At 43.4% G+C, this 267500-nt stretch overlaps 16 protein-coding genes and 2 long non-coding RNA genes across 30 annotated transcripts in view; 13 read left to right on the top strand and 5 right to left on the bottom strand.

Moving 5' to 3' along the window:
• Nucleotides 1-1444, bottom strand: part of LOC113009444 (uncharacterized) — a 2812-nt gene extending 1368 nt beyond the window's left edge. Inside the window, exons 1-2 of the mRNA XM_026147732.1 lie at nt 1240-1444; nt 1-558 (exon numbers count right to left, since the gene is read on the bottom strand). The exon at nt 1-558 is cut by the window's left edge and continues 1368 nt beyond it. Of these exons, the coding sequence (XP_026003517.1) occupies nt 1-558; nt 1240-1389 (708 nt within the window). The 5' untranslated portion in view covers nt 1390-1444. The remainder of the gene's footprint in view (nt 559-1239) is intronic.
• A 475-nt stretch (nt 1445-1919) lies between these two features.
• On the top strand, nt 1920-29772 carry LOC113030412 (uncharacterized). Its single transcript, XM_026181847.1, has 6 exons — nt 1920-1936; nt 6152-6234; nt 7255-7369; nt 8130-8174; nt 17075-17156; nt 23021-29772. Exons 2-6 carry the CDS (start codon nt 6156-6158, stop codon nt 29363-29365), a joined length of 6666 nt encoding a protein of 2221 aa, XP_026037632.1. The 5' UTR covers nt 1920-1936; nt 6152-6155; the 3' UTR covers nt 29366-29772.
• A 2973-nt stretch (nt 29773-32745) lies between these two features.
• On the top strand, nt 32746-40151 carry LOC113009440 (fibroblast growth factor 4-like). Its single transcript, XM_026147720.1, has 3 exons — nt 32746-33037; nt 35621-35724; nt 38997-40151. The coding sequence occupies exons 1-3, from the start codon at nt 32746-32748 to the stop codon at nt 39171-39173; spliced, it is 573 nt and encodes a 190-aa protein (XP_026003505.1). The 3' UTR covers nt 39174-40151.
• A 5971-nt stretch (nt 40152-46122) lies between these two features.
• immt (inner membrane protein, mitochondrial (mitofilin)) lies at nt 46123-60299 on the bottom strand. Of its 3 annotated transcripts, XM_026181804.1 has the most exons (15): nt 60052-60299; nt 58396-58463; nt 57016-57205; nt 56518-56632; nt 55202-55222; nt 54833-54925; nt 52860-52997; nt 52557-52690; nt 51140-51243; nt 50704-50839; nt 49897-50026; nt 48661-48884; nt 48438-48569; nt 47389-47518; nt 46123-47129 (listed from the first exon to the last, which is right to left on the bottom strand). In XM_026181804.1, the coding sequence occupies exons 1-15, from the start codon at nt 60091-60093 to the stop codon at nt 46522-46524; spliced, it is 2265 nt and encodes a 754-aa protein (XP_026037589.1). In that variant the 5' UTR covers nt 60094-60299; the 3' UTR covers nt 46123-46521. The 3 variants fall into 3 exon arrangements, with proteins under 3 accessions (XP_026037589.1, XP_026037598.1, XP_026037606.1); XM_026181813.1 differs by lacking the exon at nt 55202-55222 and having other exon boundaries at nt 60052-60295; XM_026181821.1 differs by lacking the exons at nt 54833-54925; nt 55202-55222 and having other exon boundaries at nt 60052-60298.
• A 359-nt stretch (nt 60300-60658) lies between these two features.
• Nucleotides 60659-65205, bottom strand: slbp (stem-loop histone mRNA binding protein). The gene is made up of 8 exons (XM_026181836.1): nt 64762-65205; nt 63695-63838; nt 63112-63225; nt 62935-63006; nt 62202-62324; nt 61939-62094; nt 61742-61850; nt 60659-61292 (listed from the first exon to the last, which is right to left on the bottom strand). Exons 1-8 carry the CDS (start codon nt 64818-64820, stop codon nt 61233-61235), a joined length of 837 nt encoding a protein of 278 aa, XP_026037621.1. The 5' UTR covers nt 64821-65205; the 3' UTR covers nt 60659-61232.
• A 4969-nt stretch (nt 65206-70174) lies between these two features.
• Nucleotides 70175-90259, top strand: LOC113030374 (uncharacterized). 2 transcript variants are annotated; one of them, XM_026181787.1, is made up of 17 exons: nt 70175-70494; nt 71079-71147; nt 73053-73099; nt 73425-73628; nt 73857-74075; nt 74415-75730; nt 76895-77172; nt 77887-77973; nt 79335-79523; nt 79943-80103; nt 80483-80635; nt 80810-80924; nt 86322-86499; nt 86648-86758; nt 89218-89318; nt 89529-89697; nt 89815-90259. In XM_026181787.1, exons 3-17 carry the CDS (start codon nt 73097-73099, stop codon nt 89921-89923), a joined length of 3393 nt encoding a protein of 1130 aa, XP_026037572.1. In that variant the 5' UTR covers nt 70175-70494; nt 71079-71147; nt 73053-73096; the 3' UTR covers nt 89924-90259. The 2 variants fall into 2 exon arrangements, with proteins under 2 accessions (XP_026037572.1, XP_026037577.1); XM_026181792.1 differs by lacking the exon at nt 89815-90259 and having other exon boundaries at nt 89192-89318; nt 89529-89655.
• Nucleotides 90260-93972: 3713 nt separating this feature from the next.
• On the top strand, nt 93973-98938 carry LOC113030368 (E3 ubiquitin-protein ligase TM129-like). The gene is made up of 7 exons (XM_026181774.1): nt 93973-94248; nt 94681-94739; nt 95772-96029; nt 97508-97668; nt 97747-97906; nt 97987-98059; nt 98140-98938. The coding sequence occupies exons 1-7, from the start codon at nt 94044-94046 to the stop codon at nt 98325-98327; spliced, it is 1104 nt and encodes a 367-aa protein (XP_026037559.1). The 5' UTR covers nt 93973-94043; the 3' UTR covers nt 98328-98938.
• Nucleotides 98939-105917: 6979 nt separating this feature from the next.
• Nucleotides 105918-127922, top strand: LOC113030353 (uncharacterized). 2 transcript variants are annotated; one of them, XM_026181744.1, is made up of 17 exons: nt 105918-106237; nt 106821-106889; nt 108796-108842; nt 109168-109371; nt 109600-109818; nt 110158-111473; nt 112638-112915; nt 113630-113716; nt 115078-115266; nt 115686-115846; nt 116226-116378; nt 116553-116667; nt 123974-124151; nt 124300-124410; nt 126870-126970; nt 127195-127363; nt 127481-127922. In XM_026181744.1, the coding sequence occupies exons 3-17, from the start codon at nt 108840-108842 to the stop codon at nt 127578-127580; spliced, it is 3384 nt and encodes a 1127-aa protein (XP_026037529.1). In that variant the 5' UTR covers nt 105918-106237; nt 106821-106889; nt 108796-108839; the 3' UTR covers nt 127581-127922. The 2 variants fall into 2 exon arrangements, with proteins under 2 accessions (XP_026037529.1, XP_026037539.1); XM_026181754.1 differs by lacking the exon at nt 127481-127922 and having other exon boundaries at nt 126844-126970; nt 127195-127321.
• On the top strand, nt 121510-122245 carry LOC113030363 (uncharacterized). The gene is made up of 3 exons (XR_003273578.1): nt 121510-121546; nt 121835-121890; nt 122027-122245. It is a non-coding gene; the product is annotated as an uncharacterized LOC113030363 (long non-coding RNA).
• A 3689-nt stretch (nt 127923-131611) lies between the features above and the next one.
• On the top strand, nt 131612-136440 carry LOC113030348 (E3 ubiquitin-protein ligase TM129-like). Its single transcript, XM_026181731.1, has 7 exons — nt 131612-131887; nt 132319-132377; nt 133409-133666; nt 135005-135165; nt 135244-135403; nt 135489-135561; nt 135642-136440. Exons 1-7 carry the CDS (start codon nt 131683-131685, stop codon nt 135827-135829), a joined length of 1104 nt encoding a protein of 367 aa, XP_026037516.1. The 5' UTR covers nt 131612-131682; the 3' UTR covers nt 135830-136440.
• A 1127-nt stretch (nt 136441-137567) lies between these two features.
• Nucleotides 137568-150298, bottom strand: atoh8 (atonal bHLH transcription factor 8). The gene is made up of 5 exons (XM_026181706.1): nt 149941-150298; nt 148583-149783; nt 147705-147860; nt 146293-146484; nt 137568-138220 (listed from the first exon to the last, which is right to left on the bottom strand). The coding sequence occupies exons 2-5, from the start codon at nt 149210-149212 to the stop codon at nt 138194-138196; spliced, it is 1005 nt and encodes a 334-aa protein (XP_026037491.1). The 5' UTR covers nt 149213-149783; nt 149941-150298; the 3' UTR covers nt 137568-138193.
• A 110-nt stretch (nt 150299-150408) lies between these two features.
• LOC113030342 (uncharacterized) lies at nt 150409-157223 on the top strand. Of its 2 annotated transcripts, XR_003273575.1 has the most exons (4): nt 150409-150689; nt 151056-151291; nt 156861-156975; nt 157056-157223. It is a non-coding gene; the product is annotated as an uncharacterized LOC113030342 (long non-coding RNA). The 2 variants fall into 2 exon arrangements; XR_003273574.1 differs by lacking the exons at nt 150409-150689; nt 151056-151291 and having other exon boundaries at nt 156625-156975.
• Nucleotides 157224-160754: 3531 nt separating this feature from the next.
• On the top strand, nt 160755-177292 carry abhd18 (abhydrolase domain containing 18). 4 transcript variants are annotated; one of them, XM_026181673.1, is made up of 14 exons: nt 160755-160899; nt 162880-162988; nt 166381-166465; nt 166549-166649; nt 169788-169863; nt 170998-171082; nt 171486-171513; nt 171897-172035; nt 172652-172741; nt 173238-173339; nt 173622-173821; nt 174361-174494; nt 175625-175787; nt 176363-177292. In XM_026181673.1, the coding sequence occupies exons 2-14, from the start codon at nt 162897-162899 to the stop codon at nt 176418-176420; spliced, it is 1353 nt and encodes a 450-aa protein (XP_026037458.1). In that variant the 5' UTR covers nt 160755-160899; nt 162880-162896; the 3' UTR covers nt 176421-177292. The 4 variants fall into 4 exon arrangements, with proteins under 4 accessions (XP_026037458.1, XP_026037477.1, XP_026037467.1 ...); XM_026181692.1 differs by lacking the exons at nt 170998-171082; nt 171486-171513 and having other exon boundaries at nt 171889-172035; XM_026181682.1 differs by lacking the exons at nt 170998-171082; nt 171486-171513 and having other exon boundaries at nt 171877-172035.
• Nucleotides 177293-192956: 15664 nt separating this feature from the next.
• Nucleotides 192957-205428, top strand: rnf103 (ring finger protein 103). 3 transcript variants are annotated; one of them, XM_026181662.1, is made up of 8 exons: nt 192958-193317; nt 193429-193614; nt 196225-196373; nt 198779-198894; nt 200440-200862; nt 200954-201086; nt 201909-201995; nt 202984-205428. In XM_026181662.1, the coding sequence occupies exons 2-8, from the start codon at nt 193482-193484 to the stop codon at nt 203953-203955; spliced, it is 2013 nt and encodes a 670-aa protein (XP_026037447.1). In that variant the 5' UTR covers nt 192958-193317; nt 193429-193481; the 3' UTR covers nt 203956-205428. The 3 variants fall into 3 exon arrangements, with proteins under 3 accessions (XP_026037429.1, XP_026037447.1, XP_026037438.1); XM_026181653.1 differs by having other exon boundaries at nt 192958-193323; XM_026181644.1 differs by having other exon boundaries at nt 192957-193614.
• A 4985-nt stretch (nt 205429-210413) lies between these two features.
• Nucleotides 210414-219830, top strand: LOC113030297 (magnesium transporter protein 1-like). 2 transcript variants are annotated; one of them, XM_026181625.1, is made up of 10 exons: nt 210414-210969; nt 211391-211560; nt 211642-211759; nt 212222-212362; nt 212505-212645; nt 215583-215672; nt 216182-216245; nt 218103-218177; nt 218500-218590; nt 218694-219830. In XM_026181625.1, the coding sequence occupies exons 1-10, from the start codon at nt 210874-210876 to the stop codon at nt 218707-218709; spliced, it is 1002 nt and encodes a 333-aa protein (XP_026037410.1). In that variant the 5' UTR covers nt 210414-210873; the 3' UTR covers nt 218710-219830. The 2 variants fall into 2 exon arrangements, with proteins under 2 accessions (XP_026037410.1, XP_026037419.1); XM_026181634.1 differs by having other exon boundaries at nt 210416-210954.
• A 715-nt stretch (nt 219831-220545) lies between these two features.
• Nucleotides 220546-228144, top strand: igbp1 (immunoglobulin (CD79A) binding protein 1). Its single transcript, XM_026181611.1, has 3 exons — nt 220546-221066; nt 222657-222989; nt 227639-228144. The coding sequence occupies exons 1-3, from the start codon at nt 220590-220592 to the stop codon at nt 227909-227911; spliced, it is 1083 nt and encodes a 360-aa protein (XP_026037396.1). The 5' UTR covers nt 220546-220589; the 3' UTR covers nt 227912-228144.
• A 2429-nt stretch (nt 228145-230573) lies between these two features.
• Nucleotides 230574-233145, bottom strand: LOC113030263 (piggyBac transposable element-derived protein 4-like). Its single transcript, XM_026181524.1, has 2 exons — nt 231530-233145; nt 230574-231431 (listed from the first exon to the last, which is right to left on the bottom strand). The coding sequence occupies exons 1-2, from the start codon at nt 232787-232789 to the stop codon at nt 231015-231017; spliced, it is 1677 nt and encodes a 558-aa protein (XP_026037309.1). The 5' UTR covers nt 232790-233145; the 3' UTR covers nt 230574-231014.
• Nucleotides 233146-242925: 9780 nt separating this feature from the next.
• Nucleotides 242926-262166, top strand: fbxo38 (F-box protein 38). Of its 2 annotated transcripts, none has more exons than XM_026181512.1 (22): nt 242926-243085; nt 243546-243745; nt 244311-244444; nt 245460-245623; nt 245838-246003; nt 246179-246454; nt 247502-247595; nt 247856-247986; nt 248150-248320; nt 248468-248610; nt 248903-249083; nt 251370-251422; nt 252274-252391; nt 252502-252657; nt 252866-253501; nt 255171-255271; nt 255439-255541; nt 256615-256781; nt 257690-257835; nt 259994-260097; nt 261355-261468; nt 261545-262166. In XM_026181512.1, the coding sequence occupies exons 2-22, from the start codon at nt 243612-243614 to the stop codon at nt 261721-261723; spliced, it is 3471 nt and encodes a 1156-aa protein (XP_026037297.1). In that variant the 5' UTR covers nt 242926-243085; nt 243546-243611; the 3' UTR covers nt 261724-262166. The 2 variants fall into 2 exon arrangements, with proteins under 2 accessions (XP_026037297.1, XP_026037288.1); XM_026181503.1 differs by having other exon boundaries at nt 252271-252391.
• Nucleotides 262167-267500: the final 5334 nt, after the last annotated feature.

Genomic DNA, 267500 nt, shown 5'->3' with positions numbered 1-267500 from the left:
TCTTCTTGTGCACAAGTAAAATCTCAACATTCCCATTTTAAGTGCTGAGTAGAGTTCTCCAACTGTGACATCTTCATCAAATACGGCCTCTTCCTGATAGTCTAATATGTCATGACTGAACACCTCCCATCTTCCAAATTTGCTTTTTCCACTTGGAAAGAAAAGATCTTTAGCATACTGTAATATGTCAGCTTTTCTGGAGTCTTTGGGCACATCAAAGGTCCTTGTTCCTCCTCCTCTGCGCTTTCTCACTTGCTTACCTTCATGGATCCACCCTAACTCAATTTTTCGAGTCTTTTTCTCAGCCCATTTGTTGTTTTTTGCATATGTTCTTTTTCTCTTAGAAACAAATGCCTCCTCATGATCAGGTTTCTTCTCATTTTCATTGATTCCCATCTTTTCCTTCAATTTTTCGAGCAATGAGTTTTTTCTTGATTCCTTAGTACTTGCACCACTGTTTTCCAAGCAGAACCGTCTGGCAGCTATCCGGTCACCATATGTTGGGATGTAACCAGACAGGGTCTTGTCATCCATGAAATCAATCACTGTGGCATCAATCTGTAATAACAAAGATATTTATTACTATACAGAAGTACAAGGTATACCTGCTGCCACACCACATGAGGTACCTCACTAAAAAAATGTATGTAAATTTCACATGTGTTTTGATAATTGTCTGTTATTATTTTAGTGGCAGCCATCAATATTTAGCATTTTACTCTTTTCCTCTCTCTATGCCAGCAACATTAATGAGATTCTCTAACATGTTATTAATAGAAATATTACAGTATATACAACGCCCACCTTTGAAAAAGTAAATTAGTATTCACGTATCTTTCAGTTGCACAGAGCACAAAGGGTTGAACTCACTGTTTTTTTTTAATTGAAGCCAAATATCAATATAAACACAGTTTAATTCATTTGTTTTTAGATAAACAAGGAAACATTGTGCATCACATAATATAGCGATATATTTAAGAAACCTGGAATCTGCATACGGGTTAAGTAGTAACATGTGGTCATACAACGACCCAGTTTTATACAGCGGGTTAATTTGTTTTACATTCTCCATTCCATATACATCCACACCAATGCAGCCTACCGTTACGTCCTTACGCAGTTAAAGCGAGAGAAGCGAAAACCGCTGTGGTTGCTAACTTAGCAATATGTCACATTTTTAGACGCTGTAACTTCGTAAAAAGCGAGTTTTACAAGTTTCCCCCTCAAGAGAGCACTTACGTGTTCTTGTAGCATTCGTAAGAGACAGTCCTCAGGTACACCACGATTCCGAAGAAATCTCAGAAGTGGGCTATCAGTGTTTGTGTTGAAAGCAGGGCATTCAAAGTTAAGTGCCAGTTCTGAAGAGCGTGAGCTCTCCACAACTACCATGGATTTGGGTTTCCGAATGCAACACGTTTTACGTTCTTACAATAAAAAATGTTATTGTAATAGTATCACGTTCGTACAATATAATATTTATATTGTACGAACGTGATAATTATGTATATTGTAATAACGTGATATTATGTTGTTCAAACGTGAAAAGTATATTGTACAAACAGGAAAAGTATCTTGTTAGAACAATAAACTTTTCACGTTATAACGTGATACACTTGTATTTTTCTTTTGCCTGGGTGGCAGCTCTACGCTTCCGTAAAAAACAGCAAAAACATTTCTAAAATTAAGCAATTTTCTATCAAAACTGCTTAATAAACATTTATTTTGTTTATTTGTATTTTATTAGTATTTTCCTTAAATGTGTTAAATATATATTTTCTCATCTAAATGTCCCCTGAGCTGTGATCCAGGGGGCGGTAATGCGCCTTAACATTGGTTGCCAACCAAGAAGAAGAAGAAGCTGTGAGCCAGGAGAGAGGGGGTGAGCGAGTCCTGAGTGATTCGCTTACGCTTATGGCTCAGCACAGGAAGGGAGGGGGTGAGTAGCTCAAATGTGCTGTTAGCATGTTAGCAGAGCGATGCTACTGTGAACCGAGGAGCTATTTTCTTGATGTGAGCTTCTACTCAGGGTTTTTTCTTCCAGTTCAGAACAGAAATGCTTTTGTTAAGAAACTGGCTGTTGTTCCCCCCCCCCCACAATTATAATTATAAGCTAGATATATTTCTACTGATGGAATTAGTTTGCTAACAGCAACAGGGATTAGTCAGTGAGTCAGTTGGGCTTGTGAATCATGGTTCACAACTCAGTAAAGTGATTCTCAAGTATTGAACGATTCGTTCACGAATCGAACATCACTACTCCACACAACGCCCGACAGCTGCCTTTCATAGTGTGTAACTTGAAGGCCCTGAGTACTCTGAGTACTTTCTCCCACACTGGAAACACTGGGATGATCACATTATTTGAACATTACCTAATAAGACTGATTCAGCACAGACAGTTATGTTAAACTTTCCTAGCAGTCCTTCACAAACAGGGAACAGTCTGTCTATTCTCTGCATCTGTCAGCTGCTGCTGGCTCTTCCTCCTCCTCTTCCTCACACACTGCTGAGTTTGTCCTGGTGGATCATCAGGGGTGCAAAGCCTCACAGATGATGTGCAGCAGTGGGTTCCTCAGTCTGTCCTCACTCTGGACACTTGCAGTCGTCACACATGGAAATCAAATGTGTGATAAGCTGCAGGATTCAAACACAAGTGTAACTTATAAACACATGTTCATACTTTAATTCCACAATCAGAGAGAAAGAAACAGAGAGAGAGTGCAGGACAGACAGGCAGGTGACAGTCTCAGGTGTACACACTGCTACACAACAGCACCAGAGAAGCAGGATTTAGTGTTTGTGTTATTACGAGTGTAAACAAGAAGAGTTCCAGATGGTACAGTGGACACATGTGTGACTGCTGTGATTAAAGCATCTTTCTTTCAGCTTAACGAGTGAACCGTCAGCTCGTTCAAACACACGTTAAAGTCCGTTTGGCTCGACACCACCGAACAGAGGCAGCAATATAACACAGCTAACATTAACAGTGCAGTGAATCCTGCTTGTGCCGTGATGTTCAGGACTGCAAACCGAGCAGCATCACTGACTTTCAGCTTGTTGTGTTTGTGGATATATGACTGAGTTTTTATTCTCAGTCCTTGGTTCATTTAACTCAGTAGCAGTTAAACTGGATGTCTCACACTCACCAGAATTACATTGATTAGTCTTGGTCATACAGGCAGAATTTACTTCATTACAGCCTCTTTGTTCATATAATCAAATCAAAATGTATTTCTATAGCACCAAAGTGCTTCACAATTAGCAAAGAACAGAGAAAACAATAGAGAAACAAATACCGATAAATGAGAAGACAATGTATTAACATAAAAAACAAACAAACATAACAAACATAAAACAGGCCTGATGATAATCAAACTCAACTTGAATTAAAAGCCAAGGTGAAAAAAAAGTTTTAAGATGCAATTTAAAAGACTGAATATTCTCTGAAGTACGAATCTCTTCAATGAAACTACTGTACTACACTGCTGAGTGACCGTCTTCTGCTCGTCAAATACATGTCATTGCAGTGTTGACTCTGTGCTAACTTGCATATGCCAAATAAAACTGAAACTGAAAGGCTGCAGATAGATAAGAGTGAGAAATAAATTGCGTTCATGTTTGCAATTTTGTCTTGTTACACAATATTTGGAATTAAATAAAACAAACAAAACACTACATTTTAGGAAATATTAGTGGGTGTTTTCGTGTTTGGTATTTTCTACTACTTGGACACTAACGTGGCCGTCCAATGAGATGACGGTGCCAGAAGTGGCCCGCGGCTCATTTGAGTTTGAGACCCCTGCTCTAAGAACTCCAAAGCGCTTTACACTACATCCAGTCATCCACAGTCACACACTGGTGATGGCAGCTACATTGTATCCACAGCTGCCCTGGGGCGCACTGACAGAGGCGAGGCTGCCGGACTTCATTAAGCTTCGTTTAATGACCAAAAGAACGAGATCGTGGATATAAGTGGCAGAAATTAGCTTTCTCCGAATGGTGGCTGCCCTCTCCCTTACAGATAGTGGCCTCCTCCTGAGTGAGGTGTTCCAGGCATAATAGCAATGTATATTTTATTGAGAAACTCGTCTCTGCATTTAACCCATTCATTCAGTGAAGCAGTGGGCAGCAGTGTATAGGGACAGTACCTTGCTCAGGGGTACCTCAGGGTAGCCGTTCGGGGGATTCGAAAATGCACATTAATTGGGAGACACTGACTGATGCAAAGAAAACCAGGGTGTACAGTGTACACTGTAGTCTATAGCACCCAGGAGTGTTAGGTTATTATGCACAAGATGGTAAGCTGTCTTCTGGCAACTGTCGAATTGAAACAAACGAGCGTGCTGTGTGTGCAACAGCACGAAAAACATTACTAAGGATGCAACGATACCAATTTTTTCAAACCGATACGATACCGATACTTGGATCTGAGTACTTGCCGATACTGAGTACAAAAACCGATACTTTTACCACACACACACACACACGCAAATGCAATGAATTGGAAGACAGGTTTTATTTTATTCTTAAAATAAAATCTTAATAAAAATGACCACAAAAAATTTCAAGTGAAAAATAAGCACTTCTGTTAAATTATTGCGGAGTGTCCACATTGTAATTTAACAAAATATCACTGAACTATTGGCACTGTCTCGAGCTTTCAGAATAATAAATAAACACTTCTGTTTGGAATAAAATAAACTTTTAAATTGTTGCAGAGTGTCCATATTGTAAACGAACAAACAAAATAACGAAAGTATTTGGCATTGACGAACAAACTCCTCATCTGCCCGTGAATCATCAGTGTGCCGTTAAACTGAGGACTGACATCGCGCACACACTGCTGTCTTTACCTCTTCAGAAAGTTTTGGCACCATTATCTCCCTGATGTATGGGCGGCTGGGAATTTCATATCGCGGCTCGAGTATGCTGAGAAGACGGTTCAATCCTATGTTTTCCACGACCAGCATTGGCTGGTCATCCAGAGCGATAAAATGAGTCAGAGTCTCTGTTATTTTAACTGCCTGTGGATTTTCTCTTGACATTTTTCGTTGCTTTTCCAAAACCTGAGTTAAAGTTGGCTGTTCCTGTCCACACTGCTGACATTTTGTTTAGCCTAGCTACAGCAGCCTCCAGTTTCTCTTTTTTATCTGGAGCCGCCAGTCTCACTCGCCTAACCCTGTGCCTGTTTAGCGCTGGATGTCCCCCTAGTGGCCAATCTAAAAAACTACAACAGAAATGACATGCCACCCTCTGACTAAAGAAATAAGTTTGTATCGGTTCATGGTATCGGTTAACTTTTACGAGTATGAGTACACACACATTTTACAGTATTGGCCCCGATACCCGATGCCAGTATCGGTATCGGTGCATCCCTAAACATTACCTGTCCTTTTATTAACTGTTCAAGTAGTGCTGGTCATAGCTGCTAGCTACCTGGGTAAGGGTGTCATGGGTCTGTAGCTCTGTCCACCAATACACCCTGTATTTGTCATGATAAACTGATCAGCTGGCAGATTAGAACACAGTATGCAGGACTGAAACTCAAAGAGGAGCTGTATTGTTGGAGCTCACAGAAAATTTAAAATAAAGCTGGAATTAAAGTGAAAACACAGGAGCGCACAGCATGTAAAAATGAGGGAGAACATGATAGAGAACAAAGAGAGACTAAGACAGTGGCTCTACATGCAGGGTTATGAGGAAATGGTAAGCAGCTGGGAATACAACTGACAAAGGACACAAAACTAAACAGTACACAAGGAATAAAGACAAAACAAAACAGGAAACATCACAAACCGTTAGAGACTGAGACTGAACTTGACGCAGACAAAAAGGAAACAACCATCGAGACATGACTGACTGGAAGACAAGACTAACTACTGAGACAGGGCAGAGACAGACACGAGGACACAACTGGGGGAATCACAAAAGGGAACAAAGAAATCTATAACAAACAAAATCAGATAATGAACTCACAATTCAACTCCAAATTCAAATTCTGGTCAAAGATCCAGAACCATGACTGCATGGACTAAACATGACAGGAGAATGCCTGAACCTGTGTAGAAACTGTGAAAATGTTTGGGGTGATCCATGTTCACATGTTTCCAACTGGACTGTGTCACAGTGTCATGTTAATAATATTTTGCAGGGCGATGGCAGGACAGAGGCAGGGCTGCTGGAGTTTGAAGCTCCTGGTCATCCTCAGCCTCCTCAGCCTCACTGAAGAGTTCGGTAAGAGACTACAGCACTACAGATGACCACACATGTGCAGACAAACACACACTCATATCGCATACACAACTTTCTCTCTGGTGTGCAATGTTACCAAGTGCAGTTTTTCCTAATATTTTTTTTCTTTTCTGCCTGTCCCGTTTGGCTCTTTTGCATCAGAATTATTGTCTAAAGGCGAAGAAAGATGCCCAACAGATTTACTTTACCAAATGGACCATCCGGGCCTTGCCCTATTGGTCTATTTGATTCACCTTTTATTGTTTATTTTATTTTACTTTAACCTGCTAAATACAGGACAGACTTGACTGGGGAAAAGAAAGGGGAGAAAGTAAAACAGCGGGGAAGAGGAACGGTGATAAAGGGCAAAAAAAACAAAAACCAACAAAAAAACCAGACAAAAAATGCATATATCAATCACCTGGATCACCTGTTGAGAAAGAAAAAAGAGAAAACCAGCAAAAAAACAGAGCAACATCATGGCGATGATCTATGTGAATATAACAGTAAATACTAAATATTAAATATTATTGTGCAGCACGTAAGATCGACAGTTTTTCCTACTATAACAGAGCGTTTTATTCTTTTTCGTATAGTACTTTATTCTGTTGTATATTTTATTCATGTTGTTTAGTTTGTTATAATATTTATGTTGTATTGTGTTTTTCTTAACAACAATGAAATTTTGTATTTAATTTTAAAACAAACTGGGAGCCAGTGAACAGAGGCAAGCACCAGGGAGATATGTTCGTGTCTCTTTGCACGCGTCAGGAGACGAGCTGCAGCATTCTGGACCAGCTGGAGCCGTGCTAGACACGACTGGCTGACACCTACATATAAAGAGTTGCAGTAGCCCAGTCGAGATAGGATAAAAGTGTGGATTGCCCGTTCTAGGTTTTTAAAAGATAGTGCATCTTAGGGGCATACAAATCCAGTGTAGAAGTGGTTCTCGGCCAGAACCAGGACTTAGTTCCCCATCCCTAACAAATTGCTGAGCTTTAAACTGTGTTTCAATGCTTTCAGAGGTGAGAGATGATGAGTGGGAGGAACTCGGCTCTGACATCGCTGCACTGCATCAACTCCAAGGACTGTCTGAACATATGTTTGATGAAAAGCTTATGAACTCCTCAACAACCAGGTATCTTATGGCTATTAACAGCTGTTACTACATTAAAACCCCTGTGGGTATCATAGACATTGGTTATTAGAAGCACTGTGTGGCTCTTTCAGTGCGAGTGTCATAGAAGCATTTAAATAAGCCTTGTCACATGTGGAAAAAAAATAATATTTAATATCAGGGGGCAAAGGTTACTGAAAACATGAGCTATCTTGGCTGTCTCCTAGTGGAGATCTTTTTTTCTGCTCCAACACAGACAAAGCAGCATGCACTGGTATCTGTTATATAAAATAACCAGTCTGGTGTGTTCATGGCCTCATCACTCAGTAGGAAACTAATTGAGAAAATGTTTTAGGGAATATAGTTTGCTGGAGATGCAATATAGCGCAGTGTGCCAGAGACAGGAGTTGAATTCAAAAACAGCTTTAATGCCAAAGTCTTTTTGAAAAAACAGAGGTGGATGCAGGAATAACACACAACAACCTGACGTCTAGTGAAACCACAGAATAAGGGTGGAAATGACAAAGGACAGGAGTTAGACTCTGACAATAAATACACAGCATGTAAGGAGGGGAGAGGAAACAGGTGGGAACGAATCAGACAAGATGAGACAAGGAAGTAGAACTAGAGAAAGACCCAATGCCCATGACGAAGAATGCACCTAAAAATTTGAGACTTAACTTTGACATTTACTACTTGCAACCACAGCACACTGCAACTTTTTCAAAAGTAAAAAAGTAATCCATAACAAAAAGTATAATGCAGAATGTGTTTCATTTAGGGGAAATGGCTACCACCTGTCAAGATTTGGAAGATCTGTAAAAAGGTAAAGAGGCTTTCAGTCATTTACATTTTTTAAATGGTGTTTAGCATGTTTAAAATTGCTGTCTCATACCTGGATATTTCATGTCCTTTGCAAGTATTTGTAAAATAATTTGGACAGTGCTTCACAATACACTGGATTTTTTTTTTTGTTGAAATACTTGGTTATTAATGAGCCAAAAAGTCCATTAGGGGTCATCACAGCAGCTCATCTGCATCCTTTTCATACTGCGTCCATATTTTCCTTTGTGACACCAACCCTCTGCATGTCCTCCTTCACCACATCCATGAAGCTTCTCTGAGCTTCTCCTCTTTCCATCTTCACATCCTTAGGCCAGTATATCCACTCTCCCTCTGCATGTGTGCAAACCATCTCAGCCTCAGACTTAACTTTGTCTCTAGACTGCTCAACATGAGCTGTCCCTCTGATCTACTCATTTCTCATTTCCCTCTGGGGGGGGGGGGGGGGTGGGGTATGCCCAACTGCGCTTTGTTGACTGTTTCAGACTTTAAGACGCCGTGTATCTCAAGAAATGGGGAGATGAACTGCTTTTTGTCTGTTTTTGAGGGTGGGGGAAGAGGCACAAGGGTTGATATAAGCCAGCGAACTCCTTCCTTGAGCCTGACACCCCGCCTATATTCTTCTAATTCTTCTGATCATTGTATTACAGATGAAAGACTTTAGACAGTTTTTCAACTCTCAGTAATGCCACAGTGATCGTTTGATATATGTGTAACGGGTGTATTAAAAAATAATTTATATTTCACCAAAGATCCATCCTGCAGTGTTATCTCGCTTTGTCAGTATTGGTTATGTATATGTATTTATTTATATATGTTTATTTTCTGTATTTATATTTTGGGAGCTTTTATTTTGTTTGTGTGACCTTTGACTTCCCACGAAGTCACTTCCTGTAGCTGCGCGCTATTTTCCTCAGTCGCCGAGAGGCCCCGCTGAGGAGAGGCGAGCATACGCTAGTGTTCTCAGTTACAGAGCGAATAAACACAGTTAAAGTAACTAAAATTCTGGGAGAATAAATCCACCCAGCTGGCAAAGTGAGAGCTGACTCCTCTGGTCATTCGCACAACACAACGCAGAGAACTAACGGCAATAAGAGTTTAAGGCCAGACCGGCTACAGTGGTGCCGTGACCCGGATCCACACCACTTCAGACTTGCTCATCGTGGTTCGTGGAGACGCGATCAACATCAGTTTGGTCACCAGAGGTTGCTGTAATGGACAATTTAATGTAAGCTCTGAACACAAATCCCAAGCGTTCGAGGAAACACTTGCACCTTTTTTTTTGGACTGTTGTTTACAAGGTAAATTTAATTCTGCTGTTTGCATTGTGCATATGTTATAACAATGGATGATGAAAAAGTTTCAAGTGACGGGTTCAGCTTTGCCATGGGAAGAGGGAGGGTAATTGAGGGGTTGCCTAGTACACCTGTTCGTAGTGCAGGCTCCCCAGCTTTCTGTTCCACTCGCATACTTGGTTGCACATCTTCCAGTAGTGGTAAAGGTAACTCATTCTCAGACCCTTCAGCTACAGCAGACCCAGCATTAAATGACCTGATAACACATATAGCTCAACAGGTGGGGCAGACCATTAGGGATCAGTTGAAAAAGGAATGTGGGGAAAGGGATGACGGGGCCGCACAAGCTCAGAGCAGTGTAAGCCAGCCACCCAGCGAGCCCACTTACCTTAACCTGACTGGGGCAAAGCTAGTCCTGCAGTCAGATGTGAGAGAGCCTCCAGTCTTCAGAGGAGATGGGTCGGATAAACATACAGTCTGTGAGTGGGAGGAGCTGATGAGAATGTATGTCAAGAAGCGAGCAACACCCCTTCAGGAACAGTACCAAGAAACAATGTTCAAGTTGATGGGCAAAGCTAAGGACATTGTAAGAATAACTCTGAGAAGCACCCCATCGTGAAAACCTTGTGAGAATCCAAATGTTATATATGACATACTGAGGCAACATTTCAGTGACATGACATATTCGTGTATGCCTATGGCCGATTTCTACAGCACAGTTCCAGTGCCAGGAGAAACTCCTGTAGAATATTGGGTCAGACTGAATAAGGCAGTTGATGCAGCAGAGGAAAGCCTGAAGAGACTCGGACGGCACATGGAGGATCCCTGCCAGGAGGCAGCCATGATGTTTGTGAAGTACTGCCCTGATCCCACCCTTGCTGCTGTTTTCAAGTTCAAGGCACCAGATAAGTGGACAGCCAGTGAGATTCAGGAGCAGGTGAATCGGTACCAGCTTGAGATGAAAGAGCGTATGCTCCCCAGGTCTAAGTGTCTCACACCAGTTAAAGCTAACATCCAGACCCCTGCAGCTGATGGTCTAGCGACATCAATGCACCCGGGAGAAACACAGGTGCAGGCGGGATCAAATGAGACAGTAAAGTCCCCTTGTAATGACAGTTGCCTGAAATTACTAATCAGCCTTTTTGACCATGCTTTATCGCAGAATAACCAGGTTGCAGACAAGCAGCTTCCTCCAGGTCAGACCCGACCCAGATGTTGTAGAGTATGCCAGTCCCCTGAACATTCTACCCTTGTGCATTGTAGGCAGAAACACCTATGCCTTGCATGCTTTGAGCCAAACCATATTAAGAGAAACTGCCCTCGTCGCTCACCGATTCAAAGGCGCCCTGCCTCCCAACCTAATGACACCCAGCCTTTAAACTAGCTGGCCCGCATTTGGTGAGGGGATGTGTGGGCACAGATGTTGAAACCCTCGGCAGTGATGACGTTGAAAAGCATTACATTAAAGCATGTGCAGCTGCACCAGATGGTGTTAAGGTGGTAGTACAAAACACACAGAGAGTTGGCCCGTTTGACAAACTGTTTTACACTCCTGTCAGCATTAATAACAGACACCACATGCAGGGTATGCTTGACTCTGGTTCCATGGCGTGCACACTCAGTGAGCAAGCAGAACAGAGTATGCTGAGTGAGAATACACTGCCAGAACCCACTCCCCTGCCTCAAGAAATAGTGCTAGTAGGCTGTGGTGGCACACTTACCAAGCCCAAATGCATGTATGAAGTTGAAATGAAACTGTATGGAGAGACCTGTATTGTTCCCATCCTTGTAGTGCCAGGTCAACGTGATGATATAATCATTGGCACAAATGTCATCCGGTTTCTCATGCACCAGTTGAAAATAACCAATGACTATTGGCGCCTCGTGTCAGGTGGCGGTTGTCCCCCAGAGTGTGAGCAGTTTCTTGACCTCATGGCTAATTCATCCCGAGGGAGAGGTGAAGAACTCCCAGACAAGATTGGCACAGTCAAGCTTCAGCAGTCAGTCACCTTGTTAGCAAGACAAGAGCATCTAGTCTGGGGCAAGCTGCCGAGTAATGTTTCTATGTCACCAGGGAGCACAGTGATTGTTGAAGCCACTTCATCAAAGTCCATGCCACGTAACATCATGGTTGGCCGCATCATAACGCCATTGTGGGGTGATAGGTGGGTTCCCATGAAGGTCACTAACCTGTTGGATAAACCAGTCACCCTGAAAAGAAACAGTAAGTTGGCTGACGTGTCCCCTTGTGTTGCTGTTGAGGATTTTGAAGTTTTCCAGGGCACCTGTCAACCCCAGAAATCTGTGCAGGAGGAAGAGAAGGATGATGCCCACCTCACTGATCTTAAACAGAGACTAAAACAGGTTGGGCTCAGCGAAATTGATATTGACCTGTGCCATGTTGGTCAAGGGGGGAAGGAGAAATTGGTTAAAATGCTTGAGAAGTACAATGACATTTTCTCCAAGCATGCACATGACTGTGGCAAGGCCAAAGGCTTTGTACACCGCATCAGGCTCACTGATGAGAGGCCATTCCGCCTTCCTTACCGCCGAGTCCCTCCCGCACATTATCAAAAGCTGCGACAAGTTTTGTCTGAAATGGAAGAACAGGAAATCATGCAAGTAAGACCCTGAGCAATTCACAGAAAAAGTACCCAGCCCACAGGCTAGAGTTTTTGGCATTGAAATGGAGTGTGTGTGAGAAGTTCAGTCACTGGCTAAGAGGTCATCCCTTTACAGTGTGGACAGATAACAACCCTCTCACCTACATCATGACAAAACCAAGGCTTGATGCTTGTGAGCAGCGTTGGGTGTCCAAGCTTGCTCCTTACACATTTGATCTGAAGCACATACCTGGTACCAAGAATGTCGTAGCTGATGCTCTCAGCAGAGACCCCTTTGCAACAACAGTCAGCCATAGGCTGATCACAGAGCAGTACAGTCACCTCCTTTCTGAAGCTGAGAGTGTCAGTTCTGAGGGAATACAAAATGCATTCCGGTTGAAGGTCCAAGGTCAACGCGTGGACACACCACCTTTCCGCACCACAGGACTGCAGACGCCCTCGTCTCAGCCTGGGTGTGATGCTATGGATGTTAAGGCAATCCTGGATTTTCACAGTGAGTGGGATCTGGCTGCTGAAACAAGGGCTGTGGAACTGTTCCAGTCTGTTCAGGACCTAGTGTGGCCAGGACAGGAGTCATTTCCTGTGTCCACACTAGAGGAACTCCAGCATAGCCAGGAACTTGATCCCAGTATTTCAAAGATCTTACCATTTGTCACAAGGAGAAGGCGACCTTCCAGGCGTGAAAGGGCAGGATTTGATGTGAAAGCCATGGTGTTCTTTAAACAGTGGGAAAGGCTTAGGATCCAAAATGGAGTTCTCTATCGGATCACAAAGGACCCCCTGAGTAAACAAAGGAGACATCAGTTTGTTTTGCCTGACAGTCTCAGAGCAAAGGCACTGAATGGTGTCCATGATATTGCAGGACATCAGGGGCAAGCGAAGACTTTATATCTGGCAAGACAACGGTTCTTTTGGCCGAAGATGGAGTCTGATATAAAAGAGTCAAATGCTGTCAAAGATGCATCCTGGCCAAAACACCAGAACCCTCTGCTCGAGCCCCACTTGAGAGCATCAGAACCTCCGCCCCTATGGAGCTGGTGTGTTTGGATTTTTGGAGTGCGGAGGATAGTAAGCAACGCTCAGTAGATGTTCTTGTCCTTACAGATCATTTCACTAAGCTAGCCCATGCCTTCCCTTGCACAAACCAGACTGCAAAGCAGGTGGCTAAGAAACTATGGGACCATGTTTTCTGTGTGTATGGGTTTCCTGAGCGGATTCACTCCGATCAGGGGGCAAATTTTGAAAGTGAGCTCTTGGCAGAACTGCTCAAATTCTCAGGGGTCTCCAAATCCCATACTACGGCATACCATCCCATGGGCAATGGAGGGACTGAGAGGTTTAATAGGACACTTGGCAACATGCTTAGGTCCTTGCCCCTCAGAGAAAAGAACAAGTGGCCTCAACAAATACAAAGTCTGACATTTGCATAATGCAACTGTACATGAGACCACAGGTTTTGCCCCATTTCAGCTCATGTTTGGCCGCATCCCGAGGCTCCCCGTTGATGTGATGTTTAAACAGGTGCTCTGTGATCCTGTAGTTGTGGATCAAAAAAGTTATGTGAAAACACTCATGTCACATCTTCATGAGGCAGCTAAGATTGCCCAGACTCATGCCATCAAGGAACAAGACAAACAGGCAAAAGGATATAACAGAACAGTAAAGGGCACGTATCTGAACATAGGAGACAGAGTACTCATTGCCAATAAGGGTGAAAGAGGAAAGAAGAAACTTGCTGACAAGTGGGATGCAACAGTGTACACAGTCAGAGACAGAAATCTGCAGACTCACACATACAAGTTGGAAGATGACAGAGGCAACATAAAGGTGGTACATCGCAACCTGGTTTTAAATATCAGCTTCCTGCCAGTAGTGACTACTGAACTGTGTGACACTGGATCAGAGGGAGGGTCATGTGCGTCAGACCAGTTAGATTCCTTGGATGAGGAGACTGCAGAGGACAGGACCAGTGCTTGGATCAACTCAGATGATGATGAGAGTCAGGAGACCCTGAGTGAGGGACTCTCAGGATTGGGCAAGACAAGTCAACAAGCTCCAGAGGTGGTTGCAGGGGATTCAACCCAGTGTTCCCTGGTAGGAGAGGACTGCCCAGACAGAGACACAGACTTGGACAGTTTGGTAGCAGAACCTGACTTGGACTCCCCGTCTGTGTTAGACACACTTTCAGAAACTGCACTCACTCACTCACATCCATCAGACACAGATCGTGATGCACACACCAAGCCCCTATCAGTAGTCCCTGTGCATGTCGCCGACACGCAGATGCCTCCAACGGATGTATGTCATGATGTGGGTCCACAAGGACAGCCACGGGCAGGCCCGGACAATGTTGTCATGACGCGAGCTGGCCGAGTTAGTAAAAGAGTTAATCGACTCATTGAGTCCATGGTTCAAAAGCCTTTTGGCTTTAAGCGTTTGGCAAATTCAGTTAGCAGAAGGTCTCAGTCTCTTCTTACGCTGTTTTAAGTAAACCCAGGTGTTTAGAGATCTTTCTGTATTTTGATTCTACGGGACAGTATCCTTATGGCACAATTAAATACATAGTGTGTTTTTAAGGTATTGATGTGTGTGGATGGCTGGGAATGTGTGTGGTGTAAATGGCATCACACTGATCTAAGAAAGGCTGAGGCCTGATCACCCTCATGCTCTTTCTGAACCTATCTGGTAGGTGGCTTATACAGCTGATACTAGAGCTTATAGCTCGGAGGTTTAAACCCGTGCCCAGGAGCCATAAATTCTGTAGATTTGTCCCTGTGTTCCAATTAGATTGTTCACCTGACTGTTCTGGATTTTGGTGAAATCTAGGAGGGGTGGATGTAACGGGTGTATTAAAAAATTATTTATATTTCACCAAAGGTCCATCCTGCAGTGTTATCTCGCTTTGTCAGTATTGGTTATGTATATGTATTTATTTATATATGTTTATTTTCTGTATTTATATTTTGGGAGCTTTTATTTTGTTTGTGTGACCTTTGACTTCCCACGAAGTCACTTCCTGTAGCTGCGCGCTATTTTCCTCAGTCGCCGAGAGGCCCCGCTGAGGAGAGGTGAGCATACGCTAGTGTTCTCAGTTACAGAGCGAATAAACACAGTTAAAGTAACTAAAATTCTGGGAGAATAAATCCACCCAGCTGGCAAAGTGAGAGCTGACTCCTCTGGTCATTCGCACAACACAACGCAGAGAACTAATGGCAATAAGAGTTTAAGGCCAGACCGGCTACATATGGACCTGCAGCGGAGTTTAAGCCCAGACACGGCTAGTGACGTCAGACTTAAAGACCGGATAAGGAGCTGGCTCGCGTTGTTCACTTTAAAGAGTCGGCTCTAAGAGCCGTTTCGTTCGCGACCGACACATCACTACACAACACCTGGAGCTCAGGGGGCAAAACAATGGCATGAGTGCTGCTGTTTGACTGAGGAAGAATAAAGGAGTCGTGGTAAGACAATCACATGACCACTTAAAGACAAAGCAACAAGGTGACATATACCAGGTTTTAAATTGTGTTGATAGGCCAGTAAAACCAGAGTCATGATAAACAAGATATACGCGGTGTTTTTTCCTCAATAGTTTCGTCACGTTTGCTGTCTAAGGACAGCGCAGCGAGCGCTCTCTGCTTATGAGCAAAAAAACCCTGCCCTTTCGTGTTGGTGGAAAAATGCACCATGGCGACCAATCAAAAAATGATATGGCAACATGACATTTGGTTGCTTAGAAAGAGGGGGAAGTTTTAGGAGTGGCGTGCTGTCTTGTGTAGTTAGCGTGTAGTGTTGTGGATAGTTTTGTGTTGTGTGTCAGAACAATGAGGCGACTGCTGTCTCCAGGTAGAAACAGGAGTGACACACCTGCTGCTGTCAGACCTGCAGGTATCAGGCTGTGATGTTGTTTGCAGAACTTGTGCATAGGATTTTAAAACTGACATTTTATATTTGCATTTAAAGTTATGAAATATGATTCAATAAACATGTTTGTGGTTGTTACAGTAAAAAATAAAACTTTTTTCTACTCAGATTTTATGTTTTTTGTCTGATTTAGATCAATTGTGTTAACACAGTTTGTCAAAATGAAAACACGACTGTAAATTCAGACACGTGAGGTTGTGCTGATGAGACCAAACAAGGCAAATAAATAGTTTTTAAAGGTGAAATGTGGAGGAAACATCAGAAATAGTTAAAAATGGCCAATTCTACCCTGGACCCCAGAGGGTTAAAATTGTTTTTTTAAAGTAACGTAATAGTTACTTTTCAAGTAATTAATTACTTTTAGAATATTGTAACTCAGTAACTAACTCAGTTACTTTTTTGAAGAAGTAACTAGTAGCTATAATTAATTACGTTCTCAAAGTAACTTGCCCAACACTGGTCATTAGTCAGCTGTGTACTCACTGGTCTGCCATTATCATCCTCATCAGTCTGTGTACTTAAGTCCTTAGTTTCCTCCAGTTCATTATGTTGTTGTCGTCGTCCCTGTGCGAGTGTCTTCAGTTCAGCCAGCCAGTCAGTCTTCGTTCATGTTCTCTTCATTCATCCACTATAATCTTCTCTCATCGCTAATCAATGAGTCCTACGTTTGAGTCCTCTTTTCCTTCTCTCCACACCACGAAGCCCTGACAGACACTGTTACTGAACAGTCATGAAAAACTTTAATAATACTGTTTGTTTAAAGAAAACTTTAACATATTTAAACGATGCCATCTCTGTGCGGTTAGTAAATGGTGAAATAAAAATTGTAGGCTTTTACAAGTCAGCAAGTGCAAAAAGGTGTGAGAGAAACCCTGCAGCTCAGCTCTAGAGTATGATTTCGAGGAGCCCATGTAGAACCTTTGAACCTCTGACTGTTGTATAAGATCGAAGAACTGCGATTTTTAAATATATTCTTGCAATTTTTTTCTTTCACAGGTTTATGAGATCAATGCAGTAATGCTAATATGTTAATTTTCCATTAGGCTGGACACTGAGCCACTAACTTTGCTGGATGGATTTCAGGACTGTGAAAACTTCCCAGCTTGTGTCATTACAAAGGAGAAGGTCAGTAAACATGAGACAAAAAATGACCACATGAACACTTAAACCCCCGCGGAGCCATCATTTTGCGTTTCTACCTTTAAAAGCCAGAGAGCAGTCAAATGCTGGAAGTGGAAGCTAAATTGGCTAGTCATTCATATGTATATTAGGTTGTTACCTAGGAATTCTGGAGGGAGGGGAGTGGGGGAAATAAATCTCCAAAAGTCACCAACTTGGAGTGTTTCAGTTTGCCATCTTAGGGAGAAATCAACACACATGGGTGTAGGTCCTTTGTTGCTGAGATTTATTGATAAAAACAGTACAAAAAACCAACCATTTGTACACATATTTACAAATAATAATAAAAAGCGAGTGAGTACATTACAACATTTTCAGCAATCACTCACAATCCTGGCACTGCCATGGTATCTGTAGTCTGCATTTACCACATGTGTATCTGTAGCAGTGAACACATCGCACAGTGGCCTGATTTTTCTTGCATCATGTGGAGGTCCATGAACCAATGAACATGCTCCGTTTGCTGTGCATGTTGAATAGTCCATTCTTGAATGCTATGAAGCATGTCAAGAGTGATGAAACACAGGAAGCTCTGAAGGCGACTCGAGATACTTCTCCTGGCCTTAGCCGTTGGCTCTCCATCTGCAGCGTACGCTTCTATTGGGGTGAAAGGGAGACAGGTCCCCACCTGTTCTTCACGCCACACTGTGCCATCTTTCGCTGTCTCAGTCCCCAAACAAGCTCTCTTTTTCGACTCTTGATCACTCTTGACATGCTTCATAGCATTCAAGAATGGACTATTCAACATGCACAGCAAACGGAGCATGTTCATTGGTTCATGGACCTCCACATGATGCAAGAAAAATCAGGCCACTGTGCGATGTGTTCACTGCTACAGATACACATGTGGTAAATGCAGACTACAGATACCATGACAGTGCCAGGATTGTGAGTGATTGCTGAAAATGTTGTAATGTACTCACTCGCTTTTTATTATTATTTGTAAATATGTGTACAAATGGTTGGTTTTTTGTACTGTTTTCATCAATAAATCTCAGCAACAAAGGACCTACACCCATGTGTGTTGATTTCTCCCTAAGATGGCAAACTGAAACACTCCAAGTTGGTGACTTTTGGAGATTTATTTCCCCCACTCCCCTCCCTCCAGAATTCCTAGGTAACAACCTAATATACATATGAATGACTAGCCAATTTAGCTTCCACTTCCAGCATTTGACTGCTCTCCGGCTTTTAAAGGTAGAACGGTAGAAGCCTGGAAATCCAAGTTTAATAGATTAAACAGTGCTGAGAAGAAAGACATTGTTTCTAATGACGAATTTCATTAGAACTAAAATAGAACTTGATTAGGCTGATAAAGATAAGCATTTCCTTCCACTCAGTATCTGTATCTTTTTTTTTTCCTAAAACGGCACAAAACATGAATTCATCGTGAATACAACACAACAAAGAAAAAGAGTTCAAATGACAAACACCATTACCAACGGACACAATACAACAGACAGCTCATAGTGGTAGCTGGGTTTGCTACGAGGAGATGTTGAATTTTTGTATTTGTCACACTTAAGTACAGGTCGACATATCAGAGCAGTAATCACTTAGTTATCCGGTTGTTCAGTCTGACGTCACTAGCCGTGTCTGGGCCTAAACTCCGCTGCAGGTCCATATATCAAACGATCACTGTGGCATTACTGAGAGTTAAAAACTGTCTAAAGTCTTTCATCTTTAATAAAATGATCAGCGTTCTGCTCTACCAGGTGTAACAATTGAGTTTAACATCCAGGCATCCATGAAAACGGAATTTATGACATTTAACGGAGTTAGAAGTTAGCAGGGAGTTAGCTCGCTAGCTTCTATCTAAATACAATATAGCATGTCCTGACTGCGGGGTTTTGGAAACAAATTCAAACGTACAGCTCTGTTATCACTTCCAGCATAAATGAAGACAGAAAACTAAACAGCAGTGACGTTTGTAGGGTTACTGAAGTTGGGCTAGCTGGTATATAATGATGTGCTACGTGACCGCTAGCGACACAGCTATGTTAGCATAATATAAACAAGCTAACTTTATTTCCACTCGATAAAAGTTAACGTGAGTGTTCTCGGTGGTCAGGAACAAATGTAATCGCATGGCAGGATGCTGTAAAAGGACCAAACTTCAGCCAGGAGAACAACTGAGATAATCCATCCACAATACGAGGTTAGTCATTCATATACTGCTGCATGGGCTGGGCTGTAGCTACATCCTAAGGTTTTAAAAACTGAGCTTAAATAAATGATTAGCGGTAATAAAAGCCAAGGGAGGTCAACAGGGATCACTGACTGTTTTAGGAGCTTTTTGAGATTAAATAGAAGAAAATACAAAACATTAAACATGTTAACAACACAAAAGCCATATTAAACGCAGACTACTTTAGGCCCGGAAGTAGGATTCGTCGTGTCATCACTGAACAACCGGATTACACAATGTTGTACTACTTGCTGTATGCACTTGTTGGTTGTAAGCTTAATGTGATGCTCAGCCACATCTTTCAGCTGTCTGTGAATTTGGGATTATAAAGAATTCATAGTTTTGCATTAAAATGTCACACTTCACAGAACATTTTTACCCATCGAGACCCTCAAAGCGCTTTACAATTCCACTATTCATTCACTCTCACATTCACACACTGGTGGAAGCTACAATTGTAGCCACAGCTGCCCTGGGCCAGACAGACAGAAGCTAGGCTGCCAGTTCGCGCCATCGGCCCCTCTGGTCAACACCAGCAGGCGGTAGGTGAAGTGTCTTGCCCAAGGACACAACGACCAAAACAGACAGAGAAGGGGAATGAACCGGTAAACTTCCGGTTACAAGACAAACTTCCCAACCCCCTGAGCCACGGTTGCCCATGGGAAGCAGTGTCTTTCAAGCTTAGGCAGCGGTGTTTTGCATTTCTAATACCAGCCCTATACTCACTATGAAAGGCAACTTGCTTCCTCTCCACACTGGAACACTAACAACTCTCAATGTATATTTTTATGGCCAGCAGAGATGGGCAGTAACGCGTAACGCGTTACTGTAATCTGATTACTTTTTTCAAGTAACGAGTAAAGTAAGGGATTACTATTGCAAAAATGGTAATTAGATTACCGTTACTTTCCCGTAGGAACGCTGCATTACTGCGTTACTAAAACCGTAATTTTTTGCGAGAATGTCTCACGACAGTGACGTAAGCGAGTGCGACGTTCGTGACAACAGCTGTGTGCAGATCAACAGTGCATCATATATCGAGTGCAGAGAGAGTATGAGCGTGCAGCGTTTAAAGCGTGGAAGTACTGACCTTACTTTGAGTTTGATTCCATAAAAAGTGACAAAAACATTAGTGTCCGCTGTGCGTGGGAAGAAAACTTCTTTTTACAGCGAAAAAACCCCTAAACTTCCAACAAGCACCGAGTAGCTACGACGTAATGGGAAACTCACAGAGAAACTCGCGGATTCTTCCACTGACCGCGGCACACCTGCACCAGGGTAAACCTCCGCCTACCCCACTCCTGCTTTACAGGTGAAAATAGAGCAACAGGACCGCTGAGTCTTTGACTTTATTTATTTTCTGCTGTGTTTTACTTGCATCTATTTGAAAGACTGAGTGTAAACACAAAAAATATTTTATTTTATTTTATGTGCTGGAATGTGCAGAAAATAGGTTTAAATGTTAAACTAATTTCTTCCAGTCAGAGAATGTTGCAGATAATTAAATTTTTGCTTGATGCATAAAGTTAAAAGATTAAAACTAATAAAACAAGTTTTAAAAAGAGACTTTTCCATCTGATTACATTTTGTATGATGATTATGCAGAAAAAGTAGAATTGGGCTGAAAGATCTATCACTTTATCACCTATTCAGGTTGTAAATCGTGTTTTTAAAAAGTAACTAAGTAACTAAGTAACTAATTACTTTTGAAAATAAGTAATCAGTAAAGTAACGGGATTACTTTTGGGGGGAAGTAATCAGTAATTAGTTACCGATTACTTTTTTCAAGTAACTTGACCAACACTGATGGCCAGCAGCCTTAATTAGCTCCCATCAAAATGGATGCAAGTGCAACACAACTATAATTTACTACGTCTCACCAAATGCCTGTTACTTCCTCTCAAGTCCTGCCATCAAATCAAATCCCTCTTATTGTCACATCACATGTGCAGGTACACTGGTACAGTACATGCGAGTGAAATTCTTGTGTGCGAGCTTCACAAGCAACAGAGGTGTGCAAAAATAAACCACAAGAACAAGCAAAATATAAGAATGGCTAAATGGCTAAACCTGAGAGTTTGCATCTGGCTCTGCATTAGATTCACCTGATGTCCATCAGTCAGGGTTCATTGCAATCACTTTATAATATTATGTGCACATAAGAAACTCAGTGCAGGTATTACAATAAAAACACAAAACCTTTCGAAAGCAGTCGTGTAAACATCCCTAGTCTCAGTAAACGCATCATCAGGAAAGCTGGGATTACAAATTTAACCCAACTAACAAACACGAAGAATATTTCCTCCATATTTTTTTATCATTTGTAGTTAGCTTTTCAAATTCAGAAAATAATTTCAGTTAGTTCTTAGTTTAGTTTTAATTCACTATAATTAGCCTGGTATGCAGGTCACTTATGTTACCTGTTGCTGGTCTTCACTGATGACAGCTGATCAGGCCCCTTCTTTTCATTATCTACCTTCTTCCCCTTGGACACATTTTTCATAAATACAATATTCAGTTTCACTGTTATGCTGATGACACCCGGCTTTATCTGTCCACTAAACCTGCTCTCTCCCCGGACCTCCCTCACCCTCTGTTTAGACGAACTCAGAGCTTCTCCTGTTCAGCACTGAACCAACACTATCCAGAACTAATAGCTTCTACTACAATCAATAACTCGCCACTCTCCATTTCCCCATGTGTGAAAAGTCTGGGTGTTATCTTTTAACTCCCACATCAATAACATCCCTCGGTCTGCATATTTCCAACTCTGTAACATTAATCATCTCCGTGCTTTTCTCTCCCCACATGCCGCTGCTAGTCTTGTTCATAGCCTGGTCACTTCCTGGATCGATTACTGCAACTCTCTTCTTTTTGGTCGTAGTCAAAAATCTATCCATCAGCTTCAACGTGTCCAGAACTCTGCTGCTCGTATTATCACCAGGACCCCTTCTATGCACCACATCACCCCTGCTCTGCAGCTTGACTGGCTTCCGGTTAAATACCGCATCAATTTCAAGATACTTTTGTGCACATTCAAGGCTACCCATCATCTCTCGCCTTCATACCTCTCTGACCTGGTTCACATTACCATTCCTGCTCGGTGTCTCAGATCCTCCTCCTCTCTTTCTCTTTCCATCCCTTCCCCCCCGGCTAGCCACCGTGGGGCGCTGGGCTTTCTGCTGCTCTGCCCCCCGTCTTTGGAACTCCCTTCCTCCTGAGATACGAAACATCACTTCCCAGACTCAAAACTCACCTGTTCACACTAGCCTATTCCACATAAGCTTTTCCATACTGCTACTTTAATTTAGTTTATCTATTTGCTCTGTTTTATCCTTATTATTTTCTAAATTATGTTTGTTGCTGTTATTGCTTGTGTACACACTTGAGTGTTTTGAAAGGCGCTTTCTTAAACAAAATGTATTATTATTATTAGTAGTAGTAGTATTAAATAATGTGAGTGTCTGGCTCAAACTGTAGGTTTACATAAACAAAACAGATTGTTAAGATTATATCTAGAGATCCAAAAAAAGTTCACAAATTTCATCCTATAGAAATTAACTGAGACCAAAACAGTTATCCTGGAGCTCTCTCTCATTTCAGTCTTTGCTTCATTTTTCAGGACTTTAATGCCTTCTTGGCACATATTGACAAACAGAAGGTACAAGACTGGTTGCTGGGTGCTTCAGAGATCTCCCACAGCTACAGCCAAAAACTTCTGATCATGACCGACAGAGAAAAATCCACCAGTGACAGAGTCCAGCAGGAATACAGCATGGATCCTCATTACTCCGTGAAAGTCACCAAGGACTGCCTGTTCAACGACGCCTGTGTACCAGCAGCAGACAGATACACTGTAGTGAAAATATTTGGAAGTGTTTCAGAAGATGGACAAACTGTGTCTGGACTTGATGGATCTTCACTTGCAAAGCTGATGTTGAAACCATCTCTGGAAGCGGCTCCAGTTTTCTCTCTCGATGGAAACACAACCACACAGTTCCACCAGAACTTCATTCGGGTTTTTATGCTCCGCGGCCTCCAAACAGTCTTAGAAACCAACCAGAACAATCAGCAGATTTACCAGGTGATGGATCGACCTGACTCCGTTTCCAGCTACAAAATCCCACAAAGACCAGCTGATCACACCACACAGTATGACCACCAGCAGATCATAATGATGGAAAATGATCCTGTGGTCAGAAGAGCTGCTGAATATTTGTATGACAAACATCCAGCAGTTAGTTCTGTCTATGTTCTTGATGAAAACCAAAGACCCAAACTGATCCACGGTGGACCAGTGTCTCTGTCAGAGGACAGCAGACTGGTGCTGGTAGGTCATGGTAAAAGAGACAACGCAAGAGAAATGAGACTGTCAGGATACAGTTCAGGAGATGTGGCAAAAATCATTGAAAGGACAAACAGAGGCAGCGATAAAATTAAAACAACGAGTGTGGTGGCCTGTGAGGTCGGATCAGACCAACGATTCATGGAAACTCTGCTGAGGGACCTCCATAAAAAGAACATCAAGACAGAGCTTCATGTGAGGGACGCTCTCGTCCAAGTCACTCACACAGGAAGGAAAATCACTCAGGAAATCTCTCCAGAGGGGCTGCAATGGAGACATAAAGACAACAGCAAGAAAATGGTAGCAACCCTTGATAGAAACGGAGATGTAATAATGAGAAATGAGCCTGGAAGTAAAGGAGAGGCTGTTTTTACCAATGAAAGAAACTTTCTGGGTGGACGAAAAAACAGGGGAAACAAAAAACCAGAACAAAACAGCTGGCCAGATGAACCGAAGAGATTTGTTAACCCAGAAGTTTTCCCGAAGATTGACCAAAATAAAGTTCCCGAGATTAAATCTGCCATTGATGAGCTTCAGGCTCTGTCTTGGGGAATCTTTCACTCAGATCAACCAGTACCAGAGAAAATCAAAGTCAACAACCAACAAATAGAAGAATATGTAATAGGAAAAAGAAGCCAAAGGACTGTAAACGGGAGAACTGAAAATTATATAGACTGGCTAAATGATGGTGAAGAAGTCCTTAATGAATGTTATCAGATTAATTCAGGGAAAGACATTAAAAATATAATTCATCACTTTGCAAAGAATGGAGAAACAAGGACAACATACCTGAAGATCAATAACTGGATATATGAAGTTGAGCATAAAAAACTGTACGTGTTCCTGGTTGGAAAATGGCTTGACAACAATCAAAGAGACGCAAACGTAATTGATGAGATTAAGAGATGTATTAATGCACAGGTGGGCAGAGAAAGTTACACACACATGAGAAACAACATTTTAACAAACAATAGAAATAGCCAAAACCAACAAAAACAAATCTATGCTAAATATGTGAGAAATATTTTTCGTGCAGAGGACGCACATGTCAACCAAGGACTATCCACTGAGGCCTGGTTCACAACATATTTCACTGCATCAGTTATAAGTGAATCTGTGAGAAATTTCCGAACATTCCCTTTGACACTTATGGCCTTGGATATGGTTTTAAATCAATATGACTCAGCTGGCCTGGATTTCTTCTTTGACAATCACCCAATGGCAAGAGGAGGAAGCTGGGTTGACCCAGAAAAACGGGGATTCACTAACTCAAGAGAAGAGTTCTTAAAATTGGAATATGACCTGTTTGATAAGTGGAATAAAAATGGTAATGTAGATGAATGGATTGATATGATAGCAACTGATTACAAAATATTTACAGAAAACGCAAACACAAAAGATTTATTTTTAGCTGATTACAAGAATTACAAAGAAAATTTTGAGCAATCTCCCAGCATCGTAGAAACATCTGGAGATATTATGAAACCTTCCACATCTGGAACACTGGGAGGATACGATGATGGCTACGTCACAAGGCGTGACTTGAATTCCGCCTCAGAATTCGAGAATACCTTCAAACATGAATCCTATTTCTCTAGAACATCTGCATCGTTAACTGAAGAGGTCCATGCTGCACTAATGGCAAGATATGGTAAAAATCTGGCAAGAATGCGTCTTCAGGAGGGATCGGCCCGAATGGAAAACGGACAGTTTGTATGTGAGCTCGTGTCAGAGAGAGCTGGTGCTGAGCCCGAGGAGTTCAGGGTCGATTTATCTCCACAGAGTCAACATTACAGTGAAAAGATGTGGAAGAACATTGAGACATCAGTGCATGAGATGGAGCAGCACAGTTCAGCAGCCTCCCATCAGGTCAACAAACATGTAGAGAGGACTGGAACTGCTGTTGGAGCTTTGGGCCTGATGCTGGGACTGAAAGGAGCTGCTCGTGCCTTTGAAGAGGGAAACATCAAAGATGGTGTGACGGGGTCTTTGCAGACGGCTCATGGAGTGACGGCTATGACAACATCTGCTATTGCAAGCAAAGCTCTGACTTCAAACACAAGAATCGCAAAAGCTGCAGCAACAATCATGAGGAGCCCTGCAATGAAGCGTGCTATGACAGTTATACCAATAGTGGGAATTGGATTTGGGATCTACAGTGTGGCAGAAGATTTTAGAAGAGGAGATGCACTGGGATACATTGATGCTGCATTAGATATTACCATGACTGCGTTAGATGTTGTTCAGCTTGCTCAGCCTGAACTGGCACCTTTCATCGCACCTATAAATCTGGCTCTATCAGTAGTGCGGATGGCCATTGATGATGTTTATATGGGCATCCAGAATGAACTGAACAGCCTCCCAGCGGACGCTGGAGTTTTGGACAAAATAGCTGCTGTTTTTGTTGGCTTGGGAAAAGGGATCATGCACTTTGCTATACATGTGGCTAGTGTGTTTTATGACTGGCGTTATGCTGAAATTGAGGAGGGACGAAGACTTGTTGCACAGATCTCAGATTATCACCAATATTATAAAGTCACAAAGCAACAGGATGGAACGACAGCCATTGATTTTGCTGCTGGCGCCTCCTCCTGGAATGGAGGAGGTATTAACTTCTGCCTCGCTGATGAGGGTCAGTCTGAGCTCTGCATGGACTATTTTGTTTCTCGTGATGGGAGTCCAAGAAGACAATGCTGGAGCATTAACACAGATGGAAGCAAAGATATAATTCTTGGTCTGGGAGAGTCACATGGATTAGAGCACGCGACATATGAAAGAAAAATACTCATGTTCATACCAGCTGGATCTGTGACAGTGGTTTCAGGTTATAAAACTCTTTCCTATTCGAGGTACGGGACATACAGGGGAAACAGAGACTCTAATCGATTTTTTGCAGTTCAGAAATCACAGGACGAACATATGATTGAAGTCATGTTGAGCTACTATTACAGACTTCATGGGGAACCAGGGGATGACACATTCTTCCTCGGTCCACAGAGAAGTTATGTCGAAGGCTCAGGAGGAAGGGACACCTACATCATTCCTGAGAATGGAGGGAAAACGATCATTAACAACTACGATCCCTCCAGAGCACAAGACACTCTGCATTTCAGTGTCGACTACAGCCACATTTCTGTGTCTAAATCAGGAAACGATGTTGTGCTGACGTATGAGGGCAGTCATACTGTAAGAATACAAAACTGGTTTTTAGGAGAAGATTATCGTCACATGAACATGATGTCAGGAGACGGAGTCTTATTTGAGATTTCCTCCACGGTGGTTTCTTCAGTTCAGCTGGTGGCCAGAGGAATTAACAAGATGTTCGAGGCACGCGGTGCAGTTGTTGATGCATCACAGCCACTTTTACGCACAGTTACAAACATCTTTGGGTCTCAGTATGATGATAAACTCATTGGAAATGGAGAAAGGAACCTGATAGATGGGGGAGGAGGGCGAGATCGTCTGATTGGTGCTGAAGGAGAAGACATTTACATGGTGAAAGGCAGAAAACGTTCCTCTGTGCTCATTGAAAATTACTCCAGAGACGAGAAAACTGACCTGGCCATCATAGAAGCAAATCTTCATACGTTTCGAGTCAGAGTAGAATGTGATGATGTTCATCTGGTGGCTCAACATGGCAGCACTCTTCTTCGTGTTACTGTAGTGAACTGGTTCAGGTCATCAGCACACAGACACTTGCTGTTCATCACAAAGGATCTGATCACCTTCACAGTGTCAGATAACAAAGCTGACTGCCTGCAGAGGAACATCTTCACCACATGTATAAAGAGCCTCAGCATTGACTACAGCAGCTCCCCGTCTCCTCTGGAGGTGGACCTTGAGAAGGATGATGCTTTGGACAGCGTGACAGAGGTCCGCGGGTCAAACTATAACGATGTCATCAAAGGAAACAAAGAACACAACGTTGTCGTCCCTGGATTAGGAGATGATTTCATTGAGGGGAGAGGAGGAGAGGACTGGTACGTTATCACAGCAGGACAAGGAGTGAAAACCATCAACAATCTATCACCAGATCTAACCTTGGACCTGCTCTTCCTTAAAGAACAATATCAGCATATAACATGTAGATGTGAAGGTCAGAGCATCATCGTTCAGGTACACGGCAGAAGAACTGTTATTTTACAGAACTGGTTTAAATCAAAGAATTATCAGCACCTGCAGATCAAGACCAGTGATGGAGTAACAGCTGGACTGAAGCCCAGCATCAGCAGCTGTGGATGGGATTTAATGCTGCCTTTAACCATCGACTACAGAAACCAGAGATGTGAAACCTGTCTGGGGAAATGGATGAAACTCAGTGACTCAGTGAAAGAAATGTACGGCTCCTCAGGATTTGACGTCATGGTTGGAAACAGCAATGATAATTTACTGGATCCACACACCGGGGGGGCACTGATGATAGGAGGGGAAGGCAAAGACACTTACATAATCAAACATGTGGATGAAAGCATAATCATTGATAACTTTGCAGAAGATCAGAAAACTGACACTGTGCTGGTAGATATGGATTTCCTTGATGGAAGTCAAGTCATACTGTACTCAACAAGAAATAATGTTCATGTTAGAATCATGAAAAAAGAGGAAATATTAAAATTCATTCTTTTCAATTACGGTAATGATGAAAAATATCAGCATCTAGAATTTCAGAGCTCTGATGGCGTCCATTTCAAACTCAAGTCTCTAAACTCAGCTGGAGACGACTCTTTCTATCAGGTAGAAGCTTTCAAAGTGACTCTCACACAGTCTCCGGTGGACTGTCGTTTGGACCTCAGCGCTCAGAGAAATCTGTCAGAGGTTCACACAGTGCAAGGCTGCCCCTCCCAGTCTAATGTTATAATAGGCAACAACCGAGACAACGCTCTGATTGGTGGGTGGAAGGACGACGCCTTGGATGGAGGTGATGGAGATGACACGCTGGTAGGAGGAAATGGAGCTGACATCCTGATTGGTGGGAGAGGAGACGACACTCTTTATGGTGAAGATGGAAATGACACACTGATGGGAAACTCTGGCCGGGACGTCTTCCTTCCTGGACCAGGAGCTGATCTGGTGGACGGAGGTCCAGGCAGAGACTCTGTTCTCTATCGGGGTGATCATGAGAAGGGTGAAGGGGTTTATGTTAACCTGCTGACGGGCCAAGGCCACCATGCTGACGCTGAGGGCGACGTGTTGAAGGATGTGGAAACTGTGATCGGCACCATCTATTCGGACATCTTAGTGTCTGGTTATGAAAGTTCTCTTCTCAAAGGCTCAGATGGTAACGACATCTTGGTGTCCACTGGTGGAGATTATCTGGTTGGAGGTGATGGAAATGACATTTACATGTTCACTTTCAGCAACGGCTCAGTCACCATAGACAACTGTGCGACAGACAACGCCACAGATGTCTTGTATTTAGCGTCCCAGTCAACGCTGGCATGTGACTATCAGGTTTCATCTGAGAAAGTTATTCTGACTTTTTATGGAACCAACCAAGAAGCTATGAAGATTTCTCTAAGGGGCTGGATCAGTGACAACAATGAGTGTGGGCACCTGAAGCTGGTTCTGAGAGAAACTAATGTTTCAGTGGATCAACTGCTCCAAGAATGTCAGTCACGATGAGTAAACGGTGCTTTGCTTGTCAGTCATCTGCTGAAAAATCTGGTGGTGTTTTAATAAAAAAAATGTAAATCAATGCATTTTAGTGTAAAAATGCTACAAAGTGTTTTACATGCTAAAGTTTCCTGAAACTGTGCAAAACGACTTAAACATTTTTGTATGGTTCTTTAATTATGCTAAGCCTGAAATCAGCCTTCAGAAGACAAAAAGAAGATGTTGAAATGGCACAAATAAATTGTAAACCTTTTCCGTGTTACAATTGTGAGTTAATATCTATTAATGCATCGTTTTTTTCTTGAAATGTTTATCCATCCATCCTTCCATTTTCCTCCAATTACTGGAGGTGGGTCGTGGCGGAAACAGCCTCAGCAGTGTGTAAGACCCGACCTGACATATAGACACAGACACAAACATGCATTCCCACCCTCATGCACACATATACAAACACTCAGCACTCACCCAACGTAGGGATAGACATACATGGACACTGTACACACAATCACACTCCCCAAGCGAACTCTATACCTCAGGTCCAGGTACCCTCGCCCCTGGAGGGGGAAACGGCACCTAGACCCAGGAGATGCTACCCTTTCCCCCGGGGTGGAGGCAGGAAACCGCCGTTTACGTGTGGATGAAAGGTGCAAACGCATAGAAAAATCTGTGTTTTCAAAAATACCCGTGTAGGTGTGGACGCAGCCTCAGTGAAAATCAGTCAGTGTTTTAGAAGGAAGTAGAGAAATATAACAGCCTTTCATTCCTAATGTGTGGTGTAGCAAACATTTTGTGCTGCTTTTGCCCTTTGTCATCTTTCTGGTTACATATTTTACGATAATCGTGTCAAAGTATAGAAATGTAACATTGGCATAGATAAAGTTCTGCTTTGTATGTGGATTTGTGACGCTTCTTCTCCTTTTACCCAAGTTATATTCATAATCTAGGTAAAACAGAAGTAAAGCAAACCTTATAATTACCTGCTAAAAATGTGTTCTGATGTGTTCTGTAGAAGAACTTTAGATTTGTCCATTATTGGAAGATCAGCTCCTTCGGTTTTGTGTAGGTCCGTATTTGTCAAGGATCATTTTTTCCAAATCTCAAATACTTGTTAACTAAACATTTATGAAACTAAATGTACAGATAATAAATAATTGTTTGGCCAACCTTGCTTAAACAATAGGCTTAGGGGCCCAGATGTCAAATGGGATTAGGCTTACATCCATGGAAGCGGAAAAAGAATGGGATTATTAGGATTTTCCGAGCCTGTCAGTGTCAGTTTCTCTCTCATGGCTTGGGGGAACTCTTTTGATGACGTTTGATGTCAGAGCAAATGTTGATGAATAGTTACCTACGTCACAACTACTATGGGGTTTTCTCCCAGTGGGCTGACTATTCCTTTGCATGGGTACACAGACGATCTATCACTGGCTCTGTCTGCTTTATCTTTCCGAGCCCTGCAATAAGCCCTACATGAGCAGTGTTCTGACGCACCACATGTCGCATGATATCAAGCCTCCACTGATGTATTGTTCACTAACAGTGACAATGTTACCAGCACAAGCATAGACTAAGTTTCATATTATTCACACACACAGACATGTTTGTGTGTATGTGTGTTGTTATTGGGAGGGACTATCAGCATTTATGTCAGCGGTCACAAAGACAAAATACTGCAAGTACATAATAATCAGTCTAATCTGATAAAAACTGCTTCAAAGGTCGGGCACCATTCCCCCAAAATACAGTCATATTTCTATATATCTGCAAAATTTCAAAACATTACTGCTTCATTCAGGAGCAATGCTTCTGCGTCACCATGCTAACTGGACAAGTCAAAAAGAAACACAGCTGGAGTTACAGTCAGGGGGAAAACAATGATTTGAACCCCAGCTGATGTTGTCAGTTTGGCCAGCTGATCATTGCAGTGAGTAATCAGCCTGCTGTATATGAAAATAGATGCTAACACACGCCTAGCTTGGCTAACTGCTAATCACCTACCTTTCCTTATGATGATTGTTTATCACTGCTTTAATGATTCTGATAGTAAAAATACACCCTAAGTGTCAGGAATCAAGCGAGCCCCTATCAGAAAGCACCTGGTGACAGTGGGAATGAAAAACTCCTTTTTAACAGGAACAAACCTCTAGTAGAACCAGGCTCAGGGAGGGGCGGGGCCATCTGCCATGATGGGTTGGAAATCTGAGACAGAAGAAGAAGAGCAAGAAAATGAACCATCATGAAAGGACAGGACCCGCACAGCATGCAGAAGAAGTGGCTTATGTTTAGAAGTCGCACCAATGGCTAGCAAAGCTGCACTGAAAGAAAGCACATGCATTAATCATGGCAGCACATAAGGCAAGACCCCAGGTGCAGGCTGTGCAAAGATGCCCCTGAGACCATCCAGCACATAACAGCAGGGTGCAAGATGCTGGCAGGCAGGACACACGTGGAACGCCATAACCAAGTGGCCTGAAGCTGCAGGTTTTGTCACTCTCCATCCAAAATTCACTGAATCAGCAGCAAAAGAAGGTCCAAGCTACGCTTGACGTTTGATAAACATGAATTGACTCTGACTTTGGCTGTTTTACTTCCACCAGGATAAAATCACACTTCATGCACTCTCTCTCAGTGTACTTCAAGAACAGTTTCTCATCTCAAATCTCTGTTTTCTGCATTTTTCGCTTGCTTGTTGTGCATCAGTCTACCGTTGTTTACAGCGCTGTCATGTTTTGTTTTGTTATTTCAAAAATGACCTCCAAGAAGAAACGTTTTAAAATGATGCCAAATCACAAACTGCTTAGCGGTGTCTGTAATCAGACCTCTGTACCTTTGCTCTGCTTCACTTCAGCAGCATCAGGTAAAGTGACAGAGAGAATCATATGTTGATTCATGGTTTTCTTCCGTTTTTGATCTGCTGCTGAATATTTTCAAGGCAGTTTCTTTGTTTATTATTTACTGTGTTTCTGTGTGCTTGCGTGTTCCTCTTTGTTTTCTGTCACAATGTATTTTATTGATATCCCAGTTTGTGTTCTTCTACGGCATCTATGACTCACAGGCAAATATGACAGCAGGTGGTGCGTGATGTAATACGGGCCACATATAAGTGTGTTCTCTGTCTGCTGACTCTACCTGAGGACAAAGCAAAATTTGGAAACGCGAAACATTGCAAACTGGACCCCCGCTGGGTTTTGAGGTGTTTCAAGATGTCTAAATATGCACACTGAAAATGTTTACCGGGCTTTAGAGAGTGCAGGAGCTAAGTTATTGTCTTTAGGATAATTCTCTGATCACTGAAGATTTTATTACCAGGTTTTATTCATACTAACTAAACATTCAGTTGGATAAGCACAACACAATCGTTGTGTACTTCTATGACTGGTAGGTAGAGTATGTCATCACCAAGGTCCAAGCTCCCGCTTCTTCTGTATGGGATCCTCCTGTGCAGCGCCTCTGCTCCGCTTCCAGTTATCAGCCGGACGAGACAAACGGTACGAAGCGCCGGATCACTGGTTTCACCCAGCAGCAACATCTGGGACAAGAGGGAAGTGACAGCGAAAGACGGAGAATACCTGCTGGGCATAAAGAGACTGAGAAGGCTTTACTGTAACGTGGGCATTGGTTTCCACATTCAGGTCTTACCCAATGGGAAGATCACGGGCGTGCACAATGAAAACAGATACAGTAAGTAATTTTTCCTTTCCCTGATTCATCACCTTTATCATTTGTTGCTATGATAAGAACAAATATAAAGACACAACTATCTCAAAGTTTGGTCGAGTGATTTCTGCGTGGATTGAGGAGACTGCTTGTTGCATGCAAACATACTGTACATTATTATATTCTTATTATATTCTTTGTTGTTATGTTAATAAATAGCTTTAAAAAAAAAGAATTCCTGCTGACACTCAGAAAAATAAAGTCAGGTTTGCAATAAACTTGAAAACAATGGCCAGCAGGGGGCGGGTTTTCTGCAAAAAGTCTAATTATGTTGTCTGTAAGAAAATCATTGGAATCACTGACACGTGTTATTTAATAAATGTTTGTAAATTATTCTCCAATAATGAGGAAATTGTTTGTCAGTCTGTCAGTCAGATCAGCACATCGGCTGAAGAAATATGACACGAACCCAGAAGTCGACGTGATTTCATGTTCAAATGTTCCCAGAACACTTTAGAGCGACTGAGTTGGAGTTCAGGAGGCAGAGCGACACATGCGAAAGTGTCCTTTAACAAAATACTGAACCCCAAAATGAATCTGTGTATGTGTGTGAATAATACATTAATGCCTGTGTTAATGCGTGCAGTGAAAAGCACTTTAAGCTTTCAGTTAAAGTAGAAAAGTTCTTTATAAGCACCAGTTTGTTCACTGGCCTCCAGATGTTGCCTCCCAGAACAGAGCAGAACCTTTAACCCAGTCTCCACTTATATCATCCCCACAGCCCCATTTATAAACCAGGCTTATAATTAGTTTTGAATTCAAATATGATCTTTGCAGTAAACTGTGTGTAAATAGATATTTATAAAACGTATCTGATCTCAAAAGCAAAGTGATCTTCCTGCTAGGTTGACGCTGCTGTTTGGAACACAGTTACAGGTTGAATGAATGAATTATCATAAAAAATGGTTGGAATTATGGGGCACAGACTCAGTAATGACTGCACTAATGTGTTTGTGCATTATAAGCTTTCTCATCTGACCACCTTTTTAGGCTCAGAGGTTTTGTGTTTGTTGTTTGTCTGATTGATGTGAGGAGTTCTTCTGGTGACGACACACAGAATCCAAAAGAAGGAAAACACAGCAGGATACTTCAGGTGAATCATACGAGAAAATAAATGATCTAAAACTTGCAGCAACATGGAAAAATACAAACTACACAGGAGAGAAGATGAATGTACATGTCTATACGTATAGCAGTGACATATAAACACATGCAGGAGATGGTGTTTATGACGTGTCTCCTTAGCCTTCATGATATGAGAGGTCAGTGCTACAGGCCTGCAGCCCCTGGATGCTTCTTCTAAGGCACTGGGACCAGCCACATCATTTTCCATAGCACTGGGAGTCTCTGGAGTTGCTATGGAGGCTGACGTTGTAGAGGTGATAGAGTACTCCACACACTTAGCTAACACAGGCCTTCAGCACAGATGCTGTTTATGTGAACAAACTGAAATCAGATAATCAAACCAAAATAACAAAGTGCATATTTGTTTTTGTGTCGTGGAAATGGAGAAATATTTTATAAGAATGAGCCTTTTGTCACGGCGGGGTGCGCTGGTGTGAGGAAAGAGGTAGACCCAGATGCAGACAGGGTGGAGACAAAGCGTAGTTTCAAAAATAAAGCGAGCCTTTATTGGCTGATTGCAGAAGAAAAACAAGGAACTAGGGAAACTAAGGAGGCTATGAACGCTGTTAACAAAAAGGCTGTGACACTCAGTGAAAAGCTGTGACAAACTATGAACACTGAGTAAGCTAGAAAACACAGAGAAACAATGGAGTAAACCTATGAAAACTGTGGTGAGGTTAACAGACGATCTGACACCGACTGAGCAGAAACACATGGATTAAGTACACATCACAAATCATCAGGGGAAGCAGAATCACACGGGGAAAACAGCTGACAACAACTAACATAATGACAGGACAGGGGCCGTGAAGCTAAATACAATAAACAAAAAACACAAGGATCCTTCAAAATAAAACAGGAAACATAACGAGACCCAGACATGACTCGAACTGGACAAACAAAGAAAACTTGGACATGAAACATGACAGAAACACAGAAAACTTCACACAGGGATGAGACAAATGGGAGCTTGATAAATCATGAATTAAAACTGTAACCCAGGCATGACAGAATGTAACCAGATAAACTGAAATGAAACTAGACTGAGAGGAATAAGAGAAACACCAAGAACTCAGAATACTGGCTCACATGACCCAGGACCGTGACTCCTAGTGTAAGTGTGTCTGCTTTAACGCCATTGTTCATATATGTCACAAACACAAACTTTCAAAAGAAGGCCCGTGTCGACCCATCAGGGTGGAGAACATGCTGGGCTCCAACCCTAAAACAGAAAGATTGTATTAAAGTATGGTCGTTGTTTTCTATGTTGTTGTTATGGGTTTTTCAGGTTTCATTATATGACATGAACCATTTCACTAAGAAACATAAACATACAGGAGCTGTGCTAATCTTCTGCAGATATGCAGCAAGTGTTGACTTTACTAAGCATTAGCAACTTGTCCTTTTCATGTTTCACTCCAGCCCTGCTAGAAATTTCTCCAGTGGAGAGAGGAGTGGTGACTCTCTATGGGGTGAGAAGCGGTCTCTTCGTTGCTATGAATGACAAAGGGAAACTCTATGGCTCGGTAAGAACCTTTAACTGCTGCCGTTGTTGCACACGGGGGCTTGTGATGCATGCCGTGAGTTGGTCCAAAGCGTTACACCCACATGTTCATGCTGTAACCCTCCACCAGCCACTGTTCACTGACATTTGTAATAAATGTAATAAGTGGAAATGTTTTTGAAACGAGCGGCATCATGCTAAATGCTACAGTCTTCATGTTATCTATTAAGCCTTAAATGGGCATAAATAGTTTAAGTTATGGTTTAACTGGCAGAATGAAATGACTGCTGGAAGTGATGGTGGTCAGCTGTCCCACCGAGTGATAGAGCTAAAAATATGAAACTTGAAATGAGCAACTTCTAATGAGGTATACATCCAGCCAACCCACTCCAGGACTATGAATGAGACAATCTACACTTACTTGTAATCACACACACACACACACACAAACAAACACACACACACACACACACACACACACACGCGCACACATACATCTGCATTTGTATTTGTTGGTTTTGAGGGAAAGTACATTAAAACAAATGATACAAACTGTGATTTACTGAAGTTTGTAGAACGCATCTCCAAAAGTTGAATCTGTTCATCAGGACGTAGCGTTTTGTGGCAGAAACGTTTCGTCATCATCCCGGTGACGTCTTCAGTCTCAGCTGACTGCAGGTTTCAACCTTATAAACAGGACATTTGCATAATGACTGAAACCACTGAAGGAACAATGGGCTGGGAGGTCAGTTCTTTAATCTTAATTATGCAAATTCTCATGACCACTGATCAAAGGTCACTGATCAATGTCCATGAGTCCCATTCACAGAGAGTTGGGGAATGGCTGCAGTCACAGCATCGATTCAGAGATGGTCTTTCCCTTTTCACGTAAATGGCCTCCTTGACTCCGCCCTCAAACCAGCGTTCCTCCCTGTCCAGGATGTTACATCCTCAACATTGAAAGAGTGTCCACTGGCCTGTAGGTGTGCATAGACTGCAGAGTCCTGGCCTGACGAGGTGGCTCTGCTGTGTTGTAGCCAGAGCTTGTTTGGTTTCCCCGATGTATAAATCCTGCACTTAACAGCGTACACTATGTTACTCGGTTTGTGTCGGGGACCCGATCCTTGGGGGGGACCAGTTTTTGGCGCAGCGTGTTTTGGGGCTTAAAAGCCACAGAGATGTAGTGTTTATTACAAATGCGTCTCAGCTGCTCCGATACTCCTGACACGTACGGGATCACTGCAGGTTTTCTCTTGTCCTTCTCTCCTGGATCAGCTGGAGCTTTCTTCAGGAGCCTTCCCAGCTCTGACAAAAGTCCAGCTGGGATAACCACATTTACTCAGGTACATCAGGTAAATAAGGGTACATCTGTCACCATCTTCCCTAATGCTGTGACTGCAGCCATTCCCCAACTCTCTGTGAATGGGACTCATGGACATTGATCAGTGACCTTTGATCAGTGGTCATGAGAATTCGCATAATTAAGATAAAGGAACTGACCTCCCAGCCCATTGTTCCTTCAGTGGTTTCAGTCATTATGCAAATGTCCTGTTTATAAGATTAAAACCTGCAGTCAGCTGAGACTGAAGACGTCACCGGGATGATGATGAAACATTTCTCCCACAAAACGCTACGTCCAGATGAACAGAATCAACTTTTGGAGATGCGTTCTACAAACTTCTTGAGCATCAAGACATTTGTAGAATGCAGTTTGTGTTAAATTGTGCTGAACGTAATGCTGAAACAAAGCGTGTCTTATTTGTGCCTAATGTGGTTGTGATAGTTGCTCTTAGGCTTATTCATTTATCTGCAATATCAAATTCAGTTAAATCTAAAATCTTTAAATTAAGACAGTAGTTTTATTCAAATTTATAAGAAGTAAAAGAGTAATTAGCTAAACATAAGCTAGACACACCTAATCACCAGCTGTCGTCCTATATGTACACATTTATACAGATACAGACCTGCATGCACAACTAAAGATTGCTTTAAACAGTCGTGTCTTAATGTGCATACGACTGAACTTCCAAAACAAACCGAGCACAGGAAAACAATACTCCAAAAAGCTGCTTCAGTCAATAAATAAGCTGTGAGGCTGATATCAGAAATAAACGTGCTCTAGCTGCTCACACACTGTGCAGAAGCAGAAACCTGACACATGCCGGAGGACAGAAACAGGCACCGTGGGGTGCAGCTGATCTGGAAACACACAGCAGTTCACAGGGACATGTTTCTGCTCGGTGTGTGGTGCACATGCAGAAATATATTTGGTTCATGTGTCTAACAGATGTTTCTGTTTTTGTTCGATGCTGAAGGCGTGCATGTAGACATTGTGACATCAGATCACAACAAGCGTTCTAATCATCAGTGTTTGTGCCACTGAGGGCAGCTGGAACTATAACCCAGCATTTGCACTAACTCACAGTGTTTTACACTGTTTGGATGAATTCAGTTGCATTGGAGGGTTTTCCAGCAGGAGCATCTCAGCTGGATTCCAGTCTGGACTTTGACTGCACCACTCGAAAACCTTTTTTTACTTACATATCAATGTACTTGTTTTTATGTATTGGAGCCTTTCAGATGTGGACTTGATGTGTGTCAGATTATTGTCATTCTGCAGAAACGCTGCCCTGAACTGATGGGGGATATTGTCCATGTTTCTGGCAGAAAACAGAATTTGTGACTCCATCGATAAGCAAGTCCTCCTGGTCCTGAAGGAGCAGAGAAGCTGTATGGTGCTCTTATTACAAAAGAGTGGGAAACAATTCATTTTAGATTTATGCAAACCTACCAAAAAGTTAAACTTTTGTTTCATCAGTCTTCAGAATATTTTTTGAACGGCTTGGAAATAATCGGGCATAATAACTCGTGTGGACCTGAGGAACGTGACGTCTGCAGCTCTTTGAAGCTTGTTCTAAGTACTTTAGTGACTCCTTAATACACTATGGAGTGATTCTGATTCTGACTTTGGCTCTTCTTCCTAAGTGTGTGTGGTGATGCGGTGACACATCCAAACTTGTATTATGTACAGATGTTTGAGCTGATGATCTTGGAATGATCTTGATGATGCTCTCCCCAACTCGTGTAAATTTACGTCTTAGATCGTCACGAGTTCCTTGGGACCGATCCATCGAGAAACTACCAGTTGTACTCAGTCGTGATCACTAACGAGATGTAAATAGGCTTTGGCCTTGTCAAATTAAAAGACACTGTAGAAACTTTAGCACCACTTATTAAGTGCTGACATGTAAAATCTTTCGTGTTTCTAACGTTTCACCTTCCTCTTCCTCTCAGGGACACTACAACGATGAATGCAAGTTCAAGGAGAATATCCTGGCCAACAACTACAACGCCTATGAGTCAGCTGCGTACCCTGGCATGTACATCGGCCTCAGTAAAATGGGCAAAAGCAAAAGAGGCAACCGGGTCACACCCAAAATGACCATGACACACTTCCTTCCCAGAATATGAATTATGATGTGAAAACGCTCAACAGTGTAGACTGAAGTGAAGGGCTCCAACTTACATTTTGTGTTGTCCATTCTACAGTGAACGATGCTGCGAACTAAGACGCAGTTTAAAAAGCAGAGTAAACGGCGTGAGATTAACCAGACTGTGAACTCAAATACACTAAACTAATCACCTGAATTTACCTCAAAACTACCAGATATAGTGACAAGTCATGAAGTTCATCCTAATGAATAAATTCAATTGTTTTAACCCCTTTTTTAAAATATGTTCATGTATAATGAATATCAATCGGAGTTTTTGAGGAGGAGGACTAAGTCATGGCGGTCGTGAATCACTCTGTGAAAAGCATCACTGACATTAAAAGTTTGAACAGTTTGGTGCAACTGAAAATTCCCCAGTTTGTGCTCATAAAACATCAAACATCAAACCAAAACTGAGCTCTTCTCCTTTGGAAACTCCACCATACCAGTTACTACATACTACACCACACAACGTACTGCATGCATACTACACCACACATCGTACTGCATGCATACTACACCACACATCGTACTGCATGCATACTACACCACACAACGTACTGCATGCATACTACACCACACATCGTACTGCATGCATACTACACCACACATCGTACTGCATGCATACTACACCACACAACGTACTGCATGCATACTACACCACACAACGTACTGCATGCATACTACACCACACAACGTACTGCATGCATACTACACCACACAACGTACTGCATGCATACTACACCACACATCGTACTGCATGCATACTACACCACACATCGTACTGCATGCATACTACACCACACAACGTACTGCATGCATACTACACCACACAACGTACTGCATGCATACTACACCACACAACGTACTGCATGCATACTACACCACACATCGTACTGCATGCATACTACACCACACAACGTACTGCATGCATACTACACCACACAACGTACTGCATGCATACTACACCAGTGGTTCCTCCCAGCCTGGATGTGTGTGGAAGAGACAGAAACCACAACAAAACGTTGCTGATTGTTAGCACGGCCAACTGTCTGATGTTTGCACTTAAGTAGTGTTTTAGTTGTTTTGAACACTATTATAACACGCTACTGCTAAATATTGGCTGTATATTGATTGTAATGTAAACTGTAACTGGGTTAAACTGCCCCTTGAAATGTATTTATTCTACATATTGTAAAGTGTTAGATTTATGACACATGGTTTATCTTATTATTCATAGAGTTCTAAGCTTTGTGTGAATAAATGCGCATCTCATTTTTAAATATGTTTATGGTCTCATTATAAATATTTAATTAGTCAAACCTGATCAATCATCTGCAGTAGAGAAGCTCGATTGAAACCACTTGAATAAAAGCCGTGCCGAGCTGGTTGGAATTTGAAAACCGAAGCACTAAGAGCACGAGAGGATTGTGTGTTCGATTGTGTGGAAAGTGAAGGCTTCAGCTCGGGATTCCAACAGGTCAATACTGCACGAGTAGGAAAGCACACTGGTGGCAGCAGCAGCAACATGCTGATGATGTTTACCTGCTGCAAGAGTGACGAGGAATGTGAGAAGGAGACATGCAGCTGGTTCATGTACGGCTGCATGAGAAAAACTATCAGGCAGAAAAGATTTATTCTATTTCAAAATGCAAAACTTTCCTTCCAGGCTGGTCTGACAGGTTGGTAGGCACCAAAGCAGGAACCAGTAAGAGGGATTAGTGGACGTGTGTTTGACTGACCTGGCATAATGGCTGATAAACACCTAAGTAGGATTTGGGACATATTAGGCCTGAGCATGATCGCCTTCCCTCGCTGACCTGTGCTTGAACTCCATTTAAAAGTCCTCAGCTCCTTTTTAAAAAGGACTCTTGCAGGCAGAGTTTGGGGCCAACCTGCTATGTTATGGTGAGCTGCTCCAAATCATGGGTGGGACAAAAACTGGAGGCTAGTGCAGCTGACAGAAGCTGAGAGCAGTAACCCATCCCTGTTCATGCACAGCACTGGAGTTTCTTCTCTCTTTGACATGACTGCACATGCCCCAAGACCCTACAATATGTGAAAGAAACCAAAAGAATCACACAGCCTGCAGTGAACAAGCACCCGGTGACCCCGGGGTGTGTAAAACTCCCTTTGACAGGAAGAAACCTTCAACAGAATCAAGCTCAGGGAGGCGTGAGGATAAAGAGCAGAGTGCATATAATAGTGCACTACCTGGTGACTAGCTATGGTTATGGTTATAATACTATGAGCACATTAGCAGAGCAAAGATGCAGGATGAGCATTAATGTTTTATCGCCTCAATAAAACTGTGAGGCAGAGACAAATGCAGTCATACTGCAGGGAAAAGATGCTGACGATGGGCCAAACTTCACTCGAGAGCACGTCCGTGATCGTCCATCCACAGCAGGTTAATCATATAATATACCATACAAATCCTAAACTGAGGCTTCATCCACACATTCAAATCTTAGTTGCATCAGAGTCTTTCTTTTCTGGACCATTTAAATATTTGGTGTCTGTTCAAACTGTGGGCTCATGAGCTTAGAGGTACAATGCACATTAACAAAGAGGCCTGCAATAATCAAAGATTATTTGTAGGAGCTTGTTTCTATTAAATAAAAAGACACAAAACATTTCAGTACCTCCAATGAATGGAGTAGGAGTTTGGACCCACACGGTGGCAGCAGTGTAAAGGACAGAGTTTACTTTGGTATCCTGACGGAAAGCTGCTGATGGATTTATCACACGGTCAAACTGATTTGATTTAATCTTCAAACTGATGGACAGTGTCAGAGCTAAATGCACTGAGTGATGTGGAACAAACATACAGTACAAAGCTCTGACATGCAGCAGTCACATTGCAAACTAGCTCAGGGTGCCAAAGGAAACTCATTAATTGGCAGGTTGAACCGTTTTTTGTAACATTTGTATCTTGCAGCACAAAGTTTCTGTGGCAGTGAGCAACGAGCCACTTGAGGGAATTTTGTGTTATTTCCAACTCGCTGACCAGACTTTATTTATCATTTAAACCCTAAGTACACCTTTAAAACTGTGAATAATTGAATGATGAACTCAAAAAGATAAGAACATGAGAATCAGAACCAACAACTGCACGTGTTAAACTGTGGCCTCCTGAATCCTCCAGGATTCATTCAAACTTTATTTTACTCCAAAATGAAGTCGTGTGTTTTTAATGCTTTTCTAAAAGTCCTTTAATTTTTTATTTTTCTTGAATCGATGGTTGACAGTTCAGCATGGTAACATTATCCTCTCAAACATTCAGAGCTTAAATAAATGAACTGGCTCTTACACGGCAGGTTTTTACACTCAAAGCTCTCTACACAACATCTCTTATTCACCCATTCATACAAACACTTTTTTCTACACAAATCTAACATTCACACTCATTCATCAGAGAGCAGCTGATCTGCAAACTGTAGACCAGAGCAGCAGGGACCAAACCTCCAACCTTCGATCTCCTGAACCACAGCCACCCCCAAGTGTGGCCGAACACTCAGCGCTCCCTGGTATGGGATGTTCTCGTGAAACACTGGCCTCCTACACTGTGTGCACACTTTGGGTGGTTCAAAATGAGTGTTCTTCGTCATCTATAAACGATGAAGAAACTTCTATTGGTTTATTGTCTGTGTCAGGACTTTGGTTTATCTTCCTTTTACCTTCAGCTCATTAGTGGCTCAGTGCAAAATGTGGCTACCAGGATATAGAAGCGCATAGGTGTTTGAAACTTTGCTGCCATTTTTAGACATGATGTTTGACAACCTTGTGCTCCAACTCACATGTTGTAGAAGAAACTTCATGACTGTTCTCTGATTTTTCCTCTTAATAAGTCCATTACACTTATTTTCCTTCTCTTTTAAATTTCTGTGGAAGAGAGCCAGAGATTAATAACAAGTGTGATTGAGTGCAGAGAGGTCTATTAGCACATAGTGAGTGAAGAAGAAACACCCAGTGCATCATGGGAATCCCCGGCAGCCTATGTCTATTGCAGCATAACTAAGGGAGGATTCAGGGTCACCTGGTCCAGCCCTAACTATATGCTTTAGCAAAAAGGAAAGTTTGAAGCCTAATCTTGAAAGTAGAGATAGTGTCTGTCTCCTGAATCCAAACTGGAAGCTGGTTCCACAGAAGAGGGGCCTGAAAACTGAAGGCTCTGCCTCCCATTCTACTTTTAAATACTCTAGGAACAACAAGTAGGCCTGCAGAGCGAGAGCCAAGTGCTCTAATAGGGTGATATGGTACTACAAGGTCATTAAGATAAGATGGGGCCTGATTATTTAAGACCTTGTATGTGAGGAGCAGGATTTTGAATTCTGGATTTAACAGGAAGCCAAAACAGGAGAAATCTGCTCTCTCTTTCTAGTCCCTGTCAGGACTCTTGCTGCAGCATTTTGGATCAGCTGAAGGCTTTTCAGGGAGTTTTTAGGACTTCCTGATAATAATGAATTACAGTCGTCCAGCCTGGAAGTAATAAATGCATGAACTAGTTTGTTAGTCATATCATTAGTGACGGACTAAATGTGTGTGTTTAATACTGGAACAACATTCAAAAAGTGAGGGCCGGCTTGACTGCAGTGAAACAGACTCTGTGCCTGTTTCTATAACCCGACAGTATCTGTTTGAGGCCACAGGAGGTTTTGTCTTGGCACAGATTGTTATTAAATCTGATATCATGACGATCACTTTGAGCATTCATTATGTCTTCCTGCACAAAATAGCCACACTAACTGAATATTATAAATCCTGTCTTGGAGAAAAACCACAAGAAAAACCCCCAAAGTGGTGCAGCATTCTGCCAGCACTACACCTCTGGTTGTGTTATAGGCACACAAAGTTTTTCTTTGTAACATTACTATTTGAATACTGTGTAAATGTTTTGAACCACCTTGATTTCTTTAAATGGTATGATCTTTCTTCAGCAAGTCGATGAACTAGCTTTGATGGCAAGCTTTCCTTTAGCTTCAGAGGATGAGAGAAGAGGCAGCTGTGCAGCAAAGACAGAAAAACTCCAGCTTCGTGTCTTTTTCATTGTAGCTGAAGTCCGGGACAAACTGCTCCTTTTCACCTCAATAAGAAACGCGTAATATTTTCTCTGAATACCAGACGATTCCATTTTTTCCTGAATCCTTTATCATCTGTAACTGAAAATAGTTGTGGGTGATTACCAGAGATGGGCAGTAACGCGTTACTTGTAACGCGTTACTGTAATCTGATTACTTTTTTCAAGTAACGAGTAAAGTAAGGGATTACTATTGCAAAATCGGTAATTAGATTACCGTTACTCTCCCGTAGGAACGCTGCGTTACTGCGTTACTAAAACCGTGATTTTTTTTGCGAGAATGTCTCATGACAGTGACGTAAGCAAGTGCGACGTTGGTGACAGCAGCTGTGTGCAGATCAACAATGGATAATATATCGAGTGCGGGAGAGCGTATGAGCGTGCAGCGTTTAAAGTGTGGAAGTACTGACCTTACTTTGAGTTTGATTCCATAAAAAGTGACAAAAACATTAGCGTCCGCTGTGCGTGGGAAGAAAACTTCTTTTTACAGCGAAAAAAACCCCTAAACTTCCGAGCAAGCACCGAGTAGCTACGACGTAATGGGAAACTCACAGAGAAACTCGCGCAGATTCTTCAACTGACCGCAGCACACCTACACCAGGGTAACCCTCCGCCTACCCTGCTCCTGCTTTACAGGTGAAAATAGAGCAAAAGGACCGCTGAGTCTTTGACTTTATTTATTTTCTGCTGTGTTTTACTTGCATCTGTTTGAAAGAGTGAGTGAAAACACAAAAAATATTTTATTTTATGAGCTGGAATGTGCAGAAAATAGGTTTAAATGTTAAACTAATTTCTTCCAGTCAGAGAATGTTGCATATAATTAAATGTTTTGCTTGATGCATAAAGTTAAAAGATTAAAACTGATAAAACAAGTTAAAAAAAGAGACTTTTCCATTTGATTACATTTTGTATGATGGATTATGTAGAAAAAGTAGAATTGGGCTGAAAGATCTATCACTTTATCACCTCTTCAGGTTGTAAATCGTGTTTTTAAAAAGTAACTAAGTAACTAAGTAACTAAGTAATTAATTACTTTTGAAAATAAGTAATCAGTAAAGTAACGGGATTACTTTTTGGGGGGAGTAATCAGTAATTAATTACTGATTACTTTTTTCAAGTAACTTGACCAACACTGGTGATTACTATACCTTTCTAATGTGACGTTGTTGTCCCTGCCTCTCTCTCTCCCTCCCGCTCTGTTCCTGTGCTACTGACTGTAACTACCCCCCTCCCCCTCTTTAAAACCTCAGAGGACTTTGAGCTCCATTTCTCTGAGTGTGTCTATGTGCACACCCAGGAACTTGAAGCTGGACACTCTTCCCACGCACTTCCTGTTGCTGCAGCTCAGACTTCCTCCTTCCTCCTCCTGAAGTCGAGTGTGACTTTGTTCTCAAGTTATCATTGAAAAAGCACCGATGGCCAAAAAAAGAAAATTAAACTTTGAAAGGCCGCTGAAATCCTGGAGACATGTTGCACAAGACCACTTATAAAGTTACTACGAAGGGTTGGCTGCAGCACAGCAGGCAGCGCAGCTCTCCTACTAACCAGAAGGTTGGTGGTTCGACCCCTGCTCCAGTCTACATGCCAAATACACTTGAGCTGTGTGTGGAGAGAGAAAGCACCTATGCAGAAAACTCATGGGAAAGGTGTTTGGAGTGCTCAGGTAGAAACTGCACCACCACAATGAAAGTCTCGCCTTCATTATTAGATGTAAACTCTACCGTGGTGGAGCACAGAGGTAAACTGTCCATGTGTGGGGACAACACTCGCAGCGATGCAAACGTCTGCATGAGAGCTCTCATTTTAAACCGTAGTCCCTATGACAAGAACAACGAAATGAAATACAGCGTTTTCTTTTTTCCAGGATTTATTTAACATGTGCAGTATTCACAAACATCCAACTGTAATTCGTAGGATGACGGTTCCATAACACACGGGCTGGAGACGAATAGCTGGGCCAAACCTGCAGTCTGAATTGATAAGACTAAGCTAAGAAGTGCATTGAATGTATCATATAAATAAGTGGCCACAGTGAATTAGTGCTTTCAGAGGAATACATTTATGTGGTTCAGGTAACTTAAAAGGAAGAAACCATCTTTCTGTGCTGCAGACTGCCGATGCTTCCCTGCACAAAGGATTCAGGCTGAAGCTCCTCCTGAGCCACTTCCAGCTACACTCGGGAACTTTGATACTTCTTGGAAAAAAAGACTTTTAGCAGATTTTTTCCCTTAACGGTTGCTGTGGCAACCTACGGCGCCTGTGTGGTACCCAAACCCACAGCATTTGCGTAAGCAGACAGCAGATTCACTACCTGCCTAGTTTCCAGTGTGAGTCTGGCTTCAATAAGCCAGTCCTCCACCACTCTCCTGGCCTCTCCTCTCAGCTGGTTCACCAGTTTAGCTGCTAGCTCCAGGTCCCCGTGCTCTAAGCAGTAGCTAGCATATGACAGAAGCTTGAATGGATCTAAATCCTCAGAGCTCAGCTGGCTGGGCGGAGCTTCCTGACTCTTCTCAAACAGCAGTGCAGCTTGAAGGTAGGACAAGAAATACTGATACAAGGAGTTACGAGATTCATCGATGAGAGCGACGCGGCGGGCCAGCGATCGCAAGGAGTTGAAACGGGCACGGAGAGAGGCCTCGCTGTACACGCCTCGCTGCAGGGATTTCTCTGGAAGAGCCGACGCCAGCGCCAAGGCAAAGTCGTTGTCTCGGCAGCTGTCGCGAACAGCCTGAGCGGCGTTCTCCAGAGGCACAGTGGGCACGTCGGCTTCAGCAGTCTTTAGGGAGTAACTGAGAGCCTCCACAGAGAGCCACAGCTGGTGGGCCTTACGAGCCTCGTCCTCTGCTACCACGTGGCCTGTGTTCAAAAGACAAAGAGATTTACATGACCGAGTGGAAAAGAACGTGTCTGTGTGCACGTGGACATCCAGTCCCTTTGCACACCAGAACCTGACTTTTAATATCACAGGAAAAAAATGATCCAACTATTCCAACATTCATCTACACACATCATCATTCCTACATGTGGTACTCCTCTGCAGCACTCCAGATAACAACCTACCCGACTAATCACTCAGTGCTATTTCTTTGCTTTTTTGGATGCGTGTATCTCTTACTGTCTATAGCTTCTTCCACCCCCTTCAGCCTCGCGTAGGCTGTGTTCATGTCCAAAGTGAAGTTGTCGAGCTGTTCCTGGGTCAGCTGACGGTAGCGAGTCTCCTGTTCCAGCATCTTACTGCTCAGTACCTGAACACAACCAAAGCATAGGGCTGAAGGATGAAAAGCACACAGCGTGCAACTCGCAGGAACAGAGTACGCTGCTGCAGCCTGACTCGTCTCAGGTGTCTTGGCCACGCCCCCTTTACAGGATATTAGTGGAAAAAAGCTTAAGATATGGCAGAACACAAGCTGTCAGCTTCCCGTATACAGCAGCATGTTTATTTTATCCTACGCTATATCACAGACCTCCAACAAAGCAAAGGCCATCAGAGTAAACACAAAACAGTTTAACATGTTTACTGAAGACAGAAGGTTTGAAAATAAAGAAATGATCCAGAGCAGCATCTTTGCTGCAGATGTCAGTAAGCTGTGGTCATGGTAGTGTTGCAGCATGAAGGAAGTGACCCTTCTTGTAAGTGCCAAGTCCTTTCAAATGCACTTAATGTTTCTAACAGCTCAACAATTATCAGCTGAGCTCAAGGTACAAGAGAAAAGATCAGTTTACTCAGATATGAAGAACGATGCGAGAAACAGGACGTGAGGAGAAACAAAGAGGGTTTTCAACCAAATACATTCATTACAATTCAAATGTGAGGTGAAGCAGAGTTTGGATTCTTTGTATTAATAATAGTTTATGGCAACAATGACACAAAGAGCTGTTTTACTTTGAGACAGTTCAAACATCTTCTTGACTGTTTTTACTTTTAGCATTTTGTGCCACTGTTAACATCTATTAGCAAACTTTCTGTAGGATGTTTGTCAGACAGCCAGTGCAAGCTGGTTTTATGGATTAAGTAACTTAACCAAGCAGACCACGTTTTATTCAGTATATATTTTGTGTTTACTCTGGTTGCTTAGACGCTCCAAACCTGGCAACTCAGAGCCACTAGTGTCCTGTAAGTACTCATTTCTGATGTGTAAGCAGACTCTGGGGTAGAGAGATCACCTGCTCAGCCTCAGCTTTCAGCTCGTGCTCCTGGACTTTGAGCACATCTTGGACGTGGTCTGTGTGAGCTGCTGCCTGCCGCCGCAGCTGAGTCCTCATCTCTGCCTCCATCACTTCTCTTAACTCAGCCAGCTGCGTACACACAGAGGAAATCGTAACACGTTTTAGATACGCTCACGTTAACTGAAAAACCAGAACAATCTAAAGATGTTTTTTCCTGCACCTTCCTCTCCTGGTCCAGCCGGGCATCTTCTTTGACATGTTGCAGGGCAGTGTTGACAGCGTTGTCCAGAGCTTTCTGGTCCTCGAGTTTCTGTTGCTCCAACGCTGCATCAATGTGGATCTTCTCTCTGACCTTCTGCTCAGCCAGCTCTCGGTTCAACTGGTCAATGCGACGATGTGCATGGGCGATCAGAGCGTTGAGGTCGTCTGTGGACAGTTTACCAGCTAACACACAAAAACAAGTTATCATTGAAAACGTACTTCCTGATCAGCACATAGTTTTGAATGTATGAAAGTAACTAAGAGTTACGGTGACATGCAAGAACGTGAGGTTTTGACTGTAAATGCACATTTCAAAAACCCCGTGGATGTTCAGACGGTGGACTTAGAGCCACCAAACGTTAGCTAACAAAAGACGCACAGAGCTTAAACAACATATTAGATTGTGATCCGATTCTATTTGACGTGCCTGTCACGAATGATACAGGTTATACTGATGTTATTAGTACTGAAACACTAATCATGTGTTGCTGTAGCCACAGACACTGAACGTCGCTCTAAAACCTCAACATCAGTATGGAAACCTAAATATTGCTCCTCAGAGGGGAAACGTTGTCACATTCTTTCACTGTACTGTCATCCATGTCAGCAACACAATGAGTGTCCTAATGCATGCTTAATAATCTGGGAAAGTAAATCCCAGACAGCTGATTCTGTTCTTCAGGACATGCCTCGCTCTGTTTATTATCGTACCAGCTGGGAGAGGGTGAAGGCGGCGGCATGAAAGACAGCTTCAGCCACACAAACAACCACATAATAACATGAACTGAGGCTACAGATCACGACTAATAACACTGCGCTGATGTTAGAGACCTGGCTTTATTCATCCATCCCAGACACCAGCTATGGCTAGCAGGCTACACGTAACATCTCTGTGGTTAGAGGCCTGAGGCTGCACGTGCACGTCGACCATCTGGGAATCGAGCAGGTGCTTAAAGGTACATCTGTCACCGTCTTACAATGCTGTGACTGCAGCCCTTCCACCAACTCTGTGAATCGTACTCATGGCCATTCATCACTACACATGACAGTTTCCATATTAACACTCATGAAACTGACCTCAGGCCCATCGTTAGTCCGATTAGCGACCGATGAAAACACAATGTCCAGCTGAACAAATCGAATCAAACTTTGTGTGTGTAAAGACACGTGTTTGAGTGTGTATGCGTGCTCTTACTGAGCCCTTTCCAGTTGGCCTGGATCTCTGGAGTGAGACTGCTGACTTCCCTTTGAAACTGTCGTTTGGCTTCGTTAACCAGTTCACTGTACTGGGAGACGATCTTAGCCTCTGACTCTGCAGACTGAACCTTTAGTTGGTAACATTTGTTAGCAGAAGAACAGAGAGGTGTGAATAGAAAAGGACGAGTTAATAATCATGACAGTGGTGAAGATAACACAGCCAACACTTTAACTGCACATAGTGCTGGTCACTAGAGTTTAATAGGTCACACCACACACATGCTCACAGGGTGTGGGCAAAATGATAATCATATTTCTGATGACAGAGAAAAGGAAACATTTTATCGACACTCACAGCTTGCAGGCAGCAACATTTGTAAGGAAATGAGGAAAATCAAAGGCATTTTGTATCCTTGTTTTAAAATGAGTGTGTATCTACTGAAACAAGGCGCTGCCAGCAGTGCAAAGTAGTGATACAGTATTATATCCAGTCATATCTCAGCATAGAAGGAGCCTACGTAGCGCTCCCATCACATGGACTGGAGCTGCAAATATAGCTGCTGCTGCTGGGTTGAGTCACCTCCTCACAAGTTTTCTTGCCTATTTTACAAAGTACTGTGCTTTGATGCTAAGGTAGCTCTTATGTTTGGTACTGGCCAACAGAGGCTAACGTGCTGCTGTCACTTTCATTCAGTTTACAGCTGAGAGGTGCAAATGTGAACTTGAGCCTCAGAAAGGAAGCAAACAGGTCACTTTAATCTCCTGTAGTCGTCCACAATGCACCAAAAAAGAAAACAAACTTTACCTTCATGACCATTTTGTCCAAGTCCACAACCATGTTATGGAGATTCTCCTCTGCTGCTAAAACCAGCGGGCGAACAGAGGATATCTTCAGCCCTTTGGACTCGTCAATCACTGACCTGAGACTGTCCAAGGACTCGCTGCAAGGAAAGAGATGTGCTGATAAGGAAGACTGCCAAAATAATTGAGTTAGGCAGAGATGTACACGGCACGCTGCACTCATCACAGCCCTGAAAGCTGAGTGATTATTACATCTTTCAGATTAACCTTGTGCCACACTGGTCATCAGAATTAAAGAAACACTTTTACTCCAAGCAGAAGAAATCACAATTTAAAGAAAGAACATTTATGATTTTCAAGCTAAGTGGAAAAGAAAGAATTCTTCTTCACACACATTCAAGTTTGTAATAAGTATGTTTGTGTGTGTGTGTTTGTGTTACTTGGCTTTCGACAGAGCGGCTCTGGCATCGTTCAAAGCCGTGGTTCTATCAGCAAGAGCAGCTTCCAGGTCCTTCCACTGGTTTGACTTCTCCTCAGGAAGAACCTAAGTTTAAGAAGAACTTCGATAAATCTACTGCAAAACAGTGACGCTTCCCATTCAGTGAGCCGTGGCTTAAACATTACTAATACAGCGCTGTGGTGGGTGGACCACACAGGCCACAGCAAGCAATGTATCTGATTAAAAACTAGAGTACGCAGGTCTTCAGTGACAGCGCTGCTGTGAGACGATGCAGACGAGCCCAGTCCAGTGGTCTGCAGGACATGTGGGCTTGAGGCAAAGATGGAGTCCTGCCTCATTCATCAGCCTCGATGGAGCGTTTGCAGGTGTGAGCTGGGGATGTCAAATAGATACATAGAAACATTCATGTGGAATTGAAACATATGGATACTTATTCGCAACAGTATCCATCAGACAGGCAGGCGGACAGCAGCTCCACCCTCACCATCAGCTGTAGTAGCAACACTGAACATTTACTGCCATCAGATTCTGTTTAGCAGTTATTAGAAATGTTTCCCTGACCAGCGCACATGTTACCATTAGTCATTTAATGTAAGGTAATACTATTACTTTGTTACTCTATTGAAGTAGGTATGTGTACTTAACTTGAGTATTAAATTTTTACTTATACTCCCTACATTTTGAAATAAATATCTGTGCTCTTTAGATTTACCAACAGACTCATCTATAGTTTATACTCCGAGGTTAGCGGACAGGAGGCGTGCAGGTATCTGTGCTACAGAAAAGGAAGCATGAAGTGTGCAAGTGGTCCCTGCATTAGTGGTTAGATCTGTCCCGACAAGAGTTACACAGAAACCAAACAGACTAAACCAGAGCTGTGAAACACTAATGAGCTGTGCCCAGAGATTCTACTGTACTCTACTGAAAACAATCTGAACTGAACATCACAGGCTTCCTTCAGCCACACCAGCACACCGTCACTCTCCCTCCAGCCTGCGGCCTTTGGCTCAGATTCAGTCCATCACAGACGGTCCATTTACAAAAGTACTGGACGCTCCCCCTCAGCCCCCAGCAGACTGACCTACTGTATGAAAACCCCGGGGGACTTCCTTCTCGAGTTAACTCATTCACCACAGAACACTGGACTAAGTTCAAGGACTCAAACTCGTCCCAGGTTTTTAGTAGATGGACCGACAGTATCCAACGTCGCCTTCAAGCTGAGGGGTAAAAAAGGCCCTAAAGGGCACGGTGGCCTGTTTTGGTTTTCCTAAAGTACAATCACTGATTTGTACTTCATGTTACATTTGGAGTACCAGCTGAGCACAGTCCCCATTTGCTGGGGGTATTAAAACATAAAAGTTGGCACATGCCTTCCTTATGAAGTGCTTGCTGTTTACCTCTGCTTCCATAGCCTCCTTCAGTTTGTCTGTGTGCTGCATGATAGCCTGCAGGGCTGCTTCTTGCGCTCCTATGGCCTGCAGAGTAGCTTTGGCCGAGCTCGCCAGTGAGTCTTCAAGACTGGCTGATACCGCTGCAAAGCAATCACACAGGAAGACATTTACTGTCTATAAAATGACACTTCATTATTCAAGTGGTCAGTATGCAACGACGTCACTCTTTGTGTGTGTGTGTGTGTGTGTGTGTGTGTGTGTGTGTGTGTGTGTGTGTGTGTGTGTGTGTGTGTGTGTGTGTCATCCTACATGCTGAAATATCCTGTTCCTCCTGCTCTTGTTGAGCAAGTCTAGCAGCCACTTCTTCTACTGGACGCTCTTTCATTGGTTCTGTGGGTGCAGGATGGACCGCTGTCGCCTCCTTGTGTTCATGGCACTCATTGCACTCTTCGAGAGAAAACACAAACACAGACCTAAAACAACCCCAGTAATCCTCGAGACTGCTGGACTTTCAGCCATGAAAGAACATGAAGTGCTATTATTGTATGTTCACAACACGAATGAAGTTTTTGCAAAACCTTTGCAAATGTAGATGCCTCAGTGACACTGCATGTTAAAAACATTTCAACTTTGGTGCAGATTTGCTTCTTGCTTCATATTCTGTCTCCGGCATTAAATGAAAACTACCGTAACTACTTACTCAACCTGAGCTATTGCACAAGTTAACTAGTCTCCATCCATGTTTCACACAACATGGAGAACTCATGGAGACCAGCAGGTTTGATGCACAATCAAACCTTCTTGCTGTGAGGTGCAAATGCTAATCACTACCATCATCCTGACCAACATAATAATCATATGTGCTGCATTTTAAAATGACTATTATTTTGTTTGTTTTAACGTTATGAATTTAATCGTGAACGTCTACAGATCCACAACAGAAAGCGTCCTCTATTGTGGAAGCTTGTAAGCTGTAAACAGAATTGGTCCTAGCACTGAACCCTGTGGAACTCCATAATTAACCTCAGTGTGTGAAGAGGACTCTCCATTTACATGCACAAACTGGAGTCTATTAGATAGATATGATACAAACCACTGCAGTGCAGTACCTGTAATACCTACAGCATGTTCTAATCGCTCTAATAGGATATTATGGTCGACAGTATCGAATGCTGCACTGAGGTCTAGCAGGACAAGCACAGAGATGAGTCCACTGTCAGAGGCCATAAGAAGATCATTTGTAACCTTCACTAAAGCTGTTTCTGTGCTGTGATGAGCTCTGAAACCTGACTGAAACTCTTCAAATAAACCATTCCTCTGCAGATGATCTGTTAGCTGTTTGACAACTACTCTTTCAAGGATGTTTGATATAAAGGAAGGTTGGAGATTGGCCTATAATTAGCTAAGACTGCTGGGTCTAGAGATGCTTTTTGAGTAAAGGTTTAACTACAGCTACCTTGAAGGCCTGTGGTACATAGCTGATTATTAGAGATAGGTTGATCATATTTAAGATCGAAGCATTAATTAATGGCAGGACTTCTTTGAGCAGTTTTGTAGGAATGGGGTCTAAAAGACACGTTGATGGTTTAATTATTGAAGTTAACTCAGAAAGTGTTTGAGAATTATACCACGGAGTCAGGTACTTCTGATTAGAGACCTTAGTTTTCACAGGAGCTACAGTATCCAGAGTCGTACGCAGTGAGGAGGTGAAATTATTAACAAGATGATCGACCTCTGTTGGAGCAGCGTTCAGATAGCTGCTCTGTGTTGGTACAGGGCACTGAAGATGATAACAGTGGGTGGATTATATTCTTAAACGTAGTTGCTGCACTTTCAGAAAGACGTCTACTGTGATGAAGTTACAGGTTACATGTATTACGAGAGTCGTTATTACTAAAGGAAGCCGACTAACTGAACATCTGAGCAGGAAAGTGCAGGAGAGAACGGTCGGTCGACTACAGACTCTGCATAAAGCACGTAAAGATAACATATCAATATTTAATTCAATTGGCTAAAACACTGCTGTGCTTGTAACAGGAACAGGAAGTGGTACTCTACTGCACAGAGCGCCAACACCAAGTCAGAGCTCCACCCAAAGGAGAGGATTTAATCGTATATACCATGTGCCCACTGTGGATTTGTCTGTGGTTTAGATACTGGCTCTTCTAAGCTGCCGCCCAGAATTTTGCTTTGTGCTGCATAATGACAATAAAGAAGGACAGCAGAGCGTGCAGTGGTTAGCACTGTAGCCTCACAGCAAGGTCCTGTTTCAGTGATGATACCTTTGACTGCTGCTGCCTCTGTGTCACATGGAGCAGGGACTGATGGGACCTCACCGATGGCTGAGATGATATGAGTCGCCTCTGCTGAGGCCTCTAAATGGGACACAAATACAGAAGGCAAGAGCCGCTCAGGAGCTTCCATGTGTGTCACCACGCGCAAAGCCACTCATACACATAGTAAAGACCATCCATCTACTGGTTTCATCATCACTTCAGCTACAGTGAGGTAGTATTTATGGCAGCATAATGGCTTTAAAGCTATCAAAGATACAATGGCTGCTACAAACTAAGAAGCCTAATAGCAGTGCAAAATGAAATTTCACACGGGAGCAGAGCAACAACAGGAGAGTATAGGAGAAGACAGCTTACCCTGAGAGGCTTCTGCTGGGGCTAAACAACAGAGCGCACATTTACAAACATCTCAAAGAAGAACGGGTGGAGCTAGCAGCTAACAGAGCACACCGCCCCCCCCCCAGAGTGGAGAGTTTGCATCAGCAGATATTAAACGTTGGCTTGTCCCAGAGACATTTACAAGTGAGGCTGATTTGAATGAACTTGAATTAAAATAATATTAACTTCATAATGTAAATAATGATATTACGGCACTGTCGAGATGGCTGATGATCAGGCTGACTCTGGTGAACACTTTCATGAAACAACTGCATCCTTTGAACACCATCACAGTGGATTTTAAATCAAACTGAAAATCCTTCCAAGTCCATCGCTGCCTTTAATGTAGAATCCACGGACGTCACAAAACGCCACCTTTGGTTTTGCAACTGAAAGCGTGCTCTACAAGAGTCAGGTGACCAACTTTATACTATCACAGATTCCTGGTGCCATTTCAATCAGCAGTTACAATGTCAGCAAAAATAGTGACCTCGTACAGCACATTCCTTTACATGCATTATGAGGTGTCGCTAGATTTTCTTGCACGCTCAGTCGTCCAGGTAAAGAAATGTGGACGCAGCATCTTCAGCGTGTTAAAGTGGGTAAAATGCTCTCCCACTACGTTTTGACAGTCTACCTCTTCCAGGGTGTTCTTGAATTTGCTAAATGTTGCACAGGGTGTCCCCTAACCAAGGAAGGACTTTTGCGATTACCCACTTTAATCCCTCTGTCCTACAGGCTTCTCAGTTTCGCTGAGGTCGCAAGTGCATTTCTTCTTTTAAAGAATTTACCAGATTACTGACTCGGCCTCTCCTACGGTTGTTGCCAGCTCTCTCATACATCTGTTGGGTTTTCAGCGTAACGCTGGCCTCACTCACTGTACCAACATCACTTGGGAGCGCTTACTGCAAATTCCAGAAAAACAAACCAAACACAAGTCCAACTTTATCTGTTTCATTTGTAATGGAGTCCTTACAAACTTTGTCTCTGAAAGTGGTTTATTAGATATACAAGTGTCTATAATGAATAACTCAATAATCCAATACTAGTGTTAGAATCCTTGAAATGAAGCTGCGCTGGAATCACATCTTGGCTGAGTTCAAACCCACTGTGGTGGTGTACAAACACAACAGCCCCTTACTGTCACTGCACAGATGCAATGAAACTGTGGGCGCTCCACCCGACTACTGTGAACGAACTATAACAAAACGGAAACAGAAATAAAGCTGATAGAATCAGAGCACATGATAAAAGGCAGATGGCAACATGAAGCCATGAGTTATAATGACACTTACCCTCTAGGCTCTGTGCAGGCTGACTGGGGGCGGGGCTGGAGTCTTTGACCGGACCCTCGGCTCCCTCCTTCTTCGCTTGTTTTTCTATCATAGAGGGCGGCTGGGCCAACTCCACCTTAACAGCAACCATTTAAATCGAAGCATACGTTATTACAGTGTGGTTCTAAAAACGTGGTTATTCTTTCTATACAAATATTTAGATTGTATTGTGTGGAAGTTTATTAGCTGATATCACCAATTCTGAGTCGAATTTTAACAGACACACACTGGAAAGGTGGAGGTATGGGGGTGGAGGTATGGGGCTTCAATGCAGTCTGATCATTTGAAAAGCCATTGTAACGTACAGTGAATCCTCCTTAAACCATCAGAGACCAGACACTCACACATGGAGAGCCAGTAAAAGAAAAAATGCTCGACTTCAATTCTTCTGAACTGACGGTGAAACACAAACAAACTTTGTGTCCTGTAACTATGACTAGGATGAGCTGAGCACCGTACCCGTTTCTTTATGGGGAGGCCAGGATCTTGGGCAGCGGGTCCCAAAGCCAAACCCAGCAGCCAGTCTGAGTACGGGACGTTCTTCTCAACCGCTGCTCTGAACTTATGGTCCCATTTGGCGTAGAGTACGGTCCCTCCAATGCCACCACTTACTGTCAGCAAGCCGGCAACAACCACTTTGGAAGCACTACTGAAATGAAAAAGGACAAGCAGACATGAATGAATGGACAGTCTCGCTAACAGCCTTTGCACTCTGTGTGTATCCTAGTTCAGCCGACTTGCATATAGTGATCTCAGGAGGAAAGCGATGCTGTAGAAGCGGCACGCTCTTCACTACGATAGCACTGAAGATCTTCTCTTGAGGATGAGAGATCCGTGTTTTGAAACGACAGGGAGCAGTCGCATGTAAACATGGAGCCAGAGCGCAGCGGCCAGCGGGACACAGATTTTGGTGGCAGGCACAGCACATGTCGCATCCATGTGAGAGGCCCTTAAGAAGACAGCTGAAGCCCATGTGCTAGTCCTAAACAATTCATTAGTGTACTGTGTGTGTTGGTGTGTGAATGGGCTCATTGAGTCAGCACGGAGAAGATCTTGGAGAACGCACGGCTGCCGTGAACACTCAGAACAAGAGCTCTGAGTGAAAAACTGGATTACATCTGGAGGGGCTCGCTCGAACAACACCTTTGAGCGCAAATTGGATCACATCTTGGGGGAGTGCACTGCGGTCGGAGGTCTCAGAACCTGCTCTTTGCGCAAAAAGAACGACAACATCACGAACGTAAGTTTGATAACATCGTAGAAAGCTCGCGGCTCTCCAACGGGAGATTGAGAGACCAGTGTTGGACTGTAGAACTGCTTTGAAATTCATATGAGCTGTTCGCACTAAAGTAAAAAGCACCATCACTTCATGCGGAGACCCCTTCGGCGCCAGCTGCGGCCTCAAGGCTGGAGCTGAACAACACACCCTGATAACGACTGTGTTTAGACTGTTCCCCCCATTCCATGCAAGGCCACCTGGGTTGGCTGGATGCGCTGCCTACGCCGGCTCTCTCTTACCCTTTACCCGCCCCTGTTGCTTGTCTTGTGTTTCTATGGTGTATTGATAGTCATGTGCTTTTGTGCTGAGGTGTTTTTTCTGTTATCAAACTGTTCTCCCACTAGGAGCTCAGTCTGAGTGGAGTTTTTTTCTCCTCCTCTCACCTCATGTTATGTATTTTCGTTGTTTTTTCCTATCAGCCGACCTTTCTGACATGTCTGCCCAATGTGATGTTTGTGTAAAGTTGGTCAGAAGGTTCCTTTGTAAGTGCGCATGCGCCATTAGCGTGCTGCCTGCTGTAACCCTAATTTCCTTCGGGATTAATAAAGTATTCTGATTACCTGCTCTCTCCTGCTGTGTAGTGCCGACACTGCTGCAGACTGGTAAGAGGGATTCTCCTGTAGTTCTTCTGGAAAGTGGTGAGGAAAGTGTGGCAGTGAAAAGAAATCCATGTCACACAGATCCAGAACGGGCACACATTCACAGCAAGCACAGAGCAACAAATTTCAGTGCAAGCAACAGACTACACAATGTTTTCCTTATCGTCATATAAAAAAATTGGGGAATTAGGTGCAGAGATGCTGTTCATAAGGTAAAAACAGACTTTGTGCAATTCTAACAAGCCTGAAAATCAGTACTTTGTCTGAACACCTTTACTCTTCAAAACAGCCTGAGCACTCTGAGCCATGCTTTCTTGTAATTACATTAAATAGCCTTCAGAAACAGAGGTTTCATTCTCTGTCAGGACGGTGCCACACTGCTTGGATGGACACGGGTTAGTTTCAGGACAGCTTCATCAATTGAATTTTTCAGAGGGAAGGTGGCAGTCAAGAAACCACTGATTTAGAGGAGAAACAGACAGGGGTGGGTGTGCCAACATAAACAAGGACTGGACTGAAAGAGCGCAGAGCGCAGTCCCAGGAACAGCTAAGATACTGCGCAGAGCAGCCGAGCTGGAAGGGTAGACCGCCCGCAGAGGCGCAGTGCTTACCGACAGGTCGATCACAACCAGCTAATCAGCATCTGATGATTTTAAATTTCATGATATTCACGTCACACACGAGCTTGCCCATTAACTGTAGCGTAAGTAATATATGGGTTTTAGTAATAAGTAAGTAATAAGTTTAGCACAGTTTTTCACTTGCTGTTAAATCATAAAAATAATTAATTTGTCGTCATTAAATCTAAACAACAATAAGCAAAACTGTTGATTTACCATTTAAAACAGATCAGCAAATGAAGTACAAAGCATGATTTCTGAGCAGTAAACTGCATTCTTATTTTGTAAATACAGATTCAGCTACATGGCGAACACATCCAAGCTGAGTCCGGCAGAGACGAACATGTTTCCGTGTCCCGTGGAAAGAAGAGCCGAGGTGCAACAGTGTGATGCTGTAGCCCAGGGATGTCGAACTTATTCCGGCCCACTTTAACAGGTGAGAGCCACCTTTCTGTCACTGTACAGAAGTCTGGCTGCACACTTAATCCCAGAAACAGAACATAAAGTTTTCGAGAACGCACATCATGCGTTAGTATTTGTGGATTTTACGAAGACAACCTGCAGCGTTTGTTCTGATTCATTATAAATACCACGTCTACGTGCAAACGCGTTTAAAGGCTAGTGCCGCTAGTAGCATAAAATACTGCTCCGGTTAGCTGGTATCAAACCTGTGGCCGATAAAAGGTCAAACAGACAAGTTTTGGTTTTTGCCATGATGACCTCTCCGCTCAAACTTAGCCAAACTCGTTAGCTTGGTTATGCTTAAAACGCCATTATCCATCTGTCACCGGAAGAAACCCGGCTAACGTTAGCATGCTGCGCTGTTCTGACAGCGTCCACAACCAATTGCATGGCATCAAATACAGCGCTCGACAGCACCGAAGAGTTAACAGCCCGAACTAGTAAATTCACTGTGGCACCTTGAAGCAGGCTCTGGGTCACTGAATGACAACACGCTAACGTTAGCCCGCGGCTGCGGAGCAGGCAGCAGGCTTACCCGGGCGGTAGCATTAGCCCCTCTCAGACACGCTCTCAGCATGGTCTTCTCCTGCTTTGGTTTCTGAGTTCGTAAATAAATTGACCTGCACAGAAACAGATAAATTCTTTGCTGCTCTTCTTCGTCTTCTCGCGCGCTCTTCTTCTCCTCAGTACTTTGCGTGGATTAAACGTTTGCGTGCACAACAGCGCCCCCTTATGTTGTTCCCGTCATTCTTCCATCTTTTTTGATGTCCCACACATAGATTTATAAGAGCACACAAATCAGTTTGTCCACCTTCGTCCAAGCCTCGATCGAAGACATAAGTCAGACAGATGATCCTTATTTCCCCAGCGCTCCTAAACTAAGCTAAACAGATTCTCACCAGTGCCGGGCAGTTCTGGTTATCTATACTCTCTAGCATACAACACTGGTTATGTGTGAGCTCGTACAGTACTCCAGTTCAACACACATTTTCCACTAATTACTACATCAGCTGTGTGAAGTGTGTCAGAGAAACTCTGGTTTCAAAGTCACTATTTAAATCTGTGGCATGCTGTCCAATGATGGACCAAGTTTTCAACAGTTTTTAGCCAAAAAAAAATAATTCACAAAAAAAGAAGAAACATTGATTTTTCTTGTTTGTTTTATTTATTTGTTTGTTTTTTTATTTCAAGTTCTATTAAAGATACAGCAGTAAGAAACAATTACATCTGTATTAAAACAAAAAGCCACAGCCCAATATTTCTCAAGGATAACTCAAAACAACATCATTGCCTCCGTTTCTATTAAGACGACTCCTCCGAGTTCAGACAGTTTCTATGCATCTGGAATCTTCTCAGGTAGAATATGAGAGACGTAAGCTCGCATTTGCACAAAACTAGATGCACACTCCAACAGGCCTCTCACTGGTACAGCAAGTGGGGGGTTTTTTTGAATACCAAATTCTGAACCATGCGTCGTTAAAAATGTAAAATCTTGTCATAAAATACTCGGAACAGATAAACTACAACAAATGGCCCAAACGATGGATGGAGAAACATATGGTGAAAACAAAACTCAATATTAATAATAATCAGTGACTACCAGCCAAAGACACAGAGTGTGTCCACACAGACTCTTAGCTGGCAGCTGCAGCAGTTTTTTCTGAGTGGACTGTGTGAAGTCGATGTGGGGGGAGGACTGAACCATTCAATAACAAGCTATGCAATATTAGGCTCTGCCGTCCTTTGTACTTTGACCGGAGTACCGCAGTCTTCATCCTGAACAACACAACACAAACAATATCATTTAATACAGTGTTTGTAAGGGTGGCTTTTTCATCTGTGGATTAAACTTTGCACAACAAGTAAGGAGACCTGTGTTTGCTCCCATTGGACAGCCTGCTTGTTTCACCTTAAATGGGCCACATTTGAATGTGGCCCAGAATAAACCAGAATAAACAGCAGAGTTGAGCAAAGAGAAAGCTGAGCAAACACGCTTCCTTTCTTTTTGTGCCAAGTTTACAAGCAATCCCACCATCATCATCATCATCATCATCATCTTTATTTTCTTAAAAACTGATGATCGTCTAAACAATGGACCAGATAAATATTTAAACCAAGGTTCCAGAAAGATTCAGTCAAAACCTCTGAATCAAACGCTACGATTGTCAGTCGTCAGCACGTGTGGGCCTCGACATTTCAGCAGCACCTCAGTGACTTCCACTCACCTCCACTGACAGGCTGTGTATCGGCAGCGAGGTCTGGGTGTTCTGGGAGTCAGTAATGGTTGGGAAATCTAGTTCAATGTCCATTACATCATCAAGGTTGAGCTCCTCACTGGTGGGAGAAGGAGAAATATACACATCATACATGAGGACGGCCAGCAGCTGACTGACAACGTGCAGAATGTGTACGAGTGTCTTACACGACATCGAGGGTCTTGTCCTGGCCTTCCTCTGCAGGGGGGTCCCAGGCGTGTAGTTTGACCTTCCACAGTTTGATCTGCTGGTCCCAGGAGCGACGACTGTACTTCCTGAACTTATTGGGAGTTTTTGGATGAACGCCTGGCTGACGCATGTGTCTGAAAAGAAGAAACACGAGGGTTAATGCTGACCAGTGTATTACACACACCAGCAGCAGGCAGGCTTTACACTGGATGCTCCACAGCACGCGTCTCTGTCGACCTACTTAGGAACTTCTTTGATGTAGCGGTCGTAGGCCAGCGTGTTCTTGCCATAGTTGATCTGTTTCTGTCGTCGTAGCAACACAGCTTCATCGGTTTCCATGTTATCTCCCTCTCTGGAGTCACAGCTGCAGCACACAGACACATTTAGTCCCGTGCACACAATACAAAAAGACACAACTCTAACATTCAACGCGACAAGAGCCCGACTTCCTTCATAATGATTTTACTCGTAAATGATTGTAAACACAAAGTTTCCAAAAAATTTAAAAGTTACTGTCGTGTTAAACAAGCCTGTGTTACCGTTTAATGAACAAAACTCGGAGTTTTTACATTAGTAACGAGCTCAAAGCCGTGACATGGCAGTTAAAGCGATGTTTGACACGTCGTGTTTCAGCCTCGCTGTCACAAGGACAGAAACCCTCATCGTCTCATAGCAGATATGATATTTATCGCATCATATTCTGATGCTGAGCACTTTACTTTTTGTTACCACATAACTGAGCTCCATTAGTGCAATCTGTTTTACCGTACTCGCTGCTATGTTCGGTGATACTGCATTGATTTTATTTCATGTTTCCATCATTTTTGGGATGAATACATTTTGTCTTGCCTTATTTAATGGTAAAACTACATTGCACACTTGTATAGCTGCAGGTGGACATGTGGTTTGAGAAGCGAGTGTTCCATCAGTTCGTGAATATTCTGAGTTTAAAGGTCTGTGAGAGAATGAGATACCTTTCAGACGAGCCAGACGAGGCCCTTCTCTCCCTCTGGGTGAATTCTGCCCCCAGTATCCTCCTCCTGTAACTGAACACAGTGCAAACAGTGAGTCTGCAATCCAAAACAGGAAGAGAGTATCTGCTTTCATGTGCTTAAAAGACACCTGAAATGATGCAGAAACTGTTTAATTACCGCTGCATGTCTCTGTGCACATCCCTCCTCATCTCATCGTCCTCCACCTGGCTGCCCCAGTCAGCCTGCCGACCACAGCGGGACACTGAGCCTGTGCTCTCTGGTGTAGTGAAGCTAGGAGGACAATACCACAGGTTACACACACACACAGGGATGTTACTGCTACAGTTCCAGCAGATGTCGTGGCCACATGTTGGTAATGGAGTCAGTAACCTGATTTTTAGAGTGGTTCATTAGCAGAGACTGGCTTGCTTCACTCAGTTATAGTGTAGTTAGATTTTTTTAAACACTACCATTCAAACTAAAATCATTCTAATAATTCTTTTTCTTTTTCTTCTCGAGCCTACACTGGAGTTTGGATGTGAACTACACAGACCAATGAAATTCTCACACTGCACGGTCTACATTTAACAAAGCACCTTTGAGCAGGGCCATTGAAGCTGTGGGTTTTTGGTCCAGTCTGAAACATTTCCCCAACAAACGCCAAAAACCCACAAAGCTTCAGCCGCCTCGTGGCTTTTCAGTTACAAGTCCGCTGCCTTACATGTTTATCACTTTCCACATTAACTGATCTTACTCTCACCTAGTATGTCTGCGATCAGGGTGTTTGTAGCTGGAGTCGGTGTGTCCGTTCCTTCCTCTATCGATATCATCTGCCTCGCTGTTGCTCCGCAGGCTCCCATTGATCCCCCTCTTCCTGCAGTGGGACCACCGAGATGGGCCAAAGCTACACAAGAAGACACAAAACACGTGCAGATTTAAACATGCTAATTCATTCTTGTTTTGATATTAGATTTCTGCAAACACGTCTCAAAAACATTCTCTTCTGTGTCAAATTAGAAAAAATAAATCACGGCTGTTAAAAATGCAAAAGCAGCAAATACATGCATGGACTGCAAACACACGGTGGGACGCACGGTCCCACGCAGGAAAGCACTCATGATCGTTTCACGTCTCCGTATTCAAAAATGGCAAAGCTGCACTAACTGTTTCAAAATCCGGGAATTTCTTTTAAACCTTCTTAGACAGATTAAAGTCTAGAGAAGCTGAACTTTCTTCAATAATAAATGGTTAGTTGAGTACAGTGGGTAAAACTGGAGCCATACACTTCCTTTAATAGACTATTTCTCCCGCCAACTTCTTCCGATTGTGCGGACCATCATCCATCTGTGACTCTTGTTTTTCCTGGAGGGCACTTAGGATTCTAATATCAGACGTTACAACTACAGCTGTTAACCACCTGTCACGGTTCATCCACTCACTTGTGTGTTACACTTAGCATTCACAGTCCACAATGTACTCGAGCGTTAGCTTTAGCAGTTGTCTGTATTTAACGCCTTACCGTCACCTTTTTACCCGCACTGTTAGCTAGCGTCACTGTCAGGTCCACTGTTCACGACAGACCTGCTACAGACTGCTAGCTTCTACGAGCTTAAAGAAAATAAGGTAACCATAGATACTAGCAAGAACACAGCGTGTACTAGAGTCACGCGGGTCCATCAGGTACAACAAATGTTTTTTAGCCTTCAAAATGTCCAGATCATCTTTGCAGACAAAGGTTAAGCTAATCTGACGCAGTGGCTTCCATTTAACGAACACAGACAAAGGTTTAGCCGCTAATGACAGACTGAGGCGGGAATGTAAACAGACCTTTTTTCGTGCTCGATGTTGTGATCCTCACGTCGCCGCTCTTTGGTCCAGTCAGACATGTTCTCGGTTAAAAAACAAGACTGCGTAGCAGGAGACTTCTTTGTGCTCAGCTGGGAACTTACAGCACCTACAGTCTGAAGATACGCGCCAACTCTGAAAGACGCGCGACCTCAAACGAGCCAATTGGTCACGTGGCCGGAAGTAGGAACGGAGGAAGACCACAGCTGTCGAATATGTGCTGGGCTGAAAGAGTGTGCTCACGCTGTGTCTATAATAACGCCATGTGTATCCCCCTCTGGCAATAGTCGTGCGGTTTTCTTGTGGCCTCTGGTATACACAGCTTCTCTGAGCTGGCTCCAGGATGTTTAACTGCGGATGTGCTCGATCGACGAGTGGCCAGAGAAGGGGCGGGTCTAAGGTGCTGCGCTCCGCCTTCTTCTTCTTCTTCTTCTTCTTCTTCTTTATATGGTTGGCAAACAGCAAAATGACGCATTACAGCCACCAACTGGTGTGGAGTGTGGACCGAAAAGACGAGAAAAAAAATCAAATCCTCCAAATGGGTCTGCCTTAAGAACCAAAACACAGCCTGATAACTTTCACTTATAGAGTTCGTGCGAAATAAATCAAGCAAGTCCAACTTCACTCTCATATCGTCCAGCTTTTTGATCAGTTGTCTCCTTTCAGCATCATACTTAATGCAATAAAACGTGTTCTGTTGTTTCCTGTTCCCTACTGCAGTCACACTCCCCTGTACAGTGTTTTCCTATTAAAAACAATGTGCTATTTTATTTATTTATTTATTTTTAGAAAGAGGGGCAATACATATTAATGAACATTTTAACAAATGTAAATATGCCAGATTACGGCCTTGGGCTAATTTCCATCTGCAGACCCTCTGGCAGGTTGGTGTTAAACACAAGTTAGTAAAAAGATACAGAGACACTATTTACAGGTCATGTGACAAGGACAAAAACAGTGATCACATTATACTAGAACAAACAATGACAAGGAGAGTGGACACAGAGGACAGTATAGATAACAATAACGGAAACACATCAATTATATTGCACAAACCCCAGTATTGCACATGCCCTGACTGTCCTGATACTGCACTGACCCATTACACTAACAGTTGTTTCCCTTTTTGTAATACACTAACTCTTTTTCCCGTCCAATATAAAACATGATTATTAAACATAATCACATGTTTGTGTGTCCCTCAGCCGCCCTTTTAGGTGACTCATAAAGATGGGTAGACTTGTACTTCCCTCACTGACAGTGGAAGACTATTCCAGAAGCTCACTCCCTGATATGACAGAGCATCTGTGAAAAGGTGCTCCGTCTGAGTGCCAGTTTACAATCACCTCTAACAGCGGCTCGAGTCAGTCGAGACCCGGCAACACTGCTAGACTTTTGTTTAATAAAATCACTGATTGGTGGAGGCGCCAGACCATGTATAACTTTGTATAATAGACAGGCAGATTTAAATGATTTGAAATTAGTAAAATTTAAAAACTTGGATTTTTCTAAAATTTGACAATGGTGATATGAAAAAGGGGTTTTCATCTAATATTTTCAATGCTCTCTTGTAGCACACTTCAATTGGCCCAATAGCAGCAAAGCTCGTATAGCACCAGCTTGTAATACAGTATTCAATATGAGCCGGTATCATAGAGTGCAGGAATGTAATCGCTGCTGTGTCTGTTAATGATGTGCGGATATGTCTGAAGTTCTGTATATTAACATTTACAGTTTTCACTACTTTTTTAACGTGTTTTTAAAGGATAATTTAGAGTCTAGTAGCACTCCCAAATACTTAAATTCCTCAACATTAATTAGTTGTTGTGCACCCAAGCAGACTTTTACTGCAGCCACGGTTGTTTTAGGTTTACTGAAAAACATTGATACGGTCTTTTTAACATTAAGGCACAGGCATGAGTCATTCAGCCATTTTTGTAAATCATGTAATGCCAGTGAAAGCTGATGGGCTGCATCATCAGCAGTTCTGGCTTGTGTAAAAATTACCGTATCATCAGCATGCATATTCAAACCAGTGTGTCCGAATCTAAGTCGAGATATAACCATGTCGGAATGTGCCATTTATAAGAAGCACGTGGCAGCAGTTTAGTCCACAGAGATATCATGTTCATATGGTGGAAGAGTTCGTAATGCTGTAGAGAGACTGCATCACAATAGTTTCCCCCCATAGCCCATAAAAATAATTACATCTTACTGTCTTATATTTAAGTGCTGTGATCCGGTGGAACTCCATTCTGCTGATATCATTCCGGTAAAAGCTTTCCTAGTTGTGACATTAGACAAATTTAATTAGATGTGCATTCACCAGAATCTCAGGAAGCTGTGACTTTACATTTTGTGACTTAGAACAATAAGGTCCTGCAGTCCCTGATTCTGATTATTAGATTTGGAGCAGAAGGTGTCAGGTGTTATATTACCAGTGTCATTTAATAGGTGCATCATATACCAGATTCTGTTCTCCTGCCAGTTTATTTAGCAATAAATCTTTATTCCTAAATACCACATATCTACTGTTCCACAGTGGTGGATTATGAGGGCTGAAGTTGCTTGTAGATAATTTCAGTATAATAATTATGAATGAAATTAGTCTTTGTGTTTTTCTGTCACAATCACATCTTAGAAGAAAACTCGTGACCCACGGCTTCTTAAATATTCAGTTAATGATATTAAACATCAAACTGTCTGTTTTTAAAAGAAATCTTAGCCATTTTATTTAAATGGTAACATTAATGCACTCGACAATAATGACTTTCATTCCTCTATTTACACTCTTTATTTATTATTGCTTTTCTAATGTAGTGCATTTTTCTAAATTAAGTGAAGTTAGCCTTGTTTATAGCTTTTACTGCAGTCTTGGAAAGTGGCCAGGACCAAACTGGAGTCTTCAGATGCATTCCATCTTTAGTAAGTTAATTATGTCTATAACGTTTTCCCTAAATCCAAGCAACTCTGAGGAAAGACTGGAAATTAAATAAAAACTCATTTAACCCAACATTGTTTTTATTTATGTGCACAGGAGCTGTTCAATAACAGAAATACTGATGTAAATAGTATCTAAAAAAGACAAATCCAAAGCACACACATGACTGTATTACTATAAACTGTTACAGTGAATGTCTGCACGCCACAGTAGCTTGGAGCATTTAAAGCCACAGAGCCAGTGTTGTTGCCTACAGCTTGTCACAGAGTTTTGTCATAGCGCTGCTGACTCAGCCTCCTGGAGACGTTGCTTTCGTAAGCTCCCCTCCTTTTCCTGGGAGGTGCTGGTGTTTACATGGATGTGCTCGTGGTGCTGGCTGGGCTCTGTACCAGTACTAGGTTCCTCTGGTTTCATACCTAGCTCTGTGGTCGGCATGAAGCTGGACACTCTGGTGACAGTGGCAGAGAAAAGAAAGGACACTAAAGAAACTGATGGACATTATGAACAATGCCAGGCATCCTCTGCACACGGCCATAAACAACCAGAAGAGTCTGTTCAGTGACAGGTTGCTTCTCCCCAAGACAAGAACTAACAGATTTAAAAACTCCTTTGTCCCACACGCCATCAGACTGTTTAACTCCTCTCTGGAGGGGAGAGGGAGGGGAAACAGGAGGACAAAGGAGGGGGGAACAACTAAGCTGTAGTGCCTCTTCACCTCACTGTGCAATACCTTTTGTGCAATACTTTTGTAAATAGTCAACAGTGCAATAGACTCAATACTTGAAATGTGCAATTCACTTGTATTTTTATTTTTATTCCTATTTATTCTATTTATCCCCTTCGTATATTTTATTTATATTGTCTCTGTATTTATATATATGTGTGTGTGTATAACTCTGTAACTTCTGTCGGTGCTGTGCTTTTTTGGAAATCGAATTTCCCAGAGGAACCCACCCGAGGGATTAATAAAGTTCTATCTAATCTAATCTAACCTCAGTACCATTTGGGAATAAGGGAATGCAATGTTGTATTGGCCACAAGGAGACTGCCCATTTCACTAAAAAAGTGGAAAAGAACTGTTCCCTTTCCATTTGATTTACTATTGTCGTTCACTTTGCAGACATCAACACGTGTATTCCACCTGCACACTTTGTCTGGGCAGAAAGGCTTAAAACTGGCCTGACAACTTCTCTGAAGTTTCTTGCCACAAAGGTTTTTTGTTTGATTTGGAGGTTGTGAGGTGTGAGTTGATTGTATTGTGTCTTGCTGAGGCCATCATCTTCATGATAGCGGTGCTACTGCATCAGGTCTATGAATGAGTATTACAGTCTTCAGGACTTTTGTGCCATGCTGGGGCAGCAGGTGGAGGGTCGCAGTAATGTTGTGGGGACGGAGCTGGACTCCCTTAGGGTGGTGTCTGAGAGGTGGATAAGGACAATGGTGGATAATACCTCCCACCCACTCCATGATGTGCTACAGGAGCACGTTCAGTGAGAGGCTGAGATTACCCATAATGCACCACTGAACAACACAGATTGTAGCCACCTGAATTCTGTTTTCTTACCACTCATGATTCAACTGCATAATCCTAGGTATGGTGGCTGAAGAAGGACAATCAACTCTGGCCACCATTCATCTGCAGTACATGTAGGTTGTCAGTCCACCATTTACCTCAACAGTCAATAAACTTTTATATGATGGCAGGACTGTTTATCAAAGGGAAAGTGTGACGCTTAGGAGCCAGCTAGCTGACATAATGTTACCTTTTAACCACCTGTTGTTGTTATTTAGCCGTCTCGTTGTCATCTGTCCAGAGAATAAAAAGCATGTTCATGCATGTTTTTCCTGTGTTAGAGCCTTGATTTCAATTACAGACAGGAGGCTTGAGGCGAGGAAGTAGAAGAATGAGGGGGAGCAGAGATGGAGGAAAAAACAGAAATCTATAAATCTTCAAATGTATGTTGTATACAGCGCTTTGAGTAGAAAAGTGCTATATAAGAATCAGTCCATTTACCAAATGTTAAATTGTCATGTATAGCATTAATGAGCTATTTGCGATATTTAAATTGTAAATAAAGGCCGACTGCAGATGTGGCCGGCAACGTCAATTTTGGCCACTGTATTTAAAATGACGGGGAAACATTTTGAGTACAATTTAAAATCTTATATATTTTAATCTTATGCATTATGTAAATTAACTAACTTTCCTGAAAATAACCAGTGATTTTTTCTTTCCTTTTTTAAACGATTGTTTACATCGCGATTGTGTTTTCAGGATAAACGAGGCAACATGCTGTTTAATGTGATCGCTGTTTTTGTACCGTAGTTACGGTGTTACAGCCCATTACTTTAATTATGTCCGTAAGATGCGGAAGGATCCTCTCGTAGAGGAGCAAAAGTGACGCAGGCGCAAGAGTCACCGCCGCTTCTTGTTTACCATAACAACTGGCGACGCTTTCTCCTGATTGGCTGCAGCTACATCCTGTTTTCCCAGGCTTCTGCCATTTAGATGCTATTTTAAACGCTTCCTTCGTGGATTAACGGGAGCGTCTTTAGGAAAGGCGTAAGTCAATAATAAGATCGTTGGCTGGCTCTTCCAGTGAGGCGAAACGTTAGCCACAGTCAAGTGCGGATAGCAGCGCTGTGTCAACGCTAACATGAAGCTAACAGCGTTTCTTCTTCTGCGGGGAAAAAGCCAGTCGGTACTCCCCAGAGAAGTTCTTCTGTTGAGCCGAGATGCCCCAAAGATGGACGCAGAAACACAGTTTTGATAAGTAAGTGTACGATGGCTGGAAATAACACATCTGCTGGCCCTAACTAGCCTTTGTTGAGCTGACTGTGGTGACTCCATTAGATCATTGCCGATGTTGGACACAGGAAGATATTAGCATGTTTTCCATGTCCAGAAGAAGAGCACAGACTCATGGATACACTGAGCTTTTACACCGTCATCTTAAAAAAAGGACAAGTGAAGTTGGAACATGTAGCTCCTGTTGTTGGGTGGTGTTTACATTATTGTTGAAGATCTGTCAGAAAGTTCACAGACTGTCCCCACTGAAGCAAACAGGCGAGCACTGTCACAGAGTCTGTCGTGTAGACACAGCAGAGAGCAGTGTGGCTGAACCACAGTGTGATACACACTTGGCATTGCTGACAGAGTATAGCAGGCAGCCTTTTTAGATGTCAGCTGTTCATAAAATGATTGTGGAGTTCATACCTTTTCTTCATATTCACATCACTGACAGATGATTTGGAATATAGACATTCTGTGACAACAGAAATGCTGGAGAGTGAATTCTGAAATAAACAGGCCCCTTTCTGTGCCTTGAATTCATGTTTGTGCTTCGTCCTTCCACAGCTTTGTCTACTATGGATCACAACATCCCAGAGATACTGAAAGATGCTGATGTAGAGCGAGGCCTGATCGGTAATACACATACATGCCTGCACACACACAAACACACTCATGATTGGTGACCTGGCCAAGATGTGCTGTGATAGGCTCCAGCCCACGACCCTGAGGAGGATAAGTGGAAGAGAATGGATGGATAGACTCGCATTACAGATTGTGAAGATAAAACATATTTTAGAAGCTACTAATAAACCAAGGGCACAACAAATAACAGAGCGCACAAAGAGCATTATGGGAAAGATGAGCTTCGTGTACTGTGTGGCATTAGTTCTGCTAAAATAAAGACCATTCAAAACAAAACAGAAGGCTCACTGTGAGAGTTTGAACCGGTCACTGTCGGCTTGGATTAATTCTCCACACTGTGGCCTCTCTGCCCAGTTTAGCTGTGGTTTCCCCCACTGGTCTGCACAGCTGTGTGCCTGTAATCCACTCAGCATTTCCTCATTAGTCGCCACATTAATGATAACACATGGCTAATGTGGCTGCTGGATAACTGCTAATAATGAAATGGCTAATGTTAGCGTGCGTTAGCATTTCTGAGAACTGTTCAGTACTTTAATGCAGCTGAAATGAGAATGAACGTCAGCTGTTAGTGAGGGGTGGAGCTGTAAGCTCGTCTGTTTGAGGCAGAGACAGCTCTGTTTGTATCCACACTGTTGCAAATGAGTATTTAAGTTTAATTTTAAGTTTAATATCGATTAATACAACCCTAGAATGTAAGCAACAAATGTATAAATGCTTTTGTAATTGATTCCAACCTGCTTCACACAGCTGCAGTTACAACAAGCATGCACAAAGAGCCCTGTTTAAAATGAGTTTCAGCTCGCTCTGCTGATTCCCCGTGTCTGCATTATTAGACAGCGGCACGGTAACCTCTAATGTTCCAGTTTAGACTTTTACAGCTTTACTGTGCAGTCAGATAAACAGGATCACTGAGACCACACTGAGCAATAAAATGATCAACTAATTTCCTCATTCGTAAAGTGTCAGAGAGCCAATTCATTGCAGAAGTTTTGATTTCTACAAACACTGAAATGTCAGGAAGTTGCAAGTTTGCTATTCTGTGCTCTTAATATGAGCACTTTTACAGCAGCATTTAATGTCAGCTCAGCATTAAGCCGACTCTGTGATGCAGAATCACATCAAACGTCTCTGCAGAGGGTTTTACACACACTCATCATTCGTTGGTCACAGTGAGGATCTGGACATAGTGGAAACATCTCAGTGAACATGAGGCTAAAATGGTTTTAATGCACGAAAACTAAACTAAATGTATCGTAAAGTGACATTTTAGAGCTAACCTGTAGACTGATTTGTAATCTGATTACATCTGATATTCAGTCATTGAATGCTGCCAACATTTTGGTCTGGAACCTTAATGGAGACGTGGGGTGTCTCCAGACCTCAGTCCTATCTGTGGAGCGAGCTGGAGCTGGAGAGGAGAAGGCCAACAGTGCTGCTGAGATGTGAGCAAGCCTGGAACGTCTGACCGCTGTGCTGTTCTCCACCAAATACTGAGTCATCGTTTGCTCGGGGATCAAATACTTATTTCACTCAATGACATGAAAAGTTCATTTAGAACTTTTATGTAACATGTTTTTCATTTTTGTTGGTTTATGAAATGAATTCGATTGTTTATTTCTTTGCAATGAGCCAACTTATAAACTCAGCAGTGGGTGTGCAGTCACCTATAATTATTATATGTACGTGGCCACATACATAAAACATGATTAGGCCTAACAGTGACACCTCGGCCTCTGTGTTCAAGATGACAAGGCAACGTTACAGCTTTGCAGTAATATGTATATATTTTATATATGTATTACTGTACCTTGAACATATTACATGAACCAATGAAATGTGAGGGATTTTGAGCAGGATGAGCTACGACTGATCATTCATTGTTGTTGTTTCTTTCAGAGCAGTTTCACTTCCTGTTTGCTAAACAGAGGATCTGAGTGCAAATGGTATGATTTATATATGCAGCACAACATGTTGTTTTTCTGCCCGATACTACGGCACAATTTCTACTAAGCTGACTGATCAATAAACATTAATCCTCCACTGTCCATGTGAACATAGCTCCTCCCATTTCAGTCTTGACCTCAACCCAGCCCTGATTTCTTTATATTTGGAGTGAGACCTTGTAGTTTTTCAAAGGTTTTCCTCGGACTGCTTTTGCCTGTCCTGACCCTTTACTGAGGACTGTTTATGTTAAGCCACTTCACACTGGCCTCTGCATCATCCTGTTCGGGTTGCTGATTACAGATGTTCATGTCTCGTTCCTTGCAGCAAGCTGAGGTGTTAATCAGGAGCAGCTTTAACCCCAGTCTGAAGTGGTTATTCTGGGGTCACGGTCAGGATCAGGAAGAGAAGAACTTTGTAGTGGCTCACAACCTGGTGTCCCGCTCCTCCGAGCGCCTGCTGCGTCTGCAGCAAGCGCTTCTTTCTGTGGCGCCTCAGTGGCAGCTGGTGGGCAGCGCACGGCTGTCTCAGGTGAATTTATACAGTTTGCAGTGTAACTGGATTGTGATGGGTGTGAGGAGAACATGAGTGAATGAAAGCTCTCGTAGCTTAATCTCTTCAAAGATTACATCCTCAGCATTCTGACTCTTTAATTGCCATTTTTGGGATGAGGTCATAATATTGAACAAACATCGATCTTGTTATAACTGAGTTCATAATCTCCTCTCCTCTCTCCCACCTCCTCCCCCGTCTAATCAGGCCTGTTTTAAAGGAATGCCAGATGAAGCTGGGGTTCTTCTCCTGCCCTCCTCATCCTCCCTGCAGGGTAAATACAGAGCTCAGTGGAGACTCCTGGAGCAGCGATCCCTGCTGATTTTTATACACGAGTACACGAGGAGGGCTCGGCTAGCAGCGGTTTACATATCCAGTGTGAGCAGACTGTTGGAACATCATCGGCAACACCTTGCACCTCAGCAGGTGAGGCCGAGCGCTCAGCACTGTGTGATCTAAAGCTTACTGAGCACTGTGTCATATAGTCACGTACATCACACTGTGCCAGAGGCTACCAGAGGGAACTGTCCAGTTGTGCTGAACGTTTGCGTCTTCACATGCACCTTCACTGGGCGATGTAATGAAGAGTCTGTGTAACAGATCACAGACGTCCGCCACAACCTGTAGTTGGATAATTGTTAAAAATGGTTGCAGGAATGCTTCTGTAACGTCCAACATTTGACATCTTTGTCAAAGAGTTTTAGATTTCTGTATCGCCACCAGTGCCTGTTCACACAGTCACAGTCATTCTGCTCTCTTTTCCAGACCCCGTCAACTTCATGCAGGCTCGATCTGGGTTCACTGAGTCAAGAACTCAGAGTTCATCTCAATCACTGGTCTTGCCTGTTTTCCAAAGTCCAGTCTGACCACTTCTTGAGACGTGCTGCTGGTCAACATACCAGGCTACTGCTAAAGATCAAGGAATCTCTGGACTTACTTGGTCTGCAGGCTCTGGTTTTGATGGAGCACTATGTCCAAGCGATCCTGTCTTCTGTATTCCAGACTGACTTAGACTCTGTACCAAAAGAAGTCTTGGAGGATATTTTAACAGGGACTTATCATTACAACCAGGTTGTTGATGAGCAGAGAGGTCAGCACAGCGCCTCCAAGCTAAAGACTGCAGTAATGCAGCAGGCACATTTTTCTACATTGGATTCCAGTCTTCCAAGGATCAAAAGCCATCGCCCTTCTCCTTTCTCAGTCAAAGAGTTAATGATGATTTTAGCAAGCTATCATGCAGAAATGGCAGCCAAGCAGCTGCACTACTGGGCTTCAGAGCCACCCTGTTACTTCTGTCAGATCCACAGCAACCATGAGACTTGCACGTGTGCTCAAAACCCCACAAGTCTCAGCTGTGGGATTTCCACATTGAGATCTGAGTGGACCTGGGAGCAGCTACATTATACATATCTAATTTCCTCTCCTCTTTTCTCCATAAGTCGTCCCACCCTCCAGATGTCTTGTCAAAATAAAAATACAACACTTCCTGTTTACACGCCTGATGTCCATTTGAACAAGCCAGTCGTGGAAAATCGTCCCTCTGTTTCAGCCAATCCCGCAGATACAGAACATAAAGAGGAGAACTCTAAAAGAGAACAAAGTAACCGGTGTCAAAAACGCACGTCCCATTCTGCTTTTACTCAGAGCGGCGTAGAAGCGTTGGACTTGGTTCAACCTGATCCGACACGTTTAGAAAGCGGCGCGCTTCTGCAGACAGCTTCACCTTTGTTAATGAGCTCCCAACGTCTCCGAGGCGTGCCACCGTCAAGGATTTTCCAACTTCAGCGTTCCTCAGCAGAGCTGCTTTTTCAGGTGTTTGTTTCGTCCAGTGATCTGCTGGCTCCGCTGGTTTCACATACACCCACACCAGAAAGACTCAACGAACAGCCGCTTCAAACCCCAGCAACGGACGTGGTAAATGGGAAGGTTGACTCAACGATCTTGAGCGCTCGAGTACCAAATACACCCGATCCAGTGGAATTAGACAGAGAGAGCTCGAAACTGAACAAAGACCAAAATGTGGAGAGAATTCAACAGGAATGGGCCGAACTGGAAATAACTGTGCCAGATCCCACCAGCAGGTATGGTCACACCATTGTTACCACCTACCAATGTTACTGGTAGTGTTTCTGCGTCCGTGTCATTCTTTGTAGGGATGTTGAGTCCATTCATATCTGCCTTACATGCTGGGCCAGACCTCTACTGTATTCTTAGAAGCAGACTATGACTGTGACTCGTACAAGTGTGGTGTTTATTGTAAACATATAGAAAGTGCTGTATGAAGATGTCACATTTGATCTCTGACCTCTTCGTCAAGGTCAATAAATGGATCTAAAGATCAAAGTAGTAATAATGCTACATAAACTACTTAAAACGACGTTTCTTACCGCCTGTTTGTATTAATGATTCATGGCAGGTTCTAAATAGCAAGTTACTTTGTTCCTCCGACGTCTTCTTCAAGCTCAATAAGGTTCAACTTTAATTAGTTTAAATTTTTCATAAAATGAACAACAATGAAAACATGATCTGGATTTATGGGGATTCTAAATATCACTCTACAGGTTCCAGTGTCACATTTACACTCAGGTCTAATTTCTGCCACATCCTTCAAGTCGGCCCCAGAATGTGTTATTTTAAAGAAAGTGTTAATAGAAATGGAATGAACTGCCTTGTTAGTCAGAAATATGCTGTTATATCCTGATCGATCTTGATTCATTCGGGGAATATCTTGAAGTTCATGCAATGATGAAGTTAGTGCTGTTTTGCCACATGCATGAATTTGCACAATTCTCTTTGAAGTAAGATTGACAAAGTAAACCATGAAACAAAGACTGAAAGCAGTTTTCTCCTGACAGAAGTTGTTTTTTTGTTCTTCCCAGTTCTTATGTTGTCCCTGTTGGGCATTCCCAAACTAATGATTATAGTAAGCTGGACAACTGCAGGTGGAGGACAGTCGCACACAGTCTATCTGTTGTAATTAAATGTGCTATATAAATAATTAAACTATTAAACTATCTGATAATATCATGCATTCATTCCGACTCGTACTGTCTTGAAAGCGACGCATTAAAAATGCAGACTCGGGCCAAGAAACACGGTCTGTTTCTGAAGAGATGATCATTCAGGCATGAAACCAACACCTTCAGGTGGTGTAGGATTCATGGAAACGAGTGCATGTTCCTACGCTACTACAGTGTTTCTATCAAAGGATGGTTAAACATTAAGAGGTGATTTGTATCTTTCAGATCAGAGAAGGAGGAGATGTTTGAAGCAGACACAAAGACACTGGAGCCGGACCTTGTTTGCTGGTCTCACTCAGTCCAGTGGTTAGACCTGGGTGAGTCTCTGGTCTTTGCTGATCTGCTTGAACAGTATCATACCCTGCTGAGGGCTTTCTGCAGCAGAGCCCTGTGGCTGCAACTACAAGTCCCTGTAGCAGGACACACTGCAGGAAGCCTCAACCTCCAGGAGCACCACAGGGGTTTCCAGGTCATCCACCGGCTGTGTCAGGCTTCAGACGCTGGTAAGAACGTGGCCTCAGCAGCCACTGTGCCCACCGTCTGATGATAGCAGACATGTATACGTAAAGTAGAGTCCAGGCTGAGCGTGTAGTGCTGTAATGTTGTACACTGCTTTCCTTGTTACGTTTACTTTGCTGCTTTGTCTACAGCAGCTGTTTTGTGTCTGCGTTGTGTGTAACCGCTTCATATTTTCTCTTCCTTTGGAATGGACACGTTTCTGTTGTCTTATCCACGTTTGTGATTGGTCACATTAATCTATGAGCACATTCACATGAAAGTGGGGGCAGAGTGGGAAACGCTGAGCTGACTGGAGCTTTGCCTAAACTTAGAGTCAGTATACAGAAGGTCTCTCAGTTATGTTAAATATTTATGAAACTCCGGGGAAAGGCTCTCAGATACTCTGAGACTCAATGATGATCTGCACAATCTGAGTGCCTGATCGTTGTGTTTGCTTCTGGCACACATTTGGACCTGATGGATGGGGGAGGCAGTGTGCACAAAAAAGAATCGTCTAATTTCAAAGTGTTTTTATCCCACAGCCTCTCATCAGTAATGATCACAGCTTGTGCTGTCAGAAGGAGCTGGGGGGAGCTTCTCAGCACTCAGGTTAACAGCAAAACCTCCGAGAGCAGCTCGACTGCAAAACTCTTTGAAAGGAGAAAACCGAGCATATGAAATTGTGTTGTGTGTGTGACACTCCTTGTTGTGTGTTGTAGGTCAAGTTCCAAAGGAGAGTGAAGTCATGCTGCAGGACCTGAGTCTGTGTGTGTTACTGGTTACTGCACATGCTCAGTGGGACTATGGTTAGTGCGCTTAGACTCACACACTGACCGGTCTGCTGCTCTGACCTTACATATTACATGTTTTTACATATATGTCATTTTTGTTTTAGACACGGTGTGATGTCATTAGCTTTGATTTCATATTTGATTGACCAGACACACTAAGTTATTTTTAAAATCATGTTTTACTTCATTTTTAACAGCAGCAGAATTTCCAACAGTTGATAAATATAAAGTAGAGCTGGGCGATATGAGATTTTTTCATATCACGATATGTTTTTTTCATTTCAGGCGATAACGATATCTATCACGATATAAGCCAAATAACTATATTTGTAAGATTTAAATGTGCCGTTGCTCACAAGTAAAATGTGAAATAATCAGCAGCTTGTTTTGATTTAAATATTTATTTCCCATAATAAGTTCAACAGGGTAGATGTACTTAAGGAACACGAGACTTTTTCAGATAAATAAAGGCAAATATTGCAAACTACACAAAAGGCAGCCGCTAAAGCGTTTAAGTTTCAAAATAGAACAAACGAAACAGACTAAACTGTCAATTCCACTTAGAAACAAAATATTAATTCTAAAAATAAATCTTAGTTTGTTTTACAGAAGAACAGACAAAACTGACTAACTTTTGTCAATATCAAATAAACTGAGAACTAAAAGGAAATTCTCAATCTCTCCTTGTTGTATAGCTGAGCTTTTCAAACAGTTTTAACAGTTACTTTAGTCTGACAAAAGCCGAATGACGAATCAGCGCTTCCAGTCAGAGACTGAGCTGCACCGCTTTATTGTATTTCGGCACATTTACAGTGCAGCTACTCTGTTTTTTGTCAGACTTGAAATAGCTGAAATACCTTCCCACTACAGAGCTTCTGTGGCTCTTCCGTTCGACAATCTCTCCAGCGTTGGAACCATCATCTGTTTTCTCTTCGGTCACGCTCTCGGTTGATTTTTCTCTAGTCGGCACACTCCTTTCCTCCATTACCCGGGCGGCACGGCGGCTGGCTGCTTCCCAAACAAACACACATGTGCGGCTTGACGTGACGCTGCGGCTGTGATTGGTTCGGCTCTGCACTACTTAATTTGGATTGGCTGTTCTTTTTTTCTTTTTTTAAGAGGACGAGCGCGGTGAGGTCTATCGCAATAATTAAATTTTTCTATCGAGAAAAAGTTATTTCGCGATACATATCGTTATCGTTCTATCGCCCAGCTCTAATATAAAGTACATTATGGTGTTTTTTTTTAAATTCCTCAGCAACAATAAATAACATCGGACATCGCTCGTCTGTAAAAAAGAATAACATTATCTGCAGACTGACTTTGAGCTGAATCGCTGTCCCCTGCTGTGCTTCTGCTTCGTCGTCTCTCCTCAGAATTGTGTCGAACTTTAGGTTCAACCCTGACAGATAAATGTTTGATAAATCAAAGAAGCTCGTTTGTGGTGACATCATCTGAAAAAGATGAAAATGTGACAACGTCAGCAACAATGGGGCGTTTCCTTCTGCTGCTGCCACCCCTCCTGTCTTCTCTGCGCTGCCGTCAGTCACACAGCAGAGCCTCAGGTAAACGTTCCACCAGCAGCACTCTAACCAAACCCAGTGGAAATGACATCAACTCATATCTTCATCTGGACGTAGTGTTTAGTGGGAGAAACGTTTCGTCACATCCAGGTGACGTCTTCAGTCTCAGCTGACTGCAGGTTTCAAACTTATAAACAGTACATCTGCATAATGACTGAAACCAGCCCACTGAGGGAACAATGGGCTGGGAGCTCAGTTCCTTCATCATAATTATGCAAATTCTCATGACCACTGATCAACAACCACTGATCAATGGGTCAGTGGGCTTTGATCAGTGGTTGTCTCTCTTTAATATTGCAGAGTCTTTGCCTGATTTTTCTTTTTTAAAAACAGTTTCTACATAAAATAATAATAATAATAAAATTGACTTGATGCCCGTTGTGTCTGTCTCCCCTCCACAGGTCCCTTCAGCCTCTTCCCCTGTACTCTGCAGAGGCAGACTGTTGGTTTGGTGCTGGCCTCTGTGCAGCTGCCTACTGTATGGGTGATGTCCAAGGCACACCAGTTCCTCTCCTCCTGGAGTCTCAATAAGTTCCTGCTTATTACACAGGGGGACCTCACAGTAGGTTACTCATATATTACAACCAGAACACGTGTTCTGTAGAGCTGGGTGATCAGAGACTGATATAAGTGCAAAGGCTGTTTCATAAACACGATGCAGTGAACTCTGATCATAGTCACACCACTTTGTACTAACACTGGAGTAAAAACAATGCAAAGCATGATGTACTGTGAGCTTCTAATGGCTGTCTTTGGTGCTGTACTTATTTTTGGCCCAAAGTTCGTTTCATTTATTTCACTTTGCTTCATATTCATGTATTAAGGATTTCATACGTTTCAAATAAAAAAACAAAATGAGTTTGAGCAGTGGTGCCAAAACGTTTGGACACAGTTCATCTTTAAGCTCAGTGTCAGTTTAAATGTGTTTTTTGTGTCTGCAGGTGATGAGGGAGTCATTCGAGGCGATGGTGCATCAGACCAAATCACTAGTGATGAATTCACACAGTGACCAGCAGTCTGCTCTACACACCCACAGCCAGCTCCTCCTGCAGCAGCAGCTGGAAACGCTGGAGCGTGCTCGGTCTGCTCTGCAGGTGAGCTGTCTGCTTTCTTCTCACAGCCACGTCAGAAAGCTTCACTGCTGCTGTGCAGACGGGTGGACTGTGTGTTTAGTGTTGCTGAGGATCATATACCAGGACTATACAGAGCCACACATGATTCCCTAACCACATCTAACCGGTAATGTTGGTGTCTTCACTGTCCGTCAGACCTTCTCTTCTGTGATGCTGAGGACATTCTCCAGTGACTGCAAGCAGAGGTCAGGAGAGATCTTTGAACACACCATGCCTCCTGCTGTACACTGGAAGCCCAGCCACAGGACAGGTACTCGTATCTGAGTGTATGACTTCAGTTTACCTCAGTGTTTTATGTAGATTTATGTTGTAAGGTAAGAAACTCCTCTGAGCACTTAGTGACCGTGTGAATAATAACTCCCTTTCACGGGAAACCAGAAAACCAGAACCAGAGTCTTAAAAGGTGGCTGTAAGGTTTGGGTGAGAGGAAAGCTGACAGAGAAGTGTGGAGAACAACTATATACTATATAAATAATATACCGGTCAGTAGAGGAAGAGGAGTTTCAGAGTAGTGGAAAACTTACAGAGACCGAGAGGACAAAGCACAAACTAAAAGACAGGGAAGTTATGAACAGATCTGAATAAAGACCACATTGATCAGGTGATCAGGTGTTCTGGTGATCAGGTGATCAGGTGTTCTGGTTCTGGTGATCAGGTGATCTGGTGATCAGGTGATCTGGTGATCAGGTGTTCTGGTTCAGGTGATCAGGTGTTCTGGTGATCAGGTGTTCTGTTTCAGGTGATCAGGTGATCAGGTGTTCTGGTTCAGGTGATCAGGTGTTCTGGTGATCAGGTGATCTGGTGATCAGGTGTTCTGGTTCAGGTGATCAGGTGTTCTGGTGATCAGGTGTTCTGTTTCAGGTGATCAGGTGATCAGGTGTTCTGTTTCAGGTGATCAGGTGTTCTGGTGATCAGGTGTTCTGGTGATCAGGTGATCAGGTGTTCTGGTGATCAGGTGTTCTGGTGATCAGGTGTTCTGTTTCAGGTGATCAGGTGTTCTGGTGATCAGGTGTTCTGGTGATCAGGTGTTCTGTTTCAGGTGATCTGGTGTTTAGGTGATCAGGTGATCAGGTGATCAGGTGTTCAGGTGATCAGCTGTTCTGGTTCAGGTGATCAGCTGTTCTGGTTCTGGTGATCAGGTGTTCTGGTTCAGGTGATCAGCTGTTCTGGTTCAGGTGATCAGCTGTTCTGGTTCTGGTGATCAGGTGTTCTGGTTCAGGTGATCAGGTGTTCTGGTGTTTAGGTGATCAGGTGTTCTGGTGATTAGGTGTTCTGGTTCAGGTGATAAGGTGTTCTGGTGATCAGCTGTTCTGGTGATCTGGTGATCAGCTGTTCTGGTTCTGGTGATCAGGTGTTCTGGTTCAGGTGATCAGGTGTTCTGGTGATCAGGTGTTCTGTTTCAGGTGATCAGGTGATCAGGTGTTCTGTTTCAGGTGATCAGGTGTTCTGGTGATCAGGTGATCAGGTGTTCTGGTGATCAGGTGTTCTGGTGATCAGGTGTTCTGTTTCAGGTGATCAGGTGTTCTGGTGATCAGGTGTTCTGGTGATCAGGTGTTCTGTTTCAGGTGATCTGGTGTTTAGGTGTTCAGGTGATCAGGTGTTCAGGTGATCAGCTGTTCTGGTTCAGGTGATCAGCTGTTCTGGTTCTGGTGATCAGGTGTTCTGGTTCAGGTGATCTGGTGTTTAGGTGATCAGGTGTTCTGGTGATTAGGTGTTCTGGTTCAGGTGATAAGGTGTTCTGGTGATCAGCTGTTCTGGTGATCTGGTGATCAGCTGTTCTGGTTCTGGTGATCAGGTGTTCTGGTTCAGTTGATCAGGTGTTCTGGTTCAGTTGATCAGGTGTTCTGGTGATCAGGTGTTCTGGTGATCAGGTTTTCTGGTTCTGGTGATCAGGTGTTCTGGTTCAGGTGATCAGATGTTCTGGTGATCAGGTGTTCTGGTGATCTGGTGATCAGATGTTCTGGTGATCAGGTGTTCTGGTGTTCAGGTGATCAGGTGTTCTGGTGATCACGTGTTCTGTTTCAGGTGATCAGGTGTTCTGGTGATCAGGTGTTCTGGTGATCAGGTGTTCTGGTGATCAGGTGTTCTGTTTCAGGTGATCTGGTGTTTAGGTGATCAGGTGATCAGGTGTTCAGGTGATCAGCTGTTCTGGTTCAGGTGATCAGCTGTTCTGGTTCTGGTGATCAGGTGTTCTGGTTCAGGTGATCAGGTGTTCTGGTGTTTAGGTGATCAGGTGTTCTGGTGATTAGGTGTTCTGGTTCAGGTGATCAGGTGTTCTGGTGATCAGGTGTTCTGGTGATCAGCTGTTCTGGTGATCTGGTGATCAGCTGTTCTGGTTCTGGTGATCAGGTGTTCTGGTTCAGGTGATCAGGTGTTCTGGTGATCAGGTGTTCTGTTTCAGGTGATCAGGTGATCAGGTGTTCTGTTTCAGGTGATCAGGTGTTCTGGTGATCAGGTGTTCTGGTGATCAGGTGATCAGGTGTTCTGGTGATCAGGTGTTCTGGTGATCAGGTGTTCTGTTTCAGGTGATCAGGTGTTCTGGTGATCAGGTGTTCTGGTGATCAGGTGTTCTGTTTCAGGTGATCTGGTGTTTAGGTGTTCAGGTGATCAGGTGTTCAGGTGATCAGCTGTTCTGGTTCAGGTGATCAGCTGTTCTGGTTCTGGTGATCAGGTGTTCTGGTTCAGGTGATCTGGTGTTTAGGTGATCAGGTGTTCTGGTGATTAGGTGTTCTGGTTCAGGTGATAAGGTGTTCTGGTGATCAGCTGTTCTGGTGATCTGGTGATCAGCTGTTCTGGTTCTGGTTCTGGTGTTCTGGTTCAGTTGATCAGGTGTTCTGGTTCAGTTGATCAGGTGTTCTGGTGATCAGGTGTTCTGGTGATCAGGTTTTCTGGTTCTGGTGATCAGGTGTTCTGGTTCAGGTGATCAGATGTTCTGGTGATCAGGTGTTCTGGTGATCTGGTGATCAGGTGTTCTGGTTCAGTTGATCTGGTGATCAGATGTTCTGGTGATCAGGTGTTCTGGTGTTCAGGTGATCAGGTGTTCTGGTGATCACGTGTTCTGGTTCAGGTGATCAGGTGTTCTGGTGATCAGGTGTTCTGGTGATCAGGTTTTCTGGTTCTGGTGATCAGGTGTTCTGGTTCAGGTGATCAGATGTTCTGGTGATCAGGTGTTCTGGTGATCTGGTGATCAGGTGTTCTGGTTCAGTTGATCTGGTGATCAGGTGTTCTGGTGATCAGGTGTTCTGGTGTTCAGGTGATCAGGTGTTCTGGTGATCACGTGTTCTGGTTCAGGTGATCAGGTGTTCTGGTTCAGGTGATCAGGAGTTCTGGTTCAGTTGATCAGGTGTTCTGGTGATCAGGTGTTCTGGTTCAGGTGATCAGGTGTTCTGGTGATCAGGTTTTCTGTTTCAGGTGATCAGGTGTTCTGGTGATCAGGTGATCTGGTGATCAGGTGTCCTGGTTCAGGTGATCAGGTGTTCTGGTTCAGGTGATCTGGTGTTCTGGTGATCAGGTGTTCTGTTTCAGGTGATCAGGTGATCAGGTGTTCTGGTGATCAGGTGATCTGGTGATCAGGTGTCCTGGTTCAGGTGATCAGGTGTTCTGGTTCAGGTGATCTGGTGTTCTGGTGATCAGGTTTTCTGTTTCAGGTGATCAGGTGTTCTGGTGATCAGGTGATCTGGTGATCAGGTGTCCTGGTTCAGGTGATCAGGTGTTCTGGTGATCAGGTGTTCTGGTTCAGGTGATCAGGTGTTCTGGTTCTGGTGATCTGGTGATCAGGTGTTCTGGTGATCAGGTGATCTGGTGATCTGGTGATCAGGTGTTCTGGTTCAGGTGATCAGGTGTTCTGGTGATCAGGTGATCTGGTGATCTGGTGATCAGGTGTTCTGGTTCAGGTGATCAGGTGTTCTGTTTCAGGTGATCAGGTGATCTGGTGTTTAGGTGTTCAGGTGATCAGGTGTTCTGTTGATCAGGTGATCTGGTGATCTGGTGATCTGGTGATCAGGTGTTCTGGTTCAGGTGATCAGGTGTTCTGGTTCAGGTGATCAGGTGTTCTGGTGTTTAGGTGATCAGGTGTTCTGGTGATCAGGTGTTCTGTTTCAGGTGATCAGGTGTTTAGGTTTTCAGGTGTGGATCTTTAAGGAATGGTTTAAGTACAGCAGCCTTTGAAGCCAGTGATGTCTGATGGGCTCTTACAAAGTGAAACAAAGTGAAGTGGTTTTGTAGGCTTTGTGAATTCTGAACATAAAAACTGCAGCAAACATCAACACATTACTAAACACGCTGTAACTGTTCAACGAAGAAGTTATTTAGGGGTTACTTTTATTCGGCTAAACTCATCAGGGTTGGGTTTAAAAATCGATTTTAGTTTCAATAAAGTGATATCCATTCATTAAGTCCTGAATCCATTTTTAAATATAAATGTATTTTTGTCAGAAACGCCAGAATCTCAGGTTGAAGCTCACAACATTATTTCAGCAACCATCAAACAGCTAAAACAGCAAATGAGAGCAGGTTACAGAGTCCGCACAGAAACACAGAGCGTGGATCGTTCACCCGACGGCACGGACACGCCGTCGCTGATTCTGTCGACGTCTCACAGATTCTGACGCTGCAGGTTTCATCACTCAACACTCCAACAACAAAGCCTCATTTCTGCTGTTAAACATCGAACAAATGTAAACTTTTACAAATGATGCCAAATAACAAACTCTCAGCTGTGTCTGTAATCAAACCTCTGTAACTTTGCTCTGCTTCACTTCAGCAGCATCAGGTTCACATCTGATTTTCTTATCTGCTATAAAAAGCCAGGCCAGGAAAATCTGCTCCATGTTTTTATCCTCAGTTACTTTGCACAAAGACATCTGCTGTGATGCTCACACCTGTGATGAAGTCTCACAGTGTCAGCTTTGTGTTTATACACAGATAGTTACACCGAGTTTGTAATTGCACATAAATAATCAAATAATTTGGAATTCAATATTTGTAATTTACAAGCTTTAGAGAGTTCTTTCAACAGTACAATAAATGATCATCATTATAATATTTCTATCAGCCCTGCTGATCATTCAGACTAAGCCAGAGAAGACTTTGGTTTGAATAATAAAGGAAAACACTCATGACTGTTAAAGTGTTTAAATGTTTTCATTAGCAGTAACACTCAGTACTATGTGACTGTAATACAGTGAATGTAGTTTTCCTGTGAGAGAACAACCCACAAACTCAGGTGTAAGCAGGTGACCCTGTGCCACACCGCTGGAGTGCAGCAGGTTCTCACTGTGTGTCTGTCTTCACTGCTCCAGCTCCAACACTTCCTGATCTTTGTCATGTTTTGCACTCAAAGTTTTGTCACTAACAGCTGCAGGTTGGACTTCCAGTCTGTTCCTTCCACAGTGACTGATCCACCCATGTATTATGAACAGAACACCAGCTGTCATGTTTGTGCTTTGGGTCGCTGTCCTGCCAAAGCAGCAGCTACAGCGTGTAGTTAGTGTCATTGCTTATGAATGCTTTTATATTCGCACCAACCACACTGAAAATAAATGGCTGCTGTAATATTTCAGCAGCATCTCAGTTCAACAGAAGCTAAAAGTTTGTATTTCATTTTCTCTCTAAATGGCCTTTTTCATTTTACGCTGTGTTTCCAAAGGTTTTCCCAACAGTCCCAGTGAATATGCATCTCTGGCAGCTCAAACTGTGATTGGTCAAGTGTTAGAGGGCGTGGCCCCTCTGTCTGACGACGCACGAGTCCAAGCATTGAGTATAACGATGACAGCGTTCATGGAGGCATGGATGGAGCACATCCTGAGACGGAAGATCAAGTTCAGGTGTGTTTTAGAGCACAGACGGTGTTAGCCAACAAACTGATGACATCATTAAAAACAGCAGTTTGGTACATGTGCGTGTGACTCTTCACGTCACATAAACACAGACCATCTTCAGATGTTGACAAATGTCCTTCTGCTCTGTTTTTAGCGTGCAGGGCGCTCTTCAGCTGAAGCAGGACTTTGACTCTATTAGAGAAATGATCCAGTCCAACCAGTATGGTCTGTCAGCTGAGCTCCACCAGCAGCTGCTCAGCCTCCGGTATCACCATCTGGCTTTTTCTCTTATTCATTGTCATCTTCATCTCCCTGTAAATCTCTTGATTGTTAACTAATCAAACCAGTAACAAATATCCAAAACCAGCCCAAACGAGCCTACGTGTTCAATTCAATTCAATTGTATTTATATAGCACCAAATCACAACAGCAGTCGCCTCAAGGTGCTTTATGAAAGCTTAGCAGCTGTGCATACTCCACATATCTGAGACCACTGCTTTACTGTGAGCTTCAGAGTGTGGAAGCCGTCATCTTTCTAGTCTTACTGACCACTGAACGTCACATTTTTCCATCTGCAATTTTAAATCACCAATGAATCACACAGTCAGTAAATATGCAGCTTTTGGGGCTGTGGGAAGAAACAGGCACAGAGGAAGCATCCAAACTCCACCCAAAAAGACTCCAGACAGGTTCAGACTCTTTCTGTTATTTGGCAGTGCAGACCTCTGCACCACTGTGCCAGCTAAGAAGGAAATGAACACACTGCTGTTTGCACTGCGGACGTCATGTTCTCTTCCACTGAGGCTGATTCTACAGGGTGGGTCATTCATATGGATACAGCGTAACAACATGGGAATGGTTGGTGATATTAAAGTCCTGTTTGTGGCACATTAGTATATGTGAGGGGCAAACTCCTCAAGATGGGTGGTGACCATGGTGGCCATTTAGAAGTCGGCCATCTTGGATACAACTTTAGTTTCTTCAATAGGAAGAGGGCCATGTGACACATCAAACTTATTGGTAATGTCACAACAATGGTGTGCTTGGTTTCAACGTAACTTTATTCTTTCATGAGTTATTTACAAGTTTCTCTTTGTTCACAGCCATTGACATGTCGAAGGTTAACACGTGAGGAGCGAAATTGTGTTGATATCTGGTGAACGCAGTAACCAGGTCATTGCAGAAGATTTCAATGCAAGACCCCCTACGAGACCACCCATCTCCATGCTGCAGTCAGCAAACTGCTTGCTCGTGAAACTGGTTCAGTGTTGGATTTGCCAAAATGTGGACGCAAGAAAACTGTCAGTAATGAAGAAACATCAGTGGCTGTCCTAGCTTCATTCAGCAAGAACCCACAGCGTAGCACTCGCCGCATGTCACTGGAGAGTGGCATTAGTCCAACATCCCTTCGGCAGATATTAGCTACTCACAAATGGCACCCTTACAAACTCCAGCTGCTGCAGCATCTCAACGAGGATGACCCAGATCGGCCACATAATTTGCAGAATGGGCAAAACAAAAACTGGAACAGGACCCTCAGTTCACGCAGAAGATTTTGTTCAGTGATGAGACAAACTTCTATGTGAATGGTGTTAACAAACAAAACCACCGCTATTGGTCTGACACTAACCCACACTGGATGGATCCCTCCAAGACTGTTGGAACTACAAAAGTGATGGTTTGGTGTGGTATATGGGGCACAACGATAGTGGGTCCATTCTTCATCAATGGAAACCTCAAGGCCACTGGATATTTGAAATTGCTACATGATGATGTGTTTCCCTCTTTATGCACTGAAGCTGGCACGTTCCCTGAGTTTTTCCAGCAAGATGGTGCACCACCACATTATGGGTGCAGGTCCGAGCATTCCTAGATGAACAGTTTCCTGGAAAGTGGATTGGTCGTCGTGGGCCAGTTGAATGGCCCACAAGGTCTCCCGATCTGACCCCCTTAGACTTTTATCTTTGGGGTCATCTGATGGCAATTGTCTATGGTGTGAAGATACGAGATGTGCAGCACCTGAAACTACGGATACTGGATGCCTGTGCTGGCATTTCTCCTGCGGTGTTGCTATCAGTGTGTGAAGAGTGGGAGAAGAGGGTTGCATTGACAATCCAACACAATGGGCAGCACATTGAACACATTTTATAAGTGGTCAGAAACTTGTAAATAACTCATGAAAGAATAAAGTTACGTTGAAACCAAGCACACCATTGTTGTTCTTGTGACATTACCAATAAGTGTGATGTGTCACATGACCCTCTTCCTATTGAAAAAACAAAAGTTGTATCCAAGATGGCCGACTTCTACATGGCCACCATGGTCACCACCCATCTTGAGGAGTTTGCCCCCTCACATATACTAATGTGCCACAAACAGGACTTTAATATCACCAACCATTCCCATGTTGTTACGCTGTATCCATATGAATGACCCACCCTGTATATAAGTCACTTTGACGTGATGTCAGAGTGGGACTCAGTTTTCCAAATGCAGCTGCAGTGCTGGGACCAGATGTGCACAAGAAGATAATCATACAAATGTTGCTATTTTCAGTATTTAGTCACATCTTTGTTGTACACCTTAAACATTGTGACTTCAACTGTTTTTGGTTATCTCCTGGGTCTGTTCAAGTAAAAAATATTAAAGTGTTACTTTTTAATATTTGCTGGCAGAGTCTAAATAATAAGTGATGAAGTTCCTCGGTGCTCTCTCTGCCTGCAGGGTTTTTCAGCAGGTGGACTCAGCAGTGGTGTGCCTGCTTCAGCAGCCGCAGGCTAAACCGTACGTGCAGTCTCAATCCTGGGAGCCTTTCTCTCGCTGCTGTAAGTGTCACGTCAGTCTGCAGCGTTCAAATGTGCCAACACGTCACAGTTCATTTCCCTCGTTCCTTCAGTACACAGGCGTTTCAGAGGCGTGTTGAGCTGTGAGAAAACCAAGCACATGTTCTGTTAGGATTCACAGGCTGTGTGGTTGCCATTCATGTGACAAATACAATGAGAGGCAGTGGTGATGAGCCTGCTGTAATTCTCCAGGTCCGGCTGACAGAAACGGGGACAGCACTGATGCTGCTGTGGGGAGCAGTATAGCCAACCTGAGGTGCATGGAAGGCGAGGACCTGCCTCAGTCTGATTCCTCATGCACGCCTACCGACCTCCCTCCAGTAGACCCATCGACCCCCGCAGAGCCATACCTCGCTCCAAGGTACAGTTCTCCCATTCTCTCTACGGAGGTAGTGCAGAAATTCATCATTTTTTTGACACATTAATGGGCCTGATGCACACTTCTCCCAGTTAAGAAGTGTTTCCTTTGTGCTCACAGCCTGGTGCTGGGTGCAGCTCAGCAGGACTGGTTAGACCTGAGGATTCAGACCAGTGCCCGTCGCTGGAGGCTGCCGGGGCTGTCCTGCCTGTCCAACTCTGAACACTGAACACACACACACACACACACACACACACACACACACACACACACACACACACACACACACACACACACTTTGATTTAGTAGCAACATTTGAAGGAAATATCATGTAAATACATAAAAATAATGATTTTATTTTTGATAAATAGACATGAGGGGCACCATGAAGCAGGTGCAACACACTGGGACAACACTGGTTAGAACTTCTCGCTCACATATGTTTGAAATGTGTCAAATGAATGAAATGATAATTAATTTAAAAACAAAATGCTCTTATTTTCAGAAATATTTCTTTTACCTGTGTTTTATATACCTGAATAAATCAGTTTGTGTTTGCATGTTCATGTGCTCGTGCTTCTTTTCATTGCTGTTGTCAGTTTATCAGACTGGAACTGGACTAAGTGCACCATGAAAACCATTTGATGCTCCTTATCTCATTCAGCTGAATTCATTTCTGTGCTTTGTGACTTTATTTCAGTAGTTCAAACTGCAGAACAACAAACACAGGACCTGAAGACAGAAGCAAAAGTGATTTTCTTTTACTTTTGATTCTGTTCCCTGTACTCTCGATGGACGAGAAGCACAAATCATTTCTTTACTAACCCCTCCTGTTGTTGTTCGCACAAATGAAGTCAGGACCGAGAACAACAACAGTTCAGACTACTCAATGACAGGAATACATTTCTAATCATCCATCCTGGTTGTTATTAGTGCACCATCTCAAAGCCATGCATCATCGCAGGTCTCGCTGCCGTCTCGTAAGCACTGTATGACGTCACTGTTATACCTGCCTCACATTTACACACATTCTGTCTTGTTTTCACTGACCGCCAACTTTCCGTTCTCTCATCTACCTCCTGCCTCACTACAGATCTCAGTATTGTCTTCAAACATCACGGTCTATGGACGCTGACTTCATCTGTGTCCATCAACACAGCAACCAGCAGTTGGGCTTCATGCCGAGAAAGAATGAGAGTCTCCTCTCTTCTTAACCCAGCTTCAACAACTCGATCCTATCTGAGCTCTGCACATCACCCTTGTTCCTGGAAATAAATACGTACAAATCCGTTCCTCGGGCATCCTCTCACTCTCTAAGCTTATGACAAACAATTTGGTCCATACTACACAGGTACCAACTCATCCTCTTCACAGCTGCCCTCCTCTTCATCAATCCTCTGTATTTCCTGATTCACTAACTGTCCTCCATCCTCAACATGTTTTCTTCACTCGTTAGTACGTTCACATCTCTGTCTTAACTCACTACAGGTATAAATCAACACAGACCCCAGGATACGACATTCTCACCATACTTCACTCACTAAACGACACATTTGCAGCTTCAGAAATGTTGTGATATGCGGTATTGCAATAACATACCGTATACTGATTATTATCACCTTTTCTCAACTGCAGATTGTGTGCATACAAGCTCTACATGACCAACCACAATGCAAAGTGTTGGATGCTGTGATGTAAAGCATGCTGCCGTCTAGTGGAGGCCTGTTCTCTGGACTTTGGCTTTGGTGATTGCCAACAGAGCGTTACTTCTCTGATTGCACTGTGCCAGGTGTAAAGTTTGGTGGAGGGGGGAATTATGATGGGGGGTTGAATTTCAGGAGTCGGGCTTGCCTCCTTAGTTGTAGTGAAATAAACTCATTAACATTTCCTTTGACAAAGAGCAGCTGTACAGAATCTCAGTAGGCTCATCTTGTTCATTTGAATCTTTTCTGCTTATTTATTCATTTCTGTGTTATTACCAGTGTAGGGACTAGTTAACTACGTTAATAACTACGTTATTATTGTGGTAACGAGCACGGTAACTAGTTATTATGCCAAAATCAGGAACGCGTTAATCGTTACTGGGATTTAGACAGGCTCCACAGAGCTTCCACAGATTCAGTAACATCAGCAAGTGGTGGAGGCCAGCAGGTGGATGAGGGAGATCGGAGGCAGGAGGAGAGCCCCGAGGCGGCCGCCGGTCCGAGTGTCAGGAGAACTGAACTTCAGGTAAGAAGTTATGACCTGCAGTCTGTCTGGGTCAGATATGAACCAAGTTTAGGTGGAGTTTATTTTCATTGTGCTGGGTACGAGTTTCTATACAGCTGGGTGGTGCTATGATGTTACTGATGTTGAACTTTATTTTATTCATAAGGTTAGTTAGTAGAGTTGCCGTAAAAAACGGAATCGTCCCGTATTCAGAGAAAATATTACGCGTTTCTTATTGAGGTGAAAAGGAGAACAGTTTGTCCCGGACTTCAGCTACAATGAAAAAGACACAAAGCTGGAGTTACTCTGTGTTTATGCTGCACAGCTGCCTCTTCTTCTCTCATTCTCTCCCCCTCCCTCTCCTGTTTCTACTTCAATCATGAAACTGATCAATGATCAGCTGATCGGCTTTTCTCTCTTGTTTATTTATCGCCCACTTTGAGCCAGAAAGAGGAAACCAGCAGATGTCGCGCTAAACAACAGCAGCACGTTTAAGCTTGATCAGCTGTTGTTAGAATTTATTTAATATTAATTTCTAGTATCAGCTGATGTTTGCTGGAGCCACAGCTATAAAGCTGCTGGTCATGATGTTGGTTTGGATATGTGGTGAGAGGGAAACATGAAGATGAAACCAGGAGATGTCCTTACTGAATCATCAGAGCTGAACAGGTGATGGAGAAACAGGTTTACCTTTTAGGTGACATGAATGAGTTGAAGTTATGAACTGTTTCTGAGAGACAAATAACACCAGGATCCTTTTTTAGGTAGCTGACAGCTGGTAACTGTGCAGGGGCGGGTCTAGCAAAGTGTTGCCAGGGGGGCCATGTAGGGCATTAACAGGGAGAGGGGGGCACAAAGAAATACTTTTCTTTCTTATTCTCATTCAAAATGTCTCGCTTTTAAAAAATAATTATCTGAATCTTACAACAAACGATTGATAGATTGATGCATATATACCATCAGAACAGTGAACATCACTGTCACAACAGCGTTTATTTGCATTTAAAGGCTTTATGATTTTTCCTATAATGGCGGCCGGTCTCTAGTCAAAACGCCCGGGCCGATTTTTTGTCCCAGTCCAGCCCTGTATGCAGCTCATCTGCAGCCTGATGTTACCTGCATCTTCCTATTCAGAAGGCAGAATTTCCGAGTTCTGAGTGCAATCAAAGCACCACGACTGCAGTTTTTGTGTTGGATGTAAAAGGTGCACATGACGCTGTGACGTAGGCTAGAATCATGGCAGCAGTCAATGACGGTCCAGGCGTGGGATTTCTCTCGTGGAAATGTGCACATTATCTTTTCCTTTCTGTTGGTAGGTGGCACAGTGCACTGTGGCAAGTACGCAAGCTAGAAGACTGGTAGTCTGGCTGGGTATCCAGTTACAGAAGCAACACATTAACAAGAGAAGTCTGAGTAAAACCAAAGTTACTTTCCCTAGTAACTAGTTACTTTGAAAGTAACGAGTAACTTGAAGTAACTGAGTTACTTTTGATAGAAGTAACTAGTAATGTAACTAAGTTACTAATTTAAAGTAACTTACCCAACACTGGTAGTTACATATTATATTACATGATATGTGGCAGCCCCCAAGAGTACCAAATACCTGAGGCCACACATCTAGGAGACATCTGTGCGCCTATCCCAGGAGGAGGAGGGAGGACCGAAGTATTGTATATTGTTTTTTGTTATCTCTTTTGTGAAGCACTTTGTGACATCTGTCAGTGAAATGTGCGATATATAAATAAACTTTTACCACGGCCAAAGGTGAGAGGACCAGCGGGGACGGACCAGCCACCCTGGTACCAGTCAAGAGTAACCCTGACCCAGCAAGTTTGGTGCGGAAGGTCTTTCTCCCGGCCTGCGCTGACTCTAACCTAGAATTAGACCCGAGACTGTGGCCTCACAAACGCACTTCTAGAAGATTTGCCCTTTACAGATGAGCTGAAGCTGAAGTGAAGAGCATATGTGTGATAGGCAGACCAGACTTTCGGTTCGTCTTCTTTAAGCCGGTAGGGGGCGGTAATGGCTCAACCCGGTGTTTGAAAACGGCATTTTGAAAAAGCGTCGAAGAAAAGAAAAGACGACGAAGAAGAAAACGTATGCGGAAGTGAGGTAAATATACTCGGACCTTGGCAGTAGTATGGAGAGCCCGGAGCTGTCGTTTACTCTGGCTTACGTGGTCCTCTCCTTCTGTTTCGTGTTCACGCCCAATGAGTTCCGCTCGGCCGGCCTCACCATCCAGAACCTGTTCTCGTCGTGGCTGGGCAGCGAGGACGTGGGCTTCATCCAGTATCACATCAGAAGGACCAGCATCACCATCGTGGTCCACTCCGCGCTGCCTTTAGGTAAACTCGTCACTGTCACACAGGTAGAAGAGCACTCTGTTCCCCGCAATCACGTCACGCACACAGTGGGTGTTAGAACCAGTGTCACCATTATAACATTTTGGAACCATGGGTAAAAAAAATGAGGCATTAAGAAAAGATTAGAACAGTTTAAATAAGTGAATAATTTGTACTTTAAATCCACGCACAGGTCAGTAATGATGGAGGACACGCCCGTGGGAGCGATAACACTTTGATTTTGAGCTGTTAAATCAGTGCTTGTCCGTAGACACGGGTTTTATATACGAGAGCCCCGAGCAGAGGACAGTCACGGTGTCGTCTGACCTGGTCTTGGTTTGTTGCTCCGTGGAGGGGCCTGTGATGTTTGTGTACCTGATAAACATGGAGCAGGTTCGTGTTTGTCTGATGCTATATTGTGTCTTCTCTCTGCAGGTTACTACATGGGAATGTGTGTCGCTGCTCCAGAAAAAAACCTGGTTAACATTTACCAGGTGGGTTGGCTGGTGCTCTCTGCCTGCAGCCTGCACGGGGCCACGCCCTCTGTTGTGTACTTAAGGAAACACATTTATGCTGATGTAGATCCTGGAGAACAGGCGGTGCATTTGGAGAGTGAGCCGTGCTATGAGTTTACACTGGCTCATATAAAACATTATCAAAAAAAACAAAATCAGTTAAGTAAAAACCCACGACACAGGGCTTTGGAGTCGGTCATTAACTTTTATCCTTTCAGGTTCGATCTAATGCTCACCACTGTTTTTAAGCAAAGTCAGAGAATGGATCGTTAGCATTCGCAGTACACATTCTTCTTTATCTGTGTTAGCTCACTGGTAATGATGCTGGTGAAAGTCTGACAGAGAAGCAGGCTGACCAGCAGATGGCGGCGCAGCATCTGTTATTTATTTAAACCAAAACTCTTCCAAACAGAAGAAACGGCTCCTCTCGTGGTTACGAGCTGCTCTGTTCTCATCATCGTCCATCTCTTTTACTGCAACACGTGCCCACGCTCTGCTACAGCGCTTGGGTGAAAGTGATGTAACTGTGCGTGACAAACGGTGCATTTTCCACTGATTGTGTGTTTGATTTCTGCCTTGTTGATCAGAGTAAGCTGTGGGCTGTGGCATGCAGGGCCCACACGTGCACACTGTTAAAGGACTGCTTATGCCTACAGCCTTTTAGCCGACTCGTTCCTGGTGCAGCTTCCCCGTCTCTGGGTCCAGCTGCTGTAGCTGGGAAGAAAACCTTATGAGGCATCACATTTCCACGAGGGTTTCATGACTCTGTGGGGTAGAAAAGTTTGAATTTATGCAGGAAATGGCTTTGTTTGCAGAGTAGCACATTTGATGAATTGAAAAAAGAAGACAGTTTTCCATAATGTAATCTGTAGGAATAACCAGAACACAGGAGCCAATAAGCAAACATGTTGGAGTCATTTTGTTGTTGTCGTCTTTTGTTTAGGTTTAGTGGTTCAAACTCTCTTGATCATGAACCTGAAGCAGTGATCTCTTGTGTTGTTGTTTCTCCAGGTTGGTGACAGCTGGAGAGCGTTTCTCCTTCTGTCTCTCTGCCTCCAGTCGGTCAGCTGGATAATTGTCTTCTACTGGTCCCGGCGTCGCTGGCACAATCATCCAATCAGTAAGGTGCTGCAGGCCCATGTGCAGCCCCCTTTCTCCAGCTGGGGCTCTGTGGCAGTCAGCATCAACACTGAGTTCAGACACATAGATAAGTTTGCTACAGGAGCACCGGGAGCTCGAGTCATCGTCACTGACACCTGGGTGTTAAAGGTGAGTGTTAATAAATATGCGTATAGCTTTTCTTTGGCATTATAACTGCACAACTCTAGTTTCACGCACTGCAGAGAAACTCTGAGAAATCCTGATCCTGTGCTTTCCTACGAGTCTCAGTTGTCAGGACAACAGTCCACAGAAAGTCCTATCAGAAAAATGACCCTTACATCATAAACATCTTTTTTTTCAGCCTCTTCTCGCTATCGTCAGAGAGAAACGTGTAAATGACCGTTTCTGATAGACTGTTGATCATAAATGAAACAAAGCGTCCGTTTGTTTCTGCTTTTATAAAGTCTGTGGTTAAAGGGCTCGCAGCTGATGTGAGATCCGTCACAGTTAGGAACCGTTATCACAGACGTACTAGAAGGAACCTTGACCCCGTTCAGTTGAAAACTGATGATATTTATTATTGCCATTGTTTCCCTGCACTCTTCGTCTCCAAGGCAACCATTTCAGAGACGGGAAAATTGCAGATTGGTTGCACGTTGTTGCGGTAATGCTGTCACGGTAACGTTGTCGGGGTAACGCTGTCGCAGTAATGTTGTTGTAGCAACGCTGTCGCGGTAACGCTGTCGCGGTAACACTGTCGCGGTAACGCTGTCGCGGTAACGTTGTCGCGGTAACGTTGTCGCGGTAACGCTGTCGTGGTAACGTTGTCGGGGTAACGCTGTCGCAGTAACGCTGTCGCTGTAACACTGACGCGGTAACGTTGTCGCAGTAACGTTGTCGTGGTAACGCTGTCGCAGTAACGCTGTCGCGGTAACGCTGTCGTAGTAACGTTGTCGCGGTAACGTTGTCGCGGTAACGCTGTCGTGGTAACGTTGTCGTAGTAACGCTGTCGCGGTAACGCTGTCGCAGTAAGGTTGTCGCGGTAACGTTGTCGTGGTAACGTTGTCGTAGTAACGTTGTCGCGGTAACGTTGTCGCGGTAACGCTGTCGTGGTAACGTTGTCGTAGTAACGCTGTCGCGGTAACGTTGTCGCGGTAACGTTGTCGCGGTAACGTTGTCGTAGTAACGCTGTCGCGGTAACGTTGTCGTAGTAACGTTGTCGTAGTAACGCTGTCGCGGTAACGTTGTCGCGGTAACGCTGTCACACTTGCGGTCTGACCATGGAAAAGTGATTCTGTGCACGGCGAACAAACAAACGCAGACCTGAGCTACAAGGACACAGAGCGACGGCCGTGGGCTTCCTGTGGGCTCTAATCATTGTGATGATTAACTGACCAACTAGACAAATCCATTCTGAGCTTTTCATGTAATAATTTTGGTACATAAATATTTTTAGAGCATCTTCACTGGTTTTCTGTTATCCTGCATCTTAATATGTTTCGTTTTTTTAATGTTGGTTATTTATAGAACAGGGACTTGGTAACTTTGCTGCATTTCAACAAGAATCCAACTGCTGACTTGTGCGCATGAGCTGCAGCTAGACTTTGTCTGCTCAGGCACATCTGACCCTCTTTGTCTGCTTCTAGGTGACCACGTATCACATTTACATGGCCCTGCAGAGCGATTGCCACGTCACAGTGACAGAGTCCACACAGCACCACCTGAGTCCGGATTCAGCCTCGCCCACAGAGATCCTGACCCTGAGAGTTGACAGCATTAACCCTGCTGTCACACCATTCAATATCAAGTATGTGTTGTCTCGACAAAACAGCACGTCTCGTGTCAAAACAAAGAGAAATCAAATCGTCTTTCCAACTCGTTCCAGGCTCAACTCTGCGGAGTACGCAGAGCTCCGGGAGAAGCTCCGGGCTCCCATCAGAAACTCTCCTAATGTGGTGATCCATCGAACGCTCGGTGAACTCTTTTTGGAAACGTTCAAGGCTCAGGTGGACCTCAATCAGCCGTACGCCCTCCCCCACGGACAGGTACACACTGCTGCATTCATCAAATTGTGTCCAGTGCTGAGATGAGTCAGTCAGTCAGCATGTGCTGTGTGCGTACACAGGAGTTAGAGCCCTGTATCGGCTGCATGCAGGTTCCAGCAAACGCCAAACTGGTCACGCTTTGCCACGAAGCAGGTAAAACTACGCTGATCGTTTTTTGGGTGGGTTCATATGTGCTCGTGTAACTACGCCTGTGTGATTCCTGTCTGCTACAGAGACCGATGATGACGATTCAGACTGCCAGCAGTGTCACTGCAGACCCATGTGGTGTCTGTTGTGTCTGGGTCGATGGTTCGCCAGCCGTCTAGACGAGCAGACACCGGAGACGTGGTTGTCCAGCAGGGTTCCCTGCCCTACTTGTAGAGCCAAGTTCTGTATTCTGGATGTGTGCGCAGTCCAATGACGGGCACACGTCTCCCCCCACACTGACTTTTAATGTTTCCAATGTTGACCAAGGGTTTCTGCTCAACATCCTCCAACCAGAGCGGCACCTGGACTGGATGTGGTCGTGTTCTATTTCTGCTTTTATGGAAACGAAATAAAAACAATTCTATGAGGAATCATTTATTTCATATTTGTATGTTGTTACAGCACCAAATCTTCTCATGAAGGGCCCTTTCTGCATCTTTTCTTATGCAGCGTAGCAACAAATATGAAATAAGTAAACATGAAAAGTTTTAGATGGAACATTTATCATGTAAGGGCAAAATTCTGATTACTGTGATGTGGAGCGAATGTATGAATCTACAGTTTAATAAAGTTTAACTCAACTTGGTTTATATTTTAAATGTTTGTATGAATACCAAATATTGAAAAAGGGTGTAAATAATAAATGTACTGATATGGAAGGAAACCTCGCAGACATGGATGAAAGCTGCTGCCTGCGGTGGATTAAACGATGCCTGGAAACGGCTCACACATCCAGTCACCTGACTTTGTTTGTTTTTCAAATGTATTTGAGAAAAATAATGCAACAGATAAACGACACCATTAATAAATGTTTTCTGTACGTTTGTCCTGCTGTTTCACATTAGCATCGTTTCCTAGCAGGGGGCAGCTTCTTTAGTGTTTAGTGGTACAGACGTCTGTGGATTCTCTTCATCTGTGACACTTTCATAATGAGTTTGCGGTTCTTACTCTAATTTTAAGTCATTCGTAGATCTATAGAAGGATACTTGATTGATCCCATCAGCGTGGGCTCAGATTGTGGTCATAAATATTTTGTACTTGTAAATTAGGATTCATATGTGTAAATAGATTTGTGTGTGGACTCCATAAAGCACCCCCCCAATAGCCAAACCCACCTGTTCTCTGATTGGATAGTTACATTTGTGATTGACATGACATTGGCCAATCAGATGAAAGGAAGAAAAACTGGGTCAAAATTCGTACTTGTAACTTGAAACTTGAGTGCAGAGTTTCACACGTATTTTTTGGCTAAGTCCACACACAAATCTTGTTTACACACACAAATCCTAATTTACAAGTACAAAATATTTATGACCACAATTTGAGCCCATACGTCAAGATTTCTGACTGGGAACTCACCATTGCCCCGGCCCAGATTTGTAGAAAGGTACAATTCAAGCTTTTGACAGCGACCTCTGTGTGTGGACCCTGATGGGCTGCGGAGCTTCTGACTATAGACGCGCTACCATCCACATTTGCACATGGACAAAGATTTTATTTTATTTAAGACGTCTTCATTTATCTGATTTTTTTTTATTCAGAACTATTTATGTTGCACAGCTGTTCCTGACAGACTGAAAGTGAAAAATCACAGAGTCCATGAAAACTACAGATAAAAACCAAAGAGGAGGAGCTGTGACAGAATATGTACGGAGCCCCGCAGGGGACATGGGAGGAAAAAAATTAAGACGGACTTTTGCGAGATCTCGCAAAAGTTGAATTCCAACAATGGCGGCAGCTACTTAGTTGTAATATTCCTCTTTCTGCGTCACAAAATACACTTTTAAGATATTTTGAGGCGTGAATGTAGTTGTGTAAACGTCAGATACCTGCTCGGTTTACAAGACATCACATATGCAAAAGTGCTCCGACGTTTTCGGAGATGTATGAAACTTTTGCGAGATCCCGAGTTAGTTTTGCGAGATCTCGCAAAAGTCCGTCTTAATTTTTTTTCTCCCATGTCCCCTGCAGGGCTCCGTAAATATGGGACAGAAAAATGAATGTAAGAACACTTCAGTGGGGTTGGAATATATCATTTATTTATTGAAGGTATTTATTTTAATTCCAAATCTGTATGGCCTTTCATTCATACTTTCTCTCACCTTAGGATTTGTACCTTAGTTTTAGCATCGTTCACATTTAATGTTGAATCCATACAAGAAATCAAGATGTTTAGTAATGTTGCTTAAATTGATATACAGAACAGAGAGTAGCAAAGAAACCTAGATTTATGTAAACATTGTCATATTATTGGTTAAATATTTAGGTAACTGCCATGTCGGGTAAATTAAGCAAAGTTAGGATGATCATTGTTCACATACTTGTAAACACTACTATCTATTATTAATTCTTAGGTGTCATCCTGATCATCCTTCTGTCCACCAGGAAACATTATCAGCTATTTCTCAGGAAATCTAAATTGAATCTGAATGACATGAGCCTCTTTGTTTTTACAGTAAATGCTACTGTTTCATGCTTTTTTCGTTCTACACAGTGCAACAGTAGAGTGTGGCCTGAGGCTGGCTGTGTGATCGTGCAGTGGGAAGAGGTGATTCTGGTAGCAGTAGTCTCAAAACATCAAACATCCTCGGGCATTCTTCCAACCTGCCAAAATAAAATCATTTCAGTTAATAAAGGAATGTGTTTATTGTGTGTGCTGCATGAGGAAGCATGTGATGAGGAAAGCGTTCATTTAGATCTAAACCTATGCAGGACAAAAAGTGATTGTGAATGGAAGACGAGAAGATGATCTTCAATCCGATATTATTCATACAGCGCCAACTCATAACAACAGTCACCTCTGTACTGTAAGGTAGACCCTACAATAACACATGCAGAGGAAAACTCAACAATCATACGACCCCCTATGGAAGAAACCTCCGGCAGAACCAGGCTCAGCGAGGGGCGGGGCCATCTGCCATCAGCTGGGCAGTGTTATTATTTTTCATGTAGCAACAAAATGACCTTCTGATACTCAGAGTGAAAAGTTGCAGAGAATCATTGCTTAACTAAACTGTCACAGAATAATCTAAATGTATTAGTATTTACATGGTAACTGGACTGATGGCTCTGCACTTTTCTGCTCTCCTGGAGGACTCAACGCGCTCTATGCAACACGCCACATTCACCCAGTCACACCAGCACTTTCTTCTTTCAGTGCTGTTTAGCTAACATTCACGATGGATGCATCAGAGAGCAACTGGGGGGTAGTATCTTCCCCAAGCATATTTGGCATGCAGATTAGTGGGAGCCCAAACCAGTTGAGGTGGTTCAGGGATCTGACAAGGATGCCTCCTGGGCGCCTCCTGGGTGAGGTGTTCCAGGCATGTCCCACCAGGAGGAGGCCCCAGGGCCCATATTTCTCGGCTGGCCTGGGAACGCCTTGGTGTTCCCCGGATAAGCTGGAGGAGGTGGCTGGGGAGAGGGAAGTCTGGGCTTCTCTGCTTGGGCTGCTGCCCCCGACCCAGCCCCGGATAAGCGGAAGAAGATGGATGGACGGGAGCCTGGATCAAACCCATAACCTTCCAGTCAGTAGCTGACCTGCTCTACCACCTGAGCTACAGCCAACCAACATACCAACTTGTACTCGTACCTCACTTATTTGCTGCATAGCGCTGTTTGAACGTTGATGAGGGATGTTGGGACCTCGAGGAAATCCCACCTTAATTTGTGTAAGTGGGATTCAGACCAAAGACAGCTGTGACGATTCAGTAATTTGTTTTGAGGTTTTCCAAACACGTAAACACTTAACAGTGGCGATATGAATACAAAACACTATTTTCCTGTTATACAGGAATTTACCAGGAATATGCACATTTATTTGCACAGCCTGGTGATGCTCGAGATGTAACAAATAACCCTTGCATCCCATTTAGAAATGACAACTTCACCGCCTCATTGTTACTTTGTGACCTCTTATATAATGTATATTCTGTGCCTGCTGTCATAAATGCCTCATGGTTTTAATGCTCTCCAATGGTTTGATTTCTTTACTGCTGGTTTTTAATAACTTTACTTGAACCCACTTGCAGACCTCCAAAGTCTGACCCGGTGACCTCGCTGTCGTGACGTTTCCATGAAAAGTGACCAGGGTGCCATTAAAGGTCCCTGGTTATATTTTTGTAAATATGATTAAATATGGAAACTTGCAGGAGTCCTGGATGTTTCGTTAATATTTTAATTAGCCAATACTTTGACATGTTTTGATGCATCTATCCCTGTTACAGGTTTCATGCCCTCACATCTCTGATGTCGTCATGTTTACACTTTCATCAAGACTGGACAGTGTACATCCACGCGCCAGTATTATGTCACATTAATAGTACTACCCAGTGGCAACATGCCATCAACAGTAGGTGATAAACATCCACTATACAGAACTTTTTCCGAGTGATGTGAAACACACAAACATATAAACACTGTGTTTTGTTGTGTATTATAGAAGCTAGATTCAACACGGACACAGACTTTTGCTCCCAGCTTTAGGAGGATTTACGAGATATTCCACAGACCTTCAGCATTTATGACTTTCTGTCCACCATCTTGGTTTTGAGTAAAACAAACTACCCATGAGTGGCCAATAGTAAGCAGAGATGAAGGACTGGCGTCCACTGTGCTGGCTGATATGCAGCTATAACAAAATGCATGCATAGCAACCACTATAAAATCTGATGCTTACTGAGAGTCTGGCAAATATTAGGCCGCCCTCATAGTGCCACCAAGTAACAACAGGAAATCAGCATTAGGTAACAAACATCATGTGATCTACATGAAACCTGATATAGTGAGAAAATATTGTTAATTTTACTTCTGTCTCCTCAAAACTATTTGTTAGAAAGTAAATAACAACCTTGTAATTAGAATTATTCATAGTGATTTTATGAAGCTGTTGTAAACATTCTCCCAGCAACAGAAACAAAGATGCAGCCAAATTACACACACCTGAGAAGGTTAATGGTAGTGTGTATTACCAGTCTCACCCACAGTAGTACAAAGTGGCCTCTTCAGTGAATGTGTAATGTTTTGTGCTCTCTGCTTTTCATATATGGATACAGATACAGCATGGTGCAGGTACAGAGGCTTCACCATTGAAGCGGTTGCTTGATGGTTTCCAGTTTATTAGGTTTGTCCTGTATGATGAGTGACCCGCAAACTGGCCTACCATTGGAGGGTTGCTACTGCAGGCTCTTTGTTGCATACAAACAAAGATTTTTATTTTATATTTTTAAGATATGAAACGGCACAGCGGCAGTTCAAACCTGTTTTTGTTCAGTCTTCTTTGTCCTGAGTATGTGTGACCTCAGAGCCAATGAAACAAAAAGGTTTTTTTCCTGCTAAACGTGTATACAGACTCAGAGGCTCTGAGAAAAGCACACACACACACACACACACACACACACACACACACACACACACACACACACACACACACACACACACACACACACACACACACACACACACACACACACACACCACTACCCCCTACCCTGTCTTTCCACCAGCTGCTGCTGTCTGACAAGCTGATGATGTGTAAATAGTCAACAGTGCAATAGACTCAATACTTGAAATGTGCAATTCACTTGTATTTTTATTTTTATTCCTATTTATTCTATTTATCCCCTTCGTATATTTTATTTATATTGTCTCTGTATTTATATATATGTGTGTGTGTATAACTCTGTAACTTCTGTCGGTGCTGTGCTTTTTTGGAAATCGAATTTCCCAGAGGAACCCACCCGAGGGATTAATAAAGTTCTATCTAATCTAATCTAATCTAACCTCAGTACCATTTGGGAATAAGGGAATGCAATGTTGTATTGGCCACAAGGAGACTGCCCATTTCACTAAAAAAGTGGAAAAGAACTGTTCCCTTTCCATTTGATTTACTATTGTCCTTCACTTTGCAGACATCAACACGTGTATTCCACCTGCACACTTTGTCTGGGCAGAAAGGCTTAAAACTGGCCTGACAACTTCTCTGAAGTTTCTTGCCACAAAGGTTTTTTGTTTGATTTGGAGGTTGTGAGGTGTGAGTTGATTGTATTGTGTCTTGCTGAGGCCATCATCTTCATGATAGCGGTGCTACTGCATCAGGTCTATGAATGAGTATTACAGTCTTCAGGACTTTTGTGCCATGCTGAGGCAGCAGGTGGAGGGTCGCAGTAATGTTGTGGGGACGGAGCTGGACTCCCTTAGGGTGGTGTCTGAGAGGTGGATAAGGACAATGGTGGATAATACCTCCCACCCACTCCATGATGTGCTACAGGAGCACGTTCAGTGAGAGGCTGAGATTACCCATAATGCACCACTGAACAACACAGATTGTAGCCACCTGAATTCTGTTTTCTTACCACTCATGATTCAACTGCATAATCCTAGGTATGGTGGCTGAAGAAGGACAATCAACTCTGGCCACCATTCATCTGCAGTACATGTAGGTTGTCAGTCCACCATTTACCTCAACAGTCAATAAACTTTTATATGATGGCAGGACTGTTTATCAAAGGGAAAGTGTGACGCTTAGGAGCCAGCTAGCTGACATAATGTTACCTTTTAACCACCTGTTGTTGTTATTTAGCCGTCTCGTTGTCATCTGTCCAGAGAATAAAAAGCATGTTCATGCATGTTTTTCCTGTGTTAGAGCCTTGATTTCAATTACAGACAGGAGGCTTGAGGCGAGGAAGTAGAAGAATGAGGGGGAGCAGAGATGGAGGAAAAAACAGAAATCTATAAATCTTCAAATGTATGTTGTATACAGCGCTTTGAGTAGAAAAGTGCTATATAAGAATCAGTCCATTTACCAAATGTTAAATTGTCATGTATAGCATTAATGAGCTATTTGCGATATTTAAATTGTAAATAAAGGCCGACTGCAGATGTGGCCGGTGTTGTGCCAAAAAGTGATTGTCTGCCAAAAAGTGATTTCCAGTGTTTCTGTGTATTTTTTATGTGTAATATCTTTACGTATGTTCGTAAATAGACTTCGGTGAACAGGGGATACAAAGGGGTTACATAAAGAATTAAAAAATTATCTGTTTTTTAAGTATCTTTACAACTTGTACTTACATTATAACCAATCCGGTCCTTTATCCCCACTTAAAATATTTTTACAGAACTATTGTAATATTTGCTGCCATTTCTGCTGTCCTGTTGGGCAACTTACTCTTACAAAATACATTTTTAATGTTAATGAGATTTTTTTTACTGCATAAATAAAGGTTATATAAAAGTCGCTGCCAAAAACTGATTGCGGCTTGTATCTTGCTACACGAATGTTGTTTGTGGCTCAAGATGACTTTATGTCATCCATAAGGGATGCATTTGACATATGTTTAACATATTATAGCCCAACAAGTTACTTATAGCACTATAAATATGAGCAATCGCTTTTTGGCAAATACCGGAAATCAGTTTTTGGCAGACAATCACTTTTTGGCACAACACCGGCAACGTCAATTTTGGCCACTGTATTTAAAATGACGGGGAAACATTTTGAGTACAATTTAAAATCTTATATATTTTAATCTTATGCATTATGTAAATTAACTAACTTTCCTGAAAATAACCAGTGATTTTTTCTTTCCTTTTTTAAACGATTGTTTACATCGCGATTGTGTTTTCAGGATAAACGAGGCAACATGCTGTTTAATGTGATCGCTGTTTTTGTACCGTAGTTACGGTGTTACAGCCCATTACTTTAATTATGTCCGTAAGATGCGGAAGGATCCTCTCGTAGAGGAGCAAAAGTGACGCAGGCGCAAGAGTCACCGCCGCTTCTTGTTTACCATAACAACTGGCGACGCTTTCTCCTGATTGGCTGCAGCTACATCCTGTTTTCCCAGGCTTCTGCCATTTAGATGCTATTTTAAACGCTTCCTTCGTGGATTAACGGGAGCGTCTTTAGGAAAGGCGTAAGTCAATAATAAGATCGTTGGCTGGCTCTTCCAGTGAGGCGAAACGTTAGCCACAGTCAAGTGCGGATAGCAGCGCTGTGTCAACGCTAACATGAAGCTAACAGCGTTTCTTCTTCTGCGGGGAAAAAGCCAGTCGGTACTCCCCAGAGAAGTTCTTCTGTTGAGCCGAGATGCCCCAAAGATGGACGCAGAAACACAGTTTTGATAAGTAAGTGTACGATGGCTGGAAATAACACATCTGCTGGCCCTAACTAGCCTTTGTTGAGCTGACTGTGGTGACTCCATTAGATCATTGCCGATGTTGGACACAGGAAGATATTAGCATGTTTTCCATGTCCAGAAGAAGAGCACAGACTCATGGATACACTGAGCTTTTACACCGTCATCTTAAAAAAGGACAAGTGAAGTTGGAACATGTAGCTCCTGTTGTTGGGTGGTGTTTACATTATTGTTGAAGATCTGTCAGAAAGTTCACAGACTGTCCCCACTGAAGCAAACAGGCGAGCACTGTCACAGAGTCTGTCGTGTAGACACAGCAGAGAGCAGTGTGGCTGAACCACAGTGTGATACACACTTGGCATTGCTGACAGAGTATAGCAGGCAGCCTTTTTAGATGTCAGCTGTTCATAAAATGATTGTGGAGTTCATACCTTTTCTTCATATTCACATCACTGACAGATGATTTGGAATATAGACATTCTGTGACAACAGAAATGCTGGAGAGTGAATTCTGAAATAAACAGGCCCCTTTCTGTGCCTTGAATTCATGTTTGTGCTTCGTCCTTCCACAGCTTTGTCTACTATGGATCACAACATCCCAGAGATACTGAAAGATGCTGATGTAGAGCGAGGCCTGATCGGTAATACACATACATGCCTGCACACACACAAACACACTCATGATTGGTGACCTGGCCAAGATGTGCTGTGATAGGCTCCAGCCCACGACCCTGAGGAGGATAAGTGAAGAGAATGGATGGATAGACTCGCATTACAGATTGTGAAGATAAAACATATTTTAGAAGCTACTAATAAACCAAGGGCACAAACAAATAACAGAGCGCACAAAGAGCATTATGGGAAAGATGAGCTTCGTGTACTGTGTGGCATTAGTTCTGCTAAAATAAAGACCATTCAAAAACAAAACAGAAGGCTCACTGTGAGAGTTTGAACCGGTCCACTGTCGGCTTGGATTAATTCTCCACACTGTGGCCTCTCTGCCCAGTTTAGCTGTGGTTTCCCCCACTGGTCTGCACAGCTGTGTGCCTGTAATCCACTCAGCATTTCCTCATTAGTCGCCACATTAATGATAACACATGGCTAATGTGGCTGCTGGATAACTGCTAATAATGAAATGGCTAATGTTAGCGTGCGTTAGCATTTCTGAGAACTGTTCAGTACTTTAATGCAGCTGAAATGAGAATGAACGTCAGCTGTTAGTGAGGGGTGGAGCTGTAAGCTCGTCTGTTTGAGGCAGAGACAGCTCTGTTTGTATCCACACTGTTGCAAATGAGTATTTAAGTTTAATTTTAAGTTTAATATCGATTAATACAACCCTAGAATGTAAGCAACAAATGTATAAATGCTTTTGTAATTGATTCCAACCTGCTTCACACAGCTGCAGTTACAACAAGCATGCACAAAGAGCCCTGTTTAAAATGAGTTTCAGCTCGCTCTGCTGATTCCCCGTGTCTGCATTATTAGACAGCGGCACGGTAACCTCTAATGTTCCAGTTTAGACTTTTACAGCTTTACTGTGCAGTCAGATAAACAGGATCACTGAGACCACACTGAGCAATAAAATGATCAACTAATTTCCTCATTCGTAAAGTGTCAGAGAGCCAATTCATTGCAGAAGTTTTGATTTCTACAAACACTGAAATGTCAGGAAGTTGCAAGTTTGCTATTCTGTGCTCTTAATATGAGCACTTTTACAGCAGCATTTAATGTCAGCTCAGCATTAAGCCGACTCTGTGATGCAGAATCACATCAAACGTCTCTGCAGAGGGTTTTACACACACTCATCATTCGTTGGTCACAGTGAGGATCTGGACATAGTGGAAACATCTCAGTGAACATGAGGCTAAAATGGTTTTAATGCACGAAAACTAAACTAAATGTATCGTAAAGTGACATTTTAGAGCTAACCTGTAGACTGATTTGTAATCTGATTACATCTGATATTCAGTCATTGAATGCTGCCAACATTTTGGTCTGGAACCTTAATGGAGACGTGGGGTGTCTCCAGACCTCAGTCCTATCTGTGGAGCGAGCTGGAGCTGGAGAGGAGAAGGCCAACAGTGCTGCTGAGATGTGAGCAAGCCTGGAACGTCTGACCGCTGTGCTGTTCTCCACCAAATACTGAGTCATCGTTTGCTCGGGGATCAAATACTTATTTCACTCAATGACATGAAAAGTTCATTTAGAACTTTTATGTAACATGTTTTTCATTTTTGTTGGTTTATGAAATGAATTCGATTGTTTATTTCTTTGCAATGAGCCAACTTATAAACTCAGCAGTGGGTGTGCAGTCACCTATAATTATTATATGTACGTGGCCACATACATAAAACATGATTAGGCCTAACAGTGACACCTCGCCTCTGTGTTCAAGATGACAAGGCAACGTTACAGCTTTGCAGTAATATGTATATATTTTATATATGTATTACTGTACCTTGAACATATTACATGAACCAATGAAATGTGAGGGATTTTGAGCAGGATGAGCTACGACTGATCATTCATTGTTGTTGTTTCTTTCAGAGCAGTTTCACTTCCTGTTTGCTAAACAGAGGATCTGAGTGCAAATGGTATGATTTATATATGCAGCACAACATGTTGTTTTTCTGCCCGATACTACGGCACAATTTCTACTAAGCTGACTGATCAATAAACATTAATCCTCCACTGTCCATGTGAACATAGCTCCTCCCATTTCAGTCTTGACCTCAACCCAGCCCTGATTTCTTTATATTTGGAGTGAGACCTTGTAGTTTTTCAAAGGTTTTCCTCGGACTGCTTTTGCCTGTCCTGACCCTTTACTGAGGACTGTTTAGGTTAAGCCACTTCACACTGGCCTCTGCATCATCCTGTTCGGGTTGCTGATTACAGATGTTCATGTCTCGTTCCTTGCAGCAAGCTGAGGTGTTAATCAGGAGCAGCTTTAACCCCAGTCTGAAGTGGTTATTCTGGGGTCACGGTCAGGATCAGGAAGAGAAGAACTTTGTAGTGGCTCACAACCTGGTGTCCCGCTCCTCCGAGCGCCTGCTGCGTCTGCAGCAAGCGCTTCTTTCTGTGGCGCCTCAGTGGCAGCTGGTGGGCAGCGCACGGCTGTCTCAGGTGAATTTATACAGTTTGCAGTGTAACTGGATTGTGATGGGTGTGAGGAGAACATGAGTGAATGAAAGCTCTCGTAGCTTAATCTCTTCAAAGATTACATCCTCAGCATTCTGACTCTTTAATTGCCATTTTTGGGATGAGGTCATAATATTGAACAAACATCGATCTTGTTATAACTGAGTTCATAATCTCCTCTCCTCTCTCCCACCTCCTCCCCCGTCTAATCAGGCCTGTTTTAAAGGAATGCCAGATGAAGCTGGGGTTCTTCTCCTGCCCTCCTCATCCTCCCTGCAGGGTAAATACAGAGCTCAGTGGAGACTCCTGGAGCAGCGATCCCTGCTGATTTTTATACACGAGTACACGAGGAGGGCTCGGCTAGCAGCGGTTTACATATCCAGTGTGAGCAGACTGTTGGAACATCATCGGCAACACCTTGCACCTCAGCAGGTGAGGCCGAGCGCTCAGCACTGTGTGATCTAAAGCTTACTGAGCACTGTGTCATATAGTCACGTACATCACACTGTGCCAGAGGCTACCAGAGGGAACTGTCCAGTTGTGCTGAACGTTTGCGTCTTCACATGCACCTTCACTGGGCGATGTAATGAAGAGTCTGTGTAACAGATCACAGACGTCCGCCACAACCTGTAGTTGGATAATTGTTAAAAATGGTTGCAGGAATGCTTCTGTAACGTCCAACATTTGACCTCTTTGTCAAAGAGTTTTAGATTTCTGTATCGCCACCAGTGCCTGTTCACACAGTCACAGTCATTCTGCTCTCTTTTCCAGACCCCGTCAACTTCATGCAGGCTCGATCTGGGTTCACTGAGTCAAGAACTCAGGGTTCATCTCAATCACTGGTCTTGCCTGTTTTCCAAAGTCCAGTCTGACCACTTCTTGAGACGTGCTGCTGGTCAACATACCAGGCTACTGCTAAAGATCAAGGAATCTCTGGACTTACTTGGTCTGCAGGCTCTGGTTTTGATGGAGCACTATGTCCAAGCGATCCTGTCTTCTGTATTCCAGACTGACTTAGACTCTGTACCAAAAGAAGTCTTGGAGGATATTTTAACAGGGACTTATCATTACAACCAGGTTGTTGATGAGCAGAGAGGTCAGCACAGCGCCTCCAAGCTAAAGACTGCAGTAATGCAGCAGGCACATTTTTCCACATTGGATTCCAGTCTTCCAAGGATCAAAAGCCATCGCCCTTCTCCTTTCTCAGTCAAAGAGTTAATGATGATTTTAGCAAGCTATCATGCAGAAATGGCAGCCAAGCAGCTGCACTACTGGGCTTCAGAGCCGCCCTGTTACTTCTGTCAGATCCACAGCAACCATGAGACTTGCACGTGTGCTCAAAACCCCACAAGTCTCAGCTGTGGGATTTCCACATTGAGATCTGAGTGGACCTGGGAGCAGCTACATTATACATATCTAATTTCCTCTCCTCTTTTCTCCATAAGTCGTCCCACCCCCCAGATGTCTTGTCAAAATAAAAATACAACACTTCCTGTTTACACGCCTGATGTCCATTTGAACAAGCCAGTCGTGGAAAATCGTCCCTCTGTTTCAGCCAATCCCGCAGATACAGAACATAAAGAGGAGAACTCTAAAAGAGAACAAAGTAACCGGTGTCAAAAACGCACGTCCCATTCTGCTTTTACTCAGAGCGGCGTAGAAGCGTTGGACTTGGTTCAACCTGATCCGACACGTTTAGAAAGCGGCGCGCTTCTGCAGACAGCTTCACCTTTGTTAATGAGCTCCCAACGTCTCCGAGGCGTGCCACCGTCAAGGATTTTCCAACTTCAGCGTTCCTCAGCAGAGCTGCTTTTTCAGGTGTTTGTTTCGTCCAGTGATCTGCTGGCTCCGCTGGTTTCACATACACCCACACCAGAAAGACTCAACGAACAGCCGCTTCAAACCCCAGCAACGGACGTGGTAAATGGGAAGGTTGACTCAACGATCTTGAGCGCTCGAGTACCAAATACACCCGATCCAGTGGAATTAGACAGAGAGAGCTCGAAACTGAACAAAGACCAAAATGTGGAGAGAATTCAACAGGAATGGGCCGAACTGGAAATAACTGTGCCAGATCCCACCAGCAGGTATGGTCACACCATTGTTACCACCTACCAATGTTACTGGTAGTGTTTCTGCGTCCGCGTCATTCTTTGTAGGGATGTTGAGTCCATTCATATCTGCCTTACATGCTGGGCCAGACCTCTACTGTATTCTTAGAAGCAGACTATGACTGTGACTCGTACAAGTGTGGTGTTTATTGTAAACATATAGAAAGTGCTGTATGAAGATGTCACATTTGATCTCTGACCTCTTCGTCAAGGTCAATAAATGGATCTAAAGATCAAAGTAGTAATAATGCTACATAAACTACTTAAAACGACGTTTCTTACCGCCTGTTTGTATTAATGATTCATGGCAGGTTCTAAATAGCAAGTTACTTTGTTCCTCCGACGTCTTCTTCAAGCTCAATAAGGTTCAACTTTAATTAGTTTAAATTTTTCATAAAATGAACAACAATGAAAACATGATCTGGATTTATGGGGATTCTAAATATCACTCTACAGGTTCCAGTGTCACATTTACACTCAGGTCTAATTTCTGCCACATCCTTCAAGTCGGCCCCAGAATGTGTTATTTTAAAGAAAGTGTTAATAGAAATGGAATGAACTGCCTTGTTAGTCAGAAATATGCTGTTATATCCTGATCGATCTTGATTCATTCGGGGAATATCTTGAAGTTCATGCAATGATGAAGTTAGTGCTGTTTTGCCACATGCATGAATTTGCACAATTCTCTTTGAAGTAAGATTGACAAAGTAAACCATGAAACAAAGACTGAAAGCAGTTTTCTCCTGACAGAAGTTGTTTTTTTGTTCTTCCCAGTTCTTATGTTGTCCCTGTTGGGCATTCCCAAACTAATGATTATAGTAAGCTGGACAACTGCAGGTGGAGGACAGTCGCACACAGTCTATCTGTTGTAATTAAATGTGCTATATAAATAATTAAACTATTAAACTATCTGATAATATCATGCATTCATTCCGACTCGTACTGTCTTGAAAGCGACGCATTAAAAATGCAGACTCGGGCCAAGAAACACGGTCTGTTTCTGAAGAGATGATCATTCAGGCATGAAACCAACACCTTCAGGTGGTGTAGGATTCATGGAAACGAGTGCATGTTCCTACGCTACTACAGTGTTTCTATCAAAGGATGGTTAAACATTAAGAGGTGATTTGTATCTTTCAGATCAGAGAAGGAGGAGATGTTTGAAGCAGACACAAAGACACTGGAGCCGGACCTTGTTTGCTGGTCTCACTCAGTCCAGTGGTTAGACCTGGGTGAGTCTCTGGTCTTTGCTGATCTGCTTGAACAGTATCATACCCTGCTGAGGGCTTTCTGCAGCAGAGCCCTGTGGCTGCAACTACAAGTCCCTGTAGCAGGACACACTGCAGGAAGCCTCAACCTCCAGGAGCACCACAGGGGTTTCCAGGTCATCCACCGGCTGTGTCAGGCTTCAGACGCTGGTAAGAACGTGGCCTCAGCAGCCACTGTGCCCACCGTCTGATGATAGCAGACATGTATACGTAAAGTAGAGTCCAGGCTGAGCGTGTAGTGCTGTAATGTTGTACACTGCTTTCCTTGTTACGTTTACTTTGCTGCTTTGTCTACAGCAGCTGTTTTGTGTCTGCGTTGTGTGTAACCGCTTCATATTTTCTCTTCCTTTGGAATGGACACGTTTCTGTTGTCTTATCCACGTTTGTGATTGGTCACATTAATCTATGAGCACATTCACATGAAAGTGGGGGCAGAGTGGGAAACGCTGAGCTGACTGGAGCTTTGCCTAAACTTAGAGTCAGTATACAGAAGGTCTCTCAGTTATGTTAAATATTTATGAAACTCCGGGGAAAGGCTCTCAGATACTCTGAGACTCAATGATGATCTGCACAATCTGAGTGCCTGATCGTTGTGTTTGCTTCTGGCACACATTTGGACCTGATGGATGGGGGAGGCAGTGTGCACAAAAAAGAATCGTCTAATTTCAAAGTGTTTTTATCCCGCAGCCTCTCATCAGTAATGATCACAGCTTGTGCTGTCAGAAGGAGCTGGGGGGAGCTTCTCAGCACTCAGGTTAACAGCAAAACCTCCGAGAGCAGCTCGACTGCAAAACTCTTTGAAAGGAGAAAACCGAGCATATGAAATTGTGTTGTGTGTGTGACACTCCTTGTTGTGTGTTGTAGGTCAAGTTCCAAAGGAGAGTGAAGTCATGCTGGAGGACCTGAGTCTGTGTGTGTTACTGGTTACTGCACATGCTCAGTGGGACTATGGTTAGTGCGCTTAGACTCACACACTGACCGGTCTGCTGCTCTGACCTTACATATTACATGTTTTTACATATATGTCATTTTTGTTTTAGACACGGTGTGATGTCATTAGCTTTGATTTCATATTTGATTGACCAGACACACTAAGTTATTTTTAAAATCATGTTTTACTTCATTTTTAACAGCAGCAGAATTTCCAACAGTTGATAAATATAAAGTAGAGCTGGGCGATATGAGATTTTTTCATATCACGATATGTTTTTTTCATTTCAGGCGATAACGATATCTATCACGATATCAGCCAAATAACTATATTTGTAAGATTTAAATGTGCCGTTGCTCACAAGTAAAATGTGAAATAATCAGCAGCTTGTTTTGATTTAAATATTTATTTCCCATAATAAGTTCAACAGGGTAGATGTACTTAAGGAACACGAGACTTTTTCAGATAAATAAAGGCAAATATTGCAAACTACACAAAAGGCAGCCGCTAAAGCGTTTAAGTTTCAAAATAGAACAAACGAAACAGACTAAACTGTCAATTCCACTTAGAAACAAAATATTAATTCTAAAAATAAATCTTAGTTTGTTTTACAGAAGAACAGACAAAACTGACTAACTTTTGTCAATATCAAATAAACTGAGAACTAAAAGGAAATTCTCAATCTCTCCTTGTTGTATAGCTTAGCTTTTCAAACAGTTGTAACAGTTACTTTAGTCTGACAAAAGCCGAATGACGAATCAGCGCTTCCAGTCAGAGACTGAGCTGCACCGCTTTATTGTATTTCGGCACATTTACAGTGCAGCTACTCTGTTTTTTGTCAGACTTGAAATAGCTGAAATACCTTCCCACTACAGAGCTTCTGTGGCTCTTCCGTTCGACAATCTCTCCAGCGTTGGAACCATCATCTGTTTTCTCTTCGGTCACGCTCTCGGTTGATTTTTCTCTAGTCGGCACACTCCTTTCCTCCATTACCCGGGCGGCACGGCGGCTGGCTGCTTCCCAAACAAACACACATGTGCGGCTTGACGTGACGCTGCGGCTGTGATTGGTTCGGCTCTGCACTACTTAATTTGGATTGGCTGTTCTTTTTTTCTTTTTTTAAGAGGACGAGCGCGGTGAGGTCTATCGCAATAATTAAATTTTTCTATCGAGAAAAAGTTATTTCGCGATACATATCGTTATCGTTCTATCGCCCAGCTCTAATATAAAGTACATTATGGTGTTTTTTTTTAAATTCCTCAGCAACAATAAATAACATCGGACATCGCTCGTCTGTAAAAAAGAATAACATTATCTGCAGACTGACTTTGAGCTGAATCGCTGTCCCCTGCTGTGCTTCTGCTTCGTCGTCTCTCCTCAGAATTGTGCCGAACTTTAGGTTCAACCCTGACAGATAAATGTTTGATAAATCAAAGAAGCTCGTTTGTGGTGACATCATCTGAAAAAGATGAAAATGTGACAACGTCAGCAACAATGGGGCGTTTCCTTCTGCTGCTGCCACCCCTCCTGTCTTCTCTGCGCTGCCGTCAGTCACACAGCAGAGCCTCAGGTAAACGTTCCACCAGCAGCACTCTAACCAAACCCAGTGGAAATGACATCAACTCATATCTTCATCTGGACGTAGTGTTTAGTGGGAGAAACGTTTCGTCACATCCAGGTGACGTCTTCAGTCTCAGCTGACTGCAGGTTTCAAACTTATAAACAGTACATCTGCATAATGACTGAAACCAGCCCACTGAGGGAACAATGGGCTGGGAGCTCAGTTCCTTCATCATAATTATGCAAATTCTCATGACCACTGATCAACAACCACTGATCAATGGGTCAGTGGGCTTTGATCAGTGGTTGTCTCTCTTTAATATTGCAGAGTCTTTGCCTGATTTTTCTTTTTTAAAAACAGTTTCTACATAAAATAATAATAATAATAAAATTGACTTGATGCCCGTTGTGTCTGTCTCCCCTCCACAGGTCCCTTCAGCCTCTTCCCCTGTACTCTGCAGAGGCAGACTGTTGGTTTGGTGCTGGCCTCTGTGCAGCTGCCTACTGTATGGGTGATGTCCAAGGCACACCAGTTCCTCTCCTCCTGGAGTCTCAATAAGTTCCTGCTTATTACACAGGGGGACCTCACAGTAGGTTACTCATATATTACAACCAGAACAGGTGTTCTGTAGAGCTGGGTGATCAGAGACTGATATAAGTGCAAAGGCTGTTTCATAAACACGATGCAGTGAACTCTGATCATAGTCACACCACTTTGTACTAACACTGGAGTAAAAACAATGCAAAGCATGATGTACTGTGAGCTTCTAATGGCTGTCTTTGGTGCTGTACTTATTTTTGGCCCAAAGTTCGTTTCATTTATTTCACTTTGCTTCATATTCATGTATTAAGGATTTCATACGTTTCGAATAAAAAAACAAAATGAGTTTGAGCAGTGGTGCCAAAACGTTTGGACACAGTTCATCTTTAAGCTCAGTGTCAGTTTAAATGTGTTTTTTGTGTCTGCAGGTGATGAGGGAGTCATTCGAGGCGATGGTGCATCAGACCAAATCACTAGTGATGAATTCACACAGTGACCAGCAGTCTGCTCTACACACCCACAGCCAGCTCCTCCTGCAGCAGCAGCTGGAAACGCTGGAGCGTGCTCGGTCTGCTCTGCAGGTGAGCTGTCTGCTTTCTTCTCACAGCCACGTCAGAAAGCTTCACTGCTGCTGTGCAGACGGGTGGACTGTGTGTTTAGTGTTGCTGAGGATCATATACCAGGACTATACAGAGCCACACATGATTCCCTAACCACATCTAACCGGTAATGTTGGTGTCTTCACTGTCCGTCAGACCTTCTCTTCTGTGATGCTGAGGACATTCTCCAGTGACTGCAAGCAGAGGTCAGGAGAGATCTTTGAACACACCATGCCTCCTGCTGTACACTGGAAGCCCAGCCACAGGACAGGTACTCGTATCTGAGTGTATGACTTCAGTTTACCTCAGTGTTTTATGTAGATTTATGTTGTAAGGTAAGAAACTCCTCTGAGCACTTAGTGACCGTGTGAATAATAACTCCCTTTCACGGGAAACCAGAAAACCAGAACCAGAGTCTTAAAAGGTGGCTGTAAGGTTTGGGTGAGAGGAAAGCTGACAGAGAAGTGTGGAGAACAACTATATACTATATAAATAATATACCGGTCAGTAGAGGAAGAGGAGTTTCAGAGTAGTGGAAAACTTACAGAGACCGAGAGGACAAAGCACAAACTAAAAGACAGGCAAGTTATGAACAGATCTGAATAAAGACCACATTGATCAGGTGATCAGGTGTTCTGTTTCAGGTGATCAGGTGTTCTGGTTCTGGTGATCAGGTGTTCTGGTGATCAGGTGATCAGGTGTTCTGTTTCAGGTGATCTGGTGATCAGGTGTTCTGGTGATCAGGTGTTCTGGTTCTGGTGATCAGGTGTTCTGGTGATCAGGTGTTCTGGTGATCAGGTGTTCTGTTTCAGGTGATCAGGTGATCTGGTGTTCTGGTGATCAGGTAAATGGTAAATGGTAAATGGCCTGTATTTATATAGCGGCCTGTATTTATATAGCGCTTTACTAGAACTAGGTGTTCTGTTTCAGGTGATCAGGTAAATGGTAAATGGTAAATGACCTGTATTTATATAGCGGCCTGTATTTATATAGCGCTTTACTAGAACTAGGTGTTCTGGTTCAGGTGATCAGGTGTTCTGGTGATCAGGTGAACAGGTGTTCTGTTTCAGGTGATCAGGTGTTCTGGTGATCAGGTGTTCTGGTGATCAGGTGAACAGGTGTTCTGTTTCAGGTGATCTGGTGTTTAGGTGTTCAGGTGATCAGGTGTTCTGGTGATCAGGTGTTCTGGTTCAGGTGATCAGGTGTTCTGGTGATCAGCTGTTCTGGTGTTCTGGTGATCAGGTGTTCTGGTTCAGGTGATCAGGTGTTCTGGTTCAGGTGATCAGGTGTTCTGGTGATCAGGTGCTCTGGTGATCTGGTGATCAGGTGTTCTGGTTCAGTTGATCTGGTGATCAGGTGTTCTGGTGATCAGGTGTTCTGGTGTTTAGGTGATCAGGCGTTCTGGTGATTAGGTGTTCTGGTTCAGGTGATCAGGTGTTCTGGTGATCAGCTGTTCTGGTGTTCTGGTGATCAGGTGTTCTGGTTCAGGTGATCAGGTGTTCTGGTTCAGGTGATCAGGTGTTCTGGTGATCAGGTGCTCTGGTGATCTGGTGATCAGGTGTTCTGGTTCAGTTGATCTGGTGATCAGGTGTTCTGGTGATCAGGTGTTCTGGTGATCAGGTGTTCTGGTGTTCAGGTGATCAGGTGTTCTGGTGATCAGGTGCTCTGGTGATCTGGTGATCAGGTGTTCTGGTTCAGGTGATCAGGAGTTCTGGTTCAGTTGATCAGGTGTTCTGGTGATCAGGTGTTCTGGTTCAGGTGATCTGGTGTTCTGGTTCTGGTGATCAGGTGTTCTGGTTCAGGTGATCAGGTGTTCTGGTGATCAGGTGTTCTGGTTCTGGTGATCAGGTGTTCTGGTTCAGGTGATCAGGAGTTCTGGTTCAGTTGATCCAGTGTTCTGGTGATCAGGTGTTCTGGTTCAGGTGATCAGGTGTTCTGGTGATCAGCTGTTCTGGTTCTGGTGATCAGGTGTTCTGGTTCAGGTGATCAGGAGTTCTGGTTCAGTTGATCAGGTGTTCTGGTGATCAGGTGTTCTGGTTCAGGTGATCAGGTGTTCTGGTTCAGGTGATCAGATGTTCTGGTGATCAGGTGCTCTGGTGATCAGGTGTTCTGGTTCAGTTGATCTGGTGATCAGGTGTTCTGGTGATCAGGTGTTCTGGTTCAGGTGATCAGGTTTTCTGGTTCAGTTGATCAGGTGTTCTGGTGATCAGGTGTTCTGGTTCAGGTGATCAGGTGTTCTGGTGATCAGGTGCTCTGGTGATCTGGTGATCAGGTGTTCTGGTTCAGGTGATCAGGAGTTCTGGTTCAGTTGATCAGGTGTTCTGGTGATCAGGTGTTCTGGTTCAGGTGATCTGGTGTTCTGGTTCTGGTGATCAGGTGTTCTGGTTCAGGTGATCTGGTGATCAGGTGTTCTGGTGATCAGGTGATCTGGTGATCTGTGATCAGGTGTTCTGGTTCAGGTGATCAGGTGTTCTGGTGATCAGGTGATCTGGTGATCTGGTGATCAGGTGTTCTGGTTCAGGTGATCAGGTGTTCTGGTGATCAGGTGAACAGGTGTTCTGTTTCAGGTGATCAGGTGATCTGGTGTTTAGGTTTTCAGGTGATCAGGTGTTCTGGTGATCAGGTGTTCTGGTTCAGGTGATCAGGTGTTCTGGTGTTTAGGTGATCAGGTGTTCTGGTGATTAGGTGTTCTGGTTCAGGTGATCAGGTGTTCTGGTGATCAGGTGTTCTGGTGATTAGGTGTTCTGGTTCAGGTGATCAGGTGTTCTGGTGATCAGGTGAACAGGTGTTCTGTTTCAGGTGATCTGGTGTTTAGGTGTTCAGGTGATCAGGTGTTCTGGTGATCAGGTGTTCTGGTTCAGTAGATCAGGTGTTCTGGTGTTTAGGTGATCAGGTGTTCTGGTGATTAGGTGTTCTGGTTCAGGTGATCAGGTGTTCTGGTGATCAGGTGTTCTGGTGATCTGGTGATCAGGTGTTCTGGTGATCTGGTGATCAGGTGTTCTGGTTCAGGTGTTCTGGTTCAGGTGTTCTGGTGATCAGGTGTTCTGGTGATCAGGTGTTCTGGTTCAGGTGATCAGATGTTCTGGTGATCAGGTGTTCTGGTGATCAGGTGTTCTGGTGATCTGGTGATCAGGTGTTCTGGTTCAGTTGATCAGGTGTTCTGGTGATCAGGTGTTCTGGTTCAGGTGATCTGGTGATCAGGTGTTCTGGTGATCAGGTGATCTGGTGATCAGGTGTTCTGGTTCAGGTGATCAGGTGTTCTGGTGATCAGGTGAACAGGTGTTCTGTTTCAGGTGATCAGGTGATCTGGTGTTTAGGTGATCAGGTGTTCTGGTGATCAGGTGTTCTGGTGTTTAGGTGATCAGGTGTTCTGGTGATTAGGTGTTCTGGTTCAGGTGATCAGGTGTTCTGGTGATCAGGTGAACAGGTGTTCTGTTTCAGGTGATCAGGTGATCAGGTGTTCTGGTGATCAGGCGTTCTGGTTCAGTAGATCAGGTGTTCTGGTGTTTAGGTGATCAGGTGTTCTGGTGATTAGGTGTTCTGGTTCAGGTGATCAGGTGTTCTGGTGATCAGGTGTTCTGGTGATCTGGTGATCAGCTGTTCTGGTTCTGGTGATCAGGTGTTCTGGTGATCAGGTGTTCTGGTTCAGGTGATCTGGTGTTCTGGTTCTGGTGATCAGGTGTTCTGGTTCAGGTGATCTGGTGATCAGGTGTTCTGGTGATCAGGTGATCTGGTGATCTGTGATCAGGTGTTCTGGTTCAGGTGATCAGGTGTTCTGGTGATCAGGTGATCTGGTGATCTGGTGATCAGGTGTTCTGGTTCAGGTGATCAGGTGTTCTGGTGATCAGGTGAACAGGTGTTCTGTTTCAGGTGATCAGGTGATCTGGTGTTTAGGTTTTCAGGTGATCAGGTGTTCTGGTGATCAGGTGTTCTGGTTCAGGTGATCAGGTGTTCTGGTGTTTAGGTGATCAGGTGTTCTGGTGATTAGGTGTTCTGGTTCAGGTGATCAGGTGTTCTGGTGATCAGGTGAACAGGTGTTCTGTTTCAGGTGATCTGGTGTTTAGGTGTTCAGGTGATCAGGTGTTCTGGTGATCAGGTGTTCTGGTTCAGTAGATCAGGTGTTCTGGTGTTTAGGTGATCAGGTGTTCTGGTGATTAGGTGTTCTGGTTCAGGTGATCAGGTGTTCTGGTGATCAGGTGTTCTGGTGATCTGGTGATCAGCTGTTCTGGTTCTGGTGATCAGGTGTTCTGGTGATCTGGTGATCAGGTGTTCTGGTTCTGGTGATCAGGTGTTCTGGTTCAGGTGTTCTGGTGATCAGGTGTTCTGGTGATCAGGTGTTCTGGTTCAGGTGATCAGATGTTCTGGTGATCAGGTGTTCTGGTGATCTGGTGATCAGGTGTTCTGGTTCAGTTGATCAGGTGTTCTGGTGATCAGGTGTTCTGGTTCAGGTGATCTGGTGATCAGGTGTTCTGGTGATCAGGTGATCTGGTGATCAGGTGTTCTGGTTCAGGTGATCAGGTGTTCTGGTGATCAGGTGAACAGGTGTTCTGTTTCAGGTGATCAGGTGATCTGGTGTTTAGGTGATCAGGTGTTCTGGTGATCAGGTGTTCTGGTTCAGGTGATCAGGTGTTCTGGTGTTTAGGTGATCAGGTGTTCTGGTGATTAGGTGTTCTGGTTCAGGTGATCAGGTGTTCTGGTGATCAGGTGAACAGGTGTTCTGTTTCAGGTGATCAGGTGATCAGGTGTTCTGGTGATCAGGCGTTCTGGTTCAGTAGATCAGGTGTTCTGGTGTTTAGGTGATCAGGTGTTCTGGTGATTAGGTGTTCTGGTTCAGGTGATCAGGTGTTCTGGTGATCAGGTGTTCTGGTGATCTGGTGATCAGCTGTTCTGGTTCTGGTGATCAGGTGTTCTGGTGATCAGGTGTTCTGGTTCAGGTGATCAGATGTTCTGGTGATCAGGTGTTCTGGTGATCTGGTGATCAGGTGTTCTGGTTCAGTTGATCAGGTGTTCTGGTGATCAGGTGTTCTGGTTCAGGTGATCAGATGTTCTGGTGATCAGGTGTTCTGGTGATCTGGTGATCAGGTGTTCTGGTTCAGTTGATCAGGTGTTCTGGTGATCAGGTGTTCTGGTTCAGGTGTTCTGGTGATTAGGTGTTCTGGTTCAGGTGATCAAGTGTTCTGGTGTTTAGGTGTTCAGGTGATCAGGTGTTCAGGTGATCAGGTGTTCTGGTGATCAGGTGTTCTGTTTCAGGTGATCAGGTGTTCTGGTGTTTAGGTGTTCAGGTGATCAGGTATTCTGGTGATCAGGTGTTCTGGTTCAGTTGATCAGGTGTTCTGGTGTTTAGGTGTTCAGGTGATCAGGTGTTCTGGTGATCAGGTGTTCTGTTTCAGGTGATCAGGTGTTCTGGTGTTTAGGTGTTCAGGTGATCTGGTGATCAGGTGTTCTGGTTCAGGTGATCAAGTGTTCTGGTGTTTAGGTGTTCAGGTGATCAGGTGTTCTGGTGATCAGGTGTTCTGGTTCAGGTGATCAGGTGTTCTGGTGATTAGGTGTTCTGGTTCAGGTGATCAAGTGTTCTGGTGTTTAGGTGTTCTGGTTCAGGTGATCAAGTGTTCTGGTGTTTAGGTGTTCAGGTTCAGGTGATCAAGTGTTCTGGTGTTTAGGTGTTCAGGTGATCAGGTGTTCAGGTGATCAAGTGTTCTGGTGTTTAGGTGTTCAGGTGATCTGGTGATCAGGTGTTCAGGTGATCTGGTGATCAGGTGTTCTGGTTCAGGTGATCAAGTGTTCTGGTGTTTAGGTGTTCAGGTGATCAGGTGTTCTGGTGATCAGGTGTTCTGGTTCAGTTGATCAGGTGTTCTGGTTCAGGTGATCAGGTGTTCTGGTGATTAGGTGTTCTGGTTCAGGTGATCAAGTGTTCTGGTGTTTAGGTGTTCAGGTGATCAGGTGTTCTGGTGATCAGGTGTTCTGGTTCAGGTGTTCAGATGATCAGATGTTCTGTTTCAGGTGTTCTGGTGATCAGGTGTTCTGTTTCAGGTGATCAGGTGTTTAGGTTTTCAGGTGTGGATCTTTAAGGAATGGTTTAAGTACAGCAGCCTTTGAAGCCAGTGATGTCTGATGGGCTCTTACAAAGTGAAACAAAGTGAAGTGGTTTTGTAGGCTTTGTGAATTCTGAACATAAAAACTGCAGCAAACATCAACACATTACTAAACACGCTGTAACTGTTCAACGAAGAAGTTATTTAGGGGTTACTTTTATTCGGCTAAACTCATCAGGGTTGGGTTTAAAAATCGATTTTAGTTTCAATAAAGTGATATCCATTCATTAAGTCCTGAATCCATTTTTAAATATAAATGTATTTTTGTCAGAAACGCCAGAATCTCAGGTTGAAGCTCACAACATTATTTCAGCAACCATCAAACAGCTAAAACAGCAAATGAGAGCAGGTTACAGAGTCCGCACAGAAACACAGAGCGTGGATCGTTCACCCGACGGCACGGACACGCCGTCGCTGATTCTGTCGACGTCTCACAGATTCTGACGCTGCAGGTTTCATCACTCAACACTCCAACAACAAAGCCTCATTTCTGCTGTTAAACATCGAACAAATGTAAACTTTTACAAATGATGCCAAATAACAAACTCTCAGCTGTGTCTGTAATCAAACCTCTGTAACTTTGCTCTGCTTCACTTCAGCAGCATCAGGTTCACATCTGATTTTCTTATCTGCTATAAAAAGCCAGGCCAGGAAAATCTGCTCCATGTTTTTATCCTCAGTTACTTTGCACAAAGACATCTGCGTGTGATGCTCACACCTGTGATGAAGTCTCACAGTGTCAGCTTTGTGTTTATACACAGATAGTTACACCGAGTTTGTAATTGCACATAAATAATCAAATAATTTGGAATTCAATATTTGTAATTTACAAGCTTTAGAGAGTTCTTTCAACAGTACAATAAATGATCATCATTATAATATTTCTATCAGCCCTGCTGATCATTCAGACTAAGCCAGAGAAGACTTTGGTTTGAATAATAAAGGAAAACACTCATGACTGTTAAAGTGTTTAAATGTTTTCATTAGGAGTAACACTCAGTACTATGTGACTGTAATACAGTGAATGTAGTTTTCCTGTGAGAGAACAACCCACAAACTCAGGTGTGAGCAGGTGACCCTGTGCCACACCGCTGGAGTGCAGCAGGTTCTCACTGTGTGTCTGTCTTCACTGCTCCAGCTCCAACACTTCCTGATCTTTGTCATGTTTTGCACTCAAAGTTTTGTCACTAACAGCTGCAGGTTGGACTTCCAGTCTGTTCCTTCCACAGTGACTGATCCACCCATGTATTATGAACAGAACACCAGCTGTCATGTTTGTGCTTTGGGTCGCTGTCCTGCCAAAGCAGCAGCTACAGCGTGTAGTTAGTGTCATTGCTTATGAATGCTTTTATATTCGCACCAACCACACTGAAAATAAATGGCTGCTGTAATATTTCAGCAGCATCTCAGTTCAACAGAAGCTAAAAGTTTGTATTTCATTTTCTCTCTAAATGGCCTTTTTCATTTTACGCTGTGTTTCCAAAGGTTTTCCCAACAGTCCCAGTGAATATGCATCTCTGGCAGCTCAAACTGTGATTGGTCAAGTGTTAGAGGGCGTGGCCCCTCTGTCTGACGACGCACGAGTCCAAGCATTGAGTATAACAATGACAGCGTTCATGGAGGCATGGATGGAGCACATCCTGAGACAGAAGATCAAGTTCAGGTGTGTTTTAGAGCACAGATGGTGTTAGCCAACAAACTGATGACATCATTAAAAACAGCAGTTTGGTACATGTGCGTGTGACTCTTCACGTCACATAAACACAGACCATCTTCAGATGTTGACAAATGTCCTTTTGCTCTGTTTTTAGCGTGCAGGGCGCTCTTCAGCTGAAGCAGGACTTTGACTCTATTAGAGAAATGATCCAGTCCAACCAGTATGGTCTGTCAGCTGAGCTCCACCAGCAGCTGCTCAGCCTCCGGTATCACCGTCTGGCTTTTTCTCTTATTCATTGTCATCTTCATCTCCCTGTAAATCTCTTGATTGTTAACTAATCAAACCAGTAACAAATATCCAAAACCAGCCCAAACGAGCCTACGTGTTCAATTCAATTGTATTTATATAGCACCAAATCACAACAGCAGTCGCCTCAAGGTGCTTTATGAAAGCTTAGCAGCTGTGCATACTCCACATATCTGAGACCACTGCTTTACTGTGAGCTTCAGAGTGTGGAAGCCGTCATCTTTCTAGTCTTACTGACCACTGAACGTCACATTTTTCCATCTGCAATTTTAAATCACCAATGAATCACACAGTCAGTAAATATGCAGCTTTTGGGGCTGTGGGAAGAAACAGGCACAGAGGAAGCATCCAAACTCCACCCAAAAAGACTCCAGACAGGTTCAGACTCTTTCTGTTATTTGGCAGTGCAGACCTCTGCACCACTGTGCCAGCTAAGAAGGAAATGAACACACTGCTGTTTGCACTGCGGACGTCATGTTCTCTTCCACTGAGGCTGATTCTACAGGGTGGGTCATTCATATGGATACAGCGTAATAACATGGGAATGGTTGGTGATATTAAAGTCCTGTTTGTGGCACATTAGTATATGTGAGGGGCAAACTCCTCAAGATGGGCGGTGACCATGGTGGCCATTTAGAAGTCGGCCATCTTGGATACAACTTTTGTTTCTTCAATAGGAAGAGGACCATGTGACACATCACACTTATTGGTAATGTCACAACAATGGTGTGCTTGGTTTCAACGTAACTTTATTCTTTCATGAGTTATTTACAAGTTTCTCTTTGTTCACAGCCATTGACATGTCGAAGGTTAACACGTGAGGATCGAAATCGTGTTGATATCTGGTGAACGCAGTAACCGGGTCATTGCAGAAGATTTCAATGCAAGACCCCCTACGAGACCACCCATCTCCCATGCTGCAGTCAGCAAACTGCTTGCTCGTGAAACTGGTTCAGTGTTGGATTTGCCAAAATGTGGACGCAAGAAAACTGTCACTGATGAAGAAACATCAGTGGCTGTCCTAGCTTCATTCAGCAAGAGCCCACAGCGTAGCACTCGCCGCATGTCACTGGAGAGTGGCATTAGTCCAACATCCCTTCGGCGGATATCAGCTACTCACAAATGGCACCCTTACAAACTCCAGCTACTGCAGCATCTCAGCGAGGATGACCCAGGTCGGTGCACAGAATTTGCAGAATGGGCAAAACAAAAACTGGAACAGGACCCTCAGTTCACGCAGAAGATTTTGTTCAGTGATGAGACAAACTTCTATGTGAATGGTGTTAACAAACAAAACCAGCGCTATTGGTCTGACACTAACCCACACTGGATGGATCCCTCCAAGACTGTTGGAACAACAAAAGTGATGGTTTGGTGTGGTATATGGGGAACAACGATAGTGGGTCCATTCTTCATCAATGGAAACCTCAAGGCTGCTGGATATTTGAAACTGCTACATGATGATGTGTTTCCCTCTTTGTGCACTGAAGCTGGCACGTTCCCTGACTTTTTCCAGCAAGATGGTGCACCACCACATTATGGGTGCAGGTCCGAGCATTCCTAGATGAACAGTTTCCTGGAAGAAAGTGGATTGGTCGTCGTGGGCCAGTTGAATGGCCCCCAAGGTCTCCCGATCTGACCCCCTTAGACTTTTATCTTTGGGGTCATCTGAAGGCAATTGTCTATGATGTGAAGATACGAGATGTGCAGCACCTGAAACTACGGATACTGGATGCCTGTGCTGGCATTTCTCCTGCGGTGTTGCTATCAGTGTGTGAAGAGTGGGAGAAGAGGGTTGCATTGACAATCCAACACAATGGGCAGCACATTGAACACATTTTATGAGTGGTCAGAAACTTGTAAATAACTCATGAAAGAATAAAGTTACGTTGAAACCAAGCACACCATTGTTGTTCTTGTGACATTACCAATAAGTGTGATGTGTCACATGGTCCTCTTCCTATTGAAAAAAACAAAAGTTGTATCCAAGATGGCCGACTTCTACATGGCCACCATGGTCACCGCCCATCTTGAGGAGTTTGCCCCTCACATATACTAATGTGCCACAAACAGGACTTTAGTATCACCAACCATTCCCATGTTGTTACGCTGTATCCATATGAATGGCCCACCCTGTATATAAGTCACTTTGACGTGATGTCAGAGTGGGACTCAGTTTTCCAAATGCAGCTGCAGTGCTGGGACCAGATGTGCACAAGAAGATAATCATACAAATGTTGCTATTTTCAGTATTTAGTCACATCTTTGTTGTACACCTCAAACATTGTGACTTCAACTGTTTTTGGTTATCTCCTGGGTCTGTTCAAGTAAAAAATATTAAAGTGTTACTTTTTAATATTTGCTGGCAGAGTCTAAATAATAAGTGATGAAGTTCCTCGGTGCTCTCTCTGCCTGCAGGGTTTTTCAGCAGGTGGACTCAGCAGTGGTGTGCCTGCTTCAGCAGCCGCAGGCTAAACCGTACGTGCAGTCTCGATCCTGGGAGCCTTTCTCTCGCTGCTGTAAGTGTCACGTCAGTCTGCAGCGTTCAAATGTGCCAACACGTCACAGTTCATTTCCCTCGTTCCTTCAGTACACAGGCGTTTCAGAGGCGTGTTGGGCTGTGAGAAAGTTGTCCTTCATCAACCAAGCACATGTTCTGTTAGGATTCACAGGCTGTGTGGTTGCCATTCATGTGACAAATACAATGAGAGGCAGTGGTGATGAGCCTGCTGTAATTCTCCAGGTCCGGCTGACAGAAACGGGGACAGCACTGATGCTGCTGTGGGGAGCAGTATAGCCAACCTGAGGTGCATGGAAGGCGAGGACCTGCCTCAGTCTGATTCCTCATGCACGCCTACCGACCTCCCTCCAGTAGACCCATCGACCCCCGCAGAGCCATACCTCGCTCCAAGGTACAGTTCTCCCATTCTCTCTACGGAGGTAGTGCAGAAATTCATCATTTTTTTGACACATTAATGGGCCTGATGCACACTTCTCCCAGTTAAGAAGTGTTTCCTTTGTGCTCACAGCCTGGTGCTGGGTGCAGCTCAGCAGGACTGGTTAGACCTGAGGATTCAGACCAGTGCCCGTCGCTGGAGGCTGCCCTGCCTGTCCAACTCTGAACACTGAACACACACACACACACACACACACACACACACACACACACACACACACACACACACACACACACACACACACACTTTGATTTAGTAGCAACATTTGAAGGAAATATCATGTAAATACATAAAAATAATGATTTTATTTTTGATAAATAGACATGAGGGGCACCATGAAGCAGGTGCAACACACTGGGACAACACTGGTTAGAACTTCTCGCTCACATATGTTTGAAATGTGTCAAATGAATGAAATGATAATTAATTTAAAAACAAAATGCTCTTATTTTCAGAAATATTTCTTTTACCTGTGTTTTATATACCTGAATAAATCAGTTTGTGTTTGCATGTTCATGTGCTCGTGCTTCTTTTCATTGCTGTTGTCAGTTTATCAGACTGGAACTGGACTAAGTGCACCATGAAAACCATTTGATGCTCCTTATCTCATTCAGCTGAATTCATTTCTGTGCTTTGTGACTTTATTTCAGTAGTTCAAACTGCAGAACAACAAACACAGGACCTGAAGACAGAAGCAAAAGTGATTTTCTTTTACTTTTGATTCTGTTCCCTGTACTCTCGATGGACGAGAAGCACAAATCATTTCTTTACTAACCCCTCCTGTTGTTGTTCGCACAAATGAAGTCAGGACCGAGAACAACAACAGTTCAGACTACTCAATGACAGGAATACATTTCTAATCATCCATCCTGGTTGTTATTAGTGCACCATCTCAAAGCCATGCATCATCGCAGGTCTCGCTGCCGTCTCGTAAGCACTGTATGACGTCACTGTTATACCTGCCTCACATTTACACACATTCTGTCTTGTTTTCACTGACCGCCAACTTTCCGTTCTCTCATCTACCTCCTGCCTCACTACAGATCTCAGTATTGTCTTCAAACATCACGGTCTATGGACGCTGACTTCATCTGTGTCCATCAACACAGCAACCAGCAGTTGGGCTTCATGCCGAGAAAGAATGAGAGTCTCCTCTCTTCTTAACCCAGCTTCAACAACTCGATCCTATCTGAGCTCTGCACATCACCCTTGTTCCTGGAAATAAATACGTACAAATCCGTTCCTCGGGCATCCTCTCACTCTCTAAGCTTGTGACAAACAATTTGGTCCATACTACACAGGTACCAACTCATCCTCTTCACAGCTGCCCTCCTCTTCATCAATCCTCTGTATTTCCTGATTCACTAACTGTCCTCCATCCTCAACATGTTTTCTTCACTCGTTAGTACGTTCACATCTCTGTCTTAACTCACTACAGGTATAAATCAACACAGACCCCAGGATACGACATTCTCACCATACTTCACTCACTAAACGACACATTTGCAGCTTCAGAAATGTTGTGATATGCGGTATTGCAATAACATATACTGATTATTATCACCTTTTCTCAACTGCAGATTGTGTGCATACAAGCCCTACATGACCAACCACAATGCAAAGTGTTGGATGCTGTGATGTAAAGCATGCTGCCGTCTAGTGGAGGCCTGTTCTCTGGACTTTGCCAACAGAGCGTTACTTCTCTGATTGCACTGTGCCAGGTGTAAAGTTTGGTGGAGGGGGGAATTATGATGGGGGGTTGAATTTCAGGAGTCGGGCTTGCCTCCTTAGTTGTAGTGAAATAAACTCATTAACATTTCCTTTGACAAAGAGCAGCTGTACAGAATCTCAGTAGGCTCATCTTGTTCATTTGAATCTTTTCTGCTTATTTATTCATTTCTGTGTTATTACCAGTGTAGGGACTAGTTAACTACATTAATAACTACGTTATTATTGTGGTAACGAGCACGGTAACTAGTTATTATGCCAAAATCAGGAACGCATTAATCGTTACTGGGATTTAGACAGGCTCCACAGAGCTTCCACAGATTCAGTAACATCAGCAAGTGGTGGAGGCCAGCAGGTGGATGAGGGAGATCGGAGGCAGGAGGAGAGCCCCGAGGCGGCCGCCGGTCCGAGTGTCAGGAGAACTGAACTTCAGGTAAGAAGTTATGACCTGCAGTCTGTCTGGGTCAGATATGAACCAAGTTTAGGTGGAGTTTATTTTCATTGTGCTGGGTACGAGTTTCTATACAGCTGGGTGGGTGCTATGATGTTACTGATGTTGAACTTTATTTTATTCATAAGGTTAGTTAGTAGAGTTGCCGTAAAAAACGGAATCGTCTGGTATTCAGAGAAAATATTACGCGTTTCTTATTGAGGTGAAAAGGAGAACAGTTTGTCCCGGACTTCAGCTACAATGAAAAAGACACAAAGCTGGAGTTATTCTGTGTTTATGCTGCACAGCTGCCTCTTCTCCTCTCATTCTCCCCCCTCTCTCTCCTGTTTCTACTTCAATCATGAAACTGATCAATGATCAGCTGATCGTCTCTCTTGTTTATTTATCGCCCACTTTGTGCCAGAAAGAAAAAAAAAACAGTGGAGGTCGCGCTAAACAACAGCAGCACGTTTAAGCTTGATCAGCTGTTGTTAGAATTTATTTAATATTAATTTCTAGTATCAGCTGATGTTTGCTGGAGCCACAGCTGTAAAGCTGCTGGTCATGATGTTGGTTTGGATATGTGGTGAGAGGGAAACATGAAGATGAAACCAGGAGATGTCCTTACTGAACCATCAGAGCTGAACAGGTGATGGAGAAACAGGTTTACCTTTCAGGTGACATGAATGAGTTGAAGTTATGAACTGTTTCTGAGAGACAAATAACACCAGGATCCTTTTCTAAGTAGCTGACAGCTGGTAACTGTGCAGGGGCGGGTCTATCAAAGTGTTGCCAGGGGGGCAGGTAGGGCATTAACAGGGAGAGGGGGGCACAAAGAAATACTTTTCTTTCTTATTCTCATTCAAAATGTCTCGCTTTTAAAAAATAATTATCTGAATCTTACAACAAACGATTGATAGATTGATGCATATATACCATCAGAACAGTGAACATCACTGTCACAACAGCGTTTATTTGCATTCAAAGGCTTTATGATTTTTCCTATAATGGCGGCCGGTCTCTAGTCAAAACGCCCGGGCCGATTTTTTGTCCCAGTCCAGCTCTGTATGCAGCTCATCTGCAGCCTGATGTTACCTGCATCTTCCTATTCAGAAGGCAGAATTTCCGAGTTCTGAGTGCAATCAAAGCACCACGACTGCAGTTTTTGTGTTGGATGTAAAAGGTGCACATGACGCTGTGACGTAGGCTAGAATCATGGCAGCAGTCAATGACGGTCCAGGCGTGGGATTTCTCTCGTGGAAATGTGCACATTATCTTTTCCTTTCTGTTGGTAGGTGGCACAGTGCACTGTGGCAAGTAAGCAAGCTAGAAGACTGGTAGTCTGGCTGGGTATCCAGTTACAGAAGCAACACATTAACAAGAGAAGTCTGAGTAAAACCAAAGTTACTTTCCCTAGTAACTAGTTACTTTGAAAGTAACGAGTAACTTGAAGTAACTGAGTTACTTTTGATAGAAGTAACTAGTAATGTAACTAAGTTACTAATTTAAAGTAACTTACCCAACACTGGTAGTTACATATATTACATGATATGTGGCAGCCCCCAAGAGTACCAAATACCTGAGGCCACACATCTAGGAGACATCTGTGCGCCTATCCCAGGAGGAGGAGGGAGGACCGAAGTATTGTATATTGTTTTTTGTTATCTCTTTTGTGAAGCACTTTGTGACATCTGTCAGTGAAATGTGCGATATATAAATAAACTTTTACCACGGCCAAAGGTGAGAGGACCAGCGGGGACGGACCAGCCACCCTGGTACCAGTCAAGAGTAACCCTGACCCAGCAAGTTTGGTGCGGAAGATCTTTCTCCCGGCCTGCGCTGACTCTAACCTAGAATTAGACCCGAGACTGTGGCCTCACAAACGCACTTCTAGAAGATTTTCCCTTTACAGATGAGCTGAAGCTGAAGTGAAGAGCATATGTGTGATAGGCAGACCAGACTTTCGGTTCGTCTTCTTTAAGCCGGTAGGGGGCGGTAATGGCTCAACCCGGTGTTTGAAAACGGCATTTTGAAAAAGCGTCGAAGAAAAGAAAAGACGACGAAGAAGAAAACGTATGCGGAAGTGAGGTAAATATACTCGGACCTTGGCAGTAGTATGGAGAGCCCGGAGCTGTCGTTTACTCTGGCTTACGTGGTCCTCTCCTTCTGTTTCGTGTTCACGCCCAATGAGTTCCGCTCGGCCGGCCTCACCATCCAGAACCTGTTCTCGTCGTGGCTGGGCAGCGAGGACGTGGGCTTCATCCAGTATCACATCAGAAGGACCAGCATCACCATCGTGGTCCACTCCGCGCTGCCTTTAGGTAAACTCGTCACTGTCACACAGGTAGAAGAGCACTCTGTTCCCCGCAATCACGTCACGCACACAGTGGGTGTTAGAACCAGTGTCACCATTATAACATTTTGGAACCATGGGTAAAAAAATGAGGCATTAAGAAAAGATTAGAACAGTTTAAATAAGTGAATAATTTGTACTTTAAATCCACGCACAGGTCAGTAATGATGGAGGACACGCCCGTGGGAGCGATAACACTTTGATTTTGAGCTTTTAAATCAGTGCTTGTCCGTAGACACGGGTTTTATATACGAGAGCCCCGAGCAGAGGACAGTCGCGGTGTCGTCTGACCTGGTCTTGGTTTGTTGCTCCGTGGAGGGGCCTGTGATGTTTGTGTACCTGATAAACATGGAGCAGGTTCGTGTTTGTCTGATGCTATATTGTGTCTTCTCTCTGCAGGTTACTACATGGGAATGTGTGTCGCTGCTCCAGAAAAAAACCTGGTTAACATTTACCAGGTGGGTTGGCTGGTGCTCTCTGCCTGCAGCCTGCACGGGGCCACGCCCTCTGTTGTGTACTTAAGGAAACACATTTATGCTGATGTAGATCCTGGAGAACAGGCGGTGCATTTGGAGAGTGAGCCGTGCTATGAGTTTACACTGGCTCATATAAAACATTATCAAAAAAACAAAATCAGTTAAGTAAAAACCCACGACACAGGGCTTTGGAGTCGGTCATTAACTTTTATCCTTTCAGGTTCGATCTAATGCTCACCACTGTTTTTAAGCAAAGTCAGAGAATGGATCGTTAGCATTCGCAGTACACATTCTTCTTTATCCGTGTTAGCTCACTGGTAATGATGCTGGTGAAAGTCTGACAGAGAAGCAGGCTGACCAGCAGATGGCGGCGCAGCATCTGTTATTTATTTAAACCAAAACTCTTCCAAACAGAAGAAACGGCTCCTCTCGTGGTTACGAGCTGCTCTGTTCTCATCATCGTCCATCTCTTTTACTGCAACACGTGCCCACGCTCTGCTACAGCGCTTGGGTGAAAGTGATGTAACTGTGCGTGACAAACGGTGCATTTTCCACTGATTGTGTGTTTGATTTCTGCCTTGTTGATCAGAGTAAGCTGTGGGCTGTGGCATGCAGGGCCCACACGTGCACACTGTTAAAGGACTGCTTATGCCTACAGCCTTTTAGCCGACTCGTTCCTGGTGCAGCTTCCCCGTCTCTGGGTCCAGCTGCTGTAGCTGGGAAGAAAACCTTATGAGGCATCACATTTCCACGAGGGTTTCATGACTCTGTGGGGTAGAAAAGTTTGAATTTATGCAGGAAATGGCTTTGTTTGCAGAGTAGCACATTTGATGAATTGAAAAAAGAAGACAGTTTTCCATAATGTAATCTGTAGGAATAACCAGAACACAGGAGCCAATAAGCAAACATGTTGGAGTCATTTTGTTGTTGTCGTCTTTTGTTTAGGTTTAGTGGTTCAAACTCTCTTGATCATGAACCTGAAGCAGTGATCTCTTGTGTTGTTGTTTCTCCAGGTTGGTGACAGCTGGAGAGCGTTTCTCCTTCTGTCTCTCTGCCTCCAGTCGGTCAGCTGGATAATTGTCTTCTACTGGTCCCGGCGTCGCTGGCACAATCATCCAATCAGTAAGGTGCTGCAGGCCCATGTGCAGCCCCCTTTCTCCAGCTGGGGCTCTGTGGCAGTCAGCATCAACACTGAGTTCAGACACATAGATAAGTTTGCTACAGGAGCACCGGGAGCTCGAGTCATCGTCACTGACACCTGGGTGTTAAAGGTGAGTGTTAATAAATATGCGTATAGCTTTTCTTTGGCATTATAACTGCACAACTCTAGTTTCACGCACTGCAGAGAAACTCTGAGAAATCCTGATCCTGTGCTTTCCTACGAGTCTCAGTTGTCAGGACAACAGTCCACAGAAAGTCCTATCAGAAAAATGACCCTTACATCATAAACATCTTTTTTTTCAGCCTCTTCTCGCTATCATCAGAGAGAAACGTGTAAATGACTGTTTCTGATAGACTGTTGATCATAAATGAAACAAAGCGTCCGTTTGTTTCTGCTTTTATAAAGTCTGTGGTTAAAGGGCTCGCAGCTGATGTGAGATCCGTCACAGTTAGGAACTGTTATCACAGACGTACTAGAAGGAACCTTGACCCCGTTCAGTTGAAAACTGATGATATTTATTATTGCCATTGTTTCCCTGCACTCTTCGTCTCCAAGGCAACCATTTCAGAGACGGGAAAATTGCAGATTGGTTGCACGTTGTTGCGGTAATGCTGTCGCGGTAACATTGTCGGGGTAACGCTGTCGCAGTAATGTTGTTGTAGCAACGCTGTCGCGGTAACGTTGTCGCGGTAACGCTGTCGCAGTAACGTTGTCGGGGTAACGCTGTCGCGGTAACGTTGTCGCGGTAACGCTGTCGCAGTAACGTTGTCGCGGTAACGTTGTCGCGGTAACGCTGTCGCAGTAACGTTGTCGCGGTAACGTTGTCGCGGTAACGCTGTCGCGGTAACGCTGTCGCAGTAACACTGACGCGGTAACGCTGTCGCGGTAACGCTGTCGGGGTAACGTTGTCGCAGTAACGTTGTCGCGGTAACGTTGTCGCAGTAACGCTGTCGCGGTAACGTTGTCGTAGTAACGCTGTCGCGGTAACGTTGTCGTGGTAACGTTGTCGTAGTAACGCTGTCGCGGTAACGTTGTCGCAGTAAGGTTGTCGTGGTAACGCTGTCACACTTGCGGTCTGACCATGGAAAAGTGATTCTGTGCACGGCGAACAAACAAACGCAGACCTGAGCTACAAGGACACAGAGCGACGGCCGTGGGCTTCCTGTGGGCTCTAATCATTGTGATGATTAACTGACCAACTAGACAAATCCATTCTGAGCTTTTCATGTAATCATTTTGGTACATAAATATTTTTAGAGCATCTTCACTGGTTTTCTGTTATCCTGCATCTTAATATGTTTCGTTTTTTTAATGTTGGTTATTTATAGAACAGGGACTTGGTAACTTTGCTGCATTTCAACAAGAATCCAACTGCTGACTTGTGCGCATGAGCTGCAGCTAGACTTTGTCTGCTCAGGCACATCTGACCCTCTTTGTCTGCTTCTAGGTGACCACGTATCACATTTACATGGCCCTGCAGAGCGATTGCCACGTCACAGTGACAGAGTCCACACAGCACCACCTGAGTCCGGATTCAGCCTCGCCCACAGAGATCCTGACCCTGAGAGTTGACAGCATTAACCCTGCTGTCACACCATTCAATATCAAGTATGTGTTGTCTCGACAAAACGGCACGTCTCGTGTCAAAACAAAGAGAAATCAAATCGTCTTTCCAACTCGTTCCAGGCTCAACTCTGCGGAGTACGCAGAGCTCCGGGAGAAGCTCCGGGCTCCCATCAGAAACTCTCCTAATGTGGTGATCCATCGAACGCTCGGTGAACTCTTTTTGGAAACGTTCAAGGCTCAGGTGGACCTCAATCAGCCGTACGCCCTCCCCCACGGACAGGTACACACTGCTGCATTCATCAAATTGTGTCCAGTGCTGAGATGAGATGAGTCAGTCAGTCAGCATGTGCTGTGTGCGTACACAGGAGTTAGAGCCCTGTATCGGCTGCATGCAGGTTCCAGCAAACGCCAAACTGGTCACGCTTTGCCACGAAGCAGGTAAAACTACGCTGATCGTTTTTTGGGTGGGTTCATATGTGCTCGTGTAACTACGCCTGTGTGATTCCTGTCTGCTACAGAGACCGATGATGACGATTCAGACTGCCAGCAGTGTCACTGCAGACCCATGTGGTGTCTGTTGTGTCTGGGTCGATGGTTCGCCAGCCGTCTAGACGAGCAGACACCGGAGACGTGGTTGTCCAGCAGGGTTCCCTGCCCTACTTGTAGAGCCAAGTTCTGTATTCTGGATGTGTGCGCAGTCCAATGACGGGCACACGTCTCCCCCCACACTGACTTTTAATGTTTCCAATGTTGACCAAGGGTTTCTGCTCAACATCCTCCAACCAGAGCGGCACCTGGACTGGATGTGGTCGTGTTCTATTTCTGCTTTTATGGAAACGAAATAAAAACAATTCTATGAGGAATCATTTATTTCATATTTGTATGTTGTTACAGCACCAAATCTTCTCATGAAGGGCCCTTTCTGCATCTTTTCTTATGCAGCGTAGCAACAAATATGAAATAAGTAAACATGAAAAGTTTTAGATGGAACATTTATCATGTAAGGGCAAAATTCTGATTACTGTGATGTGGAGCGAATGTATGAATCTACAGTTTAATAAAGTTTAACTCAACTTGGTTTATATTTTAAATGTTTGTATTAATACCAAATATTGAAAAAGGGTGTAAATAATAAATGTACTGATATGGAAGGAAACCTCGCAGACATGGATGAAAGCTGCTGCCTGCGGTGGATTAAACGATGCCTGGAAACGGCTCACACATCCAGTCACCTGACTTTGTTTGTTTTTCAAATGTATTTGAGAAAAATAATGCAACAGATAAACGACACCATTAATAAATGTTTTCTGTACGTTTGTCCTGCTGTTTCACATTAGCATCGTTTCCTAGCAGGGGGCAGCTTCTTTAGTGTTTAGTGGTACAGACGTCTGTGGATTCTCTTCATCTGTGACACTTTCATAATGAGTTTGCGGTTCTTACTCTAATTTTAAGTCATTCGTAGATCTATAGAAGGATACTTGATTGATCCCATCAGCGTGGGCTCAGATTGTGGTCATAAATATTTTGTACTTGTAAATTAGGATTCATATGTGTAAAATAGATTTGTGTGTGGACTCCATAAAGCACCCCCCCAATAGCCAAACCCACCTGTTCTCTGATTGGATAGTTACATTTGTGATTGACATGACATTGGCCAATCAGATGAAAGGAAGAAAAACTGGGTCAAAATTCGTACTTGTAACTTGAAACTTGAGTGCAGAGTTTCACACGTATTTTTTGGCTAAGTCCACTCACAAATCTTGTTTACACACACAAATCCTAATTTACAAGTACAAAATATTTATGACCACAATTTGAGCCCATAGGTCAAGATTTCTGACTGGGAACTCACCATTGCCCCGGCCCAGATTTGTAGAAAGGTACAATTCAAGCTTTTGACAGCGACCTCTGTGTGTGGACCCTGATGGGCTGCAGAGCTTCTGACTATAGACGCGCTACCATCCACATTTGCACATGGACAAAGATTTTATTTTATTTAAGACGTCTTCATTTATCTGATTTTTTTTTATTCAGAACTATTTATGTTGCACAGCTGTTCCTGACAGACTGAAAGTGAAAAATCACAGAGTCCATGAAAACTACAGATAAAAACCAAAGAGGAGGAGCTGTGACAGAATATGTACGGAGCCCCGCAGGGGACATGGGAGGAAAAAAATTAAGACGGACTTTTGCGAGATCTCGCAAAAGTTGAATTCCAACAATGGCGGCAGCTACTTAGTTGTAATATTCCTCTTTCTGCGTCACAAAATACACTTTTAAGATAGTTTGAGGCGTGAATGTAGTTGTGTAAACGTCAGATATCTGCTCGGTTTACAAGACATCACATATGCAAAAGTGCTCCGACGTTTTCGGAGATGTATGAAACTTTTGCGAGATCCCGAGTTAGTTTTGCGAGATCTCGCAAAAGTCCGTCTTAATTTTTTTTCTCCCATGTCCCCTGCAGGGCTCCGTAAATATGGGACAGAAAAATGAATGTAAGAACACTTCAGTGGGGTTGGAATATATCATTTATTTATTGAAGGTATTTATTTTAATTCCAAATCTGTATGGCCTTTCATTCATACTTTCTCTCACCTTAGGATTTGTACCTTAGTTTTAGCATCGTTTACATTTAATGTTGAATTCATACAAGAAATCAAGATGTTTAGTAATGTTGCTTAAATTGATATACAGAACAGAGAGTAGCAAAGAAACCTAGATTTATGTAAACATTGTCATATTATTGGTTAAATATTTAGGTAACTGCCATGTCGGGTAAATTAAGCAAAGTTAGGATGATCATTGTTCACATACTTGTAAACACTACTATCTATTATTAATTCTTAGGTGTCATCCTGATCATCCTTCTGTCCACCAGGAAACATTATCAGCTATTTCTCAGGAAATCTAAATTGAATCTGAATGACATGAGCCTCTTTGTTTTTACAGTAAATGCTACTGTTTCATGCTTTTTTCGTTCTACACAGTGCAACAGTAGAGTGTGGCCTGAGGCTGGCTGTGTGATCGTGCAGTGGGAAGAGGTGATTCTGGTAGCAGTAGTCTCAAAACATCAAACATCCTCGGGCATTCTTCCAACCTGCCAAAATAAAATCATTTCAGTTAATAAAGGAATGCGTTTATTGTGTGTGCTGCATGAGGAAGCATGTGATGAGGAAAGCGTTCATTTAGATCTAAACCTATGCAGGACAAAAAGTGATTGTGAATGGAAGATAAGACGAGAAGATGATCTTCAATCCGATATTATTTATACAGCGCCAACTCATAACAACAGTCACCTCTGTACTGTAAGGTAGACCCTACAATAACACATGCAGAGGAAAACTCAACAATCATACGACCCCCTATGGAAGAAACCTCCGGCAGAACCAGGCTCAGCGAGGGGCGGGGCCATCTGCCATCAGCTGGGCAGTGTTATTATTTTTCATGTAGCAACAAAATGACCTTCTTCTGATACTCAGAGTGAAAAGTTGCAGAGAATCATTGCTTAACTAAACTGTCACAGAATAAATGTATTAGTATTTACATGGTAACTGGACTGATGGCTCTGCACTTTTCTGCTCTCCTGGAGGACTCAATGCGCTCTATGCAACACGCCACATTCACCCAGTCACACCAGCACTTTCTTCTTTCAGTGCTGTTTAGCTAACATTCACGATGGATGCATCAGAGAGCAACTGGGGGGTAGTATCTTCCCCAAGCATATTTGGCATGCAGATTAGTGGGAGCCCAAACCAGTTGAGGTGGTTCAGGGATCTGACAAGGATGCCTCCTGGGCGCCTCCTGGGTGAGGTGTTCCAGGCATGTCCCACCAGGAGGAGGCCCCAGGGCCCATATTTCTCGGCTGGCCTGGGAACGCCTTGGTGTTCCCCGGATAAGCTGGAGGAGGTGGCTGGGGAGAGGGAAGTCTGGGCTTCTCTGCTTGGGCTGCTGCCCCCACGACCCAGCCCCGGATAAGCGGAAGAAGATGGATGGACGGGAGCCTGGATCAAACCCATAACCTTCCAGTCAGTAGCTGACCTGCTCTACCACCTGAGCTACAGCCAACCAACATACCAACTTGTACTCGTACCTCACTTATTTGCTGCATAGCGCTGTTTGAACGTTGATGAGGGATGTTGGGACCTCGAGGAAATCCCACCTTAATTTGTGTAAGTGGGATTCAGACCAAAGACAGCTGTGACGATTCAGTAATTTGTTTTGAGGTTTTCCAAACACGTAAACACTTAACAGTGGCGATATGAATACAAAACACTATTTTCCTGTTATACAGGAATTTACCAGGAATATGCACATTTATTTGCACAGCCTGGTGATGCTCGAGATGTAACAAATAACCCTTGCATCCCATTTAGAAATGACAACTTCACCGCCTCATTGTTACTTTGTGACCTCTTATATAATGTATATTCTGTGCCTGCTGTCATAAATGCCTCATGGTTTTAATGCTCTCCAATGGTTTGATTTCTTTACTGCTGGTTTTTAATAACTTTACTTGAACCCACTTGCAGACCTCCAAAGTCTGACCCGGTGACCTCGCTGTCGTGACGTTTCCATGAAAAGTGACCAGGGTGCCATTAAAGGTCCCTGGTTATATTTTTGTAAATATGATTAAATATGGAAACTTGCAGGAGTCCTGGATGTTTCGTTAATATTTTAATTAGCCAATACTTTGACATGTTTTGATGCATCTATCCCTGTTACAGGTTTCATGCCCTCACATCTCTGATGTCGTCATGTTTACACTTTCATCAAGACTGGACAGTGTACATCCACGCGCCAGTATTATGTCACATTAATAGTACCACCCAGTGGCAACATGCCATCAACAGTAGGTGATAAACATCCACTATACAGAACTTTTTCCGAGTGATGTGAAACACACAAACATATAAACACTGTGTTTTGTTGTGTATTATAGAAGCTAGATTCAACACGGACACAGACTTTTGCTCCCAGCTTTAGGAGGATTTACGAGATATTCCACAGACCTTCAGCATTTATGACTTTCTGTCCACCATCTTGGTTTTGAGTAAAACAAACTACCCATGAGTGGCCAATAGTAAGCAGAGATGAAGGACTGGCGTCCACTGTGCTGGCTGATATGCAGCTATAACAAAAACGCATGCATAGCAACCACTATAAAATCTGATGCTTACTGAGAGTCTGGCAAATATTAGGCCGCCCTCATAGTGCCACCAAGTAACAACAGGAAATCAGCATTAGGTAACAAACATCATGTGATCTACATGAAACCTTATCGATATTTAGAAATACTGATATAGTGAGAAAATATTGTTAATTTTACTTCTGTCTCCTCAAAACTATTTGTTAGAAAGTAAATAACAACCTTGTAATTAGAATTATTCATAGTGATTTTATGAAGCTGTTGTAAACATTCTCCCAGCAACAGAAACAAAGATGCAGCCAAATTACACACACCTGAGATGGTTAATGGTAGTGTGTATTAGGGCTGCCACAAACGATTATTTTGATAGTCGACTAGTCACTGATTATTTTTGCGATTAGTCGACTAATCAGATCCATTGGACGTAAAACGTACAGCTTATTGCACCAGCAGCATCTGCTCTTATATAACTATCATTAGCTTACAGCTTTAAGTGTTTAAGGTCTGTGCTAACTAAAAATAAAGAAAAGATGATAGTTTATTAAATTTTAATGAAATTTGCAGATTGTTTCGGTGAAGTTTAATAAACTCCTTGCTATCTAAAATATAACAGGACACCGGAGTAAATTCTCCAGCATCTCACACTTCTGATAATCAGCTGTCTGCTTGATGTTTATTCAGCTGTGTAAAAACTATAACTTTAATCTCAGCCAAACCGATTTACTCAGGAACAAATAAAATACTAAAAAAGCCAAACAATAACATGTTTAAGTTATCTAAGTGACTTATATATCATGTTTAACCTGAGTAGCGAAAGACGGCGGTGGGTTTGAAAACGATTTGCCGGGAGTCCGGTGTTCTCACGGCTCTAGTGAGCCTAGCCCCCGGCTAGCTATCGAGCTAGTGGGTAACAGACGTCTCCGAAAACGTCGGAGCGCTTTTGAAAATATGTGGTGTCCTGATAAACTGAGCAGATATTTGAGGTTTGCACAGCTACATTCTCGCCTGAAAATATGTTAAACGTTTATTTTGTGACCCAGAAAGAATAATAAGAGTAATATTAAAACTAACTAGCTGCCGCCATTGTTGGAAACTGAGCTGGGCTGCGCTATGAATTCTGGGACACAGCTTCTTCTTCTTCGGGGTTTAACGGCAGCTGGCATCCTTGTACATGCAGTGCTGCCATCTTCTGTTTCAGTCCGTTATTACACTCTTAAATCCTGCCACTTATTCCTGCGTCTTTTGGGATCTTACAAAGCTTCAAACGACGCGTCGACTTTAATAGTCGACTAATCGTGGCAGCCCTAGTGTGTATAACCAGTCTCACCCACAGTAGTACAAAGTGGCCTCTTCAGTGAATGTGTAATGTTTTGTGCTCTCTGCTTTTCATATATGGATACAGATACAGCATGGTGCAGGTACAGAGGCTTCACCATTGAAGCGGTTGCTTGATGGTTTCCAGTTTATTAGGTTTGTCCTGTATGATGAGTGACCCGCAAACTGGCCTGGGAGGGTTGCTACTGCAGGCTCTTTGTTGCATACAAACAAAGCTTTTTATTTTATATTTTTAAGATATGAAACGGCACAGCGGCAGTTCAAACCTGTTTTTGTTCAGTCTTCTTTGTCCTGAGTATGTGTGACCTCAGAGCCAATGAAACAAAAAGTTTTTTTTCCTGCTAAACGTGTATACAGACTCAGAGGCTCTGAGAAAAGCACACACACACACACACACACACACACACACACACCACTACCCCCTACCCTGTCTTTCCACCAGCTGCTGCTGTCTGACAAGCTGATGATGACTGTGTTTTTTCCCCTCCTTGTTTCAAAGTATGTTGGAGCAGATGGCCCGGAGAGGCAGAGCACGGGAATGTGTTAGAGAGACTGCTGGGGAATGTGCCAAGTGTGTGTGTGTGTGTGTGTGTGTGTGTGTGTGTGTGTGTGTGTGTGTGTGTGTGTGTGTGTGTGTGTGTGTGTGGTTTCAGTTCGCGTGCCTTCTCACTGCCCTCTGCCCTTTATGGCGCCAGCTTTACTTCCCCTTCACTCTAAACATCTGGTGTCTGGGGTTTACAGAACACGCACATGTACACACACACACACACACACACACACACACACACACACACACACACACACACACACAGCACAAAAAAGCTAGCCAGCAGGGAAAAAGCTCTAAACTCGTTTACATCTAAAAGAGCAACGTGACTCGATTAGTGTGAAGTGCAGAAGTAAGAGTCCACCGACTCTGTGGTTCAACAAAAATGTGTAACGCTACGCAACATGTAAATAAAAAGTGCAACACCTTTCATACAAAATACAAAGTTCACATTTATTTTAAAGGGTTAAAGTTTTTGAATTGATACGTTCAGCACGTTTCAGCATCAGCTCTGCTCTGTGAGCTCTGGAGAACTAAGGAGGACGTTTGAAAGCAGATATTTGACGGGCACATTTCAGTTGCTCAATAGTTGGACGCCATCTTTGTCCTACTTTTTCTTTGATACTGTTCAAAGGTTCAATATATCTGCATATAAAATAGACAAAGTATGCAATGCTTTTGTTAAATGTCTTGAATTAAAGGTGAAATTCTGAACTTTCTACACATTTTGATTGTTTGATTTAAACTTAGTTGTGTTGGTCTACAGAAGCAAAATGACCAAGTCCAAACACTTATGGCCTGACTGTATAAATACACAGCAGCCCTCTGGATTTGTTTCAGGAAGGGTGTGAAAACACTGACAAATCAAACCCTTGTGAAAAGGAAGCAGCCAAAGTAGCTTTAAGTTACTTCTAAAATATTTCTGTGTTTCAAACTTTTTATTCTCTTGCTAATTATGTCTGAGCACTCAATGTCACAACCACTGTACTCCTCCAATCACAGGACTATATGAGGACTAAGATTACTTCACTTTATATACATTTGTCCAATTTGGTTTTATTTATACAGCACATCAACAGTGACCTCGAGGCACTTTATACTGGAACCCAATAATAAATAACAGAAAACAGAGAAAATGCCCAAACTCAGATGACCCCCTATGAGCAGCGGTTTCCTCCCTTTTAACAGGAAGAAACAGGCTGATGGAGGCGGAGCCATCTGGCACGACCGGCTGGGAGTAGGGGGAGGAATACACAGTAATGTAGATTTTACACCATCTACTAAAGTCCCCTGTACACCAACACAGTCAAACCTGGATCAAACAATGATGTGATGGAAGTTCAGACTTTTATCTTCAATTTGAGAAATTCAATTCAAATGTATTTACACACATCAACAGTCGCCTCAAGGCGCTTTACACTGTAAGGTAGACCATGCACTAATACAAAGGAAACCCCAACAATCAGATGACCCCCTATGAGCAGCACTTTGGCGACAGTGGGAAGGAAAAACTCCCTTTTAACAGGAAGAAACCTCCAGCAGAACCAGGCTCAGGGAGGGGCGGGGCCATCTGCTGTGATTGGTTGGGGTGAGAGAAGGAAGACAGGATAAAGACATGCTGTGGAAGAGAGACAGAGGTTAATAATAACCAATAATTAAGTGAAGAGTGGTGTATACACATGGTGAGGAACAAACACTCAGTGGATGATCTGAAAATCCGCTGAGTGTTTGTTCCCATTCTGGGAAGCCCCGGCAGCCTGGTCCAGCCCTAACTATATGCTTTAGCAAAAAGGAAAGTTTGAAGCCTGATCTTGAAAGTAGAGATAGTGTCTGTCTCCTGAATCCAAACTGGAAGCTGGTTCCACAGAAGAGGGGCCTGAAAACTGAAGGCTCTGCCTCCCATTCTACTTTTAAATACTCTAGGAACAACAAGTAGGCCTGCAGAGCGAGAGCGAAGTGCTCTAATAGGGTGATATGGTACTACAAGGTCATTAAGATAAGATGGGGCCTGATTATTTAAGACCTTTAAGTTTCAGGGAGTTTTTAGGACTTCCTGATAATAGTGGCTCAAGAGTTGGGAGTTCACCTTGTAATCGGAAGGTTGCTGGTTCGAGCCCCGGCTCTGACAGTCTCGGTCGTTGTGTCCTTGGGCAAGACACTTCACCCGTTGCCTACTGGTGGTGGTCAGAGGGCCCGGTGGCGCCAGTGTCCAGCAGCCTCGCCTCTGTCAGTGCGCCCCAGGGTGGCTGTGGCTACAATGTAGCTGCCATCACCAGTGTGTGAATGTGTGTGTGAATGGGTGTGTGAATGTAGTGTGAAGCACTTTGGGGTCCTATCGCTATGGACTAGTAAAGCGCTATACAAATACAGGCCATTTACCTTTCAGTTTCTCAGCATCATACATGTCATGTCTTAAAAATATCACTTAAAAAGCTTATGTGTATTTTATGTGTTTGTATTGAAACAAACATCTGTAGCCTGCTGCTTCTGTCTGGCAGCCTTAAACAGTTCATGCAGTACTTTTGTTAAATCCCCTAAAATCCTCTTACACTGTGTCTGCTCGCAGACCACCACAAACCAAACAAAAGCAAGTGAAGTATAAAAAACACAAAGAAAGAAGAACTGAATAAAGAAATGTAAAAAATATTGGACCCCATGGAGAATGCAAAACACAAACTGGGAGACAGAACTGAGTGACATGGAGCGCTGATGTAAAAACACCTGAGGAGTAGAAACAGGTGAAAAGAATCGTTGGAGTCTCTGCAGCCTAAGCCTACAGCAGCATAACACATGAATGATTAGTTATACTGCTAACTATTGGCTTTAATAAGGAAAGTCATTAGCCAGTCAGCAGAGTGGGTGTCGTCTCCTGAGTCCACACTGGTGGCTCTGTCCACAGCAGCCTGACAGCTACAGTTCTACCAACCTGATTCTCTAAATGTTGGGATGCTGTCTCAAACATATATAAGAACAGAATGCGATGGTTTGCAAATCTCATGACGCCATATTTTACAGAAAACTGTTAAATAAACTGTTTAAATTCAGACATTTTACTATTTCCTAAAAAATGAGCTCACTTTGATGGAAGCATGTTTTAGAAGCTCAGGAGGTAGACTGTGTCATCTAATTGGAAGCTTGCTGTTCCAGTGTGCATGCCAAATATCCTGGAGCAGAATACTAACCCTAATCTATCAGAGTACAAATGTGGGTAAATGTTAGACAGAAAGCACTTAGGAAAAAGTGCTAGCTTGAGCAGGTGAATGAGGCACATTATACAAAGTCACGTGAGTGCTCAGGCAGAGCAGAAAGATGCTAAGAACCAGTGCAAAAGCTGCAACGGGAGGAACAAAGTAAGTGGTGCCACAAGAAACAGCTGGAGGAACATTTAGCAGCTAACCAGATTAACTGGCAACAGGTAAGTTACATAAGGCTGCGAGTCAGTCCTGGATGATCCTCAGGTGTAGACATCGTTCTGTCATGGACGTCTCTGTGAACACGCAGCAAGCGCTCATGCAAACGAGCGACATGTGAACATGATGCAGAAAGGCTGCTGTCATCGTTTGACCACAGCTCATTAAAACTGTTCTGCAGCCCTCGTTTAAAAGTCTTCATCTATGACACTTTGATGGAAAAGCACCATCGAAGCTGGAGGGCAGATACAGGTTTTATACCAACGTGTGCTCCCATGTAGCCTAAAACAAACAGAGTGAAGCTGTTCAGCAGCAAACTGTTCTACACAGCTTTGAGTTTTAGTCTCGCTTATCTTTCTTGATGCTTCTCTACAGTAAGCTGAGAGAAAACATTTGAGTGCGCGTCCTGCTCCTGTCAGCAATCAAACACTCTTCAACAACATCTCCAAACGTTCTCTGAGAAGCGTTGCTGCCATCAAACACTTTTCTTAAACTGGCACATTTTCTCACGTTTCACCTGCTTTCTGTGTTGTAAAATGTGAGTTTATGACAGTTGTTCCAAAACGTTCACGAACTTTTGGAAACTACAGGAAGCAAAGTTAGCCTGCAATGTGCTGTTCTGGGATAACGTGGTACTGTGGTATCTTTAACATATGATGGGGCCCAATCATTCAAGAACGTGTGTGATAAAAGTTAACTGTAAATGCATGTTTATGGGAGTTCCACCTCACCTTCCTCTTCTTGCTCCTTCCCTCGGCCTGCAGGGTCCGTGTGCACTGTTCAACACACTGAGAGAAGCTCACGCTGCTGTGATCTGAACTGTAGTCCAGCTCCGCGAGCTGAGCCAGAGACAGGATGTAATTGCAGGCTATACGTAGGATCGCCAGCTTGGAGAGCTTCTGCCCGTACGAGTAACACGGCACCTAGAGCACGGTCCGTGGTTGGAGGAAGGAAAAGAGAAGGAAATGATTCTCCTTTAGCCTCTTCTCGTTTGTCTAAAGTGTTGTGCTGTTTTCAAAGAGAAACATATGGACTTATCCTCTATTACTGTTGTTAGTGCATCACGTATTAGCTCATCACGTGGTACCAAAGACAAAACCACATTTTGATTAAGTCTTTGAGGTTTAAGGAAACCATGGTTTCACACTTCCAAACCTTTTCACCATTAATGGAAGTGAGTAATATCAATCTCCACATATGACCTCACAATGCAGAGAGTGGAGCCTCCAGAGGGACAGTGATAAGTAGTGTAGTTAAGGTGTTTACGCCGTTACACAGCTACACTGAAACAACTGCCATCACGTGTTGTAATGTATTGTGAAATAGATTCAGAGATATACACGGAGAAGCTTTACTTTACAAACTGAAGACATCAAATATATGAAGCAGGACATATGGAATCATGTAACTAAAGAAATAAGTCTAAATATGTCTTATATTTGAGCCGCGCTTCGCTTTGTCCACAGTGCTTAGTCTTCTCTCAGTGAGCTTCATGAAACAGCCACCTGACATGGATTCACCTCACAGGTGAGCCTGTCGGGGTTCACCTGTGGAGTTGGGACCATCAGGTGTGTTGGCAGCAGTCAGGTTGGTGCACAGCTGACAGCCTGTTTGACAACTGTTAGAATTCATATTATGGTAAGAACCAATCAGCTAAGTAAAGAGAAACAACATCAAGAGCTATGATGAAACTGACTCAGCAGCTCTGGGAACCCCATCAGACTGCTGGAAACCATTCCAGGCGACGACCTCGTGAAGCTCATGGAGAGGATGCAGAGAGTGAGCAGGAATCACAGCAAAGGCTGGATATGAGGAAGAATCTGAAATCTAAAACATGTTTGCAGAGATTTCACAGCTTTTGGGTTTAATGCATAACTCCACATGTGTTGATGCCTTCAGTGAGAATCTACAATGCAAACAAACAAAGTGCAAACAAAGGCTGAGGAAAACTTTAGGATGGTGGACAGACAGTCACTCATCTACCCAGGTTTTCATCCTGTCAGCGTAGGAGTCGGTGCGACACCTTCAGAGTTTCTTTTTAGGGAGATGATGTGTGTCTCTCAGAAGATGAACCTGGCTGTCAACCAGCCATCAGAAAACATATATTTGTACATAGAGGGACATTATAAAGTGTGAGTCTGACCTGTTTCCTCAGAGCCTCGAATGCAGCACTGATGGTATGGACACGGGTCCTCTCCCTGGCGTTTGCTAGCAGCCTCCTGGTCTGCTGGATGGCTTTGACTTCTGGAAGATGCCCAGATCCATCAGGACTCAACCCAATCCGCTTCCTCAGAGACTCCTGGTGAAACACGGGCCATGGGGTTAGGCCTGGAGTTAGCACACTATCACTGAGCTTACCCTCTAGGATGCATTTCCTACTTACTCTGGCAGCAACCTTTGGATCGTGGACTATCTTAAACGTTTTTTCCTTTTATTTGATTACTTATCAATCAATTAAATATATATTCAATTCTTCCAGGAGTCCTCTTAATCTATAAAAGGTGAGAATTTTTGTGAAATCATAAATGGCTTTTAAGTCTGACAATTTAACCCTAAGAACATGATGTGGAGAAGTTAGTCGATGACTTGATTGGCCACATTTCATTGAACAAGTTTCAGTTGATTGGACAATTAATGAGGTCATTTGCTTCAGTTCACTGAGGGTTGCAAACATTATGCACAGCTCTCCCAAGGTCCCACCACAGCATTTCACTTCAGTGTAGCTCAGGAGGTAGAGCAGGTCATCGACTGATCAACACTTTGGTGATTCAGCCCAGCCTACATGCCAAACGTCCTTGGGTAAGGTTGTAGTTGGTGGTTCACACATTGTTTCTGTATTTTGGCTTATTTTGAGGTCAGATGAAAAATACCCCTTTTGGTTTATCCGTGGCTGCATTTAAATCGTTTTAAACCAGCTAAAGACCAGAGGACTGTTTATTATTTACTGGCAATTAAAACCTTTGAATTTAAAGAGGGTGTACATTCTTTTATACACGATTATATGTGAAAGGACATATTCACCTTATGCGAAGGGACCTGTGGATCCATATGTTCGTGACACTCGGAGGACTGTGAGACTCTGGCGGCAGACTGGCCGGGAGGCGCCTCTAAGGAAAACACCTGGTGACTGGCTGAGTTGCAGGTTGATGTTGAAGGAGGGAATATCGACTGAAGGCCCAGTTTTAGTCTGCTGGACAGAGGCTGGGAGATGGAGGTGGGCCAGTGGGAGATCTCTGGGTTAGAGAATGAGGAGGTGGGCACCTGGGAAACTTTGGAAGCATCAACAGGCACATTACTGCCAATTCTCATATCTATGGCACCACCACTCTGAGCTGCAGCCATGTCTTCTTTTAATCCTGACAGAATCCCCGTGGTACTGGCCATCGGCTCTTGTGACATCATCAAGTGTCTCTTGAGTGGAGCCAGCTTGTGGACATTATGCGACTCCATATGGGCGTCATCTACCCAGTCTGCATCAGTCACGTCAACTGTGTAGGTGTTCATCCTGTCGGGCTCGGGGCCATTGAAAAACCTTTTAGGTTCGCGGGACTTCCTCTTGAACTTCTTGTTAGTGCTAGGCACAGAGACCTGCTGTGGGTCTTTGTTATCAGGTCTGTTCCACATATTACTCAGAGGAAGGGGATTCTTCATTTTGCAACAGTTAGGGTAACAAACAGGTAACGTAAAATCGGATTTGAACACAAAAAACGGTGATATTTGGAAATGTACATGAACTACAAAATCTTAAAAGTTGTCCAGTAAATCATTTCAGTTCTTTCACTGTGTAGGAGCGAGCATCAGCTGAGCCTTCACCTCCTGGAAGAATGTGTTTCACTACTGCACAAAAAAGACTTTTGGTCCCAGTGTTTCATTCAGGAATACACCGTTAGCTTATTTCATTGCACGGACAACTGCACAATCGTGTGCATTACTTCAGTTTTACAAGCAGGTTTTCTGTGGCTCCACTCTGTCTTCATAGCAGTCTCTGAATAATCCACGTTAGTACATAAAGCTGTGTAACATCTGCTGCTCAGTACAAGTTGTCCCTCTGGATGGAGAAGTGCAGAGCTGTAAAGGTTTCTTTCTGTGAATGCAGTCCAGGCCTCAGAATTGGGGTTACAGTGGAACTGTCTGAGCGTGGCTCCAGTCAGTCTGCATAGCAGCACCGTGAATAACCCACACTGATACACACACTGAGCACAGATACGCTGGAGTGCAACTGCTGGACATAAAAATGAGAACAGCGCATGAAGAAAGTAGCAGCTCTTCAGGAGCACAATCACACACACGCTATAAAACCACTTATTCACACTTTGCAAAGCAGCCGGGGGAGCAGACTCTCGTTAGAGTTGCAGGATTTAACGAATAACTTTACATACTCTGCGTAAGTGTCAGCATGGTACCGGACAGAGTCACACGGTAGTTTCCAAACACCTCAAACTTCCCTGAAGGAGTGTCAGCAGCAGTTGCGGTGATACCCCCGGGATCGATCCATCCCTCGGCGAACTTCTGGGCCCTTCTTAAGGAAAGCTCCGGTGAGCTGAGGTTGAAACTCGGTGCGCTGTAGGCAGTGGCGTCGATCAGTGATTTGCTCTCCCGGCGTTAAAGACTGAGAACTAGTTCACTGCCTGGACTCGCTCAGTTGTCACCGCACACATCGGCTCTGGTCCTCCGCGTCCTCCTGCTTCACTGCACGCGAATACAACCTCGCGCTCCTCCAGCTCCAGTCGCTGGCGTCTGACTGGCTGGAGCCCCCCCTCCCCTCCGCGCGCGTGCACACGCACACACGCACGCGAGGAAGGATTTGCACATTGGTTTGTTGACGTTTTGTTTTTTAACCACAACTTCGCTGTTGTAGCAGGACATCCGCGACGAAACAGATCAACGGTGCCATACGCTGGCACGAGACTCACGAGCTGAGGCGCATGTGCTCATACGACGCTGCGAAACTTACAGTAAAAACAAATCTGCGGACGGTGTTTCAGTGTACCTGTGACTGGGATGAGACAGTTCATCTTCCCCGTGTAACTTGCTCGGTGCCAGCATTGAGGGGTAGGGGCGCCGTGAAAAAACGTGGATACCGCAAACCATGACAGCCCTAAAAGAAATGGATCAATATCCTACTTAGGTAAGTAGATATTTTTGCAGGGGTATATGATGATAACATTATTAGATTTTTTTTTTACATTGATTGGTACCAAACACAAAAAAATACGTTAACTTTTTGGAAATGTCATCTATAAAAAGTATTTTTATAACTTAAACATTTTTATTTGTGACATTAAGTATTGATAAATATTACTTAAATATTTTTTCAAACAAAGTATAGCCAACTAAAACAATCTGTCATAGGCAGTGTGCAAAATATAATAGACACCTTTCCAAAAATGCTCTGTTTATGTGAGTTATAATGAATTATTATTACAAAATGCATGAAAAAAAAATCTGTCCAGGCAAATGGCAGGACTCAAACTCAACCTGCGTTTATTTACAGAACCCCGATTCTGTACATACAGTAGTGAGAGGAAGGGGGCGCCAGGGGATCCAGGGAAAGGGAAGCAAACTCTTCTGTTCACAGAGCCGGTCACTTGCTCGTCCCAGATCAAACTCCATGCTGACGCTCCTCACAAACACACTCATCACCCAACAAGGGTCCAAGGTGAACAGCAGGAATCCGACTCAGCCGCCACCTTAAGTGGTGACCGATCAGATGAAGATGATGCGCAGCAGGTGAGTTGATTGTCAGCAGGTACGTAGGAACCCGAGAGAAGTACTGTCCAGGCAGGGAGGAGTGCAGAGAAAAGAGACACACACAATAACAAGCAGTGACAGGACACCAGAGAGGACTGCAGGACCAAGACAATTTCCCAAGGAACCTCCTGCAATTAGACACATTTTTGGCAAAAGATTTTACTTCTTAAGAAATCAGTGGTGCTGGTTCAGTGTCAGGAGTGTGGGTCTGAGGGGATGGGAGTGGGACAGCTGCCTAAGCCAGAGATTAGATCAGTATAGGTCTTAAATAATCAGGCCCCATCTTATCTTAATGACCTTGTAGTACCATATCACCCTATTAGAGCACTTCGCTCTCGCTCTGCAGGCCTACTTGTTGTTCCTAGAGTATTTAAAAGTAGAATGGGAGGCAGAGGCTTCAGTTTTCAGGCCCCTCTTCTGTGGAACCAGCTTCCAGTTTGGATTCAGGAGACAGACACTATCTCTACTTTCAAGATTAGGCTTCAAACTTTCCTTTTTGCTAAAGCATATAGTTAGGGCTGGACCAGGTGACCCTGAATCCTCCCTTAGTTATGCTGCAATAGGTGTAGGCTGCCGGGGATTCCCATGATGCACTGGGTGTTTCTTCTTCACTCACTATGTATTAACAGACCTCTCTGCATTGAATCATATCTGTTATTAATCTCTGTCTCTCTTCCACAGCATGTCTTTATCCTGTCTTCCTTCTCTCACCCCAACCAATCACAGCAGATGGCCCCGCCCCTCCCTGAGCCTGGTTCTGCTGGAGGTTTCTTCCTGTTAAAAGGGAGTTTTTCCTTCCCACTGTCACCAAAGTGCTGCTCATAGGGGGTCATATGATTGTTGGGTTTTTCTCTGTATCTATGAAGCGCCTTGAGGCGACTTTTGTTGTGATTTGGCGCTATATAAATAAAATTGAATTGAATTGAATCATACCATGGAAGCACGTTGGCACATAAGTGATGTAATACATATATGTATTACATTTCACATTTGTAATTGGTGCAGGCAGGTGCATGTTGGCTAAAATAACAGAAACACATTATTTTCTGTTAGAACTGAAGTAAACTAACTAATATTAAAAAAGTCAAGCAGTTTCTCTCATGTGGACTTTGGTATAAGTTTCATTTCCATCTGTCTGTCTTTCTTTTGTGAAACATCAGCTCTCAGCATCACCTTGGAGCACGTGCACCTGAAAGAAACCAAACCAGTCTTTGTTGGCAAAAACAAAACAACACTAATGCCATGAAACAAACACATTTATAAGTACCTTGTGAAGCAAACGTTGATGGTGACATGTTAATACTTTCTGTCCCTGTCAGTCATGGGACCTTAGATTCATCACTTTTCTCCCCCTTAGGGCGCTTCTGAGCAGGGGTGGGCACATGAGAAACTGGGAGGGCCACACCAGTAAGCTGAACTCTTATCTCTTTAGATCCTACAATTAACAGTACAGATGTTGCAATCAGGCAATGAAAATGTGAAATAGGCATAGTGAAAACACTAACATGAGAAACCACGACTAAGGAAAAGCAACAAGCAGAAGAGATTTGTCCGGGTCAAGAAACACGAGGAGTGGACATTAGACCATCTGTGCTTTGGTCTGATGATGTCACGGTTCTGGGTCATTGTGACCCAGCATTTTGAGTTCTTGTGTTTTGGTAATATGTTATATTATGGTTTTTGTTCTGAGTCCTTGGTTGTGCCCTTTGGATTATTGTGATTTAGCTTTCAGGTTTAGTTGTGCGCGTGTGTTTATTGTCTTGTTCCCCAGTCAGTCATGTCTCATGTAACTCTGGTTCCTGGACTCTGTGTTCCCCCTGTTCTCTGTCAGTGTTGCATCTCTGAGTCCTGTCAGTTTATTTCCTGTTTTACATTGAAGGTCTTGTCTCATGTTAGTGTATTCTGTTTTACTTCCTTGTCTTGCCCAGTTACTCCCAGCTGTGCTCTCCCTCTGTGTTTCGTTCCCTCGTTATCCCTCTGTGTATTTAAGCCTTGTCTCCGCCTCTGTTAGTTGCTGGTTCGTCTGCGTGTCTTCCTGCCGTGTGTCTCTCCAGGTTCCACGTCTCAGGTTTTTGTTCCTTGCATTATTATTTTGTAGCTGTTCCCAGTTTAGGTTTTTGTTAGCATAGTTCCCTGCGATGCTTTGATTTGAATTTTGCCTTTCGTTATTAATAAACTTTCTCACAGCTACGTTGCCGTCCGTGCTTGGGTCCACATCCTTCATCTCCCGACAATCTGCCCTGCAGATCATGACAGATGAGTCCAAATTTGAGATCTCTGGTTCCACTGTGTCTTTGTGCCATGCAGAAAAGGTGATGGGATGGTCTCTACATGCATGGGGCGGTCGTGGCTCAAGAGTTGGGAGGTCGCCTTGTAATCGGAAGGTTGCCGGTTCGAGCCCCGGCTTGGACAGTCTCGGTTGTTGTGTCCTTGGGTAAGACACTTCACCCGTTGCCTACTGGTGGTGGTCAGAGGGGCCGGTGGCGCCAGTGTCCGGCAGCCTCGCCTCTGTCAGTGCGCCCCAGGGTGGCTGTGGCTACAATGTAGCTGCCATCACCAGTGTGTGAATGTGTGTGTGAATGGGTGGATGACTGGATATGTAAAGCGCTTTGGGGTCCTTAGGGACTAGTAAAGCGCTATATAAATACAGGCCATTTACCATTTACCATGGTTCCCACCGTGAAGAGTGGAGGTGATGTGAGGGGGCTTTGCTGGTGACACTGTTGAACATTTATTCAAAACTGAAGGCACACTGCACCAGCATGGCTACCACAGCATCCTGCAGCAACATGCATCCCATCTGGTTTGCATTTGGTTGGACCATCATTGATTTTTTGATTTGATTTGATTTGATATACCTTTATTAGTCCCACAAGGGGAAATTTCATAAGGCTGCCGACCTATTGCACGCAATGGCGGCGCCATCTTACCCTCCGACCATACATACATTACACAAACATCACATGGGGAAGACAGGTCAGAGAGGTATAACAATGGAAAATGCACCACATGAGGAAAGATAAGGAGAAAAAAATAACTCCCCCCAGACTGAGCTCCAACAGTTTGAGAACAGAAAAAAACACCTCTGCACATGAAAAACCTCTTAATACACCAAAGAAACACATGACAAGCAACAGGGGGGTAAAGGGCGAGAGACAGCCGAATTAGACAGCACATCCGGGCCTGCGTGCGCTGGTCTCCTTGATCCACCGTCAAGGGAATAAGCATCGAAGGCGTTTGGAAAGGGAGGGGGGATGAGTGTGTGCATATCAGTGTATATGTATGTGTGTGTGTGTCCAGAGTTCAGCTGAGACAGTGTCCTTTGCCCTGCCAGGCTAAGTAAACAGTCTTCCAGCCAACCCAGGTGGCCTTGCATGGAATGGGAAGGAACAGACTCAACACAGTCGTTATCAGGGAGTTGTTGTTCAGCTCCAGCCTTGCAGCTGGCACCAAAGGGGTATCCGCATGAAGTGATGGTGCTTTTTACTTTAGTGCGAACAGCTCATATGAATTTCAAAGCAGTTCTACAGTCCAACACTGGTCTCTCAATCTCCCGTTGGAGAGCCGCGAGCTTCGTCATACTTGCGTTCTGTGATGTTGTCATTCTTGTGCTCAAGGAGCCGATTCTGAGAACTCACGACAGTGGGCCTCCCCGAGATGTCATCCAATTTGCGCTCAGAGATGTTATTCTGAGTATTCACGGCAGCCGTAGCCTCTCCAAGATCTTATCCATGCTGCACTCAATGAGCCCATTTTGAGAAACTCACGCCTCTCCCATCGTTCCAATCCCAGCGGGCAGCCTTGTGGGGGTTTGAACAGCCAGTTCCACTTTCTCAAGCCAGCTCCGATCAGCCAGAACCCTGTTATCATGGTTCCGAATAGGTAGATATCTTCAGCACTCAGGCTCACCTGAGCCCAAACTTCTCGTTGAGAAAGGGGTGTCAATTGCATTTAAGGACCAGTTTTCAACAGGACAATGACCCCAAACACACCTCCAGGCTGTGTACTAGAAGAAGTATACTAGATGGCGGCGCGCACAGACGCAGCGGCTCTATGCTCTCCACTTAGGTGCCTTTCTTTTTGGTTTCTCCACTTTTTCTTCTTCTTTTGTTTTCCTTATTGTGAAGCCAAATTTTCCTACAACCATCTGGAATTATGCAAGATCGGATATAACAGCCAGATCCCCATTACCAGTGATTATCAGGGGGTGCACAACATCCCCCCGGAGATAGCGAGAACATCGGGTGCTCCGTGGATTGTTATCGGCTCTGCCAAGAAACGCAGGCGGCGGAAGGAACGCAAACAAAAGCGGGGATGCCTGCCGGGCCTGCTAGCCAGGCTAAAGAGGCAGCCTTTCAAACCACCGCTCCCGAGCATCTTTCTGACCAACGCACGGTCGGTTGTCAACAAAATAGACGAACTGAACCTACTTCTCGCCGCACAGCCAATCGTCCGTGACTGCTGTGTCCTGGTCGTCACGGAGACATGGCTCACTCCGCGAGGCTCCGCCTACGACAGCCGTAACGCTCCGACAATCCATCAAGCGGTGCGGCTTGGTAGCTTAGCAAAGTCGTACTGAAACATCTGACAGATTTTCGAGCGCCGTGTACATAAAATCAGTTCGAGGTCAGTAAACACAACCAGAGTTCATACATAAGGCACACGGGATTATAAGGGGCTCTGTCGACTGTCAGACAAATCAAAGGATTGATTTTAAGTGCGCCGTATTTTCCAAACAACACGGTAATAACGACGGCCCGCTAGCATGCGCTACCAAAAATAGTGCTTTGTTGTGTATCTGACGGACGAAAGCTAAACCAGTTCCACACCAGTGAAGCTGCATTTTTACAAACCAGTTCTGGTTCATGTTTCATTCAACGATCTGCTTTCGCTCTTCTCATTCTGCGTCATCATCCAATTCCACCTGTGATCTTGTGTCACCATTGCTCCCTGAGCTTTGTGTTGGTTCTTCACCTGACAAATAGGACAAACATGACAATAAGAATAAAATGTGGAGCTGCTTCAGTGTGTCTGTCACTTTGTGCAGATCTTGACTCATCAGTAATGTTTGTAGGCTGAGTGCGTTTTTAAAACAAGTTGTGCAAACTGCACTACAAGGTGGAATATTTGCAAAATCATGACTATGACCTATGAATACGTCAGTGCCATTAAGATGAAATTATTGTGTCACCAACATTTTAAAGTTAGACATATAATTCTAACAGCCTCTGTAATCTAATATCCTGGCTGCTCGAGGCTCCGTTTTCTCTGACAGCTTCAATTAGATTAGAAACGCTGCTCTGAGACTGAGAGAACTAACAGTGCTGCCTGCTGTGCAAACACGTTATTCATGGTTACATACAGTTTTAGACAGATGTGGGACAAAGCCTAGCATAGCCTGTAACGTTATTGTGACGGACACATTTTATGTGTCAGACCCAGGACCCTGAGCAGTTATGGACTAATATTATGATGTATGTATTTTGTATTGCTGTCCCTCGTTCTCCCTGCTTGTAGACGTGTGTGTGTGTGTGTGTGGCCCTGGCAGGTGATTGGCCACACCTGAAGACCTTGACACACCTGCAGCTGATCAAGCCTGTCGGAGGAGCTACTTGAGAGTGTGGTGGAGCTCTCTCCGGCGCTGGATCATTGCGTGGCTTCACGTCAGTCTCTCGACCAGTTCCTAGTTTGAGTCTGCTGCATTATTGTGTGTCTGACGGCTTCCTCTCTCTTATGTCCCCAGGAGTTACGGGGAGACGAGAGGACAGCGAGCACGGGGTGCTCATCACGGAGAAGCGGAGACAGGAGCACTAGCACTGAGAAGAGGACACGTCACGGGAGTCGGGAGAGCACGGGATTTATTGTCATGTCTGTCCATCACTGTAAATAAACGCACTGCTTGTACATAGAGCACCGCGCCTGGGTCCTCCTTCCCTACACCCCCACGGTCTGCCAGCCAGACCGTGGCATTATGAGTGAACTTGGCTTTAAGTGACTTACAGGTTTCTCTGAAAAATACTTTCTTATATCCAGATTCTTCCTCTTCGCTGCCGTCCTCCTCCTCGCAGCGCAGGCTTGCCGCTGCTAAAACTCAACAGAGCTCCCTGAAAGGCTCAGCCAATCACATTGGCCATATTTGTCACATGAGGTAGGACTCCAGTGACAGATCGCTTTTTTTTCTTCTTCCTATCAGGTTTGTTTTTCTTTACTCGAAGAGATCAAATTATTGGTGGGGACATGTCCCTTCCGTCCATGCCAAATCGACGCCCTTGCCCGAATCGATTCAATCCATGATTCGATTCGATTCGGGGAAATTTGGCCTCAGTCAGCAATATTATAATTTAGATCATGCATCTGTATAATGAAGACACTGGACTCAGCAGTTCGAGTGAAGTTCACCAACTTTACTTCGTTTCCCGGAAGTACCCCCCCCCCCCCCACACACACACACACACACACACACACAGCCTTATGGGTACAGTAGTCTCCCGCTACACCTCCTCCTTTTAGCTAAAGACACACTTCATAATGACTCACTCAGCTCACAAGAACAGGAGTGCAGAGCATTATCAAACGTTAAAATGATACACATCCCTCACTTGTTCACTTACATTTAAACGAAACACACAATTGTAAACATCTCTAACAGCCTAAGCCAGCTTTGAATAGGCCATGAATGGATGCCTTCAGAGAATTACACATCCAATCTTACAGGAGGTCTCACCACTCGACCAGATCTGGTAACAGTCCCTGTTGGTGTGAGGTGGCTCCTCTCCTTAGAAAACCCGTCTGTAGATCTGGGAGCACTGGCAGGTCCAACTACTGCTCCAGTGGTTCCTTCAGTAGTAATCCACACCTTCTGTCCTGACTCTGTCTGCGGTTGTAGTGTTTTGCCTGCTCACGCCTCCCCTCCTCATCCTTCCTGCGAAAAGCCTGTAGGTCGGACCACTTTGGCACCAGCTTCGCTGCAGCTTGTGGCAGAGAGGTACGCAGGTGTCTCCCCATGAACAACTGTGCCAGTGAGAGCCCATGTTCCAGTGGGGTGGCCCTGCACGCTAGCAGTGCTCTGCTGTAGTCACAGTCCTTTCAAGTCTTTAATGGTACGAACAGCACGTTCTGCCTCCCCGTTGGCTTGGGGGTACCTGGGGCTGCTCGTTTCATGTGTGAACTGGTACTCTTTAGCAAAGTGCTTGAACTGTTCTGATGAAACTTGCGGCCCGCTGTCCGATACCACAGTCTCGGCAACTGCATGTCTTGCAAAGGCCTCTTTTATAGCATTAATAGTGACCTCTGCTGTTGTGTGTCTCAGTTCAGCAAGTACCACGACCAGATTTGGTGTGTGGTAGTAACAGGCAAATGAACTTTTTTTTTTAATGATTTGAATATATATGAATGCTTGTGCATGAATACACAAACAATACACATATGCTTTCATGCTTTCAATTGTGTAATTTACGTGATCTAGGTCAGCGGTCTCCAACCTTTTTTGCGCCACGGACCGGTTTATGCCCGACAATATTTTCACGGACCGGCCTTTAAGGTGTCGCGGATAAATACAACAAAATAAAACTAGTACCGGTACCGAAAAAAAGAAGATTTATTCATAACACACTGAAAAGACCCAGGGAAACCGAGTAAACGATAAAAACGATAATAAATAAAATAACGCTGAAAACCGATAAAAACCCTGAAAACCAGACATTTCACACCTGAGCCTCAACTCTCGCGGCCCGGTACCAAACGACTCACGGACCGGTACCGGTCCGAGGCCCGGGGGTTGGGGACCGCTGATCTAGGTAGCTCTGTTTTGGAAGTTCAGTTCAAGCTAGAAATGTGTTTTGAAGTTTGTACGTGTTTTGTCTCTAGGGGCCACCACATATATTTATATATAAACATATATAAATAAAAATACTTTTTTTTTACATTAGTAATTCCTTTTGTGCATAATTTTATATTATTGTTAATAATAAATGAATTAAAGCAACAAAACAACCTGCAGAGCCGGTTCTCTAAAAAGAGCCGGAAATCCCATCACTACTGGACTCAGCACGTTCGGGTGAAGTTCACCAACTTTACTTCGTTTCCCGGAAGTACCCCCCCCCCCCCCCCACACACATACACACACACAGCCTTATGGGTACAGTAGTCTCCCGCTACAGCATCAGTACATTTCCACATTTTTATATCTATAAAAAGGAAGCTGACACTTGCCAGACTTTATCAGAGCTGTGAGCATCACAGCAGAGGCCTTTGTGTCAAAGTAGCTGAAGATAAAACACAGAAAAACATGAAGGTGATTTTCCTGTTCTGGGATTTTATAAAAATATTCTGCAGTAGATCAAAAAACGAAAGAAAACCATTAATCAGCATATGAACATTACCTGATGCTGCTGAAGTGAAGCAGAGCAAAGTTACAGCGGTTTGATTAGAGACACAGCTGAGTGTTTTGCAATTTTGCACAATTTTAAAAAGTTGAAATTTGTTCAGTATTGAACAGCAGAAATGAGGTTTTCTTTTCGGAAGTAAGTAAAAGTAAAAAAACAGCGGCCCACAGCGCTGCAAACAACGGTAGACTTGTGCGTAACAAGCAAGCGAATAATGCAGAAAACAGATTTTTAGACGGAAACTGTTGTTGAAGTACAGAGAGAGAGAGAGCTGTGCATGAAGTGTGGTGGAAGCAAAACAGCGAAAGTCAGAGTGAATTCATGACGATGCTGATCAAATGTGAAGCGCAGTTTGCTGCTTCTTTTGCTGCTGGTTTGGTGAATTTTGGTTGGAGAGAGATAAAACCTGCAGCTCAGAATCAGCGCAAAAAGGGCGCAAACACAAAGCGCGGGCCCGCCGAAACAGTGTCCGTGCCTGTGGGACATCTCACTGATCCTGATGCTGTTTACGTCTTTGTGCAGAATCCGTGTTTCTGCTCTCATTTACGGTTTTAGCTGTTTGGTGGTTGTTGAAATTTTGTGAGGTTTAACCTGAGATTCTGGCTTTTCGGGCAAAATAAATTTATAATAAAAAAGATGGATTCAGTTATTCGTCCCTCCTAAGCCAGGGGAGGAGCTGGAAGTGTGGCCAGTCAGCATGCTGCTTCTACCCGGCAGCCGTGTCTGTTGCTGCCACAAAAAACGGATATAAGAAATAAGGCAAGAAAGTAATTAACCCGCTGATGAAAATGGCTTGTAAAATATTCCGTTGTCGTCCGGGGAACAGTCGCTTATTTTTTATTTCATTTTATCGATAATAATAATAATGATCTTACAGATTTTTAAAAAAAATATTTCTATCTTTAAAAAGTCATGTTTGATACTCTGAACTAAACACGCGTCTTTTAAAATTCAATTTCTTCCGAAAATGTCTGAAAATGTGGCGAATCTAAAACTTGGAGCTTGTTCTGACAGGTTGTACCGTTAACAAACACCAGATAACGTGAAAACCGGTTAATCTGGAACACCGGAAGTTCCGACCGTTTTTTCCTTTAAATTGCGACCATTCCTCCCAGTAGCTTGACGAAGTCACGACATTTGCCTTCCTTAGCTCAACTAGCCGTGCGAGCAAAGCCAGAGATATACGTTCGGGTACAGACTGAGGTAGTGCTGTTGTTTCTCTCTGTGTTTGCATGGTTTGAAACTCGCTAATGAATGACTAAGGCGAAGTTTGCTAACTTACAGCTAGCAGCAAGTTGAAACGCGTGGCGGTGTCCGTCGTACAGCTGGTCTCTGCGTTATATTGTCAGCGTGTTGTTGTTATTACAGTTACTACCCACAGCGACCAGTGGAAGACGATATAGCGTTTTATGCTGTAACAAGGTGATGATTATGCATGGAAATGGAAATTACGAGTCACCCCGTCATTGTACCGCACATCACTGACAGCTTTGTTCTGATTTGTTTCTGTCATAAAACTAAAGCGCCGTCGTGATCCGAGTATGTGGAGGAAGTATTTCCTCTGAAGGCTCACTGTTAGAAATGTGCACTAATCAAGCTTTAGGTCAAGTCAGCCGCCAGACCTCCCTGACGACCTCTGCTCTTGTCAGTGTTGTCAAATCTCGCGAGAAGAGCTAGAGTTGAGAAGTCACATGAAATATATAAATTTGTTTATGTTCTTATATCTGCTCAGTTTCAAATGGCAATGCAACCAACCGGGGAAATATCACTTTATGAAGAGAAATGTGATACGTTTCATCAGAGTAGTGTAATGGGAGATCTGCATCATCCTTCAGATTACTCGGCAGCTCTGTTCTGTCACATCTTAAATGTACTCTGTTGGACTGAGATCTGCGCCCTATTCCAGGAAGATGGCTAAAAATGAGTCTGTTAACTGTGAGGTGGTGGCTGACAGACTATGTGAACGTAACATGCTCGCTGGCAGATTTTCTTCCTGACTTATCCCTTCCTGCTGCACCTCAACCAGCTCTCTGACACTCTTTCCTCATTCATAAAGTCACTGCCAAAGTGCACAGTTTGTTATTTTGTTATATCTGGTTTGCTTTTTTTGTACTTAACATAACTGCTTTTACAATAATTCACTCATATGGACAGAGACTTTAAGAATAAAATGTTTTGTCTCCATCTTTCTAACCCTGCCTCAGTAGATGATCATGCTTATGTCAGCCAGTTTTCCTGCAGTCGTCATTCATGCTGTAATCAGTCACACTGATTGAGAAAAGGTCTGTCACATTAGGGAACTGGCACATGTTTGAGTGAAGACTAGGCTGAAGTTATTTTAAGACTTAAGTGGGATGAAATGTGTTTCAGAGCGAGTTGTTAAATACAGGATGCTCAACTGTTTATGTTGAATTTGTTCACAAGTTAACATTCAGCCATTAAATGCTGGCAGAGTCTGAACCTCAATGTATTTTCCACTGAAAATATCCTAAATCAGTCTTGATTTTTCAAAAATGATTATTAACAATATAATAACCTGAATTAAAAGGTTTGAGCAGACATGGTTAGCTGTCTGTATATTCAAGGAGACATTAAAATAGGAATAAAAAACAGAATTAGGAGTGTTGGCAAAGCAGCTATGTAAGTGGTGCTCAAGCAGCTGTTCAGTGTTCCAGTGTTATTAGACCCCAACTAGTCCTAACTGATCTCAGGACAGTGAAAGCAGACCCATTGGCAGCTTGTCTCGCAGGTTGCTCTCCCATCAGTTTACTGTCATAGACCAGTGGTTTATCCATAATGTACATGCACAAACCACCAGAAAAACACTGCTGGCCTCTGAGCTTACTGAGCTCCAGCCGTTATCACTGTGAGAAAGACACGCTTTTAAAACAGATGCAAACTACTGTTTCCTGTGAGATTTGAAATTTCCTTTGTCTTCATGTATCCTCATCTTTACATTGGACATTCAAGCACTTCCTGCCTTGCTTGTCCTGACAGAACACGACTGACTCAAAGGAATCGGTGCTCGTAGAGCGACTCGTTTAACCTTTTTTGGGGGAGGTATATTGCTCAGTTGTCAAACAAAGATGTATTAGCATCTGACTTTTTTTTGTTATTTTCTGTTCTTAACAATCCTACAGGAAGTAAGCACTTTCAGAATAAAGCATGTCCTTCTCTTTGTAGATGCCAGGGGCTGGTCCATGGGTGTGAGCCGACTGGATGTATTCTACCGAAGGCTGCTCCTCACCAAACTCTTTATTGGGGGATGGGGGAAGCCCGAAGACCTCAAGAGGTATGAAGCATTTTGTCATGGCCCTTTCACATAGGACGGGGCATGCACTGCGCTCTGAAACCCAATGTTTTCTGTACGTGCACCAAACAATAACTGTTTCCCACCTGCGTTTAGCAAGTGCAGCTCAAGTGTCCTGTCGGGGAGTACTGCAGTTGTGCTAAATTCAACCACACAGTGAAGCCAACCACAGAAGAAAAGTTGATTCTTTGTGATATCAGAATCAGAAAGGGTTTTATTGCCAAATGTTGAGCAGGTTTACAACATTAGCAAATTGCTGCGGTACTTAGTGCAAACATACTGTCATAAATTACGCTTAAATAAACATAAAAATTAAAAGTGCTAAGTAGATAGATATATACATGAGTGCAGGTGGTGATCAGTGCCAAACATGGAATGATGCAGTGAACACAGCGTAGGGTCATGTGTTAGTGGTGGGAACAGTCGTACGTTTATTGTTCATGTGTCCAACAGCAGAGGGGAAGAAACTGTTCTTATGGCGAGAGGTTCTGGTGCGAATGGACCGGAGCCTCCTGCCTGAGGGGTGGAATTGTAGATGCCCACTTTACTCTACAGGGTGGGCCATTTCTATGGATACAGCGTAATAACATGGGAATGGTTGGTGATACTAAAGTCCTGTTTGTGGCACATCAGTATATGTGAGGGGGCAAACTCCTCAAGATGGGTGGTGACCATGGTGGCCATGTAGAAGTCGGCCATCTTGGATACAACTTTTGTTTTTTCAATAGGAAGAGGGCCATGTGACACATCAAACTTATTGGTAATGTCACAAGAAAAACAATGGTGTGCTTGGTTTCGACGTAACTTTATTCTTTCATGAGTTATTTGCAAGTTTCTGACCACTTATAAAATGTGTTCAATGTGCTGCCCATTGTGTTGGATTGTCAATGCAACCCTCTTCTCCCACTCTTCACACACTGATAACAACACCGCAGGAGAAATGCCAGCACAGGCATCCAGTATCCGTAGTTTCAGGTGCTGCACATCTCGTATCTTCACACCATAGACAATTGCCTTCAGATGACCCCAAAGATAAAAGTCTAAGGGGGTCAGATCGGGAGACCTTGGGGGCCATTCAACTGGCCCACGATGACCAATCCACTTTCCAGGAAACTGTTCATCTAGGAATGCTCGGACCTGGCACCCATAATGTGGTGGTGCACCATCTTGCTGGAAAAAGTCAGGGAACGTGCCAGCTTCAGTGCATAAAGAGGGAAACACATCATCATGTAGCAGTTTCAAATATCCAGTGGCCTTGAGGTTTCCATTGATGAAGAATGGACCCACTATCGTTGTTCCCCATATACCACACCAAACCATCACTTTTGTTGTTCCAACAGTCTTGGAGGGATCCATCCAGTGTGGGTTAGTGTCAGACCAATAGCGGTGGTTTTGTTTGTTAACACCATTCACATAGAAGTTTGTCTCATCGCTGAACAAAATCTTCTGCGTGAACTGAGGGTCCTGTTCCAGTTTTTGTTTTGCCCATTCTGCAAATTCTGTGGCCGATCTGGGTCATCCTCGCTGAGATGCTGCAGTAGCTGGAGTTTGTAAGGGTGCCATTTGTGAGTAGCTGATATCCGCCGAAGGGATGTTCAACTAATGCCACTCTCCAGTGACATGCGGCGAGTGCTACGCTGTGGGCTCTTGCTGAATGAAGCGAGGACAGCCACTGATGTTTCTTCATTAGTGACAGTTTTCTTGCATCCACATTTTGGCAAATCCAACACTGAACCAGTTTCACGAGCAAGCAGTTTGCTAACTGTAGCATGGGAGATGGGTGGTCTCGTAGGGGGTCTTGCATTGAAATCTGCTGCAATGACCCGGTTACTGCGTTCACCAGATATCAACACAATTTCGCTCCTCACGTGTTAACCTTCGACATGTCAATGGCTGTGAACAAAGAGAAACTTGTAAATAACTCATGAAAGAATAAAGTTACGTTGAAACCAAGCACACCATTGTTGTTCTTGTGACATTACCAATAAGTTTGATGTGTCACATGGCCCTCTCCCTATTGAAAAAACTAAAGTTGTATCCAAGATGGCCGACTTCTAAATGGCCACCATGGTCACCACCCATCTGGAGGAGTTTGCCCCTCACATATACTAATGTGCCACAAACAGGACTTTAATATCACCAACCATTCCCATGTTGTTACGCTGTATCCATATGAATGACCCACCCTGTACTCAGACTTTTCTGATTTAGTACTCAGGTCAGATGAAATCATTCTTTAAAGTTACAATAACGGATTACACAGCATTTGGGAATACATTAACTGACAGTATGTCTTGAAAAGTGTTTTAACTAAGTTTAAGGACATAATTCCTCCTCTGTCATGCTCTTCAGTACTGTGCACCACACAGTACCCAAACCCTCCACACAGGTTGATCATCTCGTTAATAGACTTACATCCTCACTGTGTACGACTCTGGATATGCTGACCCAAAAACAAAACCTCAAATCACAAGTACTTGACTCTCTTATGTCTTAAACACACATCGTAAAGCAGCTGACTCATAAGCTTGAGAAGAAATGGTGTCTTAGTAATTTAGAAGATCTTCATTCAGCCTGGAAAAAGAGTTTGTTGCTGTACAAACAGCCCTCTGCACAGCTAGGGCATTTTCCTGCTCATCACGCATTGAAGAACAACCCTGAGTTTCTCTGCAGTACTGTAGCTGATGACCAGTTAACTGCTTTACAGACACACAGCTGCTCTTTCAAGAGTTTTGGAAATTAAAAGGAAGGATTGGCCTATAATTAGCTAAGAGAGCTGGGAGGAGTAATGCACAGTTTAATTACTACCACCTTAAAGGTTTGTAGCCCATCAGTGGCATAGACTGATCATATTTAAGACTGAAGCATTAATTAATGGTAGTACTTATTTGGGCAGCTTAGAATTGAATCTAATAGACTTGATGGTTTGGAGGAAGTGATAGTTGAAGTTAACTCTGGATCAGTCAGTGTCAGTCTTATGTAAGGCAGCTGGGGTTGGTTCTTCAGTCAGTGATGAACAGGAAGGTGTCTTAGCTTTTTTTCTATAATTGTTGGTTTATCATTATTTTATATTGTTCTAGGCTAAATGATCTTCTAAATTAGTGAGACCCCCCAAGAGGGTCATGGACCCCCTCTTGATCCTCTACCCAATCACACGAGCCAAGGCGTGAAAACGGGTGTGGCTCACAATCAGCCAGGGTGAGGTCATTGTGAAACCCGGCCCCGCCCTATCATGTGATTTCCTAGAGCTAGTGGTGGTCGAGCTGCCTTCGCCCGCACTTCATCAGGTGGTAACCTCCAGCTTACAGTGAGCAGGTCGTGGATGAGATCAGCACGTCCTCAGCTGCAAACTGATGTGTCTGTTTGTTTTGTAGAATCTTTGAGTTTCGAAAGATAATTGGAGACAGAGAGAAGTGCAAGTCTCTGGTTCCTCAGGACTATCCCGTTTATATAAACAAGGTACATCATTTATTTCCTCTCTTTTCCTTCTTGTGCTGTTTTGTTTTTGTATTATTAGTTATTATTTGTGTGTTTGTGTGCAGACAGAGGAGCTTGCTGACTGTCATGTCCAAGAGGGCTTCTTTATCTCTCCTCTGGAGCATTTGGTTCCTGGGATCCTGCCACAAGAGGCTGTAAAGGCCAGGTACAAGAGGTGCTGTTGTTTGCCACTGCAATGAAAGGAGACAGAGAATAGACAGGAGAATGGGTTGTTTCCGAGTTTGATGCGGTGCTTTGTCCAGAGGGCCAAGTGGATGCTGGTTTAGGGTCTTTCAAACATACAGACGGGGTTTTAAAATAAAGTTATTCAGTTATTGTTTTAAACTTGAAACATTCATTGAATAACCTTTTTTTAATGAATATTTTCTGTTATAGTTACAGGAAAATAAGCTCAGGGTGGCAGACGCATGCAATGACCAGCTAGAGAAAGACGAGATAAAAACAGGAACAAGAAAATGATGCAACATAATGTTCGGTTTAGTTTTCCTTCTTTTCTCCAGCATTGTCACCCTCAGACTTCTTGAACTCGTGACACATATACCCTCTGTCACGTCTGAGGTTTTGCATATCAGCACATGGTTAAAAACATCTTGTTCTTACCAATTTTTCAAATCAGGTAAATACAACCTCAGATGTGCAGAAATTACAGCGTCGTTATTTATTTAACAAAAATTCAGCTGAAGCTGACCCTGCTGTGTAATGGTACCCAGCCATCCTCCTCATGGCTCCATTTTGTTATAATACCACTAACAGCTGACTGTGAAATCTATGGCAGCGACTCGTTGCACAGGTGACATCCTGTCACGGTGCTTTGGTGGAAGTCACTGAGCTCCTGAGAGCGACCCATTCTTGTTTATAGCAGCCGTAAATGGACTGGTTCTTATCTAGTGCTTATCTACTCTACCTGAGCACTTGAGGCGCTCTATAGGGGCGGGTTCCCAGACAGAGATTAAAGCTAGTCCTAGATTTAAACAGCCAATGCAGACTAACAGAAATCTGCTTCCTCAGTCACGGTATAAACAGTGCCAGACTAAGCCTATTCCTGACTAAACTACGCTTGTTTACTGGAGGGAGATCAGAGCTAGTCCAGGCATAAACTGAAGTTTAAATAGAACGTCCGAGCAGGCAGGTTTAACTTCAGAGTTCATGTTGTTTGGTGAATAACATGGGTTACTTGGAGAATCTCAGAGATGATCAATGAAAACCGTCTGCTAGACAAATTGCTGACAGAAGTCATCCACTGAAGCTTTTTGATGACATCAGTTTTCGAGCTCGTTTCGAATGCATAAAGTAAATGATGTGGAGATCACTTCATTTTGGAACCCAGTCTTTCGCCCAGTAAGTCCAGTAAGTCTCCAGGTGCTCTTAACTTTGTGTCTTTTGGCACCTTCCACAGAGAAGCTGGGGGTTTATGTGGGCTCGGTGAACCAACAGTGTCGTTCACTGTGTGCAGGACCATTTGTGGATTGAGAAGACAGAACATAAACTTCCCAGATGCTGAAACCTGAGTTAATTACAAGTTCTATGAATTTGGGAACTTTCCAGGAGTCATCGGCTGCATCAGTGGAACCACAAAACGTCGCTCCATCCCAGATGCTGAGCAATACAGGAATCCCAAGAACTGGTTTTCCATTAATGTCCAGGGTGTATGCACTCCCCAGTTACAGTTTTCAAATATTCTTTCATGTTTGAAAGGTGTCACTCATGATTCCTGGATTTTAACTCATCACTGTGTTTGGAAGAGGAGATGATCATTATTGTTGCTTGGTGACAGTGGGCGTGCTCAAAGTTTTTGTTTACACCACACCTGAATTACACCTGAGCAAAGGTGCTACAGCCATATGCACACTGGGAGTCTAGTGGAGCACGTTTGGAGGAGTCGTTTTCAGAGTGCACTTCGATTCACACCAAGAAGCTGCTGCATTGTCATTAATGCAACAGCTGCTCTTCATAACTGCCTGAACAGCATGGATGCCCAGACCCTCCAATACTAGACCTTCACTTCCAACAAACCACAGAGGAGGCCTGACAGAGGAACGTTTGCATTGTGCTGCTTTAAGTAGCAACTTTTGACTAGCACTGGTGTTTTAAATGTTCTTAACTCCTATACAAACAATAAGAGTGTTTCTGCAATTTGCCTTAATTTCTATTAAATAATTAAAGATAGAGCAGGGCGATATGACCAAAATATTTATCACGATATACATTTGAAAACTTGCCATAACGATATAACTGACGATATAATTGACACGAGACAAAATACTTTAAGACTCCACAACTTTATTAGTGCAAAAAACAAACAAACCCATCAATGTATTTTCACTTAAACAAGCAGCTTTTTTTAAGTGCATTAAAGTTATATAAACATTTAACAGTGCAAATGCAAATTCCTTGCTGACAGTTTAACCAAAAGGCATTTCCAGTGGAAACTGGCCGACACATCCTCAGCATAACCATGTATAACATCCACAAAACTTAAAAAGAGGTTATACACACACAATAAGGTAATATTATGTTGAAGCACAGTACGTATCACTCCGCGAGGCTCCGCCTACGATAGCCGTAATGCTCCGACAATCCATCAAGCGGTGCGGCTTGGTAGCTCAGCAAAGTCGCACTGAAACATTTGACAGATTTTCGAGCGCCGTGCACATAAAATCATGTCGAGGTCAGTAAACACAACCAGAGTTCATACATGAGGCACACGGGATTATAAGGGGCTCTGTCGACTTTCAGACAAATCAAAGGATTGATTTTAAGTGCGCCGTATTTTCCAAACAACACGGTAATAACGACGGCCCGCTAGCATGTGCTACCAAAAATAGTGCTTTGTTGTGTATCTGACGGACGAAAGCTAAACCAGTTCCACACCAGTGAAGCTGCAGCATTTTTACAAACCAGTTCTGGTTCATGTTTCATTCAACGATCCGCTTTCGCTCTTCTCATTCTGCGTCGCCGCCATGTGGGTATGTAAACAAAGGCACTGCGCATGCGCATTTTACCCACATTCTATCGCGATATTTCATTTTCTTATCGTTGCCCAACATTACACCGGTATTACCGTGAACGGTGTGATATGGCCCAGCCCTAATTAATGATATAGTTTAATGTGCCATGTTCTGCTCCATCTGAGGTTGTATTTGCTGAATTTGGAGCTAGCCACATGAGTCGTTAGGGCTGAAATGTAAGCTGTGTTTGTGCTGAAAATGTTTGAAGAGGATTTACTTATGCTGTGGGAATGCTGCCTGTAGACCTGCGGCTCTCATCGTTTGTGTTGTTCCAGGTTCCAGTTCATAGTTCCTAAGAGATGGCAGAAGAACAGACCAGTATGTATCCACTTAGCTGGGACTGGAGACCATGTAAGACTCTTACCTTTATTTTAATATGAATGTGCTCCCAGGCAGCCGCCACAGAACTCATAATGCTGAAACAAATACTTACAATACCAAACCAAAAAGCAGTGAATTGAAAGAATTTATATGACGTGTGCTCGTGATCATCAAATCACAAAATTAATATTTTCTGCAGCAAGACCGACTCACATGTCTTTATTTGCAGCAGCACTGTTATATATGTTCGTGTTGTTTACAGTTCTCTATCCTGTGTGCTTTGATAATGTCACTAACTGCAGCAGGCAGCGCTCACTGGATCCAAGGGGTCAAACTCCCTTCATGTGAATGCACACAGAGGAAGGAAGCCTTGTGTCAGCTGACACAAAGAAACCCAGCTTATGTCGTAGTGAGCCCCCGTGGTTCTAAAACGAGGTGATCCAAACCTCACGTGGCATTTTATCATTGAGTGGGTGAAAAACTACGTAGGCTTTAGCAGTTTGTTAGTCTGGAGCATTAAGGTGTCGATTAACACCAAGGAGGAAAGACCCAGCAGCCATCTGCCTCCACCGACTACAGTGAGCACAAAGGTGGAGGGGGATGATCTGTGTCTGCATCGATACACAGACCCCAGGACCACCCACTCCTCTGTATACCACAACATTAACTGAAATGTGAGGCTGTGTGTCCAGCAGCTGAAGCCTGACCACAGCTGGCTCATGCAGCAGAACAATGATCCCATCCACAGAAGCAAGTCTGTAACAGACGAGCTGAAATGACCCGTCACAGTCCAGACCCCGGATCAACTCCAGTCCTCTGACTTATAGAGAAGAGTGTCGTATGTTTAGTGCTGTTGTTCATTTGAGGTCATATTTGCATAATTATAGAAGCTGTTAGGGACCAGATGATTCCTCAGACCTAAGACTTGTGCTGTGTTTTTGACATTACTGCAAGAAATCCTCAGAAGTTGAGCAGCAGACTTGGTTCAAGGTCCAGATTTACTGTGAAGCAGAGAAACGCGTCAGACGAGAAGATTTAATAAATAAATGGTGTCAAAGTGTGTGGTTAACTCTGGAAACTGACCCCAACAATCTGTAGGATCCAGGAGCTGTGATGATGACCTTTGGAATGCTGTTTCTGTCCTTGTGTTTCTATGACCTGTAGTTTTTCTGGCGTCGGCGGACCCTGATGGCTCGGCCCATGATCAAAGAGGCAGGAATGGCGTCATTACTTCTGGAGAACCCTTATTATATCCTTCTGTTGTCTTCAACAACAACATCGTTTGTTGTTAACTTTCTTTCAAAGTAACTCACGACAAACATGGAAACTCAGTCAGCGAGTGTACAAACCAGTACGATGGCTGTCGCCGCTGCTGCTGATGAAACAAGCACATGACGAACATGCTGTGGAAAGTTCCCGTAATAACCTGTTTGTAAACAGAGTGTGCACTACCAGCCACCTGTTCAGACACATATTCATAGAGCACTTCTGTTACAGACGCACTTGGATGCATCGATTCACGATCCTGCCCGAGGACACTTGTAGATCAGAGGAGCTGGGAATCGATCCAGTGACCTGATTAGAAGACAGCTGTGTCATGTTGTTGTTTTTATTTAATGTCTGCTACGAACGTTCCTTGACTGATGCTTCACATGGTTATCGAAAACCCAGAGACCAACTGTAAGTTGACTTGATCGATTAAAACCAGTTTGGAAAATTTAGTCGATTTAAAAAAAGTGATTTTTAACTTTGTGACAAAGATTCTCATTTAGTTTTCATGTTTGCAACAAGAAGGAGAAAAGAGGCAGAAACATCTTCGATGTTTCCAAATCAGACTTATGGGCTGATTCAAACACCTGTTGGCTTTATTTACGTTTTAAATGCAAGGCTGTCGTTTTCAAGCATCGTTTGTTTCTAAACTGATTCATTTGACAAAGCGAGACTGTGTGAGACGCACTGAGCTGTTGGATGTTGTTATAGAAACAGACTTCACGGCTCGATTTTTCTCAAAGGTCAAATGAACGTATCGTAAATTGAATATAGATATCATTTGAGTGTTTTAGACGATCCAGTCTAAAAAATGTGTCGGACCTGTTTGTGATGGGCGGGGCTTTGATCCTGGAATCAACAGTCCTGCTTCGCTGGCTGGAGAGAGAAGGATACTGGCCCCTGGGAATGACGGGCATCTCTATGGGAGGATATGTGAGTCAAAGAAACTTGTCAAATAACATTTTACCACTAAATGTTTAGTTGTCGATCTTGTTATACGAGAGAGCAGCATCTTATTCCAACTTTGTTTTATTGATTTCAGCCACGACATACAAAGTTAGCAACAGCAAACCCCCATCCGAATTCTCCCCCTACCAGGTCCACACGAGACAAGACGCCGCAGAGATCCAGTCTCAACACCCATACACACAACAAGCATAACAAGAAGGACCAAACTAAACAAAAGGAGAAAAAAAATAAAGTAAAAATAAGATCAAATAAAAAAACACCAAACTTATGATGTCGCCTCGCTCAGTTCACTTCAGTCTCAGGAAGTAAAGTGATGGTGTCCACCAGTAAGAGACATGATTTCCAGGTTTTGTTACATTTCCTAATAAAACCTTTGAGAGAGAATCTAAGTTTAAGTTAAAGAGTACGTCCCCCACCCAATGGGCTCATGTTGGGGGTGGGGAAGCTTCCACTTCAACAGAACAAGCCTCCGAGTTCGTAAAGTGGGACAGAGCAGCATCTTGGTTTCATTTGGGGAAAGAAACTTGCAAGCCCAGTGTTATCTCTCTAAAGTGTGTCACTTGTGTGTCTTTGTGTCCAGATGGCGTCCCTGGCAGTGACCAACTGGCCCAAACCCATCCCTCTAATTCCCTGTTTGTCCTGGTCCACAGCCTCCAGTGTGTTCACCACGGTCAGGAGCAGTTCTACCTGCTGTACATCTATAAGGACACATTCACTTATTATTGCTTTCATACTGTTTCTGCCTGCAAAGCTGCTGTTACTGATCCAATACTAGTGTTAAATTCATGGTTCAGAGTCTGAGTGCAGCTGAAACTGGGAGTCAAATTGTTTCAGTTTGTCAAAATCAGATAAGACTGTTGATACTGAGTCTGGCTGAGCTGACATTTATTGATCTTTCAGGAGTTTATTTGTGGTGAAGACTTTAAAGTGGAATAAAATATTAATATATAAATTTTTTATAGCACTTTTTTGGGCGTGGTCGATTTGTGGCTCTAAGCCCGATAGTGTATGCATTTTTCTAGGACCCTCCAGGGGTTAAAGTTGTATGTTTATCTGCATTTTGATCATTTCTTGAGCAGGAGGAACAGTTAATGACTGAAAAGTGTGTGTGTGTGTGTGTGTGTGTGTGTGTGTGTGTGTGTGTGTGTGTGTGTGTGTGTGTGCAGGGTGTGCTGAGTAAAGCAGTGAACTGGACACAGCTGGAGAAGCAATATGCAATTAATTCACGGTATGAAGAGGAGATCATCAAGCTGCTGGAGTACTGTGGGGTAAGTGTTCCTGCAGTTTCACAGGAGTACAGAATATTACTCGGATTACTTTCACAACTGTACGAGTACAACTGACTGGAGAAAGTACCCGTGTCTTCCTTTCATCACTCCCTCTGCACACACTAATACGCTGGTAAAATGTTTTTTGCAAAGATTGAATTTTTCTTTGTTTACTAAAAGAAGAAGTTAAGTGTGAAACTGTGCTTGTTGTGTTTTTGGTCTTGTGTCATACGTGTAACACATGCATGACTACATCTTTTGCTGCGTGTCCACTGCTGGTAGGCTGATTCCTTTAAGATGGGTCCCAAACTTGTAACGAATGTGGACGAGCATTTCCACGAGCTGTCTGAAGACCACAAACTGTCAGTGAGCCAGTGCAGCAGAGTGGACGGAGGACGTGACTGTGGTGGGGCCACAGACGGAGCAGAGCATCTGTTGTCACTGGGGAGCAGTGTTGGAGCAAGCTTCGAAACTCTGCCAACGTGAGTGTTCGATCACTACACCTGCTGATGCGTTGGAATGTTTATAACATTTGAAACTCGTGTGTAATCACACATTAATGCTGCATTGTAAGAGTACAGGTGTTTTAAGACTTGCTGTCGAACATCTGGTTGAGCATCTGTTGCATGTTTCAAACAGTGCACAGTAACATGCAATTTTCCATCAGTATAAACCTGTTATGGTTACAGTATCAACAAACATGGACGTCCAGTATCGTGCAAAAGTCTTGAGCCATTTCCATTTTCCTGTTTTGCTAGGAAAATGTGAAAAAGGGTCAGACATGTGAAATGCATTAACTTAATAGTATACAGTGCACTGTAGTATACAGTGGGGAAAATAATAACTTGATCAAGTGTGCCAAGCTTCTGCAGGCAGGTTCCACAGCCACAAACATTTGACCGAAGGATGCAAAGAAGCTGTGAAAGTAATATCGATAATGGAATAAGAATAAGCAAGTCTTATCCCCAGTGAGAATGTTTCATTATTAAGGGACATAAAACCGTTTCTTCTGTCTCCTCAGAGCTCTTGGTGGATATAACGCACACGGGAGAAGGACGGATCCCGCCGAATGTTGTCGTCCATCTTTACACAAAGAATCTATAAGTTTCATGAAGGCAGTGATGGATGAGTGCACACACATGGCCAACTTCTCTGGTGAGTGCTGCAGTGAATGATTACACCTCTGCTTAAAGAAGAACAAGCGAAGAATCACAACACTGAATTAATCCCTGTGGTCAGAGTTGCTCCCGGACATGAAGAACAGTAACTGGATAATACAACATATTACAAAGTTACAAAATATATATACAAGTATATTCTACACATGCCAGTATATAACACAAATGTATATGGTTGTTGTCAGCAGCACATCACAGCCGTCAGAAATGGTTTTGACCAATAAGGTTGCAGGTGGTGTCGTTACAGTTGGCGGTGATACTAAAGAGCTGATGCTGTGATAAAAGCGTTGGCTGCTGACGTTTGATGAATTGAAGGTCGTGATGGTCATACTGGTTTGTTTGTTGCCATTAAAGTGTGGATACTGGAGCATGGCACAATGAGTGAGACTACTGACGCCAAAACAGAAAGATGGACAATGACACCACGAAGGCGTTGGCTTGTAAAATTGAAACCGTATAGAAGGAATATCAGCCAAGTGTGGAAAGAATTAAGAGACTCGCAACAAGCTGATGAAAAACGATGTTCTCCTCAGATCAGAGAAACTCAGCACCGTCTTTTTCGCACCTGTAGAGCCTTTGTTTAATCTGCTTTTACACAGGAAGTGTCAGTTTTCTGCTCGTTGCTAAAATAGAGACTTGTCCCACCTGTGTCCTCGCTCCTTGGGCCGTATGTAGACAGTTCCTTACGAGCTCTTTTGTCTCTGTTACTTGAACAGTACACAATCTCCAGCGTGATTATTTTTACTTTTAATATTGTGTTCAAAGGATTTATTGAATGTTTGATACTGATACACCATCAAAAGGCACAGAAGATCAGTTCTGCTGCTGAATGAACAACGCAGGGATTGTAATCATTCTCCAGGATTGTCATTGTGAAGCTAGAACACTGTGAGGGAAATAGGATGAGCTTCGTCCTGGCTCATACAAGAAGGTGTGAGAGGAGGCACAGGTCACTGCAGAGGACCCAGCTGATCTTCAGTCATGTTTAACAGCTCACTGTTCCTGCTGTGTCTACCACCCTCTTCTGGCAGAAAAGATTTGCATGTGTTTTGCACAAAAGTGAAAGAATGTTGTGTAGATGTCCCTGTGTTTCCCTCTCTGCTGCAGTTCCTGTAGATACCAGTCTCATCGTTGTCGTCCAGGCCAAAGAGGATGCATATGTGCCCCGAACAGGAGTCCTGAGTCTGCAGGAGATCTGGCCAGGCTGTGAAGTCAGATATCTGAGAGGAGGACACATCAGTGCATACCTATTTAAACAGAATATATTCAGGTAAAGTTATAGTGTCGAAAATGATCCAAAAGATGTTTTTTAAGTTTCTCATTTATGCCTAATTAAACTATACTCACACAAAAACATGCTAAATCTGAGAACACACACAATCCATATTTATCTGCTCTATTCTACAAGCTCTAGTTTTGAAACGTTGCTGTTTTATAGCAGAAAGTTGACATTAGTAACAATACAATGAGCGTCATGGACCAGAGCGTCCTTCATTATGAATATGAATTTAGACTAGATGTCAATGCCTGAATGATGTCTCCACTGTACCAAATATGACGTCAAATTCAAAGAAAGTCTAGAAATTGTTCACAGGAGCCAAAGTTGTTTGTAGAAGTGTCACAGCTGCACTTCCTGGTTCAGGCGTGGTACATATAGACAGATAACTGGCTGTGGACGGTTTAACATGTCTGAGAATGTTCGTTAAACTGTGGCTGTTGTCTGGTTAATCTGATGTTAGAGTTGGGCCACCCTCACAGTATTTCACACATTTCATCATTTTTACGTATATGATTTGTTTGTCATGGACAGCTTTGCTACGTTAACGTTACCTGTTTCATTTCCAGACAGGCCATATATGATGCCTTTGACAGATTCTGCGTGAAGTATCCCAACCTGCACTAGCCACTGGAGCCAGGCTGGACGTTTGCCTTCACCACTCTCAGTGTGGCAGCTGAGATCTTTCCTTGTGAGGCACGTGTGACATTTACAGGGTAGCCTCAGAGAAGGTGGAGCTGAGCACGCCTCTTCCTGTTTGTATAAGCGTGTGTGATCTAGGTGTGCGACAAACCTCGCCGTGCATAACTGAAACTGTAGCAGTTTAAAATGTTGTTATGTGCTGTGAAAGAAACATCCGGGTGTCTAGCTTCAGTTTGATAACTGCTGGTGATCATTGATAGCACTGTGTGCAGCTTTTATTGCTCCTGTATCACCAGGCTGCAGGTGTCCTGCTGTTTTCCACTTCTCTTCCTTATCTGACACAACCTTGGATGTGATACTCGAGCCCGAGCCATTCCATATGAAATCACAGAGCTTCCTCAGAACTGACCAGTTTATGTTGGACTGACTTTAGCATATTTGATGAAACCATGAAAGATTCTTACTGAAATTGTTACGGTTGTACAGGTCCCTGAAATTCTTAGGAGCTGGTTGAAATCTGGCTCTTTTTTATTTTGATGCTGACGCTTAAATGTTCGATGATCACATGAACTTTTCTGGGCTGAAAGAAACATTGAGTACGAGATGTGGGATAAAACACCGGGGGGACGCCGCTCGATCGCTTCTCCCTGGAATGTTGTCCTGATGTCACATGAATCAAATTTAAAGGAGGCTGAAGTAAATGTTAAATCCCAACAAAGTTTGATGATAATGAAAGTCGAAGCTTTGTCCTGTGTCCACTGTGACTGGTGCACTTTGAGGTTAACTGGCTTCACTGTGTTTGCTGTGCTGCTCACATGTAAAGTGGAAACAAATAAATCTCCTTTCTGACAGTTTCAGCACATTTCTTCTTCTCTTAGCTGCTCCTGTCTGTATGTTTCAGCCTGTATTTCTGTAAGAACTATAACAGTGTGGACAGCAGGACCCTATGATTGTCTGTTATTAACAGTATTGAGTCTGAACTCTGTGGGAAGAACATTGTTATTCAATATTTAACCCCAGTGCGTGCATTATGATAGAAATGGACAATGAACAGGATGCTGGACGCTCCTTAGAGGCACAGGCTGACACTCGATGATGTCTCAGACAAATCTGTGCTATGGCAACAAAGATCGGCATCATTCACTTTCAAATCAGCACATTTTTGGAACATTTCCTCCGATTTCAATGTCTGAAAAAGGACTAAAAGTGGGTGGAGGGACCATTTTAAAAACATATATAAAAGTATTTAAAGCAGAAAATTCACATTGTTATGAATATAAACATTTTCTACCGTATAATTTTCCTACCATGTTGGAGCAGGAGGGTGGGTGACCCACCATCCTGTATTTGGACCTACTACATCAGAGCATCTGCGTTAAAATAGTGATGTCGCTCTATAATGAGTGACTTTGAGTTTAGTGAAAGAAATGTTCATTGTGTGGATGCTTTAAGCATCCACACTATTGAGTTCCTCTTGGGACTTCCGTACACTTTTTGGCACTTAACTACTTCCACAATTTTCAGCCGATTTTCACCGTTCAAATTTTAAAATATTCTGCTATTTCTGCTAATTCCTGCTATGTCTTTTGGTATTTTTCACTATTATACTTTTTAAAATATTAAGCTTAATTTGTCCCATTGAAATGAATGGGAAACTTCTGCAATTCTGCTAAAATTTGCTTGTTTCTGAAACTTAACTACTTCCTCATATTTTCACGTAGAACAACCATTCAAACTTTAAAATGTTCTCAAATTATTGGGCTATTCAGGTATGATTCAGCTTTTTCAAATCTTTTACCTTTATGCCTCTTAAAGTTTTCAGTTGCAAAATTGTGATTTTTCACAAAATACATGCGTTGTTATGGTTGCTATGCACTTGGCTTCCAGTGTGCCACTGAAGGTTTTGCAGTCTTCTCTTCATGTCCGAACAACTTGTTGCTACTTGCTCAATCTTCACTCAACTTCCACAAATTATACATCAAAACGTAGGTATTTTTGCTGGGTTTCCGAAAATGGTCATTTGTTTGAGGGGAGTCGTCATTATGAGAAATAGACTGCAAAAATCCTGTGTCTCTCTGTGCTGCATGCACCTGTTTTGGCGGGAAAAAGTGCACAGGCTCTCTGATTGGTGGATTCAAATTCAGCAGCTCCAAGGCTGCTTGACTGAGCTAGAAACTTACTTCTCTGTGTGTGTGTGTGTGTGAGTGTGTGTGTGTGTGAGAGAGAGAGAGAGAGAGAGAGAGAGCCTTTTTATGGGATGATCTCATTGTAAGATTCAAATTCAATATATTTAGACTGGTTGACTGAATTGGATCTTGTGTGTGTCTCTCTCTGTGCATGTGTGTTTCCATATGTGTCCATATTTGTGATTGTGTGGCTGTTATATTTTTTTTTTGCCAATTTTTTTCATTTAACAAGTATATTTGAGGGACCCTCAGCATGTTCAGCATTTTTTCAGCTGTCCATTTTGCTTTTCCAATTTTTCTGTTTAAGTTATTACTATTGTGCTAAATCATACTATTTCTGCTATTTTATAAGATTTGTGCTAAATATAGTATTTCTGTCAAATTATAGTATTTGTGCTAAAACATAGTATTGATTTAAAATTACAATATTCATAGTTCATCACAGTGTCTCTGGTAAATCACAATATTTCTGCTCTGTTGTACTATTTTTCTAAATCATAGTGTTTCTGTAATGTTTAAGTATTTTTGGCTAAATATATTCTTTCTGTTATCTTATACTATTTCTCCTAAATACTTGTATTTTTGAGAAGTTATCATGTTTCTGGTAAGTTACAATATTTCTGCTAAGTTCTGCTATGCTATTATATTTCTGCCAAGTATTATGTTTCCTCTAAGATATTGCAGTTCTGCTAAGTTATTCCATTTTAGCAAAGTTCCTTTGCTTCTGCAAAGTTTGTACAATTTCTGCAACTTTTCAGCTTTTTCAGCTAGTTTTTGCATACAGCTTCAGCTTTAAAGCATCCACACTGCATTTTCGCAGGAAATGCAAATCTTTCTAGTTCTAATTGTAATTATGAACTATGTGCAGATATTCTTGATGCCATTACAACTGCTGAGCAGTACAGGCAATGTTTAAATCGCCACACCTCACTGGAAGTGTTTTATTTGTGTTTTCTTTTAAGTGCTTCACATGTTAACTGTGTTGTGTTTCATACATGACTTCTGTTGTTTTGTTTCTTAGAGTTCTCATTTCTACACTGTGAAGCCTGCATCAGCATTAAAGGATTTCTTCAGCCTGCTCGAGCTGCAGGTCCTTGCTTGGCAATAATAATCTTATGGTCGCTGATAACGCCCGATCGCTGTGTGTGCAGTTTCTTTCTCACAGCTCATCACTGGAGTGAATACTCACTCACTACTTAAGTGCATGGACGGGTGTTTATGTGTATCATAGATTTCAGTTATAAACCACAGACTCGTTTATAATGAAGCAGCTTCTCTGGTTGAATCCTGTCATCCTCCTGAGGTATCAGATTTCTCCAGAGAGCCGCTGTCTTACAGCCTCCGACTACCTACGTGGTCTCCGTTAGGGGGGGCAGAAGAGGCCCCAGCCCTCCATGCACCAACAATCTGCAACAGCTGATCCCGGGAAACACAGACGTTCCCAGCATAGAGACAGAATCTGTCCACTGTGATCTTAGTGTGTGCAGTACTGCAGATTGTGGGATAGATGTGATACCAAGTAAATGTATGGCCAGTATTGCTGATACTTTTAATCTATAAAAACAGCTTATGCAGGGGAGAGCAGTGTATCATAACTTATGACATGAATCATAAGTTTGCAACTTCTGCAGACGTTTTTAATGAATCACTGTGATTCTGCAACACTGAGTTAATAAACACACCTGTGAGCTTTTCATTTGAAAATTTTTGTAGACCTGAAAGGTCCGTGTGCCTGTCTGCAGAGCACAATGTATGAAATGTGCCTGAGACCTGAAAATATTTCCTTAACTGTTCACCAAAGCCTGCTGTATGTGACAGTGAAAGAATGATATCGATGCTTCAAATAGATTTAGACTTACAAACCGTTGTTTGAGGGCAAGTCAAGGCAGTTCAACTCTACTCAGTTATGGTGCATTATAAGCCATATATCTTTAATAATTCATATTTTAATTATGAACTATCAACACTTGAAGATGCCCCCATCTCCTCTGAACAGAACGGTCTAAGAATGACCGCTCCAGCCCCTACGGTTAGGAAATTATGGCCATTGGTTCGAGGGGAATCCATAAAACCAGGAAGATTCAAATTGAATATTCAGAGTGGTTGACTGACATCCTGTGTGTCTCTGTGCATTTGTGTTTCCATATGTGCTCATATTTCTAATTGTGTGTATCTGCTGGCTGTTCTTTCGTGCGTTTTTAACATTTCTGCCAGTTTTTCACAGTTGAACAACAAGTAGTTTTGAGTGAACGTCACCTTATTCAGCTTTTTTCAGCTGCTCATTTTCCAATATTTCTGCTTAAGTTGTTACTTTTCTGCTGAATTGTCGTGTTTCTGCTCTGTTTTAGTTATTATGTTTCTCTTAAGTCACGATATTTTTCAATATTCAAAATGAGCAGATCCAGTTTCACTGGCATAGATACACACAGGCCACACGCTTAATAGTCCCTGTTCACTCTATGCTGTGTGTGCGTGTCCTAAATTAAAGGTAAGAACACACACTCTGACACACGGATGCAAATATAAGTCATCTTTATTTATAGAGCACATTTAAAAGACATCAAGTGTCGGCCAAAGTGCTGAACAGAGGGATGATATGGTGAAAAGAATTAAAATAGATAAGATGAAAACATCATAGAAACAGTGAGACATCCGTATATGTTTGTAAAAAAATATGTGTACATGCAAATATGCACATATACAAAAATGTACACATTCACACACAAGCACACATATGTGAACTTAAACTACACGTACACGTGTCTACACATGCAAACATCATCCAATGAGATAAAAGAGCAGAATAGCTGAAACACAACAACAGAGGTGTCAGAGAGATCCTTGGAAAATAGGAGGGGCTTCAGATTGGATTTGAAGACTTCCAAGGATGGAGAGGATTTCATGAAAGGGGGACGACAGCAATGGAGAAAGCTGTCATCTCTAGATTTGAACTGGGAGCGTGGAACTAATGACAGCATGTGACTGGAGGAGCGCAGAGTTCGAGTGGGGCGGTGTGGGCTGAGAAGACCTGAAATGTAACCTGGAGCCATAATAATAAACGCACACGCATGCGTCTTCAGCATTACTGGGTTTCTGCAGCTCCTGGTTTCCTGTTTAATACATTCACACAAGCAATCAAACGCTATGAATCCTTCCACAATGTTCGCAGTCACTTTGTAAAAGTTGTACAAAGGCAGTCACGGATCAGCACTATAACATTTTGACAATAAATTGTATTTGAATCAAACTGTTGCCTGTAGCCTAAATACGTCTCTGTACCTGAATAGAACTAAAGATTTTCTCGTAGGGTTAATGACACGTCTACCAACTATTTCACGTCCACATTGCTGCTGAGAGTTACTCCAAAAACTTCCTTTAGTGGCTCTTCATCAGAATATTTACTTAGTTGTTGACATGAAAATCAGTCATTGTGTATTTTGAACACCTAAACTTCAGTGCGATGCCATTATCCTGCCAAACAACATCAAAGTCTCTAAAAAGATAAGTATGGAGCAGCATCCTTTTTTATGGAAGAGGAAGGAAAAGTCATGTTTATTATTATTCTCATATTACACAGGCGGTGCTGACTGAACAGGCTCAGGCTGAAGCAGTGCAGATCCTGGCCCGTTTTCAAGTACCATTAAAGTTCTCACGTGTATAAATCTCTCCATTAGATGTCAGTAGACGGCAGATTGCAGTCAGTGCAGTCACTTCTCTTATCCCTCCTGACTCAAGAGCAAGGCTGGACTGGGACAAAAAATCGGCCCGGGCATTTTGACTAGAGACCGGCCCACCAGGATAAAGATTGAAAATGTGACGTCATTCAGGGATAAAACCGCAAAGGATTCTGGGAACTTGTGGCAAGAGGTACTAGCGCACGCAGGCTTTCAATTGAACTCACTTACACAGCGATAAAAAGAAACCCAAAAAATGGCAAGAAGCTGTTGTATTATTAACTGCAATAGCCGGTCGCATGACAGCCACAGGAAGCCGACGGGTAAAGAGATCGTTTTTTTTTTTCGTTTTTTTTTGGGTTTTTTTTATGGATTATGTCGTTGAAGTGAAATTTTTTAAGCCATGTTTCCGAAGTAAGAGCCGATGGATGGTCTGGATATACCAAATATAACGTCTCAGAACACCCCAGCTCACATGTTAGTCTGCTCCAAGCATTCCCACAAAGGTCAGAGTTTTGTAGTAGTTAATACGTCATTTTTCTTAACATAATTGGTGATATAGGTTACAAGCAAGTCTGGCGCTGAACAGAAATTGTCGCGCTATGCTCCTTTGTTTATTGTGCATAAATAGTGAATTGTTCTGACACAATATTGCGTTTCGCTTCTGTTATAACCATGGTACACTGACAAAAACATATACTTTTATTCACAGGATAAAACAGTTGTTTTGTATCACTAATTGTCCATTGCGATTATAATATACAATATTATTGTCACTGCTACATTTCTGTAATGCTACTGTAACCGGTTTCTCCTTCATCCCGCTGCAACAGTTCGGTCCAAACAGACTCCTCGACTCTGCGTTGTGTAGTGTTTTTAAAAAGACAGTCTCTGATCGATCGTTGCCACTTTATTTCCTAAATGGAAACAACGGTGTATTATCAGTGCACAGGCTCGCCACACACCACTCCGCACAGCACACTACGGCAGAACATCTCATTAGCATCCCGCTTTAGCATACAGTTTCACACATTAATAAACAAATGAAAAGTACATAAAACTGGTGTTGGACATGTGTCCACTAAGCACTTATTACACTCGGTGCTCTTCAGCTAATCAAACATGTTTTATGTGTCTGTACTACTTAGCTATATTGTGTGCGGAACAATACAACTCACCTCTCGTATGGCTACGGCAGACTGGCAGCGATTACTGCAGCCAGCCACACCGAGAGGGGGGGCGCTGTTTCCCCATTACACTGATATTTGTGGCAAGTGGAATAATACCACATAAACACTGTTACACTACCAGAAATTATTTCCACTACTAATTAATTACCGTTGAGCTTAAAGGTCCTATTAATAAACTGTTAATGAATGTGTATTTATGAAGACGATTTGTGAGACTGGTAAACTTATGATATGTACAATAGTCTTTCGTTCTACACGGTGCATTTCAAGGTCCTGCACCCATCCGTCGGTAAACTGGACCCGGGCATGTTGCAGTGACCTGAAGTTACTAAAGTTCATGAGTGTATGCACTCACTCCAAGAAGCGTATAATTATAAATCTGAGCGTGGTGAAAGTTGGGCAGCACGCTGATGTCTTTTGTCCACTCTTTCACTCCTTTGATTTTTTGGAACCGGAGAATGAACGTTTTGCGGTGCTGCAAATGTTTGCATTTGATGCGGTACTTGGATTGTTTTGCCACGAGTTCCCGGCATGCAATGCGCGAAAATCACGTGATTGCTAAAGAAGGGGGAGGGTGCAGCCAGCCTCCTCAGCTGTAATTGGTCCAGCCCAGAGTCGATCATGACCAATTGGCCAATCCAACACCTTTCATTATATATACCCTTCCTAAAAAAACAAACAAAAAAAAAAAACCCATCGGCCCATAAAAACAAAAAATCGCCAGCGGCCCACCGGGCAAATGCCCGGTGGGCCCGATGGCCAGTCCAGCTATGCTCAAGAGCATAAAGCGATCTACGTTAGCTCGGGCAATTCTGACGGTCGTCAGTAAATCTTTGTTTAATCTCTTTATTTGCTTTTTGGAGAAGTGAAGGTACAAAAACCTCGTCAATCAAATTTGCTTTGGTGGACAGAAAACAGCCGTTGTAGACTGTCTGGGGTTACCTTTTATAAGTATTGAATTTTCAAAAGTGAAGTCAGTTCTTCTGACCAGGTTCAGACCAGGATGAACACAAGTGTGATACTGGACCCACTAGAGAACTGGTCCCAGCTGTGGGTTCACCTCCTCCGGCTGAACTCATAGGACAGACTGTAATGTAGCATCACGTTCATCGGTCACTCCTGACCTCCTGTGAAGCATGACCAATGTGTAATTAATGACTTCATTATTTGGGGCATTATTGCTATAAAAATAATATTAATAGTATTATTATTATTGTGCTTTAGGCTGCACTGATAACGCAGAGGTCTCTTCTTCCTCTGGGCTGTTTAAAGGGCCAGTTTATCCAAAGCTGTGTATATACCAGCTGCTGTCAGGCTTCAGATGTCTGCATTAGTCCACAGTCCACTGTTTGTAAGCCATTGCTTTACTGCAAAAGTTCCCATCTACTGTAAAGAAATGGAGATAAGCAGGCACATAATATGAAAAGGCATGCTGTAGCTGACTTTGTCTTTTCTGATCCATCGGTTTGTGTGGCTCTTTCCACAGGAGGAACCTAACCCACACTTTATTTACTTATGTGATAAGTTTAGTGGAGTGGAGTGCAAAATACACAGTGTTTACTTTTAATTTAACAACATGAAGCTGCATCAAGTTTCCATGGTGACTGCTCAAGAAATTCTGCATTCATAAATAAACATCAGACTGTCAAAAGAGCTCATGTATCAGGGTCATAAATCACATTGTTATAATTACACAAAATGTGTTCTAAACCCCCAAACTGCTCCTTTTATACCTGACTTTTAGGACCTCCAAGCCTGTAGTCATGTTCATTATCAGTTAGAGCCCCTCCTCATTCTTTTCTTCTTCTTCTTTGGTGCAATCCTATAAATACAGTGTACCCCTTTTGCCTCTCCCCTTTTCCACAATTCCCCTGTGGGAGAGGTGGGTGTCATTTCTTTCCAACACCTTGAAACACACATAATTCATATTTAGCCACCCTGATGTTTATGATTGCGATTTTAGTTCAGTTATTGTCATTATTAAGCCTGTTTTTGTAAGATGTTATAAGTGTGTCGTATGTGTGTATCATAAATGTGTTTTAGGCGCCATAAATGCTAGCATGAATATATACTCCTTGCTAGCTTGGGAGCTGTGGTGGGTGGAGCTAACCCTCTTCCCCACTGTTTGTATTTGGTCTAGGAGCTGGAGTGGGCAAATTATTTACTTGGAGGTCTTTCTTTCTTTTACCTTTTTTATCAGGTAAAAGATCCTCCACTGGAGTATCCAAGGGGCCCGTCCAGCCATCAGCGTCGCCTGCAGAACAGCAGCCGGTGCCATATGCGCTGGGCATGAATCAAACATTTCTTTGGGGTTACATGTTTTAAATGTTTGATTTTTGGGTGGGGGGAACTGTTACGATTCGGTGTTGTCAGTGTTTTGTTTTAGGCGTGACGGTTATGTTTCCTGGTTTACTTTGAAAGTCTGTCTTATCTCAGTGTGTTCAGGTTACGCTTCCTTGTCTCGTCAGTTCTGATTTGCCCCAGCTGTGTTTCCCTCCTGTTGTCCATTCCCTGATTGCTCCCTCTATGTATTTAAGCCCTGTGTTTCAGTTTGTCAGGGTCGTGATCTTCCCCCCTGGTTGTAAATAGTTTGGTGTTTTGATGCAAATAAATGTCTTATTTTGCTTTGATGCAAATAGTTGTCGATCCTTTCGTTTTGGGATTTTTTTTGTGGAGACCCGTAGTAGTTTTTTTTGTTTTGTTTTTTTCCCTTTTATTTTTTCTGTGTTGCACGCCGGTTGCCTAGGCCGGGGTGTAACACCACCGAACCTCACTGCTGAAGATCTGAGAGATCTTTTGGTGGAGAAGAGCAGGGAGACACTCAGAGAGCAGTGAGTTACTGTCACACCTGAAAGTCTGTTTGTGATGACGTGTAAAACCTCTGCTTTGCTTTCTTTTGAAGGCTGTGGGAGTTTGAGTTAGAGGATTTTGACGAAGAGGAAGCCAAACCTCTTCTAAGGCTGGTAAGACGAGAAAACCCACAAGACTTTTTCGTTATGTGCACATAACCTTTAAACATAAGCGCACTGTAAATGTGTTTTCTGTTTCAGGTGTGGGCGGTGAACGTCAGCAATAAAATGAGGGACGTTGAATTTGAAGCCAGGATGCTTCTTCAGTTCCCAGAGGCCGTACCTCCTAAATTTCAGTGAGTCACATGTATACAGTCATTAACCCTGTAAGACCCAACCCATCAAACAGCCAGAGAATTCAGATTCTTTGGAACTGAGATGTTTATCAACCCTTTAAACAAAAGCCACAAATTAGTTCTTTGCTATGTCATGTTGTGTATGATTTACTTTTATTGTGTATTTATTTTTTGTATCACAGTTGATACACTGGGTGTTTTTGGCAACTTTTTGTTAACGACAATGTTAACTTTAGACTAAAAAAGAGTTTTGTCCACAACATTTAGAAATTATAGCAAGTATTGATCATGTTGATGAGATCGAGGTCTCAGAAACTCATGTATGATACAAAGGTGGTTACAGGGTTAACAGTCCAGCTACAGTGTTTCAATATTTAAATGATGCTTTGAATATGTTTAACAGATAACTCTTATCATGTTTTTCTACAGAGCACCTAAACTCCTCAGCGCGGTGAAGGATTACGTTGAAATCCTGAAAAAGAAGCAGCAGGAACAGCCTAACAGCAAACTGCTCACCGCGCAGGAGGTAGTGATCGAGGTAGTTCCCCGCATTCTCCAGGGCTTCTGGGAGCTTCCTCCTCGTCCCCTCCTAAACATGGCCTCCCAGAGTCTAAGTATCCTCTCCACGAGTGTCACCAAGGCCACTTTAGATCGTGTCTCCAGGAGTCTCACGGCGATGGAAACACAGGCCGTCTTCACCCGCTCTGAGACGATATGGTCGACAGCATCCTGACGGAGATCAGGCAGAAATTTCCTGAAGAAATTCTGTCTATCAAAGTTGCAAACTTTGCACCCGTGTTGCTGAAGACCATTGCTGATGTAGCAAGGATCCGGATATGTGAAATCTTTGAGCCCCCTTCAAGTCCTGATGTGAAGAGCACAAATGGTGAGCGCTCCTCTGACGGCCTTTCAATGGCAAATGTTCCACCAGCCAAAGGAGCTCTGTCAGAAAGTGTGCCAGAGCCCGACGCTCCCTGTGAGGAACTTCTTTCTGAAAGGGCATCCAGTCTGAGTACTCGAGACCTTACGATCGAAGGAGCTCTGTCAGAGAGTGTGCCAGAGCCCGACGTTCCCTGTGAGGAACCCTATGCCGAGTCCAAATCCTGTGTTGAAGGTGAAGATCATAAGATCAAAGGATCCTGTTCGGAAATTGGGCCGGTTCCTGATGTTCCCTTTGAGGAACCTTCTCCTGAACCTGAAGCCAGCATGAAGTCAAAGACCGTCAGATCAAGAAGAAGAAAAAGGGCTTCTTCAAAAGACTGAGAAGTCTGTTCTGCTGCTGTTGCAGACCAAAAGTCACCAACTGACACTGAAGCTGTGACCCAGTGTTGGTGTTGCAGTAACTCTAAATATGTAAATATGTTCCTTAATGATTGTTCTTCATGTTTTTGGGGGTTTCTTTAGTTTTCAGTGGGCTGGGTGTTTTTTCTCCTCCTTCTTCTTTATTTGATTCTTGTTCATAGTTCCTGATTTGTTTTCCTAGTTCTTGTTTCTTAGTCTTTAGTTTCTTGAGTCCACCTGAGTTTCCAGCAATAAAAGCTGCCGATTCAAGTTTCATTCCACGTAAGAGTCCTGTGTTTGGGTCCTGCTACCTGCCTGTCACAGCACACCATGACAGAAACTTTATAAACTCATTCATATTTCTACACGAGTCTCCAGCTATGTTAAAGATTTTTTTTCTTTCAAACATTTGTAAGAATCTCTTATGGTTCTCAAAATACTTCCACAAGTCCAGTAAGTGTAGCGCAGTAACATATTGATGGTATTATTTTTCATTATTTTTAATGCACTTTGAACTGAAACTGGTATATAAAATGTACTTCCTGTAGAAAATGCAGTGTGAATGCTAATAGTTTGAGTTGAATTTTTATAATTGCTGAAATCTTTGGTGAAAAACATGTTACAGTTTTTGCCCGTTGCTTGAACACGTTTTGCAAAACGTCGCTCATTGTGCCAAAACTCTAAACAAGTAAACATGACACAACAAAATATACCACTCACATCTGTGCCAAACTGAAACTCTGCTGTCAAAACCTAACATTCCTCTGTCAAGATGTAACTCTGTTGACAAAATGACACATACTTGCATCACATGCAGATCAGATCAGGGGCACACACTAGTCTACTTCATATAAAACACTGCAGTCTTTGATTGTCATTGGTTATTCTGAAGGCACATTTTCAGGAGACACAAACAACCAAAAAAGCAAATAGACCTCAGTATTGTCCACTGCAGCACCATGAATTCAGATCAAGCAAAAACAACATAATACAGTAATAGAAAAAACACTATACTGTACACACAAAACATGACAACTGTGCATACGTGGGCTCATGGATCCCGCCGTCTGTTGGGGTCTGGCCACAGGACCTCATCGACATCGCAAGCAGTGTCTTCTCCCGCTGGGCACCGGGGAAAATATCCTCTTGCATGTCGAAACCATCCATGGATTGCTGTCACCTGACTGTCGCCGCAGGCCTGTTCCATTGCCTGCAGAAGAGGCATGCGGGCATGTGGTTGGCGGTCATATACTCGCCATCTCCAAGCCGAAAAAAATCCTCTATAGGGTTTAAAAAATGGTGAGTAAGGGGGCAAGTATACCACTTCAAATTGGCTGTGGTTGGAGAACCAGGCCTGGACCAGAGCAGCCGATGGAAACTGACATTATCCCATATCACCACAAACCTGGGCTGATCTGGTCTGTTCTGTACAACTATATCATGGAGAGCATCTAGAAATGTGAGTATATGTTGGCTATTGTATGGACCTTTACATGGACAATACTGTATTGTCATGTAAAGGACAGTTACACGTACCCGTACATATTCAGTTCGGAGTCCTTTGACCCCGTCACTGGTTCTCTCAAATGGGACTCTGTAGAGCTGCTTCATGGTGATGCTGAGTTTTCCCAAGATGCGTGTGATGGTGGTGATGCTCACATGGTTTATGTTGCTGAACACTCGCCTGTCTGCAAGTATTTGCTTTCGTAGCTGGTGGAGACGGATGGCATTGTCTGCCCTCACTAGGTCCACAACGGCGAGTTCCTGCTGTTGTGTGAACAGGCGTTGGCGTCCTCCCCCAGAAGGTCTTCGAGTCATTCTAGAGAAATACAACCACATGCTGTCATCGCTTTGCTTACTTTACTGTATATAGTGTATCATCCACTGTACAACACTGTACTTCAATATAAGTAATCATGCTATGTTTCACAGAAACCACCACTTTGGCTGCAAAAGCAGCATTAGCACCCTGCAGTACCCTGCACACTTGATATGGTGATGTGATATACTGTAGAACAGTGCTATGAAAACCATCTGAGTAGAGTAGAAGGCAGAGAGGTGAAGACAGACCTGCTTTCTAGTCTGAATGTTCTTATTACAGATGCCACTGTGAAGCAGCTTAGATGTGGGTGGACTCTCTGCCCAGCTTCCCTCATAGTCAGGCCGTGGTTGATGACATGGTCCACCAAAGTTGCTCTTATATCATCAGAAATATGGGTCCGTGCATGGCCTCTTCGACGACGACGACGACGACGACCTCCTCCTCCTCCTCTTCCTCTCCCTCCATCCATGCTTGCAAAGTTCTTGAATTGGCTAAACTGAGGGCTTTTTGTAGTTGGCTGTTCAGTTGGTGTTCAGTTTTGCAGGTAAGTGCCTTCAGGTGTGTATTGAGTGGTTGCAATTACCCGATGTGTTTTGTATTTTGGATACATGTGTTTTCCAAATGGCACCCTGAAATTTCATTTTGTGAACGAAGTGTCTTATGTATGAAATAGAGTGTAGTATGCAGGACCATGTGTGTTGCATAATTGCAACTAGGGTGCAAAGCAGCGCTTTTGTTTAAGGTATGAGTACATGTGTTTGAGGTATGGTAACAAAAGCTTCAAGTTGTGTTACTTTAGTCTAAGCATGGCTTTATAGTGTTCAAGCAACGGGCAACAACTGTAAATGGGCTGAAATACAGCGAAACATTCACCTGACAGCCAAAGCACAGAACTGAAATTCACACAGAAGAACTTTGAAACCAGCTGAACAGCTTGAAAACGTACATAAGAAAAACTGTCTACTGGTAAAAGAAAAATTAGAACTAGAACACATCTGAGTGAATATTACAGTTTTTTCTGAATGCTTAAACCCTAACTGTGATTCTTACAGCACAATTCCTAAAACTATTACAGTTTTTCTCAAATGCTAAAACACATGTCACAAACGTTACCACCAGGTCCCCCAATGTCCAAACACAACACCCTTCTCTAAAGCTACATAAACACAACCACACCTTCCCACTGCAAAACTCAAACTCCCACACCAAGAGAGCAGCTCGAAGCTGTCAAAACTGTAAACACTATACACAGCATTACACACTACAGCAAAACAATTGAAAACACAATGCTCAATTTGTGAGAAGGTTCTTTGTTTCATAACTGCCAATGCATATTTTAGAAACTATACAGTAACGGATCGTCGTAGATCTCTGCAGAGGATTAGGCATTTAGATTTGTGAGTTTCATATGAGTAGTATAAATCTATGGAAAATCCTGCATGTACGTACACTACTGTAACACAACTCAATGCAAAAACAGAATCTATTGCACACAACAGTAATCTTGAAAACATGAACAGGGTGTTGAAGGAAACTGTTTCCAGGGCCTACTCCGTGGATCGGCTTCCTCCGAGGCGTGGACGTCTATCAGCAGAGAATGTACCTTCACCTATCAGCAGAGAATGTCCCTTAGTCTGTAACACAGTCAAATATATTCTCAAGTAATATTCAAGCATGCCATTCAGCGTGTTAGTACGAGCTCGGGAGCAGCTTGGGAGAACAAGAAAACAGAGACTGCTTTAGATTGTCTTCCCAAAGTGACTCAACTTTATTCACAAGTACAACAGTTTATATAGAGGGTAAAATTCATGAGACAGCAGATTATCAGTTTAAACCAGTACAGACCAAGATAAGGCAGCGTCTTCCTGCCCTTGGGTGAAGAAGCATCCTTTGTGTAGTTTATTAGTTCAGCTACAATTGTGATTATCTCAGCGACATATTTTCAAGGCACAAAACGAAGAGTTCTTACATTAGTGAAATCTGAAACAAACCATTTGGCCTTCAACAGGCGTCTAAAAGATTAAGAAACTAATGTAGCTGAGGGAGTGATCTCTGTGGTATTTCAACCTTGTACCAGCCTGTGATTCTCACACATCAATTCTTGGGTCAAAGAGAAAAACACTGAAACAAAGGGGCCTTATTGAATGACAGAGTTTTCCTGCATGATGTCACTATAAAACAATATCCAGTAAATGCTCCCATGGTACTAAAATACCTAACAGGTGTGAAGTTTTTTTATTTACGTTATTCACACCACAATCACTGTGCGGCATCATGTCGCTGAGCTGTTGCTCGCATCTCGTCTGTAATGATGGTGCGAGGTTGTCTTGCTCTCCCTCCTGGACCTTCTCCTCTCCCATGTTGGCCTCCTCCTCTTCCTCGTTGGTCGCTCCTCTTCCTCCTCTCATTTGAACTCCTCTTCCTCATTGGCCTGCTCCTCTTCTTCCAGGGCCAGCTCTTCTCCCTCCTCTGCATCAAATTCCTCTTCCCCTGACTCTGCCTTCATCCATTGTGTTTGTTTGGAACCTTCAGCATACTGTGCACTCTGAACTTGCTTTTACATGTGGGTACAGCATTAGCAACAAGTGTCTTCAATTTTGAGTCATTGTGTGTAGTGACTGACGCCAGGTGTGTTCCCTGTGTTCAAAGATTGGTGACTGTGGCAAGCATTTTGCATCACATGGGCTTTCATTTGAGGATATGAGCAGAGTTGTTTTGCAACATGTGTTTTAGCAAGGAAAAATGTGTTTAGATTTATGAGTACAGAGGGTTGTGTTTTGTGTTTTCATGTGACATGTGTTTATGGTACTGGAATATGGTGGCTACATTTAGTAAATGTGTTTAGACTACTGGTCATTTGGGTTACAGGATTGGCTTTTGTGTTTTAACATTTGAGAAAAACTGTAAGTTACACTGTTACACCACTTCTTCCAAGTTGCTATGTTTGTGCTAATTATTAACATTTCTGCTGAATTACAATACTTCTGCTGTGTTGAACCATTTCTGCCAAGTTGTTACATTTGTGCTAAGTTGTTGTGCTTGAGCGAAACGATTACAAGTTTAGCTACTTTTCAAATGCTGACTTCAGCTTCTTCAGCTATTTTCAGCAGACAGCTGCAGCCTTACAGCGTTCACGCAGCATTTCCCTAGTTAAGATATTTGATTTAACTTTTGTCTATTTACACTTTGACAGTTTCATTACTCTGTGTGTGTGTGTGTGTGGAGAAGGGGGGTATTACAAGCGTCAAGTGGAACAGGATATGACGCCATCTTCTCCGTGCACACAGCTGATCGGAGACAGAAACAATAACGGTCACACTCGTCATTACTGGCGATTTGTAACCCAGAGAATGTGAAGCACGGCGTTAGCATCCAGGCTCATACGCGGCTGACTGTCAGCGGAAGCTGCTGCAGTGGCGACGAAGAGCTAAAGACGCTTAGTTTTGTTACAGCAGAGGCCTACCTGCGATGCTAAGCTAAGTGCTGAGCTGTCACCGTTAGCACGGTAAACAGTTGGAGGAACAAGTGAGGGGGTCTTCCCAGCTGTAATTAGAGACGTTTGTGTGCCCGTGGCTGCTGCAGATGTGTGTGTAAGCCTGTCTGCTGATCGCAGCCTCTCGCAGACCTTCTCTTGGCGCTTTCGCTCAGCCGTAAGATGTGGTTGAAACTGTTCTTCTTGCTCTTATATTTCATAGTGTTGTTTACGTTGGCGAGGATTTTTGAGGCAGTAGTTTGGTATGAGACTGGTATGTTCGCTACGCAGCTCGTGGATCCGGTTACTCTCAGTTACAAGAAGTTAAAGACCATCCTGGAGTGTCGAGGGCTGGGATACTCCGGGCTGGTCGAGAAGAAGGATGTGAGCGAGCTGGTAGAGAAATCAGGTAAAGCCAGAGGCATCACACAGCCTTCATCATTAGTGGGTTCATGAGCTGCTGTTATTTTCTGTGTGTGTGTGTGTGTGTGTGTGTGTGTTTCTCAAGTTCAGGACTTTGAAACTGCAAAGAAGCGAACGGTTCTGATAGAGAGGGCAGGGCTTGCCATGAAGGGTCCTCACAAGGGTACGGCACCATCAAACGATTGCTTCTCCACAACATGGAAGCTTTTCTCAGGCATTGTAATAACCAAGCTGGGTAGGCAGACGAGTCAATACATTAAAACGGCTCTGAAAGACGTTGTAAATGGCACCGCAGGCCAAAGCATCAGCTCAGGGTTGATAAACAGGGGCTCTTAAGACAGGGTCAACCAGCCTGAGCACTGTCTGGATGACTACACGAATCTAATGCCCCACACATGGATACTCCAGAGCCTGGCATTAAACAAGGGTAATTATGTGCTAAAAACATTGATGAGGAAGTCAGGGGGATTGGAAGACAACACTGAAGGCCAACTCCAAGACAACCCCACACATTACCATCAGCTGTGAAATATACCAGCATTGTCCCCACTCCTGTTCTGCATAAGCCTCAACCATTCAGTCAGCTCAGGGTGGACACAGATTCAGCTGCTGAGTGACCATCAGCCACCTCCACTACATGGATGGCATCAATGTGTATGCCAGGAGCAAGATATCGACTCACCGGTCAGCCTCACCAGGATCTACAGCCAGGATACTGGGATGCCATTCAAACTGGATAAGTGTGGCCAACTGTTTGCAAAGAGAGGGAAAGTGATCCAGACTAAAGAGATGGAGTTGCACCAAGGCAGAATAGCATAGAGGACCGCTACCAGGGCCTGAGTATCCCATGGGCCAATGAGAACCATGAAGAAGATGCACAAAGGTCAACCATAGTCAAATACGTCAAGTAGATGGGACAGGTGCTGAAAGGCATAAGATTCAGCTCATCAGTACATGTTCCCTATCAGCCATCAGATACCCTGCTGGGATAACAAGCTGCCCGCAGGAGGAGATGAATGCCAGCGATGCCACTGAAACACCTCACAGAGTGTGTGTGTGTGTGCGTGTGTGCGTGTGTGTGTGTGTGCGTGTGTGTGTGCGTGTGTGTGTGCGTGTGTGTGTGTGAGAACAAGTATCGAACATGTCACCTGTTTTCTAAGTAAATATATTTGTAAAGGTGCTATTGTCCGTCGTAACTCATCCACACGTGCGAAGAATCAAACCGTAGATGATCATGAATTATGTGTAATAATGAGAAATTAAGTCGTTTTGAAATGTTTCTGTAACCAAATCTGTTCTTATGTTTTCCACCAATAAGGTTGTGAGTGTCCTGCGAGAGCGCATTGATCTGACCTGTTGTAGATGTTTCTTGGACATCTTGGTATTGGAACAGGTTCTGATAGGCCATCAATGGGGAGCAGCTAATATGAGTTTGGGGGCAGGATTGTCTTCTAATTGATTGATCTCAGTTGGTGTGATGACTCCATGTCTGTAGCTGTAGTTGAATTTCTTTGCCGGTGTGGACTGGATCGGTGGTTCCTGACATTTGCTAACAATTTGATGTGTTTGCTCTTTTAAAATCATAATAACAGAAACGACCCAAATGACGTTTTTTCTTCGAGTCCTGCCTGTTTGCCAGCTGAAGTCATTTGTGGAGTTTTCTTTGCATCCTAAACACTTTTTCTGGAAGTTGTGGCTGTAATTTTTGTTTTGTTACCTGGTTTCAACTGAATCCTTCATTCTTCAGGTCTTAGTTTGAACACTGCTGATACAGTCCCTTGGGTAGATTTTGATTTTCCAGCTTTATAAAATTCAATCAGTCATCGGTAGGATTTCTTTGTCAGCCAACATCTGGAACGAGTCACTTGTATTGCAGCTGGAGATAGCGTTTGTGTTGTACCTTGTCTATGACAAGGGGAAGCCAGGGTGTCAGGTAGCCAACTATCGGAACTGGAGAAAAGTGTGATGAAGAAAAGTGTGCCCATGTCTGAGGCTTTGGAAACTGCTAACCTCCTGAAGAGTCCAGTATACCAGAGATATAGAGTCCAGGAGAATAAACCAGCTTTTCTGCTCAGTGTTAGGGGAACAATATGAGGACAGCTCCACTGAGACTGGAAGGGCACATGGGACAAGGATGCAACACATAACAATGCTTAGACCGCAGCAGTGGAATGCTTAAAAATGTACACGATCAATAGGAGTCCGAATGACAGGCCAATGTTATTGCTGTTATTGATCTTAGTGGATCAGTGAGCTGATCTCTCATTCACTCCTAGCATGCAGCTCGATGTCATCCATGCACAGGAGGTGGATAACAGTTGCTCTGTTCTGTAGTTGGTTTCTGTAGCCAGTAATGCAGAACAGCAGTGGAGCTCATCTCCTTTGTAAATCCTGCACTTAATAGCAATGGCTGACGAAGTGGCATCATCAGGACATCAGTGGGATGTGGCAAACAGCACTATAGACCAGCCTCAAGTGAACGGCACACGTTGCCACCTCCTGTACATGGATGACATCGAGCTGCATGAAGACCACTGCTGCATGGATGTCAAGTATCAGTGCTCTTTAAAAGCTGCTGCACTTTGCTCTGTCACAGGAGAGCTGACACAGGGGGAGCTGTACTCGGCCATAAAGAAGCAGAAGGAGCAGACAGAGGCCGACGGCTCCAGCACCACACACTTCAGTGGAGAGGTGCACTTCTATGAATTAGTAGAGGACACTAAAGATGGGATCTGGTTAGTTCAGGTAAAAGCACATTCTCTGTTAAACCTGTCAGTGGTGAATGATTAAGTGTCCAAAAAAAGAAACTTACAGGCAGCAGCAGCAGCAGCAGCAGCCGGGTGTTGCTACTCAAATGCGTTTGATGAATTAATCTTTAGAAAGTGTGACTACCTCTATTAAAGCAAACATACGAGTAGTTTGTCGGTCTGGAGCTTTCAGGGGTATTAATGTAAAGCAAAGGAGGAAATGCATTAGTAAAGAATTAACTGCTGCTGCCTATTAGAAAGGGTTTATTTATCTGTTTATATATAAGGAACCCCATTAGCTTCCACAGTAGTGCTTGCTAGTCTTCCAGGGGCCCGAGCCATCAAGTATAAGCTAATGAAACATTACACAATAAAGTAGATGCAAAAATATCCTCATAATTTAGCTCTTACATCCACAGTGAGGTTGTAAGCATGTAAATATCAATAACACTGAGGCACAACATTGGCCTCTTACAATGTTTACAATAATTAAAAACTGTGAATAGGCTTTTATGTTTTTAAACTAGCAGTAGCAGCCAGTGCTCTCATTGTGTGAGGCTGTTTATTCCACTTTAAAGATGCTCCGAATATAACAGAGTTTTTCAAAACTGACCTTTGGCTCGAGGAGTTACTGCACTGCAGTCGTGTAGCATAATTGTGTATCTTATCTGGAAGTCCAAGTAAGCCATGGTGTAATTTAGCTTGTACTGGAAGGTTTATTCTGCATTTGATCGATGCTGGTATAGTATGAACATCTTAACACTAATGCGGTCGCCTTATTCTGGACTAACCGAAGTCTGTTGAGGTCTGTCTCACACGCTGCTGACCAGATGATTGAACAATAACACTAGTGCGTTAATAACATCCTTCATGACAGAAGAAGTGATGTAGAAAGATCAGCGGCGCCCTGCCCCATGTTCTTAACAACAGTCTTTATGCTGAGACCATGAGAGGTGGTGATTTATGGTGACACCAAGTAGTCTGATCTGGGTGACCTGTTCTAATATTGATCCAGCTATGGAAAGGCTCAGGGTGTAGTTGGGTGTAGTTATAGTTACTCACAAGTGACATCAAAGAAATCTTCTTTTGCTGCCACAGGACCTGGAAGCCTCGCAGTTACTGAGGTGACCATGACGTCAACATAGCATAGCATAATTATTCTTTAGTCTAATATGAGCACATCTGTTTGACAGCTAAAAGTCACTGTGTCCGTTCAGAGCTTCATAACCCAAAGTGTACTGCAAAAGCAACCCAAGACTTTCTGCAGGCAAAGAAATGTTCTTCAGTGGACAAGTCGGTCACCCTAATGAAGAATAAGGTTGAGTTACTGAAGACAAGATTGAAAGGAGAGATCCACAAACAAGCAGCAGCTGGAGATTGTTTTGGTAGTTGACTAATCTGCTAATTTTCTTTCATTATTCGATTACTCAACAAATATTTCAATAACTCTGATCTCCGCCTCTGTGGGCAGTCCTCCAGTTCTTCACCTGTTGTCCAGTTGTCTCAAAATAGGAAATGTATTAATTTGAAAATAATAGAAATGTATTTAATATTTACTCAGTAGGTCTATCAGAGTGAAAAATGAAATGAATCAAAATATTAGGTGATACAAAATATGATTACAGAGTAGCAGCAGCTGCCCCTCGAGCCCGCTGCACCACCCCTCCACTGCAGGGAGCCAGAGACCACGCCCCGCCACGCCCCTGCCACGCCCCCGCCACTAAATGTTTTCAAAATCTGGCAAAAACTTGTTTCAAAGCAAAAATATATATTTGCAGTCAGTCTGAGTGTGTGTATGTTAGTCAGCTAACAAACTGAATAAAAGTTTGTACATCCAAAGCTGCATGCAGCTCCACTGCTGCAGCTCCACTGCTGCAGCTCCACTGCTGCAGCTCCACTGCTGCAGCTCCACTGCTCTGAGATGGTGGATGTAAACGTTCACATCCCTGCACTGAAATTAAGTTCTTTAGGAAATTCAAGTAAAGTATTAGTTGGCATGTTAATCAAAAATAATGTGCTTTACTATTTTTCTGCTGCTTTTTTTGTAAATCAGCAAGTTTGAAATTTTAGCAATAACAATAATAATATTTTAGCATTAAAAATATTGTAATTCTAGAACTGAACTTGTGCTTGCTGGTGTAAACTATTTTAGTAATTACCCATACTGGGAGTTTAGGGCAGCTGTGGCATAAATCAAAGTAAATGCATGGGAAATGGCTGCACTGTCACAACAAAGCTGGTGCAAAGAGACAAAAGAAGCGACGTCGGTTCGCCCACAGTGACAGTCTCACTGGAACATGGAAGCCTTTTGTAATAAAGTGGGTTTAATCTGCAAATCATATTAAAAGCTGATTGTCCAGCACTACCAATGTGACCGTATCATGTCCCTGTGTGTGACGGCAGGTCATTGCTCAGGACCGGGAAGCTCTGCTCAGCCAGTCCAACTGGGGGAAGATGGTACAGAAGGTGTCCCAGTTTGGTATCAGAACTGGAACCTTCAACTGCTCCAATGACTACAGGTGATATGCTGTTACTCCACAGAAAGAGACACTACGGAAGTTGAACAACAGTTACACAATCTGACAGTCACACTAGGAAAGAACATGGTGGAAGGCTGCACCGCGACCCTGTGCAGTGATCCTGCAGTCTTTGAAGTGGTTGCTTTGAAGACGGGGACCAAGTCTAGGACCAGGTCTGTGACTTCCAGCCAGTGACCATCTTCAAAGCAACTACCATGCCACAATAGTGACAATATGGCGATAACACACGGTGTTGAAAATCACAGATGAGTTTGAATTTCAGTGACCTCAACCTCAAGGTCAGAGGTCAGTTGAGTTTCATTCATTTTTATTCATATAGTGCCACGTGGTGGGGCGGCTGTAGCTCAGGAGGTAGAGCAGGTCATCTACTGGCTCCAGTCTGCATGTCAAGTATCCTTGGGCTAACTAACTAACCCCAGGTTGCTCTCGGATGCATCCATCGGAGTGTCAGTGTGTGTGAATGGGGCGTGTTGTATAGAGCGCTTTGAGTCCTCCAGGAGAGCAGAAAAGGTCGATATAAGAATCAGTCCATTTGCCATTCACCACGTCACAACAACAGTTGCCTCAGAGCGCTTGGGTCATGTTTTCTGAAAGTGTTGTGAACGAGGCAACAATGGATGCCTCAGGTGTATCTACCAGGAGGCTGAGATAATACGACGATCACCTAAAATAACTAAATACTGTTACTCTGTTGATGCAGGTTTACAAAAATTCACGTTAAACAAATACAAATTTATATAATTATTCATATAAACTACTAACAGAGTCCAGGCAGAACCTGACACATCTGAAACAGGAATTCCTCCACAGGACGGCGGTTTGACTGCAGCAGGTGCTCAGCAGCTGTGGAGCACAATCAGATGTTCACAGGTTGACAACCGGCTGACGTGAGTCCTGTACTGCAGGAGGACATGTCGCAGAGTAGTTGTGCTCATTGGCACAGATGGATTCGGACTGACTGTATGCTGGGAAACTGGTTTCCTCCCAGCAGACAGCGTGAAATCAGCAGTGTTTGCTCACCTTCAGTTGGAGATGTTCTCCAACAGCAAAGATTCACTGTGCCACCAGCTTGGTCACGAGGAGCATTTATTGAAAAGCTGTTTTAGTTTCATTGACCTCTCAAAGCCACTTCATCCTTTTTTTTGCACAAACCAGGACATGATCAATGTTTCCTAGTTTGAAGGACAGGGTCTGATTGGACAGCTAAACTAAAACAAGCTGAAGTTCTTTGCTGTCAGAAGAACCACTCAGAGATGAAATGTTGCTGTCACGGTCTTTGTGATGTGTGACATGTGCTGTTGGCAAACCCACTCTGACTACAGGGACTGGATGCAGTCCACTACATGTTCAGACACACACCCTCTGCCACACAGCAGCACAACTACGACGTACTGTATAACAGCGCTGGTATGTCGTGGAGCAGCAGTGGGGCCATAAAGCTGAGCAGTTCCAGTGGGACAGATGAAACTGCATGTAGATTTGACCTGCTGTGGATCACTGTTGGTTATGTCTTCTGTGTGCTAGGTCGTGCATCAAGCGTGGCTGGCAGCGCTCCACCCTGATCATGTCGGTTCCCCAGACTTCAGCATCAAAGGGCAAAGTCATGCTTAAAGAGTACAAAGGGAGTCGGGTTGAAACTGAGCAGATCTTCCGCTGGATGACCTCACATGTGGCTCATCGAATCAAAACCCTGCATCATTCTGAGCAGCTGGTGGAGGAGTGGCGTTCTGACCCAGCTCATCCACTGAAAATGTTTCTGTTTGCCCGCCTGGCCCAGCCGCCGGCCTTCTTCTCCTCGCTGTCTGTTAAGTTCACCGGCAGGATCGAGTTCATCTTTGTGGATGTGCGTCGTTGGTGTAACTATAGCAGCCTATCAGAGATTGGTGTGACACGCAGCCCCGCCTACATCCTTAAGATGCCTGAGGGCATATATCACTATGGCAACAGGTGATGACTGTTAATGAAGATGTCTGATTTTTTTAAAAGCACGTTTTTTATGTAAAGAAATTAAACTGCAGTCTGTGTTTCGTCCCCAAAGCACCGGGGAGTTCCTGTCCCTCGCTGCCATGGATACGTTCCTGCGTTCGGTCCAACCAGAGGTCAACGATCTGTTTGTCTTCAGTTTGGTCCTCATCAACTTGCTGGCCTGGATGGACCTCTTCATTACACAGGTCACTGTTTCAGTCTTCCTTAGTTGTAGAGGTGAAAGGGGACAAAAAGCCTCTACTCTCTACTTTGTGTTTTTACTTTACATTTACTATGTTCTACTCGAAGTTTACTTGTTCGTGCGCTACATTCATCTGACAGCTTTGATGCTTCTAGCTACAGTTACATTAGCTCAGCCTAACTACACATGCTGTCTGTGCTGCTTCATAGACCTGCACAGGAACAGGAAGTTTCTCCCAGAAATGCAACAGTTGTCCTTTTCTTTCTTCTTCCTGCCAATATTATTGTTATTACTGTCAAGTCTGAGTTTCTTCCTACAAATGATTTCAGACAGCATACACAATCAACTTTTCTTCAATCCACAATGTTATTTTCATAATAAAATAAATTATTCAGCTTTACAGTTTTCCCCACATTGCATTGAGTTACAGTTCTTCTCTCATTGAAACAAATAAAAAGTTTTCTAGTACTACAGAGATGCACAGGGAATTACCTGAAAAACCGCCACGCGCCTGTCTTTACCTGGAGTATTTTAGCTGTTAGTAAGCATGCATGTTGTCCATGACCAGCTCGGTTATACGTGATGCTGATTGGCCGATCCCTGGCCACTTGTCTGGTGCATCTTCAGTCCTGTTACAGACCTGTACGTCACTGTAAGATATCCTGACTGAACAGCTCTCTTCAGCTCTTACTGCAACATCTCCAAACCTGATGTTACTTTCTTTCCTTCTGTGTTCGGGTTTTGTTGCATTGTCTTTGGTCTTCTAGCTTCCAGGTCATGTAGTGCTGTTCTGAAGTTCTGATGTGAATCGTTAACATGCTTTCAGGGAGCAACCGTGAAACGATTTGTAGTTCTGATCCGAACACTTGGGACCTACAACTCCATACTGCTGGTTTCCTGGCTGCCAGTTCTGGTAGGGAATCATCGGCACCACTCAGTCCTCACGCCTGACGTTTTTCTTGTGTTAAGCATTTTACTTTCAATTGCTGCAGTAAAGAAAAAAAGACTGAACGAGAGCTAAACAATAACGATTTATTTACATAATTTTAAAAAAGTGGTTTTTAGCAGTCATCTAGATTTAAGGCAAATCTTCTGTGATTTATTAAACATTTATTAAAAGTCATTAATACAAAAATACTGAAAATCCATTTTAATACTGATTGAAATGAATATTTGGACGGGCACAGGGAGCGTGCTTCGTGTCCGCAGGAGGAGGCCTCTCCTACTTTATGCTAACTAATAAACATATTAGTGTTTCCATTTTAGTGGAAACACTAATATGTTTATAAAGTTTTCTGATTTTCTTCTTATAAATAGATTTATAAATGCTTGGATTATTGTACTACAATGTAATGTGCTGTTCAGGGCGACTTAAAGTGAGTGAGTTTTCACTTTTAATGGTTAGCCAACTTAAATCTCTAAAACATCTGTTCCAGTGCATTTGCAGTTAAGCTGCATTCATTTGCACACATATTACTTACATAAATTTAAAAAATAGGAGGGACTTTCAAATTAAAAGCGACAAAATTACAATTTTCCACAAAATCACAATAAACAGCCGTCCACTGTGGGCGTTTCCTGGAGAATGTTGGTGGATGAACCGGACCTTTACCTGTCGTTCCAACCAAAGGCCTGCATGTGGCCTGCAGGCCTGCACGGTGCCCAGTTTTACATCCACCAGGACATCACGGAGCATTTGCCCTCGTTAGCCTTCATGGCAGTGAATCAAGTACAGTGCAGTTACTCCACAGTAACCAGGGCTGTGTGTCGCACTTTACTGCATTCGTATCAGAGAGAATCCAAACTGCTCTGACAGTATGTAACAACAGACTGCATGTTCTGTTTTACTGAGTAAAACTGTTAATAATTGTCACTAATCCCTGCCTGCTCACTCTCTCCAGGCTCTCCTTCAGCTGCCCTATCTGGACCTTCTGCACGGCTACAGTCTGAAGCTGCTGCGTTATGCTGACACCACTACACTAGCCAGCCTAGTGAGAGCTGACTGGACCTTCTACTCATCCCACCCAGCTCTCTTCCTGTCTACCTACCTAGCCCACGGCCTGCTCGTCGACTACTTTGAGAAGAAACGGCGCTGTGGTACCAGGAGCCAAGAAGACAGCCGTACAAACCTGGAGTGGCTGGCCAGTCTGTGGGACTGGTACACTTCCTACCTGCTCCATCCAATTGCATCACTACAGCAGTTTCCGTCTGACCACTCAGAGTGGGAAGATGATCCTAACTTCTTATTTGAGCATTTGGCTTTTCCTGATCTGTGGCTTCGTCCATTAGTAAACATGGATTACATCAAAACGCTGCCGACCTGGAGGCTCAGAGCAGCTGGTCAGTCCGGGTCGGAGGCCTGTTGTGAAAAGGCGGATGAAGAAACACGTAGTCAACATTCAGACGAAGAGAGGAAGGAACCTCCACATGGTAGCAGCAGCCACAAGAGATCACTATGTAGTGTGAACTTCAACTCACAGCTTCCTGCGTGCGGCGACGTGGACGCCAGCGGCGGCCGTCAGTGTGCGTGTGCTGCTGAATCATCCGGGAATGGAAGCTCGCTGTCAGCTGACAGGGCGGTGAAGGATAACTGCATCGTGTCTGACTGTGTTTCTAACCATCAACACTGTGATTGGTCAATGTGGCCCTGTGACATGCTTCAGTGTTCAGAATGTGTGGTTTGTCTGGAGACCTTTGTGAGCGAGGAGGTACTGATGGGGCTCCCCTGTGGCCACGCCTTCCACCAGCAGTGCATTGTGGTATGGTTGGCAGCGGGCAGACACTGCTGTCCAGTATGTCGCTGGCCCAGCTACAAAAAGAAACAGCAGAGGGCTGCTCAGAGTAGTTCTACTGACAACACAGTGCAGGACTGATGAGATGGCCTTCAGCTATCGATGGTGACAGTTTCTCCTCTTCGTGTCTCTTCAGACTCTCTAACCATCAAGAACAATTAAGAAGGAAACGTGGTCGGTAAGCGTGATTAGGGCGGCGTTATTATGAGCCATTAGTAATCTTTGCTTCCATTCCTGTTGATGAGCTGGGCTGTCAAAGCCCAGCTACAATGCTTCTTATCTAGACGGGACGTTGACTCTCACAGTAACCATGTGTGTAGCCACAATAAACAATGTAGTGCAGTGAAAACATTTTTAATGTTGCTTTGTCATTCTTAAAGTTTGGATGTTGTCAGTCTGAGAGAAAATGTAATCGCCCCAATAACGCTACCAGCTGGATTTCTGTCAGGACGATAAGCTGAATGCATCAGAAGACATTTGTACAGAAATCTATGTAGACTGTGCTTCGTCCTGTGTCATCTGCACCTGCAGCAAAGAAGGCCTTTGCTTTGTGTTTGCATTTTGTCCTGAACTGTATGAAATGAAATGGCTTTGTCTCCTGCACACTGGTCACCATAGGAGAGGAGCAGAATTCAAATAAATTAATTGGATATAATTGCTGAGAAGCACTTTCCTGTAACTCTGACCGTTTTCCCCAAGAAACATCTGGAATTATTCAGATTAAACTTTGTCTCCTGTCTGTTGCAATATTTCACCAACACAGATTATGGTCAGAGGTCTCACACAGTGAACAGCTGTTGATGTGCATGCAGGGCGACAGGACTGACTCTGACTGGAGCCCTTTGAACTGGTCACCTGAAAATGAGGCTTTGGTGTTTGTGAGCTGATTCAGAGTAGCAGTAAAGTGTGACCAGTTCTAGACTTCGTCACTATCGTTTACCTTGATTTTCTTTGTGGTCTCTGAAGACTAAACCAAAGCAAATGTCACAAAATTGGGGTTCATATGTGCGAGAGCTAAAATAAGGTTCGTTGCATGCTTCAGAGACGAGTCATGTTTGGAGTAAACTGTGTGGGTGATCACACCGTCTTACATCCACTCTAAGAACACTCAAGCAACACCGCTAACCTGATGGCTGCGCCTATGATCAGAGTAAGCAGTACCAGCTGTGCACAGTCCCACCCAGGACAGATAGTTTCAGCTTTTACCAACTAAGAGCAAGACGAGACCCCCTGTTATGGGACCACAACAGCTGCATTGTCTGGGAGTTTTTAGACTCTCCATCTTCAAAAGAATTCTGTTTTGTATGATATAAATATGTTATCACAGGTATGCCCTGATCAACTGAACCCAAACTATCTGCCTAGTATTTTTTTCCTAACATGCTCAGTGCTTTGACCCGAGCAGTTTTCCCATCAAACAACATTTATTATCCTGCTAGTTTTAGCTGCTGCACCACGGTGGGCGCTATAGGTCTGCAACAGTCTGTGGGTGGATGGATGCAGGGTTTCCCTGGCAAATATTGTATTGTAATTAAAAGATTAACGTTATTCATCTCTCAGTGGTTATTTGGTGTAGTTAATCAATACCAAACTTGCATGTGGTTGCAGAAGCGTGTGTGTGTGTGTGTGTGTGTGTGTGTGTGTGTGTGTGGTTAAAACCAGCTAAACTTTTTGCAGCTGGTAACAAAAACACAGGTGAAACTAACTGATCGTTAATGGTCACGTACATACCCCTGCTCTGGCTCACCTGTGTGTCAGGTTTCATCTCAAGCCACTGCAATATTCCTTTGATGTTAAAGTACAGTTATGCTCTAATTCATCCTGGTTAATTGAATATAATATGTATGACGAGTACAGTGAATGCATCACATTCAAAAATGATTTAAAAATCACTTTAGAAATTAGTGAACAGTTCTGCGCAAATTCAACAAGGTTAATGTAATAAACACAAATGTAGAAAAGCTGCAATGAAATTAAATTCTACCATTCTGATCGAAAATATTCCTTATTCTAACATTCCTTTCTCCTATTGAAGATCCATTTATTTTGCTCGTTCCAGTCGTTCCTAAGTTCACTAATGTTACTTTTCACTTAACACGTGACAATAAATACAGACTGGAAACAGGAGGAGAGACATGAGGTGGGACACACGGCTGGAAACGATGGACGTGTCGAGGCAAAGAAAGTAAACGACACGAGTGACAGGAAGCAATGGACACAATAAAAGAGGAAGACAACTGAATGGAGAACACAGGGATAAATACTGACAATTATAATAATAATGGCATTAATATAGCGCTTTTCAAAACCCTCAAAGCGCTTTACAATTCCACTATTCATTCACTCTCACATTCACACACTGGTGGAGGCAGCTACAGGTGTAGCTACAGGTGTAGCCACAGCTGCCCCGGGGCAGACTGACAGAAGCGAGGCTGCCACGATTGCCCTAACCACTATAGGACACCAAGGAAAACAGAAGGGAACAAGTCTGATGAGACAGGAGAAGTAATACTCAATACCAAGCACCCGACTGTCAAACAGAACTTTGAAGACCAAGGAACCCATCTGAGATGTCGGGGATGAAAATGTGGAGAAGTTTAAAGCAGGGCCAGGTTATGAAAACATCTCACAGAGCCCTGTTCAAGCCATCACCCAAACACAGAAAGAGCTATTTTTACAAAAGTTACAGTGTCTACACTTTCCAAGCTGGTAGCGACAAGCCCTAAAAGACTTAACGAGACTTGCATTTTTAATTGTTCACCACCTCGTGCCTTTGTAGTCACCATATTGATATTGTTTGCGGATTTGATAAACTAGCCTGCAGCTCCCACATTCCTCTTTTACACCAATGACATTAGAACAGATGCTTGTTATTTTACATCATGCAGGAAATGATGTTAATGGTCTCTGGTACTTTTGAACCTGCTGTATATCTGATAAAAGCAGCTACTGTGACTGGTAGTTGTGCTGATGTTGTTATCAATATAACCCGAACCTCCACTGCAGAGATTAAAGGATTGAAGAACTCACATAAACAAGCACACACAGGGCAGTTTTTAACCTTCAGAAAGCTTAAATATACATGATTTCCCTCAAAGCATTCGTAACACTTGTTTCCACATCTGAATAAAAAGACATAGAGAACATAAAGAATCTAAGCAGATTGTCAGCTGACCTGATCCTGGCTGCTTCTGTGCTTGCCCCATATCTGATTATACTTCTGGACAAACGTTGTGCATTTGTCATTCTTGGGGATCATCAAGATGTGTTCTGGCAAAACCGAGAAAACCTTTATGCGGGCCATTTCCACCCATGAACTCTGACCTTAACTTTGACCTTAACTGAGGCCTGCAGTTCTTTACATGTTGTTCTGGGGTGACCTCTTGGATTAGTCTTCTCTTGGATAATTTTGGTCTGCCCGCCACTCCTGTGAAGGTTCACCACTGTTCCATGTTTCTAACGTTTGTGGATAATGTTAGGGATGGGAACAGACGTTTCGACACTGCTTCTGAAGCGTGGTTGCTTCGAAACACTGGTCAGAAGCGTGGTTTAAAACATCCAGATCACATGGCTACGACTGAACAAGGTTTTGGTGTGCTTCACCCCAGCTGGGACGTACCTGCTGCTTTGAGACATTGCGAGGTGCCAGGATTCCATTTTTATGAAGCAGAATCATTTGTAATTACTGAATTATATTTTTGATACCACCTCTTTCTATTTCTTATACACACATTCGTAAAAAATGTTGTCTACTTTCAACAAAAAATGTTATTCGCTGCATCACATCCTCACTCTAACATCCTGCCGGTGTTACAAGATAAAACATCCACAGGAGGATAAAGGAGCTTCTTCGTGGTTCAGCGGTTGCTCAGCAGCACGGATGTAGACAGAGGGATCAGTTTGTTGAAGCACAGTTTATGACAATCAAAGCCTGCTGTCTTTAACAGTCTCAATCTTTTTCTTGCATTGTTTGTACAAGGATTTAGCCAACAGATGTGCAGATCACCATTACTGACAGTCTGGTATTATAAGTAGCTTTGTTGTCTGCCACATTTTTTCGCAGAATAGCATTATCGACATGTGGCAATAGCCAAATTGGCGAGCAGGTGTCACTGTGGAGACGTTGTTTCGAAGAATCGATACAATTGTGGCACAAATGTTTTAAATGTTTAACGAAGCCTCGCTTTGTGGGGTTTGTTTGCGTGCCACGGTGGATCCTCTCTGGATATACTGTCACTCTATTTTCTTTTAGTTTTGAATCGTTGGTTTAAGAGTATTTTAATACAATAGTAACAAATAAAAACAGTACAATTAAAGTACAAGAAAAGACAGTTTATTATTTTAAGTACTGATAAAAATTATGTTTAAGTTTTATAGAATTATTTTACTGATGATTTTGAATAAAGCGTACTATTGTAAACTTGATTTATTTAATGCATAATTTAAGATTCTATGTTAATAGAAATTAAACATGTAGTTTCACCTTGAGTAAAAATGATTGATTACGGCAGTTTAATGTCAACTAATTGTTGGTCAGAGTGTAGGTAACAGACATCTTTACTGCTGCCGCAATAAAACACAAAAATAAAACGAGAAAATAATTGGTTAAATGCTGAAAATTGTTTGCATAATACTCAGAGTTGTGTGACACTATAGTTTATGACGCATGAACCTCTAATAATCATGTTGTTAGGCTTAACTTGCCAGCCAAGTGCCAATTGCTTTATGTGTAATAGAGGATTTCTCAAAAGGGTCTGGATCGGTCCTAAACTTAAATAAATGTCAGTTATTACCTGTCAAAGAGTGTAATGTTCAGAGTATTTGTAATATAACAGTTAAAAATGAAGCAACATATTTAGGTCTGATTATCTGCAAAGATCCAAAAGACAGAATTTTACTAAATTTTCCCCCAATTATTAAAAAATCTCAAACCAAATTAAATCAATGGTTGCAGAGAGATTTAAGTTTAAGAGGAAGGGTATTGCTCTCAAAAGCAGAAGGTCTGTCTCGACTGACTTATGCAGCAATTTCTCTGCATGTGGACGGCAAAACTTGTAAGGATATCGACCGAATGCTCTTCAACTTGCTCTGGAAAAACCGGACACATTACATCAGAAAAAGTGTATTGATGAATGACTATGAGCACGGTGGTCTCAATGTTTTGGATTTTACTACTCTAAACAATACATTTAAGATTAATTGGGCTAAACATTTTCTTAAAAATCCGGTATCCATTTGGAATTTTATTCCTCACTACATTTTCTCTAAGTTTGGTGGTCTAAGTTTTATCTTAGGTTGTGATTATAATATAGATAAGCTTCCAGAAAAGCTCTCGATGTTTCACAAACAACTTCTATTAGCTTGGTCCCTTATATATAAACACAACTTTACACCCCATACGTGTCCAATTTGGAATAATAGGAACATAGTGTATAAAAATAAATCATTATTTTTTCTAGGTGGGTTGAGAAACGGATTGTTTTAGTGAATCAGCTGTTTAATCCTAATGGGCAGCTCATGTCCTACTCAGAATTCTTAAACACCTATACATTTCCAGCCACACCCAAAGAATATGCCATATTATTTGATGCAATACCTACGGGTATTATAATGCTTTTTAAAGGTATTCAACCTTGCATATCATCTGTTTCTCTCCCCAACCCTTTAGATTCACACATAGGAAGAATCTGTCTAACAAACCACAGTAAAAGTAATAAGAATATTCGTGCTTTGTTCCAGACAGAATCTCTAACTGTCCCACATGTGGTCTCTTACTGGAATTTCTTTGTCAGTGACATTAACTGGAAAAGAGTATGGACAATTCCTAACAAGTATCTGGTAACGAATAAAGTGAAGGAAGTCTCATTTAAAATACTGCATAAATTTTATCCTGCTAATCATTACATGACAAAGTTCAAAAGGGACATAAATGTGAGCTGTGGATTTTGTGGAAGCCATCCTGAGACTGCAGCACCTCTTCTGGATCTGTTCATACGCTAGAACATTTTGGAAAGACTTCAGTAGATTCATTGCTGGACATCTCTATAAAGACTTTACTGTGAAATGGGAAAATCTTGTATTTTGTTTCTTTCGAAGGCAAAAAAAAGAAGATGTTTACTTTATAATAAACTTGTTAGTTATCTTAGCTAAATTTTATTTTCACAAATGCAAATACAGTAACAAAAAACCTAATTTTAAACATTACTATAATGATGTTTTATGTTACATAAAATTGATTAGTGGATCACTTAACAAAAAGGCTATGAAAACTATTACTATTTGTAGTAATTACAAATTATTTGAATGTTTGTAATTCTTTGTATTACACCCCCTGGCATATGTTAATTTTGTTCTGATTGTATACATGTTCTGTATACTGTTTCTTAATAAAGTTTAATATTAAAAAAAAAAAAAAAATAGGCTTAACTTTCCGGGAGCTGCGACAGTTGGTACCGCTGCCGAAAACTGTGGCGGTGACAGGAAAACGGGACGCGGTGTCGTGAGTATCCGCACCGGTGATAGAGTTAAGCCGAGCGGTGAAACTGAAGTTGTGGGGAAGGTTGTGGATTGTCCCACGAACTGCAGTCTTTACCAAAGGCAACCGTATCCTAACTTTTGTACACGCATTGCGTCACGTCTACAAAGTCGGCTAGCTAGCGAACGTTTGCAGAATATTTCCTATTCACTATTATTGATTAGGTCACAGCACACTAAACTCGTCAGTGGATTACATCAGAAGTACGGAGAAATTCGTACGTAGGAATGCTGTTTTGAGGTATCCTTACTCCAGGTACCTGGCTCTGCAGCACAGCTGTAGGTGGCGGCAATGAGCAGCTTGTTTCAAATCGGTTTTTGAAACGAAGAAGAGAGAAACCAGAAGGAAGGACTGCTCTCTGTGTGATTGGCTGAGATGTGACCAATGGAAAGCTGACAGGATATTATCGCGTGTTCGCGAGCGCGCGCGCGTGTGTTTGGTAGTAGTGTGGATAGTGCAGCAGAATGTTAGGAAAAGTTTTGACTTCGCTGCTTCTTCTCGCGGTCTTCTTCTATGAACCCGCGGAGGCGCAGAAGAAGAAAGAGGTGATGTCTTCAGTGGTGTGTAGCCAAGGAAGTTGTTAAACTTTGGAGGGAGTTTTTCCAACTTCGTCAAAGTTGCACGTCGTCTGTTTCCGCATCATTCTTGGTAGCTAGCTTAAGCTAACAGCTGCTAGAAAGAGCTCCGTTACTCATTATCTAAAGTAGTTTTAGCAGTTACAGCAGTAGCTTAAATAACATGCTAATTTCATCAGACAGCATTAGTTTGATCACAGTTGTTAGCTCCGACTAACCCAATTACTGGTTGTAAACTTGACTGGGCGTTATTAAACCGGAAATGAATTAAACATTAATTACCTTTATTCTAACGCCTAAATGGCGCGTTTAACTGAACGAAAATAAAATGCATAGACAATAGAAAGACGTTTGTTTTTGCTACTGGAGCTTTAGCAGTTGTGTTGGTGTCTTTGTGTGTGTGTAGACTCTGCTGTCAGAGAAGGTGACGCAGATGATGGAGTGGGCCTCCAAACGATCAGTCATCAAAATGAATGGAGATAAGTTTCGTCGTTTTGTCAAGGCTCCCCCTAGAAACTACTCAGTGGTCATCATGTTTACAGCACTGCAGCCACAGAGACAATGTGGAGTGTGCAGGTAACAAGTAGCAACAGGAAGAACATGCACTGCTTTTATTCCAGCTTGCATTTGTGACTTTAAAACATGTTTCCTTTTCAGGCAAGCTGATGAGGAGTTCCAGGTGCTGGCTAACTCCTGGCGTTTTTCTTCTGCCTTTACCAATAAAGTCTTTTTTGCGTCAGTCGACTTTGATGAAGGATCAGATGTGTTTCAGATGGTGAGACATTTTATTCTGTTTTCATGCATTTAAAAACATCTCAGTCAGGCCAACTTGTGTATATATAATGAAGCAATCTCAGAGAAACTTTGTAATTTTATAATAATTTAATGCTGGCACTCATTTGGTTTAATGAAAACATGTTTTTTCTTCATAAAATCATGAATAAAATGAGTGGTTAGATCGCAGACTGCTTCAGTTATTTTAATATTATCACACTTTCGTTTTGTACAATACATTTGTTTAAACAAATTTAGTTGACCTAAAAATGTGTGCAGTGTTCAACCCCTGGGCTGTTTCCCTGTTGTGTTTGCATGTTCGCCCTGTACCTTTGTCTGTAGTAAAAGATGATAAATATTAGAACATATTTGATTACATTTAATCAGACATCCAAAAGGAGTCTAACTTGTTAAATCCCATCACTACACGTATCTAATCTTCTGATTCTCTCTGTATTTTCAGCTGAATATGAATTCTGCCCCAACATTCCTCCATTTCCCATCCAAAGGAAAACCTCGAAGGCCTGATACGTATGAGCTCCAGGTCCGAGGCTTCGCGGCTGAGCAGCTGGCTAGATGGGTGGCAGACAGAACTGATGTACAAGTAAGTGTCAAACGTTTCAATGAGATCAGTGAAGATGTTTGCAATAAAATGAATTCAGACTTCTAATTAAGGCAAACAAACACATTCAAACACGGGCATGGTGAGAGCCTCTGGAGTCTACTCTCATGTTTGTGTGTTTCAGATCCGTGTCATTCGTCCTCCCAACTATGCAGGGCCTCTCCTGCTGGGATTCCTTCTGGCTGTGATTGGTGGACTTGCATATCTACGAAGACACAATTTAGAGTTTCTCTTCAACACAAATGTCTGGGCCTTCTCCGCACTGGTAAAAACTACCATCATATACACACACATGCTGAAATGCTTATTTGCTTTTTCTCTGGTGATCCAAGTTCAGAAAAAAAAGATCAAAATCTTCTGTCGTCCATCTCCACACCATGTCCAAATGCACGTCAGATAGCCTTATAGTGTTGTGAAATGTGACGGTATACATGGGTGTGCACATTATCTGTGGCTCAATACAAGTCACACCACAAACGAGACAGAAACAAAGTAGATCTGCTGTAGCAGGTGTAGCTCTCCTGTGGGCGCTTTCCTCCAGTTACTGTAAGAACTGTATTCTACATTAGTGTGCAGAAGTCTTGACTTTGTTTTGCTTCCATAAAGCCAGACTTTCAGTTCTCCGAGCTGTCTTTTGTTTCAGGGTTTCTTTAGACACTGGCTGCTTTTTCAATCGTTTTTGGTTCAGTACTTGTACCTGACAGTTTTCAGAGGACTTAACACTGGCTTATGTATAAAAAAAAGGCATCTAGCTCAAAAGATTAACCTTTGTTGTGTCTACACAGACGAATGATCCAATAATCCCGGCACTTTGCTGCTACCAGCCTGTTGCAATAATACATTTCCCCCAAAAGATGACTCCCAAAGAGCTATTAGCCAAACGCTTGGATATGTCAGCATCTTTTTCTAATTTTGTAGAACAAAATAATATTGTAAAAGTATACATTCATTACAATGACATAGGAGCAGGCACCGGTTTGTGGAAGGTGACGTGTTAAATACAGTGGCCAAGCTGTCATTGTATTTTACAGTGGGTGGAGGAATTTTGCCCCACCACAATCACATGACACCGCTTCCTTTTGGTGTGAAGGAGAGCCTGTTTGAGTTGGGTGACACTGCAACAAGAAGCCGGAGTCAGAAACAGATTTTTCCTTGTCTGTCCGGGCGCCCCGAGCGGAGCGATCAGCACTATTTTATCCAATAAAATCATCGTTCTCTTCCCAATCACATGCAGACGCTCTACATGCCAGTCAAGTCACAAACGTGTTTCTTAGTGACGCACGAACAGGAATCCAATCAGCACGATGTGGGGAGGACATGACTGTGTTTCAATAAGAAACCTGTTTGTGGAGGGATGTGCATGTGGTGCCTGTAATTGTGAACTGCTTAGTTTTAGGTGGGAAAAGAGAGACTGTGATTTCATTCAGTAGTGTTGGTTGCATGTCGTGTTCTGCTCTGACAGCTGATTGTGTGCCTCTGCAGTGTGAACATGGACCGTGAGTTTTAACATAAAACTCACTGTTGCAGCCAGCGACAGCACAAACTCGACCCTCCAGGCCTCCACGGTGCAGGTTTATACATGTAGTGTTTCAGGTCCAACAAGAAATACAAACATGCAAGTCACAACAATCTAAAGAGCCTAGAAATGTTAAAGAAAGAGACGGAGCTTCAACCATTCGAGTAATTCAAGCAGTTGTTTAACACAGTGTGCTTCACTGACACGTGTGACTAAACACAGACCTGTAATACAAACGTATTTAGGAGCAGCATGTGAGTAAAAAGTCTGACATTAAGCAAACACAGTCTCTAGTTTTTCAATAAAAAGGGCAAAATAATTTCCAGGCACTGGGTATCATTAAAATTGTGACAGATGATTTTCATGACAGAGAACTGAACAAAATGCAGCTAATGTGCGAAGAAGGGCTTGATGTGTCCTGAAGATCACTCAAAGAGATCACTCAAAGAGATCGCTCAAAGAGATCACTCAAAGAGATCGCTCAAAGAGATCGCTCAAAGAGATCGCACAAAGAGATCGCACAAAGAGATCGCTCAAAGAGATCACTCAAAGAGATCGCTCAAAGAGATCACTCAAAGAGATCGCTCAAAGAGATCGCTCAAAGAGATCGCTCAAAGAGATCGCTCAAAGAGATCGCTCAAAGAGATCGCTCAAAGAGATCGCTCAAAGAGATCACTCAAAGAGATCACAAAAGAGATCGCTCAAAGAGATCGCTCAAAGAGATCGCTCAAAGAGATCGCACAAAGAGATCGCACAAAGAGATCGCTCAAAGAGATCGCTCAAAGAGATCGCTCAAAGAGATTGCAAAAAGAGATCACAAAAGAGATCGCTCAAAGAGATCACAAAAAGAGATCGCTCAAAGAGATCACTCAAAGAGATCGCACAAAGAGATCGCTCAAAGAGATCGCTCAAAGAGATCGCACAAAGAGATCGCTCAAAGAGATCGCTCAAAGAGATCGCACAAAGAGATCGCACAAAGAGATCGCTCAAAGAGATCGCTCAAAGAGATCGCACAAAGAGATCGCTCAAAGAGATCGCTCAAAGAGATCGCACAAAGAGATCGCTCAAAGAGATCGCTCAAAGAGATCGCACAAAGAGATCGCTCAAAGAGATCGCTCAAAGAGATCGCTCAAAGAGATCGCTCAAAGAGATCGCTCAAAGAGATCGCACAAAGAGATCGCACAAAGAGATCGCACTGTGTTTAAAAGTAAAGGTGGTCATACCAAATATTGGCTTTCAGACTCGTTAGAATATGTAACTGTACTATATACTGCATGACTTTGTGTTTACAATTCCATTTCAATATTCAATATTCTGGTTTTGTTAGCAAAAGATAAAGAAATGGCGGCGCTCAAGACTTTTGCACAGTACTATACATGCATGTGATTCAGTGTAACTGGTGCAGTACATCGGATGAGCTGGGAAGGACCAACTGTCAGTTTAATTCTGTACGTTTGATATATAATGATCATAAAACAAACTCTTTCTCCATAGATTTTGGAAACACTTGCCTGGAATAATCTGGAGACGGTGGAAACAACCGGAGAGCTGTTTCCTTTTTGTTTTTTTTGTGATAAAATGTGTGAACAAGTGAACCTCTTACAGTCAAATGAGATGTTTTTGTTCACGTAAAACACCCAACAGCTCCTACGTCTTTGTGTTTTACGCATCTTATTTGTGTTTCAGTGCTTTGTCCTGGTCATGACCTCAGGCCAGATGTGGAACCACATCAGAGGACCACCTTATGCTCACAAAAACCCCAGCACAGGACAAGTTGTAAGACACACATACACTTCACTCATGTCACTAATATAACATGTTGGCTCCAACAGAGTTACTACAACTATTTAACAACGTAACAACTTAACTGACGTGTGTCGCTGTGAGCTGACTGAAGTGGTCAGGAGATGACATCATCATGACCATGAATGTCATGCAGGTTACCGTGCTGAATGATTGGACGACACGTCTTTAATGACTCGCGCTGAATTTATTTTGGATTTTCTTTATTCCACACATGGCCTCACACATATAGACTAGTCAGTAGAAATAAATAAAGGAAGTATAAAGTTGTAGTGAATAATGATCACTAACGAGAAACGAATCCGTCTTAAAAGATTAAAAGTTGTGATCCTGTGTGGAGAAAATCCCAAATAAACTCATATTTGTTAGAGAGCACGCAGTGATGGGTTAATAAAGGTGTGCGCTGGTCACCCTGACACTCATGGCCACATTTACTGCATGTAATCTTTTGACCAGTCTAAGATGTGACTGTGTGTTTTCAGAGTTACATCCACGGCAGCAGTCAGGCACAGTTCGTGGCAGAGACGCACATCGTCCTCCTCTTCAGTATCCTTCAGCTTTCTGCAGATGAACACTTGTGTGGCCGTGTCCACTAAACACACACACTCTGTCAGCTCAACAACCTTCCATGGATAACAACGGCTTCCCTCTGCACCAAACACATGATCTCCTTTTTAACATATTGGGCCATTTTTTAAAAATTCTGTTTTCTGCCACTTGTGCGGGGCCGGGTCACGCAGGCGGCAGCCTAAGCTGTCAGTCCGAGACCTCCCTCTCACAGCCACCTCCTGCAGCTTCTCCAGGGCCACACTGAGGTGTTCCCAGGCCAGATCTCGGGCATGTCCTGGGTCTGCCCCGGGGCCTCCCTTTGGTGGGACACAGGGGATTTCAGCCATGTCTCTTAGTTGTCTAACTTATGCATGTTTGACAGAATCACAGGCTGTGATCAGCACACCTGTCTCCACTGTTGAAATAACTTCACGGCCCACAGTGTAGCTGTGACACGAAGCACCTTTGTAGCTTTCTCATGTTTCTCAGTTTGATGTGCGACATTATTCTGAATTAGCACATCAAACTGTAAACACCACCTGTGTTATTCCAAAATCCAATACAGACACTTTTTGCCTCAAAAGTTTACACACAGGAAAAAGTGAAAGTTTGCTAGCAGCTCTTTCTTCTCAAGCACCATTCGATTTTATTAAAAGTGTTGGTTTACAGCCATTTTCAAATCTGTCCGGAGGGATTCAGCCACGTTCAGATCTGGGCTCCTGCTCTGCTGCTCGAGAGTATTTTACAGAGTGGTCCTGAACCCACTCCTTGTCCTATTGGAAGCTCAGCCTACCCCAGTCGGAGGTCCAGAGCGCTCTGGAGTTGGCTATCATCATCGTGTCTGTAGATGCATCTTTCCTCGACCCTGACTGTCTCCCAGTTTCTGTTGCTAAAGTTTATCCCCACACTGTGATGCTGCCACCACCAGGCTCCATTGTAGGGATGGCACCGTCCAGGCGGTGCCCGTTTTCCTCCAGACATGACCTTTGGGATTCAGGCCAGGACTTCAGGCTCTGTTTAATCAGAGAACTATGTTCCTGGTCTGAGAGTCTTTCTGGTGGCTTTGGTCCAACTCCTGACAGGTTGTCCTGTGCCTTTCACCCAGGGGTGTCGCTACTAAGACCCTTCTGTCCCGATCAGTCAGCTTGGCCGGGCAGCCAGCTGTAGGAAGAGTCCTTGTGGTTCCAGGTTCTTCCATTTACTGATGATGGAGAAAACGTCGCTCATTAAGACCTTCAGTGCTGTAGAAATGTTTCTGTACACTCACCCAGAGCTAAGCCTCACTACTGTCTACAGACCACTGCTTGGACTTGGTGCATGTCAGAGTGTGTGCCTTTACCACAGCTGGGCCTCAGTCACATAGTAAAGCAGCAGAAACAGGACACGCTGCTTAACTTCGACTTTCATGCCAAATAAATAATTTTGTACATGTGATAGTTTTGGGTTTTTAATTTTGCATAAATTTGCAAGAATTTCCAGCAGACTTTCTTCACTTGGTCGTTTTGGGCCACTGTGTGCAGAAGCTTTTTCAGGGATGAGCTCTGTGTGCAGCAGTGCTGTGTCAGCTGCAGGAAGCCAAGATGCAGCACAATGATTCCATTAAATGTTAGTGGTGATTCATATCTGAGTATATTTTTTAAATTGATTACATTTTTCCCCTGGAGGTACACGGAGAACAGCTGGGCCCTGTCCCAGTGGCTCAGGCCTTTGTTCCTGCTCCATTTCCTGGCAGAGTCTTGGTTCTCGTAGCCTTGTCTGTGTTTATTTCTGGGGTGAATGGTGGTAATAAGGTAAAAGCTTGGCTGTGAGTAGATGGATGCTATGAACTCGTTCAACCCTTGACCCAGCTGTCAGATGCGGCTGTTACCATGGGAATAGTTCTACTGTGTGAAGCTGCTACTTCAGACATGGATATTGGAAAGAGAAAGAGTACGTGTACACACACACACACACACACACACACACACACACACACACACAGATTGTGTCTTCGGGTTGTCTAAGATCATTTTCCAACAGAGAGCAACAAGAACATCTCAGTTGTACGTGCATTCCTGTGTATGATCCAAGTTCTTCTGACCTCAGAGCATCTGTGTACGAATATAGAAAACACAAACACTCCACAGTTTCCAGATAATAACTTTGTCTAACCCAACCTTCTCTAAACCAGTCAGTAAATCATCGTCCCTGAGTTTGTTTACTTGTCTGCATCATGCATAAGGAGGTATAATCGCAGAACCCTGCGTGTCAGTTATGTGTGTTGCAGGTATCGGTCTAGTTATGCTGTTCTTCAGTTGGTTGCTGTCGATCTTCAGAGCCAAGTACCATGGATATCCATACAGGTGTGAACATGTTAATGTTGGATTCTCCTGTTTAATCGACTGCGACCGGCTCAGATGGTGCTTTGTGTCGTATGGACTGAAAGTTGTCTCGTCTCTGTTGCAGCTTCCTGATGAGTTAGTGCTGATCAGCTCCTCCAGAGTCAGAGCAAGTATAAGTCGGAGGACAGACGTGCTGCAGGGTGCTGTCCACAGCATCTTTGATGAAAAACTGTTTGCCAAGCCATGATTGTCCTCTGATCTGTTTAATAAAGTCAGTACATCATATACATACGGTGCCTTTTACAATATCACAAGTGGTTCCTTTACAACAACAGAGCTCTGATCGCTGCTGTGCAACATGAACAGTCGTGTACCAAAAGATGTCTTCTTGGTCTGAACTTGGGCCAAATTGTTTGATTTGTGATTCATTTCTAACCTGCAGACTGTGTTTTTGTCTTAAAGTGCAGACATGAGTCAGGACTGTTTAGTTCTTGTTGCTGAGACCTCAGCAGACATTAGTCTGTTGTTGCTGTGACTCTTAGGATCCAGCAGCAGTACTCTGTGTGCTATTTGTACTAAAAAGGTTTTGTTCAAACATCAGTTGAGACATATATGGATCTGTTGGTGCACTTACACGTTTCTTTTTTATGTACAAATGCTTCCCTCCTTTAGTAATACTCTGCTTGGTTTTTACTGAGTTTGTACACTTGTGTTGCAGTTAGGCAAACAGTCAACAGAGAGCATAGTTTTGATTTTAAACCCACATTTAAATTTAAATGTGATATTTGATTTATTTGCCGGAGTAACTGTTAAAGTTAGCTCTGTTTCTGGAACAGAAACGCTTCCTGTGTTTGGGGTTAACAAACTAAACCTGTTGTCGGCATCACGGCCCTCACATGTAAAATATGATCTGTAGAAACAAAAGTTACTTTCATTACATGGCTCAGTAAAATCCCATAATCAGTAATCATTGGTGTCTTATTATTGTGATCACGGCCCTTTTGTTTTTAAATGGAAAATGTCAGATTGATGAAAATATGTTTGTACTTTGTTGTCAAGCTAACTGTTCATACTTCTTTCCAAATGGGCCTTATCTGCAGAGCATGATGGGACGCATGTGTCTTCATGTGTGTGTACATGAGGACTGGGAGAAGGTTGCATTTTGTGTGTGGTGTTTTAAATGTGTGTTATCAAGTTCAACAAAGAGGGAATATTTGATCAGAGCTGACTGTTGCTGATATTAAAGTGTCGTAACTGAGGATCAGTGTGTGTCATAGACACTTTGTGTGTGTGCGTGTGTGTGTGTGGTCATCAGACTTTACTGAAACTACCTGAGTCAGTCTGAAAGTGTTACTGGTTTAGTTTCTCAGACATGGATTAAGAGGCACATTTCTGCTGCAGTCAAACGTAACACATGATTTCTGGTATTTTTACTGTATAATTCCACATATCGCTTCAGAAAACAGATGTCAGTGTGACACTTTAATATTTTCATAGTTATATCAATAAGGCGCCTACACAGAGAAACCTTATGAACACTATCTCGGTTGGCTGCTCCCTCTAACCATATCATACATTATTAGTACTGTATGCTGCTCAGTAACATTCAACATTTATTATTTACCATTTCCAGTTCTGTAATTTTTAGTTAAAATAAATAATAAAAAGTCTTAATAAAAATCTAATCAGCTATGACAGTTAAGTGGACAAAGTATAACAAAAGGTCCAGTTGGGGAAATAAATCTTGTTTCTTGGCCTTTACACAGTAATTGCTACAGTGCTGAACAGGACAGACAAAATACAAAAAACATTAATAATTAATTAATATTATGGAGTTAATATTATTTTATAAAAGCTTTTTTCACCCTTCGGGTCAGATTATGAGCGACTATAGAGAGACTGTAGTATATTTTTATTTCGTAAGTCTTGCGTGTTATTTTAACGTTTGCCTGCAGGAGGCGGTAATACTGAACTACACTAAAAACAGAAGAAGAAGAACGAACCCGGAAAATATTGCAAGATGGCGGAATCGGAGAACAGCAACAGTGTTAGACAGCCATTAAATGTGGACGCAGAACCGCTTAAATTATCAGAGTTGTTAGATCGTGGTTGGAAAATATTCGAGGAGGTCGACAGCACAAACGAGCCTCTTGGCTCAAACAGTATTCAGGTGAAAGTTAAGCGCGGGGTTCAAATGTTAGAGGAAGCCTCCCGGATGGTCGCTCAGCTCGACTTGTTTAGTCGCAACGAAGAGCTCGAGGAGATCGCCACGGCAGACCTGAAGTACCTGCTGCTGCCCGCTTTGTTAGGAGCTCTGACCATGAAGCAGACCACCCGGGACAAACGGTTGGAAATAGTCCAGACGGCCCGCGCTTACTTTATGGATTTTTTAAGGAGATGTGACGAGTATAAGGTGTCACCGTTTAAACTGCCAGACTCCACGGGTGAAAAAGCACGGCCTGACGGAGGGTCAGAAGATGGAAACGCTAAAGCTAATGTAAGTACCTAACTAAGAGCAAGTAAATAGCAAATGAGCTAACCCTCCGGCTGTGTTCATAAACACTACCCACTCAGCTTGGTCGTGGTCAGAACTGGTCAGCAGCAGATGGGTGGGTTTGTTTCTCACTAACATCCGTTCTTGTCATGAGCGTTTCCTGTATCCTCAGTGGGTTTTCGTGTAGAATTGAAAGTACACTCTGGGATAAATAATTGATTATTAAGCGTTTATTATTTTTGTGCTGGGATTCTGTTCATCTGGACGTTTTCAGTGGGAGAAACGTTTCGTCATCATCCAGGTGACGTCTTCAGTCTCAGCTGACTGCAGGTTTCAACCTTACATTTGCATAATGACCCACCGGAGTGGGTTTAGAAAAAAGTCCCGCTCAGTGTATCAGTTAGATCACATCATCCCAATTTCGAAATGCAAAAGCATTTTTAATCAAATAATTACAGCCTCGTTTAATTTAAGCACCACTGCAGCTGATTGTATATCAGTGATTAAGTTTCAGTGATTTTTATGCGTCGTTACTTTGTGTGAATCCGGGAACATCCTTCATTGGTAGCTTTCAGAGGACTGATCTCCACAGGACAAAGTGTGCTTCAGTCTATGATTGTGCCAACCAAAGCCAGTTTTCTTCTGAGGAGTTCTCTCCTCTCTGTGTGGAGTTTGCATGTTCTCCCCTGGCTTGTGTGGGTTCTCTCCGGGTACTCCAGCTGAACACTGGGTCAGGTGGCTACTTTGAAGAGTCAGAGGTTTAGGATATATTTTGGTCTATAAACTGATTCCATGATTGCTTTTTTAACTCCAGGTGCTTATTTGTACCATGGTTTAATTTCAGAGTGCAATGAGACATCAAACTGCATCATTCTCAATAGAAAACTGCAAAATTGTGGTGTTTTCAAACTTTTGACCTGTAGTGTATTTCAAAGTGTAAAGACTGTCTCCAGGTGGAAACCAGACGGACCAGATTGTTCTGTAAATATATTTATATTTTCACACATTTTTGACGTTTACAAGTTCTATTTGCATTTCAAGCCACACTGAACACTATGGTGAGAGAGGAGAAATGTTTCTTTGTTTTTAGTTTGTCTACAAAATTGACATTAAAGAAAAGCTGTTGGAGTGAAATCCTCGAGCTGCTGTTCACTTCATGTTAGCGACCAATGAGTTGTGAAGTAAACAACAATTGAACTGATTGGATCAGCCATAAACTGTGTTGTTGGTCTTTGATCTAAATCACTGGTACATCCCTAATCACCTGTGCCTTTGTTTCTGAATGAACTAACACAGCACATTGAACACCTTTACTTTGAACAAGCTGCAGTGTTCATATAACAACAGGTTCTTTCTGTTAACTGCACTGTTAATGAAGGCTGTAAGTCTGGGCTTATTTATGTCACATAAGTCAGTCACAGAAAAGTGTCCGATGGGAACATGTCACCAAGCTCCACAGATTTAAGTCACACAACCAGAAAGTGATGCTTTCTTTAGTTGTTTACATGAAAGCTTCTAAATAACAGAGTTCACCTGTGTGTGATTTGGAGGATGTGTCAATAATGAATCGGTGACGTGTGCTTTTTGTTTCAGTCTTTCCCCGGCCCGACCAACCTGGTTGCTATGGCAGCACAGAGACAAGCTAAAATTGAGCGGTACCGTCAGAAGAAGGAGCTTGAGGCCAAACTGTCTGATGTTCGGAGAGCTGTGGAGAGCGGACAAGCTGATGATGAAGTCACCAGAGATTTTTACCTCCTGAATGTCCGAAGATGGGTCGCTGTGTGTTTGGAGGACATAGAGAGCATTGACCAAGAGGTGGAGATACTCAAAAAGATGGATATGTTTAAGGAGAATGCTCCCAAGCAACCCACTCACCCACCCAGGCCCCCCATGAAACCCTTCATCCTCACCAAGGATGCTGTGCAGGTGAGCTGGTTTGTTGTTGTACGACTGATTAAGGTGCATGCAGTCACAAGGTTGCACGTGCAGCCTGGACTCTCTTAATCAGCCTTTATTGTAATTTGCTAAAGTGGTCTGCTCGTTAGTCATCTGTGAGGATGATGCGTCACACAGCTTCAGTGATGTTCAGGGTCTGGGGAGGCCAGTCCATGTCTCATACTGTTGTAACAGTGTCAGCGTGATACGGTTCTTTTTCCCAGTAATGACCCAACACGGATCAAAGCAAAGCTCCAACATGCACAAACATTTGACCTCACAACATGTAATGAATTGGCACAAATGTCTTTGATATGCTGCTTAGTGATGGTGTTCGTGAGAACGCCGTGAGAATCAATAAGTAATACTGATAATGGGATCACTGAATTCTTATCAGTTCCCGACTCCATGTGACTGTAATCCACTGTGACACGTCTCAGTCCATCTGCCCCCTGTTCATGTTTCATTGCTGCACTGACAACATTATTGATGAGCAATAAGAAATAACCAAGAGTTCAGAATGGTCATTTTTCATTGGCCTGTGGAACGTTATGTTCGTGCAGTTTTATTAATATGATGCAGTGCTCCCTCGCTATAACGCGCTTCACCTGTGGCGGTCTCACTGTTTCACAGATTTTTTTTTTTGTGTGTGTGAAATTTCTTTTTCTTTTTGAAACGGCGTATTGTGTCCTGCGTCCTGATTGGCTACGTTCAGCTTGTCACATTTACATAAATCTTCGATCACTAGCAGCGTGACTCTGAAGTGCTGGACTGTATGTTTGTACGTTTTCTCCCCAACAAACAACAGTGTCGATGAAACGTCGTCACCTGCGGGTTCCTTTGGTTTCATTCTGTAATGCTGGACTGATTTTGAACTTTCAGAGCCTGCCTGTCTGAGAAACGAGTATAAAGTGTGTAGTGAGGGCTTTACAGCCTTAAAGCATCTATAGTAATTGTAAAAGATAAAGTTGGCTACTTTGCGGATTTCACTTATCGCAGGTTATTTTTAGAACGTAACTCCCGCGATACGCGAGGCCGCTGTGTTTCATTTCACTAATGTTACAAAGCCTGCTCTGTGGAGGAATCACAGCAACAAGGTGGGACGGCTGCCACCAGCATTCAGCAAGCTACCGAATTTAAACATGGTATCAAACTACGATAACAGTTCATCTGTCTGTTTTATGTAGCATCTGAAGCTTTACTGTAAAAGTTTGAATTATGCCTTCTGTTTGGATCAGGCGTGTCAAACTCACGGCGCAGTTATGTCACGGGTCTGTCAGTATGTGGGACTGAATCTTCAGCCCTGCTGAGGATCCATGCAGGCATGGATGCTCTTTATTTTGATGGACACACCATGCAGCCAATTACACGCAGAGACTGGGATCATACCATTAGTGAAAGAAGGAAGGGGGGCATTGTGAAGACAGCAGGTGTAGTGGTGCAGGCCAGGTGGACAGAGAGACGGGGAGATGGATTTAAACGGTGACGGGATCAAGTGAAAATGCAAAATGAGCAGCACCTGGCTGCATTTCAGTGACGCTGCAAAGCTGAGTGCAGAATGTGTAAAATTAGGAGCTGAAATGATCCCGTTTTTATTTTTGAGCCATTTTTTCACTGCGGAAGACAAAAAGGTCTCAAACTTGTCCAGGCCTTAAACCTCACCTGTTCTCCCCAGTGGAAGTCAATCTATAAAGATGAGGCTGAATACAAACTTGTTACAGTTCAGTGTTGAACATTACATCAAACAGAAATGTGTGCATGTACTACACCGACTCAGTGTCGCAATGAGTCTCACAGGTTATTTATCATTCCTGTGGTGCTGATCACCACAAACAAGCAGAACGTTTCAGTGTTTCCTACTGATAAAAACCCTCCTTTATGGCCACTCACACTACACAGAGTCATGACGCATTAGACCAGGGGTGGCCAACCCGCGGCTCTCGAGCCGCATGCGGCTCTTTGCCTGGTTTCATGCGGCTCTTACGTTCATATCAAAGTTTGTGTTTTGATTTTTTTTATGTTGTTGTTTTAAAATGTGCGCGTTCGCTTCGCTTGAGTTCAATACGGTATTTTCATCAAATGGCCATGTGTGTGAGATGAAAATACCGCAAAGTTTCCCAGTAGGAGCAAGTTCGCCCTTAAAATGGCAGGAAAAAAATGCACAGCAAAAAGAAAATATGAAGATGAACACAGGACGTTTTTAACAGAGTGGGAGAGTTTATATTTTTTTGTTGAACGCAATGGTAAGCCATTCTGCCTTATATGTCAGACGTCATTAGCGCATTTCAAAGCTTCAAATCTTCAGCGCCACTTCAGCTCACTCCATGCTAACATCGACCAGGAATTTCCAAAAGGGACTGCACTTCGCAAGCACGAGTCGGCCACTTTGAAAAGTCAGGCAGAAAAGCAGATACAGTTTTTCCAAAACTTTACGAAGCGGTCAGAGACCATAACGCTCGCATCCTATCAGCTGGCTTGGAACATTGCACGGGTTAAAAAGCCATACAATGAAGGGGAGTTCGTTAAAAAATGCCTCAGTGATGTTGTTGAGATCTTGTCTCCTGAAAACGACAAATTAAAACGCGTGGTATCAGACGTCCAACTGTCCCGCCACACTGTTGAACACAGAATATCGGACATTAACACAGCTATTGAATCACAGTTGCACTCTGACCTTCAAGCATGTGAGTATTTTAGTGTCGCATTGGATGAGAGTTGTGATATACAAGACAAGCCTCAGTGGGCAATATTTGCATAGTCTGTGTCAAACGATTGTGTGATCAAAGAAGAGCTCCTGGATATTGTGCCATTAAAAGACAGAACCCGTGGCACAGATGTGAAAGAAACCATGATGGCTGCATTTGAAAAAGCAAATCTGCCCATAACGAAATTAACTGCACCGCCACGGATGGAGCACCAGCCATGATGGGATCTGTGAACGGGCTTGTGGGGCTGTGCAAAGCTGACCGAACTATTCCTGACTTTTGGAATTTCCACTGCATCATCCACATGGAGCAACTCGTGTCTAAATCATTGAATTTAGATAACGTCATGAAGCCTGTGATGGAAATCGTCAACTATATCCGCACACATGCGCTTAACCACAGGCAATTCAAGAATCTCATCGCTGAGCTGGACCAAGGGCTTCCAGGTGACCTGCCGCTGCACTGCACTGTGAGGTGGCTGTCAAAAGGCCGGGTACACTCTCGCTTCTTTGAGCTTTTGGATGCCGTGAAACTGTTTATGGAAAAGAAGGACAAGGACTATCCCGAGCTCTCGGACCTCAAGTGGATTATGGATCTGGCCTTTTGGTCGACATGCTGTGTCACTTGGACAGACTGAACCTGACCCTGCAGGGTAAGTTAAAAATGCTCCCTGACCTGGTGCAAAGTGTGTTTGCGTTTGTCAACAAACTGAAGCTGTTCAAGACACATATTCAAAAGGGAGATTTAACGCATTTTCCCACTCTGCTAAAAGCCAAGCGGGCAAGTCGCCAGCGCTGCCCTGAGTAAGCAAAGAGCCAGATATGCAACGCTGATTGAAAACTTGCACGAAAGCTTCGTGACCCGGTTCCATGATCTACAATTGAAAAGGCCACAGATTACGTTCCTCGTCGACCCATTGAATGCAGAGACCGGCTGTTTGAAAGTCCCGCTAGTCACAGATGAAGCTGCGGCTGAGTTGGAGATGATCGATCTTTGTGAAGAGGACCAATTGAAACCTGCTTTAAGGGAAGGGACCATTGAGTTCTGGAAAAGTGTGCCAATGGAAAAATACCCCAATGTCAAACGGGCTGCGCTTAAGATACTGTCAATGTTTGGGTCAACATACGTCTGCGAGTCTGTGTTTTCTACCCTAAAACATGTGAAATCAAAGCATCGATCTGTTCTGACTGACACACATGTGAAAGAATTGCTTCGAGTGACAACAACGGAATACAAGCCAGATTTAAAGAGGATTGTTCAAGGCAAGGAATGCCAGAAGTCCCACTAAACAACATGCATTATAAAGTATTTTTGTTTGTGGACTTGGTTGAACTGAGAGAGTGTGTGTGTGTGTGTGTGTGTGTGTGTGTGTGTGTGTGTGTGTGTGTGTGTGTGTGTGTGTGTGTGTGTGTGTGTGTGTGTGTGTGTGTGTGTGTGTGTGTGCGTGTGTGTGTGTGTGTGTGTGTGTGTGTGTGTGTGAGAGAGAGAGAGAGAGAGAGAATTAAATGACATGGTTTTCTATAGAAAGTTATGTTTTTTTACAGCTGCAGTTAAAAAAAACAGAAATCTGCTAGTCCCAGAGCTCAGTGCCTCTGAACACTGACATTTACACTGGAAGCGGATGAAACATTGGTTGGGTTACAATTTTTAACAGAGCTCAACTGAATAGCTGGAAACGCTGATTAGCTGAAGTTTTCAGCAAGTGCTGTACTTGAAATTTGATGAGGGATCAAAAACGTAACAAATGTCACTCTGCTCTTTGTACTTGAACATCACGCCACTCAAAAACATAAAACTGAAGGTACATTTTTGAATGTCTTCATTTAACAAGCTCATATCAGATCAGTTATTGTTTAAAAAATCTGAGTCACTTTGTTCCGATTTGCTTGAACGTGGATCGATGTCTTTAAATCCATGTGTTCACTTTGCACACAGGCTAAGGTGTTCGGGGCCGGTTATCCCAGTCTTCCTACCATGACAGTTGATGACTGGTATGAGCAGCACAAGAAACGCGGCGTCCTGCCTGACCAGGGTGTACCCAGGAAGCCCACTGCGGAGGATCACGGGGATCCGAGCGAGACGGACGAAGAAGAAAAAGAGAAGAAGGTTGAAAACGATGACGACGAATCTCTGCTAAAGGCCAGAAACTGGGATGACTGGAAAGACACTCACCGCAGAGGTTATGGGAACCGCCAGAATATGGGCTAGCTCATGTGTTCAACCGGGCTTGTCTCTCGCTTCATTTCTATACTAAATGAAGAAAAACACCACCGCATCAATAAATATGTACATTCAATACTTTGTCTGCAGGTTAGTTGGTCTGGAGATGAACACTACTGCTGATTAACTCATGTTACAACCGTTCTGTTGATTGGATCACATTCTCCTATGTACCGTCGTGGTTTCCATTTACAATAAAAAAAATAATAATTCAGCTGGAAGCTTGAAACCATCGTGCTTATCCCTGTTGTTATGTCATGGGGAGTGTGACTCCTTGTTTCCCCGAGGCTTAGGAATGACCTATCAAACAGCTCTGAAAGAGTTCGTGATCTCTGACACTTCACTGTCTCTGGTCTGCCTGTGACCTGGAATGTCTCCGTGCATCAGCTGCTCAGTTCCCACAGCTGCGTACTGGAAGCGTTTTGCTCACACACTGATTTGAAGATGATGGCTGGTCTCTGTTTGATTTTATATATAAAGACAGCAATAACAACCTTGTCCTACAACATCACAACATATTACACTGGTTCAAATCTGTTTAACAAAAGCTATGTCCATGCTTACTGCTCCCACGGGAATGAAAAATAATAATAATGATAAATGGCCTGCATTTGTATAGCACTTTACTCAGTCCCTAAGGACCCCAAAGCTCTTTACACTACATTCAGTCATTCACACACTGGTGATGGTAAGCTACATTGTAGCCACAGCTGCCCTGGGGCGCACTGACATTATTTATAAAGCACACTTAAAAACCAAGGGTATGCCAAGGTGCTTAATGAGTAACAGAGAGAATAGGAGGAGGATAATAGAAATAGGACCAAAGTAAGTAGGTATGCAAGCAGGTAGCTGTCACTGATACATAGGAAAGCAGCAGATACAGAACAAACAAGGAATTAAATGAGCATAAAAGTGCATGATATAAAATCATAAGTGAAGTGTTAACTAGAGGGAAAGGCAAGATTGGATAAGTGGGTTTTTAGTCGTGATTTAAACGGTGCTACAGATGCGCGGATATCAAGAGGACCGGGGCAGCCAGAGCAAACGGTCACCCCGAGACTTCGGCCGACATCTGGGTTGGTCAGTAAAAAACAGGTCGCAGCCAGGTGGGGCTGACGACACTCACTGATATCCTCCATGTGCGTTTTTTGCGGTTGGTGTTGATACAGCGGCAAGGAGAAAAACAGCAGCAGCGGTCTTAATGAAGCGACCGCTGCTGCCCGTTTCTGGGTTATACGAGCATTTTCAAACAATCTGAAGTCCACCGGATGTTCGGATCGTTTTCTCTCTTACATAAATGGCTGTGCACGAATCACCTGACGCACAGATCACGTGAGTCTCCCACAAACGTAAGCCAGCATCTCCCTCTGTGTCTCTGGGCTGTACTGGAATCTCATCACCATGGCGGTAAAGACACGACTGCACACGCGGCACAGCTGCGGTGTCCGGGGCGCAGTGCGCAGATACAGAAACCGAGATGTGCACGAGATGTGTCGCGCGACACTGCAACCATAGCGGGGCTATATCAGTGCCATTTCTTAAATGTGTAAAATCTGTAACATAATGTTTGGAGTTTAGTCTGTTACTGTTGCTATTTTTACCATTTCTTCTTGGAGCAACTGTAACCCACATTATTTCCTTAGGGATTAATAAAGTATTCTGATTCTGATTGTTTCAGGATGACCTGCCATCATCCAATCACACGTCTGCTTACCTGCATCTGTTGCTCGCTTCTCTTCGTCTTCTTTTCTCTTTTTTCTAAACTGAGCACCTGATGGCTTTGAACTTTTCTTGTCCATCTTGGTTTTAATTTTGCACTCCAGTATGAACAATCATCCCCCAACTCGAGGATCACCACAACATGATCTAACAGACCTACACCTTAGTTCACAGATTCACTTTGTTTATTCCTGGGATTTCACACAACCCAGGATTCAAATCATGAATACATAATGGGCTTGGATTTACAACATTATGAATGAAATGTGCTCTACTTGGAAGCAGCAGGTCTTCCTCCCCTTTCGACGGGTTGTGTGTGAGACTTTAAATCATCAAATAAATATAAATTTTTAAATTGTTATTGATCCTTTACCCCGAGTCCTAAAGTGTATATTTATTTTCTTACTCCTCTTATATATACTGTTGGTTTACTTGCACTGCTGTAACTGGAGCCTCGTCGTCTCGTCTCTCTATATCCTGGACTGCATGTAGTGGAGATGACAATAAAGTTTACTTTGACTTCAGCAGCGAGCATGCGCACCGAGGGCTCTCGCGCTCACTTTTCGCGTATAGAATTTCGAAAAAAACATCGGTGCAAATTATAAGTCTGTATCATGATGTCTGGTGTTTTCGTGTTTGTTGTTTTGTTTTTATTTTATTTTATTTTGCGAGTTGGTTATTAGACGCTGCCCCAGCCGGTCAGAGAATCCCCCGCCGCCCCGCCCTCTCCTCCCTGAGCCGCAAGCAGCAGGCGCACCTCGCAAACGGAGGGCGCCCTTACTCCCAGCAAATGGGCGACAGAAAACCGATCGGTGCCTGTGACATCCCCGCTATGCGCTGGCATGACGTCGGGGCAGCATGAGTGCGAGCATTTTTTTTTGCCGGTGCCGGTGATGCCGCCCCTCACCACGATGCCGCCCCGGGCAACTGCCCGTATCAAAAACAGCTTCTGGTGGCCGGTATTGACAACTAACTCTTATGACTGTCTTGCTTCTCCGTAGCGTGTTTGGCATTTTTTAACCTTTATTTTTAAAAAATAAAATTTTTTCCATAAAATACATTTCGAGAAAGATTTCACTGCTATTATAATTAGGCCTTTAGATTGGCACCAAGGTTGATTTTGATTCATCATTATTTTTTTTGCAGGGGCACAGTAAATGTAATAATCATAACCTATAATGGTATATGATGTTTTTCACTTTTTCCACACTAAATGTTTATTACCTTGCTAACGTAAATAAAATTACAAGCTCAGTTTGAACTAGAAAAACATTTATTTTAGAAAGATAAACATGAACATTTATGTTGTTGGGGATGGGGAGAGAGACAGACAGGGAGAGAGGTAGTATGTGTCTGGGTGTGAGAGTCCTGCTCAGACGGCACAGTCGTTACAAATGGACACACTGTGGTCCTTGCATGTATGCTTCTCACATTTGCAGCAGGCGTTGACAACTCTTCTCCTTTTTTCTTTGCAAAATTCACACTGCCTCCTGCCCTTAAATTGAATGATGGGAGCGGTCCATGAAGCCGCTGCAGTCAGATTTGTGACTACTGCTGCAGCGGCTGATGAGCGAGGAAGGCGCTCTCTCTTTGCTATGTGTGGGTTCACCAGCATTTCTCCCACTTCTTCAATGAAGACCCTCCGTCTGTGTCCTTTCCGCTTCTGCCAGGATGACTCGATTAATGTCCACAGGACGTAGGCATTGTAAAGTGAAACATCAAGGACGTTGTGGAAGAGGGCCAGTGGCCAGTAATTTGTTTTCCTCCTGCAGGAGTAGGTGCCAACAACCTAACAAAAAAAGAAGCATAAAACATACATATATATTAGACATGAATATGAGCAAGAATGAATAAATATATGCATAACTGGTTCGTAATGACACCTACCATATCAAGGTTGTCGACACCTCCTTTGCATTTGTTGTAATCTTCGATTATTACAGGCTTTCTCTTCCCTTCTTTGCTCACGTCTGGGCGGCGGTGTTTTGTGCTTAGTAGCAGCACATTCTTGCCCCGTCGGGGGATGTAAGACACAAGTGTGTGGGTGTTTGTAAAAGCGAAGATGGAGGAGAAGATCTCTCTCTTTTTTGCCTGGAGCAAATGAGGTGGAAGCTCAGGCTTGTTTTGGCGAATTGTGCCAACCAGGGCCATTTTCCTCTTGAGTAGCTCATCTGCCAGTGCACAGGAAGTGAAAAAATTATCACAGGTGACGACGTGTCCCTGGAGCCCCTCTGTCATGTCCAGGACCACCCTCATCCCCTGGTTGACTTCAACACGATCTGGAGCTGCTTTGCCCGTGTACACCTGCAGTCTCCATGCGTAGGATGTTTTGACATCACAGGCTGCCCAAATCTTGATACCATATTTGGCCGGCTTCTTTGGCATGTACTGCCTGAAGCTACACCTGCCTTTGAACGCGACGAGTTGTTCATCCACACAGAGATCTCTGTCTGGGCTGAACAGCATCTCCAGGCGGTGCGTCCACATATTCCAGACTTTGCGGAAGGGAGCCATCTTGTCAACATGGCGTTGGGGGCGGGATAGCTTATCATCGAACCGCAGTGCTCTGCTGATGTTCTTAAACCTTTTCTGTGACATCGTAGCCCGGAAAATGCTCCGTCCCCATTTTTCGCTCCAGAGGCTCAACGTGGATTCGTGTTTTGACCTGTAAACACCGGACAAAACGAGCAGCCCCACATAAGCCCGAAACTCCTCTGCGTCTATATCTCGCCAGCCGGGAATTTTGCGATTCCCATGCAGGTTTGTCATGGACACAATATGCTTCACGATCTCATCCGTTAGAAACAGCGCGAAGCTGGATATGGGGTCAACGATTCGGAGAGTGGCATAGCGTGTAGGTCCCGGGGTCAGACCAGTGGCTGCTGGGATGTAGCGGAACGTCTCAGCGTTTGTGGGAGACCAAGATATTTTTCCATTTTTTGACGTCCATGCTGCTTCATCAATTTTCTCTCCGTTTTCATCTCCGGCCGCTGCTGCTTCATCAATTTTCTCTTCGCTTTCATCTTCATCCGAGTCGGAACTGGACCCCAGCTGCTCTGTTTCTGCCTCCGATACCTCCTCCTCTTCCTCCTCGTCCCCAGATTCCACGGGGGATAACGCGGAGCTATCCTCGTACTCAGAGTTCATGATGACTGGATATCACGGATATTTAAATAGATTTCCTTATGCGGCCAGGAGATCGTTTCTCTTGCCTTCCCTTTTGCCAGCACGTGCAGGACTAAACCGATTCAAAACTCTATCCGGTTAGTCGTGACGCATGGACCCTGCTTCCGGTCAGTCCAGCTAACGTAAAGCTACAAACATCTCTACTGTTTAGGCTACGTCCACACGTACACGGGTATTTTTGAAAACAGAGATTTTCCGTTTCCGTTTTAAAAAAATCCCGTCCACACGTGAAGTTTTGAGAAAAATATCTCAGTCCACGCGTAACCCCCCCTCCAACAAAACAAAAACAAAGGCAAACGCTGTAATGAGCACGCCAAAGCAACAGGTGGCGATATAATCCTAACCTTGCAGAAATGTTGGCCAATCGGAAGTCTTGAAGCCAGGGCGGGAAAGCATCAACAAAGACGGTGGAACTTTTTTTTACTTCCAACTTTATTTCTTAAGAACAATAACAACAAATATAAAAAGTTTGGCTTCTTACTTGAGAACTAAAAAGCATTCGAGTCTTTCCTACTAGAGTCAGTATAGCCAAATAGCACATTTAGGTAAAAAAGCACAAAATCCGATAAGACATCGCATAGAAGCAGAACTGAGTCGTACATGTGACAGACAGTGAGGTGGAATTATTCCTCAATATCACACTGGAATATGAAACAGCAAAAAAAACAAAACAAGAAAACGTGGACTGGGAGACTTGTCAGGGGAAATAAGGTTAGCCTACCATACATGTATAAACGAATGCCCTACTGTATTTCAGTAGCCCAATTATAGATGCCTTTAGCACCTTTAGGTTTGACCTAGTAATGATACAGCTCGGCTTCATTTCTTTAACTACTGTGTAGCTTAACCTACACGAAGTCATCATAATGACAGATTTATATTCATCTGAATCTGCAGTGTAACTGTGTTGGTGTTGAATCCCTACCTCAAGAATGTTGTAGAGTTAAAAGTATAGGAAAAGAGAACACTTAACCTAAAATATTTAAGTGTAGCACTTAAGTAAATATTAATCTTGGTATTCCACCACTGATTTATTTTTAACATTTATTGTGGTTAATTAGTTTTTCATTGTTTTATTCTACCTTTTGTCAAGGCAAAACTCAAGGGCCACAGACAGGACAGACTTGAAAGAAGACTTTCAACTGAAACACATTTGCGTAATGTTGCAGAGGTGGACATACAGATGAAGAAAAGAATTCTGGATATGATGGAGACATCTGAGAGGCGAGCTTCTGAACATCACAGTAAATTATAAGTCACTCTTGAGAGACAAGTTCAGTTGCAGATGGATTTTTACTGCTAAGACAAGTCATGCATCCACCACCACAACCTTTCAACCTGCCACCACACCATGGTGGGCACATCTATGCATGTGCACCACCACCACACGCTGTACCTGGCTCATTTCCACCCAACAGTACCATAACTGAGCTGCCAAGCAGCACACCCTACCCACCCCTCCAAATAATCAGACCCAACCAATATAACCCCTTCAATAAAATTATCTTATCTTACATAAATAGGCTGTTGATTTTCTTTACTCGTTTCAGTTATTACCAGCAAAATAGTTGCATGTTTAATCATCTGGGAATTTACCCAGATTTATTTATTTAGACAGAGATCTTAACCCCCCCCCCCAATGTTCAGCACAAAGTTACACCGATGCATGTTCAGGATCACAGTGCATAGATTGTAAAGTGTCACATATCCTGACTTACAATTTCTGTAGATATGACACAGTCCTTCAATAGAACAGAAACCCTTTTTTATCGATGGGGAATTTAGTAAGGACTCTCCTGACCCTCCTCCTTTCTGATGTCATGCAATCAGCTCTGTAGTAAGTCTGTGTGTCTGGGTGGTTGTCCTTTTCCTGCTGAATTACTTCAGTGACTGTAATCTATCATGTCCCTGTTAGCCTCACAGTAGTTGTGGAGGACAAATCTGGCATAAATGATAAGGGGAAGGTCATTCAGATTAATGTCCACAATACTCCAAACCATGTTTTCAGTCTGCCAAAAGCACATCCAATGACCAGGGAGAGACTGGTCGTGATTGATGGCGAAAATATCGAAAATATGTGTACCATTGTTACACATCCAGTTCCTCAGGGTGTCTTGGCTGGACTTCAAGGTTCAACGACAACACAAAACGGTTTATGCTATATGGTGATTGACAGCTAGTGGCAGGTCTTATCAGTGGGCCTCTGATCAGGTCCACTGCAGCAGCTATGTAAAAAATGCCTTCTGTAGTACTTGGGACATGTTTTACTTCGACCTCACTGGATACCAACCCTGATGTGCAGGTCATTAGGATCATTTGGATGGTCACTTTGAAACAGCACTATTTAATTAACTAACTACCTAGTGTTATGGAAAACTTGGGTCCACTTGCTACATTTGCAAAACCATCTATCAGGAGCCTTGGTGTTAGTATTGACTCAGCTCTGACTTTGGATGCCCATGTAAAATCTTTGGTTCGCTCCTGTTTTTATCATTTGAGAAACATTGCTAAGCTGAGTCCCATTGTATCGCGCTCCGAATTAGAAATTGTCATTCATGCATTTGTTTCATCTCGTCTGGACTACTGTAATTCTTTGTTTACTTGTTTATGTAAAGCCTCTTTGGATCGTCTGCAAGTTGTTCAGAATGCTGCTGCAAAGCTTCTGACCAAGTCCTCCAAGTTTTCCCATGTCACACCCCTGCTGATTCAGCTGCACTGGCTCCCCGTTAAATTCAGGATCCAGTTTAAGGTTTTGACCTTGACTTTCAGGGCCCTGCATGGACAAGCACCAACATATATAAGTGAACTTTTGCATCCATACATTCCCAGCAGGTCCCTGAGGTCATGTGACCAGGGCTTGCTTGCTGTCCAGCACACGAGGCTGAAAACAAAAGGCGACAAAGCTTTTGGAACTGTGGCCCCCAGATTGTGGAACTCTCTCCCTTTGAGCCTGAGATCTGTGGACTCAGTGGTCGCTTTTAAAAAACAGCTAAAAACCCATCTTTTTAAACTTGCTTTTAGTTGATTTTTATTTTTAGGTTTTAGCTTCTGTGAAGCACTTTGTGATTTTTATCTTGAAAGGTGCTATATAAATAAAGTTTTACTTACTTACTTACTTAATCCTTGTTACAAGTTCTCATCTGTAGGCAAGTGATTACAGACTGTATATAAACGATGGACGTAGTCATCGTGACATCAGCCATGGGCACTTAATCGATATTAAATGAAAACCAACATTCAGAAGATCTAATTGAAGTACTCTTGCCCATCTTTTCTTTCTAAATTCTGTCTCCTTTAAATCATGTAGTGTTTTCCAGTTGAAGTCGGAATTTTCAACTCGTCCACGAACTGGCCAAAAGTCCTGTGATGTCATTTGTTGTGAACACCACAACAATGGAGGACGTTGAGCAATGATATACCTATTGCTTAGTCTATGGCTATTTGTCACATGTGGGGGCCACGCAGCCCGTTCTCACTCCCGAGGCGTAACATGTCGACCTTTTTGTCACGTCCCGCGGCGTTCCTGAGGAACGCGAAAGGAGACCTTCGGCGTTCTTATGGTACGTGGCGGGTTATGGCTGGAATCCAGTGCAATGACGCTCCCGCGGTAATAGACGTTCCAGCCCTGTATTCCAGCCCTAAACCTAACCTTATCCCTAGCCCTGACCATAACCTTATTCCTGACCGTAACCAGGACTTTAATGATGTTAAATAGCGTGTTTCTAAGCGATTTGAAGAAAAAGAGCGAACATGTGTAGATTCAGTCCAGACGGTTCTCATATTTCCTGTTTTTTCCGAGGTCGTCATTTAGGCACGTGGTGGGTAGCCGAAAACGTAATATGGTGACGATTTGTCACCTAGCGTAAAATGTTACGCTTTGGGTGTGCGAACGTGTTGGGCCACGTTGTTATTTATAAAGCCTCGTTGCCAGGTTTAAAAAATATATGTTACTATAAGGTAGACTTGTAGTCAAGACCGCCTAAACCAGGACCAAGACAATACCAAGACAGACCGAGTCAAGACCAAGACAAAGTCGAGACGAGACCAAGATTTTATGCATTGATTAAAGTAAAAACAAAAGGCATTTAATACTATTTTAACCCAAATTGACACCATTAATCAACTGCATAAACCACTTTGAGGGAGGAATGGTTTGCACACTTGATCAATACTCACCCATTGGCTGTGAGCCAGAGAGGGATCTTCCTGAGAAATTGATCAAGTGATTGTATGACTTGCTACTGTTATATAGCAGCAACCTGAAGATCAAGCTGAAAGCATACGCTGCTTTACTGTCCATTTAGACTGTAATGGGTTATTTTGTCATACATCACAAAATAACCATGATGTATACTGTCTTCACTAATACCTGAAACCAGAAAATCAAATAATAAACTCTAAATAAATGATACAATTTGAAAAGTTTCTGACATCAGTGGTCATGGAAACCAAAGGCAAGACAACTGGCCTTTTCTTTGGAACCACAGCAGTTGCACCACATTGGTCATTACAAATACTTCCAGTTTATACAGGGCATGAGTTTTTCTTTTTTTTTCTTTTTCCTTTTTGTTCTTTTGCCATCAGAATTATTGTCTAAAGGCCAAGAAAGATGCCCAACGGATTTACTTTACCAAATTGATCATTACTGTATTGGTCCATTCGATTGACCTTTGTCTTTATTGTTTATTTTATTTTCACTTGTTACACACGGGACAAACATGACTGGGGGAAAGAAAGAGAGGTAGGGAAAGAAAAACAGCAGGGAAGAGGAACAAAGGCAAAAAACAAAAACAAACAAACAGACAAAAAATACAAATATCAATCACCTGGATCACCTGTTGAGAAACAAAAAAGAGAACAACAAGCAGAGAGAACAACAAGAGAGCAATATAATAAACAACATCATTGCGATGATCTATGTAAATATAACAGTAAATACTAAATATTGAATATTATTGTGCAGCACATAAGATCGACAGTGCACAGTGTGCTTTGAGTTAGCAGCCAAAAAAGGTGTAGTTTGTGTCAGTGAGCACCTGTGATGATCTGCTAGAGGGTGTGGGGAGCCATAGCCCCATCCTCCAGGGCATGAAGCAGGTATGGAGGAGTTTCAGGTTCCAGACATCCAGAGTCCCTCGGAGCACAAGAGACCAAGGAAGACCAACAGAGGGGCAACCGTGCCACTCTCTCAGAAAGAGCTGAGGAGAGCCCCAGATGAGGGGTCACTCAGCAGCCGCGGAGCAGAAGCCAGAGGGAGTTGCAGTGACGCGCCCGTGAGCTCCGCCGGCAGCCAGCTGTGCCAGAGTGGACCGGGCCCCAAAGGGAGCCCCAGGCTCCACGCCCCGGCAAGCAGCCATTAGGACTGAGCCGGTGCATACCTGAACGCCCATCCCTGGACACTAAGAACCACCAATGCACCGATGTCTGAGGGCATCTGCCACTGGCAGGGGGAGTGGTGGGGGGAGATAGGCCTCCATACCTTGGAGGGCCTGAGATGTCCCCAGAGAGGTGGCGTCTGATACCCAACCTGACATATTGACATAGACAAACAGGCACACACAGACACAAACATCCACTCCCACCCTCATGTTCTCATATGCACTTACTCAACATGTGGAGACAGACAAAAATAGACACTGTACACACAATCACACTCCCCAAGCATACTCTATACCCCAGGTCTAGGTACCTTTGCCCCTGGAGGGGAAACTGCACCCAGACCGAGGTAGTGTTACCCTTTTCCCTGGGGTGGAGAGAAGCAGACCGCCCCGACTCGGCAGCAGCAGGGAGGCCCCACGCTACAGACCCCAATTGAACGGCCAACTCCTCCTCCCAGAACCCCCACCACCACCACACACACAGACACACACACACACACACACACACACAAAACATATTAAGGATTGTACATTAACACAAAACTGTTGTCGGAACCATACCATTTCACCAGAGAAACACACACACACATATGAAGAGAGAGAGAGTATGCATGGTATTCAAACGAATACCAAACAGCCATCATAATTTGTCATACAATGAGAACAGGACAAATCAACAACTGACAATGACTAATTAATATTAAAATCTGTAACATAATGTTTGGAGTTTAGTCTGTTACTGTTGCTATTTTTACCATTTCTTCTTGGAGCAACTGTAACCCACATTATTTCCTTAGGGATTAATAAAGTATTCTGATTCTGATTGTTTCAGGATGACCTGCCATCATCCAATCACACGTCTGCTTACCTGCATCTGTTGCTCGCTTCTCCTCGTCTTCTTTTCTCTTTTTTCTAAACTGAGCACCTGATGGCTTTGAACTTTTCTTGTCCATCTTGGTTTTAATTTTGCACTCCAGTATGAACAATCATCCCCCAACTCGAGGATCACCACAACATGATCTAACAGACCTACACCTTAGTTCACAGATTCACTTTGTTTATTCCTGGGATTTCACACAACCCAGGATTCAAATCATGAATACATAATGGGCTTGGATTTACAACATTATGAATGAAATGTGCTCTACTTGGAAGCAGCAGGTCTTCCTCCCCTTTCGACGGGTTGTGTGTGAGACTTTAAATCATCAAATAAATATAAATTTTAAATTGTTATTGATCCTTTACCCCGAGTCCTAAAGTGTATATTTATTTTCTTACTCCTCTTATATATACTGTTGGTTTACTTGCACTGCTGTAACTGGAGCCTCGTCGTCTCGTCTCTCTATATCCTGGACTGCATGTAGCGGAGATGACAATAAAGTTTACTTTGACTTCAGCAGCGAGCATGCGCACCGAGGGCTCTCGCGCTCACTTTTCGGGTATAGAATTTCGAAAAAGACATCGGTGCAAATTATAAGTCTGTATTATAATGTCTGGTGTTTTCGTGTTTGTATTTATTTTCTTTTATTTTGCGAGTTGGTTATTAGACGCTGCCACAGCCAGTCAGAGACTCCCCCGCCGCCCCGCCCTCTCCTCCCTGAGCCGCAAGCAGCAGGCGCACCTCGCAAACGGAGGGCGCCCTTACTCCCAGCAAATGGGTGATAGAAAACCGATCGGTGCCTGTGACATCCCCGCTATGCGCTGGCATGACGTCGGGCAGCATGAGTGCGAGTAAATGGGCGTAATGCCGCCCCCCACCACAATGCCGCCGCGGGCAAGCGCCCGTGTCGCCCTTATCAAAAACCGCTGCTGCCATAATGTGGATCCGAAGGTCCACAATTGGCCTACCTGGGGTTGAAAGTCTCGATAAATGCAGAGCGTTTCGGCGGGTACACCGGCTTCCGCGAGTGTGCCGCTTATTTTGAGCGATGAAAAGATAATAAAATATAATTTTATTTTTATATTTCAATATCACAATAATCTTCCAATTTAGAACTACAAGTTAAAAAAGAACTAACATAAATAAATTACACTTCAGCTAAATACTTTAATTTATTTCCCCAAACCACGCGGAGCCGCAGCTTGCTGACCCCTGATCTAACGTAGGTGTTTTTGTTCAGTTATCCGTGAGACCGGGCAGCACGGTGGCGCAGTGATTAGCTCTCTTGTCTCACAGCAACGTGCTGAGTTCAACTGCACCACCTGATCGGGCCTGTGGGGGGTTTGCATGTTCGCCCCGTGTTTGCGTGGGTTCTCCCGCTTCCTCTCACAGTTTAAGGTCCATATGCAGTTAGTTAGCGGTGTTAGGTTAATCTAAATTGCCCATAGGTGTGAATGTGAATGGTTGTCTGTGTCGGGCTGGTGACCTGTCCAGGGTGTAAACCACGCCCCCTTTGCTTGACGCACAGATGTGTAAAATAACTAATCGTCGGTGATGAGCAGATGAAGCCTCATAAAGCCTTGAAGCTTTCCATTCAGTTGCTTCAAACAAAGGCTCATTTCTCGAGCTTCATGTGCGCACAAAGCCCCCTGCTGGTCAAAGTCTTTATTGTCGTTTAAATTGTCCGTGATTGCCTCTTGCAACAGTGTAGGCATGGAATGGAAATACAAACACCTTAATTTGATTTTGTGTGGTGAATTCATTCATCTAATGTGTTTTTGATGAACATGTGGATAATGGAAATAAAGCCCTATCAGTGTTAGAATGCATGGCAATAGGATTTCAGTCAATGTTTGATTAAATGTAATAATGAAATGTTAAAACTGTTCCAGTGGTTTCAAAAGACAGTGACTGTGCGTATGAGTACTGGGGTGATGGTAACTTTAGTCATTTTATTAAGAAATAAATATTTTTCTCGCCGTGCTTGGACTCAGTTGATTGATGTTTTTAGAAATAACCTTTCTGGCTCTGGAGAAAACCCTTGCACATGGTGCCAGGAGGCAGGGTTAAACAGGTTAGTTGTACTGCTACACTTGAGAAGGTTCCTCCACCTAACAAATCCCACTTTAAGCCTCGGTGCCACCGCTGCCAAAACATTCACAGCATAATCAGTTGTGCAATCTAATAAAACAGCAAGCAGAGCAGGTGCAGGCTCAGCCAGCATTTTCATATTTTCATCTCTGGGGATTTCTGGATGTGATATATTTAACCAGTTGTTGTGCCAACAGCACCTTCAGTTTTCATTAGTATTTGACTCCTCCCATAGATATTTATTTGTTTGTATTGTATTTGTATTTTTTGTATTTCCTTCTGATATCTGTACCTGAGCTGAGGTAACGCAAAAATTTCCCCGTCGTGGGATCAATAAAGTCTTATTTTATATTGACAGTTGACACTGTCACACACTCCTGACACCTTTTAATTCTGCTGCTTTTTGTTCTTAGTAATATATCTGAATATACTTGAATCAAGATATAGGCCTGTGTTCCTGAACTCACAGTACACACACTACTAACATATGATTTATAAAATATGATCCTGGAAGAGAATATAAAGTATTCAAAATAGGTCAACCTTAAACATAACAAAGTCCAGCAGGAAAGGAAGCTGAGAGATTACTGAAAGAGAAGTAAAGAAAAACACAGTGTAATCAGAATCAGAATCAGAATACTTTATTGATCCCTGGGGGAAATTATTTTTTGTTACAGTGCTCCATTTTAAACCAACATTAAGACAAGACAGACAATACACTAACTAAGAATAGTACAATAATATACATATATATACATACATACATACATAAGTCACTCATAAATAAATAGTTGGAAAAGAAACATGTGTAGTTGTAGCAGCAAACAGTGTGTTAAGTGGATGCGTTGTACAGGGAGATGGCCACAGGCAGGAATGATTTCCTGTGTCGTTCAGTGGTGCTTTTCGGTAATCTCAGTCTCTCACTGAACGAGCTCCTGTGACTGACCAACATGTCATGGAGTGGGTGGGAGGTGTTATCCAACATTGTCTTTATCTTGGACAGCATCCACCTCTCCGACACCACCTTGAGGGAGTCCAGCTCCATCCCCACAACATTGCTGAATGAATGAAGGCAGCATGGTGTTAAATAAGGTGTTTGATCATTCTGGTTTATCAAACGTAGAGTACTTGCTACTTTTTCAGTTACTAATAGTTTTTATTGAACATTGCAATGAGCAAAGCTGCTGAAATAAACAACAGAGAGCATCAGTTCAGGCTTACGTTTTTCTTTTACAATATTAATTCATCCATCCATCCATTCGCTTCCGCTTATCCTTTTCAGGGTCGCGGAGGGCGCTGGAGCCTATCCCAGCTGTCATAGAGCGAGAGGCGGGGTACACCCTGGACAGGTCGCCAGTCTGTCGCAGGGCCAACACACAGGGACAGACAACCATTCACACTCACATTCACTCGCACATTCACACCTAGTGGCAATTTGGATTATCCAATTAACCTATCCCCACAAATATTAATTCATTTAACATTTATTTTTACTTCTGGTAGTTTATGCACAGTTTTCCAGTACTACAGTTTTATGTGTAATGAAGTGTTTTGTTTTCATGCTGTTGTATAAATTTCTCCACCACATTAAAGACAAACTGATAAGCATGTTTTGATGGACTGCTGTGTTATAGAGGCAGACCTCATGTCAATGTCAATAATAACCAGTGATTATAACGAAAACTTTCGAGAAAACCATCAATTGTTTATTGTTTCTGCACAACACTGACCTAAAGGGGGCAGCAACACATGTTTAATGCGTATGGCCTGCCGAGAAACTCAGAAGAAGAAGAAGAACAAGCTAACATTGGCTTGTGCTAATGCGTCTCTGGCTGTGTTTAGTACATTTTCTGTGGAGACAGGATGGCTGAGAAGAAGCTTCACGGAGACTTTAGTAGAAACATACTGGTAGGTTAGAACCACCGTGTCAGGCCTTGATAAAGGGGCCAGGTTGTGACTGCGAACCCATTGTGTGGAGTACGGTCTTAGCAGCGGCTGTGCTATCTACTAAGCTAGCTTAAACGAAGGCTTCTTTTAACTTTAAAGTATAATTTAACGAACCTGCCAGTCGTAAAATAACCCGAGTGGTAGCCATCACATTTAAATGGAAGAAAATAAATAATGTGTTCTTTTATTTTTATTAAAAGGTCTATTTGTTTTTCTTATGTTTACCACCAAACATGAATATTCGTGCATGTTGATGACGTAGCGTCCCTGAGTGCACAGTAATTATTGGTTTTACATCCTCACTTCAAACACGCAGCAGGTCTTGAACATAATTGGTATTAGCTTAAAGTGTCCTCAAAGTAGGTCGTGTGGTATGAGTCTCCTACTCCAGTTTACCCATCTTCCCTCATAATGTGTCCAGAACTGAGGTCCCCGCTCGGGATATAGAAGCTCCAGACTTCACGTGGGAGGATATGATACAGCAGTAATGGGTCCAAGGAAGAAGTCTAATAAATTCCACGCTTTGGTGGGCAGCAGTGGGGAAGATCTTGTGCAAAGACTCAGTGAGCCCAAAGACTACATCAATGAGCTGTCCCATGAAGTCCTCTGTCATATATTCAGGTATGCTGCGCTCAGGCTACACTTATCATTTGTCGTATTTACTATGCGTTGTAGAGACCAGTGTGTTGGCTCATTATGCCAGTCAGTATTGGTACCTTTGACTGCCACACACCCACTGGAAAACAAGATAACGTTTGGTCCATGATGGTGACTGTATGTCAAAGAGAACAAGACTGTGGACAAGAATGGACGTAGACTGGGTGGAAAGAGAAGAATGTAACCTGTTAATGTTGCGTAGATGGAAATAGGCAGAACGGTACACCTACGGCTTCCGTTAGGCAAAGTCAAGCTGTATAATTCAAGCACGGTCTGAGACTAAGTCAGCAGCTCATCTGCATATGTTATTACAGCTCTTACTTCTGGAGCCTTACTGCAGATTTCTCGCTGTGTAAAACAAACCGCGGTGGCTGGAACAGCTGCAAAGTTCGCTTTTCTTTTCTTCATGTCGGAGTTTGTTGAGCGGAAGCTTTGATGAAGGACTCCCGCTCGCTTTTCCCAGTAAAAGTTTTAATGGTGATCACAGGAACAGCTTCTGAGATTTTAAACATCGTTGTCTTGTTTGTAGGTACCTGCCCATGAAGGATATCATGTGTATGGAATGTTTATCTAGAAAGCTTCGAGAAGCAGTAACTCTGTACCTGCGAGTGGTCAAGGTGGTGGACCTGTGTGCTGGTCACTGGTGGGAGTATATGCCTTCAGGTACAGTACAACCAGTCTGCCTTTCACCAACATACAACAAAGAGCGTGCTATGGTACCCTTTTTTTGGCATTGCCGTTCCCAAATATGAATTCTGATGTTGTCAGTTTTAATAATGAATGTATCGAGCCTAAGCTCCAGGTCAGGCTGAGAGTTTAGTGGTGTTTTTACTGGCCTGCAAAAATCTTTTATTTTTATATCTTAAAATTTTAAGATATTTACTTAATAACAGTAACTCTATAAAATAATGGTCCTGAATGTTACAAACGGCCCATGTTTCCTTTTAGACTCACTCCTGTTTTGCTGTGTAACTTCTGGTGATGTTTCAGGTCATATTTATGCAGAGTGTTTTTCACCTCCAAGTAAGTTTTAACACCAAAACACAAAGAGCTTTGGTTAGCAGGAGGTCCTGGACGTGTCTAAGTCATACTCTGACAGTGCAATAACATGTGGAGACCCTTAAACACAGAACGGGATAGAGATGCATGTTCAAGCCTTGCAACTTTAAAACTAAAATGAGCAAAAATATCTTTGCTCATATTTCTAATACAGTGGAACGCCGACTTACGAAATGAATTCGTTCCCGAGGGTCTTTCGTTAGTCGAAGCACCCATCGCTCCTTTGGAGTGAACGACAGGCTTTAGGCTACTTGCTAACTGCAACAACAATACGTCGTTCAAGTGGAACAGCAAAGCGCAAATACGAAAGCCAAGAGGGCTGTCACATGATTCAGAAGGCATTGTGGGCTCAGCCAATCAGAGCCGGCGGATTTTGTTACGCAGGCCCGTAACACGGGCAGAAATATTGGCGTTCAGTCCCTGCATAACTTGAATTTTTCGTTAAATGGGGCATTTGTAAGTCAGGGTTCCACTGTACTTTTAACGACTTAGGTTTTTTTCACCTTCTGTTTATATGTGTGTAAATGCGTCCATAGTAACCGGTTTATGCTGCAACCCCCGGGCTTTTGAAACATTGAAAAAAAGGGATTTATTTATGTTTGTTGTGCTTTATCTTTAGGCTTTACAGATAGCAGCTTTTTGCTCCTATTGAAGAAGATGCCAGATCTGGAGCAGCTGTATGGTCTCCACCCACGATACCTGGAAAGGAGACGAATCCGTGGTTTTGAGGCGTTCAGTATTCCAGGAGTCCTGGAGGCTCTGCAAGCCTGCCCAAATCTGCTGGTGGGTAAACAGTATGTGACTGATCTGCTGTGTATTAAATAATTAACACGTGTTTTATGTTCTTTATTTGTTGCTACATTCTCTGACCTGGCAGACTGATGATATGTGTAAAGGCCCTTTGCTGTAGCTAGCGCACGCCGGGTCCCATTTGAAAGAGCCTTAAGGTGTAATCGTTGAGTTACGTTTGCAGTTACCTTCGCTGATGTCATTTCAGGGCGTTGAGACTTCCCACCTGGAGCTGGTGGAAGCCATTTGGAACTACATGCCCCAGGTTCACATTCTCGGAAAGTTCCGCAACCGTAACGGAGCGTTTCCCATTCCCGCTGAGAACAAACTCACCGTCCCCATAAATGCCAAGATCCAGACCCTCCATCTGGTGGGTGAGTACAACATAATGACACAGACTTGGTCCAAATACATCAGAGATACTATCCAAAATTCTGGATGTAAGTCGGCGTCGTGTCTGCTGTTGTGTAGATGTGTGGTTGTTAAAAAGAACAGAAGGATAATCTTAAGGTCTAAAGTATCTGTGTCCTTTTATGTTTACCAACCCAGGTGTGAATGTTCCCGAGATCCCCTGCGTGTCCATGCTACGGCACCTTTACCTGAAGTGGGTCCGCCTTACCAAACCACAGCCGTTTAAGGACTTTCTGTGTGTGAGCCTAAGGACCTTTGTTATGCGCAACTGTGCAGGGCCGACCAACTCTCTCAAATACGTTCCCCTGATTACCGGCTTGGCTTCAGCCCGGAACCTCGAGCAGCTGGAGCTGGTACGAGTTCCCTTCTTGGGAGGGCTGATTCAGCACGTGGTGGAGGACAGCTGGAGATCAGGTGAGCAGCTGTTTGTAGACACTGCTGCACTTTCAGTGCATCTTTAAATCACACTGTTGTTCAGTAGGATTGATTCATGCATGGCTTTGCTGTTGTTGTTTTAATGCCTGCGTGTTAGAATTTACATGTTCATGAGTGTCACATGGAAATGAATCACATTACCTGGAAACAATCGTTAACCCTTTAAAACCAGAACCATGAAATTACTACCAGAAATCTTTATTTTTTGATGATGGAGTGTTTGTTGAACCTTTAGACAAAATATATATAGAAATATGTCACATTTTAATCTGCATATATGAGTATTTGTATCACATTTGCTCCATAAGCGATATTTTTGCAGTGGCGTCATTAAAAATGTTTTTTTGAGGGTAAAATAAAAAAGCTACACTGACGATGCAGAAGTCTCAAAAACACATGGATCACATACGATACGCTCGGCTTTGAAGGGTTAAACTTGCGGCCCACGTCACCCCTACTGTGGCGTGAAGAATGTAACGCAGTTTGGACCCCGAGGTGACTTTTGTCGTTCGATTGAATATGGTGACAATACGAGCAGAGAGTCCCAACATGCTGAGGTTGTGTTCGCTCAGTGACACACTAGTGCGCACACTTATGTCTGCAGTTTTATTTAGTTAAACACCACACAGTGACAGAGCTGCTGCCACATGTCTGCACAGGCAGAGAGCACCAGTGTGTTCATTGGGTCGTTCAATGAAAGGCTCCAGTTAACAGGGAGGAAAAAGATGTCTTGTTATACAATATTTGAAATTTAAAACAAAACATTTTCAGAAATCTTTGTTTTCTTGTTTGTTTTCGTGCTGCTTGAACAGTAAAGTGACCGCGACCCTGACGCAGCTTGTTTTCGTCTGTGTTTTATAGCAAAGAGTCTTTCAGGTGTTTTCACTCGTTTGTGTCCGAGCTGTTCAAGAGTCTGTGGATTTACATGACGTGTCCCTACGTTTGTCTTCAGCACTTCAAACACTACTTCACTTCTGTACTGTAGTAATATTTTGCTGTTTGTTTTGATGTTGACGGCGTATCCAGGAGGATTTCGGAACCTCCACACCATTGCGTTTGGAGCCTGTAAGAATGCCCTGGAGGTGGACTTGGGCTACCTCATCATAACTGCTGCTCGCAGGTACCTGCTTACGAACAGTGCTGTGTGAGAGGGATTACAGAATCAGGACATTCTGCTGCATATTTCATAGCTTCAGTGTTCAGATGTGGTTAAAACATAAACAGTAGAGTAAGACGCCAGAAATAACTCAGAATAATATGTGCACCAGGGCAGTGACATTAACAGGTTTGTGACACATTTGACACGATTGGATTATTTGATGTTTGCATGAAGATGCAGGCGTTGCTGAAATTCTCACTTCCTTCTGTGTTTTGTATCAGGCTTCACGAGCTGCGTATCCAGCCTTCACTGACGAAAGATGGAGTCTTCTCAGCTCTCAAGATGGCTGAGCTGGAGTTTCCCCAGTTTGAGACTCTTCATCTGGGTTATGTGGATGAGTTTCTGCTGCAGTGTTAGTGCTTCCTCTCAAATATCTTTTGCTTTGATGAAAAGGCGATAAGCAGCTGACGAAGCCTTAAACCAAGAGGAGAATGAATAGTAACTCTGTAATAAAGCCCCATGTTCAGTACACTGATGATGGAAACGAGGCTTTTCCTGCTTTTATTTAAACTCAGGTAAAATGAGCCATTCGGAGCTGGTGAAATATGGGCTGGCGGATGTTATCGAGAACCCAGGAATCATCACTGATATTGGGATCAAGGTGGTGAATGAGGTGTTCACCAATATTAAATACCTGCTAATCTACAACTGTCCTCACCTCCACAACCCTCACCACTGGATTACTGGTACATTTTTGGTTTTGGTGAATAATAACAAAGCAGCAGAGACAAATGCAGCCTTTATTATGCTGCAGTGTTTTTCCCTCTCACATCATTGGAAAAGTATAGTGTTGTCATGCATTTGGACCATGCTGTCCCCGTTTCTGTCTGCAGATCAGTCCAGATGGAGCCGTCTGGTTGATCTCACTCTGGTTCGCTGTCACGCCATCAAGCTGGAGTCTTTTTCCCAGTTTGTAGAGTTGCTGCCCAGTCTGGAGTTCATCTGTCTGGACCAAATGTTTCGAGAACCACCCAAGGTACGTTTGTTATGGTCGCTTTCTCGAAACGAATCATCCCAGAGACGCGTCGTCTTCAAAGGGAGCAGATTTCAAAAGAACTGCATGGCAAGTGTGTCAGGCTCTTTACAGAGGATCCTGCACTGGTGCATTCATGCAGTGCATCAGTGTGACTGCCGTGCTCTTAATGAACCCGAGTAGCTGGACTCATTTGTACGTGTTAGTCCTGTGCACACAGGGATTTAGTCGTTATCACCTCACAGCAACAATTTGTAATCGTTTGTGTGTTTGTGTGTGCGCACCTGTGTGTTAGGGCTGTGCCAGGGTGGGTCTGAGTGCAGGAACTGGGATCGGTGTGTCCTCAGCACTCGTCAGCAACCAGAACTCAAACAATGACAATGAAGACCACCATCACCACAATGAGCCAAACATGCCTCCCCCACCCATCAACAACATAAACAACCAACGGCGGCGGCAGCAGCAGCAACACGATGGCAAGTCTCACTGGCTTTAATAATTAAATACCAACAATTGTATTAAAATAAACGTCATATGTTTTTAATAATGCTGATGGCCCACAAGTTGGATGTCGGTTAGAAAATGAGGAGGAGTTCTGGAGTAAGTTGGATGAAGCGGTGGAGTGTTCCCAGAGTGGACGGAGTCATGGTTGGAGCAGTGCTAAAGGACACATGTGCTGGATGGAGATGGCTATGAACACATACTTCAGAAGAGGAGGAACACTGAGTAACATAAGACTAGACGCGCATAGGTAGATTATATCTTATGCAGATGGAGGAACCTGAACGAGACTGGAGAGTACACAGTGGTGTCATGGGCCATGAAGTGGTAAAGGAAACTGTCAGGGAGGTGTTTGGTGTTTCCTCTGAGCAGAGGAAGGAGGACGAGGAGACTTGGTGCTGGATGATGGAATGAGAGAGTACAAGAAAGTATTTAAAAGAAGAGATTTGCAAAGAAAAAGTGTGATGGTTAAGAAGACCACAGTAGACATGAGCACTAGGAAAAGGGTGTGTAGTTCGTGGTGTGTGAGGGTGGACACTAAGAAAGAAGAGAAGGATGTGCAGCAGATTTGGTTTTTTAAGGATAAAGACGAAATGTTAAAATGAGGAAAGTGTGTGTGTTGAGAAGACAGGAGTGCTGATACACAGCTTTTCTTCTCTGCCTGAGCGCTTAATGCACTACAACATGACTTTTTCACACATTCATACCAGCTTTGTTTTCTGTGCTTAAGTGCTTTCTAGCTAACGTTTATACACGTTGATGGATGAGTCACAGAGGAACTTGAGGCTGGTATCCTGCTCAAGGATGTTTAGCATGCAGACTGGAGCAAACGGGGATCGAACTTTACAATTAATAGTTTCATGGCTGTAGCGATACCTCGTGAGCTACAGCCAGGACTGACTGAGGAACAACCCCCTGTGAGCAAGCACTTGGCAACAGCGGGAAGGATAAACTCCCTTTTAACAGGAAGAAACCTTTAGCAGAACTGGGATCAGGGAAGGGCAGCCATCTAGTCCAGCCCTAACTATATGCTTTAGCAAAAAGGAAAGTTTGAAGCCTAATCTTGAAAGTAGAGATAGTGTCTGTCTCCTGAATCCAAACTGGAAGCTGGTTCCACAGAAGAGGGGCCTGAAAACTGAAGGCTCTGCCTCCCATTCTACTTTTAAATACTCTAGGAACAACAAGTAGGCCTGCAGAGCGAGAGCGAAGTGCTCTAATAGGGTGATATGGTACTACAAGGTCATTAAGATAAGATGGGGCCTGATTATTTAAGACCTTGTATGTGAGGAGCAGGATTTTGAATTCTGGATTTAACAGGAAGCCAATACAGGAGAAATCTGCTCTCTCTTTCTAGTCCCTGTCAGGACTCTGGCTGCAGCATTGTGGAGCAGCTAATAAAAGCATGAACTAGTTTTTCAGTGTCCTCTGAGACAGGATATTTCTGATGTTGGAGACATTGCGCAAGAAACCATACTTTTTAAAAAATAGAATAAAATATGTGCATTGAAGGACATGTCCTGGTCAAAAATGACTCCAAGGTTCCTCACAGCGTTACTGGAGGCCAAGGTAATGCCATCCAGAGTAAGAACCTGCTTAGAGACCATATTTCTAAGCTTTTCAGGGCCGAGTACAATAACCATATCAGCAAATGCAAGCCCTGATATGAATCCTGTGACAGTTTGACTGTGTGCTTTGTACTTATCGATATAATGTGAGAACGATTAAACCTACCGTGCTGGGATAGTGCCTCGGACTGAATCATTCTTTGTTGCATTAATTTAAGTCAGACTAGAGAAGTGGTTGAAATTCTCAGTGAGGGAGTGCTGTGAGTTATTCATACATGCCTTTCCTGTGTTTACAGAGTCATGTGTATCATGTGTAAACATGATTAGTAAAGTTACACCAATACTCACCATGACCTAAAAAATGCTGAACCAGTCTGGCTGTTTAAACAGATGCTGTCTTGTTTCCGTCGCTGATCCGTTGTGGGTGAAAGTCTCAGTCTGCAGTCGCTTAGTTGGAGCTTGGGGGGACAGTCATGCATGTTTTCATCCCTCACTCTTTTTGTTCCAACGCAGCTGTAGGTTGACAGGGCGCAGCGCGTCACACACGGCGTGGAAATGTTTTTCAACCTGTGGTTCTGGCATAGTGCGACCTTTAACCTTCACTTCTTCAGTTATATAAAGTATTTTACTTCGTACGCTGTCGTAGAAGATGATGGACGTAATGTTGAGTTACAGAACTAGCGCTTGTTTTTACAGCACCAGCAGAAGTAAATGGAGTGGAGGAAGAAGATGAAGAGGATGAAGACGAGGTAAAAATGTTCTGTATTTCACCCTGTGAGACCCAACCCATCACAAATAGCCAGAGATAACAGATGTTTATTAACCCTGATAACAAAGCCCATAGAATGTTTTTGCTACATCATGTTGAGTATGATATAGTTCTATGATATAGTTCTATGATATAGTTCTATGATATAGTTCTATGATATAGTTCTATGATGTAGTTCTATGATGTAGTTCTGTGATGTAGTTCTATGATATAGTTCTGTGATGTAGTTCTATGATGTAGTTCTATGATATAGTTCTGTGATGTAGTTCTGTGATGTAGTTCTGTGATGTAGTTCTGTGATGTAGTTCTGTGATATAGTTCTGTGATGTAGTTCTATGATATAGTTCTATGATATAGTTCTATGATATATTTCTATAATATAGTTCTATGATATAGTTCTATGATGTAGTTCTGTGATGTAGTTCTATGATATAGTTCTGTGATGTAGTTCTATGATGTAGTTCTATGATGTAGTTCTATGATGTAGTTCTGTGATGTAGTTCTGTGATATAGTTCTGTGATGTAGTTCTATGATGTAGTTCTGTGATGTAGTTCTGTGATGTATTTCTATGATATAGTTCTATGATGTAGTTCTGTGATGTAGTTCTATGATGTAGTTCTGTGATATATATTTTGTATGGTTGGGTGTTTTTGGCGAATTGTTGTTAACAACAATGTTCACTTTAGACAAAAAGAGTTTGGAAATAATGACAAGTATTGATCATGTTGATGAGACGGAGGTCTCAGAAACGCACGTGTCAAATATGATAGATTGTAGGGCTGATAGTCAGGGTTGGGTTCTGATATGAGTGTTAACTTTCTGGGAAGGAGAACATGGACGTTGAGCCTCAGATCGAGCTGAAGGAAGCAGAGGCTGAAGAAGGCGACATGGCTCCGGGGCCCAGTCACCAGGCTCCAGCATCACAGCCACCTGATGAGGAACAAGCAGGTCCGACGTTGGTCTTTCACTGAACAAAGCAAGCAGTGTTTGGAAAAATGAAGGTATAAATGACATGTCTTGCATACACTTTGCACATTAATATTTGATTTTAATTCCAGGTCCCAGTGGTTTAGTCCAGCAGTGCAGATCAGCTTGTGCCAACGTGCCCAAACCTTCACAGGTCATCTCGGACTCGGACAGCGAGGAAGAGGAAGGCCTTGTTTCCAGGTTAATGCCACCTTCATGTTTGGAGCAGCCGGCCTCATGTACAAAAGGTGATGCACGATACGGCTCACAGCCAGAAGGCACCAGCAAGTGCTTGATGATTGGATCGTGAGATGGTGGACAGACATTCAGGATGTGTTTTGATTCAAGCGTCTTTCTTCATGTATCAGTCCGATATTCTTAATTTGATTGTAATTATGACGGCTTAAAAACTGGCTGCTGGTGTCGAGGTTTGTAAAGGGTGTGTTTCGTCTCCAGGTAAAGGAAAGACTCCGCTGAGGAGGGGCAACAGTGTGGCTATATCCATGGCAGTCGCTGATCAGCCAAAGACTCACGCTGCAGAGAACAGCTGTGAGAAGAGCTGCCAGGTGACCAGTGAACAGATTAAGGCCGACATGAAGGCTGCTACTGAGAGCAGCAGGAGGAGCAGCGGTAAAGGAACTACTACTGAGGCTGTGGAGGCCGCGGCAAGACCAGGAGCTAGCGGGACATCAGAGGATACTCCAGCATCAAGGACTGGAGTAAGGACAATGACCGGCTCATTGGTCAGAGTTGGACCTGCAGGAGCCACATCGGGCCATGCGGGTGGATGTAGGAGCGTGGTGATGGATGCCACCCATGGAACAGCCCCTGACAGAGCTGCGAGTGGCAGAGAGGGCGCAGAGCGACCCTCTGTCCCTCTGAGTTCTGGTCCTGCCAGTGTGGACAGAGTGGAGCCCAGAGGTGGTGCTGTAAAAAATGATCCCAGGAGACCAGGACCTCAGACTGCTCAGGGGAAGAGGCAGCCTTCCTCTGCTGCGAGCTCAGGATCACAGCAGGAGAACTTTGTTCCAAGGCGACCTTTAACCCGATCGTGCACCCGCACGTCCTCTGTGCCGTTGGTCTCAGAGACAGGTAAGACTGGAACAACAGGAATCCAGCTTCTCAGGAGTGAAACTTAAAGCTTTTCTTTCTTCTATTCATGGCTCCGTGCAGATGTTAGTATACATCAGGCTCAGTACATCGCTGTGTTTAAAACCTCTGTGAAGTTGTTTGTGATTCGGTTGCTATTTACTTTTGTTCACTCAGAACAAAATCTGTCACACATGTTAACATGGCCACGCTGATCCAGACATCAGGCAGCATGTGAGAGGTAGATGTGCAACGAATATGAAGATCAGAAGGAGAATCTTTTAGTTTTGGTTGCAGTAGGTCGGGAGGTGGAGCAGGTCATCCACTGATCAGAAGGTCGGTGGTTCGATCCCAGTCTGTGTCCTTGGGCCAGATACTGAGCCAAGTTTCTCTCCGACCATCAGAGTCTGTGTGTGAGTGTTAGCTGGTGCTTGGATGAATGTTGTGCTACGAAGCTGATTATTAGAGACTGAAGAAATAATTAATGGCAGGACTTTGAGCAGTTTTGTAGGAATGGGGTCTAAAAGACACGTTGATGGTTTGGAGGAAGTAATTATTGAAGTTAACTCAGAAAGATCGACTGGAGAAAAAGAGTCTGACTTAACATCAGTGGTGCTAAGAGCAGCTGTAGATAATATTACATCTGTGGGATGATTATTGGTCATTTTTCTCTAATGGTTCAAATGTTATTCATGAAGTCGTTACTAGTTAAGGTTAGAGGGATGGTTGGCCCGACAGAGCTCTGACTGTCAGCCTGGTTACAGAGCTGAAGAGAAACCTGGGGTTGTTCTGATTGTCACAGGAGCTGCAGGAGCTGCAGGATCCACAGTCCAACCTAACGAGGATGTGAAATTATTAACAAGATCATTCAGAAGCTAAGCTGAGAAATTTGCCTCAAAAGTGATTCGAGTGCGTACGATACGATCCACAAGTTTCTACAGTGATTTGGCTTTTAAGGAATTACATCCGCACGCACACGAACTTTGAGCAGACAGTTTTTGACAAACCTCTACATTCAAACCTGAATAAATGGACTCACGCGTGTCCACGTGGGGTTTTAAAACAAGTTTTACTTTGCCGCTTCAGCTGCACAAATGGAAGCTGTGTTCAGGTTCCTGTGTACAGCTGGGACATCGAGGCTTCCTCTTTGTTGCAGAGCAGCTCTGCTGGGAAACAGATTTACCAAATGTAGTAAATGTTCTGTATAAGTTCTCAGTGACGTTGATCTCACAGTCAGAGGAAGTTTTCTTCTTTTAAATTGGTGCCACGGGTTTGTCTGCTGGCGGCTGAGGTACAAAGCAGTGTTACAGCCACATTAGCAATAAAAATTGTATTGAGCATTTTAAGAAAAAAGTCTGAACGCTGTTTTGAGGAAAAAAGTGGAAATCTACTTGGAGGAAAAAGTGAAAATGTGCAGATTACATTGTTGTTTCCACGGCTGCTGCACCGTCAGACACGCTCCGTGCAGAGGAAACAAATTGATCGGCCTCCTTGTGATACAGCCTCTTTATTGCAGGAGTGTGTGACCATCCAGCCTTTTCATGTTGTACAAGTCCACTCTCCCACGTTTGTGGGGTTTTCCATCTGACCTGATTCACCATCTCACAGCAGTGTCTTTTCAGCCTCTTTGCAGGCAGGTGTGTTTAACCTTGGACTCTGTTATTTTGTGTAGATCTTTCCAGAGCCAGGCCTCGAATGGCAGTGAGGAGGAAACGAATGGCTGACAAATCAACCAGCACTTCGGACCCGGTGACTGAGGACGACCATGTGCAGGTACGTGTGCGCTCGGACACAAACACAGGGACTGGCACTTTACTCTGTGATCCAAAGAAAAGCACACAGATGTTTTTGTCCTTGGTTCCTTTCTGGTTAAAGTTTGGTCAAATGGTTCTGCAGTGTGTTTTTATCAAAGATGTACTGAGATGGTTTTGCTTGTATAGATTTTGTCTCTGAAGAGCAAGAACCTGGTGGGAATCACTCTGACCAACTGTGGAATCACTGACCTGGTCCTTAAAGACTGCCCCAAAATGATGTTCATTCACGGTACTCATATTTGATAATTAACTTACATTAATGTTTTGTTCTGCCAAAAACTAAAAACATAAGGTGTGTGCTATCAGAGTGCTTCTAGTCTTTAGTTACTTTTTAACATTTAAAATGAACTGCAGTAGATGTAACTGCAGTAGATGTAACTGCAGTAGATGTAACTGCAGTAGATGTAACTGCAGTAGATGTAACTGCAGTAGATGTAACTGCAGTAGATGTAACTGCAGTAGATGTAACTGCAGTAGATGTGACTGCTGCTACTTTTCTGAGTGTTCGTGCTGCACATGAGCTGTAAAATGTTCTTGCATCTCCCGAGGTTCTTATATTCTGCGTTTGAGAAACGAATTTGTCTGTAAATGAGTCACAAAATTGTCAGTGCTGGTCACTGCATGTTCAAAACAATTAGTCTTCACTCTTGTTTGTTAAGAGATCATGTTTAGGCCAAACAGTGGGAAGGAAAAACTCCCTTTTAACAGGAAGAAACCTCCAGCAGAACCAGGCTCAGGGAGGGGTGGGGCCATCTGCTGTGATTGGTTGGGGTGAGAGAAGGAAGACAGGATAAAGACATGCTGTGGAAGAGAGACAGAGGTTAATAATAACTCATGATTAAATGCAGAGAGGTGTACAGGCGCTCTGTGAAGCACCCAGGAGCCCAGACCTCCTGTGGAGGATTCAGGGTCACCTGGTCCAGCCCTAACTATATGCTTTAGCAAAAAGGAAAGTTTGAAGCCTAATCTTGAAAGTAGAGATAGTGTCTGTCTCCTGAATCCAAACTGGAAGCTGGTTCCACAGAAGAGGGGCCTGAAAACTGAAGGCTCTGCCTCCCATTCTACTTTTAAATACTCTAGGAACAACAAGTCAACACTAACTAGTTTTTTAGCTTCAATCTGAGATGAATGTTTTTAATTTTTGGCAGATTGTGCAAATACAAGAAGTCATTACTAACTTTTGTACTTTTTAAAAATCAAATTGTCGTGTTTCAAACGCTCCAAAGTGCCCGCGACATCTTTGGTTATGCTGAGTTGGAAGGTCTCGAGTAATCAGCGTCTTTGTGTGTTTACACTCTACAGCTACCAGATGCCGCGTGTTAAAGCACCTGAGAGTAGAAAGTGCCCCCATAGTAAACAGATTTGACTACGCTCAGTGTAAGAAGCTAGACATGGAACAGGTCCTGGATCAGATCCTGAGAATGCCCCCTGAGAGGAATCGCATAATCTACATGCGTCCTATGCATCAGGTTGGTGGCCTTTGGTCATTAGAAATCTTAACTGCTGGTGTATAAAATGTTGTAATGTCGCAATACTGCAACAAAAAGCACTTTTCCTGTGGCCGGGGTGTCAGACTCACTTCACATGGCGAGCCACATACAGCCACTTCGATCTTACAAAAAGCTTCAGCAAAGACAGAAACTGTAAAAAATAAAGGTTTTTACTGTAGTCGTAAAAAAGCAGGACTGTGCTACAGTGGAAAGTGAAAAACAAACTTGTTAATTACTTTGTGTTGTATGAATGGCAATGATGGAGGTTTTTACCTGTGGGAAAAACTATAAACTTATACAGATGCAGTCGAATGTTCTGCTTGTTTGTGATGAGCAGATCAAACAAGTTGAGCACTATAACTTCATGCAGAGCCTGAGCCATGGCTCTGTGCTGCACACATCTCTGCCATTCACAGACTGTATGGAGTTTATTTTATAGACTACAAGAAAGCGAGAAATGTATGAAAAATAAGAGAAAGGTACACATTGGGCAACATGTGTTATCTACTTATTGCTACTATTACCAGGGAGAACACAGGTGAGGTGTTTGAAACGTTTTGTCCCCCACAATGGGAAAAGGATCAAAATAAAAATGGGGATCACTTTATTCTGCTGGGCGATTGTGGCCCGTGGGCTGTGTTTGACACCCCGGCTCTTCAGACCTTTGGTTGTGCCTGCAAAGCTGTTGACAGCAGATATAACTGTGCTTGCTGAAAACAGCTGGAACATCTGGCTACATAAAAGAGAAGCTCTCAGACTCAGACATGTTCTCTCTGCTAAAATCACGATAACGTTAAACAAGATGAAGATAAACAAATGTTCGTCTCATTTTCCAGACACTTCTATGTGAAACACTCAGTGTAATTCTGTCTGTCTCATGTTGTCAGATTGACTCGGTAGCATTGGAGCGCCAGCTGTTCCAGGGGCCGTATCCTTACCACATCGCTATAGTGCACGAATTCAGCAACCCGCCAAATATACGCAACAAAGTTCGCATTCGCAGTTGGATGGACACCATAGCTAACATCAGCCAGTGAGTAGTGTCACATGCAACATTACACAAGACAGCAGTGGGCTGCTGTGTGTGTGCGTGGACGTGTCTGTGTGTGCGTGGACGTGTCTGTGTGTGCGTGGACGTGTCTGTGTGTGCGTGGGTGGATGTGGACGCGTCTGTGCGTGGATGTGGGTGCGTCTGTGCGTGGGTGCGTCTGAGCGTGGATGTGGATGCGTCTGTGCGTGCGTGGGTGGGTGCGTGTGTGCGTGCGTACATGTGTCCGTGCGTGGGTGTGGGGCCTTTGATGGTAGTGTTTCGTCAGCATAACAGCTGCTGTGGACTTCAGTAACACATTTGCTTATAGGGCCACTGATCTGTTATAGTCACACGTGTTACATGAACAGGGTTGTGTTGCTGCTTTTATTTACCAAACTTCAGAAAACTGAAGGGTTCTTGTACAGATGTAGATGAAGCAGGTACTAGCAGCCAGCAGCTGGACGATGATCCGGGTGATCTGGATGTTGGACTCCTTCATGGGGCTGCAGTGGGACATGGTCTGAACCGAGGGCATCCCAGGAGGTAATAACGGTGCAGACGACAGGGCGGTCGAGCCCTCTTACCTGCTGGGACAAAGTGTCCCTCAGCCCTCTGTTCGAGGTGTCCATCTGCATGAATGAAGGGGAGTCAGACGTTAGGTGTGTGAAGCAGGGGTCCCCCCTTCTTTACCTGCACAGATGCTACCTGGCACTGCTCCATGCACAAGTTTGGCATGATTGATCGATCGATTGAATCTGCAGTGATAACTGTCCCCAAGAACCGCCTCACCTCTCTTTTGGTCTTGGGATACAAGCTGTTGTTTTCTCCGCCTGAGGACGTCTTCAGAGTGGTACCCCAAATACTGCACCTCCATCTGTCCAACGGCACACTTCTTCAGGTTGGCTGTGAGCCCTACCTGCTCCAGAGGTTTTAGAACAGTGGCCAATCGCTGGAGGCGGCGGGGCCTCACGAGAAGGCCCTGCCATCTCCTCCTCCCCAAAGCTGGCGTCGCACGACCTCGTGTCACCACTGAGTACAGCTCAGACACTACAAGCCCCGCCCACAAGCTTCCACTAAAGGTTTTTAAAGCGCATCTCTCAATCCCAATCCGTCGACGCCGTTCAGAGATGCTGCAGCCTTTACTGCGTTTTGCCCTTGTATTTATTTGTAGTGGCACTATGGGATATTTGTGTATGTCCCCATGCACGCACCTAACCTCCACCTGCTCTGCCTCCACCAATGGCCCTGGCTGAACCAGGGTCTGCGTGCAGCCCTATTCCATCCCCATATACCCTCTTGGCACCTTACCAGTACGTCCCTCCTGGACCGGTGGAAGGTGTTGGAGGGCTGGTGCCCCACCTGTCCCACCTCCATCAGCAGGCACTCCTGGCGCTGGTGTCCCGGCCGCCCACACCTCCAGCACTTCCGCTTCAGCATTTGCGAGGCTCCCTGCGAGTTAGGACATCGCCTTTAGTTGGTGGAAGGTGCGGGGCGATGGTGGCGAGCGTGGCGAGCGAGTTAGAGGCTGGCAGTCGTGGCAGCTTCTCCACAGCCAGCACGGTTGACGTAGAGCCCCGACCAGCTGTGGCTGCTCCAAGGGTGACCCGGCCACTATGTCAGGTTTGCACTCGGCCTGAATCCACCACTGTCTGCATGGTGGTTAGATCCACCAGCATCGTGGCCACTACCTCTACTGGCTGTACTGGTTGCAGGCCCAACACATGCACACTGTTGCTCTGTTTTATTTTAAGCTTTTTTCCAAGTTTGCTCTGTGCAGGACTCGTTCCTGCTGCAGCTCGCTCCTCCGGGTCCAGCTGGCTCCTGAAATAGCAGGAAATTATCACCAAATCATTCCCACCTGTGCTGCCAGCCTCCTGGCACTGCCCCCGAACCCTACTGCACCACCACTCTGCAGTGGAGCTGCAGACCACATCCCCACCACAGATGGCTGTGGCCTATACTGTGTCCACGCGCTTAAAACAAGCGTGACTGGTTATTCTCAGCACAGACGTTAATGAGCAAGTTTCAAACAAGAAAGAGCAAAACGAAACAAAAATGGAACAGTGGTCATTAGTAAGGGAGTTATGTACTGTCTATAGAGTCACTGCTCTTTATGAAGCCAAATTTCAGTTTTTCATATATGTGTGTTTGTCTCTAACAGAGAGCTAATAAAGTACGAGTTCTTCCCAGAAGCCACCAGGACAGAAGAGGATGTGAAAAAGTTTCCCAGATACCCCTGGGGCCGAGACATCTACACACTGGAGGGTAACGTGTTTACGTCACATCGCTTGTTGAATTTGTTTTCATAAGTGCTTGCTTATATTCTGCCTCCTCTGGGAGTCGAGGTTTGTTTTTGGTCAGTGACGTTATGGAAGGAAGGATCTGTTTGGTGTAGTTTCACACTGAGCCGGGCTCAGGTGGGAGGAAAGGTGCACCGCTCTAAACGTCACTGTTTTATCATCTCTGATCTTGTTTCTGTGTGGATGTAAATGTGAGAAAAGTGATGGCGAGTCTGTAGTGTATTGCTTGTTACTGGCCATCTACAGATGGTTTTCACTGCCTCACCCAGCTGATCATTCCTGGGTCAGCTGACTGCTTGCTCTACCTTTGCAGCCACACTGATAAAATCCACCCTGGATGTAGAAACTTCTCTTCCTTGTTTGAATAGCAGTGACTTATTTACTACACTGGTGAACTAGCGCACTGAAGGAGTTACTGACAGGCTAGTTCTTAAGCTCCTCATCAAACACACACTACCGCTCAAACGTTTTACAAAAAAAGTTTTTCCAGTTTTTATTGAAAATCATACAGTTTAATGTCTCATTGCATTTTGAAATGAAAGCATAGGACAAATAAGAAGTTAGAGTGAAAAAACTATCAAAATCAGTTTATAGACCAAATATATTCTGACTCATCAAAGTCGCCCCCTGTGATATAACAGCTGAACACAGCCGTGGCTTCTTTCTACAACACGAATCAAATCTTCTCCCACATCTGGAGCAGATGTTCCCATGAATGTGGACCTTGTAGCTGCTTTGCTTTCGCTCTTCTGTCCAGTTCAAACCAGCTCGATGGGTTTAGGTCTGGAGACTGTGCCGGACCTCCATGTTTCCAAGCTCATCTTGTTCTTTGTTCCTGAGGTGGTTCTGCCACAGCTTGGACTGTGTGGGGTCTTTATCCTGCTGTAGGATGAAGCCCTGACCAACTCGGTGCATGTAGGAAGTAACAGCAGCAGCTTTCAAGGCTGATCAGCCTCCGTTGCTGCAGAACAGATTTAAAATGTTTACCCGTGTTGTCCCTGAAAAAGGCCTTTTTTGTATAATTGTGAAATGTACATTATTTTACAGTTTTGGTGACCTTTCCTTTGTTTTAAACCGCTGGCAGCTCAACACTTACCTTTGTACCATTTCAAGCTGTTCACTGGACTTGAACGACTGCAACAAATAACTGTATAACTGTTCTCAGACGTTTGACTGGTAGTGCATGTTCTCACCATCAACTCTTTGTGATGTCACTGCTCAGGATTGGTGGATGGAGCGCCCTACAGCATGATAACAGACTTCCCTTGGCTCAGGACCCTGAGAGCAGCGGATCCTAACGGCTATTCCCGCTACGACTTTGAAGACGATGAAAGCAGTGAGTGCGTCAGTCTGTCAGCAGTTTCTCCGTGCGGCTGCTCTCTGTACTCAAACGGTTTTCTCTCCTGTGTTAGCCACTATCTACGCCCCACGGCGCAAAGGACAGCTGTCGGCTGACATCTGCATGGAGACCATTGGGGAAGAGATCTCGGAGCGGCGGCAGAGCAAAAGAGGAGTGTTTCAGAGAGTAGTGGTCCTCTTCCTTCATCACTGTGATACTCCAGGCGAACCCGTGGATGACGACTACATCTAGAAACCAAAGACCGAGAACCAGAAGGATGTCAGCCTCGACGCTCGGGCTTCTGACTGAAAACACTTGGTTTTATTAAAAAATGAGAAAGTTGGTTTCCTGTTGAAAGCTGCAGGTCAGCACTGACATGCACATAATATTTAATGACTCTTCAGTAGCATTACGGAGGAACAGCAGAGTCTAAGGCTGCTCACAAGGGGGCGCTAATGAGCTGGACAGTGAAACGTGGACACTGTGGGGAGAGGGTGATGATGATGTTTCATTTGGCTCACACCGAAGGCCGGCTCTTTTCAATTCTTTGAAAAAATACAAGAACATGCCTTCAATCTTTATTTGGGGGATTTGATAAGCTCGAGATCTGTGCTGGTTTTCTCTTTTATCATACACGACTCTGAACGTATGGTAACTCATTAATTCCAAGAGTAAATAAAAAAGGGTCAAACATGTGACGTTGTTGATTTTGTTCCAAATAAAGGCTCGAGTCCTCCTGCCTTCGCTGGCAGCATTGTCTGCACGACTGCAGTTTTCTGTCGCACTGCAGTTGGGAAGCGTTCCCGTGTCGCTGTTTGTCGAGTTTGTTTCATCAGAAAGCAGAATAAGCAGAGACCTGTTTGTTGCTGAAGGATATGTAAAACAACTTGATGGTTGACCGTCAGTCACCTCTGCACCTTTTGAAGCTCCTCTGTCGGAGCTACAGTCGCATCGTGTGATTGAGTGAGAATATAGATATGTAGCTCTTAATGTTGACCTGACGTATTCACATTGCACACTCGGAGCTAACTCTGTGTTGTCAGAACCAATCAGAGGGCCCGTCTCCTAGCATCCTTCTGTGGCACATCTAAAGTTGTGCTGATATAAGCTGAGAGTTACACAACAGCTGATGTTCTCAGGCCCAGCAGCTACAGTCGTTCATTCGTAATGCTTTGGCTTCGTGGATGCTGAACGTGGACTTTGTTAAAGGATTAAGGTCGTCTGGCCTCGTACGGTCGGGCCGCTTCTGTTTTCCTAGCCCGACTCTGCTCCACACGTCCTTGGTGTTTGTGGTCTTTCTGCTGTGAAATGCAGCCCCTCCCCGACGTCTCCCTGTGCCGATGTGCTTCAGTGACTCGTCTTCTGCTCGTCCTCTGCTTTACAGACTGTTCAGCTCGGCTTTGTGTGAACTTTGAACTAACTTACTAATTTAACCACCCAGCAAGTTTGTTTCATTGTTCATCCACCTTTCCACTGTCTGCTTCTTATCCAGTGTTGGGCTGCAGGAGCAGTCGTCTAAACAGGAGACCAGGACCTCCCTCTCCACCTCCTCCAGGTCATCTGGGGAGACGCCAACGTGTCTTTCAGCTGACTTGGGAATCGGTGCATCCTCGACTTTTATTTTCACTTATTTTGAACCAGCTGTCCTAATCATCCCCGCACCGTCCTGATGATATCCACCTAAAAATGAGCCGCTTTGGTTTGAAGTGTAGTTCTGCAGAGCTGTCGCGCTTATACTCTCACAGCTGTTTTAGTCTCCAGTTCATTAGTGAAACATTACGTTTCCAGCTGTGTTGGTCAGTCTTCTGAGAGCTGCTGGCATCTATAACGACTGGCTGCTCGTCGAGTTCGTTCTGATCAAGTTACCACTCAAATACATTTATGAAATCAATAGTTCTTAGAGAAATATCCATATTTACTGTGTTTCCAGTTATACAGTTACAGGAGAGCCAGTGGGTGACATAAACCAGAGCTCTGGCAGCTGTGGAGACATGGCAGGTATACCTGCATATTTCATCCCATTTCTGGCTCCGCTAATCGCATCTCTTCCTGCTTTGACAAGCAAGATGGAGTCTTCCATGTTTCCAGTGAATGTGACTCCTATCCTGCTTTCAGTCAGTGTAAACACAGGACTGTGTCTCCCGCCTCCGTCGAGCCTGCACTTCCTGCTGCTGCTGTGGGCTTTTTGTGACATAGACCAGCGTCGATGCTCTGCAGCACGGGGCACTCGCTCCAGGCCAGATAGCTGCCTGCTGGACCTCACACTGTCCGTGTCACTGTCCATGCTTCCTTCTTTGTCTTTTATTAGGTACAAGCACTACTTTTGTAATTCTGACCCTTTGAAAAACTGATGCAGAGTCTTTGTTTATCAATAAAACGGCCCTTTGGTGTCATTTTCCTAAAACGTTCCAGCCGTCACTTTCATCTAAAGTCACTTAGCCATAGCTACAAGAGAAAAGGGGGTAACAGTTACAGAGGACGGGAGGCCTGCATTAAGAGATTTTAGGTAGTGAACAAATTTGGAGTATTATTGGCAAAAATGCAACATTACATTAAAATGACTCATTTATAATACAGCCCATCTCAGAGTGTCACTCATATACGAGTGCTGTGAAATGTTAGCTTCTCAAGATATGTTTAAATGTTCTGTTGACTCGCTTTCAGTGCTTTGAGATCCATATTTGAACACGACTGTGGTAAAAACTGCTGAAGACAAAGGCCTGAGTCAGTCATGACCTGTAGTCTGGGACGGCACAACGTGTGAGTGTTTGAACGCACAATATAACCAACTTTAGGTTGGAACACAGATTTGATTGACAATAATTTAATGTGACAATGATGCAACAAGTGACAAAGATATTAGCAGACGCACTCATTTCAATCCAAACTCTTCCAGATCGTAGAATAACGGAGTTGAATGGTTTTTGTTTCTGAAACCTGCTTCGTTCTGTTTCTGAAGCGTTCAGATGCTGTGGTTCAAAGTTTATATGCTGCTTTTCACAACTGCTCGACTTCACAGAGATGTTTTTGTTCTTTTCAGTTTGAGTTGGTATAGTTTTAAATAATGTAACTCGATCTGTTAAACAGTTTATCTGTTCAGACGTGGGTGTTGTTTTTTTTATCTATTTAGGATCTTGTTTTTGGGTGTTTTTTTTTAACTCACAAACATTTATATGTATAAATATGTGAAGTAGGAAAGATGGAAGAGTTCTTGTACATCAGGTCAGCTCAGGCTGCTGATCGTAGGGACTGAATTGTCTCTTTAAAATTCTCTCAACGTACTGACTTCTTGAAACACTTGCAGTTTGTCCGTCCTTCTGCTGAAACCTTCACTTCTTGCTCTTATTTGTGAAATTTACTGTAATGGTAAATGTAAGGTCAAAGCATGAAATGAAGTCCTGGGCCCTGTTTCAGGAAGCCGGTTTGGAAAACTCAGAGTGAAAAACGACACTCACGGTTGAGTAACCCCGAACTGTCCAACTCGGAATATTCGGTTTCAGAAAGGCTGATAACAATTAGTTCAGTCAACGCGGAGTTGCTTTAACCCCAAGTGAAGCGCGCGGACGAGGATACATAAAGCCCTGATAAGCGGAGCACAGATTAAGCGAGTCACCATGGAGACGGAGGGAAAGAAGGCGCGGTCGACGTATTTCACAGCGCTCGAGGCGGAAATTCTGATGGCAGCATATGCCGACAGCATGCACATCATGCAGAAAAAAAGCAACACAGCCGCAGCTGCAAAGGAAAGGGAGCATGCATGGCAAAACATAGCCGACAGAGTCAATGCGTGAGTGTTAATTTAAACATTGATCTAGGGATCTCCACCCATTTAACACGTTATTTTATCATATGTTATTTTATTTGTTATTTTATACATTTTATTTTGTGATGTGATGTGAGCGCAGGTGCAACCCAACAGGCCCCAAACGTTCCTGGCAGCAAGTAAAAATGAAATATAAAAATATAGTCCAAACAGGTAAGGTGTAATTGTATTATGAGCCATAGTGCTTGGTCTGTTTGTCCCATGTAAATCAATTGCAGTTAGAGGCTACATTAATTTTCCTTCTGTAAGCACTTATTAAAATTATCTGAGCACATTACAAGTACATATTTGCTTACTCTGTATGCTCAAATGTGGCCCGTTATAGCCAACAGAAAAAAAGCGGAGGCCCGAAAAACAGGTGGGGGTCCTCCACCACCACCACTCACAGAGGCTGAGCAGTTGGCCCTCAGCCAAAACAGTGGGCGCCCTGTGGCCGAAGGCATCTCTGCGGGGACATCCTCTGAGTCAATAACCCCGCAAGACACAAGTGCCTACATAAGGGGTAAATTCAAAATAATACATGATGTGCATACATCCTTTCTTCACAGTCACCTTTGCAGTGCTGCTCATTCATTTGATAAACTCTTTACCATAATGGATTATTTTGTAGTGAAGTTATTTTCCTACTGATTTTGCCTTCCCTCAGTCTTGGTTGTCTTTGAGAGCATAATGACAATGAAGTGTAAGGTGCTTGGTATGTTTGTTAATTGCCATTTGGTCCCTTGTAAGTTATAAGTGACCTGTATAAACCTCATATTCTATCAGTTGATGGTGATGGTGTACTGCATCTGGTGCAGCCTCCTGTTGAGCCAGACCAACATGCAGTTGTGAGTAATACTCCACAGATTATATGAGTTTACAGTAGAACAGCAATGTTGTTTATTTCTTTACTACAGGAAAATAATGAAGAAACATTGACAGCTGTTACAGAGGAGGAAGCAACAGAGACACTTTATGAGGTTTACATCTTTTAATACTTTGTGTACAGGAAACACAGGCGACCAATAAAGCCAGTTGAACAAAAAATCAGTTTATTCTTCTTTCAACATGTTGAGGTGATGGGTCAAAAGAAATGATTGTGACATATGGTGTCTCTGACTGCGCTTCCATCTTGTATGTCCGTGGGAGGGTCAGGATGTTCATGGTTTGGATCACTGCTGATGTTTGGTTCAGAAGGACAGTGTTCCCCTCTAATTGTGGCAATGTTGTGAAGAATCACACATGCCACAATAATGTCACGTGCCCTTTCTGGGGTGACCCTGAGTCTTTGCAGGCACTGGAACCGGGCCTTAAGCATTCCGATAGTCATTTCAATTCTGGCTCTTGTCCTGCAATTAGCCAGATTATATCGCTGCTGTGGGCCCGGTTCAGGGTCAGGGTAAGGGGTAAGCAAATAGGGTAAACATGGATACCCCCTATCACCAAGCAAGTAGCCAGTGAACTCTCCTAAGACAGAAGGATACACTTCAGTTCAAATGTCCCTGAAGCAATTGGTCTTTATATATTTTAAAGTATTCTCAACTCACCATGTCCAAATTTTGTGCTCAGTGTACATTCACGGAATATTTGTGAGTCATGGACAGAGCCTGGCCACTTGGCTTCCACATTTGTGATAATGTTGGCAGCATCATATATGATCTTCACAGTGCAGAGAACACAATTAGCATCCATTACTATAATGAAATAATTTGTTAGTTTGAAATGCTACAGGGAACTATGTACCTGCACATTAATGCTGTGGAAAGACTTCCTGTTCACATAGTCTCCTTCATTTACTGAAGGAGCAATGATTGGAATGTGAGTGCCATCTATACAGCCAATCACGCCTGGGAACCCTGAAAATAAATGTAAAATTTAAGTAGTAGTTCAAGTATCACCACATCATAAATTAAGTTTCGTTCATCCTGATACCTGCAATTTTGTGGCATCCCTCTTTGATAAATCTTGTGGGTCTGTGACCGGGGAACACCACAGACGAGTACAGGAGACGTTTCAGTGCAACTGTAACATTCCTGACTGCCCGACAGACTGTAGCCTTGGAAACGTGCTCAGCGTCACCAATATTATACAGAAAGCTCCCGTTTGCAAAAAACCAAAGTGCAATACAAATAATATGTAATGAACTGAGAGCATGTCCACGATGTGTCACATGAGCAATATTAGGCCTGAGGATGTTATTCAAATAAATTATAGATTGTGCTGAGAA

Source organism: Astatotilapia calliptera, chromosome 2 (genome assembly GCF_900246225.1).
Source record: "Astatotilapia calliptera chromosome 2, fAstCal1.2, whole genome shotgun sequence".
NCBI classification, from domain to species: Eukaryota; Metazoa; Chordata; class Actinopteri; order Cichliformes; family Cichlidae; genus Astatotilapia; species Astatotilapia calliptera.
The sequence above is the reverse complement of the archived record's forward strand: the minus strand, read 5'-3'. Positions and strand labels throughout refer to the sequence as shown.

Bases quoted from the DNA above. Each gene is read 5' to 3' on its own strand.
- LOC113030412 (XM_026181847.1), top strand. From the start codon at position 6,156: ATGGCAGGACAGAGGCAGGGCTGCTGGAGTTTGAAGCTCCTGGTCATC. The intron at 8,175-17,074 runs GTAAAGAGGCTT...ATTTTCCATTAG, and splicing joins TTTGGAAGATCTGTAAAAAG to GCTGGACACTGAGCCACTAA. The intron at 17,157-23,020 runs GTCAGTAAACAT...TTCATTTTTCAG, and splicing joins GTGTCATTACAAAGGAGAAG to GACTTTAATGCCTTCTTGGC.
- LOC113009440 (XM_026147720.1), top strand. From the start codon at position 32,746: ATGTCATCACCAAGGTCCAAGCTCCCGCTTCTTCTGTATGGGATCCTC. The intron at 33,038-35,620 runs GTAAGTAATTTT...GTTTCACTCCAG, and splicing joins GCACAATGAAAACAGATACA to CCCTGCTAGAAATTTCTCCA. The intron at 35,725-38,996 runs GTAAGAACCTTT...TCTTCCTCTCAG, and splicing joins AAGGGAAACTCTATGGCTCG to GGACACTACAACGATGAATG.
- immt (XM_026181804.1), bottom strand. From the start codon at position 60,093: ATGCTGAGAGCGTGTCTGAGAGGGGCTAATGCTACCGCCCGG. The intron at 55,223-56,517 runs GTAAGTGTCATT...TCTGTTGTTTAG, and splicing joins GCCTGCACAGAGCCTAGAGG to CCCCAGCAGAAGCCTCTCAG. The intron at 47,519-48,437 runs GTGATCTCTCTA...GGTTGTGTTCAG, and splicing joins TGAAAGCTGAGGCTGAGCAG to GTACTGAGCAGTAAGATGCT.
- slbp (XM_026181836.1), bottom strand. From the start codon at position 64,820: ATGTCTGACTGGACCAAAGAGCGGCGACGTGAGGATCACAACATCGAG. The intron at 62,095-62,201 runs GTAGGTCGACAG...TCTTCTTTTCAG, and splicing joins TACATCAAAGAAGTTCCTAA to ACACATGCGTCAGCCAGGCG. The intron at 61,293-61,741 runs GTGAGTGGAAGT...TGTGTTGTTCAG, and splicing joins TACACAGCCTGTCAGTGGAG to GATGAAGACTGCGGTACTCC.
- LOC113030374 (XM_026181787.1), top strand. The intron at 77,974-79,334 runs GTTAGTGCGCTT...GTCTCTCCTCAG, and splicing joins ACATGCTCAGTGGGACTATG to AATTGTGTCGAACTTTAGGT. The intron at 86,759-89,217 runs GTATCACCATCT...CTCTGCCTGCAG, and splicing joins CAGCAGCTGCTCAGCCTCCG to GGTTTTTCAGCAGGTGGACT.
- LOC113030368 (XM_026181774.1), top strand. From the start codon at position 94,044: ATGGAGAGCCCGGAGCTGTCGTTTACTCTGGCTTACGTGGTCCTCTCC. The intron at 97,907-97,986 runs GTACACACTGCT...GTGCGTACACAG, and splicing joins ACGCCCTCCCCCACGGACAG to GAGTTAGAGCCCTGTATCGG. The intron at 98,060-98,139 runs GTAAAACTACGC...TGTCTGCTACAG, and splicing joins CACGCTTTGCCACGAAGCAG to AGACCGATGATGACGATTCA.
- LOC113030353 (XM_026181744.1), top strand. The intron at 111,474-112,637 runs GTATGGTCACAC...TGTATCTTTCAG, and splicing joins GTGCCAGATCCCACCAGCAG to ATCAGAGAAGGAGGAGATGT. The intron at 116,668-123,973 runs GTACTCGTATCT...GTGTTTCCAAAG, and splicing joins GAAGCCCAGCCACAGGACAG to GTTTTCCCAACAGTCCCAGT.
- LOC113030348 (XM_026181731.1), top strand. From the start codon at position 131,683: ATGGAGAGCCCGGAGCTGTCGTTTACTCTGGCTTACGTGGTCCTCTCC. The intron at 131,888-132,318 runs GTAAACTCGTCA...TTCTCTCTGCAG, and splicing joins CCACTCCGCGCTGCCTTTAG to GTTACTACATGGGAATGTGT. The intron at 133,667-135,004 runs GTGAGTGTTAAT...GTCTGCTTCTAG, and splicing joins CTGACACCTGGGTGTTAAAG to GTGACCACGTATCACATTTA.
- atoh8 (XM_026181706.1), bottom strand. From the start codon at position 149,212: ATGAAGAATCCCCTTCCTCTGAGTAATATGTGGAACAGACCTGATAAC. The intron at 146,485-147,704 runs GTCAGACTCACA...ACCGTGCTCTAG, and splicing joins TCGAGGCTCTGAGGAAACAG to GTGCCGTGTTACTCGTACGG. The intron at 138,221-146,292 runs GTGAGGTGGAAC...TTATTTTGGCAG, and splicing joins GAAGGAGCAAGAAGAGGAAG to GTTGGAAGAATGCCCGAGGA.
- abhd18 (XM_026181673.1), top strand. From the start codon at position 162,897: ATGGGTGTGAGCCGACTGGATGTATTCTACCGAAGGCTGCTCCTCACC. The intron at 171,083-171,485 runs ATATCCTTCTGT...CTGATGCTTCAC, and splicing joins ACTTCTGGAGAACCCTTATT to ATGGTTATCGAAAACCCAGA. The intron at 171,514-171,896 runs GTAAGTTGACTT...TGAGTGTTTTAG, and splicing joins CGAAAACCCAGAGACCAACT to ACGATCCAGTCTAAAAAATG.
- rnf103 (XM_026181644.1), top strand. From the start codon at position 193,389: ATGTGGTTGAAACTGTTCTTCTTGCTCTTATATTTCATAGTGTTGTTT. The intron at 193,615-196,224 runs GTAAAGCCAGAG...GCTCTGTCACAG, and splicing joins CGAGCTGGTAGAGAAATCAG to GAGAGCTGACACAGGGGGAG. The intron at 200,863-200,953 runs GTGATGACTGTT...TCGTCCCCAAAG, and splicing joins ATATATCACTATGGCAACAG to CACCGGGGAGTTCCTGTCCC.
- LOC113030297 (XM_026181625.1), top strand. From the start codon at position 210,874: ATGTTAGGAAAAGTTTTGACTTCGCTGCTTCTTCTCGCGGTCTTCTTC. The intron at 210,970-211,390 runs GTGTGTAGCCAA...GTGTGTGTGTAG, and splicing joins AAGAGGTGATGTCTTCAGTG to ACTCTGCTGTCAGAGAAGGT. The intron at 216,246-218,102 runs GTATCCTTCAGC...CCCAGCTGTCAG, and splicing joins GCACATCGTCCTCCTCTTCA to ATGCGGCTGTTACCATGGGA.
- igbp1 (XM_026181611.1), top strand. From the start codon at position 220,590: ATGGCGGAATCGGAGAACAGCAACAGTGTTAGACAGCCATTAAATGTG. The intron at 221,067-222,656 runs GTAAGTACCTAA...TTTTTGTTTCAG, and splicing joins ATGGAAACGCTAAAGCTAAT to TCTTTCCCCGGCCCGACCAA. The intron at 222,990-227,638 runs GTGAGCTGGTTT...CTTTGCACACAG, and splicing joins TCACCAAGGATGCTGTGCAG to GCTAAGGTGTTCGGGGCCGG.
- LOC113030263 (XM_026181524.1), bottom strand. From the start codon at position 232,789: ATGAACTCTGAGTACGAGGATAGCTCCGCGTTATCCCCCGTGGAATCT. The intron at 231,432-231,529 runs GTAGGTGTCATT...TTTTTTTGTTAG, and splicing joins GTGTCGACAACCTTGATATG to GTTGTTGGCACCTACTCCTG.
- fbxo38 (XM_026181503.1), top strand. From the start codon at position 243,612: ATGGGTCCAAGGAAGAAGTCTAATAAATTCCACGCTTTGGTGGGCAGC. The intron at 256,782-257,689 runs GTTGGTGGCCTT...TCATGTTGTCAG, and splicing joins ACATGCGTCCTATGCATCAG to ATTGACTCGGTAGCATTGGA. The intron at 261,469-261,544 runs GTGAGTGCGTCA...CTCCTGTGTTAG, and splicing joins CTTTGAAGACGATGAAAGCA to CCACTATCTACGCCCCACGG.